Source organism: Cyprinus carpio, chromosome B2, assembly GCF_018340385.1.
Source record: "Cyprinus carpio isolate SPL01 chromosome B2, ASM1834038v1, whole genome shotgun sequence".
NCBI lineage: Eukaryota > Metazoa > Chordata > Actinopteri > Cypriniformes > Cyprinidae > Cyprinus > Cyprinus carpio.
In genome coordinates, this window is record NC_056598.1 from 20,017,753 (window position 1) to 20,306,110 (window position 288,358).

At 35.6% G+C, this 288,358-nt stretch overlaps 7 protein-coding genes and 1 long non-coding RNA gene across 15 annotated transcripts; 7 read left to right on the forward strand and 1 right to left on the reverse strand.

Moving 5' to 3' along the window:
* The first annotated feature begins 17,192 nt into the window (after positions 1 to 17,192).
* Positions 17,193 to 102,552, forward strand: LOC109107929 (ras GTPase-activating protein nGAP-like). 6 transcript variants are annotated; one of them, XM_042718560.1, is made up of 18 exons: positions 17,193 to 18,072; positions 59,966 to 60,093; positions 60,954 to 61,080; positions 76,883 to 76,992; positions 80,301 to 80,413; positions 87,737 to 87,890; positions 88,560 to 88,658; positions 88,769 to 89,323; positions 89,410 to 89,554; positions 89,642 to 89,786; positions 90,506 to 90,742; positions 91,029 to 91,230; positions 93,273 to 93,472; positions 95,849 to 96,809; positions 96,894 to 97,025; positions 97,110 to 97,312; positions 98,135 to 98,222; positions 101,332 to 102,552. In XM_042718560.1, the coding sequence occupies exons 1-18, from the start codon at positions 17,859 to 17,861 to the stop codon at positions 101,497 to 101,499; spliced, it is 3,981 nt and encodes a 1,326-aa protein (XP_042574494.1). In that variant the 5' UTR covers positions 17,193 to 17,858; the 3' UTR covers positions 101,500 to 102,552. The 6 variants fall into 6 exon arrangements, with proteins under 6 accessions (XP_042574494.1, XP_042574493.1, XP_042574492.1 ...); XM_042718559.1 differs by lacking the exon at positions 17,193 to 18,072 and adding an exon at positions 38,628 to 39,796 and having other exon boundaries at positions 93,294 to 93,472; XM_042718558.1 differs by lacking the exon at positions 17,193 to 18,072 and adding an exon at positions 38,630 to 39,796.
* Positions 102,553 to 104,545: 1,993 nt separating this feature from the next.
* Positions 104,546 to 116,583, forward strand: LOC109108367 (ATP-dependent RNA helicase A-like). Its single transcript, XM_042718565.1, is given in 29 exon segments — positions 104,546 to 104,689; positions 105,105 to 105,225; positions 105,325 to 105,465; positions 105,550 to 105,655; positions 105,833 to 105,966; positions 106,042 to 106,190; positions 107,082 to 107,128; positions 107,230 to 107,366; positions 107,453 to 107,542; positions 107,622 to 107,783; positions 107,889 to 107,966; positions 109,402 to 109,593; positions 109,689 to 109,830; positions 109,909 to 109,991; positions 110,596 to 110,752; positions 110,945 to 111,042; positions 112,276 to 112,489; positions 112,609 to 112,703; positions 112,786 to 112,859; positions 113,154 to 113,306; positions 113,395 to 113,555; positions 113,627 to 113,738; positions 113,882 to 114,043; positions 114,177 to 114,304; positions 114,402 to 114,631; positions 115,372 to 115,487; positions 115,630 to 115,830; positions 115,959 to 116,170; positions 116,173 to 116,583. Coding segments are annotated over 28 exon segments (3,837 nt in total). The 5' UTR covers positions 104,546 to 104,689; positions 105,105 to 105,114; the 3' UTR covers positions 116,325 to 116,583.
* A 2,624-nt stretch (positions 116,584 to 119,207) lies between these two features.
* LOC109107931 (laminin subunit gamma-1) lies at positions 119,208 to 172,320 on the forward strand. The gene is made up of 28 exons (XM_042718564.1): positions 119,208 to 119,936; positions 149,847 to 150,151; positions 154,379 to 154,509; positions 157,768 to 157,934; positions 159,060 to 159,248; positions 159,673 to 159,790; positions 159,920 to 160,018; positions 161,643 to 161,779; positions 161,921 to 162,043; positions 162,137 to 162,326; positions 162,595 to 162,707; positions 162,873 to 163,094; positions 164,475 to 164,663; positions 164,752 to 164,997; positions 165,617 to 165,770; positions 165,868 to 166,010; positions 166,110 to 166,288; positions 166,377 to 166,533; positions 166,732 to 166,937; positions 167,077 to 167,156; positions 167,249 to 167,386; positions 167,488 to 167,632; positions 167,714 to 167,863; positions 168,400 to 168,514; positions 168,642 to 168,841; positions 168,956 to 169,114; positions 169,198 to 169,297; positions 170,262 to 172,320. Exons 1-28 carry the CDS (start codon positions 119,567 to 119,569, stop codon positions 170,516 to 170,518), a joined length of 4,782 nt encoding a protein of 1,593 aa, XP_042574498.1. The 5' UTR covers positions 119,208 to 119,566; the 3' UTR covers positions 170,519 to 172,320.
* A 4,173-nt stretch (positions 172,321 to 176,493) lies between these two features.
* LOC109107932 (laminin subunit gamma-2-like) lies at positions 176,494 to 188,047 on the forward strand. Its single transcript, XM_042718566.1, has 22 exons — positions 176,494 to 176,744; positions 178,805 to 178,981; positions 180,029 to 180,152; positions 180,230 to 180,372; positions 180,461 to 180,592; positions 180,683 to 180,872; positions 181,121 to 181,233; positions 181,327 to 181,542; positions 181,631 to 181,807; positions 182,112 to 182,345; positions 182,728 to 182,864; positions 183,443 to 183,599; positions 183,677 to 183,882; positions 184,062 to 184,141; positions 184,551 to 184,688; positions 184,813 to 184,957; positions 185,129 to 185,278; positions 185,434 to 185,548; positions 186,106 to 186,302; positions 186,463 to 186,621; positions 186,726 to 186,825; positions 187,380 to 188,047. The coding sequence occupies exons 1-22, from the start codon at positions 176,549 to 176,551 to the stop codon at positions 187,631 to 187,633; spliced, it is 3,540 nt and encodes a 1,179-aa protein (XP_042574500.1). The 5' UTR covers positions 176,494 to 176,548; the 3' UTR covers positions 187,634 to 188,047.
* Positions 188,048 to 189,326: 1,279 nt separating this feature from the next.
* LOC109107933 (nicotinamide/nicotinic acid mononucleotide adenylyltransferase 2-like) lies at positions 189,327 to 196,733 on the reverse strand. Its single transcript, XM_042718567.1, has 11 exons — positions 196,507 to 196,733; positions 194,463 to 194,551; positions 193,303 to 193,370; positions 193,028 to 193,106; positions 192,826 to 192,943; positions 192,665 to 192,745; positions 191,882 to 191,926; positions 191,376 to 191,452; positions 190,318 to 190,419; positions 190,107 to 190,174; positions 189,327 to 190,030 (listed from the first exon to the last, which is right to left on the reverse strand). Exons 1-11 carry the CDS (start codon positions 196,589 to 196,591, stop codon positions 189,928 to 189,930), a joined length of 915 nt encoding a protein of 304 aa, XP_042574501.1. The 5' UTR covers positions 196,592 to 196,733; the 3' UTR covers positions 189,327 to 189,927.
* Positions 196,734 to 200,271: 3,538 nt separating this feature from the next.
* Positions 200,272 to 220,039, forward strand: LOC109105835 (protein SMG7-like). 3 transcript variants are annotated; one of them, XM_042718569.1, is made up of 23 exons: positions 200,272 to 200,430; positions 208,148 to 208,179; positions 208,562 to 208,679; positions 208,772 to 208,904; positions 209,315 to 209,486; positions 209,655 to 209,726; positions 209,826 to 209,976; positions 210,078 to 210,213; positions 210,361 to 210,523; positions 210,902 to 211,058; positions 211,360 to 211,430; positions 211,513 to 211,573; positions 211,684 to 211,803; positions 212,162 to 212,579; positions 212,677 to 212,812; positions 212,916 to 213,277; positions 213,482 to 213,826; positions 215,246 to 215,395; positions 215,892 to 215,969; positions 216,334 to 216,487; positions 216,621 to 216,791; positions 217,022 to 217,176; positions 217,325 to 220,039. In XM_042718569.1, the coding sequence occupies exons 1-23, from the start codon at positions 200,405 to 200,407 to the stop codon at positions 217,436 to 217,438; spliced, it is 3,495 nt and encodes a 1,164-aa protein (XP_042574503.1). In that variant the 5' UTR covers positions 200,272 to 200,404; the 3' UTR covers positions 217,439 to 220,039. The 3 variants fall into 3 exon arrangements, with proteins under 3 accessions (XP_042574503.1, XP_042574502.1, XP_042574504.1); XM_042718568.1 differs by having other exon boundaries at positions 200,275 to 200,430; positions 212,671 to 212,812; XM_042718570.1 differs by lacking the exon at positions 215,246 to 215,395 and having other exon boundaries at positions 200,275 to 200,430; positions 212,671 to 212,812.
* A 6,426-nt stretch (positions 220,040 to 226,465) lies between these two features.
* On the forward strand, positions 226,466 to 227,816 carry LOC109047338. The gene is made up of 4 exons (XR_002010723.2): positions 226,466 to 226,649; positions 227,008 to 227,286; positions 227,407 to 227,481; positions 227,621 to 227,816. It is a non-coding gene; the product is annotated as an uncharacterized LOC109047338 (long non-coding RNA).
* Positions 227,817 to 271,911: 44,095 nt separating this feature from the next.
* On the forward strand, positions 271,912 to 280,214 carry LOC109047337 (M1-specific T cell receptor alpha chain-like). Its single transcript, XM_042718571.1, has 5 exons — positions 271,912 to 272,002; positions 278,553 to 278,726; positions 278,815 to 278,859; positions 279,067 to 279,174; positions 279,702 to 280,214. Exons 1-4 carry the CDS (start codon positions 271,927 to 271,929, stop codon positions 279,171 to 279,173), a joined length of 402 nt encoding a protein of 133 aa, XP_042574505.1. The 5' UTR covers positions 271,912 to 271,926; the 3' UTR covers position 279,174; positions 279,702 to 280,214.
* The last annotated feature ends 8,144 nt before the right edge of the window (positions 280,215 to 288,358 follow it).

Genomic DNA, 288,358 nt, shown 5'->3' on the forward strand with positions numbered 1-288,358 from the left:
GTACACCGACGCATGTGTCATTCCTATTTTGCACACGCGCAAAGCGCGCTTTTCCCTCCACATAAAGCACGTCGCTAAACTAGTAGTGAAATGAACTTGCGTATTATTAAAGGTATTAAGTGAGAGCTGGGCGGTTCAATATAAGCGCAAAAAAGGAGGCGTGTTCCGGCGCAAACAGTCCCTGGTGATTATTCGTTGCTGTTTCCATTAAAACAAACTGCGCCACTGACCAGAAAAAACCTAGTCTAAAGTCAGTGGCGCGTTCGCGTTGTTCATCTATGACCCCCTTATTTTAAGGGCGCATGCTTGACCATAATGTATAGCGTTGCACAACGCGCATACACTTTGCTCATGTAATCTACACAGATGCAACAGTTATTTTTGCAAATCATAAATTGTTTTACACTAAAAAATATTCACACATGAGGAGGACCCCCTCTGTCCGGAAATCATTGAGTGGGTGTGGCCACGAAGATGTGAAAAAATAGGCATAAAATCTAGCTTACAAATTATTCAGGCTAATTGTAGTAATTAAGGATCAGACCTGTTTGCCCAATAGTGGCAAGACATATATGTACATCATCAGTCTCCTCGGCTGTGTGAACCGCTCCTGGCGTGCGCCTGGGTAAATACGCCATAATAAATAGCAATCCATAATGGAACTTGCGCACCTGCTTTTAAAGGGAATGTTGGATGACGCTCTGATAGGTTTATTTCACGTTACGCCCAAACCACACCTATGAATAATGAAGCTACTTCAAAGGCCCAACCCATTTTAGATTTGCGCCGGGCGCAAGAGCCATTTATCCCGCCGGGAAAATAGCAACACCGCAGCGCCGAGACCCGCCCACAAAGTTACTTGCGCTTTCGCGCTTTGACACTTGCGTTTCAGATCGTTTTGCAAGCGTTTAAAAATAGGGCCCGAAATATGTTAATATACCACATAACACATCTTTTGTTCATTGTTGTTTTACCTTTATTTTGGGATTAAAATAAATTTGCAGTTCATTATAGAATTGTATTTATGTTTTTTCATCAAAGTCAAAAGTATTATTAAAGGAATCGTTAAAGAACCTGAGCTGTGATTTGGAATCCAGATCATTCATTTTTTTATGATTATCATTCCTATTCAGTAAGTACACAAAAACTGAATTTTGGAAAGGACTGAAGGAGAATGAGAAGAATCAATGGCAGATGTGTCTTAGTATTCATGTGACCCCCTACAAGACCCGTTTTAAATATGAGTATGTTCCGTATTTACACGCTTGGTCCTGCATGAAAAGCGGCTTTAGGTTCAACAGTCTGCAGACTCATCTTGGGCTTTGTGACATAGCGGTCTGGCTTTTGTGTGGTCTTGACAGGTGGGGTAGACACCCTCTGTCCGGAGGTTCGGAAGCAGCGAGTGGGGTTCATTGCCCATCTGCTGCTGTGAAAGTGGGGCACGCGACCCTGGTAACAGCCCCCACCACCGCAGCCTCCGGCGGTAGAGAGAAAGAGGCCCAATGGCATTGCGCACACAATAGAGGAGTCTGCACGTCTGTCACTCTGGGCGTATAACACAGACCGGAGGCCCCAAACAGCCCTTTTAGCTTTTCACTTAATGAAATGGACTGCGTGTATGTGTCTGTACACCTGTCACTGCATTGCCTTGGTTACTCCTTAAAGGAATGCTATTTCATGGTGTCTTTCTGTTCTTATGTGTTTTTGCAAGCGTTTGTAATATAGCCAGAGGGCTCAGCACATTTCTGAAAGCACAACTGCAGTGAACACCTGATACATGCCCAACCAGTAACAAATCCTTTGCCCTTTCATTAGGAGCTAAAGCTGGTTTTACACATTTAACAAGCCGGCAGAGCATTGAAGTCTGTTTCTGCTTTCCAGAGGGCTTTTTCTTAGTGTCATTTTGAGAGAGAACATGTAATGTGCACCTAAAACTTTTCTTATAATGTCAAAAAATTGCAAGACACAACTAAAAAATGGGGGGGGGGGGTTTACATATGATAAGAAAGAATAATATTCAACACAATAGAAACTTAAAGGTCAAGCATAAATCTAAGTTTATTTATAGTTTTATTTATTAAATGTTATGCAATGTTATGTAATGATATTTGGTTCCAAATAAAGAAAGAAACACAAATCACAGAAAATGTAAAATTTATATACTATATATGCTGTGTGCGTGTGTCTTGATGTTATGTAGGAATTTAACCTGTTAAAAACAACTTTAAAACTGGGGTATATTGCTATAAATTAATTTTTTTTATGTAAAATATGTATACTATGTATGTATGTGTGTATATACATATATATATGTGTGTGTGTGTGTGTGTGTGTGGGTGTGTGTGGTGTGTTTACTACCTAAAATGTGTGTGTGTGTGTGTGTGTGTGTGTGTGTGTGTGTGTGTGTGTGTGTGTGTGTGTCAAATATATGGCACCTCATGTCAAAAAGCTTGCCGATCACTGTAGTGCATTATTTTCCATTAAAACGCCTCAATATATCTTTTTTTTTCTCTGTCCTTTATCTCCCTCCCACACCCGTAAAATGATTGGCCACAACCTAGTTTAAAATGACTATGTCTGCAGACCAGAGTATTGAGTTTAGCTTGGAGGAATTTGTGGTTTGACCTGTGCTATTTTTTTAAGTTTGGCCCTTAATGATTTCAGTTGAGAATTTGGCATTGTTTTTTTTTGTTTGTTTTTTAGTCTTTTACACAGTATTTGATGTGCAGCAGCAAAATGAACTGCTCTTCTGAGTCTTTACTCATTGATTTATTGGAAATGCCACTGGGTGTTCCTCAAGTTTATGATACACTGTGAAGAAGGCGTCAAACTGATAAATCAAAATTACATTTCCATGTCTGGGGCCATGTCAGATATCACTGATGTTGTCACTTTTAGCTCATACTTAAAAATACTTTGTGAAGATGCATTCTGGAAACACCCCCTCACATCCACAGGAAGGATATCCTTTACTGACAGAGCAGCAGTGACAGACTGTGCTCACATTGTGTACTGACATGTTCTAATGCTGGAGCAAAGAGGAAAAACTCGTTAGAGTATCTCTTGGAAAAGGCTAGTCAGTTAGCACAACATCCCCTTCACCCACCTCAAACAAACACACTCATATGTGCCCCATTCATACTCATACCTGAATCCTACATTCAACATGATTTATGAGGACAACAGCTGAAGCAACACCCCCATGTCAGATCTAAAGCAAAGTAAAACTCTCTTTTTTGGGGTTTTTTTATTCTTTTTTGGTGGTTGTTCTGCAGGTAGTAATGTTGTGGGCATCAGTGTGTGCAATGTAGGGATCTGCAGTCTAAAAGAGCTGACCTTTAACACTTCACCCCCAAACCTTGGCAGCTGTCTGTGAAACCAGTTCAGAGCTGCCCCCATCTGTCACTGACCTCCCGTAGGTGCAGGGGGAGGGATGTCTCTTTATTTCATTAGGTTGAAAGAGAAGAATGCCATACTCTTTGTTAGTGCACTTGTTTGTTATATCCCAGACATCAAGCAGTTTGAGGGCCTTGCGGGCCGAACCCCCAACTGCTCCCCGTGGGCCGGATCTAAATGCCGAAACTGCTTGCTGTCTGGGATAGTGCTATATAAAATGTAGTATATAGTACTTTTATAATACTAGATAGATAGATAGATAGATAGATAGATAGATAGATAGATAGATAGATAGATAGATAGATAGATAGATAGATAGATAGATAGATAGATAGATAGACAGACAGACAGACAGACAGACAGACAGACATTATATATGATATGTATTTTTATAATAGTTGGCATACAGACATACGGATGGATGGATGGATGGATGGATGGATGGATGGATGAAAGGAAGGAAGGAAGGAAGGAAAGAAAGAAAGGAAGGAAGGAAGGAAGAAAGAAAGGAAGAAAGGAAGAAAGGAAGGAAGGAAGAAAGAAAGAAAGAAAGAAAGAAAGATATTATCCATTATATATTATATAAATGTATATATTAGATGGCAGACAGACATATGAACAGACGGACGGATGGATGGATGGATAGACAGACAAACAGACAGACAGACAGACAGACAGACAGAGAGCCATTTACACACACAAAAGAAGAATTTTCAGGCTTATTCTGAAGTAAAAAGTAAACCTTGATATCCAGCCAAAGCATTAGCCCAAAGATCCAGATCATGCCTTAGAATATTATTCCAATTTCCTCATTGCAGACCCATTTCTTAACTTACATAAACTGATTTGTGCACAAAACAAAGCTGAAATTAGAAGCAGGTTAAACTTGATTACTTAGAGGCATACTACACAAAGACTCAATTGAGAAGAACCTCTCTGAGCTCCACAAATCCCTAATGTTAACTGTGGTCTTAGGGAGCTTAAAGTGGACTCTCAGTGGAGGTAACAAAATATGGCTATTTTTCCATCAGAGGCAGCATATACAGCACAAGGATATATCGTTTCTACTTGATGCATCAGTGGTATAAGAGTCCAAGAATACAATAAACAGAAGTCAATCCAGGAGATGAACATTCACGGACATTAATATGAATGAGAATAAAGTGTCTTCATACTATGTCTCACAAATTCGTGAGCGATTAGTCATTTCTGAGATCACACAATATAAACAGTAGATGTTACTGTGCCCAAGGCTGTTTGCGTTCTGTCTGGTTGATAGCCGGAAGTGACTCTTTAAGGTGTGGAGAAGTCTCTCACTCAAGCCGTGAGATGAGAAGGGATGGGAAAGAGCTCAGGGAGCCGTAGGCGTTTGTGAAACGCCAGGAGAACACTTGCCGTGACGCACAAGCGGCTGCTGTCACAGGCAGGATCAGCTCGGGCTCTGCAAAGGCAAGGTGTGAAAGGAAACCCCATTCTAGGATCGTTGTATACCTTGCGTGGGTGGTATGGTGCTTGCTGTTGCCTTGGAAACAAAGATGATCCAACTGAGTTCCTGTCTTGTTCACACATGCAGTGTGCACATAAGCATAGATACATACACATATGTTATAAATAGCAGCTCTATCTTTACTGTACCCGAAAGGAGTGTCTGTTTGCATATGTGCACTTTATTGCACTGTATCGTGTGAGCAATAATCGGCACTCGTTTATGTCTGTGAGACACAGACTTTGACAAGGTGTGGTAAAAGTCATTTGGCTTCGAGTGTTTATAAGGGTCCTAGGGCCTCACTGACACTGATAAGACAATAAACAAACATGTGACCGGTAAAAAAAAAAAAATTTAAAAAGATACTGTACACATTTATGTTCATTGCTATCATTAAATCCTTGATTAGCCATACAAAAATAGAGAAGACATAGTTCAGTAAGTTTCGGATGATATAAAAAAAATAAATCATTCAAGTATGAACTCATAATTTGCACAACAAGTAGGCTCCAGTTAAAGGGACAGTACACCCAGAAATTAAAATGTAGTCATCATTTACTCACCCTCATGCTGTTATAAAAAAAACTGTGTGACTTTAATGAAATTTGCTGAAAAGTTTAAAGGATTTTTTTTCACTTGCTCACCAATGGATCCTCTGCAGTGAATGGGTGCCGTCAGAATGAGTGTCCAAACAGCTGATAAAAACATCACAATAATCCACAACATGACTCCAGTCCATTGTTTATGGATTGAGAACTCATATTTTAGCTGGAATTAAATGTTTGAAGTTAAAAATGTCTTGTTTATAAAAACACTTTCTGTTTTTCAACATTAATTGATGGACTACAGTCATGTTGTAGATTAATGTACAATTATATTAACAATTAACAAATTCTGACAGCACCCATTCACTGCCGATGATCCATCTGTGAGCAAGTAACATAATGCTAAAAAAAATTCAAATCTCCAAACATTTTTGGGTGAAATATTCCTTTAATCACCATTCACTGACAATCTTAAGTTCTAGCTCTTTTTGGCATGTTCTTTTGAGTCAGATTGTTTCAATGAATGATTCAGTTGACAAAACTGACATATAGTGCTACAGTCCCCATTTATCGTAAATGTGAACTATTCCTTTAAACTCTTGTGTGACTTATGATTCCATCTTGCCAAAGTTTACTGATATTGCATGACACATTATTGCACAGACAGCAGTGACAGTGATGATCTATCACACTGATTAGGACAATGTTCCTGCTGTGTGCTTTCATCACTTTGTTATGGTTACAGTGCAATGTTGCCATCTGCTATTATTTCACTTAAATACTTATCTTGAGCTAAGCTCGGATTTGTTTTTACTTCTGACTGCTAAACCAGGCAATGTGTCATTCAGTTCCTTATTGTTACTTGTTTGTTTGGTTGATTCCTCTGTTACCATAACAAAATGTGAATATTGCAGTTACAAATCTTCTTAGACTTCTTCAAACTTGACAAAATATAACAACTTATCGCACCACCGTGACGTACATCAAAATATGTTGATTTCAGTCTCTCGACCTTGAAACCACACATGACACACCCCTTGTGGTGTCTGAAAATATCTAGTGGTTGCAACTGGCGTTGAAAACAAGCACAAGAAAGGTGTGAGTCTAAACATATATGTGTAAAAACTAAAAAACAAGTCTGACCTAACTGCGTCAAGTAGCTGTTTTGTTTGTGCCAAAACAACTGTGACATTTCTCAAGAGATTTTTGCCGCATTTATGTAATCATCCAGTTTTTTTCTTAGAATTGTGGCAGGTACCTCTGTGTAGAGCAAGTCAACAAATAACAAGCAGACCACAGCTGACACATTTTGAAGTTTTAGTCTAGAACACTCAGTTTTGTTAGTAATACATTTTATTAATTAAAATAAATTTAATACAACATGATCATCAATTAAAGTGATTATGCCACAGCATTTCCACAAAATAAAGTATTTCAGTGAAGGAAGAAAGTTTAATAAAACACTTAACCCCACATTTAACACATAAGAACCATCTACCAAACTGAAATACTGTAGAAAACTCCAAAAAGAGAGAATATAGGACAGCCACAATCAGGACAAGCACAAGTTTAAATGGCTTGCTGCCTGCCACCCAGATAATCAGCCACCCAGGCAGCAGAGCTGCGACTGCCCATCAGGCTACAAAAAGCAGCTGTACATCCTTAACTCAGCAGGACAAAAACACATTAGGAAATCTAACCTGAAAACTAGAACAACTCACAAACTCCCAAATGGAGAGGAAGACTTTCTTCAGTATCTGAGAGTACACTGAGCTTGTTATCGTACCCTAGAGGCAAATGTTCAGTGTTTTGTGTCTTTAAGAAAGCACTGTGACTGTGTTCTGTAATAGTAGGGTATTTGAGAAAAGATCAAAAATTTGAATTGTTCCATCATTGAAACTTTAGAACTTTTACACTTATACTTCCAGATAATCAATCCTCATGCCTAAATGCCAGGCATTTACTTTCCCTTGAACCAACATATCATGCAAGAACTCTCCACTGCACTACAGCTCCAACAGTACCATATTGAAAAGACCAGCATATGCTGGTTAATGTTTTGACAAATGTCAGCTGGTTTGAGCCGGTTTAAGATGGTCCTGAGCTGGGTATAAGCTGGTTGTGAACTGGTCACATGCTGGTCCTAAACAACTATTTCCTGTTTAGGACCAGCTTATAACTAGCTCAGAACCAGCTCAAACCAGCTGCCATGCTTCAAAACATACCTAACCAGCATATGCTGGGTAGTTTTTTCTAAATATAATTACTCGTATTCAGAACTCTTCACTATAGAACTAAACAAATAATTTGTTAAATAAGTAATAGATAAATACTTTAATTAAATTTTAATTTAATTTAATTTAATTTAATTTAGCAAAATTCATGTCGTGGCATTGCATGTGTCATTGCTAGGCCCAGACGATGCTGCTGATGAAAAATCTGCAAAATTGTGCATATAGATTTAATGGAAATAATAAAATATGTTATTTGAAAATGAGAGCACTACACTTTTATTGGTATATGAAAGGTTAATCAAATCAGGAAAATATTTAATAAACATGCACAAAAGGAAAGGGGATTTGATCATTTAAGAACTCACAGAAGGCCCAATTTAACAGAAATCGGTGGCATTTTTGCAGCTGAAGTTTCTGTGTGGGCCTAGCCATCAGCATATACATACACAAACAGGAAGTGCTGGTTGTTAAGTTTAAAGGAAGTTCACCTTGACAGTTACAGATTGCTGATGAATACATTTATATCTGGTAAAGTTTGATTGGTTTCTGAATGACCACATTATGTGTATTAAGTGTGAACAGATAAAGTCAAAACCTATTTTATTAAAGCCTTATGGTTTTATTTCTCCAATTATATGTATTAGAAATTATATTATCCTTGACAGGAATGTTTTTTGAATCATCTCTTATAGCCAAAGAGTGTTTTCCACCTGACCTAGGGTGACTTTCACTAAAGTGAAAGAAAGATGCAGATGCGAAAATAAAACAGAACAAAAGGAAACAGATTAGCATAACCACAAAAACCCTCTTGCAAGGCACCAGCTCACACATAACAATCTGCTCAGTAAACAACATTCCCTAGTTCTAATAAATACTCACCATTTACCACAATGTGAGCAGACCTCGCCATTTCATAATCATCATGCACAAGGGCAAAAGCCAGAGGTGTAAACTGTGCAAACTGCAGCACTGCATCAACCTTGTGATTCAGTATGCTTCATTCTGTAGAACTGTAAAAATTCTGTGGAAATTTTGAAACGTGTTGACAAAGGCAAGTTTATTGGGTACTTTTCTTGCAGGGTATTATTACAAAGCACGTCATGTGCAGCAGAACTCAGCAGCCGTACACAATAGAACAGAGCGTCTGTAGCAGAACTAACGTCGCTGATGACAGTCAATGGCACTCAATTGTCCTAAGTTCTGCTTTTGTGTAAATACCCAGAGCCGTTCCTACATTCACTGATTGGATCATCATCGAAAGCTGTCAGTGTGATGTAAAAGGGGTTATGCATGACCTTAAAGGACAAAACACTGATCAAGGTCAATGCTACATTCATTTTTAGACACGTTTTCTGATTCAAATGTTGATGCAGGCTGATAAGTCAGAGTCTCATTACGCTGTCAATGTAAAGGTTACAGATTTGAATACAGACAAGAATTCAATCTAAGAACTGTAAAGTCACTGAGATCCCCCCTCCCATCGCCTTTCCTGTGAAAGAAAGTGTGCTGCTCCAGAGGGACCGTCCCTGCATTCAGCATATGCGTCACTTTGGTAAAAAAGCATCTGCTAAACAACAAAAAACAAGTTGCACAGAACTAAGGCATTTGGTTAGATGCTATTCTGTCCAAGTGTCGAAATCCTTCACTTGATTAGATTACCTTTATGCACCTTTTTAAAGGGGTCATATGATGCGATTTCAAGTTTTCCTTTCTCTTTGGAGTGTTACAAGCTGTTTGTGAATAGATAAGATCCCTAAAGTTGCAAAGACTAAAGTCTCAAACCCAAAGAGATCTTCTATATAAAAGTTAAGACTCGTCCACGCCCCCCTAAAACGCCTCGTTTAAACACGCCCCCAAATGTCTACGTCATTGTGTGGGAAGATTTGCGCAGCACATTTTATGGAGGACTGTTTCCTGATCCTGGGGTAGTAGACTACAATGCCGGCTGTTCTGACTCACAGCTTGTAAGTACATTTTCATATTTAAAGAATTTGCCACTGACGATTCAAACGCGAGTTTTGAGCAGTGCGGAGTTGCACTTGTTGTTTGTCGTTTCTCCGATCACAAATGCAGACATGGTTTTATGTTTACACTGCGCGATGCAATGCAACGTGTAAAAAGACAGTATAAGTCATTATAATCCCTAATTACGTCCCCACTGGATGCAACAAATGTCTAGTTTATAATGGGTTTTATTGTTTTTGCCTCATTGAACCGCCAGGACACGGCATCACAGTTTAGTCAAGGGCATATTATTTCCATTACATGCTTGAGGTATTCAGCCAATCACACCGCATTGGATAGCTGGCCAATCAGAGCACACCTCGTTTTTTAGAACGATAAGCTTTGTAAAAATCAACGCGTTTCAGAAAGGCAGGGCATAGAGGAGAATCAATAAAGTGCAGTATGTGGAAAATAATGAGTTTTTTTAAACCTAAAGCGCATAAACACATTTCATTACACCAAATACACAAAATAATGTTCTTTTTTTAGTAACATCATATGACCCCTTTAAGGTTTATTGTTTGGTTATGCAAGTGGAGGCAAAGAGCTGGGAAAAAAGTTAAAAGTTTTAATGTTTTTAATTTTAAAATAAAATAAAAAAATTATAATAAAATAAATAAATAAACTTTACGTGCTGAATAAATATGTTAAAGAAATAATAGAAATATGTTAAAAGCATGTCATGCACGTCATGTAGGTGCATTTGAGATGCCAAATGCAACTATTCAAAACAAAAATGACAAAAAAAATACAGGCATGATAAAAAAAATTTTTAAAATACACCAAAATAATAAAATAAAATAAAACCAACAAAGACCAGAATGTGCCAGAACAAAAACATGGCAGAATGCAGAGCTCTCTTGACTCCATAATGTTCTCTCTCCCTTTTTGGCAGAGCTCAGTGAAGCAATATGTTTGAGATGTGGGGCACTGGACCTCACCCAAACAGACATCAAGGTGATGAATCTGTGCCCACTGCAGCTGGAATGCAGCACTGCCTAATGATAGACAATGGGAACAGGAAGCAAGAACTGTTTCTAGTATCAAAATCTGCTTGTTTAGTAACATTATATTGGTAGTTGTGTTTGTTGGTGCCATAAACACCACCTAGAACATGAGCCTGTGTAAAAAAGTAAATATATCTTATATCATCATGTGCTGCAACATTTGGTCAAAAAAACATATTGCTGCTGCATAAATACCACTTTTAGCAGCTGTATATTTCTAAATAAGAAACTCAGATCATCTGCAAAAGCATAATATTCACAACGAGACCACAGGTGTACCTTACCAGGGTACACCTCAGATTTCAATGGAAAGAAGTATTAATGTATGTCAACCATGCTAGATGAACGCACAACCCATTTATAGATGCATCCTGTGGAAACGTATCTCAAGATAGACACCTGTGTTTGTAACACAAAGTGTTTGTTTATAGCCTCTTTGCTATCAGAGTTCTGTGTGTACTGTTGTTTCCTTGCGTTGGATTGTTTCTATGCAGCATGGCCTTTTTCTGATATGTCAGCTTCCTGTTGACTTTTTGTGGTTGACATACACACTGCAAAGTGAGATCATCATCATTCAAGACTAAAATAGCTGAACTGTTTTTCCAACCACTTTCTTTTCCATTGAGCAGGTCACATGGTTTCAACTTGTGAGAGCTGCAGACAGAAGTCTGGTGACAACTACTTCCACGTTTTTCAACTACTAGCTCTAACTAATTCAAGATTAGTTTTATGTGATGACTCACAGACATTTAGTGCTAAATATTAAATGTTCTATGTATTTCTTAGTCTCAAGGAAATCTGACATTTTGTGCAAAGAACATACATGAAAAATAGTACAGAATTTCTAAATATTTCTCTATATGTCATAAGTTTTCTTGTTTAAAAAACTGAGAAAAAAATCTTCTGTTTATTGCCAATTTAAATAAAAGCTAGATTTTCAGTGTAGATTCTTGGAGCGCCTGCTGTTTGGTGACAGAAATACACATTATGGTGATTAAGACAATGCAAATCATTTAGTAAAACATCAACTAAGAAAAACAAATGTAACAAAAGTCATTGCATCACCAAAACCAAAGTGATGATCAAAAGATACAGAGGTACATACCCATAGAATTTCCTACCCTCTTGAAAGGCATCAGCAGGGCATGACCCTGAGTTATGAATATGACAAATCAAAATGTGATTTTTAATGTACAAATCCTACTTTAAGAAATTGTGGTTTGTTGCTTAGAAATGGTTTACATGTAAGTAATGGGTACACTAGTTCAAAAGTTCAGCACAAGTACATTTGTTTGTTTTTTGTTTTTAATAAAACAAATACTTTATAATAATTTAGTTTTTAAAGGATGCATTAAACTGATCACAAATGACAGTAAATACATCCTTCTAGAATACTGGAAAAAAAGTATCATGGTTTCCACAAAAAAAAAAAAAAAGCAGCACGTTATCATGGCAATTGGTATTGTAATAGGTAGCTAATTTGTATGAATTCGTAGGACCTCGTAGGAGGAAATTTACAAAATATCTTCATGGAACATGATCTTTACTTAATATCCTAATGATTTGGGCATAAAAGAAAAATTTATAATTTTGACCCATACAATGTATTGTTGGCTGTTACCCATGCGACTCATGACTGGTTTTGTGGTCCAGGGTCACATACTGTATGTCACTAATCAGACCATCGGTCAAAAATGCCTTTTTTAGACTTGGTATGCGTTTAAATCACACCTAATACTCACTCCTAACACACATAGTACTTCAATGCACTTAGTCATGTTAATGTCATTCCAAACATCAAAATAATACAACAAGCAAGTTATATGGGTAACTGTCAAACTGGTTGCATCACGGCCTAAAAATGATAAAGAGCTTTAAAGAATGTGAATACTCAACGTACAAAATGGTTAAACCTGTATTCCTTTTACAGGTGTGGCTGAAGTTTCAGGATGAGAGGAAATCCAATATCACGAGTCAGCAGAAACAAACATAAAGACTGAAACTACCGCATTATCGGGCCTACAGTTTAAGGAAACATCTGTTTGTCTTTGGATCTCCTGCAGTGGAAGACGTCACCTAGACGTCAGGCTGTAATCCATTGCAGAGGGGTCAGTGTAAAGCGGCGGACATCACTCAATTCTCAGGACCTGAGAGCCTTACTCATTTCCTGAGTCCAGTCTTCTAACGGGGTTATTTTTAGTGTGCCGTGATTCACTTGTAAGTGCAGTTGGGAGAATTCAGGCCAAGCCGAGCCTGATTACTAATTTCAAGGCAGAAACTGAAAACAGACACAGATTTACGAGGAATATGCCGTCAGAAAGAGATTATTATAGATTAATAGGGCAGAAGGTCAGCTCTTCATTTAGGCTGAAGCAAAATGAAAGTTTTTCAGCCCTGGTCGAAGGTCTTTCATTCAGTCGATGTTAACAGCTTTAGCCTACATGACATTCTTGGACAGATTGGCAGAAATGGAGCTCAGTGACTCTAATAAGATGATGTAATGGACTTACACAGCAATACAAGACTATGTTGATTCTCAATCCTTTATGTTTAGCCTTGGGACCAGGCTGGTCAATGTAAACTCGTAATTAAAACATGCATCACTTACAAAAGCAGCCCTAGATAAAGGACGGCTGATGTAAGCAGCCACAGCCTACATAAATGCAAAAATATACTGTATTTTAGACATAAGTGTTTTCTGTATTATGGCATATTAGTGAAATCTCTGAGGCTTCCGACAGCCCAAGGCACATTAGCACTCCTTGGACAAGCACAGATGTTGTTTTGGTATTTGAGAGAACTGAAGCATGACTGCATGGGCTTTAACGGCTCTGAGGACAGATGTTTACAGCCGCACTTTAAATGGTGAAAACAGCCAGATGCATATTCGTCTCACCACTCAGGAACTCAGGAACGTGAGTGTGAAATGGTGGTGAAAGTGGTATACTGGACTAGTATTTCATTGTTCTAATAACCAATAAAAACTAAAATCCGTCATAAACAAACAAAGGAGAACCTACTTTAGCACATACTGTAAGATTCTAGTTTTTTAAATTTTATTTTGTAAAAAATAATAATAAAAATTAATTAAGACATGCTATGAAAAATAAAATAAAATAAAATAAAATAAAATTAAATAAAATTAAATTAAATTAAATTAAATTAAATTAAATTAAATTATTAAATTAAATTAAATTAAATTAAATTAAATTAAATTAAATTAAATTAAATTAAATTAAATTAAATTAAATTAAATTAAATTAAATTAAATTAAATTAAATTAAATTAAATTAAACTTGGGCTGGCCATCCTTTCAGGTTGTTTCCCTGCCTATGGCCTGAGATGGGTGGGGATAAAAATCAAATAAAAATTTAAAAGTATTAAATTTAAATAAATCACTAGATGCCACCATGACACACATGATATCTACATAATAGAAGCATACTGTAATATTAATGTCAGCCTTCCATATATTTTCTTTCAGGCGTAGTTGACATATCTTCATGTTTGATACTGCCATTCCCCTTCCCTCCCATTCCCAATTTTCCTATAATTATAGACCCACATCATAAAAAGTTTCCTCCTTTGGCCTAAAAAAGAGCAACTGGAAATACAGTCATGTCATTCACTGAACACACACATGCTACAAATAGACTCCAATAACAGAGCAGGAGTTATGGGCAGGTCAGGAGTGAACACTTGAAAGCAGAGCAATGTCATGAGTCAGAACCTTTGACACAAATCCATTCCACATTCTTTACACACTCTCTGTAATGTGATCGTTTCATGCCTTGCGCTACGCGATTGTGAGTATGGCATGCCATGATGTCACTAATATCCAAAAGTAAAAGATTATTATTTTTTTTTTTGTACAGTTATGGCCAAATATATCGGCACCCTTGGTAAATATGATCAAAGAAGGCTGTGAAAATTAATCTGCATTGTTAATCCTTTTGATCTTTTATTAAAAAAAATTCTCAAAAATCTAATCTTTCATTGGATAATAAGAATTTAAAATGGGGGGAAATATCATTATGAAATAAATGTTTATATCATATTGTGAATATGAATGGGAATATACACTTCAGAGATATTTTACTCATAAGAATTTTTTAGGGATGCCAATAATTGTGTCCAACGTGTATTAGAGAAAAACATTTATTTCATAATGATATTTCCCCCCATTTTAAATTCTTATTATCCAATGAAAGATTAGATTTTTGAGAATTTTTTTTAATAAAAGATCAAAAGGATTAACAATGCAGATTAATTTTCACAGCCTTCTTTGATCCTATTTACCAAGGGTGCCGATATTTTTGGCCATGACTGTATAATACAGATTATTCCCTGTGTCATTTCATCTAATGATAATATTGATGGATGCAAATATTGAGTTGTGGTGACCCAGAACTGAAATTATTATATTTTCTGCTGAGGCTAGCATTAAAACTAGCCATGATATTTTTACAACAAGCATGTTTCAGTTGATTGAGGAAGTTTTTTTGGAATGTACAATGACATTATGTGATGACAAAAGTAAATTTGCACTCACAAATTTCCCTGTCAGATGACTTTCCATTCCTTGTCATCATGAGAGAAATTACCTTTTATCAAATGACTTTTTTCCCTATTAAATGAAATATATCACATAATTTTACCACAAGATATAGTTACTAAATAATTTCCCCCCTCTTCCTCTCATTGAAAAACATTTGCATATATAATAAACAAAGTGGATAGTATATTTATTCACATACTATACTAATATATCATCAACCTGAGTTTACTTTTCAAGACTTTTCATTCCGAAGAATCAAAATATATTACTTCAAATACATATTTTGTCTTTATTATGATAACCTTTTTTTCAATGCCATTCATTTTCCTTGACGTCAGATGATTATGCAATTTCAAAAGAGAAGTCTGAACCCTACAAGGACTTTCTATTCTTTCTTTTTTTAAATGATATCTTTATGGGTAATGATACAACATAATTTAGTTCTACATACATAAATATTTGTGTCTAAGATTGCAGCTGATAAATACATTTACTTACTATCACACTTATTTATTTCCACAGAAATAAACAGGGCTTGATGCTAAGCTTATTTTGTTCTTTTTCTTAGAATCTACTTTCTATAACTGCTTTTGACAAGATAGTATGTAATTTCTCAGTTGAGCTCAGATTATCAGCTCTTCTTATTTCATAAAACAGTCAACGGCGACATCTCGTGGCCGGTGACAGTAATTCTGCAAGTCATAATGCGGTCAACTGAGGAGAAAACTGCACTTTCATGTGCTTTAGATGATGATGTAGAGGGACTTAAGAGTCTTTTGGAAAGCAAGAGTGCCAAAGAAACTCAGCAACACCAAAAATGTAGCAATTTAAGACTTCATTGAACAGAAGAAGCACCTTGAAGACATACTGGAACCTATTCTGCTCAAGCTTAACACAATATGAGAACTGATATATCTGATATATCCAATTTGCATAGAAGACAACTGTTTTACTGACAACAATTTTACTTCATTCAGTGTCAAACAATGCAAAATGAATGTATACTTTTTCATTTAGCCCAGGTCATTTCTACCCTAAAAATATATATTTGTGTTTTATTTTATTTTATTTTTATTCTCTAAATGAAGTTTTTTGTTTCTTATTTATTCACAGCTGAAGCCACATTGAAGACAAGAAAGCCTTAGAAGCATTTTGTCATTCAAATGAAAATAAATATAGGCCATTTACAAAAAAAATTGGTTACATTTCCTTAATACATGCTCTGTGTTTAGTCTTTTTAAATATAAAAAATAGACCCTTAGATGAATACTGTATAATTCCTGACACGAAATTGCAACAATTTTATTTTGAAAATATATATATTTTAAAAAATATTAAAAACTTACTTTTAATTTTTGTTTAACTTTACTTAATTTAGAACAAGCACGTGCACTTTTAATTATTTACTGATAAAGAGAATGAAGTTGAAAAATCAAAAGAAAATCAAAATCAAAGAAATCAAAAATGATTGCGACAAATTAATTCGTTTATAGTCTAAAAGCAGCGCTATTGGCTGATGTTCTTGTGATGCGCTTAATGAACACTAGGTGGAGACAGAAGCCGCCTTTCGTATTCAGCTAAATTATCTCTCAATATCTATAAAATTGAATACATGTATTTTTCATTTAGGTTATGTCTACAAAATATGTTATTCAAGAACTAAATTCAACGCATATAAAAGTCAAATCAAATTAAGTACATTTTTATGACATTTTTGCACGAGGTTAACCAGCAGATGTCTCACTCGATAATCACTCAGTTCACATCTGTCTTACTATGTCGATCGATGTTGTCAAAGTCTCAATTCGTCCTCATTTCACATTCAACAAACACATTATGTATTTAATCACTGAATTTTAACCGATGTGTAAATGTAGTAAAACCTGCCTGAATCGGTTTTAACCGTAAATGTGTGCTGATCGAGTCACTCGGTTATCCTCTAGTTTCCCTGAATCCCAGCGCACAGGCTGGCAGTGGCATGTGATTGAGATGGAAAAGCGGTCTGGATTTTGAAGTGTGAAAAGGGCTGGGACCGGGAGGAAGGGAGGGAGGCAGTCCCAAACAACGAATCACGCTTAAAGTGGACGACAGAACAATAAACTGATACTTGCTGCTATTTTGATGATTTTTGCCGCAAGGACAATGCAGTAAACTCCTGCCGACGATCCAGGAAAACCGACGCCTGGATTCATTCAATCTTTACTTGTTTCCACGATCTGACTCATGGACACAGACAACTCCATCCGAATATAACTTCAAGAACTGCTGCTGGTTGCTTCTGTTTTAACGTTTGGCTGCTAATTCTGTTTAAGAAAACTAGGGTGATCTGAAACTTTGCACTTTCTTATTTTTTAGGGTTTGATAAGTGTTTAAATACACTTTCGACGCTTTTTTATACCCGTATTTCCTTATTTTATTGTCGACAAGGTAGCTACAGTGCCCAGTAATGTAAACGTAGATTAGAGTCGCGCGTACATAATTTATATTCCAACTGTGAAACAAAGAAAATATGGGAAACTCCAAACGTTTAGTTTGAACATTGTCATACTACTGTCGCTAGTTTTTATTTAAACTCTTTTTAGCTGTATGGTTTGATACTAAACCAACTCAAACCAACGGAAAACATTTATGACTGAGGCTCTTCTGCCACGCGCGTGGAAATCCACAGGACTGGAGTCGTCACCTGGACGTTACCGTGGAGGTGTATTGAGCATGGAGACGGATTCAGTAACCGGTGGCGACGTGGACTCGGTTCAGGGAGGCATGGTTTCTTTAGACCCTGTGGTCGATGGGATTTTGATGGACTCGTTTTGCCAGCAGCAGGGATGGGTGCGTGTGTATGGTAAGTGAAATTCAGTGGCCGCGCTGGCTTCAGATCTGTTCACCTTAACACCTCGGTGATATAAATCACAAAAGAGGTGTTTTAAATATAATTACGTGCTCAAATACATTAAATAACAAAATGATTTGGGGTTTTATTTTTTATCACCGTTTAATACCGAGGGGAATTCAGAGTCTTGTGTTTACCGAAGCATTGTCAGACAGGACTGTTTATGGCAAGCCTTTTTAACATTTAGCCTGTTTCTTATCAGGGAAATTTCTAGCGTTTCATGAGCCCCCAACCCCCATTAAGTGGCCCAATATTTAGATTTTATGGAAATACTGTTTCCAAATTATGGATATATTTATATAAATTTATATAAATAAAAACAGAATCAAGCTACCTACACAGAATAAGATGCTTCATCGCTAACAAACGAGAGAAGACATCTGCAAATTTCGTTTTCTAGAGTGGATTGTAGGTAAATATCAATATCAATCAGTGCTCCATTTGTATTATTAGAAAATAATTTTTTATGATATTAGATCAACAGAGTTAAACATGTTTGAATCTGGCATGGCTAGTTCTGATTCTAAACTTCTAAAACACACAACATGCTGATTTCAGGAAAAAATATTTCGGGTCCGTCTTGGAACACAGTTGTCTTTCACTGGTTCTTGTTCCTCAGTTAAAAGGGTTAAGCGATGCCCTGTTCCTTGTAACTAGGTTTTTTCCCCACTAAGGTAAACTGTTCATTATGTGCCAGTAGTAAATACTTGTTTATTTAGTCAGTGTTACTTGAACATCATAATAATTCTTCTTCTTCTACTAGTCATTCCCAATACTAGTAACTATGACATTGAAACAATTGGCTTGTTTTAAAGTTTAAATATATAGGGGTCTGTTGATCAGATATCAGTTATTAATTCTAAACTCAAATTTATACAAATTGCTAGTTTCGTATTCCATTTCTTTCTGTTACTGTTGTTTATTCCTTAGTTTCTTGTAGCTATTAAAATAATCATTACTAGTATATATTCAAGTTCTTTTTAGTAACAATTAGCAACATATCCTGGCTGTAATTTAATAATTGCTTTATGAGCCACCAATGTACAGAACAGTTAATAGTTGAGCAAATACTAGTCACTGTTGGTGTATTTACTGTTAATTAAAAAGAAGTATGAATAACATTAAAATAGATGCTGGTTAGTTGTATGGGATATTAAAATGAAATGTTAAAGTGGCTTGCCATAGTACCACAGCTCTAATAGAAACATGTTGGCTTAATGGTTCATTTTCCTTCCTGTGTGTGACTTTTGCTATACATTTTCAACTTAAAAAGATACTAGGTTAAGTCAAATGTCCTTATACATTATACAGTGTGTCTGATGGTATCATGGTACAATAAATTGTGTGCCTTTAGTATGTTTACTTTAACTGAAGTGAAAATTGTGAAGAAACAATGGCATGAATATACGATAGATTCCAAATGTGTGCATTATGATTTGTGGTTAAAGGAAGGGCTGTGAGGAATATCCTGGTTACACATAATAGGTTTGAATCTGGTTGTGGATGATTTTGTCTCCTAGTTGTAATAGGAGACTGGGTGCAATAGAAAAGGTTTTAGCACATTGTTGAGAAAACACAAAAATGTGTTCTTGTCAAGGTTTCAATTAGAGTTTTAATAGGGGTTGTTAGTAATGCACAATATTAATTCTGATTTACAAGACAGAGTAATAGTAAGCCATGGTTACTGATTGTGTTTCCAGATCTGTGTTGTTAAATAAAGCTTCTTTTAAGGCTGTGTGCACCCTATAGACATGTTGCCAGGGGCTGTTGTCATGGCAGCCTGTTGTCTTCTTATTTAAAGATGTAAGTCGAAACCAGGGACTTCACATTAAAGACAGGACATCCAATTCTGTCCACCCACTGCCACTGACTCCTCATCTTATTTTCCATCCCCACTAATTCAGAACTGGACCAACTAAATTCAAGTTCTAAAAATTATACTATAGATCAGCCAAAAAATTAAAGGTTAAGATCCCTTAAAAATAAAAAGTGTCATAATTGACTCTCAACCTCATGTCATTCCAAACCCATATTATTTTCTTTCTTCTGTGGAAATTTTACAAGATTTTTTTTTTTTTTTTTTTTTTTTTTGTGTGTGCTTAAAATAAATGGGAACTGAAGTTTTAAGCTTTAAAAAAGGACACAAAAGCACCATAAATGTATAAGAAAATTGGTCCGTTTGACTTGTGGACATGTTCTGTTTTCTCTGAAATCATGTGATGGATAATCTTGATGTGCTCTGTAGCTCATTTTCTTAAGTAGCAATTCCTGATTTGTTCAAGAGAGACAAATCTTGAAATGGTAATCAAGTTCACAAAACAAGTCTAGATTTTGAATCAATGATTGAACTCACTGGATACAATGAATAATGAACAAACAATGAATAATGAACAATCAATGAATAGTCAAGCTATTTTATGATTTCATACAACTTGGGGTATAGTCATACAGGCAACCGTTATGATACTTTTATAGCATTTGAAAATCAGTGACCATCACAGTCTTTCGAATAACTCCTTTTGTGTTCCACGGAACAAATAAAGTCATTCGGTTTTGGAACGACATGAGGATGAGTAAACTATGACACAATTCTCATTTTGGGTGAACTATCCCTTTGTTTTGAAAAACAGAGCAGTTTAATCTTATTTTCCAGGCCCGCACTGGGAAAAAGTTCAAATCCAGATGATGTGTTGTAATGTGTAAAGAATTCACGTTTTGTTTTGTTCATGTGCTGTCCAACACCCTATGAAATATTTTCATTTCTTTGGTATTTGTCTTTAAATCGCTCCCACTGGTGTAAGCTCAAACTGAGCGAGACAGAAGTGAGTCATTACTGACAGTCAGAGAGCAGTCAGACCTCTCACATTAAAGCTTGCCTCAGCATGGATGTCATATCATCCATAATTAAATGACCACGGCAGCTACATGCTCATCATGTTAAACATCCCTTCCTCAGATTGAGGGAAGTGAATCACAGTTTTAAAATAATCAGCAGAGCAGGAGCTTTAGTTTTGGTGTTCATTCAGTGAATTGTTATTAGGAAGTCTAATAGCAGTAACAAGTCACTGAGTGACACTAATAACATAACTGTTCTGTTATAGTTCATGGCTTGTTCAAGGGCCAACTGTGTTCTGTAAATGGTGTTTATGTGTTTTAAATGTGGGGTTTGTATTACATTAGGCAGCCTATTATGTGCACTTTTTGGGTTTGTTGTTGCCTGGAGTGAAATTTTGGAAATATATAAATGCTTCCTGCAGTCGTTTACACAAAGCTCGGGATTGGCGGGTGTGTAGGTAGCTCTGTCAGATTTGGCATCTGTTTGAGCCTGCTGGTTCAAAAAGTTTGCCTACATCCACTGAGCTTCTTACATCATGCCCCGCATATTGAATTGGAAAGGTCCGGGACGGTTCTGCCATGGTGGATGAAAGTGCATGCTGTCGAATGTTTGTGAAGTTGCTGCTTAGATGTGTTTAATCTTGTAGAGGAAGCCGAGAGAGGTTGGGGAGGGGTGGGTTGGAGTGAATGGTGGGATTGTGTTAGCGGCGGACAGCTCAGGATGTGCACCCCGCTGCACCACCTCCCCTCCGCCTAACTTGAGCCGTTCGTTCGTTCATTGTAGCTGTCAGCACACAGGGCCGGGACTATGATGTAAGCAGACCGTTCCGAGAATGACCTCAGTGGACTGGATTCCAAAATTCCAGAGCAACCGGCACCAGTGCATTCATCGTGGCATTCCAGAGCTGAAATAGCTCAATAAGGATGCTAGCCAGCTTCTCTCCCACTCACTTCCCTTATGTATCTATTAAGAATAATGTTTTCCATGCCAACTTGTCTATTCATGGACTTGTTTTGGCCACGGCTGTTCTTCTCAGCGGTGGTTACAAAACATTTCCGTGTGGACTTTCAGTCAGAGAGCAGAGCTGATTTTAGCTGTCAGACTTTATTTTAAGATCCAATCTCACTATTAACAAACTGTTAACTATAACTTTTGCCTCAATAAACTCCTAATTTGTTGCTTATTAGTAATTAGTAAGATAGTTGTTTGCTTTGGGTATTGGGTAGGGTTAGGGTTGTAGAATATGGTCATGCAAAACATGTTCTCTATAAGTACTTATAAACAGCCAATATGCTGGTAATATGAATGCTAATAACAGGGCTCCATACTCATTCTTCCCATTGGTCGCTCTTTTGCGACTAACTTTCTCAGTTGGTCGCACGAGCAAGGTTTTTTTGTTTGTTGCTGCAACATGTGATTAATCAATGCATGCTGATGAACTTTCATCATAGTTTATTTTTATATGGAAATGAAAGTGGTTAACATTCAACCCAGTCTTTTTCTTCAGTAATATTAAAATTCTACACTATTTTGTCAAATATAAATAAAAAAAACTAAAACACTAAGAAAATTATGTTAATGCTACACATTGACCGCAACATGAAAGTACTGTATGAAAAATGGACATTCATTTTGAACTGAAGACGGCAAGACTATTTAATCAAAAATACAGTAAAACAGTTTTTCTAATTAATATAACTGTTTTACATATATTTTATACATTTCATATGATCCTTCACAAATAATTTTAATATGCTGTATTAGTGATCAAAAAACATTTCTTGTCAATGTTGAAAACTGCTGTGGTGTAAGAACTGGGATCAATTTTTGAATTTTGAATTTTTGATTTTTTTTTTCAAATGGAAGTCTTTTGTAACATGTCTACTGTCGCTTTTGGTTAATTTAATGCATCCTTGCTGAATAAGTGTAAATTACTGACCCCAGACTTTTAATGGTAGTGTGTGCATGCATATCCACTTTTGATATTGATACATGAACCAAATCTCTCATGTTGGCCAATATAAGCTGTGTATCTATGGATCAGTAGAGCAGCTATGTCTAATTTTGTTGTTGAGTTTCTGCAAACAAGGTTCTGTCTGAAATTCAATTGCAAAGTCAGATTTAACTAAGTTTAAATGACTAAATGTGTCCTTGACTTGGCTCTCCATTAATCCCTGATTTTCAGTCTATTAAGCAGCACCTTATAGATAAGGATTAGGCCCTGTTTAATGCGGATTGTGGATGCTCACTTTATGTCATTTACTTGGAGAAAGACTCTTGTGTCTAAGCTTATTAAATGAGGAGCTTATCTTCTAGCACTCTTGAGGAAACAAGCAAAAAAAGTTTTTCAGTGATTTCTGTCACAAAGGGTGATGAGTTGTGTGGAGCACATGCTGCCTAGTCAAGTTCCTCATCAAGTTTGATGCAGTGCCCAGGTACTCCACATCAGCATGTTGGTGAGTTGCCTGCGGTGCTGAACGTTCAGTTTGAAAAGCCCCTTAATTGGAGAGTCCTGAATTGAGTTCACTGTAGTCACAAGAGTTTCACATGCTTGACTCTGATGCACCAGGCCGCCTGCTTTGCTTCCTCTCCCAAGGCTGGTTCAATGGTGCCTTTGTCTCCTTAGATCTTCCAAAACAACATGCTGATAGTTTTGGGCAAGTCATCTGTGTGAAAGAAATACTTTTTTTTTTTTTTTTTTGGGTTGATGCTTTTAAGTGTGAATGTTTTGAGGGTCACTCAGTAGAGTGCAGCGGTCTGGTGTTTCCCAGGAGATGAAGGCAGGTATCTGTCAGTTCTCCACCCTTTCCTTTCACTCATGGAGACTGAGTGGCTGGAAGACAATGTCCTGGTATTCCAGGCGTCACCTGAAAACTCAGGAAGCCCCCTTTCCTGTTTTCCTGATCATTCTTGTATAAATATTTTGCTTCTATAGTCTTACCATAAAACATGATGGTGAATAACATCGTATTGCCCTGTATTTTTTATTATATTCATGATTTTCTAGAAGATTTGATACTTGTTTGTCAATCACAACATTCTGTGGTCAAATATTTTTCTGTAATTACCACTAATTGTGTAGTTTCCATTCTTGTGTATTACTCTGGGGGCTCTTCTCACAAAATAAGATCATTTGTGATCAATATTTTGTTAATTTTTTATTTATTTGGTAATTAGTCATGCAATAAGCAGGATAATGTACAGTAAGGTGGTCATTATCACAAAATAAACCCTTTCAGGATGATACAGGATCCCTCTGTTTCACTTTGAGGTCCCAATCACCCTATTAGGACTTATTTTTATTATGAAAACCTGATTGGACAATATCACTTACACAATTAAAAATGTATTTTAGTGCATCAAAAATTAAAATTTATACTAAAATAAAATTGCATTTTATGTTTAATAAGTAACTAAATACATTTTATTAATTAACCTCATTATCAGCTTTTTTTTTTTTTTTGAATTTCTGTCTTGTATTAGTTATAATTAAATGTATATTAAATAATATTAAAATGTCATTGCGTGTCTTGAATTGTTTACCATGTGTTTGCTGTGCAAATAGTTGCTTTCAGTGTTAAAAGCCAATAAACAAACAATAAGATTTTTATTTATTTTTATTTTTTTGTAATTTTTTTTTTTGAAAATTAGTTTTTTTAGATTATAACCTTTTTACTTTTATATTTTTAATATTTTAATAGCTTTATTTAATGTGACATTTTGCATGTAGTTTTCAGCCTAAAATGTTTAATGGGAAAAATGCTGTGCAATGCTACTTTTAAATTTTTGCTACTCTTCAATTAGCCTTGTTTGATTTGTAATTTGATTTGAAATTTATCTTGTTTCTAGTGACTGATAATTTTGTTATCCTTTTATTTTTAAATTAGCTACTTATTATACATACAACTGAACTTTGCTTCAACTTTTTCCAGAGCAACTTGGGAATGTCTGTTTCAACATCCTGATAACCTCTGCAGCTTGTGTTCACCCATCTGAACAATTAATTCCACGTGCAAGAGATCTCATGAAAGAATTACTGCCACTCTGGGCTATCGATTAGAGCGTGTCAGCAGACCAGTGGCATGTGCTTCCTGCCTGCTCTTTTAAAGACTGATACAGGAGTGTTACTCCCCCCCCACCTAGGACTCGTGGATTGTCAGAATTGATTGGTTTAATTGGTTTGATTGCGATAACACCCCTAAGGTTAAACAACATCCTCTTGTTAACCAGCTCATGTCTCTGCATTAGAAATGCACTGAGGATTTGGTGCCTTTGAATTTCTACGGTAGGAATTCTGTGCCTGTAAATAGGCCAATCCAATTATAATACAAGAGTTTCACATGCTTACTCTGAGCCCAGGCGCTGCTCTTGCTTCCTCTCACAAGGTGGTTCAATGGTGCCTTTGTTCCTTAGATCGTCAAAACAAATGCTGATAGTTTGGGGCAAGTCTCGGTTGTGAAGAAATATTTTTTTTTTTTTTTTTTTTTGGGTTTGATGACTTAAGTAGTGAATTTTTGAGGGTCACTCAGTAAGTAGAGTTGCAGCGGTCTGGTGTTTTCCCAGGAGACGAAGGAGGTATCTGTCAGTTCTCCACCTTCCGTCCTTAATGGCGGACTGAGTGGCTGGGAAGACAATGTCCTGGTATTCCAGGCGTCACCTGAAAACTCAGGAAGCCCCCTTCTGTTTTCCTGATGCATTCTTGGATAAATATTTTGCTTCTATCAGTCTTTACCAGTAAAAAACATGATGGTGCAATAAACATCGTTATTGCCCCTGTATTTTTTATTATATTCATTGATTTTCTAGAAGATTTGATACTTGTTTGTCAATCACAAACTACGACTTGGTGCCGGTATTCGGTTTTAATGACGATATATAGCGGGTAATGAATATGCACGATATTGTTATCGTGCGGCACTTCCGAATACCGAAGAATAAGGATATATTACAAATTATTCAGCCCCCCCCCCCCGCCCCCCCCGAATCTCGAAATGCATTTTAAGAATACTTTTCCCATCAACATGGTCAAAATGCCACAACACCGTTTGTATGCTGCGCTTTTTAAAGAACCTGTGTGAACTCTGATGTAAAACAAGCACGCAAGCAAGAAAAAATGGAGGAAAGGAACAGCGGTGAGAGAGCGCTGAAATGAAAGCACATTCCACTCTCTGACAGCAGATGGCGCTAAAACTGCAGAAACTGCAGCCCTTACCACTGGAACCCCATAAATTAAAAGCAGCTGCTACTTCTAAACATTTAAACTAATATAAAATAATATTTATATATTTCCATAATTTTTTTTCCATTTTAATCTGGTACTACAACATGTCCTAGATATTGTTTGAGAGTGTTTTGATTCTGTTATTGTTCATTAACACGTTACATGTAGGGTTCATTAGTTAACAAAACTGCAATGAAAAAATTCTCTGAACATTCATTAATCTTAGGTATTCCAATATTTAATAACACATTGTTAAAATCGAAAAGTTGCAACTGTGTTATTTAATGAGCTAACATGGAGCTAAGACTTGTATTTTTAACAAAGATTAGTAACTTCTGTAGCAAATGTAGCTATTGCTCATTGTGTATGTTAATGCATTAACTAATGTTAACTAATGAGGTCTTATTCTAAAGTCAGGGTTTTTCCTACATTGAAAATTTTTTGTCCCGCCAAAGCCTTATTTGATCTGTAATTGGGTTTTGTAAATGTGAAGCAGGCTACAGACGGAGTGACGGAGAGAACGAGCACATCGTTTCAACCCCGCGCGGGCACTCTCCGGCCCTGTAACGATCTAAACGCAAAGTGTAAAGCGCACGGCGCAGGTGAACTCAGGGCGTGTCCCAATCCCACTTTTTGCTAGTTTAACGATGGAAAAAAACGGTTGGCGCGCCCAGGCGCATGGTCTAAAAGGGTTGTCCTTATTCTCTTAATGAGTAATGGGTGTTTTATGGGCGTAAGTGCAATAAACTAATCAGCAGTCTCATCTTGAACGCAGAGCCAGTTGCGCTCGTGCCATGATGGATTTGCTATTTACACGGAGGAATTTGGAAAGCGCAAAGACAGAACGCGTTCTCCGAGATGAAACGGAGCTGCTCGTGTGCGAGCAAATAGATAGCCTAATTTCTGATACATGCGACTGACTACCCATTATGAGATGTAGGCATTTTATATTTAATTAGCCTACAAAAAATCTTATGCATCGCAATCCTTAATTTTAATATTTTGACATGTTTGTGTGCTGCAGTGCGTCCCTGTGTTTAATAAGCAGCGTGTACACGCGTTGTGGACCCGGCTATACTAACACGCTCTTTTAAATAACAAAGAAAAAAATTGCGCCAGACTTTAGACCAGGTTTGAGTTGGTCTATGGCGCAGTCTATTTTCAGCTCCCTAAAATAGCAATGCCCCTGAACACACCTCTTTTTTAGACTAGCACGCCATGGGCGCACAAATGGGCGCAAATGCATTTGCTAATTAAACAACGTGGCGCTGGATGGGAAAATGCGAACGGCGCCGGACTGTAACTAGCAAAGACACTTGTGCCGGGTGTATGAGCCCTCCGTCTTCAGTTCTCTCTTTGCTTTCTCCCTCGCATCAAAATCAACTGATCCTAAAGTTCGGAAGACCGAATCCATGTTCACGGGGTGCATTCGGAGAATATTTTGCTGAATTTACCGCTGGGTGTGAATTGCAGTCAAAAAAAAAAAAAAAAATCCTTTTCTTCTCTTACCACTTGTGACAAGCATTCCGCACATGCAGCTGACATAACTTTAAATAAACTCAAAAAAAAAAAATAATTTATCCAGTTATGAAGTGTGTGTGTGTGTGTGTGTGTTGACAAATCTTTCGCGATGTCCTAACAGCCAGGATTCGACACAACACGTCCGCTAAAGTTCGATTCGCGACCTAATGACTCCTTTGAACCGATTCATTATAATGAATGGTTAAAGCAGTTGGTCTGCCCGTCAGTGTCTGAATCGGTGTATAAACAAATTATTACTACTTAGAAGAACATACACATCTGAAATGAGAAAGTCAAGTGTGCTTACCCCATTAAGCAAGAGTGTTTAGTAAAATTTAACCTTAATAATCCATGTATCCAATGTATAGGCCTCTGCCAATGTGTAGTAAATTACCTATAAAATCATTTAGTTTGAAGTTAAACTGGAGTGAGATGAAACTAGATCAAAGCACAAAGCAAGCTGTTGCTAGCTAGCTGCTAATTGTATTAAATTTTATATTGTGAAAATTACACTATTACACCTTTTAATGCTACGTTTTTAAATTGATATGGGATTATACTAAAATAATTATCAGGTCTATCAAAAAGGATTTTATCTTTCAAAAACTATGAAGCCAGTCGTGGAAAAATCACAGCTTTTTTTGCAAAGAGGGCAAAGAAAGGATGACAGTGAGGGGTGACAGGTAAATATCTGTGTCTGATAATTGCATAATTTGTAAATAGATAAATTGTGATACCTGATGTTACATGTAAAATAAGGTTGTAATCGCTTTCTTTTTACTATCTAGCCTGACAGTGATCGTTTTTTTTTTCACGAATAAATAGGATAAGAAAAAAAATCACAAATTGTTTCTTATTGTATTTATTTAAAATGTAACATTTATTGTCAATATTGGGCTTGCGGATCATGTGGGTAATAGGGGTACTCTTTGCTGTGTGTGGATGACCATGTCGGTCAGCCACCACCGAAGACCCATTTTGACCCAGGAAAAACCCTGTAAAGTGGATGTGTATGTCGGTCAGCCACCACCGAAGACCCATTTTGACCCAGGAAAAACCCTGTAAAAGTTAAAGAGTATTGTTATTGCTTTATTGTATTTAAATGTTCAGTTATTTTTGTTATGAGAAAAAAGTTATTTAACCTGTTATACTGTATTATGACCACATATTTTTTAAACTTAATTTCAACACCGTGATAATACCGCATAAATACCGTGGTAAAACATGATCAATTAATCGCAACATGAAAATTTGATACCGGCATATCCCTAATCACAACATTTCTGTGGTCAAATATTTTTCTGTAATTACCACTAATTGTGTAGTTTCCATTCTTGTGTATTACTCTGGGGGCTCTTCTCACAAAATAAGATCATTTGTGATCAATATTTTGTTCATGTTTTTATTTATTTGGTAATTAGTCATGCAATAAGCAGGATAATGTACAGTAAGGTGGTCATTATCACAAAATAAACCCTTTCAGGATGATACAGGATCCCTCTGTTTCACTTTGAGGTCCCAATCACCCTATTAGGACTTATTTTTATTATGAAAACCTGATTGGACAATATCACTTACACAATTAAAAATGTATTTTAGTGCATCAAAAATTAAAATTTATACTAAAATAAAATTGCATTTTATGTTTAATAAAGTAACTAAATGCATTTTATTAATTAACCTCACTTATCAGCTTTTTTTTTTTTTTTGAATTTCTGTCTTGTATTAGTTATAATTAAATGTATATTAAAATAATATTAAAATGTCATTGCGTGTCTTGAATTGTTTACCATGTGTTTGCTGTGCAAATAGTTGCTTTCAGTGTTAAAAGCCAATAAACAAACAATAAGATTTTTATTTATTTTTATTTTTTTGTAATTTTTTTTTTTGAAAATTAGTTTTAGATTATAACTTTTTACTTTTATATTTTTAATATTTTAATAGCTTTATTTAATGTGACATTTTGCATGTAGTTTTCAGCCTAAAATGTTTAATGGGAAAAATGCTGTGCAATGCTACTTTTAAATTTTTGCTACTCTTCAATTAGCCTTGTTTGATTTGTAATTTGATTTGAAATTTATCTTGTTTCTAGTGATGCATAATTTTGTTATCCTTTTTTTTTAAATTAGCTACTTATTATACATACAACTGAACTTTGCTTCAACTTTTTCCAGAGCAACTTGGGAATGTCTGTTTCAACATCCTGATAACCTCTGCAGCTTGTGTTCACCCATCTGAACATTAATTCCACGTGCAAGAGATCTCATGAAAGAATTCCTGCCACTCTGGGCTATCGATTAGAGCGTGTCAGCAGACCAGTGGCATGTGCTTCCTGCCTGCTCTTTTAAAGACTGATACAGGAGTGTTACTCCCCCCCACCCTAGGACTCGTGGATTGTCAGAATTGATTGGTTAATTGGTTTGATTGCGATAACACCCCTAAGGTTAAACAACATCCTCTTGTTAACCAGCTCATGTCTCTGCATTAGAAATGCACTGAGGATTTGGTGCCTTTGAATTTCTACGGTAGGAATTCTGTGCCTGTAAATAGGCCAATCCAATTATAATATTCCTCAATTTGTATTTATCCAGTGTAGCTGTGCATTCGGCGATAATTCATTAGAAGTTGCTCAAGGTCGGGCTGTATCCTCCGAGTGGTGTATTCTATTAATTAAATGCTCTCTTGCCCCGGGTTAATGTAACTCGTGTGTTTTATCACAGCCCTTTGATGGAAGTGATTCATTACGGGTGAGCAGGTCGAATGGAAAAACACATCAATAAAGCTTCCGCTCATCTGGAATCATCTGAGCCAAGCTGTCAAGAGGGAAGTATATCTTCTCTGGCCTGTATGGTACACCTGCCATTAATAAAGATACACAAGGCTGGCAGATACGGGGAAGAAAATGAGCAAGATATCCAAAGGGAAATGATAAAGGATGGAGGAACATGAAAAAGACAAGTCAGTCTGATCCAAGATAAACCTTCAGGTTCTATTGTTTAACATTCAGCGCTGCTATAATTGATGGCTGCTCATATTCGGTAGCCACTTCCTCGTCGTAAAAGCCTAGATTGTAATTTTCCACCTGTCTGCTCTGATTCACCATGACCACTCTGAGCAAAAATGCCTGATTAAAATGGATAATAAAAGCCACGCTGCATTCTGACTTCCACAGTCTCATGTTACTGGCAGAGACTCATGTGACGCCAAGGTTATTTGATATGCTCTCACAGGAACCAGAGTCAGATCTCAGCGTTTAGATTTCGCCCTCAGCAGCACCTTCACGTTAGTCTGTTCTAAAGATTTTACCATTTGGCTTTGTAGACCTTAAGGCTACCGCATTTATTTAGGAAGGTTTGTCATATGTAAACATTGAGCCCTAAGAGATTTCAGCATCTTTGTTGCAATAAATTTGGAGCAGGTATTGTAGAGCTCTGGTTCAGTGAATGGTTTGCTTAGTCGACTAAGCACATACGACGCAATGTCTGTCATACACAATGCTTTACTTTACAGTAGCTGGCTTGTTTGAGGAAAGCATGAAGGACTGAATGACATCATGATGCATAACAAGGCCCCTCCCATTAGCAGTGCTAGCATTTGATTGGTCGACACCAGCTGTGTGTGTGTCCATGTGTATACTCTCTTATATGTCTTCCACTGGAAGATTGACGGTTGGTAGGTGTAGCTGTAGTTTTGTAGTGGGCTTGATGGCAGCAGTTGCATTATCCAAGCAATCCTTTTGTCCTTGGTTGAATTTTTCCCACTTATTATCATTATTTAAAAAAATCTTTTATTGCAATGCAATAGTGAAAGTCTTCATTTTTTGTACAGTAAATAATATGGTATATACTTTACATGTGTACAAATATATACATTTTTTTCACATTACAGATAATAAAATAATTTTTATATCATAGTAGGCTACCTATAATTGGAAAGGGGAATGTTAATAATAATGAAAAAAAAAATTAATGGTCTTTAAAAAATAAGCTTTGTTTTCTACGTTTTATATATACATTACCATTCATATGTTTGGGGTTGTTAAGAGTTTTGATGTTTTTAAAATAATTCTCTTATGCTCGCCAAGGCTTAATTTATTTAATCACAAATTTATAAATATAGTTAAACCGTACTATTATGAAATATTATGATTAAAAATGACTGTTTTCTATTTTAACAATTTAAAATGTAATTTCAGCTTCCATTACTCCAGTCTTAATGTCACTTGATCCTTCAGAAAACTTTCTTATGATTTGGTTCCTTGAGAAACATTTCTTATAGATTTTGAAAATTGTTGTGCTGCTTTATTTTGTGGGAACTAATACATATTTTTGGAAACTAATACAAATTTTTACTCATCCCAAACTTTTGAACTGTTGTGTACCAATGTTTTACAATCTTGACCATTTTTATAGATGTTTTTTTTTTATATATATATATTTGCTGCTTATAAGTTTTCCATGCATAAAACACCGGTCGTTGGATCTGGTCAATCAATGAAATTCATTGATTATTCTGGGGAAATCTTATTTTGATACATTTAAAAAAGTGAATTGCACTACTTATATGCCTATGTATGCCTTATCAAAATGAGCGGTTTTTGTATTCAGCTCATTATGTTCATTGTGCATATTTTTGGGCCATTCAGTCCATGGTAATATGAATTATTTTGATAGTTGAGTTTTTTTTTTTAGTTTTTTTTAGGTTAAGTTTTAGAACAATATTGGTTCTTTACTTTGGTTGCCAATTTTATTCAGTGTAAAATCTGGGTCGGAAAGCAAAAGCAGTTGAAAAACCACTGTTCCTTCACTTTAATAGTGAGCCATTACAGACATTATCTCTAATGAGAGTGCCAGGCAATTCTGTCAGATATGACGGTCAGGTCTTACTCTTTGAATCTTGTAACTGCGTGTTTCAGCCTGACGGTTGTTATGGAGTGTCTTGTTGATACAGAGGTTCATGTTGTGTGCTGTTTGCTCTGCAAATGACTGGTAAGAGTCACAGATCACACTTCACTGCTTAGCAATGCTGTGCAAGCTGCCAAAAGAGAGCAGAGCACGAATGAAAGATTAGAGAAAATCAGACTTCCCTTAGTGTGTTTCATGCACTTTGCAGACCCTAAGGATATTAGGCAACTCTGAAAGCCCCATTTGATTCGTTGATCGAGAATGGCTAAATGGGGTCAGGCGCTGCGGGCTCCTCTGAGTCTGACTGACCGAAGTCTTCTGTGGGAAGCATCCAGAGTTTTACCATGCTAATGTACAGCTACAGTACCACAATTGAAAAAGCTCTACGGTTACTTCATAAAAGATTTCAGATGCCTATCACTTAGTCTGAGATAAGCCCCACTGATGTGGCACCTTCGCATAAATAGACGTCTGCATCATTAAGACATTGAAGGTATGTGTACAGGGCGTGTATGTTTGCCGTTCCGTTTGCTTTCAACATTATCTATTTGTGTACATTTTGTAAATGCATTGTCAGTCTTGTTTTGTGCATGTGCATCACTGTGAAATGTCTTTCCAGGTTTTGTGTGGGCCATCTCATCTATTTTGCACAAGACCTTTAGTCTTGTGTTTCCACTCAGTCGGTTACTATCTTATCAGGGCTTTGCAGTGAAGGGCTATAAAAAAAAAAGTGGCTCAGCTGGACTGGACACGTACAGTGAGGCAGGTGAAGCTGAGCTCTTGTTCCTGACATCCTTTTCCCATCTTAAAGAGTCTTTTGAGGCACAAATAATAGGGCAGCAGTTCTCCAAAAGAGTCATATTTTTCCTCTTAGTTCTCAAATGTAAAGGGCTATTCTTAGTAAGAATTAAATAAAAATGTAAAAGTGATAGTTCACATAAAAAATTAATATTCTGTCATCATAGAGAGCTGCAGTGATGATGTGTTTTTGTAGGCCAACCCAGAAGTTCAATCTCTTTCCCCTTAACAAAAACTCATTGATTCTTTTCCGTTGGTTTTTAGATTATTAAGAAGATAACAAACTATTATGTATCTTACATGTTTATCATGATAATCTTTAATTTTAAACACTAAATTTCGAATGTCAGAAATAAAAAGTTTAACATAGGCTATAACGTCACCACCATTAAGCTTCCAACAAATCTCTCTGTCTGTATTAAAAAAGCATTTTCCATGGAAGATTGTTAAAATAGTTTGCAAGAGCATGATTATAAATGCATTGTGACTGTAAAAGCAGAATAGTTAGTAGATGAGTTTACCTGTTTAATGTGATTGTTTAATGTCCCTGACAAACTCAGTAGTCCCATTAAGCCACTTGGTAGCAACTTGCCCTTTTTAAAAGCTTAAAATAAATCACAAGGGATTTTTATTACATGTCATGGAAGAAAACGGGAAAATATCTTGAGCTTGTGTTAACCACAGACCTTATTTTAGGCATTTAACCAAAACCCATTAAAAAAAAAACCCATAGGCTTCAGGACGATGGAACCGAAAGTGCCAAAATGCTAAAGGGTTTCCGGATTTTGGCCTACAAAAGTATGTCATCCCTGCAGCACTCTATTTGCAAAGCTTCATGTTGTTCCAAGCTTGTATAAATGGCATAAAAATATATTTTGAAGAACGTTGTAGACCGTTAACTTTCATTGTATGGACAAAAACACTATGTTTCAAAACACCTCAATTTTGTTGCCCAGAAGAAAGTCATACAAGTTTGGAATGACACGAGGGAGATTAGCCTAAATGATGACTGAAGCTTCATTTTGGGGTTAACTATCACTTTTACATGTCTTTTCCTCTGTAATCAGTTGAGGGTCATTTTTGATCTGCTTCATGCATTTGGGGTTCCAAGTCCGAGCAGCTATTTCTTAGATTGTTATCAGGAACATTACGTCCGGGCTGCTGTTGATGCCCGTGTGGGCCTGCTGTACGGAGGAGGAGACGGAAAGTTTTGTTTCTTTTTTTTTTTTTCAGCCTCCACACTGGGGTGATGTCTGGGGGTGGCAGGATTTCCCCTACTTAAGAGCCAAAGCGAGAGCACTAACCTATGTGTGGGTTTAAAATACACACTCCTCTGTTAATGGGGGGGTCTGTCCTCGCTGAGAGAAAAAAAAAAAATGCATGGAAGAATTCGTCCATGTCTGTGTGTTTACTGTACTAATGGGATGTTGCCAGGAACTAGAGCTGGGCGTTCCATCAGATATTCACAATATAATTATACAACAGTTAGCAGCATCATGTATATCATTATTAATATGCTTTTTCATGCAATTTCTTTTTATTTCAGTTTTTTTTTTTTTTTGTAAACTTACAAGCGTGGTAGTGTTATGATAGATGTTTTAATAGTGCCTCTTTTTTAAATGACAAAACATCCAAACTCCATTACAATCTCAGTTCATTTCAATGGTTCAAACTGTTGGGTCTTCATAATATGATTCATGATCTTTGTGTTATCTTTATCATCAGTAACCTTCAGAGGTTACAGTGCATTCAAACTTCTGGTGTAACTTTCATGTGCTGTGGTTGGTTTGTTTTTTTTTTGTTTTTTTTTAATGTGGCCTGTTGTCCCCTCTGCCCTCTCCTGATACTTTTCTGACAGATTTGTAGGGCCTAATGCTATTTTTAGGAGAGAGGAATGCGTGCATGCCCTGTCCCTCCTGGTTTCCTCCTGCACTAAATAGTAGAGCTAAAAAAATCACTCCGACAAAGTGGCGGTAGGTGTAGCTGGAGGCCTTGTGTCATTACTTCCTGTGGTCAGACGTGTAGACAATGTGTCCTCCTTTGCTGCAGAGATTGGTGGGATTTTTTTCTAGGCGATGGCTGATCAGAGATTGTAAAGAGTAAGAGGAAAGGACAACAAGCTTTAAGCAATGTCAACTCAACAAATGTTATCAGTCCTGCATTAGCACTTCTTTTAAGCAGTCATAATGACCTATACATGTCAAACCCTATTTGAGTTGTAGAACAATTACTGAAACCCTGAAAGGAAACATGACCTTTGCTCTTTTTCAGATCAGATAATGGCATTTATCTGCATCTCACTCTCGTAGCATTGGAGTGGGATACTGGTGTTTAATGATTGCTTTCATGTGCTGCCTCCAGGCACAGAGCTTGTTTGATGGCTGTAACAGTGTGCTAATTGCTACTGTCCAGACTGGACTCTCACAGGGCGTCAAAAGGCAGGAAATTGCTTCACTAACTTCAGAACATAGTATAATAATAGAAGGTTTTTTGACATCTGTTTATGTTATTTTGGTTTTTTGGGGTTGTTTTTAGTGTTTGATGGATATTTTATTTACAAAATTTTAATTCATATTTAAGAAATTTTAAATCATTTGACAATAGATTAAAAATAAATGTGTAAAATAAACATACTATACTTTAGATGACAAAGTATTTTTCACAAATAAATACATATTTAATAAAAATATAATTAAAAAGGAAGTAAACACTGTTACCAACAGGGCACTCAGTATTCTGGGAAGTATGTGTGCATTAGGAATCTCATTTTGTCAAATAAAGCCAGGGTAACACTCATTTTACATGCAGCACACAGAGAAAATGGCATGAATATGACAGTGGGCAAATGCATAAAGCACATCATAATTTGAGATCACGAGTTTAAAGCATTCAATTCACACGGACCGACCGCCACACAGAGAACACGCGATCACGCTGGATAAAAAGTTCTAAGTTTGCAAGGTTTGTGATATTAAATGTTCATTAGTCATTCAAAGATTTGTTTAAATTATATAAATGCTTAATGCTGATGGCAAACTAGAAAGTATTATAATGTTTGCCTATTACTGATAATATAAAAGCAATCATTATAATACTTTTGTATACATTAATTCCTTTGTTTAAAGGTTCTATCTTTATTATTAGACAGACTTCTATCCGTATTAGACAGAACTGTTAACAACGACAGGGAACAAGAGGGAGAATGTGAGCTGTGTGCGCTCAGGCGCTGCCTTTCTCAGCGCCATCAAAATAAAAGTCTGGCCTCTAACACATTGGCCAAGCAGAAAAACTTACTGGCCGATGCCGATATTTGCAAAATGCCAAATATCGGCCGATATATTGGCCTTGGCAATATATCAGTCACCCTCTAGTGTGAACGTGACTTTATCTCAGAGTTTTTTTGCTCACCTGCATTTAATGTGTTGCCTTGTATGGATGACCTGCATCAACCAGATGAATGATGTGAAATTCAATAGCACGCACGTTTTCAAGTTGCATGCCTGTACTCCAACTGACATTTACTCAATCATTTTTTTATACCATGTTAAAATACTCACACTGAGCAACAAAGAGACCAGACTTGAGCTTCTTTTATACAGTATGTGGTACAGTTTGCAATGAATTGAGATGGGTTGAGTTTTTCAATGGCTGATACTGATAATAGAGGGGATAGTGGCCAATGTAATAGATAATAATGACTACCAGTCAAACGTTTGGAAACCCTTGACTGAATTAAATGATCATTTTCTTTAAGACTTTCTGATTTAATGGTTTAGGTTTAAAGGGATAGTTCACCCAAAAATAAAAATTCTGTCATTAATTACTCACCCTCATGTCATTCCAAATCTGTAAGACCTTCATTCATCTTCGGAACACAAATTAAGATTTTTTGATGAAATCAGAGAGCTTTCTGACCCTGCATGGACAGCAATGTAACTGATATGTTCAAGGCCCAGAAAGGTAGTAAGGAAATTGTTAAATGTGACATCAGTGCTTCAACCGTGATGTTATGAAGCTACAAGAATGCTTTTTGTGTGCAAAGAAAACAAAAATAACTACTTTTTTGATGAAAAAAAATTTTATTTTATGTGTCTCTATGAGACGCGTTTTCAAGAGTGTAACAAAGCGTGTGTGTGTGGTGTTTCTGACGTAGACCCCAGAAGCAGACGGATGCACACGTATGCATCGTGGTACTCTTGTGAATGTACATCGATTTATCCCTTTAAATGGTTTAAATAATTTTGTAGCCGAACTTTATAGTATTGTGGTCATATATTATATCAGTAAATAAATTAAGTAAACACAATTGCTGTAAAACAAACACTTGTTTTATCAGTGTTTACCTAATGATCCTAATACACATTTTTCATTTAAAAGGTTGTTGGTAGATTTTGGAATGAATTCACTTCTCTTAATCAGCCAGGTGGGCTCAGTAATGATCTAATGCCAATATATTTGTCTTTGATGTAGAAAACTTGCTTAATTTTCTTTGTTTCTATGCTTTTCATAAATCTGTATGTCAAGGTTTATTCCTAATCTTCAGAAGAGTCAATAATGCACATGGTAAATCTCAGCAGAGATTGTCGACTTTAATATTCACAGCTTTGACCTTCTGTGCTAAATCTTTTGCTCTGGAAATGTACTGCCCAATCCCAAAATCTGGCATACGACAGGGAGTCCTGCTCACCAGCTGTATGTTTCTTTTTAACGTGACACAGGGGCATATAGTTTTTACAGTGGCTTGGTTGTTTGAATGTTAAACCTGTTTGTAATGTTTCAGATTCAGCTTGTCGCACTGAAAACCTTTTAAGTTATCAGCATTGAAAGGATCAGACTCAGACGGAATTTTCTTCTTTAACTTTCTCATTGGTTCATTGGTTGCTCTTGAGTTCATTGGGCTTTTGTACAGATGTGGGTGTACTGATGTGGCGCCGACATGCTATTGACCGCAAATGTTATAAAAGGATATGATTATCAACCTCTTCATGTAATCAAGATCAAAATTACATCCATTGTAACCACGTCTCATTTTGTACAATACTTTTAATCTTCACACCATCAAATTGCTGTTGTGCTGGATATCACAGCTGTGATTCATCATGAACATGGACAAGAGCAATATATAAGAGCATATCAGACCAATCAGAACTAACCATTTTGTTATCCAGAATATGAAACGTCCATGTTTGTTCTGTTTTTCTGAGATGGTTTTTCCCTCTATTGCACAACAGATTGCAGGGAAATCCCTTAAAGTTACTATTCAGTTTCTGTCTAATTCAGTGAAAGCATTGCTGTTATTTTAAAAATGGTTATCTTTTTCATTACCCTGAATTTATATTTGTAGCTCTACAGAAGCTGTATGTCGTACATTCTCTCTACCTGACTCTGACGAACCAGATTCTCTGAAGACATTTTTTTTGTTCTTCTGATTTTACTTTCATGAAACGGTTGGTGTTGCGCCAACCACAGAGTGGGGCCACTAAATGGGCAGCACATGCGCTGATTGGATGGTGAAGCAAAGAGTTTCTGCGCACACACATATCTGACACCTATTTCCTCCCAGAAACCCTAGCAGCAACCCAGAATCCAGGAAGTGGTGGCTTACCAGTGGATGTCTTGCTCTTTCGCTGAGAGACATTTGCTCAGCATGTTTCTTCAAGGAGATCACGGGTACAGTGTTATCCGCTATGTCAGGCATCAAATTTAGAGTATTATGCTCAGATAACTTGGTTAGATCCAGCCTAGCTCATCGAGATGAGACTATGATGCAATTGTTAGCATTTGCATTGGACTGAAATTGATTTTGGCTTTCTGCTTCTTGATATTGTTAAGCTTTTTTAGCTTTTCTCTCCTCATCAACTATGAGTTTACCACGGAAGGCCACATTGGAGGAGCAAACGGGGTCAAACAGGAATCCATCACGCTGTTCGTCTGGCAGAGAGAGTGCTCGTCGCTGGCGTCTCCTCAGCAGGCCTTGGCTAAAGCACCGTTCAAATTCAGCCCCTGAGGAGCCCTTGGACACACATGACAGAAGGAACCTGGCTGGACGGGACATGCGCACACAGAGCTTGACATGGTCCAGAAGCAGCAGCAGTATGGCTCGATCCAATCCTCCTATCTCCAGGGTCCACAGTCTCCCAGACCCCCAGAGGGTCACCAACTGCGGTGTCCTCCTGGAGCGTCCTAATCTTCAGAGGGACTGGCTATCTCGCAGCTCAACCCCTTTTTTAAGATCTACATCTGAACTGGGGAGCGAAATCCGTACTGAGACTCCACCGCTCAGACGGGGGCTGAGCTCTCAAATGTTTTCAGGGATTCTGCTGTCCATGTCAAGACGAATTAGCCAAATTTTAAATACCTCTCCTGAGCCGACTGTTGGAGAACTTTCAGAAGACGGTAGGAAATTCGATTAATGTTTGAAAGCACAGTAAGGAGGCAACTGCTCTAACATTTAGATTAGATTTTGTTTAAAAACTAAAGTTTTGCTTTGTCCAAAATGGTTTTAATATTACGCCAGTGTAAGTTTTCTTACTTGAGGGGTTGGTTCACTAAAAATGTAAATTCTGTCATTATTTACTTAACCCTGTTATTGTTCCAAACTGTGTGACTTTCTTCTGCGGAACATCAAATATGATATTTTGAAGTGTGACAACTGAACAGTTTTGGTTACTATTTTGTATGGACAATAAAATCATTGAGACATTTCTCAAAACATCTTATTTTATGTTGCACAGAAGAAAGTAAGCCATACGAGTTTGGAACGATATGAGAACTGTTGGCAAATTTGCCTGGCAAGGGTGGCACAGAGGTGGTTCTGAAGTGGTATTTAGGTATCTTAACAGTTTAATGTCTTGAATGCACCAATTACATCTGATTCCTAGGGGCTGAGGTGGATCTGAGCAGGCATTATTTAGTCTGGCTTTATTGCAGCATTGCATCTTTACACTGAATTTTGAGCAGGTACAGAGCAGCCTTAACTTAGCTCTGTAAAGACGCCTTAGGGTGAGTAAATGATGAATTTTCATTTTTGGTTGAACTATCCCTTTAAGTGCAGTCTCCACAATGATTTGTTTAAAATTTGTTCAGTTGTTGGGTTGGTTGAGCGCTTACTTTGTCAGATGTGTAGCTGCCTTCCCCTGTACTGTAAGTAATGGTTTGACTAACTCTAGAATGATACAACACAATGAGGCATTCATGGGTTTGAGACAGTCATATTGAGTTGTGTATACATCAGTTAAGGTAATATTACAGTTACAATGACTTTTTGAGTAACAGGATGGTTTATATTTTAGCCTGTGGATTTTGGTTACTAACAGCAATATGAAAGTTATGTATCTTTAATCGTTACATGAAAAAAAGGCATATTTTTAAACATATTTTACACATTTTATAGTATTGTATTGTGTTAAAATTTCCTTGAAACCTTGAAAAAAATGATCAAATTGCAAGCATTGTTATTGCCAACCTCTCCATTAACTCCTTTAGCATTTGTATGTGAAATGGAAATGCATTGAATACTGCATCTCACTATCTGAGTAAATACCTTTTCCTCTTTTAGATTCACTTCCCCCTTCCGGGTTTCCAACTAATTATTGAACACTTCCCATCACTGTTAGCATAAATGCTAATTAGCTAGCACGGAAAGACAGATGCATAAATTTGATACAGTGGTAAACTGAGCCAAAGCATTCCCTTTGAGCTCACAGCTCCTCACTTGTTCTAATAAAGTAATTATTGCTTTCAGCTCCTCTGGGTTCAACACTATTCAACTGAGTTTGGAAGTGTGAATGCAGATCTCTGGGTTGGCTTGGAGTTTGTGTCAACAAACCTCGGGGTGATAGTTTGACCCCCTCCTAAACTTTTTCCTCCATTCCCTTAGAAATTTTCTTTTTGTATGCTAATACGTGTTCCTGCAAGGGTACAAAGACCCTGGGCTCGCCACCATTTAGCCTTATTACCCTTTGAAAAGCTGGGGCAGAGGTGGTCTGCAAAAGTCATGAGAAAGCACCCTGTGGAAGGCAGAACTGTACCTTCAATAAAGCCAATATCCGTGTTAAAGCAGAATGTCCTATTTAGGTCTTTCTGACACATTAGTAAGCACAGTTTCCTCATTTAGGTCTTCTCGTCATGGGCTGGTTGCTCCAGGAATGCCCCAGCCTGACAGAAACACAGTGGGTGGGGAGAGCAGCCAGTCTTAGACCTGCAGCCGAAAATGGGGCGCTGCTGAATTTGCAGTCCCAATGTCGTGCTTTAACTTTGTTCTGTCAAACAGATATTCCCACAAGAGTTGGCACACAAACCTTTGTCATTGTGCATTAACAGCAAGAGCGAGCAGGAACAGTAAAGACACTTAATCCTTTAGGATGGAAAGGGCTGCCAATGAAGAATCAACTGGCTTGAATATAGACAGAGACTGTTAATTTATTTATTTATTTATTTATTTATTACACTTCTCTGGTATCTTTAACAATGCCAGGAAACAACTCTTCAGAGTAAAAGGGTTGTTTGTTTGTTTATATTTATTTATTTATTTTTAACATGTTTATTCAAGCGAAAAAAGGTGGAAAAATATCATACTTTCATTTACAAAACAAACTTATTATTATTGTTGTTGTTATTGTTATTATTTAATTTGTTCTATTATATTTATTAGTATATAATAATAATATTTAATCCGTGCTATTTTGTTAATTAATAATAATAATAAATATAATAATAATGGCTTTGTTGTCTAATTAATTGTTGTTAAAACAGTACGACAGGATCCTAAAACAATAGTGGATTTAGGTTTGAAGCACACAGACAGGAGGTGAGTTAATGCAGGAGTGGGGGATATAAGGAAAGACATGCAAATGTTCCAGGCATACTGATGGCAGCTTATTTAAATATGTAACAAAGTCTCTCAGCGGTGGATTGTCGTACTTGTGGGTTGAACAAAAGAGCATGCGCTTAGTGCCCTGCCTATTACACGGTCCCGTCTGTAAAAATGGAGGAAAGGAATACCAGCACTGCAAATTATTTAACATGACAGATGTCAGACTGTGAGAAATGCATGACCTCCTTGTGCAACAATAACATCTGATGAGTGTAAAAAAACACGTAGCCATTAAAATTGTGCTAATTGCACACAAATTTAAAGAAGTGAAAATGATTTTCCTCACCACAGTTTTTTTTTTTTTAACATTGCTTTCAGTCCTGATAAATGTCAATTTAAACATTGACTGAATTGCACAATAACATAAGTGATTCCAATACAAATGAAGTCCAAATGTTATTATTACATTCAGTTTATTGGGTTTAGTGTCCTAACGGTGCCTGTGTAACTCATCCCTCAACCGTATGCATGTATTAGAGGGGCTCAGCTGGGCAGAGGGCATGTTTTGTGGGCGTAGTGTCTTTCTGAGCAGCTTGGTGTTTTAGCTTCTACAGGGAGTTACAACTGACTGAACAAATAAAGCCTTTGCGATTTTTAGGAGGAAGATGTTTGAGTGTGCAGATTAAAGGTCAGAGGGACAATGCTGTGTCGTCTCAGATCTGCTTCGCTAGATTGGCACGATGGTAAAAGGCTTGTGACGCTGAGGATGTGAATTATGAATGACACAAAGCACTCTCCTGTCACTTTGAGCACAGACCCACTAGCTCCATTCTGTCGTTCACAAGCATTTTGTGCAATTTTGCTTTAGGGAAATGACCTGAAAGGGCACATTTTATATTTCTAAACACAGTTAATGGTCATTTAAAGATAAGGGGAATCCATTTAACAGCAGGTGTTATTTGGGTTATTTGATTCTACCATGGCCTGGATTTCTAAATTATAAGACTGCCTATATTTTTGGTGATTTTTGTTTTTTATATTATATTATATTTAGTGCTGTCAAACGATTAATCGCATCCAAAATAAAGGTTTTTGTTTACTCAATATATGTGTGTGTACTGTGTATATTTATTATCTATATATAAAGACACACACATACAGTATATATGTTCATACAGTATATAACATACAGTAGATAATTTATTTTATTTTTTATTTTATATATATAAATTTTTTTTTTATTATATATATACATGCATGTGTTTGTATTTATATATTTATAATAAATATACAAAGTACACACGCATATATTATGTGAACAAAAACTTTTATTTTGGATGCGATTAATCACGATTAATCATTTTATATTATGTGAACTATATTAATATTATTATATTATATTATCTTATATTATATTATATTATATTATATTATATTATATTATATTATATCCACTTTTTAAAATTCTAATACTATTAATATTCTATTAAAATATAATACAAAAAAATTAAATCGGTAGTTAAAATGCTATAATTAAATTTTGCCATGTTATTATAATGTACAGTGTGAAAATGTATTGCAAATTAGTGTTTAAAAATTAACATTAAAGGAATAGTTCACCCAAAACTGAAAGTCTATTCACCCTCAGGCCAACCAAGATGTAGATGAGTTTGTTTCTTGAACAAACAGGAATAAATGTAACATTGCATAATGGATCCATTGCTGTAATTGGGTGCCATCAGAATAAGAGATAACACAGCTGATAAATAATTGTGATTATTTTACTATACTGGTTGTTGTTTATTGTTGTGGATTATTGTGATGCTTTTATCAGCTGTTTGGACTCTTATTCTGACGGCACCCATTCACTCCAGAGGATCCATTGGTTGCCAAGTGATGTAATGCTAAATTCCTCCAAATCTGTTTAGATGAAACAAACTCATCTACATCTTGGATGGCCGGAGTCCATGTAAAATGTTTAACAATTTTTTTTTTTTAACTCATCTACATCTTGGATGGCCGGAGTCCATGTAAAATGTTCTTAAATAACGTTTTCCAAATATAAGGCCTTAAAAAGTCTTAAAATGTTAAATTCGGATTCGATGGGTCTTAAAATATTTTGGTCACATTATAATATATTAAATCTGATCCTAATGACTGTTTTCATTGACAGACCGAAGATTTTTTCTTCTCGCGGTAAGTTACTGCGTCATCAGAGAATTGCAGTAATTTAGCAGAATACAGAATACAAGTTCGCGCTGAGGCTCACTCTGTTTGTTCTGAGAGACTTCAGAACAAATGAGCGTGACAGCACACATCCACTCAGAAGAAAACTGAGATAAAAATTCAAAATGTTTAGTTTTATTCATAACATAATATAAAGTAACACCATGACAAATGAGCTATTTTGCTCAATGTTCTCACGATGCAAAAAAAAAAAAAAAAACATGACTACAGAGTATTACGTGGAGTCTAGTGCGCGTGCGTGCATTTCCAGTGCCTCGTTTCACTGCATGATTCAGTCTATTGAAATACATTCGGAATTATCACAAATTCAAGACACGGGCAGAAAATGTGTATATTTATACCACTTCATAAGTTAATCAATTTCACACGGAAGAATGCCTTTTTTCCCTCCATTACCATATACAAATGTGATATTGACAGTTCAATAAACTAGAAGTTTTATTAAGAGACTTACGTTTTAGACACCCGCCTTGCTCTATTTCGCCAACAAAAATAATTCAAAACAAAGCCACCAAGCTGTTTTGCGTCTTTGAGCAACTTGACGGTGTTTCGTTCCTGAATGAATCACCCGTTTAAATGATTCGGTTCAGTCGCAGTGACTACTTATAACAGTGACATGCTGCCACCTGCTGGCGGTTTGAATTTCACATTTAAAATTTTCATTTTTTAAATCATTTCAAATATCAGTATTCAACGTTTTATGTTTTGTAACAGATTATTTATGCATTTGTAACTGCAGGTTAAATGCATACATGTTTTGCATTAAACAGTGTGTAAATACTTCTAAATGCCACTTCAAGTGCAGCTTATGTCTGGATTGCAAAGATAAATTATTCTAATTCACTGATTAAATGTAAGATTTTGACTCAAAAGATAATGCACACTTATAGAAAAATGGCTTTATAAATGTAAAATACGCACATAAAAGGTTCTATTTAAACTTATTGGTCAGACCACAACAAACAGAATATGAAGAATATCAAAAACTTTAGGAGTCAGCTGTCCACGAAAGTCCTTAAGATACCAGAGTGATAACACATCAATCAGTTGAATGAATGATTCAGTGACTCACTCATTAAGTGACTTACCGCCTGCACTTACTGGTAGTTTATTTGAGAAGTATGTTGGAAAATATGCATTTTTCCCCTCAACATGTCTTATTTGTATATTCATAAATGCATTTAAAATAATCTCATAACATTATTGCAGTTGTAATTATTGTTATTTGCAGTGTAAATTATTTAATCTGACTTGGAGCCCTATAGTGTATATTGAATTTATTGATAAATTTGTAATAATTTGACATGAAAGATGATGCATACATCTAAAAGGTTAGAAATAGGCCTTTGTAAAGGTAAATAAAAATATGCAGATTTAAGTATCTAAAAGCTGATAGAACACTGATGAAAATAATGCTTCAGAATAAATTGTTTACTCTACCAAAAATCTCAGTGATGCAGTTATTTTGCAGAGATATTTTGTATGGAATATTGTCTGCTGACATGAAAATTTCACTGTATATCGTAGTAATAAATATAATTTATTACAGAAATGATTTTGATTTCTTTTTAATTTAAACATATTAGATAATTTTTTCTTTTTACATTAGACACGTTAAATGTTACATACATATGTTTTATTTTGTTTTTTGATTTTAAATGTTTTGTTTTTAATTATGTATTAAGTTATTTTAATTAACTTGTTCATACCCTAAATTTTTTTTTTTTTTTTTGATGAACTAGGCCTATTAAACATAAAAATCTGGTAAATGAGCATGGACGAATATCCAGTGTGTTAAAAAAATAAAATCTCTAATCTTGCTTGATGACTGATATGTTACCGATATGTCATGCATCCCTACGAGTTTTTGTGTGGCTGAGTAGTGTCTTAAGTTGCAAAGTATTTATATTTCTCTATGGAGGCGTGTCTGAGGTCACCATGGGTAAGAGGACAGCGCTGCCCCGCCCCGCCTCCCAGTCAACAGCTGTTCCTCCCAGACCGGACCAGTCCCTGTTAGATTACTGATTAACCCGTCCCAGCACATCACATCCTGCTTAACCAACCATGTCAAAACAAAGTCGCAACTTCCCCTAAGCATCCCCACTTTGTTCCTCCAGCTGGAAGATCCACAAACACATCGTCACAGAGCTGCAATCATAGCCCAATCTGTTAATTGCAGTCATTTCCTCTCTCTGTGGACCCAACTCCCCCAAACTCCCCAGACACCAATTAAAGCTGCTAATTTGAAGGGCTTATGAATTGCCATCCCAGAGTGAGATGGCTGTGGATGCATCTTATGTAGGCTTAAGCTGGATCTCTTGTTATGATCTGCAAGAATTTGAGTCCTGCACTTTGCCCTGCTTTTAACTCCCAAAAAATACCATGGTATTGCTGCTTTTGGACACATACAGTACCATGGTTATGGCATTTGTTTTTTGAAATATGCCTTGTGAAAGCGCAATGATAATTCAACTTAGGTGTGTGTATTTTGTCTAAGTTTACTGAAGTAAACAATTCACTGGACTTCATTGTTGTGTATATAAATAAATAACTACAAGAATAACAAAGTGCAGTAAACAAAACTATCTGTGCTACAATCTAGTGTGTTTATGAATATATGATAATACCACTTTGCATTATCAAGCAGCATAATGAGCTGTTTATACAGCTAAAAATAACTAGAAGACGATGGCACCAGAAGCCATTCAGGTTACATATGCATACATACATGCATACATACACATATATATGTATGTATGTGTGTATGTGTATAAAAGATTTGTCCTTCCACTCACTGCTGTATGATGTATATGCTGAGCGGAAGTGCTAGACTGAAACTGAATTTTTTTTTTTTCCAGTTCTGCCATTAGTCTGTGGTAACAGCGGTAAAACATTTGCTCTCTCACCGTTTCAAATTGGCTATTTATATAACATGAGATGAGCCATCAATCGGGTATACGGGCCATTTCTGCACCACACCTTCTCGCTCTTTTCTCTCTTACAGGCACTCTTACATACACACTATATCACACACATTTCCAGGGCTGACTCTAGTGTTCTTCCACAAGAATTGTCAACCTGCTGTGGCCACACCCCTCCCTCTCTGCTCAGGCATTGTTATTGGACGGGCTGTTTGTGTTTATGGGTTGTTGTGGAGACCAGGTGTTTGGGCGCTGTGTAGGTTGGCTCATGAGAGGGCAGGTGGGTGACGCTCCACAGCCTCCGCGGCTGAGCGACACAAAGAATCTTCTGTTCTCCTTCGCAATCTGTTCGTGTGTTTGTGTGTCAGGGTGTGCGCACACCTGGCAAGCACTGTGGGAATTTGGCATTAGGATGTATATGAAAACTAATGAAAGTCCAATGTAATGAAAAGACTCATTTGGGTGAAAGATCCCAGTATAATCAGCCAATTCATGTTTCTAAACTGCGCAATAGACTGGATGTTTGAGTATCTGCTTAATAGTGATGTAATCTGATTCTTTTAATGTACACTGAATGTAGGGTTGGGAATCAATAGCCCTCTTAAACAGAACTAGTTCCATTAAACAAAACAAGGACAATTGATTTTCTTTTGAGTGGGATTACAATAAGAAATAGTTTTTGCTGAGCTTGCAGCATGTCTTGAAATTGATAGAAAAAAATAAGGCTGTAGAGTGCAACAAAGGCAATAAAAAGACACAGATCTTTCTATTATGGTGTTCTTGCTGGTTTCATACAACCATTAAACATACTGGGACCAGCGTAGGGCAGTTGGTGAACAAATTACTCTTTTGTGGTTCTTTTTAATGAATCAGTCTCAAACTATGAGTTTTCAGTTTGAATCAACTTAACAACTCACTCGCACAGTGTATCACAGATAGGGCTGGGCGATGTATCGCATGCAATTGTCACGCGCATTTCGTCAGTAAAGCCGGTTCCCTGATTACCGCTAAATCGCCATCACCTGCTTTCAAATGGAGCGGCATTTAATATACAGAGCCGTAGATCACTGACAAGCTACGCAATATCGCGTTCATTATCGAAGGTGATTCATCTGCGATAATGAACGCGATATTGCGTAGCTTTTCAGTGATCTACGGCTCTGTATATTAAATGCCGCTCCATTTTAAAGCAGGTGATGGCGATTTAGCGGTAATCAGGGAACCTGCTTTACTGACGAAATGCGCGTGACAATTGCATGCGATACATCGCCCAGCCCTAATCACAGAGAGTAGTTTTTGATTTACTAAACTTAAATGATTATTTTTATCTTGATAATTTTTTTTTTTTTATTATTATTATTCTTTCTTTTTTTTTCATCCAAGAACTGTGTGTACTTGAGGCTTGTGAGACTTAGGGCCTGTCCACACAGAGACACCTTTAGCTATATACGTAAAAATTTTGTATCATATTGGCGTTTCACCCAGACAGATCTGGCGTTTTAGGAGCCTGAAACCGCTAAGAAACACTTTGAAACCAGGTCCCAGAGTTGATAAATCTGAAAACAACAGCCTTGCGTTTTCATGTGTAAAAACAATCCGTATGTTTTGTGAAATGATGATGTCCTCACCCCACGTCTTGACCCTAGTCAGACATCGCTACATCACGTAACAGCAACAACAACATGAACAAACAATGAACGGCTGTGTTTTTATTAACTAACATTAACACAGATCAATAAATGTATTGTTCCATGTTTGTTGTCTTCTCTGTTTTAGTCTATCTCTGTGGCAGAATTACAGCACCACATACTAGTCTGGCATGTACTGTATACTACCTCGTTTTAAGTCTGTTTCAGTGGTTTTGTGTGTACACAGATATTCCTTGAGACGGTGGCTTGTTTCCAGAAGCACGAGGGGAAAAAAAATTTGATGGGGATTTTTGACTGGTTGTTTATATTACATTGCATAGTTAATACAATATAGTGTTCAAAATTTGGGGATCAGTAAGATATTTTTTGTTAAATATTTTTTAAAGATGCTTAACCCTGCGTTCATTTAATCAAAAAAGCAGTAAAAACAAAAAACTATTCGTGTTTCTGTGGTATACTGAAAAACAATGATAAGCATATCATAAGTTTAAAAGGCTTTTATTGGCAAAAAAAATATATAGAATAAGTCAATATTTACAGTGTTGACCCTTGTTCTTCATAACCTCTGCAATTTGCTCTGGCGTGCTGGATATTAGCTTCTGGGCCAAATCCTGACTGATGGCCATCTATTCTTGCCTTGTTAGTTCTCGGAGTTGATCACAATTTGTGGGCTTCTGCTTGTCCACTCGCCTTTTGAGGACTGACCACAGGTTCTCTATGGGATTGAGATCTGGATAGCTGGCCAATCAGCATACACCTCACTTTTCAGAGCGATAAGCTTTGTAAAAAATCGACGCGTTTCAGAAAGGCGGGGCATAGAGGAGCAACAATAAATGTACTTCCTGCAGAATTTCAGTCTGTCCTTGACGTTTTTCTTGGAGAGAAGTGGCTTCTTTGCTGCCCTTGTTGACATCAGGCCGTTGTCCAAAAGTCTTTGCCTCACTGTGCGTGCAGATGCTCTCACACCAACCTGCTGCCATTCCTGAGCAAGCTCTGCACTATTTTTAGGCCAATGAAGCTTTTAGCAATTATTTAAAATGCATCTGATCACTGTACACAATAATCTAGAAACAATGTGAATGAACACCTCAACAGCTTAAGCAGCGAACTTTGCAAAAAACAAAATTGATGTCACAGCCAAAACTTTTGGCCATGACTGTATATAGTTAGACCAGAATGTGGTTTAGCCTAAAATACATCCGTATTTTAGTTCTGCAGCAACAAATGCTTCCCTATTGCCTTACTTCAATACACTTCTGCTTTCCTTGTATGTCTGCAAGTATGCTATGAACTGCTTTTAGTGTGGTTTGTCATGACACAAGAGACACAAAACACAAGAGAAGCAATGTTGTCCCATTTATTTTCAAAGAATCAAAGTGTCTCGTAAGGGGGTCAAACCATCTCAGTTTCCCATATTTAATTTAGCTTAGAGGAAGACTTTTAATAAAAATTGACTTTTTTGGTCTATGTCTATGTCATGCTAACCTAATGTTTAATTTCAGATGACTTGGAATATAGTAGATAAGATGTATGGGCTGATTTTATTGTACTTGTTCAAATTTTGGAGCTTGATTGCACAAATTCTCATTTACATTTATTCATACGGCATTTTCTTATTATGTTCCACAGAAGAATGAAAGTCGTGGGATTTGCAGTAACATCAGGGTAAATAAATTGTGTTTTGGGTAAACCGTTTCTAAGGTTATACCACTGAAAGAAATTGTCTTTGTTTGGTTGAGGAGAGTTTAGTTTCTTGACGAAGTGGTGTTTTAGAAGCAGGAGCCGGTTGAGTTTTCTCTGTGTTGGCAGTGATTAGCGGTCCCAGGCATTCCCTCGTCTGAAACCTCATCCTGGACAGGTGGTACAGTATGACCTCTCCTTCAGCTGAAGACATTCCAGGCAGGGCTGCAGGGGTTAGGATTACCCTTCATCAGACACATGCAAGTCCGGTCTGGGCCTCAGTGGGTGTCTGTGATCATAGAGATGTACATTAGGCCTGTCAGTGTCACGCACATGCTCCTCACAGATGTTTGATCTGCTTTTGACATGCCTACTCCAACATCATGAACCATGGAGTACCACACATGCTGATGCAACACTGGCTAGACTCGTCTATTTTACCTTTTTATACTCGCATAGATACTCAACATATGCCTTATTTCTTAAATATTTCCTCAGATGTCTCACAAACATGATGATATCACATTATCATCCTGTAACACACATGGAGCTTTAATCTAACACATGCATGCTTACTTCCTGCTAGTCTGTCTGAACCTTTGCTGACCTCTTGGGTGAGCGCTATTTTTTGGGCTCCAGCTCCATTACGGGGTCACAAACTGGCAGCTCTTGGGATCAGCTGGTAGCCACCCTGCAGTAATTGTTTTCAAGCTGTGCTGCTGCACAAACAAACATATGAGGGCACATAGGACCATGTCTAGGACACCCACATGGTTACAGACTTATTACACCCTTTCTGGAGCCCAGGTGTCTCTCTTCACACCATGGCTCACTGCTTTTAAAAGAATTGCCATCACAGCTCAATGCACTCTAAAAAATGCTGGGTTAAATACAACTCATCGCTGAGTAAAATATGGACAAACCCAGCGACTGGGTTGTTTTCGACCAATAGTTGTGGTTGCTAAAAAGAACATTATTTTGTGTATTTGGTATAATGAAATGTATTTATGCGGTTTAAGGTTAAAAAAAAAATATATTTTCCACATAATGTACATTTATTGTTGCTCCTCTATGCCCCGCCTTTCTGAAACTGATTTTTACAAAGCTCATCGTTCTGAAAAGCAAGGTGTACGCTGATTGGCCAGCTATCCAGTGCATTGTGATTGGCTGAATACCTCAAGCGTGTGACGGAAATGTTACGCCCCTTAACATTCTGTTATGCCATCTCCCACCACGATGAGACAAAACCAATAAAACTTATTACAACGAGGCATTTGTTGCATCCAGTGGGGACATAATTACTGATTATAATGACTTATACTGTGTTTTTATGCGTTGCATTGCGCATGGTGCTAGGTAAACATAAAACCATGTCTGCATTTGTGATCTGAGAAACAACAAACAACAAGTGCTACTCTACACTGCTTAAAACTCACGTTTGAAACAACAGTGACAAATCCTTTAAATATAAAAAATTTACGCAGACTGTCTTTGCAAAGTTGTAACTGCCCCACTTTATAGAACAGCCTTTGAGCACAGACCCATTGTAGACTAGTCTGCAGGTTCAGGAAACAGTCCTCCATAAAATGATGCGTCACACAGCATCACACAGTGCGGCCATGAATGAAGAACAGCCGGCAGACTTGAGAACGACGCGGCCGGCGAATTCGATGGAGGAGCGGGTGTGCGGCAACCACACTTGACGACCCAAGGCTGGATGCCACTTCGTCCACGGTGAAAGCTGATCTGGCGATCCACAGCGCGAAGTTGATGTATTTTCTCAGCGACCAGCATAGATCAGCTTTAGGCATGACGAAGCGGATATCGTCCTCTTTTGGAAAACCAAACAAAGTAGTTTCGCTTTCACAATGAAACGCACATCTCCACAACATGGCGGTGGCAACAACAATACTACACCAAGAATAAAAGTTACGCCGCCTTTCTTTGTGTGAACATTTGGGCAGTGTTATGCAAATCTTCCCACACAGTGATGTAGACATATGGGGGGGTGTTTTTGCAGTACATAAGCTGCGATTTAAGAAAGCTGACTCCACTGTGATGTGACTGTCTTTCTCTCACGCACACAGAAACACACACACATGACGCGATGCTCTACACGGCGCAAAACTCCACATTTGAACAGTCAACAGCAAATACTTTAACTATTAAGAAAACATACTTACAGTGGCTAATTCAGAATTAGCGCCAGATTGTGATAGCAAAGTCAGAATTGAACCATTTTTTAGAAATAGCCTTTGCACAGCAAGCCTTGTAGGGTGCGAAGTTTGTAGCCTTATGTTGTATCGAACTAGGTTCACAAAACTGTCGTCCATAAAATGCGTTGCACAAATTAGAACAGCTGGGTTGTGCTGTTTTGTTGTAAATAAATCTTAACCAGTGATTCCTCATTGCATCTACTTTCGATAGTACTTTCTTATTATCAATTAAATTTTTTATTTTAAAAATGTAAATGTTATGTGTAATGTTTGGAAACTTTAATGTTTAATAATTGTTTGACACACACATAATTGTATGTACAGGTGCATCTCAATAAATTAGAATGTCGTATAAAAGTACATTTATTTCAGTAATTCAACTCAAATCGTGAAACTTGTGTATTAAATAAATTCAGTGCACACAGACTGAAGTAGTTTCTTTGGCTCTTTTAATTGTGATGATTTTGGCTCACATTTAACAAAAACCCACCAATTCACCAATCTCAACAAATTACAATACTTCAAAAAACATTTTTAGTGAACTGTTGGCCTTCTGGAAAGTATGTTCATTTACAGTACTGTACATATACTCAATACTTGGTAGGGGCTCCTTTTGCTTTAATTACTGCCTCGAATCGGCATGGCATGGAGGTGATCAGTTTGTGGCACTGCTGAGGTGGTATGGAAGCCCAGGTTTCTTTGACAGTTGCCTTCAGTTCATCTGCATTTTTTGGTCTGTCCAGGCAACAGTCCAGTTCTTCTTCTCCTTAGCCCAGGTAAGACGCCTCTGACATTGTCTGTGGTTCAGGAGTGGCTTAACAAGAGGAATACAACAATTGTAGCAAAATTCCTTGACACGTCTGTGTGTGGTGGCTTTTGATGCCTTGACCCCAGCCTCAGTCCATTCCTTGTGAAGTTCACTCAAATTCTTGAATCGATTTTGCTTGACAATCCTCATAAGGCTGTGAGATCAGCAGTCTTCCCCATGATTGTGTAGCCCAGTGAACCAAACTGAGAGACCATTTTGAAGGATGATTGTGTATTTGAGTGAGTGTTTTGAGTTGATTAGCTGATTGCTTTGTCACCATATTCTAATTTGTTGAGAATTGGTGTTTTTTTTTTTTAAATGTGAGCCAAAATCATCACAATTAAAAGAACTTAAACTACTTAAGTCTGTGTGCATAGAATTTATTTAATACACAAGTTTCACAATTTGAGTTGAATTACTGAAATAAATGAACCTTTCCATGCCCCTTTATATGTAATGTTTGCAGATTAGCTGTTTTATGTAAGCTAAGGTTATATTTTATAGTGTCCCTAAATGAATGAAACATATCATCAGTGCTGTTTTGTACTTTCCAAATAGTAATATTAATTATGTCATTATGTATACATTATTATTATTATATTACTATTATTATTATTAATAATAATAATGTATAAATTGTATAAATATATTGTTTATAAATATCTTTATTGTAAATATTATTATTATAATTAGTGTCTTTGACTTACTGTAAAGCACCACTGCCTCAGCCATGCACATTTTTACTGATGTTTTTTGGCTGTTGCACCATGTCTCACATCTTTATTTTTACATTCCAAGCGTTGCATTTTTAATATTGTGTGTCAGGTTAAAAGTAGTCCATACTTTTCAAAACAAGTCTTGAGACCTTTGTTCCATTCCTTTGCACTTCTTGTAGCAGCTAGAGTATGCCTTCACTAAGAAGCTTGTCCAACTGGGGTCAGGTAAACCTGAAACCAGCCTTATTTTACAGGGCTTCCTTAACACAGATTAGTCAACTAATCTTTCAGACAATTCACTAGTAGTCATCTTACAAATATTTAGTTTTGCACATCCCCATTGAAAGGGGTGGCTTCATTTTTGTTTCCCCACAGAGGTCACCTGATCTAGCCTTTGGTTCTGTGGTTGCATTTCCCTTTCAGAGAAGTTAGTGTTTGTTCTTTCGGGTACATTTTTCATGTCTGTCTTATGAAATACTAAAGCAATAAATTTCTTTAGTGAGAGAGGTGCTGCCTTTTTGTGTGGGTTTTATTCACCCCCTTTTCTCTTGACATTTTAACTAACCTTTCTGTCATTTCAGGGTTTGATTAGTATCTGTCTTCTCACTTCAGACCTGCCGCCCCCCTCACAGAGCATGTTGGGTAACATCCTTTGTGTGTACTGTCATTGCTTACGCTGCACTTCAATCTAGAGGTTATTTGGAGTGAAAGATGAGTTCCAAATATGATGGACACACTGAACTCTGCAGAAATAACATTCTTGTTAAAATAAGTTTCTGCAGAGGTTATGTAACAGGACTTTTTGAAGGACTTTGTCAGGACAGATGTGATTTTCACGCTAGATTTCAGATGACATACACTTAACGAAATGTTCCCTTGCCCTAACACCTCAGGGAGGGGGCTTTATATACCGCTGATATATTTAGCAGGAGATCACAGTAATTAGGTTCCTGAGCAAGTGTTAAATGTTTTGTCTTCTCAGTGGTCTAGAGACTCTCTAGTTTGTTTAGCTGTTACTTTGCCAATCTACAGTACATTCATCCACATAGAGAAATAGTCTTAATTTAAAAGAAGGATTCAGATGAGGCATAATTAAAAAAAAATTCTAGAAAAAGCACAAGGACGATTTAATTAATTTACATGACAATTCCAGGTCTAAAAGTGATATTTTCATTTATCCATTTTTTAACCCTAGTTCATCCAGAAAGAAAGAAAGAGAAAGTTAGTGGTTGAATTAGAATATGAAATTGCTTGATTTTTAATGCTTGTTTAATGCTTAATTTAATGTCTTATTTCAAATAATTCATGTCAACTCTAGGCCCCTTTAAAGGTTTGCTGAGGCCTGAAAACTGCTGGTTTAGACACCTTCAAAGATTACATTGTTTTTATTTGATATAAATTTGTTTTCAAAAATGTCAAATAATTTTTTCTGTAATAGTTGCTATAATTCTGCATCGCATTCCTGCAAATTAAGTCACATGAATCTGCAATATATAGCCTTCCATATGCAATCAAGACTGGTTCAGTGAGATGTAAATGAGAATTATCAGCTCTGAAAACACAAGTGAGTTCTTTCCAATGGCGAGAATAAAAGGCTTTGAGAGGTTGTTCCATCTCCTTGTTTTGAGAGATCTGTGATCCTCAAAGTTCACTGGCCTTTTACTCTCCCCAGAGAGAAGCCGTGATTTACGCATAGCTGGTATGAACAGGCGCAGGTGAACGCCGAGGCAGTGAATCTGTACGGGATGCAATTAAAATTCCTGAAATAAATCTCCTTCGCCGCTGCATTGACAGTCAGTGGATGATGCCAGTTGATGAGGTTTAAATAACACTGATACACAGAGATTAAAATAGACAACAATTTTTGAAATTCAGATGCTAGCGGCACAGAATTTACACATTTGTAATGCAAATATTGGTGTTGTTGAACAGGGTTATTTTCAAATCTCTCGTGCCTGGAGAGTCTCTGTATGCGTAGATAATTATGGAAGATATTGTGTTCCATCGAATGGAGTTGTCAACTGCTTTCCCAACAGCTTCACACGTTTCATAATGGCATATGAGATCTCTGGAGAAGTCACTTTATCTCACCCGTCCATATGTTATATGCTGCCACTGTGTCGCCGAGCGCGAGCTGTCGTCTCAAACAGACCGGCTCCCTCCACTCCCACACATTTCACCTTCATCTTTCCACAGCCGCCGCCAGTCTCCCTCGTTTGCCTTCCAGCACTTATCCAAACACCCATTAAAGCGTGTCTGTTTACACAGTTGTATGCTTGTTTGCAGAGCAGTAAATAGAAGAACTGTTTGTGTCGTTGTCAATGTTGAGCTGGATGCCTCCTGAACTCTTTTGTTCACACCTTATTACCAATAGTCACAATATATTCATGATGATCAGTCTCTGGTGATATAACATAATCAACACTGTGAATGGCTCATGGGTCATTAAAGAGATAATTCACCCAAAAAGTATATTTCTGTCATCATTTAATCAACCTCATGTCATTCATGACTCGTTTGACTTTTTCCATGGAAAATAAAAGGAGCAGTTTGTCCAGGCTGCTTTTTCCATAAAATGTAAATGTACAAAGAGCCAACTGAATCTTAATAGCATTTCTGATTTAAGACTTATTAGCAAAAACAACAATTTCAATGATTTGGTAAGTTTGATTTATTTCTAAACCAGTCTGATTCAATTCATCATTAAAAAAAAAAAAAAAAAAAAAATGTATATAATATGTTATTGTTAAAATGCACTAGTGTTCAGAAGTTTGAAATCGGTTGTATTTATTTGAAAATACAGTAAAACCAGTAAATATTGTGAAATAATATTGTTACTAATTAAAATAGTTTTATATTTTAATACATTTCAAAATGTAATTTATTTCTGTGATGGCAAAGTGGAATTTTCAGCAGACATTACTCCAGTCTTCAGGGTCACATGATCCTTCAGAAATCATTCCGATGTGCTGATTTGGTGCTCAAAAATGTCTTGTTATATTTTCATATTTTTGTGGAAACCATGAAACATCTTTTCAGGATATAGAATGGTATAGAAAGTTTAACATTTGTCAAAAAAGAAATGTAACACATGTCTTTACCTACATTTTAATCAAATATTGCATCCGTGCTGAATAAAATAATAAAAAGATTTGTAAAAAAAATATATATAATAATTATTAAATTATTTTTGCTTAATTTTTTTTTATATATTTTTAAAATAAACATTTTAAATCTATAGCAACGTGTGCTATATTACTGAAATGGTTTCTCTGATTTAAATTTTAAAAAAGACTGAAAAAAAATACATAATTTATATCAAATATCATCAAAAGGGTGTATTTATTTATTTATTTAATTTTTTTTTTTTTTTTTTTTTTTGAAGACCACTAATCTCTATTCACAGTGTATTTAATCTAGGTCTTTATTTTGGTCAGTTGGCTCTCTTTCTGAATCTTTCTATCAGTTCTCTGTCTGCTCTATCAACTGATCTCATATTGTTCAAAGAGCTAGTGTTTTTTCTTTCCCCCTTGTGCATTTTCGTCATAGCATTGCTTTAGGCTGATATGTGGAAAATAGTGGTGGGCAAGATGACTGCGTTCAGTAAACTGAGTGGAGACGCATCAGTCACACCCGTCCTCTTGAGACACATTGCGTCACTTTCTTCTGCGTCTGTGTGGTGTTCATTTAGTAATGAGGCCTGGGAAAAACTGAAGTGTGACCACTATTTTCCCAAACGGGGGCAGGCTGACCTCTGACCTTAAGTCCTGACATGTTCTTTCTGTGTCTCGCTCTGGTCAACCGTACAGCAAAACTGTCAGCCAGCACTAATTGAAGAAGCTTAGCGAAGGTCTAAATGATCAATTAATAGACAAGGAGGACTGCCAGGCTTTTTGTCAGTAATGTTTTCTGACAAGTGCTTCCAATCATTGGTACGTGATATGTGATCATTCCCAAAATGCAGTCAGTGTCGCTCTGAAGGTGACCTAGAACGCATCAAATCACTCACAAAGCAGATGTTTCCCCTAAGAGGGTTTGTTTGTTCGCTCTGAGAGAGATGCAAAGAATTATGAGCTGCCTGGTGTCATTTTCTCCCACTGAGATTGAATGCTGTAAAAAAAGTGGATTGCTTGAGCAGGAGCAACACTCTAAACTAGTATAACACTGCCTTCTACAGGCAGCAGTGTGCAGAACACATTACAGTTCAATTACAGCTGTTCAAATGAAATCAAAGTTTACATTAAAGCCCTTTTGTAGTCTTATTGTGCAAGTTATTTCGAAGAAAAAGAGTCTTTGCAATCTTTTAATCACAATGTAATTGCTCCGCCTCTGAAACGACTTTCCTTTCAGATGACATCACCAGTCCCTTTTTCTTTTTCAACCCTTCCCGGCCACCCACCGAAGTCCGCTTTTCTCAATCCAGTCAATTACCAATAGATAAACTCTCATTTAGAATAAATACAATTTTGCATTGCTTTTTTCTTGTTGAATATTCTGTTTTACTCAAACATAAGTCATGTAGTGAACGTGTGTGGTCCGTAATGGTCAAAATAATTTAAAAGAATACATTTTTATAAGTTAATAGTTTAGTTGAGCAGGGGTACATTATTATTCATTATCGATGTAAATAAAAAAATTCCATTTCAAATAAATGCTGTTCTTTTGGATTTTCTTTTTTTTATCATATAATCTTGAAAAAATGCATCAGTTGCCATAAAAATATTAAGCAAAAAACTGTCTTCAGGGTTAATAATAATAATAAATATTTCTTGAGCACCAAATCAGCATATTAGAATGATTTATGATCATGTAACACTGAAGACTGGAGTTATGGATACTAAAAATTCAGCTTTGTGTTACTGTTTTTTTTTTTAAATAAATGCAAAATAAATGCTGGCTTGGTGAACATAATATACTTTTTTAAAAAGCATTACAAAATATTTTTAAAACCAACCTCAAACCTTTGAACAGTACTGTAGTATTTTTATACTTGATTTTTTTTTTCTGTTACCTTACACATTTATGGATGTAATTGCAGAATTGTATTATCCAATCAGAAATGCTGAAACCAGATGCATTTGAGATGCATTTGAGACTGCACTAGCTGTTTGTCCTAACAGTGGAGGACAGTTGTGGAGACCGTTGTTATTTTTACAAATCCATTTGATGTTGCTAGTGATGCAGAAATTGCTCACAGCAGCGTTTAATGAGTCCAGCGTGACTCATTTTCTTATGAGCAGCATCATTGTCCAGAGTCTATTTTTGTGAAGTGAACTGGTGATTAAATAAAGAAGAGAAGAGAGTCTGTGCTTCTCTGAGGGCCCTTGTCTATTTCTGCAAGCTGTGAAGGGAATACGCAGCCGCATATTTTGGAAGTCCCATTAAAAGCGTTGCTCAGTCCTGAAGTTTTAATCTGAAGAGAATCATTGCTGACATGAAGAGAGCCTGTTTTTGTGGTGCTACTTTTCTGTGGCAACCCATTCTGAGGTGTTTTTTCTGTCCCCTGTCCACAGATGTGAAGGGGCCACCCAGCCACCGCTTCTCCTGTGGCCAGTCGCCGTTCACAGAGCCCTGTGTTTGGGAGAGGAAGTACTGCATCCTGACCGACAGCCAGCTCATCCTGCTCAACAAGGAGGAAGAGGTAAGAGCGCTCCTTCCCTCTGCTTTATCCCCTCATTCTTCTCTCTTCCTCTCCATCAGAATGAAGAGCGAAGGACAGTTAAATTAAGAGACACAGATGATGTTTGTGCTTTGTTGTACATTTCCCCTTGTGAGGGTTAAATGCGTCGTTTGCGGATGTAATTTGGATTTGGATGGGATTAGTTTTCCAGACAGTTAAGTCTGTGATTTGAATAAAATCACAAAGTAAATTTACCTGACCTCCTTAAAGGGTCAGTTGGTTTTTGGAAAAATGAAAATTCTGTCATCATTTACTCACTCTCATGTTGTTGTTTTTCTGTGGAACTAAAAAGATATTTTAAAGAATGTTGGTAAAAACTGTTGATGGAATTCAATTCAATTAAAGTCAAAGGAAAGCACCAGAAACTGTTTGGTTACCAACATTTTTCAAAATATCTTATTTTATGTTTAGCAGAAAATAGAAATATGTGCAGGTTTGGAACAACTTGAGGGTGAGTAAATGACAGAATTCTCATTTTTATGTGAACTCTCCCTTTAAGGAAAACTAGTCCCATTCAAATTGGTTTTGATAGTTAAAGAGCCTTGTTTTGCACAGTTTTATGATTTGTTCTCTTCTTTAATGAGTTCCAGCACATTACTCTTGCTGTGCAAGCCAACCCACTTCATCTTGAGGTTGTGAAAGGGAATAATCAATTCACTTAATGTATTGAAATAGTTTCTGATTGACAGATTGCTTTCAGATTCGTTTAAACGGTTAGTTAATTAGTAGCACTGTCAGGAAAAGGGGCTTTCTGGCCCAGTGTTAGAATGTGTACCCCGTGACCTCCACCCACTGACCTCTGACCTCTGACTTGTTACCAGATGCCATCTGAGGTCCATGAAAGCCCCACAGCATCCTCATCAAAGGCTCGCAGCCTGAGAAGGACAGTCAGTGTGCCCTCTGAAGGACAGTTCCCAGAGTATCCACCAGAGGGAACCTCCATGCTAGGTAAGATTTACAGTATGTGGCGTTTCTGTTATGATAGCAAAACTACTATTTATGCTCTCTGTCTGGCAAAATAACCACAGGACTATTCAAGTGGAAACTTGAATATATTAGAGAGTTTTGATAGGGTTATCGAATAATATCAGTGATATTTATTTTATTTTATTTTTATCTATTTTTACATTTTAGATTATATAACATTTTTAATTTAACAATAACATTTAATAACATTAATAGTTTTGTTAAATAGTTAAAAATGTATATTTTTAGTTTGTTTGTTATTTTTATAATTTGTTTAGTTATTTATATCAAATAAAGATTCTGTCATGTTTTTAATTAATATTGTCCAAATTTACAGTAACATTTAAAATAGTTTAAATGTTTATATTTGTGGTGAAAAAATAATGTAGACTTTTAATATCAGCCATGTATCAAAATAATTATCAGTTAAAAAATAAGAATAATTCTGTTTAATGTCATTTTTATCAAATAAAGTTTCTTTCAGATTTTTAGTCAATATTTACTTTAGCACTATAAGTAGTTATTGACTTATTAATAAGTAATTTATTTAAAGTTAAAATAATATATATATATATATATATATATATATATATATATATATATATTTGATTTTCAATTAATATTGTGCCCAATATTCACTGTAGCATTCAAAAATATAATTTTTAATGTGCAAAAATAGATTTAATATTAGATATTTATCAGTTATCAGATATAAAATCAAACGAATTGTCAGCTTAATCTTTAAGCCATGATTTATTTTTTATGTATCAGTTTAATTTTTATAAGTATATTTATTTCCAGTTATGCTCAGCCTCATACTAATTGTTTTTTACACTAGAAACTTCTCTTTTGCAGTCTCTTTAAAATGATTTGAATCATCTTTATCCAGTAATCATGAACAATTGGAAATATCATTGTTAAAAGGTGTTGGATTGCTGATTCAAACAGTAGCAGGACCTCTAGTTACTTCGGACAGAAGCTTTTTTGCTCTGTCTATAGGGTTTCAAAGAGGAAGCTTATACCAGGGGGTCAAATGGCACTCTTTTAGCATTTACTGTAGCTTTAAGATGTTGTTAAGCAAGCACGCTCACACTGCAGCTTATAGCGTGCTAGGAGGCAGAGCATGAGGTGAATCATGAACGAAATCACGTCAGTAGGTGCATTTGTAACATGGGAGCCGTTACTCCTGAATCCACTGCCACAAGCATGGAGGATTGGGATAACAAAGCAGTGGATTTAACCGCAACACCGCAGGCTAGGCTTTGAAAAACACCAGATTGGGGGCGAAAATATGCATGCTAAAAACTGTGGAATATTTCACAAAACAAAGATCAGTTATTCACATATATACACTCCGCCCTCATTGTTACAACATGAGACCGTTTAGTCTTGCTTTTTTTCAGAATTTATTCACTTTCTTGTTGTTACAAACTTGTATGACAGATTGTCTTCTGTGAAACATAAAATAAGATATTTTGAAGATTTTTTTGCTGCTGCTTTTTTTCATATAATGAAAGTCAATGGGGTCCAAAACAACACTGGGCCCCAATGAGTTTCATTATATGAACAAAAAAGGATCATTTTCAAAATTCTGTGTTCAACAAGTCATACAAGCTTTTAATGGCAAAAGGATATGTTAATGATGACAAAATGTTCATTTTATCAAACTGACTCAGATGGACGTTCCCTATCAAGAATTTTAAAAGTTGAAATTGTTCTGAAAACAGGTTAATCATCTGATTCACCTCTCCATATCTGCACCTCTTTCTCATAATGAGTACATTTGATCTCACGACCTGTGTGGGCCAGGCAAGCTTGTGCGAGAAGGAGTATAGAGGAATGTAATTTTGCAGAACAAAACTCACTGTTGTTACTCTGTTAGTTTTCTCTCTCTCTTTCTCTGTGGACAGTGTTTCGTTCCCTCCCAGGCCTAGGGGGGCAATAACTGAAGCTGCCCTCTGACTGGTCTCTCATTCAGTGCCAGTACGTGCGGGGGTGCGGACACTGACCCAGTGGACTGGTTGCTAAAGGCAGCGGTCGGAGAAATGCACAAATCTCTGTGACTAAGAGAGTCATTTATTCTCCAGACCCTCTTAAGCTGCACCGCCACAGATTCAGAGAGCGAGAGAAGAGGGTTATTTATATGTTAATGTTCACTCTGTTCGACAATGAGACACTTCGCAGCCAGGGTGGTAAGCGAGAGTCCAGGATTTCTATGGCCATTCAGAACAGCTGGAGTCTCTAGAGGCTGTTAGATTCACAGCTACAAAAAATTTAGTGTGATCATATGTGGTTTTCAGTTGGTATGGTTTCGATCTGTGAATCATACTTTTTTTCTGTTGTTGCAATGAGGAGAGATGTATCACTTATTGAAGCACCAGCTCCGTTTTTCTCACAGTTGTCAAGACAATGAGGTTCTGACTTCTCTCACATAGCAAACAGAGCTATTTATGTAATTGCAATTAGGTTTGAATTGTGGATATTCAAAATCTGGTTTAAAAGATAACACAAAATAAGATATTTTTAAGAACGTTTCAGCTGTTTTTTTCCATACAATGTAAGAGGTCAAAAATAACATTAAACCCTTTGGCTCTGAGACTTTTTTTTTTTCCACAGAAAATGTAAGTCATACACATAAGGAGCTAAATGAGTATGAGTAAATGATGGCAATTTTAATTTTTAGGTGAACTATTCCTAAAAATGCTATATTTGAAACTAAAATAGAATAATGGAGATCTATTTTGGTAGATGAAATGCATCTCATTTTATCGTTGCACTAAAGATTATGTCCAATTGATTTTGCTATTTATCCATATTGAGGCGAGGAAGATGACTCAGCTTTACAGAATCCACTAATATTGGTCCCAAAGTCTGTGTTCCCCCGAGGTCTTTGTGCAACATATTTTAGTGTTTTATTGAAACAAATAAAAAAAGGATGAAAATAGTTCAGAGAGTGGTTTCATGGGGCACGCTGTCCTGAGAAATTCACATTTTACGTGGTGGGCGAGGCAGATCAAAAGAAGTTCCTGGCATATTTGGGGCAAGAAAAAGTGCTACTAGTGTGTTGATAGCAGAATGCTGTTATGCTCGTTGGAAGAAGGAGCAAAGTTTGAGGCTATATGTATCAGATCTATCTGAATGGCCATTATAGAGTATTATTATCAGCTCTTTCCTACAGTTTTCTCAGTGCATTATAGATGCACATAATTCTACTTGTTTGCTTTGGCCTTTTGGATGCTGCAGTATCATTTTCAGTTTCCCTGTATCTTGAATTTTAGATTAATCATTGTAATATAATATTGGTCTTTTTTTCTGGCACTTATTGTCTACTGAATTGTGATTGTCATCTTGAGACCATCATCTGAAGTTGCATTTTGGATTTTTCTCCTTAAATATGTTTTTAGCCAGCCACTGTTTCCAAAAATTAATGATGTTAATGCATATGTTGTATTGGGGTGAATATTAGAGGAGTGTAAAACTGCAAAATTGCTTTTAGGGTTACAAAATTTCACCATGTCGTTGCCTATACAGCGATATACAGTATGATTTAACTGTCTCAGTGCTTTCCTAGCTTGATAGAAGGCTGAAATTCTGATAAGTTCATCTCAGAGCTTTCCTCTGTCATCTTGTAATATTCCTCCACCTCAAAGACTCCCAAAACATAGTTATGAGCTTGCAGTGCAGTTGCTTTGACCTCTATAAAAGCTTTTTCAGTGCGCTAGAAGACAGAAGCTTTAGTCTGTTCCTCTCAGAGCAACCATCTTGCACTCTATAAAGTTTAATCCAGCTATGATTTATTACATTGGCTTGGTTGTGTGAATTACATTAAAAATTGTTGACTGTTAAGAATGCATTTCTGCAACATTCAGGTTCTATAGTGTCTCATATTTTACTTTTTTTGCAATGTTGCAGTATTTTTATAACTAAATATGTTAAGAATTAGCAGAAAACTACAGATCAAATACCTGAAGATTGCAAAATTTGATCTAAAACAGCATGTTGTCAGTCGGCAGTGACCATATTGTGTGACTTTAGCGTGCTGGGAGATTGAAATTGCAAATATTTCCTTGCCAGACTTGTTGCTATGATACATTTCACAGTGTGAGCTGCTGTTATATGTAGCTTCAACCCATATTAAGTGGAGGGGGAAAAAAGCATTATTTCATTGTTTTAAACAGCGGGTCACAGAAGATAGTTAAATGATAATCTATAGCATTTTAACACTGCAAACTAATTTTGTTTACACTGGGGAAAAAAAGCTTAAATCCTAAGTGTTTTTAAAATGTAAACACTGTTCTTTTTCTATATTGCATCATATTCAGAAAATGTAAACATACAGTATTGCACTGCTTTCTCATGACTTATATTCTTTTTAATGATTTATCTTAAATTAAACTATGGTAAGAAATGGCATTCAACACAATGCTGACGCTCAGAAAAATAAATTGAGTTGTACATCCAGCTGCCTCACTTCCCCATTCATTCCACTTTATTGTTCTGCAGCAGTGAGGGTTTCCTGGTCTTTCTCATGCATGCAACAGGTGAATTTCTTTCTTCAGTGTTACACAGTGAATCAAATATAATAGTGCAACCATATTTTTTTCCCTTTTTTCTGGTAACCATCATATTCAAAGCATATTTGGCTTTTTCTTCGGGAGAATGACATAATTGCCAGTAAATTACTGAACTATCATTTTGGTTGAAATGCCTTCAAAACCAGGGATTTAGCTTGTCAACGTGCTTGATTTATTGGATAAATACATTTCCTGGTAATGTAATGTCTGAAGATGGACAGTGTGCAATCGTCTGTAGATAAAAGGATCCTCGGAGAGGACAGCCATTGTTGTGCTCTTTTCAATAGACTAACAGAGAGAAAAGCGGAGAGGGTTTGACTGAGACTGACTGGATCGAGCTCAGGCTTTACTGCATTCCTCAGTGAATCGACTGCGTGAAGGCGTGTGAGAGACTTCACCCACTAAACACCGGCTCGGCTCAAATCATCTGCTCTCTGGGATTGTTTCGTTTTGTATTTGCGGAGGGATGTGACTATAACTGATTGCGGGTTCGATAACAACCATGGAGTTTATAGGTAACGTATGTTTTTCGCATCGCTTCAACAGTTGTGGAGTCACACGTGTTGTGGGATGAAGGGGAAATAGGGAGATGTTCCTTTAATGTCGCAAGGACGTAAATTGTAGTATGAGTGGGAGGGAATCTTGGGTAATGTAGTCCGGAACACGCATGGTGGTGTGTATAGCCTGGAATAGAGCGGGATATGTTGTTTTTTCCTTGTTTTTCCTGTTTTTTATTCATTAGAGAAACACTGAGTATGTGTGTTCACTGCAACATTGTGGGTCATGTGGATGCATGCCGGAGAGATCAATAAAGCAGCACACTCAGGACACTTTGTATAACTCGTCATTTGCACGGATTTGAGCAACTGGTAAACTGTTACGCACACACATACGGCTGCTGAGACGGAGAGCGCCGAAGTGAAAAAGATAACATGATCAATAAAGCAGCACGATCTTGTTCGTCGCATTTGGTGAGTTATATGGACAATCTGAATTGTAAACTGAAACAGATGTTATCAGAGAGGGAGAGCAACATGACGGATTCTGGTGAAAGAGTTTGGATGACGAGAAAAATACTCTCAGACAAATAAGAGCAGTCAATTGAACCATGCTATGTCTGTAATGACGGAGAATGAGGAAAAACGGACGCACATCTCATTCGCGGATTTGGTTAAATGAATTGGAAGTTAAAGTGTCCAATAGTGGAAGTAAAAATAATCCGTTCAAGCAAAGTTTTGTTCCTTGCCCTCAATCAGCTACAGTTAACGGACCTGCGCGTTGCTTTGAGCCGGGAATACCACCACAGATTATGAGTGAAACCAACCCTTTCAAAAGTGTTGTGGAAAGTGAGTTTACATGTGACAGTAGAATTGACACACCATGTTACATACAGAGCACGCCAGCAAATCTGAACTACTACCCACAAACTGTGTACAAAGACCTAACTGCTAAACCAATGTCACCAATTAATCGCTTTCCACATGAGAGTGGTACAGTCCAGCATAGCGTTCCAGAGGCTGAAAATAAAACTGCTTATATGAATGCTGATGAGAGTTGTTTTCCTGAGTTTATAAGACATCGCCTGCAGGGAAGAAAACCACGTCAGGCATGTTATGATCTATCATCTGACAGTGGAGAGGAATGCAGTACCCCAAGAGAAAGATTCCTACTCTCCGACCAGGTCAGTTTGATGGATCAATGTCATGGAGAGAGTTCTTAAATCGGTTTGAGGATTGTGCCAGAGCTAATCACTGGTCTGAAAGGACAATGACTGTGCAGATGAGGTTTTGTTTGGTCGGAGCAGCAGGTGCAGTGATACATAAAAACCCCAGGTCGGGTAGATGGGATTATGCTCGCATTGTGGAGGAAATGGATGCCGCGTACGGCCCGTCATCTGAGCACGCAGCTGCCATTGGAAATAGAGCTGAGGCAGAGGGTCCGCAAGGCAGGTGAGCCGCTACATGTGTTAAGAGATGATATCTATGAAAAAGTCTCCATTGTCTATGCAGATCGCTCTGAAAGAGAGCAGGACTCCATCAGCGTTGAAGTGTTCACTAACGCCATGGGGGACGCTGACATTGTGCAAAGACTGCTGGAAGAGCGCCCACGTACACTGTGTCGTGCTTACGATATTGCTCATAGATATGAGACCACACGACGAACTGCCGCTAGTGTAACACAACTCATGCAGTCGGCCACAAGGCCAATGGAACGGAGAGCCAGAGCAGCAGCAGTCCGTGAATGCCCCGAACCGAGTGAAAGTGAAAGGAGAGGGTTCGGTGTCGCCACACTCTGATCAGAGACAGAAAACATTCAGAATGGAATCTAAACCGCGCCAATTAGATTCAATAAACGAGGGAAAATTAATTGGGAAGAGATCGTATGCCACAACTGCCAAGGCATTGGACACATGAGACGGAACTGCCCTTCACCCAGGCTCGATCTGCCTCGTGTAGCTCCAGTACTACACCATTGTGCTGACATCCAACCTACCTCCACCATTCTCCAGGTAAAGGGCGCTGGTCCTGAGATGTGTATACACACATTGTTATACAGCATGGAGCTATGTGCTCTCTTGGACAGTGGAGCGAGAAGGAATGTGCTACCCCGTCACTGCTATGAGACTATTCATGAAGGAGTTCGACCCCCACTTGAACTATCGACAGTACAGGCTCTGCAAGGAATAGGTCCTATAAATGTGAATGTTCTTGGGGAAGTCCACGTGCCGATACAGGTTGGAACACACACAGTCAGCGTTAACTTCATTGTGGCCGATGTAACCGAGGACACAGAAACCATTCTTGGACATCCGTTCCTGGAACAAGCCCGAGCACGTCTCGACTTTGGCAGTCAGAAAATTGTACTGTTCGGTGAGCAGATACCTTACTTTAATCCCAAAAAACAAATCCAGGGTCCACATTGTTAGAATAGCACCCACCGCTGTTCTGGAAGCAGGACGTGAATATATCGTGCCAGGAAATGCATCATTTCCGAGAGCATGTGCAGGGCAATGTGTTACTGAGTCCAACAAAAGGGTTTATGGAGAAACACAGAGTGTTGGTGGCACGGATTGTAGTTGACGCTCAACCCAATAAACAGATTCCAATAAGACTGTATAACCCAGGCACCATTGCCGTGCAAGTAAGGAAGGGGGCCATTGCCGGGTTTCTACAACCTGCAAATGTCGTAAAGGTTGCCAATTCCGAGCTGCCAACTGCGAGCCCAACCACTACAACTGTTCCAAGTCATTTACAGTCTTTATATGCTGAGAGTATAGTGCATCTGGGGGAAGTCGGATCAAGAAGAGCAGCAGAACTCCTAAGCACTTATGGTGATGTTTTCTCAGCTGGACCGATGGACCTGGGTCGCACAAACCTGGTGCAACATGACATCCAAACACGACCATGTCCGCCGGTAAAACAGCAGCCCCGAAGAATGGCCTTTGAGAAACAGCGCAGTGCAGACGAACAGATCCAGCAAAACCTTGACACTGGGTTTAGCTGCCCCTAGCCATAGCAGCTGGGCTTCGCCAATTGTTATGGTTCGGAAGAAAGATCAGACATACAGACTGTGTGTGGACTATAGAATCCTGAATGAACGCACTATCAAAGATGCTTATCCCCTTCCGCGAATCCAGGATACTCTGGACACTCTGTCTATGGCGAAATGGTTTAGCACCCTGGATCTAGCTTCAGGCTATTGGCAGGTGGAGTTAACTCCAAGGGCACGGCAGGCTGCTGCGTTCTGCAGCAGGAAGGGGTTATTTGAATGGAATGTGATGCCATTTGGGCTGTGCAACGCCCCAGCGACATTCCAGCAGCGCTTAATGGATCGTGTCCTGGCTGGATTACAATGGGAAATTTGCTTAGTCTACTTGGACGACATAATTGTTCTGGGGAAGGATGCCAAGGAAATGATCCAAAGACTAGCGCAGGTATTTGAAAGGTTGCGCCAGGCCAACCTCAAGTTGAAACCTGCCAAGTGCTGCCTCTTCCGCCGCCAGGTGATTTATCTGGGTCATGTAGTTTCAGAGGAGGGCATCGGCACTGATCCTCAGAAGGTGGAAAAGATTCGAGAATGGCCGCAGCCTACAAGTGTTAATGAAATCCGACAATTCGTTGGTTTAGCATCTTACTACCGGCGCTTTGTCAGAGATTTTTGCCACCGTGGCCAAGCCCCTTCATGATCTGTTGCGAAAGAATGCCAGATTTCAATGGACCCCTGAAAGTAATCAAGCATTTGAAAAACTGAAAGAGCTACTCACCACCACTCCGGTTCTGGGGTATCCTATGGATCATGGCGACCCTCATTCTCGATACGGATGCCAGCAATTTTGGAATCGGAGCTGTGTTATCCCAACTCCAACATGGCAAGGAACGCGTACTAGCCTATGGCAGTCGAGGATTGACACTAACGGAGCGAAATTACTGCACCACACGGAGAGAGTTGTTGGCTGTAGTGGAGTTCTCAGCACATTTCCGTCAATATCTTTTGGGCAGACCTTTTGTCGTGCGGACAGATCATAGTAGTCTGCAGTGGCTGATAAACATGAAAGAACCAGAAGGACAGTTGGCTCGGTGGTTGGAAAAGCTTGGAGAGTATGATTTCAAGGTTGTGCATCGGCCTGGGCGCCAACATGAAAATGCAGATGTGCTATCCAGGAGGCCATGTCGTTCAAATTGTGCCTGCAGCCTTAACGAACCTTCTTCCAGTAGCCCTCAGGTTTGTCATCAGGCAGTTCAGTGTGATTTTGACATCGGACCTGGAAATGATGGAACTGGAAATGCTAATCCTGAGTTCTGTTCAGTGGGGGGTAGTGCAGCCTGTCATGACGGCAAGTACTGCTTCATTTCTAGGGTGGACTGCTGAGGAACTTCGCTCCACTCAGGCAACTGACAGCGATATTGCCCCAATCAAAAAGTGGATCGAGGAAGGTGGGGAACGGCCTCCCCTGGGGTGATGTCTTGCCTTATGGACCGGCGACTAAAGCTTACTGGAGCCAGTGGAATAGATTGTATCTAAAAGACGGCACCCTGGTAAGGCGTTTCTACCTGATGGAGGGCCCTGAGTTTTATCCTCAAGTTATCTTGCCAAAAGTCTTTCGGAAGGATGTTATGCATCAGATGCACGATGGACCAGTGGGGGTGGACACTTTGGGGTGGAGCGGACGCTGTCCCGATTACAGTCACGGTATTACTGGTACCAGATGCGGGAGGATGTTACACTCTGGTGTCGCACGTGTGCCAGCTGTGCTGCAAAGGCTCGACCCACAAAGACCCCGCAAGCGCCAATGGGCACTGTTCGGGTGGGGGCTCCCATGGAAAGGATTGCTGTTGATTTAATGGGCCCCATGAATGATACAGAACGATTCAAACCGTTTATATTCTTGTGGTGCAGGACTATTTCACTAAGTGGGTGGAAGCCTACCCCCTGCCAAATGACCAGGCGGTCACTGTTGCAGAGGTTATAGTTACTGAATGGGTCTGTCGCTACGGAGCACCATCAACACTGCATAGTGACCAAGGCTCTAACTTCGAATCTTGTGTTTTCCAAGCGATGTGTGAATTATTAGGAATTGAGAAGACTCGAACGACACCTTTCCGACCCCAGTCGGATGGACAAGTGGAGCGGTTTAACGCCACCCTCCAGAAAATAATGGCTACCACTTCAGAGCGGTGTCACTGGGACTGGGATCTCATGGTTCCCATGGCTGTGATGGCTTACCGAGCTACCAAGCATAGCTCCACTGGTTTCACCCCAAACATGATGCTTTTCGGGCGAGGAGTTGACGGGAGCCTGCTGATCTAGTTGTAGGGCTGCCTTTTAGTGAAACCTCAGCTCCCACTCCCCCACAATATGTTGCTGAAATGAGAGAAAGGTTGGGGTTGGCACATCAAATTGCCAGAGAGCAACTGGGTCGTTCTGTTGAACGTGCCAAAAAGCAATATGACAAGAATGTGGCGAGGACACATTATAAGGTCGGTGATGCTGTGTGGTACCTCATAAAACGGGACTAAAAGGGTGCAAAATAAGATCAGGAAGTTCCTACCTGCGTATGAGGGTCCTTACTTCATTCTAGGACACTTGGATGATATGGTGTATCGAATTCAGAAAGGTCCAAAGACAAAAGTGAAGGTCGTTCATCACGATAAGCTCAAGCCGTATCATTCCCGACAACCCCTGGAAAATAGCTGGGTGTTTAAAAGTTTGGAAGCCTGGCAACCCCAGGAGGTTCCTACTCCCAGTCTTGGAGCTAACTTTAGTGACCTTGACCTTGGCCTCACTCACCTCTTTGCAGAGGAACCTGTAAATGACAGCGGCATGGAACAGGTGCCTGTACTTGATGTGCCAATGACTAAACAGGAGGATAGAAATGTGCAGTGCGGAGAAGGTAGCACGGTGCAACCAAGTCAACCATTGACTGTTAACGGCCAACTCGGGGGTAGGCCACAACGAGTTAAGAGACCACCAAAGTGGTTTGGTGACTGGACAGACTGATGCTCGAGGAAAAGAGACTTTGACAAACACACCAACTGTTCTACTGTTAAAAGAGAGTTAATGTTGCATTAATGTTTTTTTTTACTTTCTATGTTGACCCATGTGGATGTTATTTGTTGTGCCTATGGGTGAGTTTATCAATTACAAGATATTATTAGTGTTGCTATTGTGTGTAAAATGCTCAGCTGCTATTCCCTCCTTAAAAAAAAGGCAATGTAGAAGAGAGATTCCATCCACTAATTGGACTGCTTCCAAAAAGGGACTGTGTGTAAAGAACTTTTATGTCATCCTTTTTTCCCCATCCAAGCACCGTGCTACCCTCTGCCTTATGGACTGTTTACCCTGTCACGTGGGGCTGGATTACAAAGGCTAGAGTCTTATTGAGTGGAGTTCGCTAACATGGACTGTATGCTCCATCAAGGGGAGTTGCCTCAAAAAAAAAAAAAAAAAAAAAAAAAAAAAAAAAAAAAAAAAAAAAAAAAGAAACAGGAGGCAGTATGTTGGATGTATTTCTTCCTGTTATTTGCACTGTGAAATGTTGATACATTTTATGTTGTTATGCAAGGGGTGCTGGATTGGTATTATAGTTAATTACCATCCAGAGTGGGGGTAGTGTTGTGGGATGAAGGGGAAATAGGGAGATGTTCCTTTAATGTCGCAAGGACGTAAATTGTAGTATGAGTGGGAGGGAATCTTGGGTAATGTAGTCCGGAACACGCATGGTGGTGTTGTACAGCCTGGAATAGAGCGGATATGTTGTTTTTCCCTTGTTTTTCCTGTTTTATTCATTAGAGAAACACTGAGTATGTGTGTTCACTGCAACATTGTGGGTCATGTGGATGCGTGCCGGAGAGATCAATAAAGCAGCACACTCAGGACACTTTGTATAACTCGTCATTTGCACGGATTTGAGCAACTGGTAAACTGTTACGCACACACATACGGCTGCTGAGACGGAGAGCGCCGAAGTGAAAAAGATAACACACGGCAGTAACTTAGTTGGGAGTTTAAATTAATATTACGTTACGTACACATTTGAGACTTTGGTCTACTGCGAAGTTGTATTATAGTGTTGTTATTAGTGTTATTTCAAATACTAAGACAGCCATATGATGATGTAGTGTGTATGTTGTCTGAGGTTTGGAATCGATAAACTGTTCTTTTTAATTTCATGACGTCTTTACGTTTCTTAAACTTGTGTTTCCCGCCTTTTTTGGACGAAACGCAAAATTAAAATACTCTAAACTACTCTAGTAGTGTCAGAAACAAACGGCGTGACTAGTGTAGTCCGATTCCCCAAGAATGACTCTTTGATTCACTACTACTACAAAGAACCGACTCCTAAAGCACAGTCCAACCGAAGTAGAACGATTCCCGAGCAAATGACTCTTTTGAGTCGGTTAATTTTAGTGAATCAAAATATAACACACTAAATGAATCATTCGGAGGGGTTGCAAATTGAAACGCGTGCAATTATTTATATTGTGGTGTGTTAAATCAACAATGGCACTTGCAATTATTTATATTGTGGTGTGTAATGTTAGAGAAACAGCAGCAATGCATAATTCTGTAAACAAGCCCACAAGTAAGGGTAAGACTTTCGGTTACACGCGTGAACCGGTTCATTCTGTGAAGCTGGGGAAACACTACTGTCAGGCCGATTATGAATGTCATTTGAGATAATTCAGTGTTTTTGTTTTGTGCGGTGACTAAAGAATATAAGACCAGCTGTTGCCAGTCGTCCTCACAAAGATTAGCCCTTTTTTTATTTTTTGTGACTGACGCCGGCAATTAACTGCACCTGTTTTCTAATTTGTAGGCCTATTAATCTAAATAATGAATTAACAAATAAAAAAAAAATCACATACATGGCATTTCTGAATAAAATAATTTTATATACTTTAGTTATATCTTATTTGGGATTTTCAGTTAATGTAGGCCTGTTACAGTCGTCTTATTATTAGGCCTATTATTATTATTAAGTTACTTTTATTAGTAAATTAATATTACAACTTATTTGCCTGCAATAATTTCATAACGCATCACCGCTTAACTGACGCACTGCAAGGATAATAAACAGGGTTCCCACGGGTCCTTGAAATCCTTGAAAGTTTCTGAATCCTGAAAAAAAAATTTCAAGGCCCAGGAAAGTTTTTGAAAAGTTTTTTTTCCTCTGATTTTTGAATCACCCAAAATGTCTGGGATTCAGTTTTTACTTTCTACAGTCGGCAATGATTGTGTGCGTTTTTGTTTACAATAAAATCCATGCAAAAGTTAATATCATTTTGGAATACAGTATAGGATGTACCGAACATTCTTCAGTTTTATGCAAAACGGAAATACAACAAATAGAATATCAGATCTCTGTCATGGCCAAAAATAAATGCAAAAAAAAATTTTTTTGCATAGTTGTGTTTGAGACATGAAAACTGTAACAATGTATCTTACAAGACAACACGATGTAACCTCGCTCTCACTTGAAATCTGTCCCCACATCAAGTCCTTGAATTTGAGGGTAGTGGACCTGGAAAGGCATTGAAAGGTCCTTGAATTTGAAGTTTATCTAGGTGTGGGAGCTCTGAATTAAGATTTGGCTAGTTTACTCTTCATTGAAAATGTTTTTAAAAAGGTCTTGCAAAACAGGTTTATTATAAAATGGGTTATAGGCCTATAATTAAAATTATTAACACTGCAATCATCAATGAAAAAACCTTTTTATTTCAAGCACCAACTTTAAAAAGAAAAAAGTTTTTTTACTCTTTATTTATTTTTTTATTAATTTATATATTTTTCCACTAGCCTATGTCTTCAGGCCACAGGAGAAATATTAAGGGAGTAAATTAAAACATGCCCAGGCCTGCCCAAAAATAAAATTCTGGCTTCGCCACTGTTTTGGACCCCATTGTCTTTCATTGTTTGGATAGAATTTTTTTAGTGAAATACGTCTTTAAGCTCTTTATTGTGAGCCGAGGGTTTGATCTTGAGCAGCAGTGGGCAGCTCTCCAACTGACCAGGCACAATCTCTATTGTATGGATCCACTGAGGCCTGCAAGCTGAAACCAGACGCAGCGTCTTGGACCAGGACCTCTGGGTCAATTTCAACAGTGTTTCTTGATTCAGTGCAGACGTTGAGAAGCAGGAGTTCTGCAGCAGTTTTTGCTCAGTGATGGACTGGGTTTTTATTTCTCAGGGTGAATTAACTCATTATGGGGTGATGCACACTTCAGTGAGGAGGACGGCCCGAGGGGTGGATCTCTGGGAGGTTGTGTTTGGATGTAGGTTACGTCCTGCTCCATCCTTGACACACATCAGCTGCGGGGCTCCCTGCAAATGTAGAATAAATCGATCTGAGGAAATTAAAAATAAACTTGGCTACGAAAGAAAAATGAGTAATATTCCACTTTATGTGAGAGCCACAGGGCGTCCATCTGGAGGTCTGGTGGTGGCAGGTAGAGTGAGCGTTCATGAGTGGATGGATGAGTGCTTTATTAAGAGGACTTACTGAAAGCTTTGGGTTAATTCACTCTTTTAAACCTGTCTGACTGGCACTTTAGCAAGACGTGAGCTCTCTGTTAGTGACCCGCTGGGCATCATTAGGGGAGAGATAGATTTACAGAGGGCAGGTGACTTTATTAGACCCAGACTACATTTAAGACTGGTCAGGAGGTTCAATCATGGGTGCAGGGGCAGTTTTGAAATGTGGAAACAAAGGAAGACACACCTGTCTTTGAAACATCATTATTAGGGATGCTCATAAAATAATGTTCTTGTGCATCCTTAATCTTATTTTCAGATTTTTTTTTTTTATTTAAAAAAAAGTTTGGGGTCTGTAAGATTTTGTATTGGTACTTAAAAGAAATCTCTTGTGTTCACTAAGGCTACATATCATTACAATTTAAAGTATCTGTTTTATATTTTAATATATTTGAAAATAATTTATTCCTGGGATGGAAAAACCAAATTTTCAGCAGCCATTACTCCAGTCTTCAGTGTCACATGATCCTTTGGAAATAATTCTGATATGCTGATTTGGTGCTTATTAATGTTGAAAGATGTGCTGTTTCATATTTTGTGTAAACTGTGATTTTTATTTTTTTATCTTTGATGAATAGAGGGTCTGTTTGAAATATTTTTAAAAAAGCATTTATATGAAAATATATATATATATATTTTTTTCAAAATATGTCACTTGCATATATTATTATGCATATATTATTATTACCTTAATGATATATAAATAAAGAATATAAATACAGGCAAAATGTAATATGCAACTAATGCTGGCATAGAACTACTTAATTGTCATGCAGTTGAACATACACCACAGCACTGCTGCGTTCTGATTGGGCTTTAAGTATTCATAATATAGACCTAAGCTATAACATAATGAAATAATTATTGATTATGTGTCAGCCATCGTTTCTAAATTAGTGCAGCCACAGAAGTAGTAATAATGTTTGGCACAAATGTTGATTCCACTTAGAATGATTCCTGTGTCTGCATTATCAGTAATTCATCAAAAGCGCCAAACTTCTTCCTGGAAGTTTTCCACAGTCGACTACCCCGTGTTACAGCTTTCCAACTCAATGTTTTAAATATCTGTAGTTCTCTGATCATTAGTGCGCCTATTAAAACATTTAAAGACATCATCCCAGTCTCTCTGAAGACTTCCTCTGATCTGATCTGATCTGCTTTCCTCTCTTCTCTCACAGCGGAAGCGTCTGCGGAGCGCTCTCCCAGGCGGAGGAGCATATCGGGGCTGGGCAGCTCGGAGAAGAACATTTCCATGGATGCCCCCAACTCCTCACCCTTCAAAGTGCCTGTGAGTTCATTTAACAAAGCACTCATATCAGCATTATACCAATTCATCTCAATTCATCATATATCTCCGGCCTCAGTGACTTCTCACAGTCTGCAATGCCAGCACTCTTTGGCCTTCAGCTGTTATTTCATTTTTAGGCCCCTGAATGTGTTTTTGTGGGCTATTAGAGCTTACAGTGTGGATTATCCAGTAATATTTTCCCCCTTTGTTTTAAATGTATTAGTATTATTTTTCAGTTCATGTAAATGAACTGTCTGAATGAGCTGAATCACAGGAATGAATCAGATTCAGCAATGCCAAAAGTTCATGACTGTTCAGGAGAGCATTTGATTTTTGCCTAAACTTGCTGGGCTGTAAAGTTCCAGTCACAATTCAGTGTTTTATTAAAAATGATCTGAAATTTTGCAATGCTGCACTGCTAAATTATGGAAAAAGTGAATGGAAAAACTATGCTATTGTGGAGACGGCTGAGCTGCTGTCAAAAATATAAAGGGATGGTTTACCCAAAAATGAAAATTGCCATCATGTACACTCACCCTTGTGTTGTTCCAAACCAGTATGGCTCGTAAAGTTTTGAATGATGAATAACTAAAAACTTTGAACAAACAAATGTAACCTAAAATCTAGCTTGAACTTGTTTTCAACATAAGCTTTAAAGGGACATTTAACCAAAAAAACAAAATTTCTGTCATCATTTACTCACCCTCATGTCATTCTGTGGAAGACAAAAGATATTCAGAACAACATGCAACCCTTTTACTTATATGGACAAACAACACTGAGGCATTTTACTTTGTGTTCCACAGAAGAATGTAAGTCATACAGGTTTGAAACGACAGTAAATTGCTTAAAATTTAGTAATTTTTCATATTAGTGTCACTGCTGTTACTTAGTCCCCACTATCAATCATCGTCTTTTGCAAAAGGCTGGTTACATGTCACACTGCACTGATGTAGAAATAGAGCAGAATCCCTGCTTGGGATAAATGCCCCACTTTAATTACCCTCTTGAGCCCCTGATTAGTGAAGCGTCGTCCTCCTCCGTTTATCTCCAGCCACTAATGGTCTTCCTTATTCCAGGCCAGTTCCAATGTGTGAGGACAGAGGTTAAGCACAATGATGTATGTATATATGGTGTATGCACATACCTTTTGAGTTTTCGCATTCTTTTTGAGTTTTTATGCAGTATTTTCAGCACTACATTGCATGAACAATGAGCAGACGCTCCCTCTGATAGCTATGTTGTAACAAAGGCACATTCTGGAAACAGTCTGTGCCTCTGAGAAGCATTAGAAATTGTTTGATGATATTTTTAACCAGGCAGGAAGTGGGACAAGGCAGATATTTATATCTCCAGCATTTCTGTGTGTCATTTTCTAAGTGTTTAATCGTGCATATTTGTCTCTCTGTCACAAAATTCCTAGAAAAAAAATTATTTGGTGCACTCAGATAAAAAACTAGAATGTTGAATGTGTTTTGAAATTTGAAGTCTCATTACAGCTCAAGTCATTTTCTATTAGGAATATGGAAGCATTGATTGACAGGTGCATTGGGATTAATGAGCTCTGTTGAGGCAGCATATAACTGATATATGAATTATGTGAAGACGGCGTTGAAGCCTGTCAGTTGTTAGGACAGCCTGAATTTAAAGATACATCAGCAGATGTCACATGATTCCCAGAGGAGTGGAAACTGTTAGTGAGGACTAGCTTCATATTTATGCCAGTGATTTTGATGCTGAAAGCTTTTCAAATGTTGTGGTGTTTAAGTGTCCACATAATTCAGAGTGGGAATTTGAAAGATATTTTGATCTTTGCTGGATAATTTCCAAACAGTGCCCTTTCTGAGACTTCGTACAGCAACGCCCTCCACATAAGTGCTTCATTGCTCTCTCTTTTCTTCTCTCTTCTCTTTACCTCTCTATTTCACTTTTCAAACATAAAGCTTTCTCTCATCCTTCTTCTGATGAGGAATGACTAATTTATCACATACAATTCCACTTCTTTTCTGTTAATGACGTTTTACTAGCCAAACGCTCCTACTTACAGTCTAGCACTCATCTGAACAAGACAAATCTCACTTCCCCTGCCCTATTTTTTTATTATTATTTTTTTTAGACATTGTCATTGTCCTACATGATTTTTATGTGTAGTAACTAACCCTGTGTGATTTACTACAGGTAGTTTTCTTCCTGGTTTTCTCTTCCTGCTTCCTCTTTTCTTCAGAATGATACATTTACTGTAAAACAGGTTAGACAGTAGTATGTCTAGTCATATTTTCTGACCGATAGGGAAAATTCTAACAAATGTGATAAGCTAGTAATTATTTTTTATGTTCAAAATCTCTAATAGCACCTGACAACCAATATACACATTTTTTAATTCCTTTGAAAAATGCAATTTTTCAGAGTCAGAAAATAATAATATATTAAACAAATATAGTAATTTTTCCCTTTATTCGTGTGTTTGTTCGTTCAGTCATTTGGATTGCTTCTCCCAGAAGAACAGACTTAATTCATTCAGATTTCACAGTTAGAACATATATTATGATTATTATTCCTAATAATTATAGCAATTAATTATTTATGTTGTTTCTCCTACAGTCTCAATGAATCAGATATCATAGGCATAACAAAGCTATTTATTTAATTTGTTTATTGTGCACCTCCTAGTAATTTAACACACTCTCAATGGACATGAATGGATATGCTGATGATTTCTTCCTTCCTGTTTTGCTGAAACCAACACACCTCGTAAGAACAGCTCATTCTGACCCAGAACCAGATATTACTCACTTATATATCCGCAGGTGGCAGTTTGAGCTCTATGACTTGGTTACTTATTAATATTTTGTTTTCCTTCAAGACATTGAGCAAGCACTAACTGTGCTACAAGCAGACGGTAAACTATTCAGCCGGCCTTGGCCGTCCCATATTACTCTGTGCGAGTGCATTTTTACCGCCAAGATAGACTGATATGTCTGCTGAAACGGTCTGTTGGATTTTACTTCAGCTGCCTGTCCTCTAATGTCCCAAACCTGCTTTTGAAAGGTCAATGAAGTCTTTTCAAAGTTGCCGTCTGCTTTGTCGTGATGGTGCCGTTGTTTCTGTCATATGTTCTCGGGGTCTTTCAGCGAGTGGTGTCCATGTATAATTGATCATGACTTTATAGTTGTATATACAGACGCTTAATCATAAGCAAGGTTGAGTCATGCCGGGCACAGCCTCACACTCAGCCGTCATTCATCGACTGAAAAACATGAGTTTCTCATAGGAACTCATCTGACTTTCTCTGTGCTTCTGCTTCACAGGGTTTTTTAAGCAAACGACTGAAAGGATCCATCAAAAGGACGAAGAGTCAAACAAAGCTGGATCGCAACACAAGCTTTAGACTCCCATCGTTACGACCAACAGAAAATGACAGGTACAACTTACGCTTGTTTGTTTCTCATGACTGAACCTCAGTGAATTTCCTTTAGTTTTTTTTGTGTCTCTGACCAGAATTTAAGAGACAGATGTGCGGTTATCTTTCAAATGATAAATTCAAACCCGTCTTCATTTCATTGAATATATATATTTGAATGGATTATCTTTTCTGCTTAACTTTTATAGGTAAAGCAATAGTTTATAATTCTTTAATTATAAACAGCTATGCTAATAAAACAAGGCCAAAAATTCAGCTTGATTTCATGCTTGTGTCTTATAGCAAGCAGCTGGTTGGAAAATATGCTGTGCCGGGACCTGACATAACATGAGATCTGTTTTAAAAGAAATTTTAAACCTTTCGGGCAGTCTGACAGCTCTCTGGCAGAACCGTTCTGACAGTTCGTCCCTAATGAAGCTACTGCGCTGAAGCTGCGATTTAAACTGCACTTACGCTACCAGTCAAAAGTTTGGAATCATTTGACTTAATTTATGTTTGGCATGATCTGAAAAATCTTTTGACTGCACCTTTTTTACTGCCCCCTAGTGGAATGCACTGTATTACAAATACTTTGGCTGGTTAGCAGGGGCTGATTCTTCCCAAAACTACCATGAAAATATTTCTCCATTGACTGACATTCAAAATTTCCCATGTGTTCTAACAAAAAGAATTATTTTTCTTTCTAACTGTGTTCTGGTAAAGTGAAATTGTTTAGTTTGGTTTTTGTTTTGCTCTGCTTTGCTTTGTTTTTTGTTTTGTTTTGCTTTGGTGTTTTTTATTTTGTTTTGGTTGTTTTGGTTTTTGTTTTGCTTTGCTTTGGTGTTTTTTTTTTTGTTTGTTTTGTTTAACACAAAACCTCTTTTGTTCATTAATCACCATTTAAAAGTTCCTATTTGTTCTAAACAAAATAAATCTTTTATTTTATTTTATTTTATCAGTTTAGCCTGCTAGCGTTCCAACGTACCGCCCATGGTACACTTTGTGATTAATTAATTAATTATTTATTTATTTATTGAGAAAGAAATGTATAATTGGCTCATTAGACTAAATGGGGGGGTATAATCATTCATTAGAGTAATGGGTTGTCCAGCTGTTTGTTACATTTTTAAGACAAGTTTTCATTAAGAGAAGTAATTTTTTCTGCCTTTAAGATAAATGACTTTCTTCAGGTATTATTGACCTCCTTTGTTCAAAACTGTCCACCCAGATGATGTTGTATCACATGGACAGCAGCTCTTTGTTTTCTGTCATTTGATTTGTCAGATTTGCTTGTGCTTTACTTTTTCGCAGTGCTGCACTCAGGTGTGTAAGCACTGTAATTCTTACTTCAGTTAGAGGATTAATGGATAAACAGCTGGTAATAGCATTAAGGAAAGTCTTTTTTTTTATTACTACACAAACAGTGTGTCACAGGCTTCAGGGCTGAATTAGGGCTGGTTACCTGTGGTGACAAACCAGAAGTTGCAGTTCCAGCCTTTCTGTTTGTGTTTGCTGGGACAGGATGGAGACTGTGGGCTCTGGCTGTGATGTTGCTGGTGTATCCGCTCTCTCTGTATACTCTAATGGCCACAGCTGCTGCGGTTAGACTACAGATGAGGAGGAGACGCGATTCTAATCATGCTGATGTCTCATGCTGCTCCTTGTGGATTAAGTGCATCTGTTTGTGAGGACCTCTTGCTCATAAAGTAATGCCAGGAAGGAGCGTGTGTTGTGGGGCATGTGATAGTGTGGCTGTTTCAGTGTGGCCAAAACAGGAACTGCATTTGATTGTTTGATTGAAATGAATTACAACTGAACTCTCAGCAGACTCTTTTTCAATTCGGTGTCAATTGCTTGAATGCAGTGACTTTCAAGCAACAACAAAATACAATGTCAAACTCACTTAGCCTATATATAAATCATGGAACTTTTATAAACAAACCGAATAAAAATACACCATGCTATAGCCTAGGCTATGCCTAACATTAAAATAACAAATAACACAAGATTGAAATAAGTATACAAAACTGAAAATACGTAAACACTGTGGAGCCAAATAAATAAGATATGTAGAACATAGCAAAATGAATAAGAAAGCTTGGAGACACGGCATACAAATAAGTCTCTATGCTCACCATGGCTGCATTATTTGATTTAAAAAATACAGTAAAAATAGTTATAACTATCTAAAATATTAATTTATTAAAAATAAACATGTATTTTCAATCAATTTCAATTCAGTTTATTAAAGTTGAATTTTCATCAGCCATTACTCAAGTCTTCAGTGTCAAATGATGCTTCAGAAATCATTCTGATATGCTGATTTTTTTGCTTAAGAAACTTACTGATCCTAAACTTTTAAACAGTACTATATTTGCATTATCGACTTGTTTATGAACCATAAAAGTAGCCCGTAGAACTCATTTTTTCATACTGCAGAAAATTCCAATTTGTTTTCATATTTGATCTTTAGGACTCCCTGTCCTCACTGTCATTTTGCAAGTGATGAAGTATGATTTGTTTGTTCAGTGTAGTCATCTTCCAGTGTATCTGCATCAGTTGCTTTAGTAATAATGTCATTGTCAGCACGATGCTGAGAGACTTTCTTCTGCAACAACTGCGAGTAGCTGTCAGTGGAAAGAGAGGATGGAAAACTGGAAGTTTTGCATGACATCTCGCCGAGGTGCAGAATTCATGAGGCGCTTGAAACAACTTAAGCAACATTTTACGCATTCATGTAGGCTATCTAAAACTGCTGACTCATTCACTCATTTACAGTTGACTACATTGACTACACAATGTCATATCATTCGCTAGATGCTGTGTATACCTGTATGACTGAGATGCATTTAAAAATTTGCTTTTTAATCATATCACACACTATGAAAATATGGTAACACTTTAGATTAGGGAACATATATTCACTGTTAACTAAGAGTTTTCCCTCATTAAACTCCTAATTTGCTGATTATAGTAAGTGAGGGAGTTAAAGTTACGGAATCTAGAATATGGTCATGCAGAATAAGGCATTAAAGGGATACTCCATCCCAAAATGAAAATTTTGTCATTATTCACTTACCCCTATGTCGTTCCAAACCCCTAAAAGCTTAGTTCGTCTTCGGAACACAATTTAAGATATTCTGGATGAAAACAGGGAGGCTTGAGACTGTCCAATAGACTGCTAAATAAATAACAGTGTCAAGGTCCAGGAAAGTTTGAAAAGCATCGTCAGAATAGTCCATCTGCCATCAGTGATTCAACCGTAACATTATGAAGTGATGAGAATACACAAAGAAAACAAAAATAACGACTTTATTCAACAATTCCTCTCCTCTGTGTCGCTCTTCTGTGTCAGCCACGCCACAAGGGTACGTTTTTTACGTGTATTTACACTTTGGTTTGAAAGCAAACAGCACATCGGCATGTACATTACTGATAACAAAAATTGCCAGTTTATTGTTTTTCACTCATTATTTTTTCATAATAATGTTTTTAATGGGATAGTTCACTCAAAAATGAAAATTCTGTCATTAATAACTCAGCCTTATGTTATTCTAAACCCATAAGACCTTTGTTCCTTTGTTCCTACAGAACACAAATGAAGAAATTTTTTGATGCATTACGAGAGCTCTCTGACCCTCCCACAGATAGCAAGGATCCTTAAAAGGTTTAGAAACGTAGCAAGAAGATCGTTATAATAATCCATGTGACGTCAGTGGTTCAACTGTAATTTTACGAAGCTACGAGAATACTCTTTGTGTGCAAAGAAAACAAATTGAACAACTTTATTCAACAATTCGTCTCCTCTGCGTCACCCTATAGCACCATTTTGGAGAGTATGTACGCGGATACGTTGTTTACGTTTAGATCAAAATGTAAACAGCGTATCCACATACAGAGCTGTTGACACTGAACAGCATACGTTGTTTATGTATGTAAAATGCCACAAAATGGTGCAATAGGGTGGTGCAGAGGAGACGACTTGTTGAATAAAGTTGTTCTATTTGTTTTCTTTGCGCACAAAAAGTATTTCGTAGCTTCGTAAAATTACAGTTGAACCACTGATGTCACATGGATTATTATAACGATTTCCTTGCTACGTTTCTGAGCCTTAATCGTTTAAGGATCCTTGCCTTCTGTGGGAGGGTCAGAGAGCTCTCGGTTGGAACGACATGAGGGACATTTTTGGGTGAACTAGCCCTTTAATTCATTATGTGGGAGTAATTATTTATATTATGTTATTTATTTATTTGTTTATTTATTTATGTGATTGGTTGTTCATTTACATTTCAAACTACAAGAACATTTGTCAGACGTACCACAAAGCAAAAGAAAATGCCCAAACCTAATGGGTTCCCACATGTATTGTGATCATGCCAGGTGCTAACTAAAGCTGACTAAACCTCTCTTCAGATAAGGCTACAGTTTTCTGCTTTCTTGGCTTTGCTGAATAGCTGGCTATGGGAAAACATTTGAACTCGTAGCTGAAAAGAAAATGTAAATAGCTCATTAGAGGCTTTGAAGTAATCGACCTTTGCTGTAGCAGAATCACCTCTCACTATGTGGTCTGAATGAAATTACTAGTCCTGTATTCATAGTGGACTTGGAAGCTTTGACTGTAAAGAGCTTAAATGTGGCACCGCAGTCCCAGAGGACTGATCAGATTTCTTGGATAATGAGGGAGAGCTGTGTCCGGATACGGGCTGACTGTGCACTGATCTGCTTAGCTGTCCGAGTCAGCGCAGGTGAAATGTATCGAGAGCTGGAAGTGAGCCCTCCATCAGGAGTCACCCTGCTGTTTCTGCATCAGCTGTCCGTTTCAGTGTACCACGCCTTTGTAAATGGAGATGGAAGGAGATACTGTTTGGATGGAGGAGATGGATAGATGTATCTTAAACATCACTTTGTCATATGCAATTGCATTCAGTTTTACAAACCACAAACAGTTCACTTAGGCTGAGAGTGAGATTCAGAAGTTTCAGGAAGTGAGTCAGTTCAGTAAATTTGTAAATTTCATCTGGTGAAAGATACTTTAGATTGATTCGTGATTCAATAACTTGTGAGTTTGAACTGTTTTATTAAAAGAGCTAATTTGTGTGTTCACGAATCACACTACATTGATTGTGCTGTTTGTTTTTTCATACAAACTGAGATGTAGTAATGTGTTTTTGTAGTTTTCCGCAATATCTGGGCTGTATAACTGAATTATATTCAATTCTGACTGAAAGATCATATCTCAGGGAAAATATGCGGTAATGTGGACAGATACAGTAATGGATGTTTTGTGATAAATGATTGGTCCGGTGTTTGGGTTCTGTTGGGATGTGAGCCAGATGAGAGGCCAATCATTGTGGTAATCTGTTTTTTATCTAAGTCAGCAGGCATCACCACAATTTCTCATAACGAGAAAAACTGATGCCAGCAGATTTTCTATGAAGCACTTATGCCAGGATCGTCCATGTTGCGTGACCAACTGTCTGATCGTATGTGCAAAGTCACTGCATTCAACCTTATAGTAAATGTCAACTTGAAAACAAGCAAAAAGCTTGTTGATTTTAAACCGCACATTTCAGGAATTGATTTCTTTGTATCTTTCTCTGGTCTTCAGCACAGAACTAAATAAGAATGTGTGTACAGTACATTACAGGAGTAGCTGTCTCTTCCTATCAGTCATTTTCTTTAAGCTTTTATGTAGTAGTATTACATACTTCATTGTATTATACTCTGAGTCTGCGGTCTTTATATTGGTTTGCTGTAAAACACATATTGATTGTACAGGCATATCTATAAATATATAAACATATCACTTTTGTTCAAATGTTTGGGGTCAGTAAGTTCAGTTGTTTGTTTCTTTTATGTAATATTTTGAAGGAAAGTAATACTTTTATTCAGCAAGGACACATTTTCAATAAATTGAAAATAAATAAAATTACACACAAACCAAAATTAGGCCATTATGACTTGATATTCTTTATATATATTGCTTTTTTTTCAGACTTTAATTCAAAACTTTGGGGTCAGTAAGAATGTAAAATATATTAATGCTTTTATTCAGAAATGATGCATTAAATTGATCCAGTGTGACAGTAATGACATTTATAATATAAAAGGTTTCTATTGAAATATTAAGCAGCACAATTGTTTTTAGCATTAGAAGCAACATAAGTTTTTAAGAAATGTTTCTTGAGTAGCAAATCAGCAAGTTAGAATGATTTCTAAAAGATCATGTGACACTGAAGACTGGAGTAATAGCTGCTGAAAAATCAGATTTTCCATCACAGGAAGATTTGAAACAATATTTGAAATTTTAAATGAACATTTTGAAATTTATTTAAAAAGAAAACAGTTCAATTGTAATAATATTTCACAATATTTCTGTTGTTTTTACTATATTTTTTTGATTGAATAAATGCAGCCTTGTTGAGCATAAAATACTTCTTTCAAAAACACAGTACGTATATGTCTGATATGTCTGTATTTTCTCTTCTGGTCTCATCTTAAGACTGAATTCTCATTAAACAGCCCAACCATGTGAGTAATGTCAAGGTGTGGATGTTGTGCAACTGTGGCGGTAGTTCAGGTGTGAAGTCTAGGTGTGTGTGTGGAAGTGTTTAAGATGTTTGTGTAGTCAACTCATCCCTCGCTCCTCAGCTCCTCATAGGGCGCTCCCCATGGTAACACTCTCACGGGGACTTTGCATTGGCCAGCCCTCTTTCTTGTTTGTCACATCAGCTTTCTGTGTCCTTTTTAACCTCACCTGAGCTACAGTGAAGTAGCTCTATGCCTGCACCAAAAAAATGAAGTGAAAAATATTGGATTGGAGTCTTCGATTCTTTTCAGGAATGCGTTAATACCCTGATATGCTCTTGGGATACTCCTTCAAGTGGATCTTTAGTTGTTTTTCGTAGGTATAAACTTTCTTTCTGGATGCAGGGAGAATCTGGAATTTGTTTCATGATAGATTATATAATAAATAATGTTTTAATTATGGTAAAGAAGTAGAAATTGGTTATTGTGTTTGTGTGTATATAATGAAATGGTTGTTTTTATCGGAAACACTCACTCTCTTATGTTTGACTGCCTCCCTGTGGCCATACTCTGTAATTTCTTTATTATTTTACTGAATGATTCATAGGAGATTTTAATCAATCTTTCTGAGCCAAAACTATTTGTTCCAGTTCTCATTTGCATATTGAATCTCCTGTGGCTGGGGACACTGTGTAGCCAGTGAGGAAGGGGACTGAAATATCAGAATCGGAAGAGAGGATGTAATTATTACTAAATGATCTGGCTGAGTCTTAAGTAATTGAGTTAAAGTTTCTGTATTTCTGTGTGCTGTTGTAGGTCACGAGGCCTGCCCAAATTGAAGGAGTCCTGTTCCCATGAGTCTTTGCTGACTCCAGGCAGTGCTGTCGAAGCTCTGGATCTGAGTATGGAGGAGGACGTCTACATCAAACCTTTACACAGCAGCATTCTCGGACAAGACTTCTGCTTTGAGGTACAAACTTCACCTCTTAGCATTATTCCCATGATCACATTGACATTTATATGTAGACCACCATTCAAGTTTATGAAAGATTTTTGATTCGAAATAAGTAATATTGTGAGATATTATTACAATGTAAGCTAACTGTTTTCAATTTTAATACATTTTAAAATGTAATTTCTTCCTGTGATGGCAAAGCAAAATTTTTAGCACCCATTACTCCAGTCTTTAATTTCACATATTCATATATTTAGAAATCATTCAAGTATGCAAATTTGGTTCTCAAGAATAATTTCTTATTATTATTAATGTTGAAAATTTTTGTGCTATTTTAAGATTTTTTTGGAAAACAATCAATTTTTTGGCATTCTTTGATGAATAGAAAGTTCAAAAGAACATTATTTATTTGAAATAGAAATAAATGTTTTTATTCTTGCTTTTGATTAATTTAATATGTCCTTGCTGAATAGAAAAATTAATTTATTTCAAGGAAAAAAAAAAAAAATCTTACCAGCCCCAAATGTTTTACTGTGGTGTAACTATCTTGACATCATAAGCACAACCACATAATATTTTGGAAGGGTTATATTGGATACAGTTCAGTTATTTATAACATCTGAATTAAATGAATGATTTGCTTCATTTGAATGAATTGATGAATTTCTCGCCCTCTTCATGTAGGTGGCATACTCGGGTGGAAGTAAGTGCTTCAGCTGCTCCTCTGCTGCTGAACGGGACAAATGGATGGAGAACCTCAAGAGAACTGTGCAGCCTAATAAGGTGACCATAACATGCTTTTTTTTTTTTTTTTTATCAATGCAAAATCATGCATGCTTGTTTTATACTTAAAATGAGCTTCTGTGGTTCAATCGTTGTCATTCCGTCACCAGGACAACTGCAGACGAGCAGAAAACATCCTCCGTTTGTGGATCATCGAAGCCAAAGATCTGCCACCGAAAAAGAAGTATTTCTGTGAGCTGTGTCTGGATGACGTGCTGTACGCCCGCACCACCAGCAAAACCCGCTCTGACTGCCTGTTCTGGGGGGAACACTTTGAGTTTTCTGGCGTTCCGTCCATTAAGAGCATCACTGTACACATCTATCGTGATGTGGACAAGAAAAAGAAAAAGGACAAAAACAACTATGTGGGCCTGGTGAACATACCGGTGCAGGGAGTAATGGGAAGGCAGTTTGTGGAGAAATGGTATCCGGTCAGCACCCCCACCACCAGCAAAACCAAAGGTGGAGGCCCCTCCATCCGTATCAAATCTCGCTTCCAGACTGTCACCATCCTGCCCATGGAGCAGTACAAAGAGTTTGCAGAGTTTGTGACCAATAACTATACCATGTTGTGCTCTGTGTTGGAGCCTGTCATCAGCGTGAAGAACAAAGAGGAGATGGCCAGTGCGCTCGTGCACATACTGCAGAGCACGGGACGGGCGAAGGTATGATGCCAGTTGAGATCTCAATACCTTAAACTAGCTATAATCACTTGTTTATGACTAGACGTTGATTGAACTTTTTTTATTAGGACTTCCTAACGGATCTGGTGATGTCAGAGGTGGATCGCTGTGCTGATCATGACGTGCTAATCTTTAGGGAAAACACGCTAGCCACCAAAGCCATTGAAGAATACCTCAAATTGGTGGGACAGAAGTACCTACATGATGCATTAGGTAAGTTAAACGTTTACCTTGGTGTATTTATTAAGAAGCCTGTGTAACAAGAAGACCCTTTACTTATATGTTTGTGTTGCTTTGTAGGAGAGTTTATTAAAGCCCTTTATGAGTCAGATGAAAATTGTGAAGTAGACCCATCAAAGTGCTCCAGCAATGAGCTTCCAGAGCACCAAAGTAACCTGAAGATGTGCTGCGAGCTGGCCTTCTGCAAGATCATCAACTCTTACTGGACTTTTTCAGTTCCTAGAACTTGACATAATTTATGTAAAACAGAATCTTCAATAGTAGCTAAGTAGAAGCTTGAATAACAACAGAAACAAAGTCAAGTAGGGTTCATGGTAATTAAAAACTGGGATTTTCTTGTGCATAGTCTCAATAATTCTTAATTCTTCAGAAATTCAGCAAATGGAAAAGTCATAAATTGTTTTTCCAGACCATTGTTATAAATTCAGATTTACACTACCATTCAAAAGTTTGGGGTCAGTAATATATTTATACATTTTTATAAAGTGACAATTACGAAGACGGTTATAACAAATAATGTACAAAATTTCTATTTCAAATAGATTCTTATGAGTTTTCTAACTAAGTTTTCAACATGGATAATAATAACAAATACTGATTTCTTAAGTTTCATGTGACACTGTCAACTGAAAATTTAGTTTTGCCATCACAGGAATAAATTAAATGTTAAAATATATTTTTTTAAAATGTGTTTAAATTGTAATAATATTTACAGACTTGGCGAGCATAAGAAACATCTTTCAATAACATAAAGAATATTGCCGACCCCAAAGTTTCGAAAAGCAGTATATGTTATATGCAGTTCACAGTGTTTCTACTGGTAACTAGAAATACAGCTTCATTGCTCTTGTTTGTAGTTTGTTCATATGCTCATGCTTACAGTTGCATTAGTTCCATCCTAACCTGCTGCTGTGCTCTGGTCAGTGTTTTTCCACGGGAACTGAAGGAGGTGTTTGCATCATGGAAGCAGCAGTGTCATGCTCGAGGGAAGCAGGACATCAGTCAGCGTCTGATTAGCGCATCGCTCTTCCTGCGTTTCCTGTGCCCTGCCATCATGTCCCCTTCACTCTTCAGTCTCATGCAGGAGTATCCAGACGACCGTACCTCTCGAACACTCACCCTCATTGCCAAAGTCATCCAAAATCTCGCTAACTTTGCCAAGTATGTCAGGAAAACTCTTCATACAGTACACATTGTTTACTTCATAAAATTCATATTAAATAGTTTCAGATTTTGATTGTGAAAATGGGAATTTGAGTCAAAATGGCTTCATTTTGTTATGGAAATCAGGTGACACTTACATAATCAGTGTATGGCAAAATTCTCATTTAATATTTTGTTAATATTGGAATATTCTTGTGTGTGTAAATGCAGTCATCATGAAACTGCCTTTGAGCACTCAGTACTTTTGAATTTCTTATGCATATCATATTCTCTGTTATATCAGATTCGGAAATAAAGAGGAGTACATGGCATTCATGAATGACTTCCTGGAGCACGAGTGGGCTGGTATGACCCGTTTTTTGCTCGAAATCTCAAATCTTGAGACTATCTCCAACACCCCGGGCTTTGAGGGCTACATTGACCTGGGCCGTGAGCTGTCGGTGCTACACTCACTGCTGTGGGAGGTGGTGTCTCAGCTGGACAAGGTACAGAAATCCCTCCAAACCATTATGCTGCAACAATACCTCTTACAACAAAATCTACCGTAGGCTAATGTCTGGTTTTAAAGAGATTTACAACAGCTGAGCTTCAATTTGTTCAAAAGGCGTGACAGTGGGGGGTGTAAAAAAACACACCTGCCTACAAGAGATGTTATGTAAACCTCTTGCACTCAGTAATTTTTTTTCCTTTAAAACGTTTGGCATAAAAAATAGTAATTACCAGGGCTAAAAAAAAGAAAAAAGGTTTCTCAATTTTAAACGATTCTTATTTTTACGAAACAATATTGATTCTTAAATCCCAAGAATTAGTCTAACCTGTTTTCAGTTATTGAACAGAACATTGTAGCACACATCGCATCCAATAAATCGCAGTAAGCTTTGTGATTTGTTACTTTTGATTAGGGATGCACGATAAATATCAGCACGATATTAATGCGCATCTCGTCAGTAAAGCCGGTTCTGTCATTTCACGTGGAGCAGCATTTACTACACAGAGCCGTTGTTCACTGACAAGCTGCACAAAACCATGAGTATATTCTGTACGTTTTGCACAGCTTGTCAGAGAACAACGGCTCTGTGTAGTAAATGCTGCTCCACGTGAAAGCACGCACGTGTAGAGATTTACCGCTGATTACAGAACTGGCTTTACTGTTAAGATGCGCATTAAATAACGTGCTGATATTTATCGTGCATCCCTACTTTTGATATTAAATAAACTTTCAAATTTCAAATTCTGTGCATTTTATTGCAATATTCAAAGAATGTCACATTTACTTCAAAAAAAAAAAAAAATTGGTGACCATAAACTTTAGTCAGCTAGAAAAATGAATATAAAATATCAATACAAAATATAAATATAAAAAATGAATACAAAATAAATATCTGCACCATATAACATAATCATTATAATTTTTACTGTTCTTCAGTATTTAAGTTTGCTTAAATCCATCAAGTTTTTCTGACAGCCACCATTTAAATGTTTATATTTCAAATGTTAAATTAATTGGAATAGAACTATAATTATGTAATTTAAAGTTAACTTTTAGTTTATTTTAGTACTATAATTTTAACCTTCAATATTATAGTGATGTAGTACCAACTGCCTCTCATGAATATTTTAGCATTAGTTGGGGGATTTTTTTCTTTGAGACATAAGCAAATGCAATATGAACACTACTCAACATAAAAAAAAAAAACTGAGTGCACATTTATGTATTAATTAAGAATGGCCGTGTCTCAAAATCAGGAAGCACATTTCATACCTCAGAGGTATTGCCGCAAATGTCTTCTGTCAAGCTGTGTGCTTCATGTCAGTAATGCTTGATCCCCACTAAACGTTTTTAAATGTTCAACCTGACATTGCAATACTGTTAAACAGCTGTGTGTGACCAAAAAAAGCTTTGCTTTTGTTTGCAGTGTTAATGTCATAACTCATTGTTTAGGTTAAGTTAGCCTCAAGGTTAATGTTTGTTTAATGGCATTGGACACAGCACATTCACACCCTTCCCCTAACCCTTGCTGACCTGTTGCGTCTGGAGAATGGTTTTGTTTTGACTGCAATTAAAACCTCCCTGCACATATGTTTGTTTCCTGCCATGAGTTAATTCATCTCAACCTTTCTTTTAACTCGTCTCAGACATAACCTTCTGTTGTTATTTGATGCATGGCCTGCATTTGACCATTTTTACCTCGTTTGTTTCTGTTTGTTGTTTTTGGAACTGCTTTTGTCATTTTTGTAGAAGCATGTGTTTGGTTTTTCTTTTATTTATCCCTAATTTGACTTTTTTTTTTTCCTTTTTTTTTCTCCTCTGTTTGCCCATGCCACTATCCATTCCACCCTTTCCTGTCCGACACACTGTGTCTCCATGGTTACGCTGTCCTACCACCAATGCATTATGGTGCCTACTATCTCGACCAACAAAAAAAACCCTCCTGCCAACCCACCAATCTGCCATCTGCACCCTCAAACTCTCGGGCTCCATGTGTTTGCCCTCTGTGGTCCATAATGTGGTTACGCGCCAACCCAGGGTGACAATTCCTTCCTGCAGGCGACGGTGGCCAAACTGGGGCCCCTGCCGCGTATACTTGGCGATATCACCCGCTCCCTGTCCAGCCCCACCCCCATCCAGCAGCAGCTCAGGCGCTTCCAGGACCACAGCTCCGCTCATGACATCAGTGGGAGCGTGTCCTCAGGACTGCAGAGAATATTTGAAGACCCAGCTGACAGGTAGGACATTACTGGATTTAATAATTTTTTCTACTTCATGTATGACTCTTGCGCTATATTCAAAATCACCTAAAGCCATAATTTGTGTGAGGAACAAACTGAAATGATTTGGTTGTTATTCCAAAATTATAGTAGTTACTCACTCATCCACAAGATCAAACTTGGTGCGTTCCTAAAAGGAGGTATGTATTGTATTGTGAAAGTGCCAAGTTTGAACTTGTGGAAACATGAACATTTTAAAGGGCCATTTCTGGTTATAGATGCAATGTAATGGAAGTAGCGACAGATATTTTCTTATCTATTGTGACTAGACATGTGCCGGTATTCGGTAATGCGATATATCATGGTAATGAATATGCATGATATTGTTATCGTGGGCACTTCTAAATACCGTGAATAATTATATATTACAAATAAATCAGAATTTAGAATGCATTTTAAGAATAATTTTCCCATCAACTGGTCAAAATGCACAACACCGCTGTATGCTGCTTGAAAGACATGTGCGCTGTGATGTAAACAAGCACACATAAGAAGCACATGGGGGAACATGTGAGAGATGCAAATGAAAGCACATTCATTCTCTGACAGCAGATGGCGCTAAACTGCAGAAAATGCAGCCTGGAAATCCCATAAATAAAGCAGCTGTTACTTTCTAAAACGTTTTTAAATAGATTTAAATAGCCATTTAGATTTTGTGGATTTGCTATGGTGTTCATTACAGCGCCAAATACTTAAATATTTAGACTTAATAGGCTATTTATTTTCAAACTTTTTTTACATTTTAATCTGGACTACAACATGCCCTAGTTTGAAGGTGTTTTGATTCTTTATTGTTCATTCACACTTTACATTAGGGCTTTATTAGTTAACATTAGTTAATTCATTGGTTAACATAAACTGCCAATAAAAAAAATCTTCTGAACATTCATTAATCTTAGGTATTCCAATATTTAATAACATGTTGTTAAAATCAAAAGTTGCAACTGTGTTATTTAATGAGCTAACACGAACTAAGACTTGACTGTAGCAAGACTTGACTTCTGTAGCAAATGTAGCTATTGCTCATTGTGAATGTTAATGCATTAACTAAGGTTAACTAATGAGGTCTTATTATAAAGTGATACCTATGGGTCTTTATAGTTGTTTTGCACTTTAATCTGTTTAAAACTTTTAACTTTATATTTTTCTGTATTGCTTTATTGTATTTAAATGTTCAGTTATTTTTGTTATAAGAATAAAGTTATTAAGCCTGTTATACTTTATTCACTTTTTAAACTAAATTGCAATACCGTGATGATACCGTATACCGTGATAAAAGCATTAGCAATTAATCGCAACATGAACATTAGATACCGGCACATTCCAAGTTGTGACGTACATCTGAGTGAAGCAGGTTATTGAAAAGATCAAAAATGTAGGGTGGGAACTCTTTTCATTTAACCAGAAGATTAAGTTATGACAATTTTAATGATAAATGTCCACAAACCACAAAACCAGTAATAAGGGTCAGTTTTATGAAATTGGGATTTATACATCATCAATATTTGGCCGAGATGCAACTATTTGAAAATCTGTAATCTGAGGGTGCAAAAAATCTAAATATTGAGAAAATTGCCTTTAAAGTTGTCCAAATGAAGTACTTAGTAATGCATATTACTAATCAAAAATTAAGTTTTGATATTTTACAGTACGAAATTTACAAAATATCTTCAAGGAACATGATCTTTACTTAATATCCTAATGATTTTTGGCATAAAATAAAAATTTATCATTTCGACCCATACGATTAATTTGTTGACTATTGCTACAATTGCTATACCCATGAGACTGGTTTTTGGTCCAGGGTCACAAATTAAAAGGTCAAAAGAAAGAAACGTATGCATGGATGAATCATTCACAATAGTTTAGATGGTAGATATAGGGTGAGTTTCCCTTTCATGCCATTTCATTTGTGACGTATACCAGACTTCTCTAAAGACTGCATTTAGAACTGGTCTATCCAGTCAATAACGAATGAACTGAACCAAGTCCCGTCCTACCATTTTTTTTTTCTTTTTTGGTAATCCATTTCACTCAGATGTACATCACAATACAGAAGAAAACATCTGTCCTAACTTGCATTTCATCACCACTTTTAAAAAGGCTTCAGAACAGATGCTGACAAGCCTACTTATATTTCTCTGAAAAGGCAAATCGGTATCGGACAAGGATAGATCACAATGCATTGTAACACCAAAGTATGAATCAACATTACATTAGCACACATAAATTTCCAAAACCGCTGAGACTTTAATTGAGACCATTAAAATAAAATGTGCAATATTATTACTGCATTACTCTCATATATTCATTTTTCTATATCTTGTTCCTCAGTGAAATGAGGAGCATCAAATCTCCTGTCCAGGAGCACATGGAGGCATTAGTCCGAGGGAAGCATCCTCTATTGGGTCAGCAGTCCTCCACTCACAGCATGAGCTTCTCTGACAAAGAGGAGCGAGACAGTCCACTACCGAATGGACGCAGTATATCTCTAATGGACCTGCAGGACTCTTATGTTGCACAAGGGCATCCGGGTCCTAACTCTCTCAACGAAGCCCCACCTAGATTAGGCCGAGTGGGCTCTCAGGCTTCCATTGGCCCTGTCCCACCTCCACTCCTCCACCAGCCCCCCGTCCATCCAAAAGTTCCCCAACTAAGAGACAACTTGCCACAAAGTGCCCCGCAAGTGCGACGCCCTATACACCCCTCCCTCAGCCAGCAGCGTAGCCTGCAACCGCTGTCTTTCCAAAACCCTGTTTACCACCTCAGTAACCTGCACGCACAATCCACACACTCAACCCAGTCCACGCACTCCGCCCAGTCCCTGCAGCCGGACTCCAGCTCAGAGAACCTGAGCACAGGCAGCTCTCGAAGCGCCAGTCCCAGTGCGTCAGGGGGCAGGGGAGCTACTCCCAGAGCACGGATGCCCTCCACCAGCAGCGTGGAGGAAGAACTCACCCGCAAAAGCATCCAGGGACTAGAAACGCCTCCTCCCACAGCACGCTGGCACCCTCCCCTGGCAGACCAGCACTCGGGAGCCCAGGTTGTGGCGGTACCGAGGCAGAGCAGCGCAGGTACGGCACATATCGTGAAGGTGGAGCAACAGAGTCGAGGACTGGGGCTGTCGGCAGGAAACGCAGGGGCGCGAACTCCAAGATCACTTCCTCACAGCACTTCTCTGCGTAGCAGCAGCAGCGTCAACACTGAACCCATGCAGCAAAGTGGTGAGAGATCCAGACAGCAGTCCACGTGCTCCAGAGACAGTCCGGTTCCAGGAGGAAGAGGCACCAAACAGGTAAAGACCGAGATGAGGAAAGAGAGTTGACTTTATCCAGACATGTTTGAACCCAAATAATGCTTTCTTTGCATGTGTTCATAAGTACAGTCACCTGTTGAGTCAGTCACTATATCCCCAGTGGAGCGAACAGCAGCATGGATCCTGAATAATGGCCAGTTTGAAGATGAGGAAGAGGAAGGAACGAGCAAAGATGATGCCAAACATGTAGAGAAGGTACAAAAAGGGGAAACTGCTGAAAATTTGCTTTAGATAATCACTCTAGTATGTTTTAAGAGGTTATACTCTTTTTCTCTGAAGTACGAACAGGAAATCTCAAAACTGAAGGAGCGTCTGCGGGCGTCTAGTCGGCGACTGGAGGAATATGAGAGGCGGCTTCTAGCACAGGAACAGCAGATGCAGAAGCTGCTCTTGGAATACAAGGCTCGATTGGAGGACAGTGAGGACCGTCTGCGCAGACAACAAGAGGAGAAAGACAGCCAGATGAAGAGTATTATCTGCAGGTGAGTGTATGATCAAATTTACAGTATAATATAAAGGAGTATATAATCTTATACTTTTGGTTGCAAACTTCAAAATACAGTCTAAATATTTAGTAAATGTTTAGTGAAATCCTTTTATATCTGTATATTTGCTGATTAACAATACAATACTGTATAAAGGCTGTTTTATCTTATAGTTGTTAAGTTTAGGTATTAGGTAGGATTAGGGATGTAGGATATGGTCATGCAAAATGTGCTTAATAAGTGCTAAAAAAACAGCCAATATGTTAATAAGCATCTAGTTAATAGTGAGAATTGGTCCCTTTTAGTGTTGTCTAAAGTACAGACTTCAGTATCAGTCAGTACTGAAATTTTAAAAACGTCAATTTCCTGCTAACATTGGAGCACCGTTGAGCAGATTCTGATTGGCCATTGTGTTCACGCGCTCAACAGATATGACTGTGATTGGCTACAATGATCATCGCTTCACACTCTTCACCGAGCGCTCACACAGGAGCGTTTGAAAGCAGGCGTCTGTCAGCGGGTCCGTCTATGTGCAGATATATTAGGGATCTGCTGATAGACGCGGCTTTCAGATGCTCCCGTGTGCTTCTGTGCGAGCGCTCGGTGGATTATCGTGTGAAACGATAATCATCGTACCGAAGTCGACACTTTTGACAACACTAGTCCCTATACTAAAGTGTTAGCCTTTTACTTTTTACCTTTAATTTGTGCATAAACAAAACTATCCAACTTAAACAATAAAATCTGCAATGTCGAAACTATTTGATATTCTAAAACCATGTGAAATCTGACAAGGTTTTGTGTCATTGTGGCTCATAGGCTGATGGCCGTGGAGGAAGAACTGAAGAGAGACCATGCAGAGATGCAAGCGGTCATAGACGCCAAACAGAAGATAATCGATGCACAGGTATTGCAGATGACCATGTTAACCAGCATGATAAATGCAAGGGAACTTGAGTGAGAGTTTGGAGATCATCTTAGTCTACTGTCTGGTTGTGAGGAGCTGGCCTGTGTGTGCTGCACAGTGGTATGCTTTGAGCTTCCTGCTAAACCTCAGATGGTATTAAAGCAAACAGGCTGCTGACTGGCTCGTTGTTACTGTGTCCTACTGAATTTCAGGTCGCTAATGGAACTGAGGTAATACCAGCAGGCAAGTACATGCAGACAGTTCTGCTCCTGCAGAGCAGCTAGGCTTATGTAAGCGCACCCCGATCCAACACCCATGCCTGGCCTGAACCTTTGCAACACTCAGTCCTCCAAGCCATTTTGTTTCTCTCCACTTCAGATGATATAATGAAACGAAGGTTAAATGTGAAGTGTGTAGTTTTTCAGTGTTAAAAAGACGCTCATTCCAAATTGCACAGAGATCGCTATAACAAAAATGTAAAATAAACATATAAATGTGTGTGTGTATATATATATATATATATATATATATATATATATATATATATATATATATATATATATATATATATACTGTAAAAAAATATATATATTGAATTGGGTATAGGATGCAAAACGTAAGCTAACCAAAAAGTTTAATTATATTAATTTTAACTAGAAATGTATACATTTATCTACAATCAAACCAAAATTTATTCAGACACCTTCAAGATTTCTCAGATTATCGTAGATTATTCGCTATAGTTTAGAACATGGTAATAAAATATGACAGGAACTCAGGGTTAAACTGTGTCAGATCAAATTCATCTTGATAATGTCAGATAACTTTGAAGGAAAGGTATGTATTGAATTCGTTTGAATAGCTGTCAGCTGTTAAATTTAAGTCCATAATTAGAAAATTCCAATTTATGATGAATTTTGTTCAGTCTGTGGTGTCAAAAGGTCACATTAGCAATTAAAGGAAAAACACTTTAGATAAATTTTTCGGTACCAAATTTTTATAAATTTTACTAGTAGTCCACTGTATGAAGAATTATTGGGTATAATAATGTATGTCAGTTTACTTTTTGCTATCCTCCCTTAAATTGAACAGTAATGTCTTCCACCCAATAGTAAAAAAATATCAGAAATGATATCTGGTGTTTGAATAATTTTTGGTTTGACTGTATAACATGATTATATTATTGATGTTACATATTATACATATATTCACTTTAAATGTTATTTGTTTTATTTAATTTTATTCATATTTAATTATTTATTAGATATTTAAAAGGATTGTCCACCCAAAAATGAAAAATCTGTCATTATTTACCCTCATGTTGTCCAAACCTGTTTTTTTTTTTTTTTTTTTTTTTTTTTAAGGATAACAGAAGAATATATTTTGAAGAAGGTTGTTAACCAAACAGTTCAAATTGACTTCCATTGGTTTTGTTCATACAGTGGAAGTCAGTGAGAACCAAAATTACCAACATTCTTCAAAATAGTGTTGTTGTTTTTTTTTACTGTCCACAGAAACAATATGAGGGTGAGTAAATGATGACAGAATTTTCATTTTTGGGTGGATTTTCCTTTTAATAAGTATTTTAATTTATATTAAATTTAAAAAATATTTAAGTGATTGTAGTAACAGTTCACCTTAAAGTATGTAGGATTTCTAATCAGGAACTGAAAAGTACTTCAGGCAGAATGAAACTGTCCATGACATCATTAGTGGCATAGAAATTGCACACTTTACCTTTAAACTAGATACTTAAATACGTTTGCATACTTAAACTTTTCAGTCAAAGCCTGTTAGAGATTTGACTTTGAAATTCTCCTTGTGTTTGGTAAATGTTCCTGCTTTAGTGTGACGCTGTTGAGGAATGTGTGTTGATAGGGATTTACTACCTGCTACCTGTGAGCTGTAGCTTGGGCTGCTGTTTTTTATTTTCTCCTTTTTATTTTTGCTTAGTCATTTCCTTTTTGCCCATGCTGCCACACTCCCAGCACTGTAGTCGGTGTGTGTGTGCACTCCACAAGTCGCCACTGCCCCCTGCAGATTTACTTTATAGTGTAATGATGGTCTCTGTTGTCTGGTTTTTGTCTGCATCTGTTGCTTATACAGGATTTGAGTGTCCTGTTTTTTGCTGTTCTTACAAACTTGCTCTTTTGCGTGTATGTGCTTGTAGCCTGACCACTGTCAGACTGGCACAAATTATTAATAGGCCCTATTCACATCAGCTATTATTTGTCTTTTTCAAATTATCTTCCTTATGAAATGAAGATAGAGTTGATTTGGTTATATTTTGTTGAAAAATATACACAATAAAACATGACTTGCATTATTTACTTTTTCACTTTTTTTGCTAACATATTCAGTTTCACCATCTATGTCCACCATTTTCCCTTTTGGACAGTGCCATTTGTTTACGATAGTATTTTATTTGTATTGAATCTTTTCAAAGGAATATTCATGGTTAAATGTTATATCAAGTTTGAAGAATAAATATACTAGAGATAGAATTTTATACATATTTGTGAAAAGTTTAGTAGAATGTAGTGCATAATAAAAGATCATTCACCTGGAAAAGCAATCCTACTTTTAATAATAGTAGAATTAATAATAATAATAATAATAATAATAATAATAATAATAAATTGAATGTAATATATATATTAATAATAAATGAACCATTATATATAATATTTATTATAATATATTTTTGTATTTTCTACACTCACACACATATAGTATTATGCATAAAATATAATATTTATTATATTACAATTTGTGTGTTTATGTGTGTGTGTGTATATATATATATATATATATATATATATATATATATATATATATATATATATATATATATATATAAATGTATATATATAAAATATTGTATATATGTAATGTATATTATATATTTATAATAGAATTATTATAAATGTTTGAACAAAAATTTGAGCTCTGTGTTTCTGTTGCTAAATGGCCAAGAGCAGGCTGTAATATGTAACCTTGAATATTCCTTTAATTTATGTTAAAAATGAAGATATCTTAAAATCTTAAATTTGAATGTGCCTCTCTCTCTCTCTCTCTCTCTCTCTCTCTCTCTCTCTCTCTCTCTCAGGAGAAGAGGATCAGCTCCCTGGATGCAGCTAACTCTCGGCTGATGAGTGCCCTCACTCAGGTCAAAGAGCGATACAGCATGCACAACCTCCGCAACGGCCTGTCGCCCACCAACCCCACCAAGCTCTCCATCACTGAGAATGGAGAGTTCAAGAACAGCAGCTGCTGATTGGTGCTCAAGGACTTGATGAGCCGTGCTGATTGGTGCTCCCAGACAGATCACCAGCACCGATTGGTTGAGTTCAACACGGACTGAGTACCTAGACTACATGCCTAAACTGACTGACTACTGTATACCTGCGATTGCAAGGAATGTCTGGTTATTAATGTGTATATAAACGTTATCTAATATTGGTTCTGTACAGAAATGCTACTGCAGAGGTGTGTTTTGAGATTGTGTGGGAGAGTAAAGTGTAGCTTCGGTTCTGAGTCAGTGAGTGTGTTTTTTTTTTAAATACTGATTTACGCATAAATGCAGATTTAAGATTGCAAACAGATTTTTAATTATTGCCTAAGATATATGAAGGAGATGTACATATCTTAAAATAGAACTGTTTTAAAAGAAAATATGAAGAAAAGCACATAGGTATCGGCCGTAGTTGTAAATGTCCTCAAGTTGCAGAATCTGACAGGCAGAAATAGATGAAAGGCAATTTTATGCACTCAGTTTTCTAACACAAGTTTTCTATTTTTTATTTTTGTTTTTTTTATTATTATTGTTTTGTTATCTTGCAAAAGGTGTTATGACTGATTTTAGTTGACTAAAAGGACACAATTTGGCCAGCCACAGTTCAGTTACAACACTTCTAGAACATGATGTTCAATAAATTGAAATACATCTTCATTAATTTTACTAAAAATATGACTGAAGCAGTGGGTTTAATAAATTAAAATATTGAACTGAATTTTCATTTTGACAGATATGTAGGCTATTTTACTGGCACTCAACCCAACTTAACATTTTTTGCCCTGTATGTGTTTATGCATCTGACCAGAGTGCTGTGAAACCACCAATCTACAGTCTCACTGCCCTCTTTCTGATCCTGTTTATTGTTTGTCTGCTGCTTTTATTGAAAGTCGTTGTTTTTCCACTGTGTTCTCACTCTGTCCATGTGAGCATCAATGCCTTTAACCTTTTGTGGCACAGAACTCCTCAATGTTTGCAAAGTTTGCAATGTTTGAAAGCTGAGCATTGAATAAAGATGGATTGTGGCCTCATTGATCATGTTGTGATTTAGCATTTCTGGTTCCATTCATTTTGCTGTTATTGGCATTAATGCACATTACTAAAAGAAGAGTCATTCCCATTAAATATTGTTGTATTCATTATTATATTTTTTATTACGTTATTTGGAAGCACTTTACAATAAGGTTCCATTTGTTAACATTAGTTAACATGAACCAACAAAGAAAATAGTAATAAAGCATTTATTAATCTTAGTTAACGTTGATTCCAACATTTACAGTATTAAAAAAAAATGCATCTGTTAATGTTAATGAACCTGAGCTAAATTGGAATAACAATGAACAGCTGTATTTTTAGTACAAAGATTAATGAATGATGTAACAAGTGTATTGCTCTTTCTTAGTTAATGCATGGAACCTTATTAAAACGTTTTACTGAATAGTTTAATACTTTATTCTTATATAATTAATACTTAATTTATAATGGTTTTAAAATCTTTTTCAGATAAATGCTGTTCCTTCAAATTTTCTATACATAAAAGGATCCAGAACAAAAATGAATCACTCTCCACAAAAATATTAAGCAGTTAAATCACTTAAAACGGCAACTGTTTTAATAAATGTTTCTTAGCACTGATCAATAACAGAATCATTTTTAATGCATCATGTGACACTGAAGACTGGAGCAATTCTCAGGAATAAATTACATTTTAAAGCACATTAAAATAGAAACATTATTTTAAACGGAAATATTTCACGATATTACAGTTTTATTTACTGTTTTTGATTACATAAATGGAAAAATAAATGGTTAGCGTAAGAGATTTCTTACAAAAAAATAATAATAATCTTACTTACCCCAAACTTTTGAGCTGTAGTATATACACTGAACAAAATTATAAAAGCAACACTTTTGTTTTTGCCCCCATTTTTCATGAGCTGAACTCTCTCAAATATTGTTCACAAATCTGTCTAAATCTGTGTTAGTAAGCACTTCTCCTTTGCCGTGATAATCCATCCACCTCACAGGTGTGGCAAATCAAGATGCTAATTAGACAGCATGATTATTGCACAGGTGTCCCTTAGGCTGGCCACAATAAAAGGCCACTCTAAAATGTGCAGTTTTATCACAGAGCACAGTGCCACAGATGTCACAAGGTTTGAAGGAGCATGCAATTGGCATACTGACTGCAGAAATGTCCACCAGAGCTGTTGCCTGTGAATTGAATGTTCATGCAAATCAGCATCTTGATGGTTCCTGTGGCTCAGTGGTAGAGCATTGTGTTAGCAGCACAAAAGGTTGTGGGTTCAATTCCCAGGGAACACATGTTAGGCTGAATGCACTGTAAGTTGCTTTGGATAAAAGCGTCTGCTAAATGCATAAATGTAATGGAAGCAAATAGTCTGCCATCATTACAAAATGATGTCAAAAAAATAAAAAATGTAGCACAGGATATGCCACACCTGTATGGTGGATGGATTATCTTGGCAAAGGAGAAGTGCTCACTAACACAGATTTAGACACATTTGTGAACAATATTTGAGAGAAATAGGCCTTTTTTGCACATAGAAAAAGTCTTAGATCTTTGAGTTCAGCTCATGAAAAATGGGGCAAAACAAAAGTGTTGCATTTATAATTTTGTTCATTGTAGATACAGTGAAAATATAGTCCAATAGTTGTTATAACAACCCAAAAGTGGGTAGAATTTGTTCTCATTTTGAATAAAAATGGATAGAACTTAAGGGCATGGTCCTGGGAGCTGGCCTACAAAATAATATTTTAATTTTTACTTTGAAATGTGCAATTAAACGGCTAAGAAAGTTTGTCATTGCCACTGTCCAGATGTCATATTTTGGATACACCAGAGGATACCCCAAATATGTTGAGGACAACCTAAGTTAACCTTGGGCCAAATAAATAGGACCTAACATGCGATCAAATAAATTAGGTTTTCCTAATTTTAACCCCCAAATCTATATATGCTCTCAATAATACTTATACTTTAATGAATCTGCTCTGCACGGATCGATTTAGCATTGAGATGTTCAGGGCTGCGTCACTTCCTGTTCTGATCTCCCTGTGCGCTCTGCTCTGTAAGCGGCCCTGTGACATACGTACTTTTCTGAACCTCGTGTGCGTCTTGTTTGGATTTGTGCGAAAGGGCCTTTGTCGGGTATGATACAAACGTAGCCTAGTTCATCTTCAATTGTATTTTAATAGCTTTGTTTAATAGTAGTTTTATTATATGGCAGCAGGAACCGGCTAGCTAATGTTAGCCTATTCATTACAGCAGACTAGCTGCAAATATATAGCCAAAAAACATCTTTAGATGTTTAATTGTGTGTTTTAAATGTAAGATTTGTCTTGTGCTTACAGTTTAAAATGCTAAAGAGTTGGATAAGTTACATTTATTCTTGCATTAGAGCTTTAATCCTTTTTTCCGCCTAACGTCAGTCTTGCAGTCAGTGCATGGTTAGGCTAACGTTATCTCTGAGAAATGGGACGATTGCAGAGTTATTATTTTCCTATAGGCGATTAATAATCTTGCTTTTATTTTTAATCGTTTTATTAATTTAATTCGCACGCAGGCCGTCAACGATGGCGGACATTAAGAACTTCCTGTACGCTTGGTGTGGAAAAAAGAAGCTAACGCCGAACTATGACATCCGAGCTGCTGGAAATAAAAACAGACAGAAGTTCTTGTGTGAGGTGAGAATAATGCTGAGGCCTCTCAAAGTCACTTTGCAAATTGTATATGATATACTTTGTAATAAAAGGTGTTTGTTGTTTTGAACCATGTTTCTTTAAGTGCGTATTGAGGGTTACAATTACATTGGCATGGGAAATTCTACCAACAAGAAGGATGCTCAGTCCAATGCAGCCCGAGATTTTGTGAATTATCTTGTTCGGACCAAAGAAGTTAGTGCTAGTGAAGTTCCTGCTCTAGGGGTCAGTATCACCTCTGTGTTTAAAGTTCTTCCACTACTCATCTGCATTATGAGGAAGGTCTGGGTTTACATTTATTGTTTTCAGATCAGCGTACCTGATGGAGGCAATGAAGAAGGTGGTGGGTTTGGAAATCTCCCATCCAACTGTCCACTACCTCCTCATCTGGCTGTGAAGAAGGAATCGGGGGAAGGTATCTTGGGTGTTATACTTGGATTCATCCCGTATTTGGTTGCAAATAAAACATTACAATAATTTAATATCAGTGTTTTAGATGTTGTCTAGATCTCAATGGAGAAAGATGCCTTTTGCTTACAGATTGGTGTAACTAAAACAATCATTTTAATGGTGTATTCTTCCTGTGTCTCAGAACCTTCTGAGAGTTCTGCACCCGTTCCTGGAGTCACAGGTTTGGGCTATTCTGGATTTGGGAACGCCCAATGGGAGCGAGGAGCCAACCTGCAGGAGTATTACTCTAAGAGAGAGGATCAGGATGCAAAAGCAGTAGGTCTTAATTTTTTTAGCCAGGTTTTTATAGAAATTTTCTGAGAATTAAGGGGTCTTTTCTCATTCCCCAAGACCTTGGAATCAGAGGAAGTTGATCTAAATGCTGGCCTGCATGGGAACTGGACTCTGGATAATGCAAAGGCCCGTCTGAACCAGTTCTTTCAGAAAGAGAAGAACCAAACCGACTACAAGTACAGCCAAGTCGGGCCTGACCACAACAGGTCAGAACATTGCCATTTACGACAACAGCTTAGTTTTAAACCCATTCCATGTGCTGTTTAAGAGAATTATTCATTTGTAGGCTAATGTTTTTATTAAAAACTTGTATCCTCATCGAAAATGAGACTTTGCATTTAAATGTAATGTGTTAAAGGTTTGTTTTTCTGCTGGACTGAAACAATGACAGAGAACTCCTTGATGTGCATCTAACCTCAAGGAGATCTCAGACCACTTAAAGACGGTCTCATCTCAGATGTTACCTTACAAAATCAACGTTTTATGGGTGAATCTCACGAAACTTGTCAAGAACGTGTCCAGGTCATATTTCACTGCATCAAGTAAAATACAGTATTTCAAATGTGTAAGAATAATTGAAGTAATTGTCATAATATCAATGCAAAAAAAATCTTGGGGGGGGGGGTGAAATGTGACCTGGACATGTTTTTGTGAGATTCATTCATGTAGTACATAATCTTAAAGGAGGACAATAGAGATGCCAGAAATCACAACCGTACATGGGGGAAGACATGTGACACGACTTAGGCTACACTAAGAGGTCACATGGTGAAGTATGTGATTGGTTGGGTTTAGAGGTGGGAGAGGCAAAATAATGTCTGGTTGTGATTTTTGGTGTCACTCGTCCATCAGGGGTCAAGGCCTCCAGTACCTAGAGAGGAATAACACCATGTTTAGAAGTCTGGCAGAAAAACAAACCTGCTCAGGATGGGTTGTCCTGTACGGACTCTGCGCTGAAATGTCACTCTGTTGATCTCATGTGCTGTCCGGTTAAGAGGTCAGTTTGTCGAGTTTATTTGTGCTTAAATTTTGTAAAGACACATGTGGGCTAAATGTCATGTTGGGATGTCTTGATTCTGAATCTTGCTCTGTTATAGGAGTTTTATTGCTGAGATGACAATCTTTGTAAGACAGCTGGGTAGGAGTAAGTATCAGAAAACCTTCTACATAATAAACTGTAATGTCAAGGGCAAATGGTTTCGCATTAGAATTTGTGTCCTTGCTAAAGCCGCCCTACTTTTCCAGAGGTTTTAGCCCGTGAACATGGCTCTACGAAGAAGCTGGCTGCACAGTCTTGTGCGCTGTCAATTGTCCGTCAGCTTTACCATTTGGGGGTCATAGAAGCCTACACAGGACAGACCAAGAAGAAAGAAGGCGAGACTGTGAGTTTAACACCCCAGTTTATCTGTCTTCTGAGACCTGTGTGTTTACTGACTCTTCTAACTTCCTGTTTTGGTTGCTGTGACAGGTGGATGTATATGAAGTGAATCTTAGTGATGATGTACAGCATCAAATACACAGTATTGTGCAGGAACTTGGCATCCTGATCCCTCCCCCTGTAAGTGTTGGACAGAAAACCTTCCTGACTTATGAGCATTGCAAAGTAAGAGTAAGTAAGAATGTGTGTCCTGTTTTAGCCTCAGGACCCCGACAGTCCAGTGTCTCTGGTTCAAGGGAAGATGGCTCAGTTTGAGCCCTCACAAAGGCAGAGCACAGCAGGAGTGGTGCCGTGGTCTCCTCCGCAGGTCAACTGGAACCCATGGACCAGCTCCAACATCGACGAAGGGCCGCTGGCATTTGTGAGTCTGCTGTTCTGTGATGAACTCTTTTTACTCAATGATAGCAAGTGGAATTGCTGTGATAAACTTCATGCCTCTGAAAGCCTATTGTACTTTGGTTTACAGTGTACTCCAGAACAGATCAGCACAGACCTGCTGCATGAGCTCAACTACCAGCTGGAACAGGACAAAAATCTGCAGACGGTGAGATAAAAACAGCCCTGAAAAAATCCAGGAAATTGAAACTGGAGTTTTTTTGGTTTTAGTCCATCTGTGGTATATTTTAGGCCATTTCACATTTGTATTTATATTATATATAAATGACAGTATGTATTATATTTGAGGGCATTTCACAACCCCCTCATCCCTTTTATGGCAATCGAACTATACACACACTAACCCTATTACATTTGGACAATAAAGGCACTTAAAGTGTGTGAAATATAATGGTCTCAGTGCCACTGCGCTCAACAAGGCAGCTCAAACAACATAACAGGCAATGTCAGAAACATCAATTATTGGCAATATTAAGAGGATTTGGCATCTCCAATTAATGTAGCCCTGTTGCATTCTTATTTTTATTAGGCCTATTATTCTTATAAAGTTAGCCTACTTTTATTATTAATGTAAAATTACAATTAATTTGCCCCGCAATATTACCGCATATCTAACGCGCTCCGAGGATAACAAAAGATTAGACTATTTACTCCTCAATTACCATGTTGTAAAAAAGGTCTTTTATAACAGGTCTATTATAAAATTAATTATAGGCCTATAATTAAAATATTAACACTGACTGCAGTATCAATAAATATCAATGAAATAAAAAGCTTTAGCCTATTAAAGCACCGACTTTCAAAAAAAACCCTGTTTAACATGAAATACGTCTCTAACACAAAATGCTTTTTTCTTTATTTTTATTTTATTTTTTACTATGTACGGCCACAAGAGAAATATTAAGGGAATAAATGACAGTTAGCCATATGATGTTATCAGCATATGTTGAAGTAGATTTGTCCCTCTGAGTTAATATGTCTCTGAGATAATATGCGGCGTCAGATGCCGAAAGCTCCGTCATTTTTACTTTCACTTTCTGTATATTGAATTGACTGAGATTAAGACGTTCACTGGCATAACTCTTGCGCAAAGTTTGCACGTTGCTTGTGTGGTATCCATTGGCTCACCTTCATGGTTTAAAATATTTGAAATATTTCCAACGAAGTAAGCAATACCCCCCCACCCCCCTTATCGAAAACATACCGAACTGTGACACCATTGTGTCGTATATCGAACCAAACCGTGGATTTTGTGAAAACATGAACATGAATGAAATTCACTTTAAGAAGATCATTTAATTCTTGCAGTTTTTCTCTTCTGGGTAGATGAATGAACAATACTGATATTGTACACTATTGCATATCAAATATTTAAAAAGTCAGTAAATAGTACAAACTAAGAGAAAACTCTTCAATCTGTATTAAGCTTTATATTTCATGGGATATTCAGTATGGCCGTTTTTATTGTTTAGTTTGAGCATTTTTCATGAGCAAGAATTGTTGACAGGGGCTAAAGTTTTAAAGTTATTATATCAATATGTATTTGGTATTGTCAGATTACTAACAGAATGGTCTTTTTACAGATTCTCATGGAGCGAAGTCAGCTGCCAGTCAAAAACTTTGAGGAGCAAATCATGTCTGCCATTCACAATAACCCAGTGGTCATCATTCGAGGAGCCACTGGCTGTGGAAAGACCACTCAGGTTCCTCAGTACATCTTGGATGAGTTCGTACAGGCAGGCAGGGCGTCTGAATGCAATATCATTGTTACCCAGGTGAGCCTGTTGAAATGCTTACTGATTTGTGTGCTCGGTCACCTTAAGAACAAGACAGTAATGTGACTTGCTTCTGATGCTGTTTATCCTCTTAGCCAAGACGGATCAGTGCTGTGTCAGTGTCTGAACGTGTATCATTCGAGAGAGGAGAAGAGGTGGGGAAAAGTTGTGGCTACAGTGTGCGTTTTGAGTCTGTCCTGCCCAGACCTCATGCCAGCATCCTCTTCTGCACAGTTGGTATGTTCATTTCTTAATCTCGGACTGTGGCACATTGCACAGGGTTGGGTGATAGAACTAAAAATGTCTTATTCACAGGGGTGTTGCTGAGGAAGCTGGAAGCTGGTATCCGTGGCATCAGTCATGTGATTGTGGATGAAATCCATGAGAGGGACTTAAATGTAAGTCTAATGTTACTGTATCAGCTTTAAAGTGTCATGAAACCCTCGTATTAGCACTGGTCGTTCACACCCCATGTTTGAAAAATAGTCAAGAAATGGGCGTGTAAAGCTGTGGAAAAGTGGGAGTGTAGAGGGTGGGAAGAGGGGAGAAAACAATAGTGTTGCCCCCTAATAGTCAACTAATCATTAGTCAACCAGAAGAGAGACTTGGTCGACCAAAATTTTATTAGTCGCTTGGTCACAGAAAAAAAAAAAAAAAACACAGATGAAGTCACGCAGTTCGTTATGGACAGATCGTGAACGGCTAGTCTAATACAGTACATAAAAAAAACTGTAAAATACTCCCTCGTTTTTGGTTATAAAGATAAGTGTAATACATATTTCAAATCTGTGTGCACTCCAAGCTTTATGTGTGTGCTCAACTTTGCTTTTTGAACCGGAAGAATGAAATTGCTCCAAAAAATTAAAAAATAACCACTTTTCCCTTAATAATAGACATAATGAGTGCTATTCTTGTTTTCATTGTTGTGCAACCTGTACATATACAGTATATTTTGAGAAGTGCGGTGTCTCACCCTATTTACAAGTATGTTTTTCTGTCCAGACTGACTTCCTGTTGGTAGTGTTGAGAGATGTGGTCCAGGCTTACCCTGATGTGCGCATCATCCTCATGTCTGCCACCATTGACACCACCATGTTTAGGGAGTACTTTTTTAACTGTCCCATCATCGAGGTGCATGGACGTGCACATCCTGTACAAGGTGAGAAGCATGTTTTCACAATGCACTGTTTTGTAATGATATTTTAATGATTTAATATTTACGTCATCTCACACACTGGATGAAATACTCCTATGGATGTTTGGAAATCTATTGCCCAATGTAAGAATATTCATTTGGAATGTCTTGACTGTAAAACCTGACAGATTATTATTTATGTTTTGATATCTCCAGAGTATTTCTTAGAAGACTGCATTCAGATGACTCAGTTCGTACCACCACCAATGGACCGGAAGAAAAAAGATAAAGATGAAGATGGTGGAGAGGAAGATGTATGTTTTTTGTTTGTTTTATTAAATTATGCCGCGTTTCCACTGAAATTACCCGGAACAACTGTACCAGGAACTATTTTCCCCCCAGACCTGTTTCTTTCTGCATTTCCACCACGCTCAAAAGTACTGTGAAGATTAGGCAAATAGTCTGGTGACGTGGGTCTGCGTGCATTTCTCAATACAGAGTACGCAAATTTTGGCCTTGCATCCTCGGTAGTTCTGACTTTGCGAGTTCGACTCGGGAGTGTGATCTCCCGTGGACGGGACGACGCAGGTCTGGTAATTCTGCAAACAGCAGCGTACTTGATAACATCAGTCAGCTTGCCTTCCTCACTGTATATTCACAGTAAGACAAAATAGGATATCAAATACCACTGCCCCCTTTCGTTTTCATTTAAACATAATAATAGCCGCAGAAATGTACTTCGTTTAGGGAAATGTGTGTATATATATACAGCCTACATTACAATGAAACAAAATATATAAATAGCCTCTTTTTATTTTCATTTTAACATATAGATAAATTGAATAAAGACCAAAGATTACCTGTTAGATTTACCCAAAACTAATTATATATCAATGATATATATTTTTTACATATATATATATATATATTTGTTATTTTTACCTGATCAACACACACACATATATCAGGGCATATATATGTGTGTGTTGATCAAGTAAAAATAACTAAAAAAAAAAATACAGCTAACACAAAAACATTATTTTTAAAATAAAAAAGCAAGTTATGTTTATGCAAATAAACTCATATATATATATATATATATATATATATATATATATATATATATATATATATATATATATATATATATAATTATAAATATATATATAATTATAAATATATATATATTATAAATATATATATAATTATAAATGAGTTAAAATATTTCTTATAAATACTGTTACTGGTTTTTCAGAATACTACTAGTTTGCTTGATTTTTTTTTTTCTGAAATAAATGTAGCCTTGGTGAGCTTAAGAGACTTCTTTCAAAAATTAAAAAAAATATATATGTATATTACCAGCCCCAATTTTTTTCTAATGGTATATCCACTGGAAATTAAACACCCTTTCACACCTTGAAAACATAGTTGAAGAAGAGCTGCATTTAACTAACTAAACTCCACAGTACTGATCAGGTGATGGTTCATAATAGTTTACTTAAATGTACAGTTATAATGCTTGACATTTGTATTTCTGTGTTCTACAGGTGAACTGTAATGTCATCTGTGGATCTGAGTATACTCCTGAAACCAAGCGTGCCATGTCTCAGTTGAATGAGAAGGAAACTCCGTTCGAGCTGATCGAGGCTTTGCTGAAGTACATTGAAACGCTGGAAGTACCAGGAGCTGTGCTAGTCTTCCTTCCAGGCTGGAACCTCATCTATTCCATGCAGAAACACCTGGAGATGAACCCTCACTTCGGTCTGTAATGACATTCTGCTCACACTCAAACTAAATGTTTTCTCCAGATATTGTGACTTGTATCCCCTGACCTCTTAATATTACTCATAGTGATTCCTCTAATATTGTGTCCCTCAAAGGTGGTCATGGATACCGAATCCTGCCGCTTCACTCTCAGATCCCCAGGGAAGAACAGAGACGAGTGTTTGAGCCCACTCCTGATGGTGTGACAAAGGTCTGGAGACATTTCACTGTGCAATTGAGGAATTGATATATTTAAAGTTTTGTTTTAAACAAGTTTTGCAAACACACCACAGGTCATTTTATCCACCAACATCGCTGAGACCAGCATTACTATCAATGATGTAGTCTTCGTCATAGACTCCTGCAAGTAAGCAGCCAAATTCACCCAAATCTTACAATTCTGTAATGTATTATTCATGTCATTCCAAACCTGCATGACTTTCTTTTGTTAAACACATTCAATGGAAGTTAATAGTAACCAGCTGTTTGGCTACCAACATTATCATCTTCTGTGTAACGCTAAACATACAAAGTCATACAGGTTTGGAATGACATTTGTGTCAGTAAATTAGTTGTCATTTTGGAGAAACTATCTCTTTGATGTACATTTCTCTTCTCTATATACTCTGTTTTGTTCACAAATACCAAATATGTCATTCAGGCAGAAAGTGAAGCTGTTCACTTCTCACAACAACATGACAAACTACGCCACAGTGTGGGCCTCCAAGACCAACCTTGAGCAGAGGAAGGGGCGAGCTGGCAGAGTCAAACCAGGCTTCTGCTTTTACCTCTGCAGCAGAGCTCGTTTTGAAAAGTATGAAATGTCATTCTTCAGTTGTACCAAACCCTCAAACAAAATCACATGATCTGAAATGTTAATGATTGCAATGATTGTTATGCAGACTGGAGACCCATATGACTCCTGAAATCTTCCGCACACCGCTGCATGAGGTGGCCCTCAGCATTAAGCTACTGAGACTGGGTGCCATTGGGAATTTCTTGTCCAAAGCCATTGAGCCGCCTCCGTTGGATGCCGTTATTGAAGCTGAACACACACTGCGAGGTAAAGATTGTGTTACACGTCTTTATGATGTTGAAGTGAACGAAATCAAACAAGCCTCTGTTGCTGTCCAGAGCTGGACGCTCTAGACTGTAATGATGAGCTGACTCCACTGGGACGCATTCTGGCCAAACTGCCCATCGAACCACGTCTGGGAAAGATGATGATCATGGGATGCATCTTTAAGTAAGTTTATTCAACATTGGCTGTTTATGAATTAAGTGCATCTCACAAAGTGGTCAAAAACATACTGGTCATGTTTTATTATTAACTGCTATTTTTCCCAAAATTACCTGTTGAATTTACTTGTGTATGTGTTTGTTGTTTAGTGTTGGAGATGCCATTTGCACTATCTCAGCAGCGACCTGTTTCCCCGAGCCCTTTATCAACGAGGGCAAACGCCTCGGTTTTGTTCATAGGAACTTTGCAGGCTCGCGTTTCTCAGATCACGTGGCCTTACTCTCTGTCTTCCAGGCCTGGGATGAAGTCCGGTGGGTCCAAATGGCATTATATTCAATTTAGAGACTTTGTATAGTGTTGTGTTTTTTTTTTTTTTTTTTTTTTTACATTTAACATTTTGATCTCTTGAGGGTTTCGCATTATAAATATATTTGAATTTTTCAGGATGGGAGGAGAGGATGCAGAGATCCGGTTTTGTGAGCACAAGAGGCTGAACATGCCCACTTTGAGAATGACCTGGGAGGCCAAGGTCCAGCTGAAAGAAATCCTTGTCAACGTCGGTTTCCCTGAAGGTTAAGCCGTGCTTCTAAATGCACTTCCATGTAGTTCTACAGTTTATATCAGTCCTCAGATTTTAAAGTAATTTTTTGTCTTTTCCCTTTCTTGTAGAGTGCCTCATGAATCAGGTGTTTAACACTGTGGGACCAGACAATAACTTGGATGTGGTGATCTCTCTGCTGACGTTCGGCTCTTACCCCAATGTGTGTTACCACAAAGAGAAAAGGAAGATCCTGACTACAGAGGGGAGAAATGCTCTCATTCACAAGTCCTCAGTCAACTGTCCTTTCAGCAACCATGATATGGTGTATCCATCTCCCTTCTTTGTCTTCGGGGAAAAGGTTGGTTTGAAAGTCTAGCTTTAAACTGCTATTTTCACAGTTTCTACTTTTAGACTTAATAAATATTTGTTACATCACAGCCACGAACCATATTTTTTTAAATTCAGTTGCACATAATATTGGACATTCTTATTCTAATATTAGAATCCAATCATATGTTAGAATCCAATCCAATATATATATAAATATTTTAAATGAACTTATATATACTTATATATATATATTTGGTTGGACTGTGTAGTGCAAGACGAAGAGAAATACTGTGCATGTCAAATGTGTACACCACCATTTCCAAGTTTGTCATTTGAGATTTTCAGTACTTTCATTCAGCACTGATCAAAAGTGGCAGTAGGCTTTTTTTATTGTTATATAAAGCAGCACAACTGATTTCAACTCTGATGATGATAAGAAATATTTCTTAAGCACCACATCAGCATTATATAATAATTTCTGAAGGATCATGTGACACTGAAATCTGGAGTAATGGCTGCTGAAAACTCTCCTTTGCATCACAGGAATGAGTTACATTTTGAAAATATTAAAATGAAAAAATATATTTATTTCTGTGACTTTTAATCAATTTGAATGTGCCCTCTGTGAATGAAAGTATTCATTTCTTTCAAAAAAATATTGAAAGAAATCTTTCTAACCCCATACTTTTGAATGGTAGTGTATATCTGCTAAAAGTTGGTTTTGTCAGCTTTTAGGAGTATACAAATATAATTTGTCTTTTGTAATAGATCCGAACTCGAGCCATTTCTGCCAAAGGAATGACTCTCGTCAGTCCTCTTCAGCTGATTCTGTTCGGCACAAAGAAGATCACCTCCAATGGAGAAGTTGTTGTGCTTGATGACTGGTATGTGTTGAACAATAAACAACAAAAAATAAGTTCTCCAGAATTCTTGAGTCGGGAATCCTGGGAGCAAACCGAATATTTTCAAGGAAGTCATCAAGAGAAGTGTTCCAGTGATCATCAAGAATATTCCTTCCTTCTGTAGGATCAAATTGAAGATTCCCCATGATATAGGGGGTGGTGTGGCGGCCCTGAGGGCAGCGATGGAAGCCCTGGTGGTGGAGGTGACCAAAGACCCAGAATACATCCGAAATTTGGATCCCACCAATGAGCGCTTGCTGAACGTCATTCGGCTTGTGTCCAGACCCTCGTCAGCTGGCATCAACCTCATGGCCTCCAACCCACGGTGAGATCGTTGAACCCATACATTTAATTGGCCTTTTTAGGAGAAAGGTTGCTTATAACTAAACTATTTTGAAAATGAGATGTTAGTCAATTGTTATTTTAACACCCTTTTATCTTTGTTATTTACAGCTTTGGGGATGGTCCACGTCCACCCAAGATGCCCCGTACTGACTTTGGAGGGGGTGGAGAGTTTAGGGGCCGTGGAGGAGGAGGATACAGAGGCGGCGGTGGTGGTGGATCCTGGTCTGGTGGAGGATATAGAGGAGGTGGAGGTGGCTTCAGGGGGTCTGGAGGGTATCGTGGTGGCGGTGGTGGATACAGGGGGTCTGATAGAGGTGGCTTCGGGGGTCTGGTGGGGGAGGATTCAGAGGGTCTGGTGGATACAGAGGATCTAATGGGGGTGGAGGATACAGAGGAGGAGGTGGTGGTGGAGGAGGAGGATATGGAGGGAGGGGATTCAGAGGAGGCTGGGGGGGAAACAGGGGTGGTTATTAAAACTAAACATCTGAACAAGGATATCTTTGGGAAGATTTAAAATGTTTGAGTTTTATTATTGTTTTTTGTTGATATTCAATCTTTCCTCATTTTATGTAAAAAAAAAAAAAAAAAAAAAAAGGAAAAAAGAAAGAAAAAGCATGAATAAATTGAAACTGTCAGTTAATAATGGTTATTAAAAATAACTATTCGTGACCAATAATGGATGGCAAATACATGTTAAGTGTTGTATTCTAATAAAATCATTTCTTTTTTATCAGTTTAGTCTTGATCTCTCTCTCATGCCCTGTAAGAAATAAGTTCACTGACTAAGAAATGAAGTCACTGGTGGGAATCAAATACTCAGTTTCCAGATGTGTGGTTCTGCAGCAATGTGTAACTCCAGCCAAGTATTTTTTTTTTTCCTGTCCAGATTGAGCAACATTTTGTGCCCTAGAACAAACAACTCCGTTTAGAATAGTTATATGCATTTTGAGAAATCTGTGTGAAATATAGCGTGTGCAGTCAATAATAATGGATTTGCTGGCTGATAAATGCATCAATATTGTACTTTAATAATAACACAATTTCATTTTTTCTAGAGACCACAAAATACCAAGTGACATTTTTGAAGCTGAAGAAGCATGTCTATAAAACTGTGTACACACAAGAGTTTTGGAACACTAAAAGCTGAAGTGTTGACATGTCTTTTGAAAAGTGTAAATCAATTTTATCTTTTTTTTTTTTTAATCCCTGTACATTCCGTTTCGGAACATGTGATATAATGATATACGAGTTAGTGTTAATTATTATTTTGGCTACCAAATCTGTCATTGATTACTAAAAAATAGCAAGATTGAATCCTTTAGATTTACCTTTAGTTTTTTGTAATTGTGTTTGGTGCATAAATAAAATGCTGGCAAAATATTTTATTTATGATATATATTAGATATATACTTAAACTACAAATATACTTAATTTAGATGATTACTTCATATCTGGCGCACATCGTGATTCTTTTCTAATGGATTACCGATAGAGGGCGCTTTAAACACGCAGCAGAGTATGTTTATGTCTGACTGGAGAGTCTATCTATGGATGCTACAATTAATGATTTAAAAAGTATTTAATTGCTTTGTTTTGTATGGTAAAATAAAAAAAAAAACGCCCTAGTAGACTAATCTAAACTCAAATATAATTGTGTTTCAGCGTGTAATTTCAAATATAACCACAAATTCTGTACACACTTAAACTCCATAACTCCTTGACTTGTTACTTGAACATTTTTATATAAAGAATTACTCGCATCTGGTTTACCCAAAAAAGCAAATCTGACACCACAGCAAAATTCCAGAGAATGTGTGGAATATCTCTGAGAAGAATAAAATCGTAGTCTCTGGGTAAGATGAGAGAGTATCTAGGCTATCTCTTGTATCTTTAGAGAACAATTGTGGATGAATGTGTTCAAAGTTTGAAGGTAGCAGTGAGACAATGCACAAACCTGGGCATGCCTGAGCTTGATGCAGTGGTATGGGGGGCAGAAATGAGTATTTGACAAAGTGTTGACACTCATTTCTCTTTTTGACATACAGGGATAAATCTAGCCCTCATTTCCCCTGTCCTGGATGTAGTATGACTAGGAGATTGATGGATAGACAGAAGTCTAGTACAGAGCTGCCTTGATTGCAAGGTCAGAGGTTTAATAGTACTGCTAGATGTCAAGATTTCTTAGCTCAAAATTGTATAAGCATATCTTTTGCTTTTTAGCATTTTAAATAGGCCGTGATGTCATTTTTGTGAAGGGAAATTTAAACCAATTTCTTTCCAACAGAGCAATTCTATCCTATTTAGAGAGCTATTAAACCAATTAATTAATCAATCTCCATGGTCGGTGATGATTGATTGTCTTGTTAAACACCAAAGTTTTGTTCTTTGATCACAGTTTGATTAAATCGTAATAGCGTTATCTAAAGGAATGCGTCTGAAGACCAGATGATGCTCGCTGTCGATGTAAGACACTCACTGGGTTCATGTAGAGTAGTATCAGATAGTATCTGCTATAGTTCTTATCAACAGCACACACACATTTTCAGATCATTCAGTACTCCAGCTCTCACTTTCCAATCAATCCATCGGGCAAACTTTATTTGGGAATATCAAGAATATAAAGTAGATTTTGAGGTGAAATATAACACATGATTTTGGAATAAAAAAAAAAAAGGAAAACAAATTACCAGAATTGCAATCTTAACTGTGGTTATTTTTTTAGTTAGTTAGTCCTGTGAAGGCTTTGAATATTCTAGCTGCGTAAAAACCTAAAAGTTGATTTTGAGGTAAGTGTGGGGCAAACTTTTAGAAGATTCTCTATACTTAGAAACAATGGTAAAATATTAATAAACAGCCCACAAAACGTAAGACTCATCTATTTAAAGTCTTGGGATTTATTCTTGCCTGGTAGAGTAGGTTTCTATATAACCTTGCTCTTTGACCCCACTGCTCACAGCAAGCAACAGCTATCATCTCCTAGTTATTCATAGCACGAGGGAATCATCCAGAAAGTATGTCTCTTTGAAGATAAAATGATAAGTACTTAACTGCCTGACTGCGTATGGACAGCTATTTGAAAGAGAGATTTTTTTCTGATGGCGAATCAAGCCATGGTTCAACACACATTTGTTTATCTATTTACGGATAGTTAGTGGTCAGTTCATCGTTCCGTTGAGAATCTGTGAGGTATGAAACTCCGGCCCCACCCACTCCTGGAGTGGACTGGGAAACTGACCAATTGGGAAAGCGCAAAGCCACGCCCATTTCACCCAAACTCATTTCGCCACGCCCACTCACGCCTCTCTGTCCATTTGGACTTGCCTTGTTTAGCGGGCCGGCGGTCCATCAAAGCATCCCTTCAGGCGGAAGTAGACGTAGGGATTTTTTTTTTTTTTTTTGGAAGTACTTTGACTTGCGCACTGGCTGCCAGGGTGTAGTCGGACAGTTCCTTTTCTCCAAAAGTTTTTTTCCCTATGGCGGTGGTTACAAAGCAGTAATAAAGTGAAGGTTTGCAAGAGAGAAGTCGCGAGGAGGTTAAGCCACAACTATCGCTTTTTGGAGGTGAAGCGATTACCACCATTTTCCGCATGAGTTTATTTATAAAACCACAAACTCGGTAGCTGGCGAGTTACAGCAAACTTTTTAAAGACTACGAGGACTGAAGGGATCAAGACAGTGACGGTAGCTACTTGAGGTCGCATAAACAAAAGGACACAATGTCGCTTTTTAGCTGTTTGTTATTATGGACTTTGTGGGCAGCGTGCAGTCACGGAGCGATGGATGAATGTATAGACGACTCCAATCGGCCTCATCGCTGCATGCCAGAGTTTGTTAACGCCGCTTTCAATGTAACTGTAGTGGCCACCAACACTTGCGGCTCGCCGCCTGAAGAATACTGTGTACAGACCGGGGTAACGGGGGTCACAAAATCATGCCACATTTGCGACGCCGGAGACCCCAGACACCACCACAGCGCTGTTTATCTCACCGATTACAACAACCAAGCGGATACCACCTGGTGGCAAAGTCAGACTATGTTAGCGGGCATCCAGTACCCAAACTCCATCAACCTGACCCTTCACCTGGGTAAGCAGCTTTCTCTTGTATTCTCGTGTCAGAGTCACAAAAATCTGCTTTGGTTTCCTGCGCTGTGAATAAAAGTTGTTCCAGAGTTGTGGCAAGTCGATTTAGCATTAGTTAAAGTTAGCATCTCAGTTTCATTGGTAGCTATTCATTAAAATTAGTCACCACCAGTATGTATTCGTTGCATACTGTAACTTATTTATTTGCTACTTAGTGACAACTACTTCATTGTTACTGGTGAAACATTTTTTTTATTGAAATTTATAGAGATCTCTGATTAAGATATTAACTATTCACTTTTGACTAGTAACCAATAGCTGATAATTTCACTATTACTAGTTACTATTCCCTATGTATTTCTTAGTTACTTTTTGGATAGTTGCTGGTATCTATTCTATTTGTTAGATTGTGTTATTAATCTTATTAGAAAGTAGTTATAATAAACTATTAAGTAGCCATGCTGACTAATCAATGTACGACGAGTTGGAAAAAAGCAAGGTAACATTTTACAATAATATCTTATTAGGTAACATGAACAGTACTTGTAGAGCATTTAATAAATGTAAATTGCAAAATGTAACAATAACTTTTTAAATCTAGATGTAATCAGTACTGTGAAAATGCATTGCTTATTATAATGCATTATATTTTATGCACAAATGAGGCTTATTGTAAACTTTAGCTTAGGCAGTTGTAGTGAGACAATAAATGCTAGTGTCTCATAAATAAATAATAGATTCCACTAAATATGTACTAATAACTTACTTTAAAGGTCATATGTTCTGTCCACTTTTTCAGTCTGCTCAGATGTGAAGCATATGGCAAATCTAGATTTCTGCATTATACTACTAATAGCGATCACTCATAGCTCAGTCATCATCACCACTCATATTTCATAGCTTTAGGCAATAATAAATCTGTGTGTTTCTAATCATCATGGTTAAACTTTTTGTTGTATTATATTGTTATGATATACTAGATGTCATTTAGCAAGAATCAATGCTTTTAAATACAGCTCAAACTTTACTGTTCTTCAGTTCTGGGGCCCATCAAGGAGAAGCCTTACCTAAGAAGATCATACAAGATACATACTCTGGGTTCAGAATCCCTGTTTTAGAAAATAATATAGACCCTCTGTTAGATCTGGAGTGACCTCTCTACTAGGCGGTGAATTTGTGCACATTACGCAAATCATTGAATTTCTTCCAGCATAAGCAGAACGCTTGGGTTGCAGGAGGAGGTTCTTCTGACTGTGGGAAAAGAGCAGTAATGTAACCAATTAATAGAGTCCCAGCAAGCCAGGACCTCTGTAGCCTCTCGTTCCCAAGTAGATGCAGCTATATACCCAAATGCAAGTATGTCTAATGAGCTGTAATCAGGGTGTCAATAAGACATTTGCATTTAGATAATGGAAGAGGAAGTGATTTGGCTTTTAATCTTTCTATCATACACTTGGCTAATTAGCAGCCATTTGTTAGCACATGGTCTCCAACGGGCCTTTTCCGTCAGACACCTTTTCTTCTAATTAACTTTAGTTCTTCTTGTTGATTTAGGCATTTTGCATTTGAATCCTGTCATTAAAACAGCGTGAAACTGACAGACATATAGCCTAATATTTGATGCGTTTCATCTTGATCATGCACCTTCAAGTAATGAAATTGACTAATTTGTTGAGCCACATTTTTATTTTTTATTTATTTGAAAAATGTGCTTCTATCATAGACTTCTAACGAACAAAATATTTAAAAATAAATGTAAATTATATATTTACACTCTTAAAAATAAAGGTGCTTCACGATGCCATAGAAAAAACTTTTTTTGTCTAAATGGTTCCACGAAGAATCTTTAACATCTGAAGAACTTCTGTTACACGAAAGGTTCTTTGTGGTGAAAGAAGGTTATTCAGATTCTAAAATCTTAAAATCTATCCTTTTACGCATCTTTATTTTAAAAGTATATAACATTTTTAATATGCATTTTGATAATTTTTCCCAAACAGTGTTTTTATGCATTATTCAAAAATACATTGTTTTAATGGGTTGAAGTGGACACGTATCTCTTTTTACACATCTTACTGAGAACTGAAGCCAAAATATCTGAGAAGATTCACAATTGTTGATTTACTTGTTTGTTTTGTTCTTCCATGGTTTTTGTTTTTTCCAAAGCGACTCTGTAGGTGGGAACCCACAAGTAGTTTGGGTCCCAGCCATAAGCTTTTATTTTATGTGCTCTGTCTTTGATGGCTTTCATGTTTATTCTGCCTTCGTTGGGATGGTCGAGGCGGAAGCAGGCATGTCTTAACATGACACTGCTGAGTCCTTAGAGAGCATGGAGATTTGGCCTGGCCTGGGGGGCAAGGACAGATGAGGAGGGTAGATTAGATTTACTATTGAACATTTCTGTATGTCCCACACTCGTTCTTTATTAAGCAGTTCTGGCTGGCCTGTCAAGCTTCAAGAATGCCGTGAGACTGAGAAATGTGAATCATCATCCAGACACCGGCTGATGAAGACTTGCAGACATATGCATCTGAACTTGTACAGGCAAATATACTGTATATAATCTGGTGGTTTAAAGAATGGTTAGGTTAATGGAAAATTGTTGATGCTGATGCTTTAAAAATGGTTTCTTGTCAGACACAGCCCTGAGGGTCTGCAGACATAAATTTAGCTATTCTGTGTCATACCCATCTAGAAGTGCCAATTTATATTTCTGTAGATAGGAGGATGTTTTTCTAGAATTGTCTTAGGTGTTGATGTTATACTTAGGTTCTAAAACAAGGACTTTTTAGTCAGCCATAGAATATTTACTTGTACACCCTTGTAAAGTATATAATGTTTTACTGTCTTTGTTATAAAAGTATTTATTTCTTTGAATTTTTTTATTATGAATTCAAGTCTGCATGGAATGAAAATTAATTGTTCATTCCCTCTCCTTTTTTCCTAAATGCATGTTATTAATCTTATTGCGAACAGTTCATCCTTGTATATGCAACATCATAATTTTTAGACTTAAATTTCTCTCTGGTGACATATGCCAGATTTTACAATTAACTGAAATATAATCGACTGTAAGTTTGTTTTGAAAATGACTCTGTTTAGTCGATTTGTGACCTCAGTATTGGATCTGAATGATTCACTTACAGAGTGAGTCTGATTCAAACAACTAACTTCCAAGTAAGTTCAAGATTTTTTTGTGAATTCTTTTGATTGACTCATTAAAAATGCACAATATCTTCTCTGTAGATATTTAAGTAGATTAACCGATGTCTTTCTTTAAATGCGACTGTCGTCAGTGCATTGGTTTTTATATAGAATTTATATGGAATGATAGCTTGGTGTGTATTTTTTGCAACATTGATAGAAGAACACGGCAAAAAAGCTCTTAATTCTACTAGTGTGTTACTTCCAACTTCTTGAATTGGCAAAGTGCATTTGAGATAAAGTTCTTCTGCAGGACACTCTAGGGAGCATTTGCGGAGGGTGAGAATTTCCTTTCATCTGATAAACTGCAGCAGTGAGTGATTCATTAACTTGAGCTTGTGAATGGCCCTTATCGTGCCCTATTTCCTCCCTCACTGATAGAAAGAAGAAATCTGCAGTGTTTACCGTGAATGTCAATCCGTGCCTTGCATTTTACTCTGCATCATATTGTCTCATCTTCAATTTCATACTTAAATGCTAAACTATTAAAATGAAAGAGCCTTTTTTTCCTCCTGTTTTGAGTTTGTAACGCCACTGAAATCATATGCTGTCCTTGTGCATTTATCAGGAGCTCTCCTTGTTTTCCCTTCTGTTTTCATGGAAAGTGGCTGGTTGAACATCTGCCTCCTAATTGTTTAAATCTGGGAATATTCTGGCGCACACTCTCCAGAATACAATGTGGTCTTTTTAATACTGTCTTCCTTTAGGATTTGTACAGACGGTTATTTATGTGTCAGGAAGAAGCTTGTTTTACTTGGAGCTAATGGGCATTTACAGTATGTTAAGAAGTTTGAACTTGGTTTACTGGAGGAGAGCCAAGTTGCTTTCAGTTCTTGTTTTCCTCCTCTCTTTGCCTCTTTCCTGTCTCATCCTCTCTCTCTTGATTTCTCATAAGAGAGGAGAAGATGAGTGGTTGCAGTGTGGGAAACTGAACAGCCGAATGTTTCCTGGGCTTTGGGGTCCTCGTCTCCTATCCCTCAGAGGCGCTTTTTTCCCCAAACTCCATCAAAGAACTTGTCATTTCTGAAGGGGGACCAGATGGTCCAAATTATACCAATCTAAGTGTAGGGGGTTGGAAAGAAGAGCTTGCTATCTGGTTCAAACCTATTGTTATTCTCTGGCAGGTATGATCTCAGTATGGGAAACTTGTGTTTATGAAAGCTTTGTAGTCGAGCTGTATTTTTTTTACACCAGTTGTTATCGGGCCGGTTGCTGCTTTTCTCCTTTGAGACGAAAATTGGCGGTTGATATTGAATTTGTTAGGAATTGCATCACTATAGTAAACGTAATCCAAGCTAATGTGTTGTTTCCGCGCTTTTGCAATGCCACCACTCTTAGAAAGCAATGACTTGGACTATTTGGTGGCTCTAATTGTGCAGCCAGGGGCAAGATTTGAGTTTCGGACCACCCAGGGTGGACAAAGTGCAGAATCTCCCTCATTTCCTGGTGATAAAGCCATTGTGAGCCACTAGTCCTTTCTAGATTGTGCAAACGTGTAATGAAAGAGCCCACACTGGGTCTGTGGTGCCAGCTATAGGAGCCGTCAGACGGGGAGCTGTGGTTATGTTGTCCTGTGGGCCCGTTTGACTCTGAAATAGTGGAATGAGCCCTCAGGGGCCACTGTTTGCTGTTCTTGCCATCACTGATTAGTGCTCGTAATAAATGACCGGACCCCGTTAAATGTTAAGCTATAGAGATTTAATGCTAGTTTGACATAAATAAGCCTGTCTGCATGATGGGTGATGATTTCAGCATGCCACTGTGCTGTGTTGGGTGCTTGAAAAATATATTTGGGGGTTATTCTTATTTCTGCTTGTATCTTTTTTTATATCGTTTTTATAGAGAATATCCCAAATGTTTAAGGAAGTAGGAAGTATTTGAATATTGTAAATTCACTAAATTAGAGATATTGGAAGTCCCCACAATGATTTTAGGTCACTGCACTTATTTTCATCTATCTTCATTTGTGCTGAAAGTTAAATTAAAGTAAATTATGAAATGTCATTTAAAATTTATTGATGTGATTTAATTTTCTTGCTTTTTACCATTTCGATGTGCAATTTAAAAGATGCATTGTAACTGGAAAATGTTGTAATGGCTGATATTAAAATTCTGTGCTAGCCTGTCTAAATAAATGTAAAAAAAAAATAAAAATAAAATAAACTATTAAAGTGAATTTAGATATCACATCATTAGATTATTCAGTATGGAAAATGTATATTTTGAGATTTGCAAAATTTTACTTTTAACAGTGTTAAATGACCTCTAACGGTGTCTAAAAGTCTTCTAGCTTTTAAAAAAATGAAGTTTAAGTGAACGCTGGAGGATGGCAAAATTATTGTAAAAGTATAAATGATGGAAGTGAGCATGAACAAACTATTCAATATCGAACAGTACCAAAACAATTACCAAAACCAAAAAATGGATAATATCAGCCAATAAACAATATGGTGCCAATATATTTTGCATGCAATTGAAAAATTTGAGTGTACGCTAATTTTGTTTGTTTTTCCCATACAGAGCTGAACGATTTAGTAATTACTATTGTTGCTTTGATGTGTGTATTCAAGGAGGAACTGAAAGTTTTCCACAGTTGGCCTCCTTGAACTTTGTTCTCACCTTTTTACACATACACTGTACATTATTCGTCCTTGGTCTTTCAATACCTTGAGGCTTAGTGCACTCAGTGCTCTCTGCTCCACCTGTAAGCAGCGTTCATCTTTGGATTTGGCTCTTCTCAGATGTCTTTGATTGGGCATGTAGGCAGGCAAGGTACGAATTGGATACCTATTAAAGGCTTCACTGGTGACAACATGCATTAACCTCCAATTTTATGACAGCATATGTTTACAGAACATTTTGTTTCCTATCTGCCAGCGCTATATTGTCAAAATCAATCATACAGTGTTATTCCTCATTGTTTTGCTCCTTATTTTGACTTGTAAAGGAAATGTAGCTCAAGTTGTGAGTGAGACTGTTCAAACTCCAGCTAATGCATGAGTGGAATAAGACAGTGTGGTGGTTATTTTCCAAATCTGTCATCCACAACCTGTTGCAGAGTTGCAAAAACAAAATAATATCAGTGCTCTGATATGACCTGATATGTGATACATAGGTCAACCAGTTCATCAAGTATTTAGCCTGTCAGGCCTGGCAAATGTGCTCATACTAGCAGACTATTTTTTAATGCAATTTTTTTTTTAGGCTTTTTAAGAAACGATATACACACAATTCTGCCATTGGGTGGAATTTTGCACATCACTATTTTAAAACTATTTAAAAGTCACTTTTTAGTCATTCATTCACATTTGGACACTATTCAACTTTAAACTTTCCACAAAAGGTCATAAAGCAGCTTTTTTAAGTTTACTGACACCTCAACTTAAAACATGCTTTTCAAAACATATCCGATGTCAGGCCCAGGTCTCTGTTATTTTCCAACAAAGAGTTCTTCTGAAGCTTCAAAGCGTTGCATCCAAGTACTAAAGTGTGAATCCGATCTCTCGGCTTCCTTGCAGATTGTCAGTTGCCAAATACAGCTGTTTTCACACATAAACAGAGCTTCACAAGCCAGATGGGAACAGGAGTGTTGTCCCAATACAATGGGAAAAACTCTGTGTACCTCATTATTTCTTCCAGCACATCACGTTCTCTTGGAGCGGATGGTTAAAAGAGTTGGCAGTGTACACTACACAGCTGGTTCATACTTTATGAAAATACCCTCCCTCGGGCATCGGTGATAGCACATGCTTTTACAGTGAAGCATGATTTGAAAGTAGAGTAAAATATGAGGTTTACAATCGGAGAGTGAACAACCTCGCTTCCTGGGTTTGGAGACAAACCTTTTCCATTGCATGCTACAATAATGTATCATAAAAATATTCAGGAAAGGTGATTTGTTACATTTTGGGAGAGTGTTTGATTTGATATACCCGATTACTTCAGTTTTTACATCAGAATGTAAGCATGAATACCACAGGTGAAGTGAAATTGGGGTAAATGGCAAAAATTCAGGTGTGCAAATTTAAGAACAATACAATCAACCAACTGGATCTTGACTTAATTCTGTTTTTTGTTTTTTTTGTAATCAGTGTAAGATTGTGCCTGTTAATACACATCTAGATATGATTTTTAGCTGTGTTTTTATCTTTCTATAATTTAAATAAGCTAAGACTTGATGCTCTGTGGTACTGCCTAATGTATATTTTTGACTTGGGCATGTTGATACAGTAGTCTACATTTTTCATACTTTCAAAAGTGCCTAATTAATGCAAAGTTAATTCCCAAGCCATTTTTCAGTACTTCAGTAAATGCATTCACACAGAGCTGATGTTAAAATTAGCTAAAGGCTCAATACAATATTAATATGGTAGGGGATTCACAGTGTTTTCAAATCATAAACTCTCCATTGTTAAATCTGGCTTCTATTAGCATTTTGTTTTGGGTGAAATATCATGTTCTTTAAACAACACCCTAATGCTTTTTTTCTTCTTGTGGCTGGGCAAATAGTTGTTTTAGTCCTTCGTACCTCTGATCCTATGGTTTCCTGTGTTATGTTTTTCTGAAGTGCCTGGAAAATAAACTCAACCATTTTTGACAGACTATTAAACAAATGATCTTCTGACAGATTATTCAATGAGAGAAAAATAATCATTTGTCAAACCGTGACAGAGTTTATAGTTTTACTCTTTAACTATTTGGCCTATTTGATCAGTTCCACACTGTCAGAAATAGTTTTCATTTATTTTTCACAGTGAGATAAAGCTATGAAATATCTGTATTTTCTTACCAGTTTATTGGCTTACCACTACTTTCTCCTTCGACGCAGGCTGGATTTCAAGACTGTTTCATGACCCCAAAGTTCATTGCATGAGTCAGATTTTAGAGGGTTCCTTATTTGTCATGCCAACCTTGCATAAAACTCATTCATCAAAACATCTTTTTTTTCAGTAACACTTATCTGTCAAAGTAAGTTTTATTCATCCAGAAATAGGTTACGAGAGAAAACAAGTCACATTATAGAGTCAGACAGGTGGAGGTCTGGCGTCTCTCCTGTTTAAGGAAAGGCCTCGATTTTCAACCTACGAATCAGTAATATGTCACATCACATTCAACTTCATTTAGCTTTTGTTTACACAGCCCTAAATGTTGAGAGCTGCTTTATTAGTAAAGGTGACCCCCTTGTCTTAGCATATTCGATTATATTACAACCCATTTTTAAAGGATCTCTGACCTTGTTTTTTAAAGCCGTTCTTGTAAAGATATCTCTCTCTTTCTCACACACACACAAACACACACACACGCACACTCTGTTGACCAAAGGTCAGTATGGTTTCCGGCAGCCAGAGAAACGTTGAGCCACGATTGTAATCAGAGTCTCAGCAGTCACTTCCTTTTGTCTCCCCTGTCCAAACACGATCTCCTCCTGAGGAATAACAAAGCAAATTCTGCACTCTGTTGTGACATTCCTCCTGCCTTTGTGTTGGATAATTGGCCAGAATGCTAGAATGCAGGGCCAATGTGGTAATAAGCGCTACAAACTAGAGAAATGTAAATGAATAATGGTGTATACATTATCTTTGAAAGATACCTCACACATTACTCTGTTAGTTCATATGATCACATCTTCTGTATTGTTCTACTATACTTCATTTTCATTTGTGATTTTTAAACCCTAAACTCAACTTTCCAAGAAAAACTCATCACTCACAACTGTTTCTGTGTGATATGGACATGATTTTATTCTATGAAGTTAATTTTAGGGTAAGTAAATACATTATTTATTGGTAGATCATATATTATTTTATATTTTAATATTATTCTAATATATTTATACTGTATTATATTTTATAATTATTAATTTTTTATATTATAAAGTTTTTGTCTACATGATATAACATATTTTTATTAAATATATACATGCATGCATACATATTTAGATCTACATAATAAATATACACAGTACACACACATTATGTAAACAAAAACTTTAATCGCAATTAATTGTTTGACAGCACAAAATTGTCAGGTAAATATCTGCTCTCTTGTTTACATGCATAATAAGATTTAGAGCTGATTCATGCGTATTATGCCCATACACACGTTCAGTCCAGTTCCTCGTTGCCTGTCTGGAAATGTTTATTGTGCATAATCGCAGAATCTCGAAAGCCGATTTACTTCATTTTCCTCCTTTGTCTGTAACTGCCTGGATATCAAAGATTATTTTTATCTTAAAACAACCACTGAACTCTCTCTTTGTACGTATTTCTTCCACAATCATAAAACCACACAGACTTGTCCAAAGCAAATTTGAGAGCAGTAAGGATGAAGGAACGCCACCAAGGAGCTTATTAAAGTAAAAAGGTATAGCCGCTTAAGGAATGTCTTGAATGGCTGCTCTCTGCTTAAGCCTCTTGAATGAAGCACCGTCCCACCGGAGAAGCCTCAGCCGTGTGTGCGTGTGAGTGGATGTCAGGGTCCTATCTTTAGATCTGAGGCATGGGCCAGTGCTCCCCCTCTATCTCTAGCCCACCCTCTTCAAGTTCTACTTCACAAAACCCCTTTGTCTTCTTTTCTTTACATGGGGGAAGGGTTATGCAGTAACTGGATTAGTCTTTTTGTTTGGTTATTCCTACTTGTCTGTTCATACACCCCCCACCTTTCAGTCTGCTTGTTTTTTCTCTTACTTCCCTCCATCCCCTCTTTCTTCTCTTTCTGACTTTCTTTTTTTAAACTGAATATTCTTAATTAGAACTTACTCTGAACTTCATTGCCCCATCTTAGAGAAGTCTTCATCTGGATGAGATGTTAAAAACCAAATTTACACTCTAAAAGCTTAACCACAGCCTGTGTTTGTAGTCCATTCATCACTCTTTACTTTGAAGTTGAAACTTAACATTCCTGCCATTGGGAGTAAATTGAAGGGCCAGGAGCAGCTTGAAGTGGGGGCAGGTGGCAAAGTGCTCCGTTTCAGCATATTAGAGCACCGTTTCTTCAGCATCAATGGATGTCACCAGGGCATTGTGTCCATCTTTCGTTGTTGTCCCCGAGGGAGGGGAAGTGCGAGAAGAAGTTTTTGAGTGGGAGATGTTCCCGCAAACAGGATTTTAAACTAATACCTGCCTAGCGCCAAAAATGACTGACTGGCAGACCTGCCAACCTGTACGCATTTTGCGTAGCTGCTACGTATTTTGACCTTAAAGTACGCTGGTGTGATTTGTCACTCTAAACTATGCAAAAATCTAGTGACGCCTCTGTCCACGCGCAGTATTCAAAAGAGATGTGCTGTTTTCCTTAATGCATAACTTACATTTTACAGGTATACTCTCCATCTGTAAATGTTAAAAAGCCATGGAAATCTTTCCATTTTCCTGTCAGAAGTGCATGAGCTTCTGCTTTAGAGATTCTCCGCTAATCTCCACAGACTCAGAATGAGTGCGGCGCACATGCGTGCCAAACAGACAGTGCTGAATGAAATGGGAGCGCAATAACTGACTAAAATATACATTTTCTGAAATATTTGTAGTTGGACAATAAATGTGGCATATGTAGAATTTTAAACCTACAAGTAAGTGTATTTGTATGATAGCACTAACTGTAAAGTGTAATGGGGTAATCAAAATAATCAATTTTCATTTTTAGTTTAGTAACTTTAACTTCTGCTTTAAAAATATGTTTTTGTTGTTTTTAGATTGCAGTGTTACCATGTAATGTGATTTTAACAATTTTTTTGTATATTGTTTTGTATATGTTTTTATTTTCTTTTTTTTTTTTTTACAAATACAAAATACAGAGATACTGTATATAGGCTACCATATACAGCAAATCAGCCAAAAAATACAGAGATATGAATTTTCGCCCAGCCCTATACAGAAGTGTACTGGAGTTTTTTTTTTTTTTTTTTTTTTTTTTTTTTTAATGGCATAAAAAAAACAAAATAGCAAAAATTAACTAAACAGTTACGGTAAATGGTATAAAAAAACTGTAAACAGTTATTATTAATTCTTTTTGTTGTGAAATTAACTAGGTATACGTTCCAGTTATGCATTACCTACATTTAGGGATGTGTCCACTCAGGAATGTCTCTGACCGTAATTTGACCCGTGAGATTTCATTTAGTCATTGCCTTTAGATCTGATAGGTGGTCTACATGCTGAAACACGCCATACTACAGGATGTGGTGCCCTCAGGACACTCTTGACTTGTACCCCTACACCCATACTCCCTATTTCACTGGCCCGTCATTGACTTCTGACCCCGTTTAATTCCAAAATACCCTCCTTTTTTCACCAGTGGATCACAGAGCATTATTGGCTATGTGCGGTATGGATTTAATTGCTTTTTTAGAAAAGCCCTAGTTATTTGTAATTGAAAAAAAGAGGAAATTAATCCAAAGCCAGGTTTTCCATATGCTCCCATAGGTCATTTTGATACTGTTGATATCAGCGATCACTCGTCATGTGGAAATGAAGTTCAGCTCTCTGAAGTCCTCCTTTTTCATAATTACATGGTTTGGTTCAAGACGGATTTAAGGGCTTTGTACAGCATGCCGCCTTGACCTTATAAAATTCGAAGTTTCTGCAGAAACATTACAAACCTGTGTAATGCTAGAGCTGAAATGCTTGTATTTCTGTCATGTCTATAGTAAATTACATTGTTAAAATGGCAAATGCTTTGCTTTAGCTTCTTTCGTAATGATATAAAACTCAAAAAGGCTAATTAATCTGCTTTTATTTGCCATTTGATATTGGAATCCATAATCTGAATCTATTTGTCGTAAACCATATTCTAAAACTATTTATTTACAGTAGGCTCAAATCTCAGATTACAGTGTGGACTGTACAGTTAGAACTCTACAGTATGTGTTGTGTACATATCGGCATTATTTTACCCAATATTATATAGTAGCTGAGTTTTCAACAGGCATTACTTCAGTCTTCAGTGTCACATGATGCTTCAGAAATCATTCTAATATGCTGATTTGGTGCTTAAGGAATGTTGAAAAGAGTTTATTTATCATATGTATCAATATATCAATGATTAAGAGTGCTGATTAATATTTTGGTGGAAACCAGGATACCATGTTTAGTACCATGTTTTCTGTTTAGTTTTTTATATTAAATGAACATAATTTATTTGAAATTGAAATCTTTTGTAATATTATAAATGCGTTTCGGGTCACTGTTGATCAATTATGCATCCTTGCTGAATAAAAGTCCTTATAAAGTCAGAAATGGTGCACTTCATGGACATGTTTTGGTGTGAGAAGCAGTTGGCCTTTGGTTCCTATCAGCTTGTTCTCAGATAAGCAGAGACGAGGCACCGGTAGTGTTAAGGATCTTGTAGCTGTCAGATGATAGCGTCAGAGGTTAGTAATTAACATTCAGGGTCTGCTGAAGCTCCTCTCTTCTGTCTGTCAGATGTCTGGCCATGTGATTACACTATTCAGTCTGGAAGGGTTTTTTCCTCATTGCCCATTGAAAATATGCAGAGTAAGAACAATGTATTACAGTGTTGACTGCCTCCCAGATGTCACCAAATAATATCTTGGTTCAACTGTATCTTTCTGCTGCTAGCGATGCAGGGGGATGTCATTTACAATTCAAGACATTGCAAAGTTGAAAAGAATGTGTCTGCTGAAGCTGATTGTAAAAACTGTTGTTCCTGTTGTGGCACAATCACCCTTTGAGACAAAATGTAGGATCGTGTCATTATCTGCCCGTCTTTGAGCCGTTATGAGTCCTGAGACTCTGGATACTTTCCCTGAGCTTTCCTGCAGCCTTGTTTTAGCCGTAGCAGCTGTCTTGTAGCCGTCTACATTCAGTAAGTTTTCAGGGCCAAATTTAGTCCTGGCAGACTGAACTAACCTGACTTACTTCCATTCTTTTTTTGTCCTCAGAGTTTGCTAGTATAGCATGTGCTTGACGTTCTGCCTGGCACCAAACAGCATTTTCAAGTTTGTGCTCATTAGCATGCCTAGCATACTCTACTGAGCCTTCACACAGCCAAAGACAGTATGAGGAGGAAGAGAGTGACCACTCATAGAAAACACAACACTCAATATCATGGTTTCAGCAAAGAACTTCTTACCATCACTTAAATTGGCCTCATTTGTCAATGCATCACTTGGTTTGTGTGTGTGTGTGTTTATATTATGTATATATCATTTATAACTGATATTATATATTATACAAGTCACACTTGAAAGCCAAACCCATCTGTCACAGGAAATAATGTAGGCAAAAGCCAGTTGCACATTGTACAGTTTTGGCCACAATTCTGCCATCAAAAACATATTTCTGGTATTATAAAGGTTTTTTTTTTTGGTCATAAAGGCAAATTGGCTATCTTGAATATTTTAGTGTGACATGCATTGGGGTAAATTCTTCATTCAACTTTTGATCCACCATCTTATGTAGTTTTAGTTGTATAGCGATTATATAGTGATGCTGTCATATGATTGGTTAAAACCTGAAACTTCCCTTGACTCTTGTGGAAAACATGCTGGTTCAGACTAAACAATCGCGATGATCCCCACCCCCCAAAGAAAATCTTTGATGAAAATCATCAAAACCCTTCAGCCAACAGCTACAGCTGTGATGAGAGCAACGAATGAGTGACTTTGGGTGACATTAAAGTAGAGGAGAGATAGAGAGATGTCTCCTTCCTCTTATCACTCTCAAAAAGGACCCTTTGAAAAGAGCAACTATCCACTTTGGATCTGTGCTGTATCTTTTTTGCTCCTGTAATGGCTGTTATCAGCGGTCCTGCTGATGGCTGGCTCACTGGGTTTTATTAGGGGAACAGCTGAGGGTGACAGACAGGAAGTTGCCAGCTGACTGTTAAACCTTATTAGAAATGAACACAGTGGTGTTATGGTCCTGGTGTTTTAAGTATCACACTTGTCAGCTTTAATATATTTGAGACACTCAGTTTTGATAGTCTGACACCTTATTGCTTAAAGGTAGGGCTGGACAATAATTTAATATATATCGCAAAATATTTTTCAATATTGGTGATATGATTTCCATTATTTCAATATACATTACCAGTGTTTCCTATACATTGATTTATATGTGGCAGCTACAAATAGATTTTCCAAAAGTCTTTGACAGTTTGACTTCGTTTAAAACATGAGCAATGCACGCACGTTTCAAAATCAGAACGCAGCGGGGGTGTTTTATATGAATGTGTCTTTGAAGTGAACTTGGCATTTTCATCTGATAAAGTAGCTTTTATCAGTCCAGTGCAGCTTTGTGTACAGCCGTTACCAGGGAAGCTGCTGTTTCTGCCAATCCAAAAGCGCCTCCTGCTGGTAGAGAATGAATTTGCATTTTCAATAAACCCGTCTCCAGCAACGTGTTTTTGTTATTTGTTTTGCTCTCTTATTTTTTTATATTAATATGGTTGGTCTGAGGCTGATGACACACTGGGCAACTTTGAGCAATGCTGCCATCAAAGATCAAACAGGTGAGACAGAGCCCACAACCGATCTAAAGTATCCAGACAGAAAAACTGTGACCCATTCTCAAAAGGAAAGTGCCCAAGCAACATAGCTCAAAAAAAGTTGCCCCATGTATCATCAGCCTGAGAGTCTTGTTTATTTGTGGATGATTTTACATTTCTTCTAAAATATTATATAGTTTTATAGTAGGAGGTTTCATAGACTTGGCAAATTAATTTTTCAGAAGTTTGTAGGAACAGTCATCCATTGTAGGTGTTCTTTTGAGGCTTTTTTGATATTGTTCATATCGGTATTGGAATTAAATCGCATCGACCGAAATGAAGAAATATTGTGATAGACATGAAAATTCTGTCTTCATGTATTCCTCTACATATTCATTCCAAACCTATGCATGACTTTCAGTATACTGACAAAAAAACATTTGAAACGGTGTGAGGAAATGATGGCCGCGTTTTCATTTCTACTTTTCCTTGAGTTATTTCAAAGCAATAGTACAGTTTCTTGCACATTTGCACATCCAAAATTGGGAAATAAGTAATCGGTTTATGATTTCATCATCCATAGACCCTGACCTGATAAAACCACAATCCCAGCTATAGCCGAACCCGGGGCTGTGGGAATGGGACAGAGTGAGCGGTTTAGACCCGAGAGAGGCTCCTGACCTCCGGAGGCACCGTTGAAGGAAGTTCTCTGGACTGTTTGTGGGGGGGCTTGTGCGCGTCTCCCTCTTTGTCTGATTTGTTGCACAGGAAATGATTAAATGCCTCAGGGAGACCTTTCTCCTAATTATAGATGCAGTCTGCGTGTTTATGTGTGTGTGAATGTGACAAGATGGAAAGAGATGCATTGTGCAGGCATGCAGACGCTTGCAGTGTAATTTTACCTTGTTTAGTGTAAGGAACCATCCTCTTATAGTTGAGGTAAAGAGAGAGGGAAAAAAAGGAGAAGCCATAAACAGATAATTATGGAGAATATACCCAACACACCAAGTGTTTTACACACAGGAGACTGAAACTCTACACTGAAATCCTCTTGTTAGTGTCACCCGTGAAGACCTTTACCGCAGCTGCTCTCGATAAGTTCCACTCCGCCAACACACATTTGACACGTGTGACCTTGAGTTTTAATGTGAGCAGGTAACTCGGTTAGCTATGGTCACGCAAACAGGATGTTTGTTTTTTGCCAAAGCATATTTGTTCATTTCCTTGTTTTGAAATATATTTTGTATGTTCAAATAGGCATGAGCACCCAAATCCTTCATTACACCAATGATTGATCTTTTTTTCCTAGCAAAATTCAGTAACAATTACATTTGAAACAGCACTTTTTTTTTCAATTTTGTGATTGGTTGTGTAATTTTTTGTGTGTGTTTTAATACATTTGAATTGTAATTTCTAGTAAAGTTATGCACAGTTTTGAAAATTCTTCAATTGAAATTGTTGTTTGAATGCAGTCTCTACAAAATGATTTTAAAAATTCCTCATTCTTATATTAAAATGTCATGGAAAAGTACAACATTACATATAGTGTAAAAAAAAAAAAAAATATATATATATATATATATATATATATATATATATATATATATATATATATATATATATATATATATATATATATAATATATATATATATATAAATATATAAATATATAAATAATGTTTTTGAGCTGTCATGCTCCTTTTTTTGACAAGACATTTTTTGAGAGTGTGATCTCTATAAAATATTTATTAAAATTCCTTATCTAGTCATCATTTACAACTAGAAAGTCATGAGAAAATCTTGGTAATTCCTCTCTCAGAAAGTGTGGGAACTTTCAAAATAAGAATGTTTAGCATACTAACTGAACTGATATCAAAAACCAAGTGTGAGTAGACAAACGCTCTCAAAGCCCATCTTTATGCTCATCAGGCACATTTGTTTAGTGACTAAATCGTGACTAGTGGTCTAAATATTTCAAGATTTCCGAGTTGGCTGATTGACCCTGAAGATGTTGTAACCCTGAGAAGTCGGAAGTTTAAATAAAGGATGCAGTAAATAATATCAGGGATTGTTATTTCTTTGACCCTTCATTTAGACCGTGATGCATCTCTTCTTGAGAAAGCCCTTAAAATATCACGTACCCCGGCACAGGGAGGGTTATTTGAGGAGGAGGGCTGAATGAGGAGCTTGGCAGCACTTCAGTAACTGTTTATGCAGCTGTTGCATGTCCTGCGTCCATGTTTAAACATGCATCTGTTTAACAATGTCCGCTTTTTCCACTCATGATCTCAAATAGGTTAAAACATCCTCCTCCCTTTTCCCCAAGTACAACTCCTCTAGAAAGGTTAGAAATTTTTGTCGGTTTGGAACGAAGCCGTCGCATGCCTTAAAGGCCTGAAGTTAATGAACAGTGAAGTGAGTGTTGAGCTGAAGCACCCTGTGGGAATAGATTTTGTCAATGTAAAGTTATGAGTGTTACTGAGTTTATCCTTAACTCTTCTATATACTGTACATTAATGAATTGAAAGTGCCTGACTGTAACTAAAAAAATTCATTAAAGAATAATTTTGTTGTAATCAATGCTGCAGATTCTTTCAATTCAGCTCATCTTGTATTGAACCCAGAATATTCCTTTTAAGTTTGAGATGAAATGCTTTGAATGATTGAAATGCTGTTTGACTGATCGCTGTATTTGCAGATGACCTTTTAATTGCATTTCATGAGTTCACAGACTGACTGTCATACACACTTTTACTATTTTTAATGCTAGACTGAACAAGACCAGTCTAGTTAGCACTTAGCTTCTCCGGCTGTCTAGAACTCAACAAGCTACCACCATGTGTGGAGTTACAGCACAAAAAAAGCCCATTGTTATGACTAGTCGACCACAAAGACTTGTCTATGAACGCTGTCTGATGTGGTTCGTAGGAGGCTGTGATGTGTGGCTGGTGTCACTGTGCATCTGCACTGAAGTGTGGTTTAAAACGCATCAATGCCTTGAAGCTTCACCTCGAACCAGTGATGACAGAGTTTGGTTTCATAGAATAGTATTCAAAGTAAACCACATCTTCAGAACTTGATTTTGCTTAATACTATGCAATGATTTATGGTTGAGTTTAGTTAAAGTGTTGCTTGTCAGTGAAGTTGACATTTCCTAAAGATTAGTTTTTCCAAAATGAAACAGAACTAACAAACTTATTACATTTATACATTATTTTAAAATGTTGGAAAATTATTAATTGAAATGTAAGTTAAATTTAATTTAAGCCTGCTTTGGTTGGTGCAAATGTAATTTGTAATATTAGAGTTCTCTTTTAAATCCATTGGTAATATCTTTCACTTATTTCTTTCATATTATTTACCAAATCTTTTTTGTCTCAGCTCTTTATTTTTTATTTTTTTAGTTTTAGTAAAACTTTTAGTAATGTAACTATTAAGGTTAGAGTTAAGTAACCTATTAAATAATAGTAACCAATGTATTATATACTAATTTTAGTATTGATAAATTTAACCAAAGAAGTGTTGTAAACCAGACTTATACTTTAAATAAATTTATATGAGCCATTTATTTAAAGATAGTGATGCATATCAAATAGCATGAGGTTGCTATGACAATATTCCTTGTTATAGACCAGCAAAATTTCACATGAGTATGAGGTAACTAGCCTATTAGTAACAAATAAACAAACAAACAAAAGTCCTCAAAATTATTGAAAATAATTAAACTATCATTAAAAAAAAGCCAAAAAGACAAAATAATAGAATTAAAAGATACAAATGAAACAAACTTTGCTTTAATGTTTTTTTTAATGCAAGTCTCAAGCAGTTAACAGCCTACTACAGAAATTAATAATTAAATGTAAAATAACACCACATAGTCTTCACTGTAAGCATTAAACTTCTGTTTCTTATTAAAACTACAGAAGTCCTTTACTCAAGAGCAGTGTGTGATTTTGAATTTGTCTTTTGTTGTTTGATTAAAATTAAGCACACAGTCGCAGCAGGAATATTAGCCTGCTGTCACTTTAAGAGCCACACGGACGAAGGTGTACTTGAATAATCACCAAGCGCCACATTTTAACACATTTTTGCATGTATTTGACCATTTAGGCGCACACCTTGAGCTAAAAGATTATTTTACATGTCCGTGCTCCGTCTCTGAGCGCATATATTATTATCTTCCTGAGGAGCAGTTCAGAAAGTTCTCTTTCACGCTTTTAAAAACATGAATAAATTTAATATACTTAAATTTAGCAAAACTCACATTACGTGATTTTACTGATTTGCACGTGAAATTGAGCTTTTATGGAGGAGCGACAGTGCAGCGCTGGAAAGGGGGTGGAATGGGGTGCAATAATCATTTTATTTTGATTATTGTATTTTCATAATCGTTGGAGGCCAAAATCTAAATCGAAACTGTTTTTCGATTAATTGCACAGCCTTAATTGATTACTGCTTATACACACCTGTTTATTTATGTGTCTACATTATATCACCCTTCATCTTTATAAATATTGCAGTCAGACACTGAAAGTCCCATACTGGTTGACCTCTATGTCCAAAACAAAAACAGGATATAGCCTAGAATGTGTGATCTATAACACTATTGCAAATGTTTTTTGTTTGTCCCTTTTGACTTCTAGGCTGTGCAGTCAGGGTGGGCCTGTTGACCCTGTTTTACTGTGTGTTTGCCCTGGTTTCCCACACTGCAACACACATTTGTAGCCCCATGTGATCGTAGGTGGCCATTGCTGTCAGAACTCACAATAGCTCGTTTTGTTTTCCCATCCACTTCTCCTGTTTGGCTGGAATAGTGTGAAGCCAGTTACACCTAATGGGTGTAGAAATCTCTTGACTGTAATCAAATTATTAGTTTGATTCGAAATCCCTTGATGTTAAGTAAAGTCTTGAGTTGTGACAAGATTCTAGACTTAACCTTTCATTCTCTAGAAGATTCCCTATTAAGAGATGTTTGGGTTTCGTTGTCCACAGAGCTGCACACAAACACGCCTGTTCATGTCAACGCCGGCCATTAGTGATTCTCACACCAGTGGCCCATGGTCTGTCTGCTCTGAAACGAGTCAGGGGGCCTCAGGCTTTAAACTTAATCATTACTTCCCATCCTCCTCTCTGTTTTTCATTCTCCCCCCTTCCTGCCACCTCCAACCTGGCCGGAGAGCCACACTAGGGGTTCCCGCACTCCCCTCTGAGCTCTACACTCCCAGAATTCAAAACCTTAACGCTGTTGACTTCTCACTAAAGAGCAAGCAAACAGCAGCTCCTGAATAGGTTCTTAAGTTTAGGTGAAGATGGATCATAAATACAGGGCAGGTTACATGGCTCAGTTTGCACTCCATTCATGTCTGTTTGTACCCCATGCAAATGCAATAGAAAAACAAGGATATATAAAGAAGTTCAGGCTTCAAATGAGTGGCAAAGTTCACGTTTGTCTACCATCTTCTTGTTGTCTATTGTGACTGTCTATGATGCTTTAATCGCTTGTCCAGTAAGCAGAAGAGTACTGTTTTTTTTGTTTGTTTGTTTGTTTTTTACTTTTGCATTATCAGATCATATGCTCTCTGATTCATTTCATAAAGGCCTCTGGGCTCAACTATGTATTCTACCGCATTCCTCAGATTCCTCTATTGTATTGAAATGCATGCCACCCTCCTTCACTCTACCCACCTCCTGTAAAATCAGTACATAATGGTCAGTTTCACTACTGATTGCTGATTAGTTTCTATGTAAATTCTCGCAATCTGCTTCTCTCACTGTTATCTCCATATGAACCGTCGTGGGTAACAGAAAGGGAGCTGTCTGTGTTACTTGGGTTGCAAGTTAAATTGAGCTTGACTGTTGCTGGGAAGCCATGTTTTTACGTAACATATGTGTCTTTCTCAAGTCTTGAAAGTTACTTAAAGGTCACTAGTTAATTAGAAGATTGAGCAATAAATGTTAGCTCGACAAGTGTTAGAGTTCTCAAAACAATACGGTTATTTAACAAGATTAGACTAGAGGTCATTTAATTTGTCAGTTTGGAAATCATTATGTGAGTAATGCAGACAGCTGTTTAACTCCATTGCCAGGAAATGAGGCTTTAAAGCCTGTAAAAATGGAGAACATTGTTTCTTTGCCTTTTTGGTTGATTTGTGTAAAGGGCTGAACAATTTTCAAGTTTGCAAGGCTATTTTTTTTTTGTCCCAAAATATATACTCTTAAAATGTTATTCAACTTAAATATTACTAATAAATAATTCTTTATACCTCTGTGAAATGTGTTCCAAGAAGTGTGTGAACTTTCAGAACAGTTTGTGCCGTCCAGGCTGATGGTGTGTGTTGTGGGAGTGTGGACGCTAACAGATGTTCGACATAACTCCCAGCAGGCCGATGGACAGATGGTGAAAAATTATGTACAGGAAAAAAACTGTCATGCCCACACGTTTAAAACGTCAAAGCTGTCATTGTTCATCCCACCACGGAAGAATGCAGTGAGGTCATGAGAGGAAGTCTAATTGGACTGTAGCTTTGGGCTGAGGCTGTCCCTCCGGACAGCCCCCCACTCATGTCCTCACACAGCACCCCCTAATCCTACTGCTTCCCTGAGGGTCTCCCTCCCTCTCTCTCTCGCTCTCTCTCTCTGTCTTTCTCTCGGACACCTCAGGCTGTGTTTGAGAGGTTTGGAAGAGTGCTGAAGGAATGCAGAGAGAGGTCCAAGCTTAGAGTTACCTCATCCTACAGACTGTCTTGTCCTGGAACAGAAAGTCATTGTTGAAATAGTTGAGTATAAAAAGTAGAAATTGTCATTGTTTTTTAAAAGCTGGGTGTGATTTTATTTAGTTTTGTTTGCAGCAAATCTGGATTTGTTCTGAGCAGTCTCACAAAAGAGTCATATTTCACAGCAAAATCAATCATTAGTTTTTTACTGTGGTATTTACATGGCAATTAAGTGCATAATCTCCCCTAATTCTCATAGGCCCCTTTCACACTGCAAGTTGGTCTCGTAAAATTGCCGTAAAATTGTTGGATCGCCTTCTGTGTGAACGCAAACACGTCCCGGGATTGATTCTGGGATTGATCCCAGGTTGGGGACCTAGTAACATTGCCGGGTTCAGTCCCGGAACGAGCTCTGTGTGAACAAAAGCCAGAACCAATGCCGTAAAGGGTGTGTCGTAGTGATGATGCACGTTATCGTGTGACTCTTTTACCAGGTGTTTTGAAGGCAGATCAATGTTTGCAATGAAAAAATATGTGCAAACTATAATGAAGCCGAGATCAGTTAGCTCCTCACTATCCGCGCTGAAGCTGAGATCGTTCAAAGCCTCCCCTCAGAATCACCAAAAAAGGCAGGGTATAGCTCAAATCCAATTCCTTGTTCTCGCAGGGAGCGCCAAAAACAGAGCGAAAGGTTTTTCCACACCGTAGATTTCTCTCTACTAAAATGTCCACCACATGACATTTTAGAATGGCCCATAATCAATTTAGCCACGATTAAAACATTGCACAGCAGTAAACTCACTACAGTAAAGCTTTCAGAGTTGTTTAGATAACGCAGCTACTCATTCAGAGTTTTACTCCGTCTAGTAAACAACTTTGTGAATTACTGTCGTCCCCTGTGAGCCAGTCAGCCTGGGGCCCGAGACTCCCATTTACTGCTTTTTTGAATGAATGCATCTTTCTTTTGTTTTAACAGAGCTGTAGCTCAATTGTCGCAGGTCTTTATCACCTCAGACATCTTAAATAGGGCTTGAAGGTAAATGGAAAGGTGTGAATTCATAGTATGGCCTTTTGCAAAGCGCTCCACCTTTTTTTTTCCTCCCTAACCCAGGAATGTCAATCCTGAATGGAATCCCTGATTGCAAAGATCTGGATCTCACGTTTGAAACTTTTGAATGGGCAGAACTTCCCCCACACAATGAGACCTGTGCATTAGTGTTTCGTTTGTGATTCAGGGTTATTTGGTGTTTGTTTTAATAGGATTTAATTGGGGCCATGTGACAGTTGCATACCAACAAGACTGACCATGTTAATGTGATGTGATTTTCAGAGCCGGGCCTCCTGGCAGCGCCTCCTTTTGAAAGAAGACTAGTCAGCGGCCTCTACATTTCAAAAGGCTTTTCAGTTTAGTCATTTCCCCCATAAAACTTGGATTTACCTTCGGCGCACAAATAAATGCATTTGACACTTTTAAAGGCTAAATCTTTTGCCCTCCACCTTGCCAAGCAAGCACGCACAAGTCCTTTGAGAACTAGTCCCTCTTCTTCATTAGACTGGCATTCCTAACAAAGATATTGTTTTCATTTTGTTTTCTTTACACTCGCTCTAATCAGATGCTGGCCACCTTGTTTAAGGAGGAACTGCTAAGCAGCCATTGAAACTCTAGTGGGAGTGAAAACTCAAGGATGTACAGTGTCTCTTCAATGATTTGTTATATTTTTTAACCTCAGTTCCTGAATGTAGTCTTTCTTTCAGGGCCGATGTGTTCCCGTCTCAAGGCTCAGTTTAAAGTGGATTTATGGTGGTCTCTTTAGACAGCTGCTGCATTTCTTCATTCACTTTTCAGTTTTGGACTCATACTGAAATGTTATGATATATAGCGTCACAAGCACAATGCACACATCTGTTTGTGGTGCTGGTTTAAAATTCAAGCCATAGGTCTAAAACTTAATGAATGCAATTCAGCTTTGATTTTAGAAGGACAGAATGTAGTACAAAGTTTATTTATGCCAAAGGGAAGAGAATTGCAGTGTTGCAACAGCTCAAATGCCTTGACACTGTGAGGGGTAAAAATTAAAATGCACAAAAAAATGTGTTGTTAAAAGTGAAGTTATGTTTAACATTTAAAGTTTAGCAACCTTTTAAATTATAAAAAAATATGTTTGATAGGATTTTTTAGAATTTTTTGATAAGAATCTTATGCTCACCAGGGTTGCATTTATTTGATCAACAATAGAGTAAAAAAAATATTTTTACATGCATTTTTACAACTGTTTTTCATTTAATAGATTTTAAAATGTAATTCATTCCTGTCTTGGTAAAGTTGAATTTTCAGCTGACATCAGTGTCACAATCCTTCAGAAATCATTCTAATATGTTGATTGGTGTTCAGGAATCATCAATGTTATGAATTATTAATATTGAAAGCAGTTTTGCTGCTCAACATTTTTTGTAGAAATTGTGATTTTTTTTTTTTTTTTTCAGAATTCTTTGAATAGATTTTTTTTTTCTTTTTGCAACAATCTAAAAGTCTTTACTGCCACCTTTGTTCAATTTAATGTGTCCTTGCTGAATAAAAGTAGATCTTTCTTTAAAAAAATCTTACTGAATAGAATCGAGTTGAGTAGTAGGTTAGCAAGGCCTGTGTTTTTATGGTTAACACACAAGCCTCAGCGTGTTGCCTGAGCCCTTCTCTCATCTTTCATAATGACCAGTTAAGATATACTGAACCGCACTGGTGTTTCATCAACTTCCTCACCTTCTTCAGAGAACCTGCCTTAAATGTAATGCCATACATTTACATCTCCCCCTTTCCCCTTTTATAATGACAGTAAAGTCTTTTGTACTCAAACCCATAATCTTTTGATGTTGATGACATTTTGAGTTCTGAAACATATAGTATGTTTTTTTTTTTTTTTTTTTTTTTTATAAAACAATGACCTCTGATCACATAAATCATGGGAATTGCTTCATGATATAAACTCAACCGAGATGAATCTCTCATTTAACCTTGTGTGGTTGAGCTCTTTTATTTAGTGATAAGTTTTAATCAAACTGGTCTCTTCCCCCAGAGTCTTGGATATTATCTTCTGTGTTTTATCTCTTTCTCTTTGTCATTCTAACCTTTACCCTTGCTTTTGATTATTTTACAGATGTTCCCTCTCTCTCTTTCAGTCTCTCTTTCGGTCTCTCTTTTGGTCTGCTTGACCCCCCCCAAACCTGGTGTCACTATGTGCGGAAGCACATTCCAGTCAGTTCAGCCAGTTACCACCCCCCTCCTAACTCCTCTTGTCCTTGTCGCACAGTCTCAGTTCTGGTTACAGGTATGAGACAGAGAGAAATTGCATCCTAATGAGTGTTTACAGCAGAGGCTCAGTACCCAAGGCTGATAACCAGAGATACTATGAGCTTGAACAAGGCAACTAAACACAGATCAGACCAAAGGGTGTTGTCCGTGTAATAAGTGTTCTAATTTGGCCCAATGTGACAAGATTTCCATACTAGATGCAAAATCAGACATTTTATAGGTGTGGAACAAGATTTTAGACCAATGAGATGTCACAGTTGGTGGAGCTACACAAGGCTGCAGCTGGTTTGGACACTTTGTAAGGCAGAAAAAAAAATTATTTGGTGAAGATATGACTGCATGTGTCTGTGTGAGTCAGGACAGGACAGATTGTGAAAGACAGACAGAGGAAGTGGAATAGAATATCCCTGTCTGATAACTTGAAAGCCGTGCTTGATATTTGCAGGGATCTTGATGGTGGATATGTCTGAGACAGTTAGATCTGAGCAGCACGGAAATGTACACTTTTGTTTCTTCCGTCGTCTATCTATTTAGCCTCACAATGGGGAGCCTCACAGTTTTTATCATCAATACCATGATTGTTCTGGAAGAAGTGGTGGAATTTCTCTTGTTCTTCTGTTCAGGGCGATCCTGAACTTGAAGGGCTGGGGTAAACCCATACTGCTGTCATTCAGGTGCCACAAAATGCATAACACTCTTCATGGACTTCTTACAGCTTCTTCAAAAGTGAAAAAATGTGGCAACATTTTTATTGTATTATTTATATGAAGTTAAATTGGGAATATACTGAGGGATACAAATATCTGAAACATTTTTAAAAATCTGGAAATTTGAACAAAAAAGTTTTAAAAAGTTACTCTAAAAATTGCTAAATAAGTTAATTTTTTATTTATATTTTAGATTTTTATTTATATTTATTTATTGTTTTTATTTATAATGTAGTTTTTAAGGCAGAAAATAGTTTTCAATGTATTACATAAATAAAATAGTTTTGGCAATCAATCAAATAAGCTAATTTAAATATATATTATAAAATGTAATTAAGCATATTGTATTACATTTAAAAAAAGTTCACTAGGAGTAGCAGACTTTTAGACCTCACTGTATTTATGGATTAAAGTCGACTTAATATCTGCATTCAGTGGCTGCAGTAATGAATAAGTGATTAGGCACAGAGGAATTTCCCATTAATGTGAACATAAAAGAGCCCTTCAATTTGCCTCCATATAAGCCTAATTAAGTTGAGTTTGTGAAAAGCTTTTTAACTCCTGGAGTAGACCTCAATACATCAGTCGAGTTAGTTCATGAGCAGAGAGAGTGACTTTTTCCCATGAGAATTATCAAATAAAACCAGCAATCACATAATAATAGTAAATAATGAACACTTACTAAAGTTGAGGCCTATCTCCACAAATTATATAGTATATAATTATATAAAGTCTGATGAAGTTCATTGTTTCATATCTTCTAGTATGTTCGCCATCCTAGCATGTCTACCAGCTGGTGCACACGTTGAGAAAGAGACTCCTACTACTCATTGCGAAATTTTTTTATTTTTTTTCTCAGCTTCAGGGGACACCTGTGGCTACTTCCCTCACAGCTGCAGTCGATGATGGTTTAGGTCTGTGTAATGTCTGCTTTGTTGACCCAAAGGAAATGATTAATCGCTCAAAGGATGTGCAATATTTTAGGGATCACGAGAACATCAGGTTTCCTTTTTTTTTCTTTTCTTAAAACCTCCTCTTATCACCTTTGCTGCAGTGATAGAATTGTAAATTGAATGTTTTTTACTGTTATTATCTTTCCAACATTGTTTGGAGATGTTTGAAACCGTATGTAGGCCCTGAAATCACACCCTCTCAGTTTTCGATGGCTTGGTGACAAAGATGAGATGTCATCAAGTGTAAGTTCAAAGACCGTCCAGTGCAGCGTCCCCACAGGGCCTGACCCTTTCCTCTTCATGTGTGCCCTGGCTTCAGTCATGTCTTTGAGCTCCAGTGAGCACTACGAGTCAGTGCTCAAATGCTCTTTGTCTGTCCTCCTGAAGCGCATTGGCTACGTGAAGGAGTTTTTTTGTTTTCCTCTCAGCCAGCTTCTGGCTCGATTCTTCACGGCTTTGCCAAAAGATTTGGTTTGTCTTGTTTTGCAAGAATGCTGGGGAGACTTCAGAGGTGAGGCATCAATGATGGCACTGTTCGCTGTGACGCCAGCACAGTCAGCGAAGATCATGTACGACTCACATGTGAACGCTTTAAGGCTCTGCATTGTTTGGGTATAAGGTTTTAAAAAACATCCTGCTGTTGTCGGATCAGTGGCATAGTGGTGCCATATGTGGAAGCCTTGGGTTGTTCCAGTGTTCAGATCAGGACTTGAATGGGAAATGGTCCTATTTAGGCCCAATGTTCTTGCAGATGTTTCCATTCTTTATTTCATTGCACTTGACTTGCAGTGAATTACGATATGATCAGGAAACAAATAAAGGTAAAATCATGGCTTGAAAACATCTGGATAAGGGTTGTGAGTAATGAGTAAGTTGTTTGCCAAGAGAGGAGTAGAATTTAAAAGGCCTATGAGAAATATGGACAACTACTGGATAAAGCTGTTGCTGGAAAATACCTTTGACTCACTGTTGTGCTGTCCTGGAATTTTCCAGTGTGCATGCAAGGGAATACTGTCTTATTTCATGAGCGTGACCATCATCATTTTCACTTTTTTGCAAAGGCCAGTGCAGTCGTGTTTTGTTTTGTTCTGGTCACTTAAAATGCTGGTTCACTCAAACATTAAAAATCTCTCATTTACTCACCTCCATGTCTCTCCAAACCCAGTTATGTAAAACACAAAATATGTTTTTGGCCATACAGTGAAGGTCAATGGGGTCTAAAACAGTTGCCGCTCTATGGACAAAAAGATTGTTTTCTTCTTTTTTGTTCTCTCTAAAGACAAGGTCATGCAGGTTTGGAACAACATGTGGGCCGAGGACATCTTGTTGTTTTGATGTTTGTGGTTTTTATTTTCTTTTTGGTTACAGGCCAGTGAGTGTTGCTGTCCTGGAAGATTGCGTTTGTGTTTATTGTTTTGTTTTTGTCTCAGGAGTTAGTAAGATTTAATTCTGAGGAAGAGGTAGTTTTAGATTAGTTGGGTCTAAGTTGTACTCTAAGTTTATTTACTCTTGGATGAATTTTGTTGCTTTTTCTTTTTTTATTCAAATATTTCATCCATGGCTATTGCAGTTTGTTTTTAAATTCTTTTTCTGAACGTTTTTTATTTTGGTCCCTAAATTGGGACACAGATTGACAGAATGTTAATTTTTGAGTGAACACTTTTTATATTTTTTAAGCTCTGTTTTTGTTGTATCTATAGTCCAATTTCACTTAAAAATTAACATCATGAATTTGTAAAGCATAGTTGTATAGCAAAATGTCAACATCCACTTTAATTGTATAGAAAGCATCATCCATATTACATGCTCTGCATAGTCCAGGTCTTCTGACACCACACAAATGTGTTATGAAGTAGGTCTCTGGGATTTATTTTTTTTATTATTTCTTTTTGGAGCTTGACAGCTATCTGTTTTGTGCTGATTGATCCTTTGAAATCTTTGATTCAGCTTTGAGTCATTGTCAACTTTTGTTAAGCACTAACTACATGAGGCATTTTCAACTCATTCACTGACAGAAAAGCTTAAAGCTCACGCCCTATTGTAAAAATCTCTCTCACTTCTGTTGAACTTTGACCTTGGAAGCATGATGTGCGCCGGGGGCTCCTAAAAGTCAGCAAGTTCATCTTCATGTTAACAACCATAATGCCCTCAGAGACTGCTGCAAGGTATGAGTCTCTTTGTCATTGCTTTAAATCAGTCCCTGCTTTAGCTGTAGTTTAACTTATTGATGCAATCTCTCAGTGTATTTACTTAACACACAGTTGTTCCTAGTTTTTGCAGATTTGTTTGGAGAGCAAATTCTTTGCTTAAGCAAACATTGGTCCCCCCCAAATCCCCCCCATGGCCTTGCTGAAAGATGGTGTCATTTTCTTTACACTAAATAAATGATGTCTCTCCATACCATTTCCATTTGGCCCCTGGTCGCAGTCTCCCAAACACACATAGCTTGCTCAGACATGCAAAAATATGTTTTTACACGCTCTGTATAATTGCTCAGGCAGGTTGATGATGAAGTGATTCAAATTTCAGCCGAGATTTTAAAAAAGGTAGTTTAAAACAGATAAAAAAGAGATTTAAAATAAAAAAAAAGTTTAAAATGTCCCAAGTTTTTAAAATGAAAGGTAGTGTATGTGATGTACATTTTGAATACACATCTTTATTATTTTTTAAAATGTTTTTTTTTTTATTAGAAATATAAATTCATTCATAAACAGCACCTGACATTTCACAACCTGAACTAATCCAAAAAAATCTGAAATTATAAAAATTCTCATCATAGAAGTGGTGTATGCAGGTGATTTGTATTTATACATTTCATTGTATTTTAAATAAATAATATTATGACACAATCATTGGAAAATTGGCTTGTCCTCCTCTAATTTCTAAGGTGGTTACAGTCCTGAATACTTAAGCAGCTGGAGGGGGAAAAAAAGAGCAGAACAATGGAAATTTGAGGGCACGGATTTGCAGATCTTATCGGACAGGAAGGAGCTCTTAGGCATTTTGAGTGAAACAAGGTTATGTTTGAGTGGCGTTATGCCAGCTGTGTGGAATATCAGGCTTGTCTGCTTAACCTTGATCCCTTTTTCTGTGCCGTCTTTCAGAGATGTATGTTTGAAACCTGCAGTGCTGACTTAGTGTCTTATCCAGTCCTTGAACCCAGCTCTATCTGCTAGTGAGCCGTACGGAAGCACAGATTGTTTAGGAAAGAGAGCATATGGTATCCAGTCATCTTTCGCTTTATCTGAACTCCGTTCTACCTTTAGCTTGCAGACACTACTACCGGTCTATCTGTGTGATATCTGCCTTGCAGTCCCTGCACATTAAAGAGCACATCTCACTAATCTCACATCTGTATACCTAAATATATGCTGCATATCCTCACCGTATGTGGTCATATGCTTATCTGTGACTTTCCCATGCATCGTGTGCCAAGCTATTAAAAATTGTTTGCATTTCCCATTGAAATATTAGGACTGGTAATGATCATTGCATTATAGTGTTACATTTTAGTGTTTTCAGTGTGTTTTGAAGGAATGAAGAATAAACTGCAGTGCTTAATATTGCTTTCTCTCTTTTTCTAGGCAAGTCTTTCGACATCACCTATGTGCGTCTGAAGTTTCATACCAGCCGTCCTGAGAGCTTTGCCATCTACAAGCGCACTAGTGAAGACGGGCCCTGGATTCCCTACCAGTACTACAGCGGCTCCTGCGAGAAGACCTTCAGCAAGATCAACCGCGGCTTCATTCGCACTGGTGAGGACGAGCAGCAGGCTCTGTGCACAGATGAGTTTAGCGACATCTCACCTCTCACCGGAGGAAATGTGGCCTTCTCAACACTCGAGGGCCGACCCAGCAAATATAATTTTGACAACAGCCCTGTACTGCAGGTAAACCAGTCTTCTATGTTTCTCTTTTTGAACTCACTTTCCCTTGATTGTTCTTAACTCACTCATGAAAAACGTTCACACCACTCAGTCTCAGACGTAACAAAGTTATTGGTGGGAATCGAAAACTCAGTTTCCAGATGTGGTGTTGTGTAGTAATGTGCGACTGCAGCCAAGTTACTTTTCCAAGATTTTTAATCCAGATTGAGCAACGTTCCGCAGCCTCAAACAAACCGCTCATAATTTAAAAGCATTTGCATGTGACGTGACATACAGCCAAGTATGGAGACCCATACTCAGAATTCGTGCTTTGCATTTAACCCATCCAAAGTGCACACACACCCGGAGCAGTGGGCAGCCATTTATGCTGTGGCATCCGGGGAGAAGTTGGGGGTTCGGTGCCTTGCTCAAGGGCAACTCAGTTATGGTATTGCCGGCCTGAGACTAGAACCCACAACCTTAGGGTTAGGAGTCAAAGTCTCTAACCATTAGGCCACGACTTCCCCACAAGAGAGAGATATAAGTGAGAGATATAAGTATTTGCGAAATATATCAGTAAAACAAAAATTTCCATTTACTGTATTTTCTGGAAAATAAGTTGCACCAAGTTGCTGTTGTAACTGCAATAGGAGAAAATCATTAAAAAAAATTGATCAAATAATAAAGTAATAGTAAAATTTATTTTATGTATTCCTAGCTGAATTTTCAGCAGCCACTACTTTAGTCTTCAATGCTACATTATCTTTCAGAAAATCATTCTAACTTGCTGATTTGGTGCTTAAGAAACATTTTTTATCATCACATATATTTAAAGGTTTTGCTGGTTGATATGTTTTTGTGGAAACAATATTTGAAACCTCTTTACTGTCACTTTTGTTCAATTCAGTGCATCCTTTATGTATAAAAGTTTTAATTTCTTAAGACAAAATCTTCAAGCCCCAACTTTTTCTTGGTGTATATTTATATATACATTTTGTTTTATTTATTTATTTTCATGGCTGAGCATCATGTTTTAGTTTTTATTTTATTTTATTTTTCATGGATGAGCACCATGGTTTTGTACCTTTGTGAAGTCGGCATCACATAAAAATAAATAATCAGCAAAACTATGCCATTTGTTTGTGCTACATTTGTGCTGATTTGTGCTGCAAAAACAAACGTTTGTGCTGGTTTGGTGTCTTTTAACAGCACAACCTGGGACAAATTGAACACAAACGTACGGCACCGGTTTAGAAAGATTTGGACGGCATTGGGTGGAGAGTGACATCACTGTCCCAAATGATGTTTGTTTTTTCTAAGAAGGGGATCATCAAATATATATGATGATTATTTCAACGGCACAAATCGAGCACAAATGAATGACACCAGTTTAGTGCGATTTAGACGAACTGGGGTGGAGAGTAACATCACAGCTCCCGATAACAATTTGGTCATATCTAAGGAAGGAAAATAGATGCAGTGTTTGTTTTAATGGCACAAACCCAACACAAACAAACTGCACTGATTTGGAGCAATTTGGGCAACATGGGGTGGAGAGTGACGTCACAGTCAAAAAAATTATGTTTAATGTCTCAAACACCAAACCAGCACAAATGTTCATTTTTGCGGCACAAATGAATGGCATAGTTTTGTTGATTTATTTCTTTTTACAGTGTGCCAACTTCACTGAGGTTTATTATGTTGCTTCATAAAAGCATCAGTTTTATTATTAAATAGGTTTATGACATGTTTCTGCCCGTTATACAACAAATAATTACTTTTATGCAGAAATCCTACTTTTACATTGTTGCATTTCACCAAAACTTGATATATTTCCCAAGACCACAACCACAGAGAGAAAAAAAAAATAAAAAAATTCTCAGACTAATTAGATGAATAAGAGACAGATACTCAACCCAATGTGAGCTGAGTCAGTCCTTCCGCGTGCTGACTGTGGAATTTGTTGTCAGGCAGAGAAAGCGGTCTGCATGCCAAGCTAAAACAAGATGCTGCCGTGGTTACAGGGAGACGAAAAGAGGTTAAGTGTGTGAGATATGAGCAGGAGTGGGTGGACAGCAGATAATGTATGGCTGAATTCATGCATGGAAGCAGGCAGGCTGGCTGCTGTGTGTTCGAGAGACCCGTGGTTCGCTGTCCAGGTGCTACGTCGCCTCCCGCTCGCTCAGCACAGCCAACAGTTGCAACATGTTACTAGGTGACACCCCCAGATTTCCCACCCCGTTCTGATTGTGCTTGGCAGTGCACAGACACAGCTGGAAAAGAGTGTGTGTGTGTGCATGTGATGGACAACGTGCAGTGTACATGCAAGACCTAGGACTCTTGGATCTGTGTTGATTTGTGTCTCCTCGAATTATTTGTATCATTTCTTTTTTTTCACCATTTGCTTTCATATGATGAAAATTCAAGTCAGTCCAAGTAGTCTCTAATTCACAAAAGAGAATTTATTATAGGTAGAGGTTTATATTCTTGTAGGACGGCACCTTTAATTAACAAAATTAAGCAGTATTATTATGGTAAACATTTGTTTTTGTTATTTTTATTTATTTATTTATTGTAACATTGTTTTTCAAATTTAATGTTACCTTTACCAAATGTACAATTTTAGCCCTGTCGCCAGATACTTCCATATCAGACATCTCATGTGGCGTAAAGCTATTAATACCAAAGGCCCAAACTCTTTTTATAGGAATGGATCTGTTTCGGTGGGTTTATGTGGCTGTCATGCCTGGTCTTTTATAGTAGTGTGTGAGAAGGAGTGAAGATGACTAGTTTGTTTGTGGACTTTGAAAATGATCCACAACAAACTGGCTTCACTCAACATCTGTCATTAATATCATTAGTTGATAATTAGCTGTTACTTTTATATGTTCTATCTTTTGTTTCCAAGCAGAGCTGATGGTTAAATTTTGTTGTATCACATTTCTTGGGGGCTGAAAGGGGTTAAAGTCAAAGTGCACTCAAATGTGAAAATCCTGTCATCATCGTTTTGCTTAAAACACATGATGTAAGTTTTCCGCGAAACACAATAGGAGTCCTGTTTGCTCTTTTCCAGACAATGAAAGCGGATGGTGACTATAACTGTCAAGCTCAAAAAATGGCCTTATGAAGTAATGCAAACATTTTAAACACAATATTCAGACTTTAGGCAGAATTTAGAGTCTAACTGATTTGTTTTATAATTCGAGTCTTTTGCTTTTAATGACGCCACATGAAGTAAAGCTGTTTTTGCTCTGATGACAGATTTATTTATGCAGCTCCAGTTCAAAAAAATAATCTGATGAGATAATGGACACTGTACTGCTTTAATAGATTTTAAAATCTTTTACAAATTGATTATTATTTAATATGTACTCAATTTAAAAACAATATAAATATGTAACATTTAGCTAAAATTATGCTGTGAAAAATAAATTTGTGATCTGCAGTAACAGTGACACAAAATTACTCGCACATTGCTTATAGATTTTGATTGTACTGCCCATTCCTAAATTATAGTATAGCTTTATGTGAGGAAAATCTGATATTATTGATGATCCAAACATTTCATTGTGATCAGTCTGTGTTTATGTAAGTTCCTCTGGGGGAAGAGAACTGTGGTGTCTTTGGCTCTCTTCCCAAACAGGAACATGCTCTGAATCACAGCTGTCAGCTACGGATAAGGTGTCAGACTGACTTTAGGACGTTTCCTCCTCAGTTCCAGCAGGGGTTTAATGGACTGAAAATGTTCACCATTGTTACAGGGTTGCCTGGCTCCACTTTGACCTCCTGTGTTATTCTGTCAGCCCCACTTGTAAAATCAACCCACTCGAGCGGTTTATAGCAAAACCATTGCATTCATTCCCATTCCCATTGGCACTCCCAGCATGTGGCCGCAAACAGGCAAAGTTCAACTGCAAGTACTGTGCGACATCATTCTACATGACATTTACATGTTAAATGTCGCACTGGTGTTTTTCTCTTCCCATGAAACCGTTCTGCAGACATTACATTGGCTCAATGTGACTCCAGCAGGTTTGGTTTAGATTAGAGGCCTGAGGATTTATTTTCTTTAGACATCTCCACACAGAACAGATGGGAAGAATTCTTCCCTGCTAAAACCACTGTAATAACAAAAAAAAATGTTACATGCTCATCTATGACTGCCCTTTCTCCGTCTACATTCTTGCTTTTATTGTCCCATTTTGTAATTTTTTTTTAAATGCCTAATTTGTCATTTTGTTTCTCTGTCAGGATTGGGTGACTGCCACGGACATCAGAGTGGCCCTGAACAGATTAAACACTTTCGGAGATGAAGTTTTCAACGATCCCAAAGTTCTTAAATCCTACTACTATGCTATCTCTGACTTTGCTGTGGGAGGAAGGTACGTTATTCGTTTCAACATCTCTCTGAACGCAACACAAGTTCAAGTCAACATCTCCAGCTGTTCTGGTCATGGATATCTCTGTTGCTTCACTCTCCTGCATACATGTGTTGGCTAATATATAGTTTAATGATGCATTCACATATCTTCCTTGTACTCAGACCATGAATATCAACAGCTCCATCTGGAATGCTGGACATGTGACCTGTAAGATGATATGAGGTTTTTCAGTGTGCAAACAAAAGAAATGAACCACCGTTTTGAAAGATTAGATCGTTGCGGTGTGAGTTTGCATGCTTTGAGCGAAATAAGTTGATTGGGATGCATTGCTTCATTTTAAAATCATGCTGCAAGGGAAAACTCACTCTCTGTGAGAGCGAACCTATAGTTAAGATAATAGCACAAGAATTCTTTGTTTTAAACCGTTTTGCTCAACTGTGTATGCGAAAAAGACCAGAACAATGAATTCTAGGTACAGAAATGAAATAATTACATCTTTACCTCCATATACTATGACCGTGAGCTTTAGGGATGAAGGACATGCTGAAGAAGCCTGTATGAGGGATCAGAGCGCTGTTGAACAAGTGTGAAACATCTCTAGGTGCACCGTTGCATGTCTTTTCACCTTAATCTGTTTGAAATGTGAAGCAGATTTCCATTACATAGCCCACATTCCCTACATTCCTGCATGGGAGTGCTGGATTACAGAGCGCAGTGGAACTGGAATGGGGCGGGCAGAGAGTCTGGAAAGGGAAGGGAACAAGGCCGAAGGGAATAATTTACACCTGCTGCCTCACGGCCTCTGAGATCCTGCCCGGAAGACATATCAGCTCTTACTGACAGCCGTATGTTCCTCAAGTGATCTGATCACCAGAAACGTAGCATCCTGGGAGTTTTATTGTAACCATGATAAATATATATTAGGATTAGGGAAGAATGCACATCTGATGAGTGCACATCCTCCACCAAGTTGTTATTCCTCATGTCACCTTTTCCATGAGGCTTTGCCAAGGATCACCTAAGACAAAGTGCAAGAGGTGGCTTTAGCTGCACAAGCCCTCTCTTGTTCTGAGGCTTCTGTCAAGTTGTCTCCGCTGGTGAATATGTTCGTTGCTGTGTGCAACTCAGTGGAGTTGTGGACAAATAAGATTTTGTGGCCAAACTGTGACAGTGGATCTGAGTTGCAAGAAAGCTTTATAACCAGTTTTCTCATGTTTAAGTATATCTTTGTCATGTTATTTTGTGTAGCATTCTGTTCAAGTTGCAAATTTAATATATGCAAAATCCATTTTAGGAGGTCTTAACGGATTAAAAAAAAATGGTTAAGCAGTCTTATACATCTATGTGTGCATTAGGGATAGGCAATATGGGCTACCATGATAATTTCTGGTATTTATTGCGACAACGATATCAATAGCTATATTTCCATCCATCTATTTTTATGCCTATTTTGAAATATTGCATAAAAAAATGCTGGATGGAAATGCCAAGATGCGCATAAATTCTAAAAATGTGCATAAATAACTTATGTTCGATTAAAAAAAAAAAAAAAAAAAAAAAAGCACAAACTACGATGGAAACACATTTACTGAAAAAATTCCACCTTACGCATTGAAAAAGACATGACTTTGAGCTATGAATCGGGATAACTTGACTAGCAGTGGACTGATTTTGTTCACAGCATCTATGTATTGTTATGGTCGTTCTGAAATGCCTGAGCAAAGTCTGTCATCAAAGTAATTCTGTATAATTGTCTTACATGACTGCTTTTCCAAATAGCAGCATCCACCTCCGAAAGCAATGACTGCATTTATTGTATTTCGTCTGCTCGCTCCGAGGCAAAAGAAATTTATCATATATGAAAATTATTATATTCAGTGGCTTCTCCTATTTTTCTTAGTGATATATTTAGTGCCAGTTTACCAGGAAGTGACGATTTTGTTCTCTTTGACTCGTTATTCGCAAATGTTTTATGCAATATTACAGTTTTGCGCACAAGTTTAATTCGAATCTATGGATGGAAATGTAGTTAATGATGATAATTCAGGAAATCCCATTCCTTTAGAGAAAAGTATTATATCCAATTTTTACGTAATGACTGTTTAATTCATACTGGAAGTCGAAAGGGTGCCCTTGTGCAGAAACTACACTGACGACTCTGTAGCTGAATAAAACGCAGATAGAGAAATTTTAACTGAGGAAACTTGGAAGACAATAAACATATATTGCGACAATGTATGGTTTATCTGTGTTCTTCAAGCAATCTTGAGTATTTTTCAGGATAAATTATATTTATAATGCAATGCTAATTGACATTATCACTTTATCACTGTATATAATACTATAAAATGTTATGATTTCTGCCTCATTCTGTGATATGAAACCACGTCTTATTACAAAAAGTTATTTTAAACACTCGACTTATGTTAGGAAATTAATTTGGAGAAAAAGCATGTCAATAAATGATATTTTTGTTGGACAACAGGTTTGTAAATAGGCTCACAAACATGCAAAACTGTGGTACTGTAGTACATTTATTCAAGGCTCAAACCGATTTATTTATTTAAATTTTATTTTGCACTGTGCAGCCCTGACTATCAAGTTCTCCCTATAATGGGGAGAATTTTTACTGGTATTTCGCAAATAAGATATCGCCCATCCCTATAGTGTGCATGTTGGAAATAATAAATTATGTATGTATTTATTTAATTAATATATATAATTACATGTATTTATATATATATATATATATATATATATATATATATATATATATATATATATATATATATATATATATATATATATATATATATATATATTAAAATATTTAATTTTATCCCTAAATTTGAATAAAAATACTAGAGTGGAAGACTTGAAATATATTGCTCGAAGTCATATGGACTGCAAGGATAAAAAGGATAAAAAAACTGTCTGTTCAAAACCACTGCATACTGTAGTGGTGCTGTACTGTACTACTGCATACTCTCTGCTGCTGTATCAAAGGGCAGGCAGGATAGAGACACAGACATCAGCTACTCAATCTCAAAACAAAGGTGCAGTGACATTTCAGTGATAGGCTCAACAAACATCGTCAGAGCTCTGTGTTTAAACAGCTTTGCGGCACGTTTGTGCCTGCTTGGTTTGTGTTACGCACAACAGCGGCAGGATGTGTACACATACAGTAAGTGTGCCCTATCATTGTGTGGTGGCCCTTTTGCACCTGACCGGTCTGTTACCTTCCCCCTTCCCACCCAGGTGCAAGTGTAATGGCCATGCCAGCGAGTGTGTGAAGAATGAGCGCAGCAAGCTGGTGTGTAACTGCAAACACAACACAGAGGGACCAGATTGCAACGTGTGCAAGCCCTTCTACAATGACCGTCCCTGGAGGAGAGCCACAGCTGACAACGCCAACGAGTGTCTGCGTGAGTTTGGTCTTCAGTGTTTAGTCGACTTTTCCTCAAATTTTTTTTTTTTTACTTTAAATGGTTTTCCTCATGTCAAGAAAAAATTTTGTAAAAAATTTCCCTTTTTTAATATTGCCAAGCTTAATAAGTTTTGAGCAATCATCATAACCTTTTATTAAAAACAGATTTGTGCCCTATATTTTAAATATTTGTCTATACACACTACCAATTAACACTTTTTTTCTTTTCTTTTCTTTTTTTACTGAATTTAATTAAATTACTGAATTACTGAACATTTACTTAATTTATTTATTTTTACATTTTTTAAATAGTAGCAAAAAACACTATTTGTTAATGTTATTCACTGCTATTTTTCTCTACCAGAGATCTCAAATCTCATTCACGCTTGTTGAATTGAAAAAAAATTAAAAATGCTGTATTAAATAAAGGTGCAAATAAGATTCTGTTCCTCACAGTAAGTTAATGTATATATTCAGAAAACTCAGGATAGTGCACAAGTCATATGAAGCACTTTTAGTATATTTTAATATTTTTTATATAAGCTAGCATATAAATCTCCATTTATTTTCCATGTGTGGAAAGCAAATGCTCGGAAATCATTCTAAAGATAATGCCTTTCTGTGTTTTGCAAGGGAAAAAAAAAAGTACATTGAGAACTCCAGTCTTTCCCCACAGACTAACCTCCTCCGTACGGAGTCTTTTTTTTTTCTTAAACCAAAGTTATATTGTATATGGAAGGGGTGTCTGGTGTCCTCCCTCCCTTTCTTTGGACACATGCATGCAGGCACTTCCTGGAAATGCATGACTAATGTGCACATCTGATGTACAGCAGCCTGAGACCCAGTGTTCTCACACCCACACAGCTCTTGCTCCTCCATCATCTTATTTCCACTGTCTCTCTTTCCCCTTCTCTCTCATGAACATGTCCACTAATTGCTCAAGCAGAAATCTTACTCAAAATCCTGATGAATGCCAAACAACATCTGCGTAATTCAGTTCCTTTACCACCCCAGATTTTCCAAGCATTTATTTCATGTGATTGTGTGCGTAATATTCACATTAATACCACCCCTGGGAATTTTTACATTGACGTTCTGACTGGAGGTTGTCTCTCTGTTTCAGCTTGTAACTGTAATGGAAAGAGTGGCGAATGTTACTTCGATTCTGAACTGTATCGTGCCACTGGTCATGGAGGTCACTGCCGCAATTGTGCTGACAATACGGATGGGCCGAACTGCGAGCGATGCCTGGATAACTACTACAGAGACCCCTCTGGCCAGCGCTGTCTCTCCTGCAGCTGCAACCCTGTTGGTGCGTAACCAGACATACTGCACCAGCCCAAGGTGGAAGATGCATAAAAAAACATGCTTGTTTAGCTTTGTTTAATCTTTTATTTTCTTATTTTGTTTTGTTTTGTTTTGTTTGATTTTGTTTTTTGTTTTGCTTTGTTTTTTGTTTTGCTTTTGTTTTGTACTTTTCATTTTTATTTGTTTTTTTATTTATTTATTTTTGTTTGTTGTTTTTTTTTCTTTTGTCTTGTATTGTTTTTTGTTTTGTTTTTTTTTACTCGAGGAGAAAAATAGAGAATCTGAACAGTGTGGCAAACAATAATGTAATGTGTGAAAGAACCAATAGGGATTATTTTTCATTTTATCATTTTGTTTTGGTGTAAATTTAAACAGGCCCCCAGAACTTGGGTTTGTAACCATTTATTTTACTGGTTCTTTGTCTACAGGTTCTCTCAGTACCCAGTGTGACAACACTGGCAGATGTAGCTGTAAGCCGGGAGTGACGGGAGATAAGTGTGACAGATGCCAGCCTGGGTACCACACACTGACTGCGGCAGGCTGCAGGTAAAGTGCTTTAACTCATCCATGCTTGTGTGGCTTAAACCACCAACCTGCAAAATATTTGATTTGCAGACCCATTAATCAGTTGATTCCTTCTCCTTGACCTTCTTGCTCCCTCTTTTCCCTCTCCAGACCCTGCTCTTGTAATCCAGCCGGAAGCACGCAGGAGTGTGATGTCCAGACCGGACGCTGCCAGTGCAAGGAAAATGTAGATGGATTCAACTGTGACAGGTCAGACTCGTTACTTTAGAAAAACATTCATGCACATGTTCACACACACAATGGCAACTGCTGTGGCTTTTTTAACACCCCTGGTGTTAGTGTTGTCCATACTTGACTTGTTCACAAGGAAAAAAGTTATAATTACTAGGATTGCTTAAATATGTTCTCAAATTAGAAGTGAGTCATCAACAAAATTAACTCGAACATCAATGCTCCAAAAGCCCCATAAAGATTGTCCACCTTTCAGCTCCTGCTCTGTTATGAGGATGTCTGTCAAAGCTTTTATAAACAGATGTTTATAAGGGGCATCTGACGTCTACACCGTTTTTCTTATGGAAAGTCCCTATGTGGGTGACACACAGAGGCTCTGAGGCCATGTGTGTGTCTGAGAAACAGATTTAGGACTCTCAGTGTCAGATGGAAGAGAAAATAGCTCAGGGATGGCAAAGGTTTCCCAGCAGAGAGCCCTCAGCCAGACCATGTAAGGCCTCCAGACTTGCAGTCACCAAAGTTTAACTAGCCTAGTGTTCTGCTTGTTGACTGTGATGGCCCTTCTCTACATGTTTCATTATGTGTCTGTAATTTAGTGTGATTAATTTTTTTAAAAAATAAAATAATTAACAACTCTTTGTAAGAGTCCCTTACAATTGCTGCATTTATTTGATCAAAAATAAATTAGTTTTTGTTTTATTGTATTATAAAATGAAATTGATTCTTTTTATGGCAAAGTTGAATTTTCAGCAGCCATTACTCCAGACTTCAAGGTCACATGATCCTTCAGAAATCATTCTAATATGCTGATTTGGTGCAAAAGATGTTGTTATCAGTGTTGTACTGCTTAATATTTTAGTAGAAACCATGATAGATTTGTTTCAGTATTATCTGATGAATGGAAAGTTCAAAAGAACAGCATTTTTTTTTTTAAATGGATTGATATTTGGTTGGATATTTTTTTCATTGATTGGCAGCCTTAGTTTAAACATGCATCCCAAATATTTGGCATTTCCAGTTTGATTTTCCATAATCCCAGCTCTCCTTTTTGCTTTTGCCTTGCACTTTGCACAAAAAAAAAACAAAAAAAAAAAAACTCTAACCTTTCATTCACATGTCGACTGTGACATTCCTCTCAGTCACCAAGTTTGGCCACACATGAACTGGATAATCCCTGCAGTATATCCTCACGAGACACAGACAAAGGGGGAGAAGTGAAAAGACAGATTCAGGAAGGACGAAAGGAGTGTGTGTCTGAAGTGACAGCTCTTGATTCATGTGTGACCTGTTTTTAGAGGCCTTACGATGATCTCACTGATGTTAACTGATGGCCTGCTTACTTCACTCACTCTACACGTTATGACCCGTGGGGCCCACATACACATCAAAAAACAGTATTTCTCAATAATTTAATAAATACCACATCACAACATTTCACAACACCTTTTGTGAGAAGTTTTCAGCCACAGATGTGTGTATGGTGGTTTTGAAGCATGTAAAGAGAGAAATGAATAAAACTGTAGTAATAGTTGTATTTATGTGGACAATAATTCAAATATTAATCAGCACGACGATAATTAAAATGTCACTGAACTTTACAAATGAACTAATCAGCCTGTCTCATTATGCGTTTTTCTCTCAGGTGTAAACTGGGCTACTTTAACCTGGACCCCCAGAATCCCCAGGGATGTACTCCATGCTTCTGCTTCCAGCATTCCACTGTGTGTGAAAGTGCCGATGGCTACCACATACACAAAATCACCTCTACCTTCGACAGGGGTGGGTGTCCATCCAATAGTGTCAACACCCTGTTTATACTAATTGCTGATGCTATACTAGCGCTAATGTAAAATCAGCCACAGTTTCAAAGGATTGTGACATGGAGAATGAATAATATATCTTCTGTATGTCTTTGAATAGATGAAGAGGGCTGGAAGGGACAGCAGAGAGATGGCTCTAGCGTTCCCGTGCAGTGGTCACCCACCTCTCGAGAAATCTCACTCATCTCAGAAGACTACTTCCCCATCTACTTTGTGGCTCCAGGTATAATAGCAGACGTGGTTTCCTCTGTTTGTTAAAGGGGCTGAAGGTTTCATGAATAAGACTGGTCTAATCGTCTGGGATGTTTTCTTGTAGAGAAATTTCTTGGTAATCAGCTGCTGAGCTATGGTCAGAACCTCACGCTGAACTTCAGGATTCAGCGGCATGATGCTCGACTGTCAGCGGAGGACATTGTGCTGGAAGGGGCTGGGCATCGTGTTGCTGTGCCACTTATTGCCCAGGGCAATTCCTACCCAGAAGAGGAGACACAAACCTTTGTGTTTAGGTAAGTTCTTCGAGTTCCTTTTTTGTTAAAACTAGGGCTGGTAATTGCTTAAATCAAATGAATCCGATTTTTTCAAATGAAGATTTACATATTCAAGTACATAAAAATACACCAAACAGTAATATATTGTGAAATATTATTAGAATTTAAAATAACTATTTCCCATTTTAATGTATTTTAAAATGTAATTTATTCCTGTGGTTCTAAAAGCTGAATCAGAAACCTTTCAGATGTGCTTGAAATGTTAAATATCATCTCTTTCCTTTAGACTCCATGACACAACTGAGTATCCTTGGAGACCCACCTTGAAACACACCGACTTCCAGAAACTTCTGTACAATCTGACTTCGGTTATGATTCGTGGAACCTATAGTACAAGAAGTACGTCTACTAATTCACTGAAGAGGAGCTTTTGTTTTTAGACACTTTATAAAGTCAAAATAGGAAGGGGTTTTAATTGGTTTGATTACCATGATCTAGAGTTCTCTGCTGAGGTCTCCTTCTTAAGGTCATTTTAATTGATACTTAATAATGTTTCTGCTGTAGGTGCTGGTTATTTAGACAACGTGTCCCTCGTGACTGCCCGCCGTGGCCCTGGAACTCCTGCTCGTTGGGTTGAGAAGTGTACGTGTCCTCAGGGTTACTTGGGGCAGCATTGTGAGCAGTGTGATCTGGGATATAGGAGGAGCCAACCTGAACTGGGTCTCTTTAGCAGTTGTGAGCCCTGCATCTGCAATGGACACAGTGACACTTGCGACTCTGTGACAGGTTTGTCATCACAACTGACTTATTTGTATTGCATTGCCATTGTGTTGATATATCATTTACTTGTCTGCTCCCAGGAGACTGGATATTGATTTCATTATTTATTATCTGGATGTGGGCATTACGGAAGGTCATTTGCTCTGGATGCATGCAACATGAAAGCCATTGAAATAATAAAAGATGTGATTTAATTATATAATGTCAGTACATTGACTTTTTGACCCAGAAAGTTGGCATAAAGGTCTAAAAAGTTTGAAAATTACACTACCAGTCAAAAGTTTTTGAACGGTAAGATTTTTTTATGTTTTTAAAGAATTCTCTTCTGCTCAACAAGCCTGCATTTATTTGATCTAAAATACAGCAAAAGGGGTAATAATATGAAATATACTGACTATTTAAAATAACTGCTTTCTATTTGTATATATGTTAAAAAATTTAATTTATTCTTGTGATTTCAAAGCTGAATTTTTAGCATCATTACTCCAGTTACATGATTTTTCAGAAATCATTTTAATATTCTGATTTGCTGCTCAAAAAAAAAAACATTTATTATTATTGTTATTATTATTATTATTATTATTATTATTATTATTATTATTATTATGCTGAAAACTGCGGAGTAGAATTTTTTCAGGTTTCTTTGATGAATCGAAAGTTCAGTAGAACAGCATTTATCTGAAATAGAAACCTTTTTAACATTATAAATGTCTTTATCATCACTTTTGAACAATTTAAAAGCACCCTTGCTAAATAAAAGTATTAATTTCCATTATTTCTTTTCCCCCAAAAAATTATACTGACTCTAAGCTTTTGAAATGTATAGTGCATAATGTTACAAAAGCTTTTTATTTCAGATAAATGCTGATCTTCAAATAAAAAAAAAATACTCAGCTGTTTTAAATATTGATAATAATAATAATACAAAAGTTTACTGAACAGCAAATCAGCATATTAGAATGATCATGTGACATTGAAGACTGAAGGAATGATGCTAAAAATTTGATCACAGGAATAAATGACATTTTAAAATATATTCAAATAGAATGCAGTTATTTTAAATAGAAGATAAAAATATTTCACAATATTACTGCTTTTGCTGTATTTTGGATCAAATGAATGCAGGCTTGGTGAGCAGAAAATACTTCTTTAAAAAAACATTTAAAAAATCATACTGTTCAAAAACTTTTTACTGGTAGTGTACATTTTAAGACTTTAAGAGTTGTGAAAATACATATATGCCATGCTTTCACAAAATTCACTTTATATGTACTATACTGCAGTAATAACAAGAGTAGTACTGCTACTTTTGCCTTTGTGTTTATATAGTGTTGCCATCTTGTGGTGATGTGTGGTATTACATGGTAATTTGTTTGGTACTTGCAGGGATGTGTAACTGCCAGCACAACACCACCGGCATGAGCTGCGAGAGGTGTAAAGACGGGTTCTATGGTGACTCTACAGTCGGCTCATCTTCAGACTGTAAACCCTGTCCCTGCCCTGCAGGTGCCACGTGTGCCGTGGTGCCCAGGACCAAAGAGGTGGTCTGTACAAACTGCCCAACTGGAACCACAGGTACAGGCTCTGAGCATTCAATCTGTTTGGAGATTCGATATAATAAATAATATAGCACATGATCATGCCCAACTTTGACTGTCTCCAGGTAAGAGATGTGAACTATGTGATGATGGCTTCTTCGGGGACCCTCTTGGTGAAAATGGTCCAATCAGGGCATGCCGTGCCTGCAGCTGCAACAACAACATCGACCCCAATGCTGTGGGCAACTGCAACCGAGAGACAGGCGAATGCCTCAAGTGCATTTACAACACCACCGGCGTCTTCTGCGACCGTTGCAAAGAGGGTTTCTACGGTGATGCCCGTGCCGCAAATGTAACTGACAAATGCAAACGTAAGTGAAACAAACACAAAATACTACCATTCATAAGTAAGATCATTCAAAACAAAATTAATCATTTTATTTAGCAAGAATGCTTTAAGCTCTTCAAAAGTGTCAGTAAAGTCATTTAATGTTACAAACTATTTTGAAATAAATGTTCTTGATTCTTTTGAACTAATCAAAATATCCTAAAAATATAATATAATAACAATAATAAATGTTTCTAGAGCACCAAATCAGCATCTTAGAATGATTTCTGAAGGATCATGTGAAGACTGAAGTAATGGCTGTTTAGCTTTGCCATAACATGAATAAATTACATTTCAAAATATAATTTTTTTCTTTTTTTAAAATGTAAAAAAAAAAAAAAATTAATAGTATTTTTTTATGTAACAATATTTTGCATTATTTCAGTTTTCACTCTATTTGAAGCAATAATAAAATATATAATAAACAAAAATAAGACGTTTAGGGTCAGTAAGGTTTTTGTTTTTGAAAGAAGTCTCTTATGATCACCATAATTGCATATATTTGATCAAAACTACATTTAAAAACTGCATTATTTTGTAACACTATTGCAATTTCAAATGTTTAAAAATTAGTTTTTATTTTATTTTTTCCACCTCTGCAGCATGCTCATGCTCTCCGTACGGTACAGTGGACGGGAAGACGACCTGCTCTCAGGTGACGGGTCAGTGTCAGTGTCTTCCCTATGTCATTAACAGAGACTGCAGTGCATGTGAGCCTGGTTTCTACAACCTACAGAGCGGCAAAGGCTGTGAACGGTATTTGATTTTTTTTTTTCTCTCTCTCTCATTCTAGTGATATCGTTTTGACAGATCTGCAAGGTTTTAAAACAAATCTTCACATTTGTTTCCCCAGATGCAACTGCAACTCTATTGGCTCCACAAACGGTCAGTGTGATATCGCTAGCGGCCAGTGCGAGTGTCAGCCTGGGGTCACAGGTCAACACTGTGAGCGCTGTGAGGTCAACTTCTTTGGATTCAGTTCGTCGGGTTGCAAACGTACGTTGTATCAGCAGCACTTCTACTAAATGCAGAATTGCTTTATATTTCATCTTCAGTTTTAGATTTGCTCCATTTACCATTTGTTTGCTTTTGCAGCTTGTGACTGTGACCCAGAAGGCTCGGAGTCTGCTCAGTGCAAGGACGACGGGCGTTGTCAGTGTCTCCCAGGCTTTGTGGGAGCTCGCTGTGACATGTGTGAGGAGAACTACTTCTACAACCGCTCCACACCAGGCTGCCAGCAGTGTCCCAACTGTTACAGCCTGGTCAGAGACAAGGTAAGAGACTGTCTTATGAACACAGCACTTTTTGTTTTATAACAGAATAGACTACTTCTAATACCTCTGGGGTTTTTTTTCTGTACAGGTGAACCAGCAGAGACAGAAGCTTCATGACTTACAGAATTTGATTGATAATCTGGACAACACTGAGAATACAGTGAGTGACAAGGCCTTTGAGGACAGACTGAAGGAGGCAGAGAAAACTATAATGGACTTACTGGAAGAGGCTCAGGCTAGCAAAGGTATTGTCTGTCAATGTAGTCATTTTCTACATATTTAATCGTTGTAATGTAAAATATTTTTTTCAGATAGTATAACATATTATCATTTAAAATTTTAACAAATTTAATAGGACATCATGTTGATTCACTATATGAAATAAGAAACAAATTGTTATATTTTTGTTATATATTCTGTCATCTTCCTTTATTGTAATACAGAAGTGGATAAAGGCCTTTTGGACCGTCTAAACAACATCAACAAGACCTTGAACAACCAGTGGAACCGATTACAGAACATCAAGAACACAGTGGACAACACAGGAACGCAGGCAGATCGAGCACGGAACCGAGTCCGTGAGGCAGAGGACCTGATCAGCACTGCTAGAGAGGAGCTGGACAAAGCCAAGGAGGCCATCAGTAAAGTGGTGAGATTTCTACTACACCGCCAAGAGAGCGTGTCGTAATGTTCCACATATACCTTCAGCTAATGATAGTGGAGTCCATTAAAATGTCTCTTAGTTGCCAATATTTCTTTATTTTCATCCTTTTTGTCTGTTCCCATAGGACATTAAAATACCCACAACCTCTGGAGATCCAAACAATATGACACTTCTGGCAGAGGAAGCCCGCAAACTGTCCGAAAAGTGAGTTTCAGTATATCATGCGGTGTTAATATTGATTTTTCATACCACGTAATGCAGTTTTATTTAACATTTTTCTGCGGCTCTTTACACAGACATAAAGCAGATGCAGATCAGATTGAGAAAATTGCGAAGGACGCCAATGACACATCCACTAAAGCCTATAATATGCTAAAGAAGGCGCTCGACGGCGAGAACAAAACAAGCAGCGACATTGATGAACTCAACAGGAAGTATGTCTTGTGACTTTCTTGTCTTGTCAATGTTCTGTCATCCGATTTTAAGAAAATATTTCAAATGCAGATGGTCTAAAATGCTGTTCAAATGTGCTCAGATATGTCGAAGCAAAGGATCTGGCCAAGGACTTGGAGAAACAGGCTGCTAAAGTACAAGCTGAAGCAGAAGAGGCAGGAAACAAAGCTCTGAAGATCTACGCTAACCTGACCAGCTTGCCCCCAATCGACACCAAAACATTAGAGGTGCTGATTTCATCATGTATTATAATTCTTACTGAAGCAGCCTGAATGCTTCTTTAATCCAATCTCTTGAATTTCCCTCAGGATGAGGCCAATAAGATAAAGAAGGAGGCATCAGACCTGGACAAACTGATAGACAAGACTGAGAAGGAGTACGACGACCTGAGAGAGGACCTGAGGGGCAAAGAGACAGAAGTCCGCAAACTACTCGAAAAAGGAAAGACCGAGCAACAGGTACATATGCTTTTTAACTTGTAATGAACTTTTGTTCTGTCTTGGTTTTTTTAGAATTAGGAACAATGAGAATATTTAGCACATGGTTAATATGTAAGAGTCAAGCACATGCTATGAGGCCCAGGAGCCACTTAAATGATACTGATGAGAGACAAGTGATAGCACTGGCCATAGTCCATACTCTCATCCTAATCTGATTGAGTTAAATGGCATGCTCTTAATGAAAGAGCTGGAGCATGAACTTAGACATTGTTTTTCTGAAACCTGCTCACGGTGCGAGTTACATTTTGAGATGTTTGATAAAGCTTGGCATTTTATGAATAGCATTATTTTTAGACTAGATGTAAAATATATTGCGTATTTGTTCCCCCACAATATTGTTTTTCATTCCTGTAAGTAATTATGTTCAGGATAATTTCTTGTAAGTGCAGAATTTCACCTTCTGGATGTTAGCCAGACAAGTCATTGAAGTCAGCAGCGTAAAAACCCAACCTTTCTGTGATTTTCAACTCTCTTTCCTCCTGGGTTTTCTTCAGACGGCTGATCAGTTGCTGGCACGTGCAGACGCAGCAAAGGCTTTGGCTGAAGAAGCGGCAAAAAAAGGAAAATCTACTTTCCAAGAGGCCCAGGACATACTGAACAACCTCAGAGGTGAGGGCTCTTGGGTCATTGTGTAAAATGTCTTTTAGATTTTGAGAGAGAGAGAATAAAGTTCTAAGTATCAAAAGAAAGAAAGAAATATTTAAATAATAGTATATTTTAAAAACTGTATTTTTAGACTTTGACAAGAGAGTGAATGACAACAAAACTGCTGCTGAGGATGCCATGAGGCGAATCCCAGAAATCAACGCCACAATCAATGAAGCCAATGAGAAGACCCGACGGGCCGAGGCGGCTTTAGGCAATGCTGCTGCTGATGCTAAAGAAGCCAAGGAGAAGGCAGAGGAAGCGGAGAAAATCGCCAATGATGTGCAGAAGGTACATGTTGGGTTTCAGATGAAGAGCATCAAAACCATAAAAAAAAAAATGTGGGATGTCCGTTTCCTCATCAAACAGTGCCTTACTTGATTCGATTTGCTTGTTTTTGATCAGGGTTCGGCAAAGACAAAGGCAGATGCAGAAAAAGCTGTTGAAGACACCATGAAACTGGATGGAGAGGTGAACAACATGATGGACCAGCTCACAGCTGCTGAGAAAGAGCTGGAGAAGAAGAAAGCTGAGGCGGACGCTGACATGATGATGGCGGCCATGGTGGGTTATGGCCTTGACTGGATGTCTGCAACTTGTTTTATAGCCATATTGTGACTTTGCATTGACTTTGCTCTCATTCACAGGCATCTGATAATGCTAAAGAAGCTGAGGGCAATGCCAGAAAAGCCAAAAATGCTGTTAGGACAGTGCTGAACACAATCAATGAATTATTAAGACAGCTTGGTAAGACCTAATCATTAAACCTAATTTTTGTGACAGAAACAATAACCATCAATTCAAAAAAAAAAAAAAAAAGTTTGAATTCATGCTAACTGTGTGTATTTCCTGCGTCATGCAACATCGCATCCCCCTTCCTCAATGTTTATTCAAAGGTGTTATGTATTATCGTGATATTTTGTTAATACTATAATTAAAACTACTAAAAATACTTTACAGTTGTTGTGATATTTTTTTAATTATATATTTATATTTAATGAAAATATTTTACATTATCATAGCCTCATTAAATATTAAATGAAAAACTTAAAATGATAAATCTTGCTGAAATTAAATGGGTACTAAAATTACTGAAAATTAAGGCTAAAGAGAAATATTTAAAAAAATGAATGAGAAATGACAAAAACATTTTTAAATGAAAACTGAAAACCTTAAAATAATTATATTAAAAATATTAAAATAAAAGCTAATTCCTATAATATAATATAATATAATACGGGCACATTTTATTATAAGGTCCAATTCCCACTATTAACAAACCATTAACTATGACTTTTGCCTCAAACTCCTTATTTGCTGCTAGGTGTTATAGTTAGTAAGGTAGTTGTTAAGTTTAGGTACTGGGTAGGATTAGGGCTGTAGAATATGTTCATGCAGAGCTTTATAAGTACTAATAAACAGCCAATATGTTAATAATAGGCATGCTAATAAGCATCTAGTTAATAGTGAGAATTGGTCCCTATACTAAAATGTTACCAGTATTACAATAACACTGGTAAACTAATAGGCTAAGATGTTATCTGGCTAACCGAAATGAAAAAAAAAAACAAAGAAAATGTTTAGCTTGTGCATTTTTAACTTATACCATTGTTGGTATTGATGATCATTTTATTTTCCTTGTTATATAGTGCAAGAATTCTGTGAAATGTAATGACTTCTTAACACATATTTTAATATAACACTCTTCCAGGCAACATCGATAAGGTGGATCTGAGCAAGCTGAATCAGATCGATAGTGCTCTAAAAGACGCCAAGGACAAGATGGCAGGAAGTGAGCTGGACAGGAAGCTGAAGGAGCTGAACGACATCGCCAAGAGCCAGGAGGACATGATCGGCGACTACGAGCGTCAGATCCGAGAGATCCGAGCGGACATCACTAACCTCAACGACATCAAGAACACACTGCCAGAAGGCTGCTTCAACACTCCGTCTCTGGAGCGGCCTTAACCTCCGTGTTCTTCAACATCCCTTTCCATCCCCTCGTCCGTGCCACGGACCTCCACCCTCAACCAAAACAATTCGAAATCTTTCACTCGCATTTGATTTCCTTTTATTAGGTTATTGTTTGTTTGTATTTCTACACGTTTCTTCGAAGACAAAAGCAGCTTTGAATTTTTGATATGCAGAAATGCAACGTGAAGATAACTCCAAGTAATGGCCTTGTTTTTGTGTGTGTGTTTGTGGATATTTGTGTGTGTGTGTGTGTGTGTGTGAGCTGTTAGAGGCCTCGAGTTGAACCCACATGACTGCACCACCTCCAGCTCTTCCTCTCAAACCTCTGATCTTTACAATCACGTCAGAATTCCCACCTAATCAGAAGCCAAGACGTTTGTTTGAGGAAGTTTGCTACTTAAGCTAGTGTATATCATCATCGGTAATGCTATTCGCTCAAAGCTAACAGTGAAGGAATCTTAATTTGTTCGTAATGCACATCTTCTTCACCCCTCGTGCTAGATTTGGCACCGAGAGTGAGTCGAACACATCAATACAGTATTTCAGTTCATGTGTATATAAATAGTTCAGTACTAAAAGTTGAGAAAATCCCTGCATGGCTCAGCTGACTTTATACATTTCATGGTTGCCAGACATTTCAGTTTTGTGTTTGATTAGATTTTTCAGACGCTGCTGCTTATTACTGGTGTCCTGCAAAACACATTAACATGAGCAAAACTCAACACTATGCAACTTTGTACATTGGCGTAGCAAGACTTTTACCTGATACACTGGTGCTAATAATTATTTCAAATGTTATATTTTTGTGTGAATGTTTTTTTTTTTTTTCTTTTTTTTATTATAATATAGAGTTGAGTAGAGTTATTTGTGTAAATATGCTTAAATGATTCAGGAACGGCTGATTTTTAAACCCAAGACCCAACCAGCCACCTCATTGGTTCATTTGCGAGAAAGAAAAAAAAATCAGCCAAAACTTCTGCATAATATATATAATTATATATATATATATTTATATATATATATATAATATGTTCTGTGGTATAATACGCTTGCCTGTATACATGGCTCAGTGTTGCATCATAGCGCTATCATTTCTTTTATTTGTGGTTCATTTTTTAGCGGATGGTGATGCGTAATGTCTTGAACCTTTAACTTGCACACCCCCACACATCCACATATGTCTCTAATATTTCATATTTATCGGAATGATTTGCTTTACTTGAGATGGTAAGCTTAATCACACGTTGCTAGTTAACCATCTATTTTAGTGCCTAAACGTTTGGATGTAGTCCTCTAAATGTGGAGGTCACATCTTAAGTTAAAGAGATCTTTGATGGTTTAGTGCATTTCACTGTTTGTTTCTTACTGTTACGGCATCCGTAGGTTCTTCAGTTACAGTCTTACTCGGGACAGGTTTGCTAAATCGAGCAGTTCCTCGGCTGACATATTGATTGAGATTCAACTATGGAAAGTGCCACTATAAAGCATTAGATTAGATATAGAGCTCCCCTCTCTACCACTGTGGACATAAGTGCAACACATACACGTTTATGTATAAAACAGTATTTTTAATTTATAAAGTATCAAGTATTTGTGATCTGTTGTTCTGCAGTGTCTTTATGTGCTCCTTTGGTTCTAGAGAGTGTAATGGTTTTTAAAGACTCCCTTCCTTCTGTTTTAATCAAGGCATTCAAAAACACACACCCGAAGGACCTGAGACACCTCTGCTTGTTGTTACCCATTTGCCTGTAAATTCAGTCGTAACATTTGAATAATAAACAGTGGTTATTACAGGACTTGCCGATGTGTAATTCTGTTTGATTTTCTATTGTTTTATATTACTGTGTGTGTGATTGAGTGCCCCAGAACAGCAGGTTTCAAAAGTTATGAATCCCCAAATATTATGACAATGCCAGGACTTTTTCATTTATGCATTTGGTAGTCACTTACATTAAATTCAAGTTACACATTTAATCAATTCTTGCTTTTCCTGGGGCATAATAATGAATAAAGAAGGAATATATAGATTTGGTTATTTCCTTCTATTAAAAGTTAGGACTGTCAAAGGAATAAAGTAATTTTTAACTTTAATTTTTTGAAAGCATAATTGAACAGTAATATCAAGCAATCAGTTAAGAAATGTATAAATAAGTGTGAAATTCAAATGTTTGTGGTTAGAAGATTATATATATATATATATATATATTTTTTTTTTTTTTAATGCATAGTAACAGTAAATTAATTTAAAATGTTGGGGGGGAATTATTTTTCAAATAAGTGCTGCTTTTTAAAAATTTCAGTTCGTCAAACAATGCTAAAAAGAATGTTTCATGCTTTCAATTAAATATCACAACTGTTCTCTACATTGATAAAAACATAAGAAATATTGGTAACACTTTATTTTAAGGATCAATCCTCACATATTACTAGCATATTGGCTGTTTATTAACATTTATTTGCCACATATTAATGCCATATTCTGCATGACCATGTTCTAGATCCCTTAACCCGAACAAAAGTGTATATACAGTTGATTTTAATGACTCTCAAAAATACATTTTGTAAAATCATTTTTTTTTTTTTTTTTTGCGTCTCAAATTGTACATGGACCTTTTATAGCACCCTCTTGTGGTCTTCTATGGATCCCTGGAGCCTTCTGAAGATTACCTACAGTACATTACTTAAACCTTAAATTCATAATAGCTCCAATTAGGGCTATAGTAAATAATAATAATAATAATAATTAAGCTTATTAATCTATAGTTTACAGCATATTTAAACCATATTGCTATTATAATAGCAGTTCAGTAAACAGCATTGTGTAGGCTTGTCTGTGTCTTTGTTGCTGTGCAGGAAATGACACGGACTCATTACCAAATCAAGTTGGTCAGTGTTACAGACAGATTCACTCATCTGACAATATCATTCCTAAATACATTTGGTAAGACTTCGCCATGACTCAGCAGCCGTCATCATATGCGGTTGCATTTCATATCCGATTAAATTTGATTAAATGTGTTTTTCTCCTCCACAAGCCTGAAAGTACAAAATGTGAACTAGACACATAATGAAAAGGATTGTGCCAGTTTTGGCCTTAACAGAGTTTCCAAAAGTCATTTACATCTTTAACATAAGGGGCTCTCTTTAATATGCTGGCAGTCATGACTCTAAAAAAAGAAATAAAGGGGTTTTTCTTTAAATCCACCAGACTGATGATGACTAGATTGAAAGGAACCATCATGTGAACTATCAGCTGCAGAGTCAAATCCTTGAATCAGTCGAATCAAATGAGTTTATTAACTTTTATGGTCACTCAACTTAATTTAAATCTTTATTACAAAATAACTGACTTATTGCAAAAGCACAAAATGGTCCAAAAAGAACAGGGACACTTATAGCACATTAATGTTTCTGATTAGATATGAAAATATCAAAACAAACGGTTTTGTTCTTAATTTTAAATCTTGTATTTTAGTTTTATCATTTCAGACGATCTTTTGTAAAATTAGTCTTTTGTGAAATGTTTTGTATAGAAAGAGTGTGTTGTATTTTTCTTTAAATAATATATATATATATATATATATATATATATATATATATATATATATATATATATATATATATATATATATATATATATTCCATTTGATTTGATTTTAAATATATACCCACACAATTTTATTTTTACTTAATTTTATTTTAAATAGATTCAAAGTAACACTAAGGACATATATCAAATATTAGAAATAGATATATATCATTTTAAATAAATGCTGTTCTTTAGAACTTTTTAGTTCATTGAAGAATCCTGAAAAAAAGTACTATGGTTTCCAAGCACCATAACTGTTTCAAAATTGATTTGTTTATTTTATTTTATTTTATTTTAAATGCCACAATCTACATTAATGCAATGATTTTAAACATTTTTATTTTTTTAATAGAGGCCACAATTTACATTAATGCAATGACATTCATATGTTTTTGTTTTTTTTAATAGATGACACATTATATATAACTGTAATGACATTCATATATTTTGTATACTCCAGTCAATCAGTACAAAACCTATAGAAAGAAATTAAATGAAATTTGCAGTGTTTTCTTGATGTAATAACTAAGAGGCAGGTTGTTTCTTGTACTTTGATAATTCTCAGTGATCTGTGAGAGGCCTTATGAGACTTTTCCATTCTCTCTCACTGTTTCTTATGGTGTCCTGTCACAGTGTGTGTGTGTGAGGGTGTGGTGCTGGCAGCATCCTGCGAGAGGCAGAAAGGGTGTGCTTCACACTACACAAGGCCGTTCTCTGCAGCCGGAGGGGAAGGGTATGAGCATGTTTACCTGGAGAGGTTTAGGTGGGGCTCGCTGCATCTGTGTGAGGAACAAGGTGTGGAAGATAAAGATGTTTGGGTGTGTTCTGGTAATGCGTAGCTGAGACACCTCTGACTCAGCCCAGCGTCTTTCCTTTCCTCTCAGAGAGTTCGTGACAGGGCGTAGCCAGAAATTCACTGCCCTCGGGCCTGGGATTTTTCATGAGCGCAGTGTATTCGGCTGTTCTACCAGTGTGGTTCAGTTTGTGCCGGTATTTTGATGACAGCTGTAGTTTTGATATCTAAGCAACAGTCAAAGGCCTAATGTTTTTTTTTTCTTTACTACTCTACTGTAACTAAAAAGTTGCCAAATGGCATGTGATTAAATGCTACAGTAAGTCATTATCCATGTGCCCAGTTCAACACAACAGTAATTCAGTGCTGGTACAGATATGATATAATTTGTAAACCACAAACACTGAATAAATAAGATATGGCTCACAATAAGTGAGGTACTTTCTAGGCATTTAATGTCTGTAGTGTGTTCTTTAAGTTTATGTATTGCAAGTTGTTTTAATAGTTTTTCAGTAGATGTGCCCTAACATGTAATGCTATCTTGTTGTGGATCAGTTATTATAGATGACTGTGCAGTAAAAAAAACCTGCAATCTCGGACTGTTTTTGATTTCTACACTTCTATGGCTTCGGTTTGGTGCTTTGGTCTTCAGTTGGGTGTGGTTCTCTTGCCATCATTCTCTTGCCATGATAACTTCTAGAAATTAACAACAACAACAACAACAACAACAAAAATAATTATTATTATTACAATTACTAATTTCTAGAAGTACATAATAATAATGATAATAATAATAATTATTATTATCTGCTGGTGCACATTAGACTGTTGTCTGATGTTGATTCCTTTAAATATTCACTGAAAACATTTTTTTTTTCTTTGGCTATTGGCTCAGTGTCAGTCTATCTGTTTTATTGTACTGTATCTCCTTGTTAATTTTTGTATTAGATTGTTTTACGTTTTTTATATTATACAGCACTTTGGCCATCAGCAGCTGTTTTAAATATATATATACATATATATATATATATATATATATATATATATATATATATATATATATATATATACTATATATAATACATATATATATATATATATATATATATATATATATATATATATATATATATATATATATATATATATATATATATATATATATATACGTATATATAATTGCGTAAATTTGTTTTAATGTTTTATACTTGACATTTTAGAGTCATTAAATCAGTTTTTATTTTAGATAATGCTATTTATGTTTTCAAAAATACATGGACATGAATTTTAATAGCGTACTACATTATTTAAATTGGTTTATCTAATTTGTGTCTTCTTCTGCCTGTTGTTTTGTGTATCACTTTATTAATAAGAGTACTATGGAACTATCACACACAGCCTCAAGCATTAATATCCTACTTTTAATATCATAGTGCACACTCAGATCCAAATAATCTGAAGAATTGATGAACAATGAGTTTAACTGTTCTGGTGCTGTGGTTAAAGGCATTTAATCAAACACGTCTTTATGATACATTTCCTATCACGCACATACGCTGTGTGAATGATTCACTCATGAGTAAATGCACCGTCGAGACAAGGAGCTCGACGCGCCCGCGCTTGTCAGGTGGGAAGCTTTTAAATGCGCGCGCGGGGATCAGCTGTCCATCTCATCTCACGGAGGACTAACGGACCGCCAGTATCCGTAATATCCACCACACATTATAAAACAGAGAACGCGCCATCGAATCTTGTTTTTTGGATGTGGAAAATGAAGATCGGTTGGGTCTTTCTTTGCGCGGTTTGCATCTGCTCTCCAGTTCACTGCACAGTCCGATGTAAGTAAAGTTATTCTGCTGGCATATTGATTCATTTTTGACATTATGATAGTATGTTGACAAGTGCTAGACTACGTTAGTGCTTAATCTTGAGTGATTTGTGAGCATGGCTTTTTTAACTTTAGACAGTTTTCAGAATTAATTCAGTTCAGCAAAGCTACTTTAAGGTGTGACAACTAGCAAAATAAGTTTGGATAGGCTATTTACTATTTCTTCATATTTTTCTGTTTTCTCTTTTATATTTTACAATGTAAAATGGTATGGTAGCTGTTGGGTATCGTATTTTAAAGAAGCACTAGCGACAAGTGATCAGAAAGCGCATTTAATCTGTATTTCCTATAAATTATAATTACAGTATACAGTGAACTGCAGTGTAACAAAGACTACTGACAGAGTTATTGACTCATCAGATCATAATAATAGTCTAATCATAACCACAATGCTCATAATCATAGTGATAAGGAGAAAATCTGTTAGCCAGATAGGCTACGATCAGCATGATTTAAATTGTAACAATGGTTATGATTGTCCTGGCCAAGGCTACTTCTAGTCAACTTTTCCCCGCAAACTCTTAAATAATTCAAAATTCTATAATTATTATACATGCAGTTTTTATGACAAAAGTTTTTTTTTTTTTTTTTTTTTTTTTTTTTTGTAGTTTAAAAAAACATTTTATAGAGAACAATTTAATTGTAGCCTAATTCTTTGTAAACATTCGATACAGTTGCGTCGCGTCCTGATGCTTTTTTGGCGTCTTGCGCATGCGCGCCGCTTTAGGACGCCTTGTAAACTAAAAAAGAAAGAAACAAACAAAAAGCTATTTTCCATTTTAACATTATTTCCATTTCCAGGACATTCATTTTGCTTTTTTCCTAAAAGTCGTTGTAAATCTCTGTAGTGGTGAACAGGAGACTACAGCAAATATGATTTTTGGATTCCCATTTGCTCTAGCAAAAGATTAAAAAGTACGATAGCATTTTCAAGACTTTCCAAAAGAGGAAAAATACAGAGAGACTGATTATGGCAGTCAGAAGAGAGAAATATATCACATTTAGAGTCTGTGCCTTAGCCTTAGTATTAGAAACACCCCTGAGGCTGTGTTAAGTAGGTTTTTTTTTTCTTTTTTCTTTTTCTTTTCTTTTTTTTTTTTTTTTATCAATGTAGGCTACCTAATACAAGTGGTGTTGTAATATGCAATAATAATAATGATTATAAAAAAACTTTTAAAAAGAAAAACTTTCTGAAACTGGAAACACAACATCACAGTTTATGTGAAAAATTAAAATAATGTCCTGGGGCCCTGTAAGTCTAACAGCTGGGTAGTTTTGTCTCTCACTGAGAGGCTGTTGTTGCTGTCTGCCTGTGTTGCTCACCTGTGAAGGACCCTGATGTTGCCCCGTTAGGAGGAATGGAATGCCTGTTCTGAGTGGATGAGGTTTGGTTCATGCTGACTTCACATTACCTCATTTTACCTTTCCGTTAAATTACTTACAAGAGTGAGCTTGTCCTACCCACAAAGCCAGTCTATTATCTAACATCCATTATCATAGGGCTGGCTGAACATGGACTAGGTTGTTTTTTTGCAGGTAATCCTACATGATCTAATGTGTATACACAGCTGTATTTCTTCTTCCCTTTTAAAAGTTGTCCACTCCTGGTTGTCCGGAGTATTTTTCAGATACTTGTTGATCCTCAGACATGTGTGGTTTTGTTATTGTATTCTTCGATAGCTTATGGTTTGTGGGTTTGAGTAATTGTCTGTATAATATCCTGGAGAGTGATTGAATATGTCTTAGGGTGGAGTGTAATTTTCTGCATTTGTGAAAATTGTTTGTTTTTATAGGTATAAGACGGTCTTTAGATGTTACTTTCCCATGCTCACAGCGATACTACTAAAAACTCGACTGGCGCCAGTTAACTTTGACAATTCTTTTCAAAGACTGTAAAATATCTACTTATTCAGCACATTCCTTAACCACAGAACGTATTTGTAGGTTCCTGCTTTGAATAGGGAAAAGTTATTGACACCAAGTAACCCATCTTGGCATGTTGTTTTGCAGCCTCTGGTGCATGTTCATGTCATGGTAAGGCACAGTACTGCAGAGAAGATCGCCTGGGACTCTACTGTATAAACTGCCAAGGAAACACTGAAGGGCGGCACTGTGAAAACTGTAAGGAAGGATACTACCACCAGAGAGCAGGAGACAACTGTGTGCCCTGCAACTGCAACACTGCAGGTGAGCGGCTACTTTAAGATTAAGTGTCATTTTTTTCTTTACCAAAAGAGAGTTCTTACAAAAATAAAAATACATTTAATTTCCCTTTATGTTCTAAGTCATTCAGGAAAAGAATTGTCATTTTTTTTGGATGAACGATCACAGGGGTTCCCAAAAATTTTTTTAAGTGCCCCCTGAGAACTTAAGATGAGAGGGGTTCCCAAAAAATTTTTTATTGCATGTTCATGGTCCTTTAATGGTCAAAATTATATCGCAACTACATCATCACATATTATGGTATGACCTTTCATCTCCTATAAATTTGTATCTATATTTCTAAAAGTATATATATAGACTTTTTTTTTATAAATTATATTACAATTTCAGTTTTATTTCAAATGTAATTAATTATTAGCTTTTCATCTACTAATGGAACCCCTTAGTTTGCCACGAACCCCCAGGAAAACCTGCTTTAGAATATTATATAAATAATATAGACTGATTTCATCAAAAACTAATTTCTTAAATTAAAATTTATTTTACTAATGTTTCAGAATCTGGCCCCAAAAATATTTCAATCACACTTAAAAATGTCTCAGTTCCATTGTATTAGATGCAAAATATCAAACCAAGCAGCACCTGCAGACTAATTATGCCAGTGCTTTTTTTTTGTTAGTTTTTTTTATTTTGTTTTCCAGAATTGACTTTTCTGAGATACCTTTTAATAAATTTTTAAACCCATTTGTCCCAAGGTAGTTTTCGTGGTATGAAGTCAGTTTCCCTCAAGTTCACACTGTCTTAGCAGAATAGCTATCGGTATAATGAATCATATTAACATATGAACATGTTCCTTAAATTTAACAACCAAGATTGTTTCATTATTAAAAATGTATTTTGATTGAAAGGTGTGCTTGTGCTAAATTTTGTTTAAATAAATGATTCTTGTTTTGCTATTTTGTTATGTAATGAAAATATGTTTGTCCATTTTTAAAATGCATTTTCAAATATTTGTGGGCACACCCTATATAGTAAATTATAAGCAAAATGCATATACTTTGTTCTGTTCAGGTTCTCAAGGACCAGGGTGCAACAATGAGGGACGGTGTACCTGTAAACTAGGAGTTTATGGAGACAAGTGTGACCGCTGTCGTGGTGACACTCCAGTCACTGCCAGTGGATGTGAGCCTTTGAGGTAAGAACAGTGAGCCTTGCATCTCTGACTTGTATCTAAATATAACTATGTCAATAATCAATGTTCTTCTTATGCAGGCTAATCTGTAGGTCACGTAACAGCGGCCGTCTCACAGATAATACAGAGGAGTGCCTGCCCTGCTTTTGCAACGGCCACTCAAATGTGTGCTCCTCAGCTGAGGGATATTCCATTTACAACATCACTTCAACTTTTGAAAATGGTGAGTTGATGTGTAATCTCTGATGTTTTAGTAAATCACATTTGGTTTTAGATGTTGATTTAAAGCAATTGTTTGTCTGGTTTCACAGGACCTGAGGGCTGGCGAGCCGCCACTGCTCAAGGTGTGAACCCTTCACAAGTGCAATTCAGATGGTCTTCTACTCACAAAGACATTGAGGTTATCTCTAAGGAGATCCTTCCTGTTTATCTGTTAGCTCCAGGTTTGTTGATTATATTTTCTATTACTTTTTTTTTGCAATTAGTGATGTATTGACATTTCATTGACTCCTGTGCTTCTGTGTTTAATGTAGCATCCTACCTGGGGAATCAGGTGTTGAGCTACGGTCAGACGCTCGGCTTCTCTCTGCGTCTGGACAGAGGTGTCCGTCGTCCTTCCATCTCTGATGTTATCCTCGAAGGAGCAGGTCTTAAGGTGTCTGCTTCGCTGGGAGATTTGAGGACGGTGGTTCCCTGTGCCAAGAAAGTCGCCTACACATTCAAGTGAGTCACATCATTTTTAATAACTAGATCTTTGCGTTTTCTAAAGAAATGTAAGTGTTGCTTACCTTTCCCTTGTTCCTGCTTCTGTTTAAGTCTATGCATTTTTTTAGGGATACATGGTACTGTATATGGGTACCATATCAGTTATTGACCAATTTTAGGGGTGTTTTGATTGTTCTGTTTGTATACAAATGTGACAAATGACTGAGTCTGATAATAAATCTTCTAATACATATCATACTTCATAGACTGGACGAACAGCCTAGCAGCAAATGGAAACCACAGCTCTCATCCAAAGAATTTCAAACACTTCTGAGCAACCTTACAGCCATTAAAATCAGAGGAACATTTGGTGAAAATGGTGGGTGTATCATTGAGATGCATTGTTGGAAACAAGTGCATACATAACATAATAATACAGAATAAAAGAACTGTATATCTGCTTTCACAACAGGACGTGGTTATCTGGATGATGTGTCTCTGGTGTCAGCTAAACTGGGTCCCGGCACCCCTGCCACCTGGGTAGAAAAGTGCAGATGTCCTGCTGGTTATGATGGACTGTTTTGTGAACGCTGTGCCACTGGATACAGGAGACGTTTCCCTGGCCAAGGCCCCCAAAGCCCGTGTGATCCCTGCTCCTGTCAGGGTGGAACATGTGATCCAGAAACAGGTTGGTTATTTTAGCGTTTAACCCATGTTGGTGTTTTAGTTATGAAGAAAAGTCTGAGCTGAGAAAGGTGGATTTGTTGTGTTTACAGGAGGCTGTTACTCGGCTGATGAGATACCAAATCTGCAGATGTGCCCTAAAGGTTATTATGTAAACCGCCAACAGTCCAACTCCTGCCAGAAGTGTCCTTGTCCCGAGGGAGAGGCTTGCTATGTTATTCCAGGAACCCAGGAGGTGAAGTGTGCTCGCTGTCCCCGGGGGACTACAGGTGAGGAACACGGAGTAAAAGAACAGGCAAACATGATGCAGATGTTCTTAAAGGGATAGTGCACACAAAATTGAAAAGTCTGTTATTATGTACATGTATAATAAAATAATTGGCTCTGTTTATTTGTAAAATGTCAAAAGTACTGTAAAAGTAGGATTATAAAAGTCAATTCATTAGTAGAACATTAGTTGAAATTTAAATGGAGCTATAAAATAACTGTGAATCTTATTTCTGTATGATTGTAGACTACTACTGTTAATCATAATGGAGGGATTCCTCATATTTACTAATAACATTTTTTTAGGCTCTCGTTGTGAAATCTGTGATGATGGTTTTTATGGAGACCCTCTGGGAGAGTATGGTCCTGCCAAACAGTGCCAGCCTTGCCAATGTTTTGGCCATGTGGACCAGAACGCTGTCAACAACTGTGACCGCCGGACAGGGGAGTGTCGGAAGTGCTTGAATCACAGCACCGGCCCCAAGTGTGAGAACTGTGAAGATGGATACTACCACAGTTACCCCACAGAGCCATGTCAGGGTATGAAGAATAACTAGAACTGTCACAAGCCTGAATATACAACACGCTTTTACGCCCAACTCGTCACATATTGACGCTTGGTCAGGACCTCTTGGCATCGCTTTTTGATGCTCAAGATACCCCTTTAGCGTCATTTTTTAACAAACAGGGATATCCTTTTAGCGACACTTTTCGACGTGCAGGGTTCTCCATTGGGTTTCTTCTTATTTAAAGAAATGGAGGACCCTGCACATCAAAAAGTGACGCCAAAGGGTCCTGATGAAGCATCAATGTGTGACGAGTTGGGAGTGAGAATGTGTTTGAATATAATGTTGCTAAAGAAGTGAAATGCAAAATCCATAACAGTGAAAGTCACCTCAGTTTTGCTCTTTTCTCCCTGTAGCTTGTAACTGCAACCGACAGGGTTCTGTGTCAAATTCATGCAATGATAGAGGACAGTGCAAGTGTAAGGAAGGTCACGATGGACTCAGGTGTGACAAATCAACATGTCCTTCCTGCTTTAACCCAGTCAAGAACAAGGTAAGACATTGCAGAACTCAAAACAAACATAAAGAAAACAAACGAATACAAATATTTGTATGATATGAGATGTAATGTACATGAAATGAAAATATATTTTAAAATATAATATATATATATATAAATCTAATATAAAATATGTGTGTGAATGTGCGATTTAACCATGAGAAAATAATGATCATTTGATATCATGTCAAAATAAGCACTTTACATTCTACTCTGTGTGAAAGAAAAAATGAGTGAGTCCTGCTGGATTTGATGATTGTTTATTATCTGGAGAGTGATATAACGGTATGATGCTTTGAACACCGCTTGTGTGGGTGGAATTAAATGTGCTGTTTTCCCAGGGACCACCAGCATGCACAGAATCTGACTGTTGTTAACTCTAATGCATTTACCAAATCTGTATAACAAGAGAGAAAAAAGCCTGTTCACTCAAGGTTAAAAATGATTGGAAACATTAAAGGATGGCATTTGCTGTAGTGTTGGATCCAATCATTGCAAACCTGTTAAAGTAGAGATATATGAACAAATGTTGATGGCAAATAAATGTCAAATGTTGTGTTTTTTTTAATCAGATAGAGGTTTATGCAAGACAGCTGCAAGAAATGGAGGATTTATTTAAAGGAATTGGAGGTGTTGATGCTCCAGTCAACGATGCTCAGATGGAACGGGCTATTAGGGCCGCAGAGGTCATGGTGCAAAACCTGGAATTTAGAGCAGATGAACTCACAAGTATGAAAATCCTTTTTTTATCTTGTCTAATTAATTGTGTCTAGCTAGTTTATTAAATACTTTTTTATTCTAAATAGATACAGAGAAACAGCTTCAAGATAAACTGGCGAGCATTAGCCGATCCCAGCTGAGAGAGGACAGAAAAATGGAGGCTTTGTTGACAACAGTGGATGGGATCAGAAACAAGGATCAGCAGTACAGAACAGAAGTTTCAGAAATCCGTAAACTCATCAGTGAGATCAGGTTAAAACTGCAACAGGCCAAACGGGACATCCAACAAGCTGTGAGTATTTCATTATTATATTTATATGGTTGTTATATTAATATGGGTGTTTTATTAGCTTTAGGTTTTCAGCTGAATGTTTCAGCCTAACTATTTCAGCCTAACTATCACATAGAGGGTTAATAAAGGTATAATCATTGTTTTGAAAATCTCAGCATTTCCCTGTATGTCTATTTCAGGAGTTTCCCTCAGGTGATGCGGCGCCAGGCACTGACACCTTGTCTGATTTGGTTCTGAGAGCTGCTGATCTTGCTGAGCAGTAAGTCATGAGTTATTCTCAAATGCCACAAACAGTGAAACAACACAACATGTTGTGATCTATAACTGAATGCGCACTTTCTTAGCCAACAAAAGCATTAATAGCTTTCCAGCAGTTTCACATTAAAATGTGGTTCTGAACTGTTTTTGCTTTAGCACTCAGACTATATAGGAAACATGTGAAGACATTTTTATTGTACAAAATTAAAAATCATAAATAAAAGCTATCTTAACTATGCATGATTATTTATTTGCATTTAGCATTGTTTTTTCCCTTGCTGTCCATGCTAAGATAGTCGAGAACCATTGCATTAAAAAAGCCTTTAATCACTGAATAGACTTGCACGTTACATTTCATCTTTGTTGTGCATCCAAAATATGTGACTGACTGAACAGTGTTTTCTTGCCAGGCACCAAGGTGAGTCAGTGACAGTGGAGACCATTGCAGCCAATTCTCTAAGAGAATCTGAGAAAGCCCTAGATCTCATCCGTGGTGTCATCAGCCGAGAAAATAAGGTCAAAGACGAGTTCAGGGACCTCAAAAAACAGTAAGTTGCTTTTGTATTAGAAACACTGTTAAACCAGATAATTTTCTCCACAGTACCGAAGTGTTTACCATCATTGTGCAGAGATGAAGACTGTGACCTTACTTTCTAATGATGTTGTTTTCAGGTATGAAGCAGATGTAACTAAAGTGCTTGACATGGATAGGAAGGCCGTTCAAATTACTGATGCAGCTGGAAAGGAGAGCAGAGTGGCTCAGAACACTCTCAAACAGTTATCTGACCTGGAGAGGAAACTTCCAAAACCCTTGACGGTAGTCAATCTGAATTGAATATTTATGTTTATAGAAGAGTTTAAGTAAAAATAGGGGAATACAGTCTTTGTTCGTACCCCCATTCACTTCCACATAATGTTTGCTGTTCATACTGGAGTTTACAAAAATATAAAAAGAACAGTGTGTACTATTATCTTTCTGTTTCTGCAGAAGGACATTGCTGGTGTGGTTTCCAAGTTCGACGGTCTGAAGGGTATGGTGGAGGGCAATTTATCACAGTACCAGGACTTTCAGCAGTATATGCTCAATGAGCAAAAAGAGACAGCTGATCTGTTCAATAAGGCCAAGAGCTTCCAACAGGTAAGCCTGATCCTCTGTTAAACATTCCTGAAAGTGTAGATGTTCAGAAACCATTAATTACAAAACAATAACAATATAGTCAACCAAGATATTGCAACAAGATTTATATATCTCTGTGCAAACATTGACATTTAATTGTTTTTGCTTTATTTAAGGTTCAAGACAAACTTTTTGACCGGGCAAATGCAGCTGAAGCAATTAAAAATAAATCTCTGGAAATCTTTGCCAACAACAAGGATAGTCTGGATAAGACACTAGAAACACTCAAAGGTAAGGATAAACACTAGACTTCTACAAGCTGTTAAATATTATGGATGCACTACAGATGAAGAGTTTGTCACTCAAAAGGTCTGTAAGGTTTTTTAATATTTTTGAAGGAGTCTCTTATGCTAACCAAGGCTGCATTTATTTGATTAAAAATACTGTAAAACAGGAATGACTGCCCCAGAATAGCTATAAAGATCATTTCATCTGCATTCCCTGTTACAATAACTGTGTTCTATTTTAATATATTTTAAATGTCATTTATTTCTGTGATGGAGATGCTATTTTTTTAGTAGCCATTACTTCCAGTCTTCAGTGTCACATGATTTTTCAGGATTCTCTGATGAATAGGAAGTTCAAAAGAACAGCACTAATTAGAAATAGAAATCTTTGTATCATAATAAACTTGTTTGCTGTTACTTTTGATCATTTTAGTGCATCCTTTCGGAATAAAAGTATTCATTTTAAAACAGTTCTTACAATTCTGTCATTATTTAAACTATCCAACAAAATTAACCTTAACCCTTTAAAAATATGAATTTCTCTGTTGTGTCTTTACTCAGGATTTGATGACCAGATCAGTGGGAATAAGAAACTGGCAGATGCCGCTATTAAAAAACTTCCTGACATCAATGCCACCATCCAGAAGGCCATAGCTGACAACATTAAGACTCAGGACATTCTGGATGCAATGTCTCCTCACTACAGAGATGCTCAGGATACTATCGACACTCTTACAAGCACTGCAACCAAACTGGAGGTATGCAAACAGTATTTGTGCCATTGCCATTATTATGTCGATTTCACAGAGAGACCAGTTCAATTCCTCTCAATGTCTGTCACTAGCTTTACTAAATGACCCGAGTTGAGTGGGTCTATAATTACTAGTCCTATACAGAAAATTGTGAATGTCTCCACAGGAAATGTCAGCTGCTCTTCCGCCCTCTTTGGATATTTTGGAAGCTGCCACTAAATTGAAAAAGGATGTGGATGGACTGAAAACAGGGGCTTCTGTAACTAGAGACAAACTGAATGAAGAGAAAAACAAGGCAAAAGCACAGATTACTGAAGCAAATAAAGTAAGAATGCCTGCCTACATAAAACTCTTTGATAAAGATACTTGAAATTATATGTAAATGTGGAGATGTATGCTAAAAAAAATTTTTCTTTGTTATTAAATCAGGCTGTCATGGAGTCCAGTGGGGCACTTCAAAATGCAAAGAATTCCAGGGATGCTGTTAGTGATACTTTAAAGACAATCACTGATATTATGAGCTCACTAGGTGAGTTATAACAATGATTCACTACATGCAACACAAGCAGTTTATATAATATTATTGTATTAATATCTTGAATTAGCTTTTGTTCAGTGTGTTTTCCTTTTATCCAGTTAAAGGTTTAGTCATTTTGTTACGTGGTTTTGTCATTTTTAGCATATTTTGTTCATTTTCTATTTAGCTTTAATTTATTTTTACTTCAATTTTAGTGGTATTTCGACTTAAACTGATTTTATTTCAGACTAGGCAGTGTTTTTCAATTTTGCTAAAGTTTTTTCTCTTTTGTTTATATTTTAGTTTAGATTTATTTCAATTAACAAAAACTATTTTAATAGTCTATTTTAGTAAGATAAAATACATTTTGTGGTAGCACTTGTTAAGTGTGACAAGCTTTGACAGAGAATCTTAGTCTTTTCTATAATATATTACTTAAAACATTTGATAATGGCATGACGGAGGCAGAACTAAAATATTATTTCTTGCTAAATCTATTTTTTTAAATCCAATTTTTTATCCCAGTGATGAGCAAGGATTCACATGACTGTAATACTGTTTTCCAGGAACTTCTGGGAAAATTGACGACACACGACTGGCTGAACTAGAGGACACCGTCACTAAAAGCCGCAGCCGCGTGGAGAAGGAGCTGAGGCCCAAACTCAGGGAGCTGGAGGAGAAGGAAGCCCAGCAGAGAAACACCATTGCAGGCATGATCAAAGACATTGACACCATCCTGGCTGACATTGCCAACTTAGAGGAGATCCGTAAAAGCATTCCCAATGGCTGTTTCAACATACCACCTATTGAAAGGCCGTAAAGGCTTTGGGTTACTGCAGGACCAAATCACAATGTTACATAGTTTAATCTATGAACTTACTGGCACTACTTTTTTAACTAAAGAGTGTTTTTTGTCATAACATGATTTTGTACTGTGTGAGAATTTTTTTGTATTTATTTTTTCAGTTTAATTTGTTTTTCTAATTTTGAAAATTATTACTGTGAAGTCTGAAATGAGGTAAATGATATTTCTGTTTTGCATGAGTGCCAAAGATATTTCATTTTGGATGATTAATAGATAAATATATACCATATCTGATAATAAGTAACATCCAGTTGCTTCTCCATCTGCTTCAGCATCTAATGAAAAATACACAAAAAGAAATGCACAAACTAACAATTCTCATTCTTTTTTGTTCTGTTCTGTTTTATTAAATTCAGTATTGTCATCAAAGACATGAGTTATTTTCAATGCAACATACTTTTTCAGTTTTAGAATGCTTATTGATTAGCCACTATAAAGTAGAAATATATTCAAATAAGACATTACGCAGACATAATAACACATGCTTTACACCATAGACAACTAACTGAAAAAATGAATCATATTAACCTCTAAAATTAATCTACAGTTTTAGCATCTCAAAAACAGAACCTTATAATGTTACATGGTGTTATATACTGTATGTATACAAGGAGATTTATCTCTATAATCAATTTAAAAGCAAGAGGGCAATAAAAACACAAGAAACAAACAATATCATCAACAATATCTATTTTTGTTGCTTGTGATTTTGAATAAAAGCATGAAGAACGCAAGGAAGCAGTGAGGGTTGTAGAACTACAGAAGAATGCAGCATGCCAAAACCATGACATTTTTTTTTTGTGGTGTATTTCCCACAATTTTTTTAAATGAATTTACATTGAGAGAAAATTGTCTTCTAGTGATTCCTGATACTCTAGTTGCTATAGTGACTGCTCAATGAAAATGGAAAAAAAATCATGATTTTATGTTGATATAAGCAGTGAGGTATCAGTGTGTTTAATAGTTCTCTGTATATTAGAGAAGTATAATCCATTCAATAATGAAATGGGGTGTTATATTTCTCCTTTAACGTATGTGACAATGAACATGACCAACAGCAGGAACAGTGAACCTAGTAAACGCTGGGAATGAAGTGGTTACAGTTACAATCTCAATATTTTTATAGGCTTTACAGTTTTGAAGATTACCATTCTGGCTTCTAGTTTCATTCACGAAAAGTCTCTGGTTACAATGATCAGTTTTACCTGAGACTAAAAGCTTTATATGAAAAACAATAATCACAGTACTATATTGAAGTCTTCTTTATATCCTAAAGCCGGAGCCTCCCATAAACTAGCAAAATCAATTATGCACAATATACATCATTCGCTGAATCTGTTATTCTTCTCATCAAATACACTTTGATTCATTTATAAAGGTTGTGTTAGATGTGCAGCAGACTGACATTTCATGTCAGCTCAAATCATAATTTAATCATTTAAAGGATATGTTCCAACTTTAAAAAGAGTTTAAAAGCATACTTTTTTTTGTCATCTCTTCACAAAACAAGCAAAAGCGCAAGGAATCTCATCCTGAAACGAATGGTTTGATGCACAGGCAGTTTACTAGACATCACATCTGTGGCATGTTAGCAGGTTAATGTCGAGCAAAAGGAGCTGTGGAGAAGTAAATGTGCACGAAAGCAAAGTCAATGAAATCGCATTCTTTAATGTGCAACCAAATACTCCACGTATACATGAATGCACATTGAAGACAAAACATTGAGGCATAATACAGTATATGAGATGGTCTCTGTACATACAGTTGATTGATGAGTAGAAAATGTATTTAGAGATGAGATGAGTCTAAGCACGGTTTTTTGCAAACACTGTAACCACAGACTACGGTCTACGTGGTATTTTAAACACTCGTGCGCTGAAAGAAAACCCTTAGGCATGCAACTACAAGAACAGAGTGCATTAAATCAACAGCAAAGACCGACATTATAGCAGGCAATGAATTATCTAATTCAATCAAAAACACTCTCTTTCTCTGTCATAGTGGCAGCGAGGCTCTCTCCTCTTCCTCCTATTGGGCACCAAAGCCCACCCAGTCCCTTAAAGCTGATTGGTGGAGCAGATCCCTCAGGCACAGTGCTGTACATCCCAGTGAGACACGAGTAAGAGGGGAGGACAGATTAATGCTCCTCTACATGGAAAAGCAGTGGTAGCACAGGAGGATTATACTCTAGATTACACAAGGAGAGACAGACAGGGATGACTGACGGCTCGGAAGTGGACTTCTCCTCCCTATCCAGAAGCATTGATGTAGAGCTGACTCTGCAGGATGTAGTCGATGACGGGCTGGCTCAGGTAATCCACCACGTGACCGTCGCCGTGCTGAAGAGCCAGTCTGGTGAGGAGAAAAGCAAGGGGGTTACGGTACAGAACGGTGAGATGAATTATATTTAGACGGTGAGAACATGCACCTGCTCTTAGTGGAACTGACGATTGACATCGGGTGGTCGATTTCATCCTTTACCACGATTATACTGTCCTGTGAGAGGAAAACCGAAGCTGTATAAATATCACAAAACAACAAATACACTCTAAACTGCATGCATTTACTGTGTACTAAAACAACTACTTAACAGTAAATAACTTATTAGGTTGTACCCCAAACTCCCCAAATAATAATACCTTATGTTTTCGAAGCACAGATGAATGGTTCATTATCCTTTCTGTGTCAACTCCATCCCGAGGAACCACCACTATCCCGAAATCCCCCACAATCACTTTCATCTAGAAAAATATTAGAATCACATATTCAGTTCAGTTTAACAAAACATATCTGGATTGGTATTAACAATGTTATGCTAAAGATAGATTGTTAGTGCCATAATTTAGAAATCAAAACTGATGCTATTTACTTTATTTATATGTTCCTATAGTCTTAATGTTTCATCAATGCATCAATGCATGCTATTCTGAAAAGTTGGTTCTAATTTCCTTAATCCATATCTTGCACAAAATTTTATATTTATCATTTTCTACAAATGTTAGCACTTTAGTATAATTAGTAACATTAACATATAAGTAGTATAATTAGTAGATAAAACTATAACTACAAAAATGCATGACTTATTATTCAAAAAATCTATATAAACTTACATATAAACTTTATTATTTTATTTTATTTGCCAAAGCAGCATTTCTCATTTTTTTATTTAGTTCAACTTTAGTTTAAATGTACTAAATGAAACTGAAATAAAAACGAACAAAAACTATAAAGACATATTTTCTTAGAAAACACTAATAAAAATGCCAAAAGACAACAAAATGACTAAAACTTTAACTAAAATTAAAATTAAAACAGAAAATATAAAAATAACAACTGATTCAAACTATAAAAGTATCTCAATGATACTAAAATAACATCTAGTAGTGTGGAAATCACAATTACATCATACTGCCAGTAGGTGGAGACAAGTGACACGTATCTTGACACAACTGATTCAGAACTGCATACAAGCATACTACTCCTAGTATTTTATTATCTTTCTATGGCAAAAGAAGTGAGAGTAGTATGCTAGTATGCTGTTCTGAATTCATCACGTGACTTCATTCAAAATCGTTCAAAACACAAATTCATGATTGAGTCATTAAATCGTTCGCTTAAAAGATTCATTTCGGCGACACTTGATTCTACTTTTGCTTCGACTGGAAGAAAAAGACAGCTAAAAGGAATTATATCTTACATCACTTTCGTTCCACAAGCCAGGGATGCAGAAAGATTCCAGGAGATCGCTGCCACAAAGGAGCAGGATACGCAACTCTGAACACACCACAATCACAGATCCACATCACACCATAAAAAACACAAGACACAGTAATGAGATGTTTTTCCTCCGCTGTGGGGGTAAACACAACAACTTTGATAAGATGAAAAAGAAACAAGTTACATTTTTCCCATGAGGAGGAAGAATGAGGCACTATACAGCGCACAGATGCCTTCTTCACAGTATATAGACAAACACCATCACATAGCTTAAGAAAGATTTTGACTGTTTTGTATATTTCTCTGACAGCCGTTTGTCTGTCTTTGTCTTATTTGATGTTATTTATATTTTCCTGAGGAGAAATATACAGTGAGTTTTTTTCTCTCCCTGAGCAAACTCAGTATTTTCTGATGATGACTCAAAGTGACAAGCAAGAACTGATTTGAAAACCAAAAACCAAGGCAAGGAAAATCACATCGTCTCACCAATTTCCTCGTAGCGCATTGCAGTACCAAGGTTGGCATTTTCGTCTGTTTAGAAAAAACAGAAGAGCATGGGAGGTCACAGGGATGATTGATTTATTGGAAAGACACCGGAGTCATGTCAAATTGATACACATCCTGTGTGAAGCTTATGAATAATTCAAAATAATTAAACAGAATTATGTGATTTTCACATGAACCAAACCAGAAAGCTGTGGCATATCTTTGTTACTGACATTTTTTTTTTGACACAAATTGAAAGGGGTTGAAATGTTGACATTAAAATTACATGCTTGAAAGTCTGGGGTGGTTAATTTAATGCATTCATTTGGTGTGATTACTTAAAAATGCAATAAAAAATTAACACAGTAGTTGAATAAATAAATAGACTTTTGTAATGTCTATTCAGTGGTTTTGTCTGTCATAATGTAAAGTTGAATGATCTAGGGATTTTTAACAAATATTTATATATGTGATTTATTGTGATCAGTGTGATTAATTCATTTGCATGTCATGTAATGAATACAGCTTTAATCAATTTTCCAGCCATTGTAAAAATTAAATAACATATGAAGGACTGCTTCTTCTATAGAATCAAAAATAAAAAGGCAATTGTGACAATACAGACTTTTTGAATAGCTAATTCTGAGTTTACATCTCTCAAAATGGAAACAAGCATAGTCGTCTGGGGGTTTGTTAGACTAGTTAACTAGTCAGTTACAAAATTAGTGTGAAATTAGTCATGGTAAACATCCCTTATATGTATATATGAATATACCAACTTACCAACAAAGGTAAAACGCTCCATGTGTGGGCGAACACAGCAAATTTTTCCCAGGCTTTCGCTCATCTTTCCCCAAAGCTTGACTGGAGAAAAAGAGACACGTCAATCATGAAATGCCTGTCCTTCAGAACAACAAACATCTGAACATTTAAAAATCACTTACTAGCCACAGACTTGTTAGCTTTATTTTGGTAAATTGTAGAAGTTTCATTTTGGGGCTGGCAAATAACAGGGGTTGTGGAAGGTGTGTTAACGTTGGACAGAATGCACCCTGTGACTCTCTACAGAGAAACAATGCAGCTTATTACTTTGAGATTGAGTACAAGTAAAAATTTGATAGCGTTCAGGCCAAATTTGAGACTAACCTTCATTAGGTCTCGGTGATGCTCCAAAACACTGCAAGTGGTCTGCCAGGTGTCCTGGTAGCATTCCCAAGGATCCACTCTGGAGAAAACCATAAATCCATCAAACATTTTATGTCCATTCTACAATATATATATATATATATATATATATATATATATATATATATATATATATATATACATATATAGCCAAAGGCTGCTGAAGTATATGTAAGTGCTGCATAGCATTCTTATGAAGGTGTATCTGAGATGCATTCTGACTGACTGACAGTTACCTGATCCAATCAGAAGACTGAACTGCCAGCTGACACATGGTGAGACGATGTCTGCTTGAGACAAGGCCCTAGAAAAGCAGAAAAGAAACCAAAACAAGGCAAAGTGAGTCCTCTAGGCTTCCACCTACCAATAAAGAGAATTTCTGAGCTTCAAACAATATTCTTAGGTTTACATCTGCTAGCTGAAAGAAGGAGAACCTATTTGATCAACATAATAGCTATTATTTTAGATAATCAGGGTTCAGAACACAATGATTTCTATAATTGTTTCTTTCACACGTGTAATAGCTCTCCCACCACATAGGATGTAAGTTGGAATGACTGAATCCTGCTTTATAAAGCATTTATTATTCATATTTTGAATAAAGAAGAAAACTAGGCCAAAGTTGTTTTTAATTCAGAGTTCTGTTGATATTGTTAAAGATGATTTGTATGATTCAGATTAAAACCTTTATTAAAACCATTGTTCAGCAGTGCAGCAATATGGAATCTCAGGTGGAAAGATTTCCCCACTCAGATTTCGTAACAGGTTCGAGTTGGTCATGCATATTCAGAGCAGTTACCAATAAAAACCTGTTTGATGACTTAAGTGACTATTATTTCAGCTGTGTAATAGACCTATTACTGTGTATTAACTGTGTAATAGACCTATAATAGACCTATTTCGACTGGAAAATTTTGTTAACGTGATGTAACAGTTCACTGTTTGTATGGAGATTTTGTGGGGACTCTTTCTGCAGGTTATATAGATACACCAGTAGATGGCATTAAGTGATAGTCTTAAGAATGATGATTCATTTTTAGGACACCAAACAAGTGTCTTTATGAATAAGTCACTGAATCATTTCCTCATTGAAAAACACTGATTCATTCAGGAACACCACTACTTGTATTGTTCAGAGATTTACAGTGGCGCTATGTATGAGCTATGTTAGTTGGCAAAGCAAACTGGTAATGTATCTATATAAAAACACGTTTTTCAATATCTACTATAACTTTTTGTTTATTAAACTGCAATTCTACATGTGACGTTGGCCTCAACATCGACATGGGTGTGATTATCTACAATATAAAAATCAATAGCACTCAGCTCCTTTTATATTGCTTAAATAAACTATACTAAAATAACTTTAGACCTTAAAACAAACAGATTATCTTACCGGTTTGCCATAGGAATCATGTACTGGTGAGATGATACCCCCAATCACAATGAATCGTCCTGTCTTGTGTAGGTACTCTCTGGCTTTTTCTGCAAACCAAACAGTTCACCTTATTATCTCAAGTGCATTTTTTGTTTTCTGTAACACACTTTATGCCATATTCTAAAGGTAGCTTGGATGATAGGAATTCTCTTAGAGACATAAAAAAGCGAAACAAGGCCTTTTAAGTGAGGACAGCACCTCTGTTTTAACAGAAATCTGTCTAATATAACCTCACACCCCCAGCCCCATCAAAATATTGACAGAAGTGAATGGAAGAAACAAGATCTCCTGCTGGGGAATATGAGGCAGACATAAAATAAAAAAATCTGAACATATCTCTAAAGAAAATATCTCTAGTGTGCAAAAGAAACTACAAAGAAAGGAAAAATGAGGCTACATACAACAAAAAGCAGAGGCAACAGAAACCATGATATTCAATACTTAATTAATGAAATGCGATAGCATTTAAGTGTATTATATTTAACTGTATTTTTAGTAGTATCAGATATCCAAGCGGTTCAGCATGATACTCCATCAGAAGCATTGCTCAGAATAAGCCATAAACCTGTTCTTATTTTTGTACCTCAATATATGCAAAGGCATGCAGCAGGAGAAGAAGGCTTAAAAATTGGGTCACGGACACACAGATGCTTTTGCTTCAAAGGAAAAACAGTGGAATTGTATTGATTAAACTGTGGTGGTGGTACTCCTCATGTTGCTTACACTTGGAAAAATACAGCTGCAGTAACTAAATTTAGGGAAAGTACCAAGCTCCTAAAGTTTTTTCCGTGCTATGTTTATTGGCACTGAAATGTGGAGATGGACGAGCCAATGGAAGAAATTTCTCTCTGAGTGTCTTTTACTTTCCCGCATGCACTCTTAGTTTCTATATCACAAACTGTATGATGGTATAAATCATGCTCTTCGGTGCAAACAGCCAAGCTTTAACCCTCATGTTCTTTTGAAATTTATATCAATAGATCTTTAGCATGTTCCTCTGACCTAATCAAACCCATAGGCAAACTGTTTTCAAAAAGCAGGCATGCAGTTTTTCAGACAAATTCTTAACATTCTTTCAATATTCTGTCATTATAGAAAATACAATGAAAGAAAGTAGTGAACATCTTAACGTGAAAATTCATTGCATTTATTCATGTTTTATACCTGAGGTCCCAAAACATGGGTTACATATCAGTATTTATTTTATTTTATTTTTTGTCAAAAATGTTTATGGAGCAGTGACTTTCTGTCTTAATTTTAATAATTATAAAATAAAAATTTTGACATATATATGTTCAATATATTGTGGTATAAACATATAAAACATTAATCAGAATACTGAATTGAAAATTAAACTAATTGTTCAATTAAGGACTTTCTTTTAAAGTAAAATGTAAACTAATGACAAACTGCGGTGATATGATCTTTACATTTTCAACCACTTTGGACTGTATTAAGAACAAAGAACAAAGTAAAGATGAATGTCTGAAAACTTGTCAAATCAAGCAGACAAGACAACTTATTTTGGGAAGTGAAATGAATGCAAACATTCATTCACATTCATTAACGTCATTCACATTACGTTTAATGTACAGATTGTTATTTGTCTTCACATAAACGCCATAGCAGAAGTAATGATTAATTACACTAGTTGAAATATCATAAATCAAAGTTATACTGCTTCCGTCCACAAAACCGTGGATGAATATAGCGATTTCTTTGCTAAACCTGCGTCTGCGCAGCACCACCACCATCTGAACCGAGAGATGATTTGATCATACTGGGTTTTGAGGCCGTCGCCCATTTCAGCACCTTCGCTCTGGACAGCGATCGACAATAAGAATTCACTACAGAAACATCTAATCGATCATCAAGCCGGACTTCACGATGTCTGAAAACATCACGGTCGCCAGGAACCCTTCACATACACATACAACACACGGCTGAATTAAAAATCAGCTCGCGCATCATCCACTCCCTACAGAACAGGCGAAATACTTACCGAACATATGAATGTGTCCCCTCGTGATGGGGTTGAAACTTCCACATGACAGCAAAATGACATGCGTTTTAGTGGTCTCCGTCATTCTGGTTGTGGTGATCTATCGTTTTTGAACATATGTCGCGGATTTTAAGGCCTTTTGTTTTGCTGTGAGATCGCAGCAAGAGGCGAGGTTCATTAGGCTGCGGCAGGCGCGAGAGGAAGAGCGTCACTACTGTGATCTGTTCCTGCGCACTTAAAGGAACATGCGCGTAAGCATGCGAACCAACGCTTTCGGTTCTGATTCACCTTAAAGATTCTATTTCCTCTAAACGATTCCGATTCTTCTAGTACTACTTATTTCAGTAGTCACATTAGAACATTTGACAGATCAGAAAATAAATGAATAAAATTACAGAAAAAAAGAGAGACGTTTATAGACGTTTGTATTTACTTTCAAACTTATGGCCATTTTTTTATATGTTGATTTCATTGCATTGTGTTTATTCCATTGACAAATCATGCAAATCAGGCTTTGTTATTGCAGTAGAACAAAGAAATAGATTATAAATAAATTAATATATTTTTTTAAATGAAATGATAGATAGATAGATAGATAGATAGATAGATAGATAGATAGATAGATAGATAGATAGATAGATAGAAAGATAGATAGATAGAATGTAAAACTGATAATATTTTAATTGATGTAAAATTGAAAAAAAAATGGACCACAAAATTGCTGAAAAATTGAGCTTCATTGCATTATATTTATTCCTAGAAATAACAAAGCCACACAAATGGTGTGGTTTGCTATTGTAGTAACAAATAAATTGAATAATAAATTAATATATTATTAAATAAATATGTGTTTTTTTCCAAGTAAAACTATTTAAATGTGATTATTGCTATTGCACAGTTTTACATCAGGTAAGGGCCAAATACAATATAGCTGTTTGAAAATACTACTTGATTAAAAATGAAAAATGCCACAGAATTAAACTGAGAGTGTTGTACTATAATGTGTATGCTTAAAAGGCAGAAAATTCCTAAAATGAACCTTTGGAAAAAATATTAGCCGAGACACATAACTGGGTGAGACACTTAGCCAGAAAATGGACACAAACTGTTTTTTCTGAACAGCTGTGCAGCTAGGCTCCGATCCCACGCAGCTGCTAAAAATAAAATAAAAAATAAACAAATATCATTAATGTCAACATTGTAAGAAAAAGTCTGTCTACTTACAGACTCTAAAACACAACAATGCATTGTTTGAATACAGTAAAACACCTGTGAAAAATCAATATGGAAAATTCCTTTAACACATTGTGCCTTATTTTTACAGACTTTTCTTAGAGGAGCAGAATGGCATCCCCTGTGGGCAAATTGCATTTGCACCCCATGTTTGTCAACACTAAAAATACATTCAATACACACATGTGCAGACAAGCAGCCAAGAGAGAAAGGCCAGTGGCCCTCATTAACACTGACTGCCTCTGTCTCAGACTAAAGATCCTATGGCTCTAAGAAGTGAATCATGGATCAATTTGGATTTGTCTCTCTCAGACTATTCTCGAACCAATCATAACTAGTCATTAGCACATACTGTCCAATATATTATGCAAATTTAATTTAAAGTCCAGCTGCTAAACCAAGCTGCTTGGACTAATTGCTTCTGCTTTTATTATTCTCATCTGTAAGTCACTTTGGATAATAGCATCTGCTACAGTCAATGAATAAATGTTGACAGCAAATATAGATATTTACACCTCTGTGCAGTTTTAAATCAATGCCTTTTTTCCTTAGTTCAGACTTAGTTGTATTCCATTTGGAGTCTTATAAAGAATTAGACTTAATTTTTTTCCTCACATATTTGGCATTGCATCAGTGATGTATTTATCAGCACGACGAACACTGTCCTTGATGACAGGCATTTGGAGCACTACAGTCACAGAGTGACTCATCAACTGCAAAACAAGCTCTCTAAAGCTCTCAAATGGGGAAAACAACTCAGTTTAACAAATCATTATGAGATATTATGCAGTTTTTTCAGTTGAAACTGTCTGTAATACACTTTGTAGGCTATAAGTATATGCATTTGTACAGTTTTGGAATATGGACTGTTTTGTGGCTGTTTAATTTGGCAGTGGGCTAGTTTTATGATGTATATCTGGCAACCTTGAGCATCATTCTTTTATTTGTTACACTTTTTTTCGTTATTTGTTAGAGAATACATTTTAAAATATATATTAGATGTTTAAACTCAGCAGAAAAGTTTCACAGTAGTAAATTTGTATTGCTTTCAGCGTGCATTTACATTTAGTCATTTAGCAGACGCTTTTAACCAAAGTGACTTACAAATGATGACAACAGAAGCGATCAAAACCCACAAAAGAACAATAATATGCAAGTGCTACAATTCTCGGTTAGCCTTGTACATGTAGCAAGGTTTTTATTTATATACACATATATATAACAAAAAGGAAACAAGTATAGAATAGAGAAAGAATAGAGAAAGCTAGTGTTAGGGGCCTATTTTTAAAAAAGAAAACAAGCATGGGGTTGGGTATTGTTTGAATTTGATTAATTCCAATACCGATTCCGAATCTTATCGATTACCATTTTTGATTCCAATGTGTTAAAATAAATTAAGTCAAACATTTTGATATTTGTGTCTCTTTTTGCAAAACATTTAATTGCTGCTGAACACCATGAATATCAATCAGCCAGCTACATAAAAACTGGACTCGATTAAGCTCTGTTTGTGTACAAATAGAGCTGCACAATTCTGGATAAATTAAGACTTTTTTTAAATGGAGGTTGTAGTTCTCTCACAATTTTGAACAAAAAAAATGGAATGAATGGGATGGGATGAATGGGATGATTCAATGATTCACTCAAGATTTACTTGTTTCATTACTGGATGAATCAATGTTTTTAAATGAATCTCTTGAATGAATGATTCAAAGACAAATACATTTTTAACAGCTCCTTTTCTCCAGCTAAAAATAAAAAAATGTGCACACAGGAATTGATAGGTAGAATTGAAATTTTAGAATAGTGAGTGGTAGAGTTATAGGTTCAAATAAAGATGGAAGAGATGTGTTTTTAAGATGGCTAAGGACTCCGCTGCTCAAATTGAGTTGGGCAGGTCATTCCACCAAGAGGGAACAGTATTCCTCGGGGGTCTGAAGGGGGTTTTGGGGCCCTGGAGAAGTATTGACATGACCTGAAATTTGCTTTTTTCAGTATCTTAAAAACATATTAATGGCTAAAGTCTGATTACACTGTAATCAGCACAAACTGGGCTACAATAATAGCCTATGTAGAATCAGAATGAGCTTTTATTGCCATGTATATTTACACATTGTTTTTGTGACAGAAGATTCCACGGTGTAACAGAATGACAGAGACAGAACAAAAAACACAGATAAAAATAAAAAATACAAAAAAATGTAGCAGCATGAATGTACATATTTGTGTTTTTGAGAAACCAAAGTTTATGCATGGTTAGTAAAAAAAATAAAAATTTTAAGTCACTGAAATAAGGCCATAAAACACAACATACATATACACAACATTTATTCAGAAGACTTTTGAGAACTGGATGTAGTAGAATTTTACCTACCCCGCTGATAGGCCAACAAAAATAGTATAAGAGGTCAAACTGTATGGACTCATTAGTCTTTCAAGTATTTAGTCTTGCTACGATGCACAATCTGGATTTGGACAAGCTGTATTTCTGAAAAGTAATTACTGTACGTGAGCGAGGGGGCGGGGTCTGTGACGTAGTTCAGCGCGCTCCTGTGTGTACGTCTGGACCGTTTTCTACCAATGACGATGTGATGGACAATATGGCGCCGGGAGTAGATTTAGCCTGTGAACCTGTCGTTGTCTAAAAGACTGTCGATCCGACAGGATGAACCTCTGCGCCCAATACTTACGGTGAGTAAATTCCGGAGATTCTCAGGCTCGAACTGGCGACCGAATCCGTGTTTCTATCATTGAGGCCGAATGTGGTTTATCGGAATGTTGTTCGACTAGCATTGGCTGTCAGTGCTAGACGCTAGGCTAGTTAGCATGCTAGCTTGTAAATGAGACACGAAACTGAATACAAGCAGAAATGGCTCACGTTTTGCCCCAGATATTGCTAAAAACGATTGATAGATGGACGGTCGTGCAAATCGCGACATTTACTTGATATATCGATGTAATTCGTGTCTACATAGCAGCTGTTGTGGGAGGGCATGCTATGTGCTGTGCTGTGTTAGCCCGCGTTAGCTACAAACATACCATTGGATGGTCAGAAAACAATCCAGATACACATGCTCGCTACATTAGTCACATGTTACGGTTTCGAGTGACTAAGTTAATAATTTGTTAAACGTGCCTGAAAAAAAGTCAAGGCTTCATATGTGGCGTGTCTGCTGTAACGTACACAGATTTCCTTTTCCTTTCATTTCAGGTTGAATAATATATTACAGTGCTGGCAGTGAAATCGTATCACATCTGATTATATAAAGAATGTTATGTTATTTTATGTAATTGATAAGTGTGTTTGACCTTGTTTTTGTCTTGTCGCTCGATCGTTTTTAGCTGTAGCACCAACACGCATCGATTTGGACAGATAACGTGGAGATCAACATATAACAAAATCAACATATTTCTGACGAGTTTTCTTTAGACTTTTTGAGACCTTATCTTTGTGAATGTCTGGTATGCAAGTTATTGTTTTTGTATCTGACATGTTTCAGTAACCTTGCGTTGGTTCAAAACAGTGTGACATGAATCGAGCGAGAGAGTTTGTAAATGAATTTAGTGGCTGGGAATGACAAATTCAGTCCAGCATTTGAACGTGAAAGGTTGTAAGCAGTGTGCAGAGTAGATGTGTTTGTTGTTGAGGAGTCAGTGTTGTGAAGGAATGATGGTGCTGTGATGACACTCAGATTGCACATTTCAGCTCCAAACTGACAGTGAGCTGAAAACATGACTTTAGTACTCTGGTTTTGTACTTGCTGACATGGGGATAAGAGACAACAGAAAAGCTGTGAGTTGTAATGCTTTAATGTAATCTGAAACATCATCTAGGGCTTGGATAACAGTATTCAACCTGATCCAGGTGTGTGGTTTCACTCTGCTTGTTTTGGTGTGACGTTAATTTAGTTTACATTCCCATACATATTGGTCATAGACTTTTTGACAACATTAGACAGGTGCTTTTTGAAACATTTTTCAAGTTCCTCTAAAAGATTATGCATGTAATTTTTAAAAACTAGGGATGCACCGAAATATAAAAAGCATACAGAAGCATTTTTGCCGTCTACAATTTAGAATGCCTGGAAGTTTGAGTTTTAATAGACTAATAAATCATGTGCATGTACTCTGTGTGTGATTTGGTGATATAGCCTACATGATAATGTCATCATTACAATAGGGTTGTGCCAGATAGACAATAGTATCATGTATCGATGATAGTCAGAGATATCGACAATAGCAGATGTCTTTGTCGATAGTCAAGACGGTATTAGGCTCATTCTCCTATTAATGTATTAAATTATAATAATAATTATTTTTTTATTTGGCGGCCTATTATACAATATTTTAAACGAGCCCTCACTAACTGAGTTTAATGCCCCAGTTATGTTAGAATATATCTCATTAGTTTCTGTTGGGGTTGCTTCGGGCTCGTCATGGGGTGCATGGCCCGGAGCACTGTATGACTGATGCATCCATTCAGTTGAACTTTACTCCAAATATATGAACTTACCTGTTTTAAATACTTTATATTTAACATTAGAGGTCGACCGATAGTGGATTTTGCCAATACCGATAGCTACGTTTGACTACACTGGCCGATGCCGATTAATTAACCGATAGTTTCTAAAATGGATACTGAACAAAAACTAAAATAGTGCTTTATTTAAAAAAAAAAAAATCAGTACTGAATCATACTAGTAGTAGTAATAATAATAAAAGTAATAATAATAGTAATAGTAAATGTTGAAATTACCACAAAATCCGTTTTATTTTTTCCTAAATTACCAATGCACATGCCCAACTGGTCCAGTTCTGCACTGTCACAGAATTTTACATGCACTGATTTTGTACAATGTGTACAGAACATTTTGTTGTGTGTGATATTTTCTGTGACATTTTATACTAGGGCTGTCAAATGATTAATCACGATTAATCACATCCAAAATAAAAGTTTTGTTTACATAATATATGTATGTGTACAGGGTATATTTATTATGTATATATAAATACACCACACATAAATTATATATTTAGAAAATATTTACATGTATATACATTTATATATTTATATTCTTATATTTTATATTATATACAAATATATTTAATATATAAACATAACATATTCTTCTTAAATATATACATGCATGTGTGTGTATTTATATATACATAATAAATATACACAGTATACACACATATAATATGTAAACAAAACTTTTATTTTGGATGTGATTAATCGTGATTAATCATTTGACAGCCCTATTTTATACATTTTTATTGTGCTGATGATTTGTCTTGAACTGCTGCTTTAAATATTACCAGTGTAGCATCATCAGGCTGGCTTTTGGATGACCTTACAAGCATCTGCTAGAATAGATTAAAATGATCAGACAATCAGTAATATTCTGCATTGTGTTAATCTAAAATATACATTTCCAGGAAAATTGTGTTTAGAAATTTTAGCTCATGTTTATAATGTTATATTTTAGCTGTATAAATTCCAGCTGTTCATGCAAATTAAGATCCTAGTGATTTATTTATTTATTTATTTTTAATTTTGTAAAAGAAAATTTCATGAAAATTAGGGATGCATCGATCCGATACTGAGAATTTCTGCTGGAAAAAATTTGATATTGTGTGTATACTAGAGCCCGACCGATATGGATTTTTGGGTGCCGATGCCGATGCCGATATTAACTCGAAAAGAGCCGATTTATAAGCCGATATTTTGATTTTGAAAATAAACTGGATATTAGACCCATTTCCTATAAACTACACTTACACAACATTCAATAGTAAAATATCTGCCTGTTCTATGTATGTGGGCTGTATAAACCATTTTCCAGAAGGGATTATGTTAAAAAAAGCCTTAGATTACAGTCTCAATGACTAAACAATTGCACATCAAAAGTATATATTTTTTAATGATCAAAAGAACACTGCATTAGAGGAATCTTTGCAGAAGTAGTCCCACACTTTTGCTGCTACAGCGTTCCCCCTTTTTCAGCCATCTGTAGGGCAGAAAGAGAGACAGAGAAAGAATAAGCATGTGTATTAATAATATCACCATGTATCATTACTCATGTCATCATTAGAATTATAATAATAATAAACAGGGATCTCCTACATAGGCAAAAAATGAGAAAATATAGAGAAATATATATATATATATTTTTTATTTGTCAAGCAATAGGTATTACCTATTACCTACTTATATTTAACTATATTATTACAACATTTTCCTGTTATGTCTGTAAAGCTGCTTTGAAACAATCTGTAAAAAAAGAAGAAAAAAAAGCGCTTGTTCAGCTCACATTTATTTACATGTCCCCTCTGGTTTAATCGTTTCTGACGCACCTACTGTAGTTACTGTAACTACACTATATTTGCTCTCACAGACACATTCACAACGGACCCGTATATCTTCTCCTCTTCTCTTTGTGCAGTCTGAATCAAAACATCGTCATGCGCTGGCGAACGTAAAGTTAGCCTATTGTTACCGGAAGATTACGGAATCAATTCGAAGTTGAATGGTTAACGTTAGTGTCATGAACACACCGCTGTCAATTTTGAGAAGAACCACCTTCAAACAAGTTAATAGCAAGCATTTAAGGGGCCTGCTAAAAAGGAAGCTATGTTTGCGTTAGAATAACGTAACAGTTGTTGTTTTTTTTCGAGGCACGCTGTACATAACTTCTAGTCATTGACTACACGCGCCCCCCTGCCACAGTTACGCGGTCATTATGTGGGAAACACTGCAGATATATTTAGAATAAGTTAAACGCTAACGTTATAGTTTGACCTCTTATTAACGTTCGCGCTCTTCCACTGATAAACATGTTATTAGCTTTGTGGCTAATCTAATATAGCAATGCATTAGCGGCTGTAAGTGATGTTACAGAATATTTAGAAGTGATAATGATAGGACCGTTAGCTAGAACTACCACACTGTTTTTTTATACAGTGTATGAACTAAATCTACAATCATTTCACATGACGAACAACAGACTCACCGTCAAAAGAGTACATCTCCGTGGCTCGGCTGATAGCTTTCTTCTGTAGTGGATTTCTGGCTCTGTTGTCAACTGGTGGGCAAACTGGTGGGCAAACTATGCAACACTCATAACATGAGTGAAGCATGAGACTCTGTTTTTTTATGTTTCATCGGCCGTTATAAACGCCGATGCCGATTTAAATGCAATTAGCTCATATCGGCCGATAATATCGGCCGGCCGATATATCGGTCGGGCTCTAGTGTATACTATTGTGTTATTGTCAAGTCCCAGGAAAGGCACAAAACATTATAAAGCACCATAAAGTTTTTTGTGCACTATATTTCAAGTATTCTGAAGCTGTTCCATAGTTCAGTGTGAGGTACAGATGAATATTTAAGCCGTTAAATTCAAGTTGACGTAAACTTCTATCCTCCATAAAATGTTGTGTTCGGTTACTACAGTCAAAACTTAGAAACGCTCTTTAAGAGCACACAATAACTGAGATTTAAAACTGTTAAAGGGATCATCGGATGCTCAATTTCCACAGGTTGATATGATTCTTTAGGGTCTTAATGAAAAGTCTTTAACAAACTTTGGTTAAAAATCCTCAGTTGTAGTGTAAAAAAAACACCCTTTTTACCATGTCAAAATCTGCTCTGTTTTCAGCACGCCGTTCTAGTCCATGTTGCTTTAAATGCTAATGAGCTCTGCTGACCCTGCCCCACTCTTCCATGGGGTGATGAGCAGACTGTAAACTTCTGCCACCAAACTTGCTTACTAGCACATATTAGGAAAGGCGATTTATAAAAAACCCTTCTACTAGATGAAGCTGGATCCCGAATGATTTGCGTGATCACAGACGCATTTAGGCAGATCGGGGATAATTGCATTCCCTTCAAAACTAAAGTAACTTTAATCCTCTGCGTCTTCAGCGGTTCAGATGTCGGGAATAACTATGTTCATTATTACATCCAACACCTCAGTCACTTAATTGGAGACATTCTTGGAGACATTCCCCTGCACCGGAGCCGACACAATGGTGGACTGATGACAACTCACTCAGGGCAGGTCAAAGATAAGACGGCCTTGTCAATCAACTATCGTGGGAGGTGCCTGTGCAGAACTACGTCATTCTGACAGGAATCTCAGAACAGCCTGATTTGAGAAAAGGGATTTTTTTAAAAACCACTGGGTGGATTTTTATCATTATAGGATGGATGTGTACACACACTTCCAACACACATTTATGGTCAAATCTTATGTAAAATGAATTTTGGATCCGATGACCCCTTTATAAGAAAAGGCTCAATAAACTATTGCAGATATACAGGCTAATAGGCCTATACTTATACTACGCATTAAGGCTCCACAATATTAGAAAAAACTCACATTGCGATATTTTGTTTTTCTGTGATGTACTGCGATATGAAAAAAAGACCAAATGACTTGAATAGCTCTATTTGGAAAAAAAGGTGTTGTTTGATTAACAGAAAGCCTCAGGAAGATTAAACTGCTGCCGTGTTTTATACATGACGATCTGACAAAGTTCAAAGGATTTGCAAAGGTCGGTTTATCGCATCCAGTGTAGCTGTTGCGGTGCGGGGCGGCTGTTGTGTCTGGTGTAGACACATGCCTGTGTGTTCAAAGGAAACATCAGTATAAATATAATGATCAGTATATTAAACATTGCACATCCTGCGATGTGACTATCGCGAAAGAGCACATTGAGATATCGATGCTGAAACGATATATCGTGCAGCCCTACTACGCATCAATATCTCTACCCTTGTGCTTTGAACTTTTCTATGCGGAGTGCTGTGACTCTGTGTTGCCTTAAGCGCATCATTCTGCTCACGGGATGCGCATAAGCACTTTGTGTGGCTCTGTATTGGAGTATTTTATATTCTTATACTTTTGCACAAAAAATTAAGTCTTTTTTAATAATAGATTATGATAGTCTTTCTCATTCTGGCCTATCTATCATATGTTGCTGCCTTCATTATTGTGCTATACATTTAAAAGAAATATCTTTTAATTTTACTGTATATATTTATATATAAAATTGTAAATATATTTACTTGTTTTTCATGAACATATTTTACAACAGTACAAAGAGCAATGTGTAACATTTTACCAGATTTAGTCCTACACTTAACTTTTATTTGTTCCCCATTAAATATGATGTTTCACTAAATGTTTAGAGTTTACAAAATTATTGTTCATCCATGATTTTTCTAGAGTTACTTTTAAACTATTCACTAACCAAGTTTATAATAGTATTTTTATTTGTACAAAATAAATTTTTTTTTTTTACAAAAATAATAGTATTTTTGTCATAGATTATGATGATATTTTTTCATTTGTTTTTTTTTTTTTCATTAAAATGAAGTTGATTTAGCAGATTGTGTTTAACACACATAAGAGTGCTGATCAGGTCAACACACAGAAGAATAGAAATTCTACATTGATTTAAAAAAAACTGTGCTGGTATCGGGTTGGTATTGGCAAATACTCCGAATTTTTGGTATTGTATCGAATCGGTTCTAAAAAAATGGTATTGTTGCATCCCTAATGAAAATATAAAACTTACATTAAATAATACATTTTAAATAATTTTGAAGCATTGAAAATGTTGGCAGGGCAAATAAATAAATGTAACCCTGCCATACAAAACATCTGAAAGCTGAATAAATAAGCTTTCCATTGATGTATGGTCTATTAGGATAGGACAATATTTGGTTGAGATGCAGCTATTTGAAAATCTGAAAAAATCTAAATATAGAAGAAAAAAAAAACACCTTTAAAGTTGTCCAAATGAAGTCCTTAGCAATGCATATTACTAATCAAAAAAAAGTTTTGATACATTTACGGTAGGCAATTTACAAAATATCTGTTTTGTAAATGATCTGTTCTTAATATCTTAATGATTTTTGGCATAAAAGGAAAATCAATAATTTTGACCCATACAGTGTATTGTTGGCTGTTGCTACAAATATGTCCATGCGACTTATGACTGGTTTTGTGATCCAGGGTCACAAATATGTAATTTATTAGCAGACTTTTTGCAGAAAGTTTTTGCAAAAAAAACCCTGAAATGTAATTATGTATATGTAATGTAATCATACATACTGACCACTAAAATATCCAACACGATATTATTATGATTGGCAATATTGTTATGTGAATTAAACCAATGGCATTGCCTTAAATTTGCTCTCTGTCATCACTTGAAATATGTGCCTGACCAATAAAAAATTAGGTACAAAATTCTCGAGTTTGAGAATATATAAGAATGAAGCCCCTGAACTGCAATGCTGTCTTGTTCTTTCCAGAAATGTGTTCACCAGACCTTGTCCAATGATTCTCTCTTCAATCATCTCCTCATTAACATATTAATTTCTTGTTTTGAGCAGGCAGGTAGAGGCCCTGAAGGCTGACATGACAGGTATGTGCTAGTTCAGTCCATTTTATTAGGATTTTAAACATTTGTCCATGTCTTTTAGTCTCTTAGCATGGTGTTTTGAAGTGTTTATCTAATGTGTCATCTTTAGAAAATATTAATATTCTAACTGTAATGGTTAAAAGTTGCACACATTATTAGAATTATTGATCTGATGTGTATTAGCTTGCTTGGAGTCTACTGCTGTATTTCGTATTTGTCATCTTATCCCTGTCACTCTGGTAACCATGGCATTGAATGTGGTTACTAAGACGTGCAGATCTTTCTCCAAATGAACAGAAAGGCACTGTTAGACACAGTCAGTCACATTAAACAGTGCGGCTGCAGCATTAGCTTTTTAACATGTTCCACTCCTCGTGTCATGCAGATTCAAAGCTTGGTGCCGCGGAGGTCTGGACATCACGGCAGGCTCTTCAGGACTTGTACCAGAAAATGCTGGTTACGGACCTGGAGTACGCCCTGGACAAGAAAGTGGAACAAGATCTGTAAGAATACCAATAATAATTCTTTGTATAGCTGACATGCATCTGATTTTGTTGAAAATATCTGGTTGACACTGATCTCGCTTTTGTTTCAGCTGGAACCATGCTTTTAAGAATCAAATAACCACACTACAGAGTCAGGCTAAGAACAGGGCCAACCCCAATCGAAGTGAAGTACAGGCCAATCTCTCCCTGTTTCTTGAGGCAGCTAGTGGATTCTACACACAAGTAAGCTTCATTATTGTACAGTGCTCATTGTTAAGCAGATTGTGGCTGAAACAACCACAGACAAGCTTGATGTCACATGACCAATTGTTATGCCAGTCTGCTGTTCTTTGTTGAGGTTTTGTTTTTCCCCAAATTCCGTTTTTTTCTTTTCTTTTCTGGATTCAGTATTTTTTCCCCGTTGTAATTTTTCTAGATTCTGTTTTAATGGTTAAATAAAATTTTACTCACCAAAAAGCATGTCTAGCTAATTGAAGTCATGAAACATACAATATTAAACAACAACATATGAAAGTTTTACAAGCTTCAGTATGTGTGTAGTAAATGAAACCGCAGCATTCTGTACCACCTGTTGAGGGCAGAGGTGTAGTGCCTTTTTTATATATATAAAAAAACTCTTTTTGGATCCTCAGCTGTTGCAGGAGCTGTGCACGGTGTTTAATGTGGACTTGCCTTGCCGTGTGAAATCATCTCAGCTTGGCATCATCAGCAATAAACAGAGCAGCACCAGCGCCATAGTGAAGCCCCAACCCAGCTCCTGTTCCTACATCTGCCAGCACTGTCTTGTACATCTTGGAGATATTGGTGAGCTCACTCAGGACATATTGCTTTTTTGTAGCTAGTTTGTGGAGAACATCAGCAGACCGTTTTGCAGCTTAAATGAATATAAAATATTTAGAAGCATAGAAATTGATAATAGTGCTATGCATGGGAGGGTTTAATTGGTTGTGGTTTATTTTTCGCAATCCACAGCACGTTATCGGAACCAAACCAGCCAGGCTGAGTCGTACTATAGACATGCAGCTCAACTTGTTCCCTCAAATGGTTGGTATTTGTTAGTTTTCACCTTCTCAAGCACACCACTGACATTTGAATATATAAAACGAATGAATTAAAAATGAAATCTTCCCCCTCTGCTTTCAGGTCAACCTTACAATCAACTGGCCATCCTGGCTTCCTCAAAAGGAGACCACCTCACAACAATCTTCTACTACTGCAGGAGCATTGCTGTCAAATTCCCCTTTCCTGCTGCCTCCACCAACCTACAGAAAGCTCTTTCCAAGGCCCTTGAGAGGTTTGAATATTTACATTTATAAGATCATAATATTTTGTACACATTATTATATGTAAATATGAAACCAGTGCTTAATTCTCCTGTGTCTCTTTAACCCACAGCCGTGATGAGGTCAAAACAAAATGGAGCGTGTCTGATTTTATTAAGGCCTTCATCAAGTTCCACGGCCATGTTTATCTCTGCAAAAGCTTGGATAAGTTGAACACCTTGAGAGAGAAATTAGAGGAGCAGTTCCAGGCAAGTCCAAAACCACCAGCTGTAGCACTTCATGTTATTTTTTCCCATTAACTTAAGGTGGCAGTTATTCGACAGATTTCTGTCTCATTAGTCTTTCTTAGTTTGAATTTGCATGCTCATTATTCTCCTTACTAATTCGCTCCACAGAGGCTAATTCTGCAGAAAGCGTTTAGCTCCCAGCAGCTGGTCCACATCACAGTGATAAACCTGTTTGAACTGCACCACCTCCGAGACTTCAACAATGAGGCAGATGAGCACAACTACAGCTCAGACGAGCAGATCAGCTGGTTCCAACTCCTCGGCCTCTTCAGTATGTCATTCTTATGCTGCCCTTAACCCATGTCTCACGGTCTTACTAAATCCTGGGTTAAGCACACTTCGGAAATCATTCTAATATTCTGATTTGGTGCTCAAGCTCAAGAAACATTTCGTATTATTATCAATGTTGAAAACAGTTGCGCTGCTTAATATTGTTGTGTAAACTATGATGCAGTTTGTTCAAAACACAAACATTTATTTTAAATGTAAATCTTAATGACAATTTCTAACTGCAGCCTAAAATCTGATTTGAGACTATAGAAGAAAATCTAAATTATAATCTAATTTTGTAAAATGTTGTGATAGATCCTCCAAATAAAACATGTAACCCTTGTTTGTGCAGTGTTGTAATGTAGTTGTCTTTTCCTAGTGTCTTTTCTGGGCGTGATGCTAAGCCGAGCTTTACTCAATAAGAACCGAGAGGAGATCATGGGAGAGTGCCCTCTTCCTGCCATCAAAGTGTCTCTGGATTGGTTGAGGCTTCGACCGAGTGTGTTTAATGAAAGTGCCATGGACAAGCGACAGTAGTAAGAAAGGCTTTCTTTTTTCCTTCTACCGTAGTACTGAACACTATTTGTGTATGTAGGTTTCATTTCAGTTTCGAAATTGAAGCTAGTTGATTCAGCATTTGAATATGTTTGTATTTGATGGGGAACTTGTGGTAGTTTCTTAAAAGCCTGAGTCTTGTTAATCCACAATTTGCATAATCCCACCAACAATACCCAGAATCCATTACACGGCATGTCTGTTTTTGACTTTTAAAATGGTTCTGCCTGAGCTAAGATTTTGAGGTATTTGTTAAAATGACACATCTTTGGCATCTCACAGCATCTGGCCATGGCTGGTGTCCATCCTGAACAGCTTTCAGCCAAAGGAGGAGGATGTGTCAAATGTGTCAGGTAGTGAGCACTGCATCACATGCTTTTTGCTCATGAAGGTTTCTTTTCTTTTTCTTAATAGTCATGATTGTTTGTTTTACAGTGATTCCCCTGCCAGAGGAGTTTGAACTACAAGGGTTTCTGGCCCTTCGGCCTGCTCTGCGGTAATTCTTCATGATTAATTGATTGCTGTTCTTATTTTAACTCTTTATTTCACACACATGACTATTTTAGCTGTATCTGTTCTCTGAAGGCTGATATTCAATGATTTCAGAATGCTAGACTTCTCTAAAGGGCATCAGGGTATCGTGATTGGCAAAGAGAGCTTGTTAATTCATGCCCGACACCAGAGACTCATCAGCCTGGGCAAGTGGGTGGCTGACAACCAACCGCAGTGAGTAGTTCTTTCATTTTCATTTCATTCTTTCTTGGACTTTCTTGGAATTTCCTTAAGTCTGTCACCTTAATAATTCCTCCCAGTTCTAAAACATGATTTAAAAAGTAAATCATTTAAAATTTTTCTGCTTATAGTTTTATTTTCTTTGTCCTTTTGTTTTCTTTGCTTTGCACTCCCCCCCCCCCCTTTTTTTTTTTTTTTTGCTTTAATTAGCTTCTTTTACTATTCCTACATAACTTTTCCTGTAATGTTTTGTTTTGTATTCTACTTTTTCTTTTCTTAGCTTATCACATTTTTTTTTTTTTCCTCAGGTTTTTGTTTGCAAAAACTTAATTTTTACTTTTGGCACCAACAGGTTGATCCAGTGTCGCATAAGTGATGGCCTTCTGCTGTTCATCACTGATATCACTGAGATGGTGGTGGAAGAGCCACTGGAAAAAGACACCCCAGTCCTCCAGGAGTCATCTAATGGGGAGCAGACACCTAACGACAGCACACAGGGCCTGAAGTCGGTCCTCTCGGCAGGAAAGAACCAGAACAGCGGGCTGGATGGCAGTGAGAGACCTGTTGTCACCTTCAAAGAGAACATCAAACCTCGAGAGCAGAGTAGAGAACCGAACCGGAACCAGCACCAGAGGGATGCAGTGAAAGACAGAGCTGGATTTAATAAAGGAAATGGAATACAAGGGAAGAACGAACAGAAGAAAGAGGTCAAGAGAAAGAGCGAGGTGAAGAAAAACAGTCATGATAAAACAGTGGATGCTGGGAAACAGGTGAGACTTGCAGAAGAAACTGTCTCATTTTGCTGTAGCTCTTTTTCAAACGTGTAAACTCCTCCTCATCTCCTCTTTGATTTGCTGCAAGGTGAAGACTCAGACTGAGATGAGGAAGACTCCAGTGTCTGAGGCGAGGAAGACTCCAGTCACACAGACTCAAACCACATGCTCTTCACAGTTTATCCCAATCCACCACCCAGGAGCTTTCCCCCCTCTGCCCAGCAGACCAGGTACCCTCAGACACTTTCCTACATGCCACACCTGAACATTACTAACACGCGTGATGCTCAGTCAGTGCTCACTTCCTCTTTTTTTGTGCTTTTCCTCCTTCAGGTTTCCCCCCTCCGGCATACGTGATCCCTCCTCCTGTGGCATTCTCCATGAGCCCGGGTTTTACCTTCCCAACAGGTGTATCCGTACCTGCACCCTTCCTCCAGACTGCTTCCCATCCTCAATCTGCCAATCCAGTGCAGACTGGGAAACCCTCACACATTCCCTACAGCCAGCAGAGGCCCTCAGGCCCTGGACCCCTAAACCAAGGCCCTCCACAGCCTCAGCAGACACAGCCGTCCCAACAGGCCTTGCAACAATCTGTACAGCTTCAAGTACAGCAACAACAACAACAGCAGCAGTCGCCCACAAAGCAGAGCTCTCAGCTTGGTAAAAGTCCGCCACATCATCACAGCATGCAACAGGTAATGTGACTCTTTTATTTTAAACAAGGTGTATTACATGAATAAAGTAACCATGCCATTTTTGTTTCAGATTATTATGCCCATTTCAGTGGCTCTTGTGGTGCTTAGGTTCAGTCTGATTACCATGGAGACTACTTAGAAACTTGGATGTTGCTGACCTTGTTGGTTATCTCTCTGTTTTCTCCATTTATTTTGTCCTTGCAGTCTTACATGCAGGTGGCTGAACAGCCTGGTCAAATGTGGAACCAGCACCAAACTCAGCCCACCATGCAGAAGATGCCCATGCAGATGCCAGTCAAACAGCCTTTCTTCATGCCCACCCAAGACCCAATGAAACTCTTTGAACACCCCATGAGCATGCAGCCCCCTCAGCCCAGCATGGACAAGAAGATGAAGTTTCCGGAGGTCAAAATGCAAGATTTCTATTGGGAGCCTTCTTACCACATAGGAGGAGAGGGCAGGAGCGGAATGGGGGACAGAATGGGCAAACGTCAGCCTGGAGTCTTCTGCCCCGACCAGGAGAACATGCCCAGAGGCCCTCCATATGAAGTTAGCATTCTTTGTCTTCTCTGTTTAGACAGTTGTAGTATGTAAAAAAAAAAAAAAAATTTTGATTAAGAAATCAGTGTCAGGCTTAATATAATGTAATAATATCATACTATCCTGCTACTCTATTTAGTATGCATAGAAAATGTGAAATAACAATAGAAACATTAATATTTTATAATTATTTCAGTTAATATTCATACATTAATTTGGAAGGTTGGAAAGATAAAAAAAAAAAAAAAAAAATTTTTTTAAAGAAGTCCCTCATGGTCTCCAAGGCTGCAATTATTTGATCAATACAGTAAAAACCCTAATATTTTGAAAACAGAAGTAGTGACAGATCATTTCTTCAGTGTTGTGATGCACATATGAGTGTAACGGATCATCAGAAAAGACAAAATGTAGGCTGGGAACTTGGTTCTATGGACTGACTGGATTGGATTTCGGGATGTGGCCATTGCACTCATAAGTTGAGACAGATGAAAATTATCATGCAAGGGCAGGGTTTATGCAGACTGAATGAGTGATGCATTTAGGAAGTAGACAAGTTGAATTTTCATTTGTTGACAAGTAAAATAACTGTTTTCTATTTTAATGTATATTAAGATGTTATTTATTTCTGTGATGGCAAATATTGATTTTCAGCTGCCATTACAGTCTTCAGTATCACATATTCCTTCAGAAATTGTTTAATATCCTGATTTGTTGCTCAAGAAATATTTCTTAGCAATATTAAAAAACGGTTGTGTTGCTTAATGTTTTTGTAGAAACTGTAATTGCATAATGCAGTTAAACACAATACCATCATTCATGAATTTAAAACATGCAACGAGTCCAAGCATGCAATAAATGTTTTAAACGTTTGTTTCATAATGTTCACATTATTTATTAATAGTGTACTGCTTGGTGCAGTGATCCCCAAGCAGTAAGCAAGCATTCCTTTCCGAACAGTCCTTATTCTCAGTCAATTCCTTGCACTTGCTTTTGGTTTCTCCAGGCTTAATGTCTGTACATCTGTTGTGACTCTATGATTATCATGGGTTTCCGGAATAAGCTGGGTATCATTTGCAGCCACGTTTGGTTTTATTGAAACTTGATCTCAGTGGTTGTTGAGATGCACATGCTTTCTAATTTTTCATCTCTTCTTTCACGTTTCCACCTTTAACTGCCGTGAAGTATTCTGTGATGTGTTGTTTGAAACACTAATTTACATTTGAGTAAGTCAAACAGCTCCATCAGAGGTCGTGAACAGAAGTCAGGTTGAGAATCACACTGATTTTCACAGGCTGCTGTTTTTCTCTCAGATCGCTATGACAGGCCGCTTCCTATTTTCTTAAATCCTGTTTCTCTCATCCCTTTTTCCTCCCTCCCCCTCTCTTTCTCTCCTTCCTTCCTTCCCCTTTGTGCCTCGTCTCTCACTAGGACAACAAGAGCTCCCCTCTTCTGCCCCCAGACCTGTTAAAGACTCTGGCGGACTTTGAGGAGGAGGAGGAATTGCTCTTTACTAAACCTCATGATTTCTACCAGGCCTTGGCCGGCCCTCTTAATTCTGCTCCTGGAAGGAACATGTTTGTATGTAGTTCTCTTCCTATCATGTTGTCAGGCGGGAGTGAATATTGAGATTTCATATAGGCTTCCGTGGATAAAAAAAAATCTGGTTCCTGTGTACAGTACCAGTTAAAAGGACATACCTACTCGATAATTATTACCATTTTCCAAATATTAGAATACGCGTGTAAGAAAAGTCTTTGAAACTAAGGAACAAGACATGTTTGGGACACATGAGGTGCATCCTGGGCTGCTTTTTAAACCATATTGAAAGAGGTTGTTAACATCTTGGTATTTTTGTCTATTAAAATAATAAGATAATAAAAATCAGATTCAGTCGAATGTGTCCAATGATGGACGTGTACTGTATGTGTAGAGTACAATATGTATGTATTTGTTATAATAATTTTTGGCTTTCTTGAAATATAGTTTTTCCTAGTGCTGCTAGAAATGACTGATCTGTTTGAACTTGAATGCCTATTGCAGAGTTCTCATCTTTTGTGTTTCTCTTCTTCTGTAGTTGCCGAATCAGTCACGACTAGACAGTGGAGCTGATGTCATTGGCCAGTCCTCTCTTCTCCCCCGATTTTCCATTCAGGTAAAGCTGCTTTGCTCTTTCTCAAACAAACACTTTAGTCCTCACTTGCATTATAGATCAAAAGTCACCAGGTGGCAGTGTTTTCATTCAAAATATAACCAGATTTTGTGATTGCTGGACTGGAAGTTGCTCTATATTTACATCATGCTTTGACTAGTAATGAAAATAAAAATATCTTTCTTTTTGTGTCAGAACTGACTGGTAAACACATTATGAAGTAAAATAACCAAGTTCGAATCTGGCCATTCTCAATCATTCTCCCCTTTTTCTACCCTCTCCTCATTATATCTTATAAATAGTAGTTGCAAAAAGGCCAATAAAATATAGAAGTACTAAAAAAAGCCAAAATTGTTTTTGGTTACAGGAGAGCTCCTACCAGAACAGCATTTTTAGCGAGGCCTATGGTAAAAATATGGCTCCTGCGTCTAAGCCAGATGTACCCATGATGCACCAGGAGCCTTCACTCTACTCCCTGTTTGAAGGAACTCCATGGTCCCCCTCCCTTCCTGCTAGCTCAGGTACTGTATTGTGATTTTGATTGACTTACAGATATCATATAATGGTGATTTTGTTCATAGCTATTATTTTAAATTGTGCAAGTGAACTAGCAGCATTGATTTGTTAATAACCAGTTCCTATCTTTTGTTATAGATCACTCTACACCAGCCAGTCAGTCCCCTCACTCTTCTAACCCAAGCAGCCTACCTTCATCACCACCCACCCACAGCCACAGCTCCCTACCCATCTCCAACTTCGGCCCTATTGGGACACCTGACAGCAGAGACCGCCGAGGAAACGATCGCTGGAAGGCTGATAAGACTGGTAATGCTGGTAGTTCCCATACTGTGTCTCTTCTAGTGGTCAGCTTTTATTATTAGCACTGGCTGATCAGGTTTTCTTAGTGTCAGACTGCACTGTTGGTTACGGTGCTTACGTTCATATTTCTCTGTCTTTAAAAATGCCAGGATTACATAATCGAAAAGTTGCTAAAGTACAAGTCTGTTTTTTAAATTGATTTATTTTTAAATGATTGTTGGTATGACTGTCTTCAGGTGTGAGCGGCTTTGGGTTGGACTACCTGCCGTCTGCCTCGTCCTCCTCTGTGCCAGATACCAACAGCTGGCACCAGGGGGCGCCAACCAGCAGCTGGGCGGCCCAGGACATGCCAATGGAGGACTCCTCCACCGTCCTCCTTGACAGTTTCAAGGTAGCACGGGATGTTCTTTTCAACATTTTAGTGTTGTACAATTTTATACTTTCTGCCTTCGTTCTAACCTGCAGATGTGCGACGACATGTATTTTGCTGTTTTTCCTTCAGTCTCCACATTCCCTTTCTTCTACCCCTCTTTCTGCAGTCAATCTGGTCGAGCTCTATGATGCAGCCCGGTCCGTCTGCTCTGGAGCAGCTCCTGATGCAGCAGAAACAGAAGCAGCAGCGCGGCCACGGCAACATGAACCCGCCACACTGAGAGTCCACGGGTAGACACACTTGTGTGGAACATGATTCAACAGAAGAGGTGAAACACCACAAGCTCCAATCGGAAATTTCCGGCATTACCTGCGCGTGGAGGCTGGAGACGGCGAACGATGTGAAGCAACAGGCTCAAAACGAACCGCTCGCCTGACCGACGAGGGACGTGCAGCCCTCTCCTCTCCTCTATCTCTCTCACTCACTCTGTCTGTCTCTCTCCCTGTGAGAGCGTGCAAGCACCTGACCTGTCACGCTGCTCAGCACGTAGCCGCTGCAGAACACTGACTCTGAGGGGAACAAACTCTCTCTGATTGCCACCTCGCTTCCTCTGGGGGTCAAAGGTCATTCTCCTGTCTCATCTGGACTTAAGACTCTGGACTAGACACCCTTATGCCACCTGCTTAAACCGCTCTGTGTGACCGGCACGCCACAGGTTAAGGAGTTAAGGGTGCGTGTGTGTCAGAAAGGGATGTTTATTGACAGCAGACGTGGTGTTACGAGGGACAAAAAAAAGAAAGTAGGACTGGTTTTGTGTTTTATTCCAAGTCTGGATTCATTTTCTCAGAGGGATTCGTGTCGCTGTGTTCAGCATTAAAAAAATTTTTAAAATCCAATGAATGAAGGATGATGCGAACGGCGTGAACGTGCGCTTCTAGAGAACGTGCTCTGATATTAGGACTTAGATTGACACAGGCATGGATCATGGTGTTGTCATGTACAGTCTGTTGATTTGTAAGAAGAGTTCGCAGAACAGGACAGGGAACGTCTCTAAAGTTCAAACCATTATGAAGCTCATAGCGACATTATAGCTCGATCAGTATCAAGCGGAGTTGGGGGTTAGACTATAGATGTAGGATGTAGTATCATTAGCTGCAATAGAGACTGCAATTATTAACAATACTGTATTTTGTGACTTGTTCTGTAGCAGTTTTAGCTTTCTGAAATATTATTCCGTAAATATGTTCAATAGTTTACTGCTAACGGGGGAGTTCATTCGATATAAATGTGTGCCTCCCTCCTCTCCTCATTTCTTTATTCTCTAGCTTAATGCATAACGGCTTCTTTAGTTCATGTTCAGCCTTTTTATTAATCGTTTTATCAGCTCTCTTTGTGCCTGGTCTGTGTTTTCTCTCTTCCTTTTGTTGTTCTTTCTTTATTTTTGTTTTAAGGAATTGTTAGCATCGTGATCATGGCCAGCACTGTAGGGATGAGGCGAACGGGTGTAGCTGTGGCACTGTTAGCTCGGGACACAAACCGGGGAAGCCCGTTTTCCCACAGCAACCTCACAGCCATTGAATTGTTCTCCTTTCAGGTACAATCTCCACAGCCACTGTAAAAACAACAGAACAACGTACCTCCGAAAGGACACTTCCTCTCCCGTTACGCTTAGCACTAAAAAGTCGTCTCTGAGAAAGAGCTTCAAGCCCGAGTACTGCTTCGTTCTGAAATCTTGTAACGTATATCATCGGTTGCCTTGGGTTAGCGTCACGTGGCCGTGATTTTCAAACTAGAAAAGGGTCACGTCATCGTAGACACCCTGTTTGCAGCCTGTTTGCTTTTTCTTCGAAATCAAAAGTAAAACTTAACAGTTCTCTTTTCAGTAGAGGATATAGCACTGAGTAGGCCTTCGAGACCTTGTGTGGTTGCCACTGTTTGGTAGAGATGTTCTGGGGCCAGGGGTTTGTGTTGGATAGGCCGAAATATCTATAAAGCATTCACAGTGGTTATTTGTTCCTGGTTACGCAAGATGTTTTTGTTCGGCGAAGGTTATATGAAAGACATACTCTCTTGTATGATGAGAATAAAGCGTGTTTTTATTTTTGAGTAGAGAACATTTTATTAAAGACGAACTTTAAATGATGTGTCTATTTGCCGTGTGTTTGTGCTTCTCTTGTTGCATTTAAAATTGTATTAAAAATAGAGAAATAAATAACTAAATGGAACCTTAAAAGTTGATTTAGGTCAAAATATAAATTGCAGAAGACAAAAAAGTTTTCAGTGGGAGCTGCGTGCCCCATTTTGTTCATCTTTTGTTTTCCTTTTCGAATCGTTCAGCAAGGAGTTTCAGAAGCTGTGGATGCCTAACATTCTTTTATTTTGGATGGACTTGTGGTGCACAGTCTTGTGAGTGTGCTTTTTTGGATACCCTGCATTGTAAATGTGGATTTTTCCCTGCTGTCCCATATCCATCTTTTAACTGTAGCTTCTGTAGTGATGTACAGTACAATGCTGATCACAGGACAACAGCCTTGCGCCTCTGGGCCATAATATAACATTCCAATAGTAAAGCTAAAAGAAAATATAACAGCCAGCTTTTTACATTCAATTTAGCACTAAGAAAGTTTGTCCCAACCCTAAATTCCAGTCTGCCACTGATTCTGCATGAAATCCATCTTTCAGAATGCCTTGTATTTTGGATGAGGGAGATATCCAGTCAAGTTCTTTTTTGTTTTGTTTTTTAGAGGATTTGTCAGGGAATTGTTGGGGGTGAGGATATCTCCTTCTATAATGGGCTTGATTTATTGTGTTCTTGTCTCTTTGTGGACACTTGTAAACGCTGGAATCAGCTATGCCTTTAATAAAATAAATCATGTCCTCATATGCAGATTTGAGTCTTTTCTGTACATCACAATTTTTCATTCTACCTTGCAGTTCCTCATGATGTGAATCATAGACTCATGCATGGCGGGGACACTGATGACTGTTAACGATTATAAAGTCATGCATTTAAACAGCAGGTATTATGCCTTGAGCCAATATCCTTTGCTGATGCTATTAAATGTTCAGTACTCTTAAGATTATGTTTTGATCATTGCTTCATTTCTGACCTCTGTAAGAAAATCTCTGGTCAGTGCACATTGGTTTTTATGCTGCATTCTGGAAATTTCAACAGAGTTAACTAGCATGACTTTGACAATGCAACAGCCATAGAAATGCTTTACTGTACACATTAATACTTATAGATAGCTTATTGCGACTTGATAACCTGCTATCTTTAGACCAATTTTTGTTCCTTCTTTTTTTTTTTTAGCTTATGACACTTTAATTGTCCTATACATCTCCATAAAATATATTTACCACAGTGAATTCCAATCATTTAAATGTAGGGGCTCCAAAGTTGTGAAAATGCACAAAATTTTATACAGTTGATTTAATACGTTTAGTTATCATGAATTAACAGTAACCATATGGCTGAGTAAAAAAATGTCGATATCTTGATATTAATCGACTCTCTTTTTTACAGAACAGTATCAATTCTTAAATCCCAAGAATCGATTAGTCTAGCCTGTTTTCAGTTAATGAATGGAACATTGAAGGGCACTTCCCATCAAATAAATTGCAATTCGCAGTGCTTTTAATATGAAGGTTCGTTTACCTCAGAAACAAACACATTTTTGGTGACCATAAACTCTTTAGTCAGCCAGAAAAACAAACTGTAGAGAGTGGTACTGTTCTTATGTTTAATTTATATTCCATCTTTTTTTTTTTTATTGCAGCCACCATTTAAATGTTTGTTTATATATAAGTAAAAATATTATGTAATTGTAACTTTATTATTTTAAAAACTTAATTGAGTGTAATTTTAGCAGTTGTAGGCTATAGCTTACAAATCGGTCAATTTTAACATTCAATATTATAGTAATATAGTACCAAATGACTCATGAATATTTTACAGCATTAGTTGAGATGAGTTGAAAATTTGGCAAGTACTGTACCTGATATATATATATATATATATCTCCAAAATAATCGAAATCGAATCGGTAATCGAATCAAATCTAAAGCTTGTAAATAAGAATCGAATTGTGAAATTTTTATCAAAACCCAGCCCTAGTAACCAACTATTTTTACAGCTTAGTTTTGGTAAAATGTAATAATGTCATTTATTTTGGTAAAAAAAATAAATGTATTCCTTATTTTTCCTTTCTTTGTTCATAATATATTTATGTTGATTTATACAACCAACTTGAAATGTGTGTGGAAATTAACATTAATGTATATTCCTTCTGATTCCTTATCCACATTAATTTATATTAATAAATGCTACTAAATATTAATATAAATAATACATAGATACTATAAATACTAATAAATTCCTTCCATATTAATTTATATTAATAAATGCTGTATTCATTGTTTGACAACTAATGATTTAGTTCATTTAGAAAAAATAGGACCCTATTTTGTCAGTGTTGTCACTATGCAATTAACTACTATAAATTTGAGTTGGTGCAAAATTGGCTTACTTGAGGGGGAAATTGGGTTTACTGTAAATCACAGAGGAATGAACTGTGAGCTTGATGCTGTCTAGAAATGGAAGGGGATGGGGTTGTTCTTCGAACATCTCTCAGCTCCTCACCCACTTCCTGACAGGAAACCAGAGTGGTTGAAGATCTGCTAACCACATACACCAGCTGCCTTATCATCTCACTCCTTAATGCAAACTCCATTGAAACGTTTTTGCCAAAGAGTATTTCAGTGTGTACTCGGGGGCACGTTGAGTCAATCTTTGATGAGCCCCTGCAAAAACTCAAAAGTCATTTGATTTCAGAATGCATGTCTGTTTCCTACCCTGTTAGCTTCAGTTTGACCAGACCCTCATTCATGGCTTGACAGCACTTAACACAACTACCGTAACTCACACATTGTCAAATTGCATGATTATAATATAAATTGAAATATTAATTTTTATTCTACAAGCAGCCATCAGAGTCAGATTTTTTCTTTGAATTTGAAACTATTTTACTTTGAACTTTAATAATTTATACATTGTTACTATACATTTTTAATTGCCATTCTGATATTAACTATGCAGATGTTCTACTGCAAACTTTTACAACATGTATAAAATATAACTGTTGATCCTATGTATTTGTAAATATGCATTACTGTATCTGTTTGCAGTAGTTGTCACGCTTTCACCAGGCTACGTTTTTGGAGGGTATAGTGTATTTCATAATGTGCATAAGAGATTAGAAAAGTTAGTTGTTAGTGTGCTAATATAACATACATTGTTTTTGTGTTTCTGATAATTCATTTTAGAAAGAAGGAACTGATCAAATCCAACCAAATAAGGAACCATCAATGTGAACATACATCTGCTCTGGTTCTTATTGCATTGAATTCATTTGAATATCATTGTATAATTTGGGAATTATTTAATGTAATGTTATACAAACATCATAATGATGTTCAAAGTGTTAGCAATTAAGTGCACTAACAACCAGAGTGCTATGTTCCATTACCATGAAACTTATTTATTTACATTGAGTTATATACATTATTTTAAGTGCTGTCAAAATTAGCACAAAGGCATGCGATCAATTATTTCAGTTAAATGGCATTAAAAATATTTAGGGTAGAGTGGGGGAAAATGCCCCCTTAAGTACTGTGCAATTTTTTAGTGAAACAAAGGTAAAAATGTGTTCAGAAAAGTTATCATAGTTTACCCCACAGTCTACCAAAGCAATTTGCTTTACACATTTACAGCAAAATCAGAGTAGCTACAGGCAGTTTTAGCCTAAAATTAGAAAAGAATATAATCAATAATTATGAATTACAAAATTATAATAGCCTATTTGAAAAATCCGACTATGTTTGAGAAAGAAATTACGTCATTCTGAAAATATAGTATTTTTCTTAAATAACATACTCCCTATCTACAGGCCCTACTATTCTCATATCATATATAACTGATTTTCTACAAAACAATAAACTTTAAAGGCACAATATGTAAGATATTTTTATTAAAATATCTAAAAACCACTAGAACAATGTTATATATTTTGCTGACTTGTGTACTTATATTATCCCAAATGTTTCAAAGAATGTTTAAATCCAGAGAAATAAGCAATTTTATCTAGTGACACGGACCGAGTCCATACTGTCATTGTGTCACCTGCCAATGACGTCATAACCCCTCGATTTCTGTTTTTTTTTTTTAGAAAACATGGAAACACCAAAGACGCTTTAATATGTTGTGCGTTTTAATAGACCGGTGACAACTGCACAGATTAGCATTATAACAGAACTTTCAAAAGTATCTATGATAAAACAGCGCTGCTTTACCACACATACTCACGACCGGAAGGAGGGGAAGCAGTCGACTGTGGCATAATAAAAACTCCGCTGCTTTCGAGCTGTGTCGCGCTCGTTCAGCGGCCTCGTTTCGCTTCAACGGCTTACAGCCTTACCCTGCCTCATTCTACTATGTTAATAAATCATTAGCTCATCCATGAACATGATTTCTGCCCGAGTCCCATTGGAATTACATATTGTGCCTTTAAAACACTTTTTTTTCTTACTGCTGAATATAAGAGCATTTACTGTGGAATTTGATTTCTCTCAGGTACAATCACCAGTGTAAGCTTCATAGTGAATATTTCTATATCACTATTGTCATCGTAGTCCACAGTTACATTAAAAAATTATCTTGATTTTATCTTGTGGTTAATTTTGGGAAAAACAATAGTGGGGTGTTTTCCTCCACTCTCCCCTAACACAATTAATGCAGGGACGGAGCTAGGTTTGGCCACCCCACTCACAACTGCTGCTTCTGCCTCTTTTTTTTCTTGACAAGAATTGCATTAATTGCATTTTTTTTTGCATTTAATTGCATTTAGATGCTGAACATCTTTACGACAAAATCAAATGGGAGATGTGCACTCCAACTTCGCCTCACTGCCAGGAGCTAGTCAGAGTGCAGAAAAGGTACAGGTGATGAGGGCGCTTCAGTAGCTTCAACAGTGATGTTGTCAGGCCATATGTCAGTAAAAACAAATTTTCCTGTCCCGTGAGCCATTATACTGAGCTCGTAGCACGTGCTGTTCAATTGCACGAACAGCAGTGATGCGCTGAAGCCTATATAATTTCACATTAAAGCACAAAAGAAACTATGAGCATGCCGTGTCGTAGTTATGTCATCAGTTAAGTCACAAAGTTATCAAAAAAAAGGCTATTAAAGCTGCCTTAAAACTGTGCATCCATGTAGCTGAGTATTTGTATTAAGTCACATTTACTCTAAGAACATGTCTCTAAAATCCAGTGGTTTTCCAAACTGTCCTGGAGCACTCCAGCACTGTCTCCCTCATCTAACACACCCGATTCAACTCGTCAGCTCATTTGTAGACTTTAAGACCTGAAGTGGGTCAGAAAAGGTAAAGAGTTGTGAGAAAATACAATGCGTGTCAGATCTGCATCGAGTTCAGCAGCAGCAGGTCTTAAAGCACTTAAAATAACCCAATAACCCAGCTGCTGTGATGTCTATTAATCAGAGAACAAAAGAAGAAAAAATAAGCTTTAAGGATCCATCTATATTTAATTTAGAATTTAGTGTTTGATATCTTGATTCAATTTCTATATATTTCCTACTTGCTGAAGGGGACTAAATATGACATTTATTATAAGGGGTTTATGTGAAGATTATTTTAAGTTTACTTAAAATAAAGGTTGTTATTTTTAAAAGTCTACAATATTTTAAAACTGATAGCTCTGTTGTACTGTAATGTTGAATGGCTATAGTCAATGGTTAAATATTAGGAAAAAAAATAATTTAATTGGGGCATCAGTGATACTCACCCTCAGTCATAAAAAAGATGGCACTAAAAATATACTGTTTTTGTTTTTTGTTTTTCTACATTAATTTGAAGATTTAATGTGCCATTATTGCAATAGAAAGTGTTTTTAAAAACTTTAATGTTAGGTGGGATTAATAACTAATTAACTGTACATTTTTCCGAAATTCGGTTGACAGCACTAATTAAATGATATTGCATTTTATTATTTTCTCCTAGATTTTGGATCACTAACTTTATTCTTTTAATAGTACATGGTAAAGTATTTAATTCAAGACTTTGAATTGTATCTTGTGTAACATGCATGTGTATTTATATACTGATATATCAGTAAATATCAGTCAACTCAAAAAATAATACTTAAAATTAATCTAATAACAGTTTATAGTGCCTGTGTTACAACTATTATGTTAATATAATAAATATTGCCTAGTAATTATATTCAATTGTAATAAGTGACTATGTAAATACAAACAGCTCCTTAATATGTAGTACTCCTCTCTTATTTTATTCTTAAGTTGAATACTTACATTATCACAAAAGCTCTAATGTAAGGTAAGTTTTGAGGTGGTCTTTTAAATGCCAATTTCTCCATATATATTTGTGCTTATTTATTCTGAAGTGCTTCTATCACACAGAGGAGGATGGTTTTTGTTTCGAGTTGTGTCATTGTGGGGACTGGGGTACCACAGTGATTCGATTCAAGTTCTGTCCCATACAAAAACCTCACAGAGGTTAACTGACTGTCACTGCAATTAATGATCCTTCTAAGGCTGTTATATCATCTTAGACATGAAGACTTCCACTGCAGCTTGGGGTTTCATCTCATGGCTATGGATTTTAAACATAGTTTTAGTCAAATATATCTGTTGAGAAGATTCTTCAGATGATGGCATTTCTCTGTCTTCCATATAAGACAGCCCCTCAGTAGGGGGCATGGGTTTTTGTATTGATGTTTTTCATTGTGTCTGGACTACCACAGTGATACATTCTTCATTAGGCGCTGTACAAAATCTCCTAGCCCTGTTATTTGTCTTTATAAACTGTATTGATAAATTTAAACCGATATCTGACTGAAAGACTGAACTATCACAGAACTATTCTCTCAATCTTGATGTTTTTCTCTTGAAGGCTTTTGTTCCAGTCACCTGTTTGTATATGAATTGAGCAGACATGGGTATATCACGAGGATGACTGACAGATGGAATTACCTTTGAAAGAATATCAAGCTGGACTTCTTCGACTGGATATTTCACATAAAAATTTCAGATCAGTCTTTAGTGGATTTCTTAAGACGTGCGGATACTTTCCATTACAAAAGGATATTGTCAGGGGGCTGAATGAAGTGCAGATCCACTAACTTTTGGAAATCCCATCCGTCTCACGGTCATTCCAAGTAAGTAAATCCACTTTCAATGTTATCATATTGCAGTTTTCCAAACCATACACCTGAATTTGTGAAAACATGAACTTTGGTCAGTTAGTTGTAGTTAGAAGGGCTCGGTTAGGTCAGTTTGTCAGTCCCAGTGCAGATGTAGGGTCAGGAGTGTTTTTGTAAGGGTTACGGTAGCGGTGCATTTTCAGCTACTGACACCTTAACATTTGGAAAGCCAATAACCCTCAAGGTCGTACCAAGTAAGTACTTCTTTTAAACTGTTACGTGCTTTTACACCAACAAATGTGCTGGAGAAAGTAGTGAAAAACTCTGCAAAATAGCTTGAAATAGTTGGTTAGTTGGTTGTGCGGCTGTGATGCATTCAGCTTCTGATCACGGTATGTTTGTTAACTTGGGCTGTTGCTCCAAAGAAAACATTTCTAGTAGAGTAATTGCATTTGTTCATGAGACTAGGGATGTTTTGTGCATGAATAGATGATTGCAAAAGTTTTTCACTGACATCCTGAGCATAGTTTTGCAGCTGCCACATATGTAAAAAGTACAGTCTAGCTAAAGGACTAAAAAACTGATGAAAATTGCTTTTTTTTCTTTGTTCAGAAGATGTACCGGAAACTGCTCCGGTTCTGTCCATCTTGTCCCCTTTCAAGGGCGATGGACCGGATATTTGTCTGGCCGCCGGGTTCTTTCCTCAAGAAAAGAATATGACTTTGACTTTGGAAGGTAACGAACCTAAAAGTCTTACCCCCAGCAATGCACCTTTGTTCAGCACGACCAAAACCTATTATTATGCTGGATTCAGTGATAATACAAAAATCAATGAATGCAAAATGGATGGACAAACTGCAGACAAAACTCCAGACACTCCTGAAACGACAGGTTTGTACTTAAATGAATAATTTTATTTTTTTTAATGTGATTTCATATTTTTAAGTATTGTAAATACAAAATATATATTAAGAGTTATTTATTTTGTTCTACCTAATTTTTATTCTGTAGATAAACCCGAAAGACCGACTCCAAACAAATGTGAAACAAATGCTAAAACTTCTGCCTCAGGGTTCATAGACACTGGTTAGTAATAGAATACATAAGATATTCTACATGTATATCTTGGATGTGTGAACTTATCTACATAATGCTATGATTTACAAGATTTAAATTCATTCAATATCAAAGGATGATTAATTTATTGTTTTAATTTTTTTTTCAGGTGTTCCAAAAATGAACTTCATGAATCTTCTTGTGACAGGTCTGAGAATTCTGCTTGCTAAATGTGTTGCAGTTAATGTAATGATGACTGTAAAGGCATTCGTATTTTAAAAGTTCAATTCAGCCAAATCATCTGAATAATCTCAATTATTAAGTGTAACTTGATCGAACCCTGACAAACAAACAAATGCGGTTATACAGTCAGCCACAGGGTCAGTATTAATCTATATTCTGTCTAATAATGTTACATGGAATGAAAAATACAAATTGTTAGTAATGTCTTTCAAATATACAGAATATCAACAAACATTGCAAACCTTTTTGACATTTAGAAACATTTCTGAATTCAGCGGTATAATGTGTGTATTGCTTTGCATTGGTGTGTGTATTTTCAGCTTTAGTTGCAAATAAGTGCAAGTTAATTTTTTTATATACTTTTACATTTTTTACTTTTTTTTCCTTCTTTTTTTTTACATAACAGTATTGCATTGTTTAAGACTTTTACATTGTCTAATTGTATAACGGATAACTATTTGACTTTACTATTGAGGCACTGATCTTTGCATGTAATATGATTTTTCAAAAATATATTAAATAATAAAATGTCTTGATAAAAGAGAAGTTTCATGTGAGTATGTCTAAACCACAGTTTCAACAGCACATTGGTACTGGAGGCAGATTCTAACCACAGTTTCAGATAAAGATCTACTGCTCGCTTTGGGTTCCAAGAATTAGTATGTTTGTTGCTTCATTTTTTCCACTGTGTTAAAGAAAGAGAAAAACAGCTGTAAAGTCTTACAGCTACAGTTTTTGGAGTTTTTTTTAATTACTTAAAGTTTTTAATTACTTAACTTTTACATAAAATTATTTAAAAATAAATATTCCTCAAAATAGCTTGTCAAACCACTGTTTTGATGATTAGCCTACATTTGAGAAAAGTTAGTAAGTTACTAAGTCTGTTGAGAGCACTTTTTTTGTTTTCTTTATAAATCACTTAATTTTATTATTTATGAACTATTTATTAATGAATATTAAGTGATGTTCTCAACTTTCTTTCATGAAAACTTTGAGCTGAGCTCGCTACTCATCTAAGACCATGAAATAAAGTGTACTGCCCTCCTGTGGCTGTTAGTGGGATTTTGCCTTTGGTTTTGACTGGCTGACTTGAGTGACCTCTAGTGGCAGACTGAGCATTTACATCCAGTGTGATTCCGCATGTTCCACACGTCTTTGGTTTATGTAAACATGAAAGACTCTCAAACGCTTTTGGCTCAAGGAAAACATGATTCTAGTCTGGCCCATGTCCCGTTTTTAGTCTGGCTTACCCCGCTGTTAGACGACCCTTTCTATCACAGAATAATAATAAAAAATATCTTAGCTCTCTGCAAATAGCACATGGTGGCATGGATAACTAGCTTAAACGTCTGTTTTTGCTTGATACTCCATCAAATATAAAGCGGGACTCAATATTAAGTGTTTTGTTCAAGCACAAACGTTAAATTAGAGCTAAAACGCTTTAAAATAAGACTTAGCTGCGTTGACGACAAAAACATTTCGTTTTAAATACGTTTACAAAACAAAACCGAAGCAAATGTAAATGTTAGCTTATTATTATTTCAGAGATTGCTTCTGTATGTTTGTTCACAGAAATGAACAAGAAATAAGTTTAGGCCTTGGCCATGTGTGTAACGTTAAAACTAGGCCAGTAGAACACCAGTGTCTATATGAAGAGGTGAGTTACCATATATTTCTCATTTGAAAGATTGTCTTCACCTAACTAAAATGTTCTGCTGGGCAAGGTGGCATTTTAATTCTCTGGTTTGAATTAATTTTTTAGCAAAGATTGAGGTGTCTGACACTTTTAATACACACACTGTTTCTTACAGAAGAAGTACAAACTTATTCCAGGATCTGATATAAACTGGGAGTAGGGGGACACTAAGGTAAGGATTTAAACTCTTTCAGAATTGATTTGTTTCACCACAATATCAAGTTTAAATGTATTAGAGAGGTTTTTGCATCAAGATCATTGATGCATGATATTATTAATGTCATCAGTGAATTGAAACTTTTTTTTTTTTGGCATGCATTTGATAATTCTAAAATTTAGGAGGAAATTATATGAAATATAGAAGTGTTTTGAGCATTTTAAGCTTTTATCATTGATCTTGAATGCTTGCTAAATTATGATTTGAAGATATACCATTTTAAACGATCTTCTTTATGTGTATCTTGTGTGAGGAGGTTTTATGTATGAGAATGCAACACTGTGGTCATCTGGTTCTGGCTCCAAGCTCTTTATGGGATCTGGAACAAAGTTAATTGTGCAGATCAGTGAGTATTATTTTAAATAGATTTTATTATTGCTTCATAGCATGACATTTTGGCTTGAAACTACTTTTTAATTTTTTAATTTTTTTTATTTTTATTTAAAGGGTAGTGAAATGAGTGATGATGATTTTTCATATGATCATCACTTGTGATAATTCAAAGCATATAATTTAAATGTTTTGTTTTGAGTTTGCACATAGAAATATAGATCAGTTGAAGGATATTGATATGGTGTTTAGTGTTGTGTGAATGACCGGGGAGTCAGTAAGATAATCTTTGGCACTGGTACAAAACTTTTAGTGGAATCAGGTGAGATTTATAATTCTTTATTGCGTTTAAGTCTTCTGTGATGCAAGAAAGTTACATTTATGTACTACTTTGTTTATTATACAGACAAAAAAATATTAATTCACTCATCAGCTTATTTACAAACCAGTTAGTTTTTATTTTCAAAGGATGAAAAAGAGAGTGGAATATTAAATCTAGTGTCAGTCCTTAAAAATAGATAAAGTGTTCTGTTGAGGTGTTTTTGTTAAGCAGTGTAGTGCAGTGTGAATGCAATAGGGGTTAACCAGGTCATATTTGGCAATGGTACCAGACTCATTGTGGAATCAAGTAAGTTGTTTATTTGTCGAACTAAATATTTTGATAGGTCACTGAATTCAGATGTTAGATTAAACATAAAATTGATTGCAGGTCCTATTTAGTGTTACGCTTCTAAAAATCAGTTTGAGTAATTGTAATGATAAGGTTTAATCTTAGTATCTTTTTGTAAAATCTAAAAAACAAAGTAATGTTGCAACAACATTAAAAGATCCAACTGCATGGCTGTTGTATTTGAAAGTGTTTAGTATTCGGTTACTTTTTACCTTCATCTAAATCCAGTTTTAATCTATGTGAAAATTCAACTAAATGTCATATGCCGCTTAATAGGAAAATATAAATAATTTATGTAATTATTGAAATTGATTTCAAAACATTTCTGTTTTTTCAAAATTACTGTACGAGGGGTTTGAGGCATTAACAGGGAGTTTCTGTAATGGTGTATATCTTTGTGTGACTAGAGGGAATGACAAGCTTGTTTTTGCAAATGGCACCAAACTAATTGTGGAATCAAGTAAGTTTCTGCTCTCTAATGTTTAAATCACTAAAAATATTTATCTTAGAAATGACTTTTAAATACTAAATAAGCCGTTTGCAAAAAGTAGTTTAGTATAATACAAATATTTTGTGTGCATTTTAAAACAACTTATTTTTATCACACTTCTTTAAAATATACCTAAACATGTAATCAAACATTTAATGTTTGTGATTGTTTACTACATTTATCATATGAGTACAGCATTATTGATGGCTCCGCTGGGATTTTTCAGAGGTAGAATTAAAACATCATATATAAGTTACAAATAACATGCCAAATTTTCTTGAACAAACAAATCTAACAGAATATTTATTAAAAATGCATAATAAAATCTCCTCTGATAGGTATAGATATGTAGTTTTAGAGATTGCCTCTAATGCATAGGTTTGTGTATGGATGTATAGCCATGTGTGAATTCTGGTAGTTTTGGATATGTAGTTTTTGGTATTGGATCTAATGTTTTGGTTTGTTTATGTAAGTTTGGACTTTTAAAAAAAATTCAGTTAAAAAATCTTCAGAGTTGTGCGTTTTGTTTTATTTAAATTTTTCTTTTTTATATTGAGAAAGTTCTGTGACTTTGGTGCTAGAATTGCTTTAGTAATTGGGCAAATGTTGAAGGATGAAATATTAAAACTCTGTGAAAGGTGATTCTGAAGGGTTGCTGAGTGAAAGTCCTAGAAAAAGTGCTCTTTTCATGTAACAAATACACCAAAAAGGATATTCATCTTATTTACAAAATTTTAATTTTCCAAAAATGATTCTCTTTTAAACATGCCCTGTTATTAAAGTCTTAAATCTTACATTTCAGATTTAAATCTATATTTTGAAAAATAAAGAAAAGCTAATGAGTGCATAACAATAAAATGCTGTAATAAACTATACTACTAAAATAGTAATTATTAAAGTAAAAATTGTTCTGCTGAGTGAACAAATAGCAGTTTCAGTGTTTGGCAGTATTTGGTATGAAGCGTCACTTTGTGTGTCTAATAGTGCAGACAGGATCTTTTTTGGAAAAGGAACAAAGTTGCAAATTCAAACCAGTAAGTAAAATGCATATAAAAATTCTATGTTTGACAATGGAAATTAAACTGTTATGAATAATACTAATATTTTCAATTTTTAAATTCCTTAACAATGTACTACATGACAAACAAAGATGCATAGTCAAATTCATCATTTTAAATCCTTCAAAATACAGTTGGGTGCATTACTGCATTGGTTTAGCTTCTAAAATTTATTGTACCTTAGAAATGGTTTTTGTAGTGGGGTAGTAAGCTGTGTGAATGTTGGTGCTGGAAATAAGCTGTTTTTTGGTCAAGGGACCAAACTCTTCGTTGAATCAAGTAAGTAAAAAAATGATGCATGTTATAGAAACAGAAGAAGTACTAAAAAAAACATAGACTAAATTTGCTGAACTATATGAATTTGTAAAAATACTCTACTAAGTTTCTACCAAGTTCGTTATCATGTTGTAGGACTTTTTTAAATTTAATTTTTTTTCTGTTCATTTCAGACTCTTTGTTTTGATTACCAGAGAGTGTGATAGAGGTGTTAAAAGAACATCAAATTGTTTAACAAGAAACAGAAATTTAATGTAAGGAAAACAAATGAAACTACAGGTGTAATATTACACAACATCATAATGTAAATAAATATGTGAAAACATTGATTATTCCCTTCATCAGTTTTAAAAAATTCTACCTTTAAAGTCTAAATTTTTACTTTTTCTGCAATGACAAGTAGTGCATTGAGTTTTTGATGCAGGTTGTAGTGCTGTGTGGATGCAAATACTAACAAGTTGTTTTTTGGAAGTGGAACAAAGCTCATTGTTGAATCAGGCAAGTATTTGAGTAATTTACAACATAATACTTTATGTGCATGTTGTGTCAATTTAGTGATGTTGTACAGGCAAGCCCAAACACTAGTAGTTTTTTATCTCATTAGGTCTTTGGCATGTAAATGTCATTTGCTTTATAGTACAGTATGATCATCCAATGCATATTTGATTTGAATGGATAGGAAATCTTTTAAAAAAGCTTTGACTGGTGCGTATTTGGTTATGTCTTGTTTTGTAGTTCATCGGTTGATCATAAAAGGTCTCCAGATAATTATATACCGATAGTGACGATTGCATGAAATATCATAAACATACAATATATTTATTGTAGCCACTTATTTTGCTATCTAAAGTTGCATAAGTTTAGTGAGTGAGAATAATCTGTCTGTAACGGGTAATGAACATGGTGTTTTGCACTGTGTGTCTGCTGGAGGTGGATATAACAAGCTTTTCTTTGGGTCAGGCACAAGTTTACAAATTCAGTCAAGTGAGTATACAAAAAGCAACACAGGCTATTATATTTAGACATTTCCATTTGCATTACACATCAAAGGACATTAAAGCACATTAGACTCATTTGCATCATAGTCAGTCAACACCCAAGTAATACAACAAAGTCAATTAATATTTTTAAGAAAGAATAAAAATTCACATTATAGGTTGCTTTAGACAAGCTGCAAATTTAGCAATTAAAGAAATGAGAGGAAAGAACTTAAATTGCATGAAATAGCAATTTTGTATCTTTAGTTATTGTTAGGTATTTATATTTGTGCATTTTTGCTTTATATCGCTGTTATGAAAGTGGCCATGTATTTGTTAACGCACAGAGTACTGTGTGTCTAGCAGTGGAGGAACATGGCAGGTTATTTTTGGAAAAGGAACAAAACTCACAATAAATTCAGGTATGAGAAAATCTCAATACCTTAAAAAAACATACCTAGTCTCATAACACCTTTAGACAGTATTGTATTGTAATGTAATGTAATGTTCATTTATTCAGGTTTAGAAATGTAGATGTTAGATCATCTCAACAGGTGAATTATAAAAACATGACCATTGCTAAACTGTTGAACTGTTTTTAGTATGCATGTATTATAACAAATCCCCAAACAAGCGTGATATTGCACATCAGAAAATGCATATGTAAAAGAAATCATTATTCTCTTTTTACATATTTAGTTAAAAAAACACTTCTAAAAGTGACCGGCAGTTCTCTGCAAAGAGAGAAGTGCATGGGGTATTTGGTATAGGTTGTAGCTCTGTGTGAATAAAGGAAATTATAAGATTATATTTGGCGGCGGAACAAAACTCATTGTTGAACCAGGCAAGTAAAAGTTACAGAACCCTTTTTTAAAACGCTTTGTGTAATATACTAGGTGTATTGTTTGATATGGTTTAGTCACGTGAGAAGAGAAGGTTAGATGAGTATTTTAATTTAAATCACTTTTTATGCAGCACATGCATTTCAATAAAATAATTCTCTTCTAGAAGAAGAAACCAAGTGGAAAAAATGATCTCCTTAGATTCATCCATTTTTAAAATCAAAATTATTGACCAGATCATGGATTTGTCATGACTTTTCTAATAAAAGAGATATATGAATGAGAAATTTCACACAATGTTGATAAGGAGTTATTTTCGAGAGAGCAGAGTTATTGCTAAAGACAAAATTGGTGTGTGACTAGTGGAGACTTGAAATTCTATTTTGGCTCTGGAACTAAACTGACAGTTGAAACCAGTAAGTGCTTTGTATAGCTTTGCATTAATGCATAACATATTACTATTATTATTTTACATAATATATTTCACTGAACGTATTTCTGAGTGTGTCAGTATGCTCACTATTAATCAAAATGTTGTGCTTAATTTTTACTTTAGCACAAGTGAAAGTTATTGGAATTTGAACTGTTTACATTTTCCACATTTACCAGAAGATATAGATGTCATGTCCTTATAGATTATAATGTCCAAAGCCTTAGGGTTTTTGATTTGTAGTCTGACATTGTGTGAATCCTGGAGTCGCAGGAAAGGTGCTCTTTGGAACAGGCACAAAACTGATTATCCAAAGCAGTAAGTTCTTTAGGATCAGTGATGTTACATTTCATTATTTTATTTAGTATGTCCTAGATTAAGAATTTAGTCTTCCTAGATTAAGAAAGTTGTTTTAATTAAAATGCGGGTATAGACCTTAGTACATAAGACAGCAGTGTTGCTTGTGATGGGTTATTGTTGTGCGATCACATTTTGTTTGACTACAAGTGGACTGAACATTATTTTTGGGAGAGGCACTAAAATAACAGTCAATGCCAGTAAGTTCATTATTCTCAGCCCTGTTTATTTCAGATGAATATTTAAATCAGGTTTATTCTGTGTTGCTGTAGTCCTCAGGAGAAAGTGGCACATATTAGGACAACTGTTTTAAAAACCTAAATATTCTATATGTTTATAGACCATTCTCTAGTGAAGCTGGGGTTTGTTTTCCTTTAAACAATTAGCATGTTTTTGTGTGGCTGTATAACTGTGTGTGACTTCTTCTGGAGCACAGAAAATAATATTTGGAACAGGGACAAAGCTCATTGTAAATACAGGTAAATGATTTCTATTTGCACACTAGATTTAGATCACAACTCTTAAATACGCAAACCAACATGCAAACAAGAATAATCTTATTTCCAATGGCATAATTACTCACAGTGCACATAGGAGTACTTTATTTTTATTTTGAGGGGAAATTTAGGTAAAGCATGTAAAAAAAAATATAAATGTATAAACTGTGTATGTTTGAGGGAAATGAGGGAAATATTTATAAAGTGTGTATAATGTTTACTGTAACAGTTGAAATACTCAGCCAGTGAGCTGTAATCAGTTATAGTTATGATGCTTCCTATTGTGTGACTGATGGATATGGAAAAGTGATCTTTGGTTCTGGCACAAAATTACATGTTAGTACAAGTGAGTATACAGAATCAAACACAGTTTACCTTCTTTGTTTCTACTGTTACTAACTTACCCACACTGACCTATAAAATGGACAGTATGGTAGATGAATGGGATCGATTAAGAGAATATGTCAGTTAATGACAGGTCATAAAACTCAAGCGATAACTGAGTTCAGATTTTTTAATATGTGAAAGCATCTTAATCAAAAAGCAGATTTGTGACTGTTGTGTTGGAAGGTTTTAGTTGTGTGGTGTCATGTTGTGTGACTTCTGGCGGAGGTTATAAGATGATCTTTGGGTCAGGCACAAGGTTGATAATTGACACAAGTAAGTTTATTAATTTCAACGTTAAAACTGTACGTACTTTGATCCCTTTTCATATTTATCATATTCGCTTACATAGCTATTGTTTGTAAATTACCAATGTCTTTAACTAGACATTGAACACTTTAAAATATAATGTAATCTGTTCTAGCAATCAGGTCAATAATTCAAGGGAAAGATGCTAAAAACTTTAGTGCATTTTTGTGCTAAATGAATTTGATCCATAAAATAATGTTGCCGGTTTAATGGAAATGTCTTATAATTTTGGTTCATCATAGTTTATATCCCCAAAACCTCACACTATTATTGATAACAAGGGTAAATTTGTGAAATCTTAGTCATTAGTTTGGATTTACTTTTTCATGTTGCATAAATCATTGATTTAAACGTAGAAAGTTATTGTGATGGTAAACTGCATTGTGTGACTTCATCTGGATTCAATCAAATCTATTTCGGCTCTGGAACCAAACTGATAGTTGAAACAAGTAAGTGTCTATAAAAAATTAGAAAACATCATGACCATTTGGTATCCAGATCATGATATAAATGTGAAATTGCTCTAATTTAGACACTAATAGTCCTAGTGCTACAGCACTGCCGTTAATATTTTATTTATTTAAAGTTCAAAACATTTAAAAACACCTTTTATTTAGAATTGATTAGTTTTCACTTTGTCATTAATAAGTTATGGCAGATGAGTTTAGTTTGAGTTTTAGTCTTTCAGGATAGTTTATGTTCAGAGATCTGCTAGTGTGTGACTTCTGGAGGTGGAGGCTACAAGATATTTTTTGGGACAGGCACAAAGTTAATTGTTGAAAAAAGTAAGTTTGTTTATATTGAATTATCATTGCTGCTTAAAGTGTGCTAAAATTTTCATTGTTTTTTTTTTTTAATGAAAAGCCATGATTTAAAGAGAAATCTATAATTCAATCTATTCATGACTTCTCATTTAATATCGCAATGGTTAGCATAGTTTCAAATTTCTAATTTAGTATTGTTGACAAACTTCGGAAGGTATCAGACATTTTTACTCTGTAGTAACCCTGTCTACAAGATAAATATTATTGTAATTTGTAACAGCTTGTGACAGCTTGCTTGGGAACACTTTACAATAACATTAAATAAAACATAAGTTGAAAATATTAAAATATATATATGTAGAAGTTAGAATTAACCTAGATTGATTAATGCTGTAAAAGTATTGTTCACTTGTATTGTTATTTCATGTTAGCTTTTGCATGAACTAGTGTTGATGAACTGAACCTTTTTGTAAAGTGCTACTGTTTTCTTTTATAGTTCATGTAGTAGCATTGAGGATGTTTCTGTAAAGACAAAATATTATGTGTGACTCAATCTGGAGGCTTGAAAATCACTTTTGGCACTGGAACCAAACTGACTGTTGAAAATAGTAAGTGTTTTGGCAATTTAGAAACTACTGAAGATTAAACACACACAAAAACATAATTTCTTTGGAAGGTTTTAGTAAAACATAAATGGAGCAATCCATTTGACACAGACTAGACAATGTATGCAAAAAGTCATTAAGTAATATTGTGGTTAGTTTATAATTAACGTTTAAATAGAAATGTTTCTTTAGAGTTTTTACAAAACACACTGCGTAGTAAAGGTTTGTGTTGCATGTGACAAGAGATTTTGATATGCGGTGTTACATTGTGTGTATACTGGAGGTGCAGGAAAGCTTATTTTTGGGAAAGGCACAAAATTAACAGTTGATTCAAGTAAGTTAATTATATTTGGCACTACTTGCATCATTATGAACACTTTATCGGTATCTCTACGATTGAATGAACATAGCAGTTAAATCAATCCCAAACATGTCTTTTGCCATTTTAAAAGATCTACACAAGGACACTTTTCTGCTTGTTAAATGTAATTGTTGAGTCTAATTAGTAATTAGAAACTTTACTGAACATTTAAAATTCTTTATGCTTAATGAGTGACCTTTCTGATTCTCTTTTGAAACAAAATTTAAAAAGTCAGCGTTTTCATTTAATTAACAACATTTAAAAAGTTGTTAGGGAATAGGTAGTTTAACATTTGAATAAATAAAATGCTTGACTAGAGCATCTCTGGAAAATCTATATCAGTTAAAAATGTTGTAAAACATTGGTCTTATAAGCTGAAATGTATTAAGGATATTAAACTGTCGCTGTTACACAGGACTTTATACTTGCAGTTTGCAGTTACAAGTTGGACTGTATATAGTTATACTTGTAGAGTTTGACAGAGCAATGGCTGTCTAACTAGTTTTTGTTGTTTGGTTTTGTAATGTGTGAATACGGGTGGAATCAGTAAGCTTATATTTGGCACAGGCACAAAGCTGCTAATTGAAACAAGTAAGTTAATTGTAATCATCTTAAAGTAGAATACAGCAAATTCCTGATGTTGTTAACATTGTCCCAGTTTTGGTAATTGTTAAAACTTGTGTAAACTTTTTTTCATATTTTATCCGTAAACTATAAAAACAGGCCGCATGTTTTTGTTTTGCAATATAACAGTGTGTGACTGGTACTGGAATACAGAAAATAATATTTGGGAAAGGAACAAAACTCACTGTAAATGCAGGTAAAATTAATTTAATTTCACTCTTATGTACTCAAGAGAGCACTGGTATGAGTATATACTGTAACATTTTACAATAAGATCAATTTGTTGGCATTAGGCATCATGAACTAAACATGGACGATTTTACAGCATTTACAAATCTAGGTTTATGTTACTTAAAAAAATACTATTGTTAATTGAAAACATTGTGGTATTGGGAAGTCCTTCACGATTCAGTCCACAATAATTTTCATTATTTATATAGCTTTATGTTTTTATTAATTTAAAGATTAATTTTTCATATATTATATATAACATATCACCAAAAGTATATTATTGAGATAACAATTTAATAAGTTAATCATATGTAGTCCTTAATAGAAACAAATGCATATTTAACCATACGTTTCATATGCTAGGAAAATGGTTATTTAGTGATGCACTTTTTACAAAGTGTCATTTATTACTACAATTTAAAATTCATATTTAATACCCTTTATCAATGATAAGTTTACACATTAATCGTTGACTGCCTAAGAAAGCCTTTCAAGTAGTTTTTGCTTGGTAGTCCTATGCTGTGTGACTTCTGGAAGTGGAAATTTCAAGCTTTTCTTTGGAACAGGCACAAAGTTGATAGTTGAAACAAGTAAGTGTTTTCTGGTATTAGTAAAGAGGAATGTTAGTAAAATAACACTTTTTAATGCATATATCTGGAATGCATATCAATATACAAATGTAATGCATTTAAAATAAAACATTTTAATACAGTCCTCAAAAAATACTTTTTAATATAAAAAATTACTCAATATTGTTATTTAGTGGCGTGCTTTTCACTAATGGTAATTCATTAGTGTGATTTAAAATGCATGTTTAATATACCATATCAATTACAAGTTGTCATATTCATCAGACTCACTGAGGAGAATTAAGTTTAAGGTCAGCTAGTTTTTGCTTAGTGGTCTTACATTGTGTGACTAGAAGTGGACTTGACAAGCTTATCTTCGGGAAAGGCACAAAATTGATAGTAGAAACAAGTAAGTTTGATTATCGGTTCTTAATGTGTTTTCCGATTTTGTTTTTGCCACTAAATAATCTTGTTCCTTTGTCCCAGAGAGAATGTTTCTTGTAAATCTATAAATACAACATGCATAATTTCTAGCATGTATTTGTGTAGCTGTATAACAGTGTGTGACTCAGGATCACAGAAATTGATATTTGGGAAAGGCACAAAGCTCACTGTAAATGCAGGTAAACAATATGTTTTCCACTCTTATACTGTACGTTCTAAGGAGAAAATGGGCAAAAGAATAAATGTGCATATCCAAACAAATAATTTCTATATTTTAGACATTCTCTAAATTTCAAGCGTAAATTTATCAAAAAGTAAAAATCATTAGTATCGATTTCCCTACATCAGGTATCCATCACATGATATATTTTTTTAGGCTTTTACATATTTAATAAGTATATTTGACAATTTAATTCTTAAGACAAACTAACACATGAAGTATGCCAACACAATAGTGCACATACTTCGATAGCGCTTCAGCTTAATAAGATTATAAAAATGCTTTCATGTGAAGGGAAAACTGATCATTTCTAATTATTATTTTATGAAAAGTTGATTGAGCCACTTAGACCAAATAGTTTTTGTTTGGTGGTCTTACATTGTGTGACTTATGGAGGTGCAGGAAACAAGATTATCTTTGGGAAAGGCACAAAATTGATAGTTGGAACAAGTAAGTTTATAAATATCAGTATTATGTGTCATGAATTCATAGTATTTGAAATGGTTCCTTTATAAATGTCGTTAATTTTTTTTCCCTCCATAAGTTAACCTCTTGTCAGATGGCCATGTCTTGGAATGGTTGTTAGTGACATTTTACTCTTTACTCTATCTTGCCTTATGTTAAACGATGGTATGGCAATGAGCTAGATATAAAAATACAGATCATGTAAAGAAAGCAGTAAATTTGACAGGATACAGTATTGAGGTACAGTATGGTTGTAAATATATAATCTTTAGGTCAGATAATTTATAATGCATGTTTAAAGAATACTACAGCACAAATAATTAATTCATTTTTACTTCAGACCCAGTGGAAATGTTGGAATGTTAAATACCGCTGTCATTTTTACACATTAGATCTAAATCTAGTATAATATTAAGATTTACAGTCGGATTCTTGTCTTTGTTGGTTAAACATCTATTTTATTATCAGAGGCAGTTTAAAATTTCAGCAAAAGTTCCCTCTATCTGAAAACAGTAGGACACATAGCTGAGTTTTACATAGTGAGCTATAGCATCTTGGGTATCCCTAGTTTTTGGTGTTTGGCTTTATAGTGTGTGACTGGAGGTGGATTCAATAAGATTATATTTGGGACAGGCACAAATCTGATTATCGAAACAAGTAAGATCATTATTACTCACTATACACCAGAAGTACCATTGAAATGATGTTGTTTGACATGTTTGGTTTTTTAAGAAAAGCCTTGGTTTTTCTTTCCTATATAAAACGTTAATAGGAAAAAATAGGATAAAATGAATAGGACAAAATCTGTTAACATCAGAGCTGATTTAATCCTAAACTAATCATTACTGAAGCTCTATATTTTTGTATTAAATTCTATATTGAATTTGTGTTTCCCTTAAGCAGTCAGCATGTTTTTGTGTAGCTATATAACTGTGTGTGACTGACTCTGGAGTAAGGAAACTAATATTTGGGAAAGGCACAAAGCTTTTTATAAATTCAGGTAAAACTCTTTTCACTTTTTACAAGAAATAACGCAAACAAACATTGATTCACTCTTACAAGGACTTACAGTATAGTGCACATAGATTAAGGTTATAACAAAATATGGAAGTAGAAACTTAAGGAATGTTGAATATTATTGTGTCAATGAAACTAGAGGAATTTTTTGAAAATTAGCATTTAGACAAACATTACCGTCTAATCTCATAATCTTAGGACTCTAATAAGTAACCAGTTAGTGTTATGACGTTTCGAACTGTGTGAATGATGGAAGTGGATATGGGAAGCTGATTTTTGGCTCTGGCACAAAATTGTATGTTAATGGAAGTGAGTATAAAGAATCCCACTTTTTTAAATTTTTGTTTTTATTACTAATGTTATTAATTTTGCAGAAAAATGGCAAAGCTTTTTTTCTCGCATTAAAATTGAATATGTAAAATATATAGCAGGTGATAAAATTGTATTTATATTTTAATTAAATTTGAATGTCTTAAAGCATATTCACAAAAACACAGCGTTATACATGGACTAGAAGGTTTTGTTGTTGTGGTCTTATATTGTGTGACTGGAGCTGGATATAAAATCATCTTTGGGACAGGGACAAACGTGATAATCCAAAAAAGTAAGTTTATTAATGCTAAGCCATATATATTTATTTAAATTAATTGTTATTTATTATGAACTTTTATAAGCGATCCAGAATTTTTTTTAAAGAATCTTTCTAAGCGGTGAAGCCAATACTAATATTCACAGAGGAAAACAACAAAACAACACTGTGAAAATTTTTTTTTTAAAAAATTATGGTAAAAAAATAGCAGCTGTGGTTGGCAGAACTTAAAGTATATTTGCGGTTTAATTCTCAAGAGAAAATAACACGTATTTAAAATATTCCAACAAAGTCATACATAAAATATTGCTGTCATTTTTACACATTACACCCAAATGCGATTTACATTCTGATTCTGTTTTGGTTGGTCAAACATCTATTTTATTATCAGAAGGGATTTAACATTTCAGTACTAAGTTCCCTTTATCTGGAAACAGTATTTACTAGTTTTACATAGTGATTTGAAGCATCTGGTTATCCGTAGTTTTTGGTGTTTGGTTTTGTAGTGTGACTGACGGTGGATTCAGTAAGCTTATAATAGGGCCAGGCACAAAGTTGATAATCAACACAAGTAAGTTAATTATTCCTTAGTACACTCTAAAGGTACCAGTGACACAACATTGTGAAAAGCTTTCGTTTTTCTTCTCTGTGATAAAACTAAGTAATTAGTACAGGATCTATAGCATGAGAGCATAAAACTGCTTTAAAGCCTAAACTAAAAATTTTTTGTACTAAAGCTCTATATTTTTCTATTAAATTCTATATTGAATTTGTGTTTCCCTTAAGTAGCATATTTTTGTGTGGCTATATAACTGTGTGTGACTAGCACTGGAGTAAAGAACGTAATATTTGGGAAAGGCACAAGACTTTTTATAAATTCAGGTAAAACTCTTCTTTTTTTTCATATATCTTTTTCCAAGATATAACACAAAAACCAACATTGACTCACTTTTACAAGAAATTTGTAAGATATATAATAGCAAGTGATAAAACGTTATTTATTTTTTAATTAAACTTTAAAACGCCTTAAAGCAGATTCATAAAAACAGAGCGATGGTACATGAGTTAGATGGTTTTGGTGTTGTGGTGTTATATTGTGTGACTGGAGCTGGAAATAAGTTAATCTTTGGGGCAGGTACAAAGCTAATAATCGAAACAAGTAAGTTTATTAATGCTAATGCATAGGCATGTATTTTATGATTTTTATAATTATAATTATATTATTTTTTTATTGAGCTGTTTTATTTGCTTCTTTGTGTCACAGCCATTCAAAAAAAATTAAAACTAAATCTTTATAAGCATTTAAGCTGATGTTAACGCTGACAGAGGAAAACTACAAAACAACAGTTTAAAAAATCCATAAAAATAACAGTAAAAAAAAAACAGCAGCTGTGGCTGACAGAACTTTACAGTAAAAATATGGTAGCAGCATTTTAGGTGTTATGAACTTTAACTCACACACATGCAGAAAAGTATACTTCATTAAGTAATAAATTGTTAATTTAGCAACTGACTGTTAACAATTTAATCAAGTACATAATTGATAAGAAAAAATCTAAGAAGAAACCGTGAAAAACCATCAAATGTGAAGTGAGACACAAGGAATTCTGGCATTGTCAGTTTAGGTTTTTTTTTTTTTTTTACTTTGAAAAACAGTATTTTACTTTAAAAGTACAAGAAATGTCCTGTTTGAGTTATTATATTTTTTTTATAGTTTATATAGTTTCTCACGCATTTAGTAAGTTAACTTACCATTTACAAATTGTCAAGTTTTTACCGTAGTGTAAAGTTATTGTTTTGGTAAATGCTATTGTGTGACTTCATCTGGTGCCAGGCAAATCTATTTTGGCTCTGGGACCAAGCTGATTGTTCAAACAAGTAAGTGTTTTTAGAGGCTAAAAGGAGAGTGAAGATGTAAAAACCTTAAAAAAAGGAACCTAAAAAAAAAAAAACCTTTTCAGTAATGCATATTAAGATATGAAAAAAAATACAAGTTCATCATGTGTAGTCCTTAATAGAAACTAATGCATATTTAACCTTGCATGCAATATGCTAGTAAAATCTCAAAATGTGCTTTAATACCAAATGTCATGCACTTTGAATTGCATTTTTAATACCCTTTATCCTTGACTACCTAAGAAAGTCTTTCAAGTAGTTTTTGCTTAGTGGTCTTATGTTGTGTGACTTCTGGAAGTGGAGCTTACAAGCTTTTCTTTGGGACAGGCACAAAGTTGGTAGTTGACACAAGTAAGTGTTTTTTTTTAGTAAAAAGTTATAAAACATTTTAATATATAGTGTTTTTTTTTTTTTTTACATTAGTAAAGAGGTATGGAACAAGACATTTATATTCCTGGAATACCAGCAAAATGGTTATTTTCCAATGTGCTGTTTACTAATAATCATGCATTACTGTGCTTTAAAATGCATATTTAAAATACCTTATCAATTACAAATGGTCATATTAGTCATTAAAATTTATAAAGTTACTGGTAAGGTAGTTTTTGCTTTGTTGACATACATTGTGTGACTTCTGGAACTGGACTTTACAAGCTTATCTTTGGGAAAGGCACACAATTGATAGTTGAAACAAGTAAGTTCATCATTATCAGTGCTAATTAATGTGTTATGATTCTTTTTTTTTTTTTCGCTGTTTAATCTTATTTTTGTTCCAGAGAGAAAGTTCCCAAAATAACAAAAGCAATACGACTGTAAATGTTTAATTCTTCCATGATCTGCCATTTAACATAGCGTCTTTTCAGTTTAAAGTTTGTGCTGGGATGGTCATAGTTTTAGGGTATTAAAACAAATTTAACCTGGTACCCGGTACCCTGTCTTACATTAAGGAATGAATACAACATGGACATTAAGTGAAATTTATAAGCTTGCTTTCTTTCAGTGGCAGATGTACAACATATTGTTGAGGAAGTTAGTGTAGGGATGAAATATAATGTGTGACTCAGAGTGGAGGCTGGAAAATCCATTTTGGCTCTGGAACCAAACTAACCGTTGAAAGTAGTAAGTGATTTCTAAAAAATGTGGAAACATTTGTTGGAAATTATTATTTCCGCCATAATATAGATTGTTTAATGTATAAAGCAGTATATTTTACAGCAGTATAGAAATAAAAACTTAATTTGATAATGAGTTAGATATTAAACATATTGGATCATAACATTTTAACTATAACTTTGAACTGATTAATAATATTGGAGAACATTAATACCTGAAGAATTATATTATTTTGGTTTGATAAAGCTAGAGTCTTATAGTTGTTATGGTGTGAGGGATTTTGCTGTGCTGTTTCGTACTGTGTGAATTTTGGAGGTGGACAAAAGCTTATTTTTGGAACAGGCACAAAGCTAGAAATTCAAACAAGTAATTTTTTTTTTTTTTTTTTTTTTTTTTTACAGTTGCGGGATATTTGTGCAGATTTGACTTATTTTGCAGATTTATTGTCTGTGGTCCAGCATGGTATTTACTGGAATGTCTTGATTAATTAACTTTAATATTGCCCTCAAAAAAATGTTTATTAAATAAACCCATTTTATTTTAGTGTATACTTAATCTGCAAAATATCTTTAGTCTAAAGTACAAACAGTGATCGTTAACTTAATAGTCTGTGTTTCTAAGGCTAATTAGTTTTTGCTCTGTGGTCCCATACTGTGTGACTACTGGAGCTAATATCAATAAACTATTCTTCGGGACAGGCACACAATTGATCATCGGAACAAGTAAGAAGGAAATAATTAATTTACTTTAATTAATTATATTTTTAAAGTTTTTAGTCAATTTTTATTAATCTGATGGGTCTCTCAAAATTATTTTTTATTGTTACTGAGATATTGTTGTACGCTTTAAGCTAGAATATGGCAAAGCACACATTTACAGAGGTTTGAAGTGTGAGATGTTTTTGTGCAGATATATAATCCTGTGTGACTAACACTGGAGGTGTTAAAATTATATTTGGTACTGGAACAAAGCTCACAGTACAGTCAGGTATGGCACAATAATATATTCCCCAATTTATTTTCCTTATCTATAAAATATCCTGCTGGATATTCTGGTTTCAGAATTAAACTGAATTTGAAACTTAAAAAAAATCAAAGTTAAAAAGAAAAACAATTTAATCTGATTGTAAATGCAAATAAATATACATGTTTTAAAACAATCAATTAATAAAAAAAACTGTAAGCAGAACATTAGGTGATGAAGCAGAATGACTGGGTAAAAATGGAAAATGTTATGAAGCTCAGCACTGTGTGTCAACAAACTTTGGAGGGAAATTTATACTTGGCGAAGGCACAAACCTAATTGTTAATACAAGTAAGTGTGTGCTTTAAGAATGTCAATAATACAAAACTCACATAAAAAATCTATTTTTGTTAAACTGAAATTCATAGTCAACGACAATTATGGATATACAAATGTAGATGTCAAAAATAATTATGCATTGTAGCTACATCGACTGTATACAAGCTTATTTTTGGAAGAAGCACAAAGTTGATTATTGATTAAAAAATTAAGTTAATAATCGTAAGTTGGATACTGGCCTCTGGTCTTGCTGATTGAGATCACAATGGAAGAGCAGTCAGAAAATGTTATGAAGTTAAGCACTGTGTGTCTAATAACTTTGGAGGGAAACTAATTTTTGGTCAAGGTACAAATCTGCGTGTAGACACAAGTAAGTGGATTTGTTTTTAAGAATTGCAATATTATGGAAGTAGTTAAAATATATTTACAATTTGAAAAGAACAAGTGTGTAAAGAAAAATGAAAGAATGCATGAGAAAGGACAGTTATACTAGCAAATCAAATTAGTTAACATCCACTAAAAACTGATTAATCCAAATAATTTTATTTGAAGTTTAGTAGAGGGAAGGAAGACGTTTACCCTGGTAGATGTCCAGTAATGTTAAAACAGTGTTTATTGGCCTTAAATACATAATACATACTTATTTTGCTAAATATTTTGTAATATACTACTAATATATCGCTAATATAATAAAGAGTCAAACAGTCCACTGTAGAGAGTTCTAGTTATCAAGTTTAGCACTGTGTGGATTCTGGAAGTTCATATGGAAAGATAATCTTTGGGTCTGGCACAAATTTAGAAATTCACACAAGTGAGTATTTAGATTAATATATACTCGTATGTTGTTTCAAACGTCTTGTGTTACAAGAAACAAGACTGCACAAGATTATTTGTGGTTATTTGTTCTGTTAAAAATCCATCAGGTTAATTTATATAAAGCACATAGGTCTTTTTCGTTTCTATGTGCAAAATGTAGAATTCCTAGTATGAATGTTTGTAGAATATGGGTTTTTTATGTGAGCGTGTAGAGTAATTGCTAAGAGGAAATGCAGTGTGTGACTGGAAGTGGAAACTACAAATTGTATTTTGGTTCTGGAACTAAACTTCATGTTGAAACAAGTAAGTGAGAGATACATTAAAACACGGAAGTGTAATTAACAAAATTATCTTTGAGACGGGTGCAAAGTTGATAACTGAAACAAGTTGGTGACAAGAAATTACTAAAAGCTTTTTCACTTAATGTTTAAGACTTTTACATCACAGTATTATTTTAGATATCATCCCCATGTGATGTATGAAGTTTCCCATAAATAATCAGTATCGTAAAATAATCAAAAGAGGTAATTTGTATATTCTATATTCTGATAAGATCATCTTTGGTCAAGGAACAAAGATTATCATAAATTCAAGTAAGTAGAAACAAACCTGTATTATTAATTTATCGTTTAGTGTATAGTTTTCATTTACACACGTCATTTTTCAAACAAGACTTTAGGTCTCTTTAGATGATTCAAAATAATGATATTGTCCTGTTTTGTAATATAATTCACTTGTGGATCTGTAAAGTTCTGTAAGACCTGTTTGTCAGGTCTGATAGATTTTGCTGTGCCGTGTAATAATGTGTGACTTATGGAAGTGGAGTAAACAAAATTATCTTTGGGACAGGAACAAAGTTAATCATTGAAACAAGTAAGTTTGTTGTAATTTTTGTTGAGAATTGTTAAAAAAAATTGTATACCTGGTATGTAGGACTAAATAAAGCATTCATCCACTTGAATGATGCTAAAGTTTAGTAGTTAGTATGTTTTAGTGCTGCCATTTAAAACTGTGTGACTGGTGCATCTGTGGGATGGAAAGTGATATTTGGAAAAGGAACAAAACTAAACATCAACTCAGGTAGTGCTTAATTTTCATAAATGGCTATTTTCATATTCTAATATTAAACAACAACAAACATAAAATGCTTGATATAATCTAAGGATTTCAGCATTTTAGTCACGTTTCTGAAAATTAACAAAAAAGCGAACACACACACATACAAACCCCTCAGAAATATACTATTAAAATAATTATATTTTGCCTGCAAAACTTAAAAGTAATTGTTTCTCTATAGAGTACAATCCGATAATCACCAGAGTAATTTATATGGTTGCTAACAATATTCTGATAAGATTATCTTTCGTCAAGTAACAAGGGTTATAATAAAGTCAAGCAAGTAAACAAACTAATAATTCTCATGTGAAGTGAAGTCTGTTTTCGGGTTGTTTTCACACCAAAAAGACTGATATCATAAGACCATTTATGTTAATTATACTAATATCCTTTTTGTAATTTACAAAACTTGGTAGATTATTATAGATTAATTGTTTTTCTCTATTGATTTATAAAGTAAAAAATATATTTCGGAACCAAATTGATTGCTTATCCATGCATTCACCAGTAAATTAACCTGGACATCTTGATGTAGCTGGTCTATAATTATTCGTTTTTGTTGTGAGGTTTTTCATTGTGTGAATGATGCGGGATATGGGAAGATTATCTTTGGAACAGGAACAAAATTGATAGTTTCAACACGTAAGTGAACAATCTTGCTGTTGATTAAAGTTAAGATTGTATAATATTAGATCTTTTTGTCCCTTTTCAGTAAGTTGCTTTAAAATTCTATAAACTATAACCAACAATCAGGTTTTACGGAATAAAACAGTGGCACTCATTACTTTATTAATAATCTTAAATTATTGTAAAGCTGTGTAACTCTGTGTGACTAGCACTGCAGGACGTATAATATTTGGGAAAGGAACAAAACTTACTGTTGATTCAGGTATAGTTCAAATCTATCATTACAGTATTTTCAGTTTCTTATTTTATGTGTTTATATAAAATGGCAGGGATATTTCTGTTTTCTATTGGTCTTTTGTAGTTTTTTTTTCCCTCTATAGTCATCTTAAAAGATTCTACATCCTCATTCCTGATAGTTTTTGTTGTGAAGTTTCTGGTTGTGTGAAATCTGGAGGATATGAGAAAATTTTCTTTGGAACAGGAACAAAATTGATAGTAAATTCACGTAAGTTTATTGCCTGCTAATGAGTTTTGTTTGGTAAATCTGCCTTTGGTCTCAGATTAGGTTTGAAGATTAGGATTAGTTTTAGACAGTACAGTATATTCAATCTCTGAAAACCTTTCTCTTGAGATTTTTGAAATGATGCTTCCTGTAGTGTGAATGTGGGATTGGACAAGATCATTTTTGGAAAAGGCACACGGTTACTAATTGAGTCAAGTAAGTCAAAAGGATCATGTTGTCTGATTTGAACCAAAATATAAAGTTAAATTAATAGCATGGCATATTCTTGAACTTCGCAAGCTTTACTGATGTCTAATGCAGAAATATACATCAATTAATGAAGACCAAATTGCATAGTATCCTGTTCCAAATATAAAAATAAACATTAACATGTTTGACATATTTTTACTTAAACATTTAGGTTTTATTTTTAGGTTTGCAAGTTAGAAAGCACATATAGCAAGCTCATTTGTTCAAAACGTTTGACATTGTATTGAAGATATATATTTTATCAGTTGTTGCATCCCCTGAGAATTAAACCCATGGCTTTTGGCAATATTTGGGCTATGTATAGATGTTTTCTGTAGATTTTATTAATTCTAAAACACTCCAAGTAATTGCTGAGGCATTAGCTACTGTGTGACTTCAGGGGGAAAGCTAACATTTGCCTCTGGAACATCATTGACTGTTCATTCAAGTAAGTGTATGTATATATTTTTAGAATTAACTGACAAAGTAAAAAGCTTTATTTATCACATTTGTTTATCACTGAAAAATTATTGCTAGTCTTTTTGCTGGTAAGCTTCATGGTACATTTGTCTCAAGTTAAATGATGTTGGTCCACATTCAAGGAGATATTTATGATTTATTGTCTGTGGACCAGCATGGTATAGTTTCTGGCATGCTTTCATTAAATTGCTTTAATATGGCCCTCAAAATCTTCCCTTGTTTCCATGCAGCTGTACCTGTTTCTCATTTTTAATTTAACTGGAAAACATTGAATTGTATCGTCAATGTAAATTCAGCAAACTTATATTCACTATATGTTTAATCTGCAAAACATCTTTAGTCTAAGGCACAAACAGTGATTGTTAACCTTAATAGTCTGTGTTTCAAAAGATAATTAGTTTTTGCTCTGTGGTCACATACTGTGTGGCTTCTGGAGTTAACGTCAATAAACTATTCTTCGGGACAGGCACAAAATTGATCATCAAAACAAGTAAGAAATAAAACTATAGCCTTTTTACTTTTATTAAAATGTATTGTGAATGTTAATGATTTTAAACCTGGCGGCTAAATCTAGGATCCCTATTCACGTATCAATGTGCATAATTCCCTATGCATCTTAAAATAATAACTTAATAAAACTATCAAAATAATAGTAATAAAAATAATAGTTTATTAAAATGTGAATTAGTATTAAGTGTTTACACTTTAAGCTAGCGTGTGGCAAGAACACGTTTTTACAAGGGTTTGAAGTCTGAGATGTTTTTGTGCAGATATATAATCCTGTGTGACTACCTCTGGAGGTTTTAAAATGATATTTGGGACTGGAACAAAGCTCACAGTACAGTCAGGTATGGCATAATAATATATCATCTCTAAAATATCCTGTTAGATATGCTTAAATATCCTGTTAGATAACACAAATATATACATATTTAAAACAATCTGTTAATAAAATAAACTATTAGCAGAACTTTAGGTGAGGAAACCCAGTGGCAGGGTGAAAATGTTATGAAGCTCAGCACTGTGTGTCAACAAACTATGGAGGGAAACTTGTCCTTGGCGAAGGCACAAACCTAGTTGTTGATACAAGTAAGTGCCTGCTTTAAGAATGCCAATAAAATGGAAATTATAATATGGTATGAAAGTCAGCATTTGTTAAATTGCGATTCGTATTAAACAACAATAATGGATATTGTGGATATACATGCCAGTCAAAGAATGTTTAAATAAAAAATTCAAGCAAAAATGATTTATTATCTTAATTCAAATGCCTTCAGGCGCACTACATAGAGAGAGTTAGAGGTATGAGGTTTAGCAGTGTGTGGATGGTGGAATTGGAAAGCTGATCTTTGGGTCTGGCACAAAATTACATGTTTACTCTAGTAAGTATCTACAATTCCACTCCTTGAATCAGATTAAATATATATTTCACATTCTACACTGATGTTCCAGTGTTTAGAGACTGGATATTCTTATAATGGAAATATTGGTAATTCAGTATGATGTCAGGTGTTGTTTAGTTGTGTAGATGAAACTTTTGTTGAGGAGTTTTTATTGTGTGACTACATCTGGTGTATACACGCTTATTTTTGGGAGAGGTATGAAGGTGATTAATTATTATCCAGTATTTCTCAGATGAAGCTGTGTTGTAAAACTGTCCTTTCGAAGCTCAGTGTAGTTGGATACTGGCCTCTGGTCTTGGTGATTGAGATCACAATGGAAGAGCAGTCAGAAAATGTTATGAAGTTAAGCACTGTGTGTCTAATAGCTATGGAGGGAAACTCATTTTTGGTCAAGGTACAAATCTACTTGTTGAAACAAGTAAGTGGATTTGTTTGTAAGTATTGAAATATTAAAATATTCATGACTTGATATGCATAGTACATAGAAAACATTTTTAAAAGTTTGTGATGGAAGTAGTTTTTACCAGAAGTAGTTTACACTGGACTAGAAGAAATGTGAAATGATGTACAAAAAGAGATTGTGTACAAAAGAACAGTTATATTAGCAAATCAAATAAAGGCCACTGAAAAAGCTGTGAATTATCATACAATGATTAATCCACATAATTGTATTTAAAGTATAATAGATGGTTCATTATCATGGGCTTTAAGTTCATAATATGTACATATTTTGCTAAATATTTTGGTAAGAGTTAAACAGTCCACTGTAGAGAGTTCTAGTTATCAAGTTTAGCACTGTGTGGATTCTGGAAGTTCATATGGAAAGCTAATCTTTGGGTCTGGCACAAAATTAGAAATTCACACAAGTGAGTATCTAGATCCATATTATCCATCTATTTGTAATGTATATGTTGTTTTAAAATTTCCATCTTGTTAATCTATATTTCAAGACTATTATTTTTGTACTATTGAAAATCTTTAACAATCAGGATATTTTCCATAACATAAAAAGATCTGCAGTTGCACCTAATTTTCCAAGTGCAATTGCAAAATTTTGAATACCTAATATCGTGTAGAGTAATTGCTAAGAGGAAATGTAGTGTGTGACTGGAAGTGGAAACCGTAAAATCATTTTTGGCTCTGGAACCAGACTTTCTGTTGAAACAAGTAAGTCAATACTAATTTCTGTGACGCATTTCTAAAAAGAGAGAGAGAAGTTGAACAAATTCAGCAGTGCTTATAAACACTGTAAGTAAAAAGTACAGCTGTTTTTCTTCTAAAAGTTTTTCCACAATATAGCACTCATAGTTTATGTAAAATATTCATTTTATTGTAATTACAAAAATGTTGAATCCTCACAGTCTATTGGAATATAGATAAAGTGTTTTGTAAGTGTAAAGTTATTGCAAAGGGGAACTGCAGTGTGTGACTGCAGATGGAACCTACAAAATCTATTTTGGTTCTGGAACTAAACTTCATGTTGAAACAAGTAAGTGATTAATACATTAACAAACACAGTGTATCTTTAAGATGGGCACAAAATCCATTTAATCAAAATATTATTTTAGATATCATACTTTAGGTTCCAAGTAGAATATTACTCACATGATGTCTGAAGGTTAATAAAATTCCCATAAGTAGTTTTGTAGCATGTTTTCAGGTTAAAATTCTAATTCTTAAACACTTAAAACTTGCTGAAGATTGTTGTACATTTCTGGGCAATAAGAAACAACTAACCAACTAAAAACAAACTCGATTTGAAACATACTGTTAAAAATCATTTTATTTTGTTTGCAAAACTTAGAAAATAATATTTTCCTCAGGCAGTAGAATGTAGAAATAATCAAAAGAGGTAATTTGTTTGGTTGCTAACACTGTGTGTCATATTCAAATAAGATCATCTTTGGTCAAGGAACAAAGGTTATCATAAATTCAAGTAAGTAGAAACAAAACAATCTGAATGATTTATCTATCATTTTGTTATTTTCACACATTTAAACTATATGTGGACATTTTATAATGTCCTGGTTTTGTAATACAATTCATTTATGGATCTGTAAAGTTCTGTTAGACCTGTTTGTCAGGTCTGATAGATTTTGCTGTGCCGTGTAATAATGTGTGAATTATGGAAGTGGAGCAAACAAAATTATCTTTGGGACAGGAACAAAGTTAATCATTGAAACAAGTAAGTTTGTTTTAATTGTTAAAAAAAGTTTAAAAAAAAAAACATTTGACCCGATATGTAGGACTCACTGAAGCATTAATCCACATGATGTCTAAACTTTAGGTTGTTTTGCATTAGTAGTTATGTTTTAGTGCTGCCATGTAAAACTGTGTGACTGGTGCAGGAGGATGGAAAGTGATATTTGGAAAAGGAACAAAACTTACCATCAATTCAGGTAGTGCTTAATTTTCATAATAATAACAACAACTAAAATATAAAAAACTTGATATAATCCAAACATTTCAACATTTAAATTACACTTCTGAAAAAACAAACAAACAAACAAATAAACACACACACACTCAAAGAGGTTCCATTAAAATTGCCTTTTCAAATAAAGTTTCGACATCGCTTTAAAATTCTATAAAAAAATCTTCTCAGTTCTCAGAAGTGCAACATCAATCTTTATGCATTCTTATAGGTTTTACTAAATCAGTGGCAGATGTGTTTAAAATAGTGGCACTCATTACTTTATTAATAATCTTACGTTTTTGTAAAGCCGTGTAACTCTGTGTGACTAACAGCGCAGGACGTATAATATTTGGGAAAGGAACAAAACTTACTGTTGATTCAGGTATAGTTCAAATCTATCATTACACCATTTTCAGTTTCTTATTTTATGCACTTTTATAAAATGGCAGGGATTTTTCTCATAGTTCTTTTATTTCAACTGATCTTTAGTAGTTGTATTCTTTAGCTTTTTATGCATTCATATAAAATTTCCTTTTCAAATCAAAGTGGCAGTTCTGTTTCGCGTGATCATTTTATTTCAACTAGCCTTTAGTATTTGTTTCTGTTGTCATCTTAAAAAATGTCTACATCCTCATTCCTGATAGTTTTTGTTGTGAAGTTTCTGGTTGTGTGAAATCTGGAGGATTAGACAAGATTATCTTTGGAACAGGAACAAAATTGATAGTAAATTCACGTAAGTTTATTGCCTACTACTGAGTTTTGTTTGATAAATCTGCCTTTGGTCTCAGGTTAGGTTTGGAGATTAGTATTAGTTTAAGACTTTTAGACTTTTTTCAGAGATTCAAAATATCAAGTTTTTGAAATTAATAGCATGACATATTTTGATGTCTAATGCAGAAATACAGATCCATTTTTACTTGAACATTTATTCTTTCTTTCTTTTTAAAAAATTATGTTCACAATTGGCACACGTTTTTTTAAGAGCAACACTGAAAAATTTTGGTGTAGAAACAATTTTCGGTCAGACATTGCTGGTAAACGCCATATAAATACAAAGAAGTGAAAATACTGAAATAGTGTTTTCCTGTAAAATGATCTCCTTCTCTTTGTTTTATATACGGTTTCAAAAAAATATTTTTTTTAATTTTTACATTGTTTGCTTTGTGTATATATGTTTGACTATAGATTTTATTAATTCTAAAACACTCCTTGTAATTGCTGAGGCATTAGCTACTGTGTGACTTATTCAGGGGACAAAGTAATGTTTGCCTCTGGAACATCATTGACTATTCATTCAAGTAAGTATGAAGCTATTGCAGTTTACTGACAAAGTAAAAAGCTCTATAGTCGAGTTTTAAAAGTAAATTCACAATGTGATTCTGACCCTGAAGTCAAAGAATGCTACTGAAGTACTTTATATGAGTAAAGTTATTCTGCATTAGATATTGCCAGGATTTGCACTACTGTGTGACACTTGCTGACAAAATTATATTTGGTCAAGGCACAAAGCTGAATGTCGATTACAGTGAGTAAATCATGACTGTTTTCTGCATTACACATTATCTGACATTTAATATTGTAACACCATTGACGAAAACTAAATAATATATATAAGTAATGAAGAATGTTGACAGGAAAAAACAGTGTAGATGTAGGCTATATAAAGAGAGAAATTAAAATTAAAAATTAAATTCATATTAAATATTAAAATATTTCTAGGGTAAAAAAAAGATATATTTAAATAAAGTTTTGAGAACGAAAGTGTTTTTGCTGTGAGGTCAGGTACTGTGTGAATGATAGGACTTGGAAGATTCATTTTGGAAAAGGGACAACTTTGTATGTGAAGTCAAGTAAGAAATGTATTGCTATTTTAAAGCAGAGAAAAATACAATAAAATAGTTACGCTAACATTAAAACATAAAAACGTTAAGACAATAACAATAGGCTAAATGTTTAAAAGTAACTAAAATTCACTTAAAGTAATCTCAAATGAATATTCAGACTCTAAAATATTATAGTTTTTTATTAAATATTTTTTCTGTTTATAATCAACACACAAATCAAACATGTTTGTCCCAGTTTATGGTAAACTAGCCACGTTTTTGTTGTGATTGTTTCTATTGTGTGGAGGGTTCTGGAAGAAAGATCATTTTTGGTCAAGGAACAACCTTGACAGTTGAATCAAGTAAGAGACGTTTACTTTCTGTGTTTATTACCACTTTTTAATTTCCTCGGAGACCAGTTTAATAAAAAGAATTTATCAAGACTTTATCAACAAGTCTTCACATGTACATGATGAAGGTTAGATGGTTACATTTATAACAACACGATTTGACCTCCAAGACTATCACAACTAAACAAATCTAAAGCTTAAAGTAACATCAACAGTGATAGATAATAAAACAAAATATCAAAACGAGCAATTACACAAATTCAAAAAAGCATCAAATTTTGTTGTGAAAATAATGAAGTACAGCAGAGTCCTTGTTGCCTCTGAGGAAGAGTTTTTTGTAGAGATGTTGTTACTGTGTGAATGATGCAACACGGAAAATCATCTTTGGATCAGGGACAAGACTATTCGTAGAACCAAGTAGGACAACCTTTTGTTCTGTTTTATATACATTTTTAGTAATGTTTACATATTTCACAGTGATTTCTAATTGATATACTTCAGTAATAAAACAATAGCCCTGGCAGCAGTTCAAAATGGGGAACATGAATTTGTTGAGGGTATTAGCAGTGTGTGAAATCAAACTTTAAGATCATATTCGGAGTAGGGACAAAGTTAACTGTTCAGACCAGTGAGTACAAACATCTTTTTTTGATTATCTCTGCTATTATTTATATTTAGATGATTCCTGTTATTGTAGTCTTTATGGAACAGCAGTGATTGTACATAGAAAGATAAATATTACTGAGGCTTCAGTGAGCTTGTTTTTGTGAGGGATATTTCTATTGTGTGAATATTGGGACTAGCAGGATCTTGTTTGGAGAAGGGACAATGCTACACGTACAAGCAAGTAAGATTCCAGATAATAATGTTTTTAGGTAGTCTAATAAAAGGTTATTACTTTGGTATTTGATACAGTATGTTGTATGACAAACTCATATTTGGTCAGGGAACACAGATATATGTCTGTTCCAGTGAGTACATTTATTGGATATCGATTAATGGCATTCTCAGTATTTATGAGTATCATATGTTTAAGTTGAAAATACTTTAAACACATTAATATTTAATTTACAGGAAAATGGATAATGTTCAATTCAAAATAAACATCCAAACAGACATGCTTACTCAGTAGTAAACAAGATACTTAGAGCTAAAATACTGAAATAAATACTCTTAAAATAAATCTCAGTCCCTTAAATATAATTAAAATAAAACTGTTTTACAGTTTGTTATTGGCACCTTCATCATCATACATATTTTAGCCCCAATTCCTGGTAAACTGGTCCTATTTTTGCTATGACTGTTTCTGTTGTGTGGATGCTGCTGGAAGGACAAAGATCATTTTTGGTCAAGGGACAGCTTTAATAGTTCAATCAAGTAAGAGTCTTTTTTACATAAATTTCACAATAATGAGAGGCGATTAACATGGTTTAATAATAAGAAAAAAAAAAAGAATAGTGCCAGTGAACCATTGACATTGACACAGTATAAAAATACACAATATAAACAAAATAACTTATTAAATTATCTTTATTTCTTAATAGGCAACAAGACGCAATCAAGTCTTTTATCACATTTACATACTTGTACTGTACTTAATGAAAGGCCTCCCCAAGAACATTTTGTCTGAGTGTTTGTTACTGTGTGAATTATGGAAACAACAAGATCATTTTTGGAAGTGGAACAACACTGACTGTTGAATCTCGTAAGACAGTTTTTCATTATATCATAGATGTGCAAAACAGATCCTCCAATTGCCAGTATTAGAATAATGTTTACTATTAAATGTCAATCTTAACTTCAGTCAAAGTAAAGATATAAAAAATTTAATAGAATAAAAAGCCACCTGTATTAAGTTAAATATGCAAATAATGTTAAATATTATTATATATTCTGTTTAACCAGCAATTGAAAATAGTTTGAAATAGCATTTACTAACCTGTGTTGGTATGAAAACACTGATAGAATAAATGTTTAATATTTTCCTATTTACAATTAAAGCAATTGTGCATGTATTTAAAGTTTTCACTAAGAAGCTGCTTGTATTTGAAGTAATTAGCCAAACCGTAACAAAGTTAGTTTTTGTGAGGGCTCTTTATATTGTGTGATTATTGGTGCAAGCAAGATCATCTTTGGAGAAGGGACGATGTTACGTGTAGAAGCAAGTAAGAGACTAATTATGATTTCTTACTTTATACTTCTGTTTGTGTCCAGAGAACAGCATTTGTAGATTGTAAGTTAATTCATAAAATATCAGATTTAAGGATTTAATTTTGTAAGTTAATTCATAAAATATCAGATTTAAGGATATAATTTGTTGCTCTGGTTTTCAACACAGTGTGAATAACGGCAACAAGTTCATATTTGGTCAGGGAACACAGCTTCATGTTAACTCCAGTAAGTACAGTGCAATTTTTATAATGATAAGAAATTAAAAATGTATATAAATGAATGTATAATTGTAAAATATTTTTTAATATAATGGAAGCTTAAAATGGTGTAATGTGAAACTTAAAATGCAAATGGAATTTCTAACTGAGTGACCAGTATAGTGTCTTTACTAAATGCATGAATAACATCCATTACAGTTTGCGATGAGCGATTTGAATTTTAAGTCACATTCTGTGCCAAAGTCAAAGTCATAAATAATACAAATATATATATCAGTTTACTATAATCAGTAATCAATTTCAGTTTATCAGTAATCAGACCTGACCATATCATGGCTCTATTAATGTACTCAGTTTTTGCTGAGGGTTTTGTTAATGTGTGACATATGACAAGATTATTTTTGGAGCTGGAACAAGACTAATTGTGGAATCTCGTAAGACCAAAACATTTATTTCTATGAGTTCATCTTTTTAATATAATAATTAATACAGGGTTAATTCTTAGAGTAAACTGTACAATGTTAACACTTTTATCAACATCAATTTTTGCTTTGCATTTAACTTAAAAGCTAAAAATGTATGAAGAGTCCAAGAATAAAATTTAAAAAGTGTTACATATTTTCTTAAACAAGAAAACTTAGCAACAGAATAAATAATAGCAGACAGAATGGAGTGACAGTAAAAAGTCAATGGCTGTCATGTATGACACAATGGAACATTTTTTGTAATTTAACATTTAAATGAGTTTAAGTCATGTTGATTAATAAACACTAGTAGCTATATTCTATGTTTTATTAATATATAAAATTAATTTGACATCATTTATAGTAAATATGTTCCCAGAAGCTTTCCAAGCAATGTAAAAAGTTTTTGTCGTTAACCAAATAACTGTGTGACAACTGGAGTAAAGTTAATATTTGGAAGTGGTACTCAACTTATTGTGGAGTCAAGTAAGTGAATTTATTTAATCAAACTTGTTCCACCATTTAACTTAAGTCCACTTATTTCTCTACTTTCAATTTGATAAAGTAAAAAATTTAAAAATGAATTTGGTTAATTTATATTGTAAGACGACCCAAAATGATGTCTGGATAAAGTCTTTATCAATAAGTCACATGTACATAGATGGTAACATTTCTAGCAACACGATTTGACCTCCAAGACTATCACAACTAAACAAATATAAGGCTATTAAAGTAACAACACTTATTGACAGTGATAGATAATAAAAAAAAATCTAAATGTACAATTGATCAAAGCTTCAAATTTTGTTGTGAAAATAACAATGTACAACAGAGTCCTTGTTGCCTCTGAGGAAGAGTTTTTTGTAGAGATGTTTGTTACTGTGTGAATGATGGAAGACAGAAAATCATCTTTGGATCAGGGACAAGACTATTCATAGAAAAAAGTAGGACAACCTTTTGTTCAGTTTTATATACATTTATAGTAATCTTTACATATTTCACAGCGATTTCTAATTGATATACTTCAGTAATAAAACAATAGCCCTGGCAGCAGTTCAAAATGGGGAACATGAATTTGTTGAGGGTCTTAGCAGTGTGTGAAATCAAATGTTAAGATCATATTCGGAGCAGGGACAAAGTTAACTGTTCAAACCAGTGAGTACAAACATCTTTTTTGATTATCTCTGCTATTATTTATATTTAGAAGATTCCTGTTATTGTAGTCTTAACTAATGGAACAGCAGTGAATGTACATAGAAAGATAAATATTACTGAGGCTTCAGTGAGCTTGTTTTTGTGAGGGATATTTCTATTGTGTGAATATGGGGACTAGCAGGATCTTGTTTGGAGAAGGGACAATGCTACACATACAAGCAAGTAAGATTCCCATTAGTATTGTTTTTAGGTAGCCTAAGAAAGGTTATTACTTTGCTATTTGATATAGTCTGATATACAGTATGACAAACTCATATTAGGTCAGGGAACACAAACACATCTCTACTCCAGTGAGTAAATTTTTTTGGATATTGATTAATGGTATTCTCAATAATTAGCATTTGTATCAGTTGAAAGCACTTCAAATACATTCATCTTTAATTTACGTGAAAATGGATAATGTTTCTGTTTTAGTCACATTTAAAATCATATGAGCAATACATTAATAAACATCCAAACAGACATGTTTTCGACTACTTACTCTGTAGTAAACAAGATAATTAGAGCTAATATTGAAATAAATCTCAATCCCTAAAATATAATTAAAATAAAAATGATTTACAGTTTGTTATCAGGACCTACATCCTAATACATATTTAAGCCCCAATTCCTGGTAAACTGGTCCCATTTTTGCTATGACTGTTTCTGTTGTGTGGATGCTGCTGGAGGGAGAAAGATCATTTTTGGTCAAGGGACAACTTTAATAGTTCAATCAAGTAAGAGTCTTTAAATTGCTTTTTCACATAAATTCAATAAAGGAATGAGTTTTAATACCATGGTTTAATAAAAATAAATACATATTTTAAATATTTTGTGAAAAGAATGTGCTAAGTAGAAAATATTATATTATTTTTTTATTATTATTTCCTAGTTTACGACTAAAGATCTATGTTACCTCAAGTCAAAGTAAATAAGTAAAACAAGTTAGAATAAACAATTTACCTATATTAAGTGAAATATTTAATGTGCAAGTCATATTAATTTTGCTAATTATATTAAATGTTTAATTTTCCAGTTAATTTACTGTTGAAAGTAGTAGGTCTTAAACCAACGTGTAAACACTGATAACATGTAAACACTGATAAAATAAATATTTAATACTATTGTTTTTATAATGAAAGCAATTGAAGGAGCTGTTTGTACTTGATGTAATTAGCCAAACCGTAACAAAGGTAGTTTTTGTGAGGACTCGTTGTATTGTGTGACTTTTGGTGCAAACAAGATCATCTTTGGAGAAGGGACGATGTTACATGTAGAAGCAAGTAAGAGACTAATCATGATTTCTTACTTTATACTTATGTTTGTGTCCAAAGGGAAACATTTGTAAATTGTAAATTAATTCATATGATATCAGAATTTAAGGCAAAAATGTAAGTAGAAATAATGAGCACTGTGCAGTTGAATCCAGACGTTGTTGCTCTGGTTTTCAACACAGTGTGAATTACGGCAACAAGATCATATTTGGTCAGGGAACACAGCTTCATGTTAACTCCAGTAAGTATGAATTTTATAGAGATAAGAATTTTATATATATAATATATAATATTATATATATATATATATATATATATATATATATATATATATATATATATATATATATATATATATATTTTTATATATATATATATATATATATATCATTGAAGTTTAAAACAGTTAAGTGTCAAATAATTCAAAATCCAAATGGCATTTCTTACTGAGTTACTAGTATAGTGTCTGTACTAAAATATGAATTACATCCATTACTGTTTGTGATGTGCGATTTGAATTCTAAGTCACATTCTGTGCCAAAGTTAAGGTCATAAATAAGTAATTAAATATTAGTGAATCTAGCTAATCATAACGAAGAAACAAAATCAGACAATTAAAAAAATTCCTGACATTTATCAGTAAGATTAACAAAACTGACCATATCAGGGCTCTTTCATTGTGCTTAGAAAGTTTTTGCTGAGGCTTTTGTTAGTGTGTGAATTATAACAAGATCATTTTTGGAGCTTGAACAAGGCTAACTGTGGAATCTCGTAAGACCAAAATATTTCTTTCCATAAATTCATCTTATTAATATAATAAGTAATGCGGTATTCATTTATACAGTAATGTTATATGTTAAGTATATGTTAAGATACTAACTGACACTGAAATATAATTGTAAAAGTAGATCTAAATTGTCACATATCTGTTGACTTTGATTAAAACATTTGCATAAGTACATTTGCATTAGGCACTGTACTTGATATAAGCTTCCAAAAACATGCGCCATGTGCTCCAGTAGCTTGGGATGGATAACAATTGGATAGGTAATAGCAATGTGTGACAACTGCAGCGAGAAAGATAATTTTTGGACAAGGAACTAAACTCACAGTTGTAGCCAGTAAGTATTCATGTATTATAGTCATAATTAATATGTTCCATTTAGGGCTGTTATATTCCCTTTAATTTCATAGAGGTTTAATTATAACCTTAGCTTTAGGTTTTATTAGTTGCGTTTACACATTAGTCAGACAAGAACAAAATCATATTATTCATGTAAGTGGTAAAAAACTGAGATATAATCCATAGTGGACCTGCACTTGTGATGAGTGCTGCTATTTGCTATTAGTTGTGGAAGTTTTTGATATGGAGTTACTCTCTGTGTGACTAATAATAACAAGTTAATCTTTGGAAGAGGAACACAAGTGCATGTTGAAGCAAGTGAGTGAAACAGCCTTACTTTTACTATATTATACTGTTGCATGATTTTTTTAAAAAATTTTAAAAATAGCAAATGATGGAGAATGTTTAAGAAACCTGTTTGAAAATAGTCATTATTGAACTGAAATTCAGAAATGACACACTTTACCCCAATAAGTGTTTAAGCCCATTAATATAATATATCCCCATATATAACGAAATAGGTTTGGAAATGTAAATGTTTTTTGAGACCACTGGGATGCCCTTTTTGTTGAGAGCTTCAGCAATGTGTGTTTGACGGGACATACAAAGTCATTTTTGGAAGTGGAACTTTTCTCTCTGTGGAATCCAGTAAGAAACATAATTATTTCCATCAAATTAACTTAACGGCTACATTTCATTCATTTAAATTTAAATTATTACCATACTGCTCAATATTTTTTTTATCGTTTACTTAACATTCAGTATTGAACAAATAATGCATATAGTACAAAAAATGCAGAGTATGTTTAATATTTTTTAAAGTGCACCCATATCAAGTTTTATGAAGCATTATGTTTACATAATAATCTACTATATATAACAAGAACTTTGGTAGTATAACAGAGTGTCAGTCATATAGGGATGATAAATTATTGATATAGTGTATATTAGTGTGTGACATCAGCTGGATTAGGAAAAGTTATATTTGGAGCCGGGACACAGCTGAAAGTTCAGATTAGTGAGTATAGTGTGTTGTGTTATGTTTATTTACACATGTAAAATACTTTGCACATTGATGGCTTATTTGCACAGTCATTGCATGTTCGGTTTTTGTGCTGTGGTTAAGTGCTGTGTGTATACTGGCAATAAGATTATATTTGGAAAAGGGACCCAATTAGTTGTCACTGCACGTAAGTCATATTTTTTGTCTACAGATATCCAACTTTTAATTTGTAGTTTCTGTGAGTCCATTATTAGAGTCCATTAAAGAAACAATCAAACATGACCACATTTTTGGTTCAGGAATTAAAAAAACATGAGATAGTTGCTAATGGGATCAAACTGATTTGAGTATTAAGCAACAGAAACTCAAATTGAAAAACGTTTATTCCACTTAGTTATTTTTTTGTGTAGCTTTCTGCAATCAAAGTATTTTATGAAATCTCTTGAAGATAGTTAGTTTTGAATTACGTTAGTGTAAAAATCACAAGAAATTACTTGACAATATTTTGTACCGTTTTTGTGCACAATGCTTTCATTGTTAATTCATAATTGGAAGGTCATTTTTATTAGAATGAATGTAGTTTGAACAAATGAGTCAAACTTGAAAAATGTATTACTTAGATAGTCTTGTGATTAGTGAAATATAATTGAAAAATAGCTACTTAGTTATTTTTTTTTAGCTCTCACTGCAGATTAGATGAAATATAATTGAAATATGTTAGTTTGAGATGTAGTTTGACATTGTCAAATCTGATCAGATGTTTGTGATTACGTTTATATTAATGCTAATTTTGTCAGATTTTAGTCAACTATTAATCAACCAAAACATAAAAGAGTTTTTAGTGAATGTTTAAAGGCTGTGTGAATACTGGTTATAAGATTTTCTTTGGCAGTGGAACCAATCTTGTCATACAATCAAGTAAGTGAAATTTATAAAACAAAACAAAATATTCATAATAATATATATACATTTTTTTTGTTCCTTCCCCTAATATAATTTGATTCTGCATTACTAATACAAAAAAAAATTGTTCAAGCACAGTTTGTTTAGTCAAACTACAGTGAAGATATTTAAAAAGAAATAATTTTGCAGTTTTTATAATACCTTTTAATTTTTAATACACTGTGTAATACATAATATGAAGAATGGCCTGTTTGAAATACAAGTTTTTGGTGCACGCTCAGTGACTGTGTGAATACTGCCAATAGGATTTTCTTTGGTAAAGGGACAAAACTCAACATAGAAGCAAGTAAGTCTGGACATTTGTAAACTTAAATTGGTTAGATTATTAATGCAAATAATCATAGTTCTTGTCAAAATTATACTGTCATTCTTTACAAAAACTATTAATAATAGCTAATCTTTCATGTTTATGTATTATTATAGCTAGTTAAATTATTTTTTACACAACCAATTTCAGTAACTTTATTCAAAAATTCTATTTCTATTTATAGATTATATCTATATTTTCAGTTTGACAAATATGAAACTTAAGTGTCTATTGTAATTTATTCTGCCCCCGTAATTCTTACGCATTAACTGCACTGTTGAAAGTTTACACAAAGAGAATTTTACATAAATGTATAACGAATGTTCATACAATGTAACTTAGCAACATGCACAAGTTACCGTAGTGAGATTATATGCTGTGTGAATCAAGGAGTTGGCAAGCTGATATTTGGTTCTGGGACAAAATTAACTGTTAATTCAAGTGAGTTCATTTTTGTCACCATTCTTTTACATTACACTTTAATACAAACAGTACTGAAGAAAATAGTCACTGTTTAGCAGAGAACTCTTTTGAAAATGAAATATATTATTGCAAAACAACAACCCCCCAAAATGTGATTACATCTAACAAAAGTTATTAAAGTTCTTGCATTTATTTCATTTATTTAATAAAATAAAAAATAACTTAAAACTTGCCACACTACAATCAATGCTAGATGGTTTTTGTTATGGACTCAGCACATGTGTGAATACAGCTCAAAAGATAATCTTTGGGACGGGGACAAAACTCAGTGTAGAAACAAGTAAGTTTGCATTTCTAAATCAATTAGCACTTTATCAGTATGTTCATTATAATTAAATGGATATATGAAACTGTGTTTAGAAAATTAACTCAATTAACAAGTCAGTTTGAATTTGGTTAGACAAAACAACAACAAAAGCAACAAAAGATTGTTAAAGTACTTAAAATAAAATATTTAAACTAAATATTTAAACAAACAAACAAACTTAAAACTCACCACACTACAAACAATGCTAGATGGTTTTTGTTATGGATCCAACATATGTGTGACTGGTGGTCAAAAGATAATCTTTGGGACAGGGACAAAACTCACAGTAGAAACACGTAAGTTTGCAATTCCAAATGAATAAAAAGCTGTTAAAGTTTAAAAAGTGCTTGATGTTATACTCAGTAATGTTTTGTAATAAGTTCTCTATAGTTTCACATTGCTGTTTAATCACAGGATATTTTGATTAAATCTTATTTAAATTGTAAACATTTTGACATCCTTCTAAAAACAAATAGTTTCAATTACTAAAATGTAATTAAAAGCTTAACATTGTACTTAAGTGTGTGTATTGTTGAACTTTTTAAAGTAGATTTGCTAGAGTATATCAATTTGAACCTTACACTAAAATTGCATTTACTGCAACTGAATTAACTTGATACAATAGCTTTATTTAATTCTCATCAAAACTTTATCTTGGTAATACCCTGACAATTTCTTAAACACTTTATCAGTATATTCATTATAAGTATATGCATACTGTATATGAAACAAAATTAAAATTCACCACACTACAAACAAGGCTAGATGGTTTATGTTATGGATCCAACATATGTGTGACTAATGATCGAAAGATAATCTTTGGGACGGGGACAAAACTCACTGTAGAAACACGTAAGTTTGCATTGCTAAATGAACAAAAAGCCTTTGAAGTACAAAATATAAATACTGAATATCAAAACTGACAAATGCAAAAGTGCTTGATGTTATACTCAATAATGTTTTGTAATAAGTGCTATATAGTTTCACACTGCAGTTTAAACATGGGATATTTTGATTAAAACATATTTAAATTGTAAACTGTAAATTTGACATCTCTCTAAAAACAACTGATTTTCAATATTGAAATATAATTAAATGCTCAAGAAGTGTTTCTTAACGGGCATATGTGAAATCTTAAGTGTGTGTATTGGACTTGTAGTGTAAGAACTGTGAAGTTTTTAGTTCATGGTAGATGGCTGTGTGAATGTTGGCTACCAAATGTTCTTTGGAAAGGGGACCAATCTTGTCGTACAAACAAGTGAGTTTTATAGTCTTACTTGTTTAGTTTTTTCTGGAAATTATTATGAGTAGCTTCAAAATATAATCTAGGACTAAACTGACTACAAAATCATACAAATGCATAAAATATTTCTTTCTTACATATAAATACATGATCCTTATACACAATGCAATGCAAGAAACAAGTTTTAGCACTTTATATTTTTAATGTTTTGTATGTCTCAATTAGATGAGGTCAATTAGACAGTGAGGTTTTTGTGATGGAGTCAGCACTTGTGTGAATGCTGCCAACAAGATTATATTTGGGAGTGGGACAAGACTAATAACACAAACAAGTAAGCTTATATTATCAATGTCATTGCTAATAATATATTGTAATATATTCCAAATGTACTGAATTTAAATCTTACATTTAAATTACAACTATCATAACTAAATTAACTTGACACAAAAACGTTACCTAATTCTCATCAAAACTTCATCTTGGCATCACCCTGAGTCTTTCATAAGCACTTTATCAATATGTATATTTACAGAAAGAACAGTGTGACTTATGACTTTATTGACATTTGAAACATGTCAGTTTGAATTTAGTACTGATCATAATCTAGCTTTATATAAATATTGCAATGTCATTAATGAATTAATTTGACTGGATTTTATTTGCTATACTGTACTTTGTAGAGATAAAAGCCTATAACTCCATACAGTATGTGAAATAGCTGGAAGGCATTAGTTTTTGGCACATGCTCCAAGAGTGTGTGAATGTGAATAAGATTATCTTTGGCAAAGGAACCAAACTTATCGTTCAAACAAGTAAGTAATACATTTTCAAACAAAGTCTACATTAGCAAATACTAACCTCCTAGATGTCTGATCACACTGATGTCAAAAAAGATAAAATCTGTGTTTTGATATAAAATTTAATGGAATTATTTTTGCTTATCATTATCTTAATCACTTACGTTATTCTTTTCAACATTATTCTTATTCGTACAAAATGTTCCAAACTAATCAAACAAGTATTATCTAAAAATAAACTATAATGAAATGATGGGACCTTATTGGCCAAACATGTACTAAGGGTAAATGTACCATACTATACTGATGTGTGAACAGAGCGGGCAACAAGATCATATTTGGAACTGGCACCAGTCTCACTGTTACTTCAAGTAAGATATTTTATTTCATCTTTAAAAAAAAGTTTAGTATAATAAAAACGGATCCATAAAATATTTATTTTACACCTAAAAATAAAGAGAAAGGTTAATCATACACAAACACAAAAATTCATAATCGATATTTGCATAAATCAAAATTATATTTAAAGTATTCAGTAATTTTAACAGTTAAGTGGTGACTTTCACTTAAGTATACATATTTGAAAAGTATACTATAAAATTGTACTAATATAATGGTCATACCAGCCACAGTAATAATGTTAATATTTCACATACTATTATAATAGGGTTTAAAGTGTTTTGTGAATTGTTTAAGGTGCATACAATTCTTTGAGTGTTACTAGTTTTGGGTGTGTGGTAAATGGCTGTGTGAATGCTGGATATAAGTTTTTCTTTGGCAAAGGGACCAAAGTCATAGTACAGTCAAGTAAGTTATAATTTTTCCAAATCTTACAGTTAATAATGCAGTTTGATGGAATTAAAAATCAATTGAAGTTCATCACAATAACAGTGTAATATTCATTTTCTGTATTGTTGGATAAAATGATTTGGCTATGAAATCATATTCCTTTCATTTTCTCCAAATATTAAATAGTCCAAATAGTACCAAATAGTCACTGTTTAGCAGAAAACTCTTTTAAAAGTGAAATATTATTGCAAAACAAAAATAAAACCACCAGTGTAATTACATCTAACATAGGTTGTTTAAGTACTTGGATTTATTTCATAAAACAAAATACTTAAAACTCACCACACTACAAACAAGGCTAGATGGTTTTTGTTATGGACTCAGCACATGTGTGACTAATACTGACAAGATAATCTTTGGGACGGGGACAAAACTCAGTGTAGAAACAAGTAAGTTTGCATTTATAAATCAATAAGCACCTTATTAGTATGTTAATTATAATTAAATATATATATGAAACAGTGTGTTTAGAAAATGAACTAAATTAACATGTCAGTTTGAATTTGGTTAGACAAAACAACAAGAAAAATCAACAAAAGATTATTTAAAAGCTTGCACTTATTTTATTTATTTCATAAAATATAAACATACAAACTTAAAACTCACCACACTACAAACAAGGCTAGATGGTTTTTGTTATGGATCCAACAAATGTGTGACTGATGCTCGAAAGATAATCTTTGGGACGGGGACAAAACTCACTGTAGAAACAAGTAAGTTTGCATTGCTAAATCAATAAAGAGCTTTTAAAGTTAAAAACAAAACAAAAAAACACTGACTATAAAAACTGACAAATGCAAAAGAGCTTGATGTTATACTCAATAATGTTGTGTAATAAGTGCTGCATAGTTTCACATTAATCACAAGATATTTTGATTCAATCTCATTTAAATTGTAAACAATTTGACATCCTTCTAAAACAAATTGTTTCCATTACTGAAATGAAATTGAAAACTCAACATTGTTCATATACTTTAGTGAAAACTTAAGTGTGTGTATTGTTGAACTAAAGCATTGCTATAATGTAAGAATTTGAATCTTACACTTTTATTCACAATTATTGCAACTGAATTAGCTTTGTACAATAGCTTTATTTAATCCTCATCTAAACTTCATCTTGGCAACAACCTGACACTTTCATAAACACTTCAATATCAATATGTTCATTATAATTATATGCACATATAAAACAGTGTCGGTTTGAAATAAGTTAGACAAAACAACAAAAGCAACAAAAGATTGTTAAAGTACTTGAATTTATATATTTTGTAGAATATTTAAAAAACAAACAAACATACTTAAAACTCACCACACTACAAACAAGGCTAGATGGTTTTTGTTATGGATCCAATATATGTGTGTCTAATACTCAAAAGATATTCTTTGGGACGGGGACAAAACTCACTGTAGAAACACGTAAGTTTGCATTTCTTAATCAATGAAAACCTTCAAAGTACCAAATATAAATACTGAATATCAAAACTGACAAATAATAAAAAAGAAGTTCTTGATGTTGTACTAATGTTTTGTAATTGGTGTTAAACAGTTTACTCATCGTAGTTTAACCAAATATTTTGATTAATTGTTATTTAATTTGTAAACAATTTGACATCCTTCTAAAAGCAAACCATTTCCATTATTGTAATATAATTAAGCCCCTTCTCTCTGTCCATCAAAACCATACCAAATGCTTAAATGCTTAATATTTATTAGAAATATGTAACAATTAGATGATGAAGTCATTTAAACAAAGAGGTTTTTGTGATGGAGTCAGCACTTGTGTGAATGCTGGTGACAGGATTATATTTGGGAGTGGGACAAGACTAATAACACAAACAAGTAAGAGTAAGCTTATATTATCAATGTCACTGTCAGTGTTAATGTTACACTGAAATATACAGAACGTCAACTAAATTAGCTTTAGAATAACTTTATTTAATCCTCATCTTGGCATTATCTGGACAATTTCGTAAGCACTTTATCAATATGTTCATTATGATTAAATGCATTTATGAAACAGTAGGAACAATGTGAGATCTACTCAATGAAAAGTGTGCTAAATGAAAAATTGCAACAAGTCAGTTTGAAATTAGTAGGCCTACTGATCATAATCTAGCACTGTATAATTGCTTATATTGAAATGCATATGTCATTAGTGAATTAATTGGCTATATTTGACTCTGTAATCTGAGATGGTAGTCTATAGTTCCATACAGTATGTAAAATAGCTGGAAGGCATTAGTTTTTGGCACATGCTCCAAGAGTGTGTGAATGTGAAGATTATCTTCGCCAAAGGATCCAAACTTGTTGTTCAGACTAGTAAGTGATGCTTTTCTGACAGAGTCAACATATTGCTTATCATTATCTTAATCACTTACATCATTCTTTTTATATCTTATAAAATGTTCCAAACTAATCAAACAAGTAATGAAATATAATGAAGTGATGGGACCTTACTGGCCAAACATATACTGAGGGTAAATGTACCACACTACACTGATGTGTGAATAGAGGTGACAACAAGATCATATTTGGAGCTGGCACCAGTCTCATTGTTACTTCAAGTAAGATATTTCATCATTAAAAAAGGTTTAGTATAATAAAAACTGTAATCCTTAAAATATTTATTTTAAACCCAAACTAAGATGTAGATAAAGGTTAGTCATACACAAGCACAAAAATCCATAATGTATTTTATACATTTTAAAAATGTAAAGGTCATACCGGCCACAGTAATAATATTAATAAATTACATACTATTATAATACGGTATAAAGGGTTTTGTGAATCAAGGTGAATACAATTCTTTGAGTGTTACCAGACTGCTACTAGTTTTCGGTGTTTGGTAAATGACTGTGTGAATGATGGATTGAAGTTTTTCTTTGGTAAGGGGACCAAAGTCATTGTACAATCAAGTAAGTTAATATTTTTCCAAATCATACAGTTAATTACTTATTGTTATCCAGTTTGGCTGGATTAAAAAAAATGCTAGTGAAGTTCATCACAATAAATAATGTAGTATACATTATCTGTATTGTTGGATAAATTTATTTGGCTATGAAGTCTTATCCCTTTCATTTTATCCAATTATCAAAAAGTTCAAATAGTTCATTACTTTCAAAAGTGTAAATGTTGTTATCTTTATTGTTGGATGAAAGATTTGGACTTGGAGGCTTATACCTTTAATTTTCTTCAAATACTATTCTGAAACCATATTCACAATTTAATTATGTACAATCATGCCTAAAATGCAATACACCACAAAAATGTCATACACCAAGCAAGAGGTTGGCTAAAGTTGTATTCTGGGTAAATGTACCATGCTATACTACTGTGTGAATACAGACTATGGCAAGATCTTATTTGGAAAAGGCACCAGACTAACAGTTGATTCAAGTAAGTTCGCTGCTACTTACAGTAAACTAAGACAGAAAGGTGCAACATTTTAAACCTTAAGTTTTTATCAAAACTTGATTGCTAGTAGTAATGCAAAATGGCTTCAGACCTAATTTTCAAAATACTGTAGCTAAAACTTAAGTTTCACCTGAAAAATAAGAACCTTTTATATATGATCTATAAATAACTATGAATTAAAATATTATTGCTCAACAACTCCCTCAATGAACTGCCGACTTCTACAATAAAAAACAAAAAACAAAATAACACTAACAACATCCTTATAAATTTATTTTAATATTAGACAACTTATTTTGAAACTGAAACAGATCCCAAATAAAGTATTCATAAAGGATGAATAAATAATAGTCCTTAATGTTTGGCTTCAAAGTAAGGAGAGTCTGTGTTTATGTGGTCACATCAACCACTGTGTGACTCAAGGGATAAACAAAATTATCTTTGGGAAAGGCACTCGACTCACTGTGCTTTCAAGTAAGTGTAGATCAAGCTTGTTTTCCTATATCTTTTAAACAACGTAAGATTTAAAACAGTTTCTGTTTTTTGTCAAGGGCTTTTACAGAAATTTAATAACTATTAATGAGTATTATAGACTTAATATTGAACAGAAAAAAAAAATTGATTTGATTGAACTAAATTGATAAATTGACCAAAAGAAATGTAGAATTAGTAGTCTAAAATTTAATTGATGTACACAGTCACTATGGCCCTTTTAATAATCACTTTAAAATATATCATGGTAAGATGTCAAGTCTATAGGTAACTTTGGCACCACTTCTTTTTATGCTAATTGTTATACTAGTTATACATTAATATATACATAGTCATAAAACCCCCTAAATGTTGTGTTAAAATATAAACAACAATCAGTTATTTAGATTTTAAAGCGACTCTTAATTCCAGTGTTGTAAAATGCTTCTCAATGCTATCAGGATTTCAGTACTTTTTTATACATGATGAATGACTGTGTGAGTGATCAGATTAGAATATCATTTGGCAAAGGAACTAAACTCATCATACAGTCAAGTAAGTTGCAATATCCAATATTCATACCAATATTTAACTAATAATATCATGAAGACGTGTTTTTGATCATACTGCTGGTGAGCACAATTAATGCTTTGTCATTTTTTGTCAAACAATTACAAACAAACAACAACCAAAAACATGCTGTTAACATAATATCAAAAAATACAACTCGGTATAAGTTTGTAAATTTGAATAACGCTCAAGTATGTGTTTTTGTTTAACTGTAAAAAAATAATTTATATATATTGAATTAATAGTTCAATATTGAATCCTACTGTATATGGGATCATATTGGCTAGAGTTGTCCTTGGAGTAAATGTTCTATGCTTTACTGATGTGTGAATCCTGGGACCACCAAGATCATATTTGGGACAGGCACCAAACTAACAGTTACTTCAAGTGAGTTTATTGCTTTATAACCCTGTGACCATATTCTGTAAGTTTATTGGGAATTTAGGCTTGTATGGTTTAACAATTATAATTTAGATATTTAAGATGTAATATAGAAAGTAACTGATAAGTATAATATCAAACATTACTTGAAATAAGTATTGTTAAATTAATGTGATATTTTATTGATTTAGCTCTTGAAATAGCTGTAATCATGCTCAGCTAGTTTAATTGATTGATTGCATCAATACCGTTTTTAGAAAAAAAGGTTCGTTTTTAGGTTCATGGTAATAGAAGTAAAATATTTCTCATTTATGACAAGTTTAAAATTGTCATGGTTTTAGTTCTTTTTTTAAGAAGACTGAAAGATGTACAGTCCATGTACACACTGGTAGGATGCTGTTGGTATTTGGTACAGTGTCAATAGCTGTGTGAATAACCAATATAAGATTGTCTTTGGCAAGGGAACCAAACTTATAGTACAAGCAAGTAAGTTTTATCTTTAACACATTAATACTGAGTCACTCATTTATTTTACTTAATATATTTTATTCAACGGCTGCACTGAAAAAATTACAATGTAAGCAGTATACAGTATAATATGTATAGGTGATGATGTTTTCTTTATTTTTCTTAATATTTTTACAGACATTATCATCATGTAATGTTCTATCCTTTATTTAAAATAGAGTATAATGGAAAATTACCATTCCTAAAAAATATGAGTAAATCAGAAAAGGCTTTGAAAAAGATGCCAGTTTGAGAGATTTAATATTATTATTATCATTTTTAAAAATCAACTCTTACTGTGTAAAAAATTACTAGCTTAGACTGTTTGTAAAATGAACAAATGAACTAGTTCTTATGGTTTCCATCTACTTAACTGTAATATGAAACTTTAAAACTGGGATCATCAATCATATTTTTTTTATAGTACATCCGCAAATATCAATACAGTTTACTGATAAAATATAACATTATTTGTAAATTAGATGTGAAATGATGATGATGATAACCTTTATCCCAACTGAAGAAAAAAACATACTTTACCTGGAATTATTATACTGTATGTTCAGTTGCAGTTATGTGTATATGGTCAACAGCTGTGTGACTCAAGGTGGATACAAAATTATATTTGGAAAAGGCACTAAGCTAACTGTTTTTTCAAGTAAGTTCTCAGTTCTCATAAATATTACAGTATATACTTTTTAAACTCTGCACTTTTTGTGATGATCTTTAGAACAATATATCAACGGTTATTTCTTCCTAAAAAGATTTGAAGGTATTTATCTAGAATTAAGCTTACTATTATGAGAAAAAATATGAAGTTTTTCTTAAGTTTCAGTAGTTTTAGTGACTTTGATAAGCGATAATAGAACAACTTTTGTTTTAGAACCATAACAGCTACGGGTTTTTATTCTACCCCCTAAACTTTGATATACATGGATTAACATGTATTCCTTCTTTAAAGTTTTGACACTGCATCTTATTTAAGATGGATTCTGAGAGAATTGCTTGTAATGCCTCTGTTATCAGGGTATTGTTAGTTTTTAGTATATGGCTAATGGCTGTGTGAATACTGGACGTAAAATGTTCTTTGGCACGGGGACAAAACTTCTTGTGCAAATCAGTAAGTTGTATTTTAATCTTAGCATTGAAACTATTAAGTGATAAACCCATAATTCCATCACCAACTGTGACTATGATTATATTGTAAGGGGAAGAACTACTTTTTTACAATGAAAACAAAATGCAATGCATAGATTTAGCATACAAAATATTTATCATGTAAAAATTTGGTTCGGTGATTTTGAACTTTTGGGTAACTAAACCAAAAACTGACTGACAAATATAAAAGCCTTGAGTATAAAGGATAAAGTGCCAAACAAAATCATTGTGTGAATGTTGGGTTCAACAACAAAGTCATATTTGGGGCAGGCACCAAAACAGTAATAAATTCCAGTAAGTTGTTTTTATCTTCATCTTTAGATGTTCAATATATACGAGATGGCTGCTGACAAAAATGTTGCGACATAAGTGTATGTGTACCTAAAGTACATTAATGTACATTTAAATCAAAGTTGCACTTATGCTACCTGTCCATGTTTTTTTCCATTATAAATGCCTTTAATATAGAAGGAAATCATTATAACAATAATTAATCATTATATTTAAATGTATCATATTTAAATGAGTTAAATCATTATTATGTTAAACCTAACACGGTCCCTGGTAATCATGGAAGTTATTATCCCACTACGAACCACTGTGTGAATAGAAATACCGATAAAATAATATTTGGGAAGGGGACACAACTGTATGTCCAACCGAGTGAGTACAACCATTAATTCTTTTAAAATGTGAAGTCTAATTTTAAAAACATGAGTAGTATCAGTTATTATTACATTTTCAGTCCCACCGAATTTCAAAGAAATTTAAAACTCATTGTCACAGAATAATGTCACAGACTTTAGTGAATAATTATTAATGAAATTTACCAAACTTGTGTCATTTATACCTGTCAGAGGATAGAGTGTGCTTTGTATTTCTGTATTGGGGTTTGTAATTGTGTGACTCAAAATACATACAAACTAATATTTGGCCAGGGGACTCGGCTCATTGTGTCATTGAGTAAGTTATAATTTCATTTGTCTTAAGCTTAGTCTAATTGATATTACAGTTTTCTACTTTTCACTAATTCACTGATAGAACAAATATTCTTCTCTATGAGATTTCCACTCTTTTTATTTAACGTAATTTATATAATTTTCTGATTCTTTTCATTATTTGAACTGCATTGTTGAGTGTCTCTAACATTAAAAAATGAAAACTGAAGTTTTGACCCAAAGTATTTATAACACTGACAGTCACTGTGTGACTGACAACTCTGGCAAAATTTTATTTGCGAAGGGGACTAATTTGTTTGTACAGACAAGTAAGTCAAATCTTAATTATGTTTGGAAATACTTCATCTGACAATCAAATAAAAACAATTAAATTAGGAAATCAAGTAATTTAATAGACTATCCTTTTGAGCTTTAAAAACTACCCTAATGTTTAACTTTGTTACACAGAAGTCCAAATAAATGTTATAATTATTTAAACTTTAACATCAGATTTTATTCCTAAAACAACTGGGAAAATGCAGTTGACTTCTGTTAGCAAGATGGGACAGTAGTAAGAATCTTTAATTCAGTAATAACTGTCAAAATAAGTCCATATCTTATGATGATGACTGATACAGTTTAATAGAAATTTACTATTACTTATACATTTTATCTATTTTAATCAATATATATAGATAGGTACCATCCAAATGTTTCTTGTTCTGCTGTATCAGTCTGTGTGACTTCTAGTGTTACAATTATCTTTGGAGGAGGGACACAATTAACAGTACAATCAAGTAAGAGAATAATTCATTTTAATCAATGAACTCTGATAATGTTTCGTAATTGTCTAGATTGATTAGAAAGTTTAAAAAGAGGTGGATAAAGTACACAAAGAAAGGTTTGACTTTACTCATAAATTCATATTCTACCAAAATTTGTCAGACTACTCCTTAAAACAACATAACTCTAATAACTCCAAATTCAAAAACTGGTCATTCATTTGGAGAAATGGCTAAACTGTGAAATTGAAATATTGCCAGCATTGTTTGCATTGTAATCGATCAGCTGTACATTTGACAGACTAGAATCACAAACATGAATGAACTTTATAAGTAATAATTCCCTTTGTAATAAGTCAATAAGTTCCTTTACTAGTGTTATAAATTATATAACAGGCTATATTCAGTTTAGTTTAGCACCATTGAATATTGATGTATTTCAAGTTGGTTCATTTGATAAGTGTCAAATTAAGGCTGAATGTCAAGTTTTTTTTTTATATTCTAAAAAAAAAACAGATTTTGGTAATAAAAAAACTACATTATGGAACACTGAGCATGTGTTATATTGGCCATATGTAGAGTATTATTATATGTGCTAATCACTGTGTGACTAGCAATGCTAACAAGTAGCAACAGATAGGTAAGGAATCTTTGTTATAATATGGATTGTTTATATTTTTCATAAAGTTTAACTAATTTAACTATTCAATATATCCAAACTATGGATAATTTTGCACATAGCATTTCATTTTGATTCATACAGATTTATTGACATGGATTTTCCAAAATAAGCCAGTGTTACATTTAAATGACATTTATTTGTGTTTAATTTTAATCGCATTCTGACATATCAGGAATTTTCTAATAAAAAACACTTGAGACTGGGAAATGGGACTAGTGATTGTAAAAGTTAACCATTACAGAAAATAAATCGTACAGAAATACCTTGTGATCAAAATGCGTACAAGCAGTTTAACGTTTTAAGTCTAAAAGATTGAATTTATTGCGGTTTAATGTAACTAATGAACAGAGATTGAAACATTTTCCAATCTTTTTCAATCTGAGCAATTGGAAAAACGAAAACGAATGAAATCTTATGAAAATTTGTGTTTCCCCCATGTTACATTGCTAACGTAACAATTACATTTCATAATGTCATAAATTAGTGCCTTTCTCTGGAAAACACCAACATATGGACATAGTGAAAGTGTGAATGTGTTTTTGTGATGAGGTGTCAGCCTGTGCGCCTAGAAAAATCAGTTACTTTTGAAGTAGGGTAAGAATTTGTCATGTTTTTTTTATATTTTAAATGTTCATTGAGTAAAAGGACTTTGGTGTCACTGATCCAAACCAGATAATTCTCTAAGATCAGCATTTAAGTTATTTTGGAGAATCAGGGCTAGAGCCACTGCCCCTTTGCCCTTTGGCCACTGTCCCTCAAACTATCTTTGCCATCCCTGTCGAATACACAGTTTTGTTTTTCATTTAAATTTAGATGTCTGTCTGGAAAAAAAATGTTACAAAAGAAATGCCTTTGAATTATCTGAGTGTTATTTGAAAACAGTTGTCTGTTGTCTGGATTGTCTGTGAATGTACTTTCTCATCCATAAAAACTAATTACATTTGACAAAATGTAATTTGCTCATTTTCATCTGCTTTAAACACATATAATTTTTGTTTATGAAACTAATGTGTTTGTTTGTTTGTTTTTTCTTATTTTTTCAGAGAAAGTAGAACCACCAGCCTTTTACAAATTCAATGACTACTGTTTGGCAACCGACTTCACACAACATAATGCTGTAAATGAAACTTTGAAAAATGTTACACCAGTGCGATATTCAGGCAAAGACTACTACAGCAGCTTCAGCTTTAGTGGATCAGAAAACTGCAGAGAAACAAGTAGGAATGATATTTCAAATGCAAAAAAAATAAAAAATATATCAAATATTTTGTTGCATTATATTAATCATCTTTATTCCATTTTCAGACTGCATGTCAGGATCATCCAGTCAAAATGATAATTTTGAAACAGGTGAGTGTGCTTTTATTTGCACATTTATAGTCTGCTGTGTGTTTCATTTCATTTGCAGTCCATTACTACTAGTCTGTTACTGCCTAACATCTAGCACTATCGAACAATAACTACACATAGATTTCAGATTGTGAGACAAGTGCTGGATTATACCACAAAATCCATACTCAAACTAATAAACATGTTAATTGCATTTTTATTCTGCAGATGAAAAAACCAACTACATGTCACTGGGCCTCTATTGGCTGAGAATTCTCTTCCTGAAGACTGTTGTGTTCAACGTCCTGATGACTTTCAAAGCATGGATGAGCTAACGTGAGTGAAGTGATATATCTGGTGGCAATGGGTCTCATTCACTAACTGCATGTTAACACATTTGTGTGTGAAAACATTTTCATTCAGAAATCAAGAATTATTAATGACAACATTTAGTACCAACTAAAACTACCCATATATAAAACAATATTATATATATATATATATATATATATATATATATATATATATATATATATATATATATATATATATATATATATATATATATTTACATATATTAACAAAAGTGGCAAAGGTTTCTAAAAATGGTCAATTAAATGTAGTCTAGGTCTATTTAAAAGGTATTTGATGAGTATCGTCCTGGTTGTGAATGGCACACTTGGCTTTACTTGAAGATTTTGCAGCACATGCTCTCAGATTTTTCTCTACAAACATACAGTAAGTATGCAAATATTGGTGAATGAGACCCAATGTTTCATTAGCACACTTTACAAATTATGTGCGTTTTTTTTTCTTTCTTTTTTTTTTTTTGGAATAGTTACAATATATTTTTTGTCTTTCAGGTGTCATGAAAATCCTCGTCATTTTCAATCAGTTGGATTATCAATGGCTTCACCGAAGACAAAACATCTCATTCGAGAGCCATCGGAGCTGCACTGTTGTTGTTATTAAATGATGATCAAGGGATTATGAAAGTTATGCTGTAGTACTTCTGGTTTTAAGAATTATTTACTATATACACATTTGAATGTCATTCGCTTATGCTTTTATAATATTGGCTTAACTGTAGTTTAGGATACAGTAGAAATATATAACAGCATGTAATTATTTCTAATTTAGACATAGGTCATGTTTCATTGCTCTGTATTTTAATGATTTCTACGTTATCTATTTTTTTTTATTAATTTACTTTGAAGATAGATTACATCTTAAGAATTGTCTATATAGCTTGTTTTTTGCAACATATTTGCATACACAATTACGTTGACTTTTGCTTATTTCTGACAATGGCAGGTGTCATTTTAGTAATGACTATGTATTGTGCAAAAATATGAAAAATAAAATGCATAAATGACCAACTTTGTGTTTTTTATAAGCACAAAATCCAACCAGATGAATATCTATTGGTATACTCCATGTTAATTAACCATTAAGTTAATTAAATTATAATAAAATGTGTTACAATGAATAAGATCAGATTGAAATGAAAGGTTGTAAGTGCATTATGAAAGACAATAGTTGCATCCCAAATCGTGTACTTGTGCATTGTTTTAATAGTGAGATTAGTGCATTCACACCAAATGATGCACTTAACAGAAAAAATTAAGTGTGGAATGTTGGACTTTTCACTCAACTGTCACATTTTTAATTAATGGAGAAGGGGCGGGGCTATCAGATTCCAATGCTGAGTCACAAAACCTTAGGAAATTCATGCACTACATGGCTGAGTACAAGGTGCATAAGTACACATTGTATACTGTAAGTGTATACACTGGAAAAAAAATATACTAAATTCTAAAAAAAAAATTTAAGGTAAGTGGTTGCAAACTATTTCTTTTAGCTACATTTAATAAAAAAATATTGAAAGTTAGTCAATTAAATTTGTTAATTTAAATGTAGCTTAAATAAATTGATTGCAACCACTTACCTTAAAAAAAAAAATTATTAAATTACATTTTTTTCAGTGTAGTGTGTCATATGGGATGCAACTTATGACTTAAAATTAAAAATTACGTTTATTGAAAATGATACTTCGTGTATTTAAATCAGTAGATTATACCTGTATGTTAAAATGTTTTTAAAAATACTATTTTCATTATCTGATGGGGGATTAGAAGACTAGTCAACATACTAGCCTTTGTCTAGTAACTGCTGGTTACAGCATCACACACCAGCTATCCTCCACATGAACATAAGCTCCACTCATCAGCATAATGGTTACCCCCTTTGTTAAACCCCAAATACCAGAATATTAAAAACTAAAGCCTTCTCCTTTTTCATATTTCTCAAAATGACCAACTTTGATTATTTGTGGTATTTACAAAACAAATAAACCTTTCAAACATGCAGACTACCATTACTTAGACTTTTATACTGGCCGTTAAGTGGCTGCTGAAGAGTAAATAAGGCATAGTTTAGCTTGTAATACAACTGAGAAGGCACTTGCAAGCAGAGCTGGGTAGTAACTGATTAAATTTACACTATCCTAAAAATGAAGTACTTGTAATAAGATTAAATTACATTTTAAAATACTCGTATTCAGATTACAGTTACTTTTTTATTGATTACATACTTACATATTATTCACAAAATAGCAATAAATTATTCATCATTTATTAATTCGCCCTAATTATTCTTTTTCTATCTTTTTAGTTTTTCTTTCTAATAGCCTGCTGCTTACATACATTCAGAAAGTTTTCAGTTTTGTAGACATTCACACAAAGAGCAGTCACTAGCAGGTGGCTAAAATTACACAGAAAATTGAGAGGCCACAGCCTGGGCTTACAAAAATAAGTGTTTTCTCAACATTTTTTTCTCAACTACTAATAAACACTAATACATTTTTATTTGAATTATCACTCAGTGGTTATTTGTATCACTATGTCTTTGGAAGGCTTTTGTTTTGCAAACACATTAAAATGCATAAATTCAAGTTGCAGGTAAACAAATAAAATATTAAAAATTTAGTAATTTAGTAAGAGTTTAATTTGAATTGTTATTTTAAAATGTTTAATTATTAGCATTTATAGAATATATTTTCTTTCGATTTGTATTTTTATATCGATATGGCACAAGATTATCCTATTTAAATCAATATGATAAGTTAGATCACAAGTAAAAATAGTCAGATTATATTATCGAAAATGTGTAATGTAATGGGTTATGTCACTAACTACAATGTCTGTCATTTAATTGGGAATCAGTAACAAAATACAATTTTCTAGTAAGAAATGACTTTTGTGTTACCCTTTCATGTCTTTCACTGAACTTGCTATAACGTTACAACCTTATTTAAAGTGTGCTATGTGGTGGCAGACAATTCCCTACGTATTTATAATCACATTTCAACATTTCATATATTGAGAGAAAATCAAAACTGTCATATGAATGTCTACACACTGCATCTTTGACGTCTATTAGGTATTGTACAGACAAAGCCACTGAATGTTTTTCTCAAGCATTTATTGTAACATATACATCAAAACAACTGACATCTTGTTCCCAGGTATTTGGTTGTGACAAGACACAAAGAATGTTGGGTAATCAGCAGCAGTACAAAGGCTGCAATGCTTTACAAAGTGGAAAATATATAGGTACACTAAAAGGAATGTTTATTTACCATCACGATTAGATGGATTAAATATGTATTACAATGAATGAGAACAGATTAAAATGAAAAGTGTTATCAAAGGCAATGACTTGAAATAACACATAGTTTGTGTACTGAATATAGTATTTGATTTGTGATTTTATTATTATGAGTTTAGTCTATATTGTAGTTTTATGTTAAGCAAACATATTTGCAATGTGAAACCACTGTCCATAAGTGAAGCCAAATAACTATGTTTTGAGTGGGCCAGCTACTAAACTAAAACATGACAACATGCATGCTAAATATAGTTCATCTTACTATTAAATACACCATGGAGTATGAGCCAATAAGATAAGCCTGTAGTGTTGACACAGCTATTGCTTTTTGAGTAAATCAGTATGCACCATGGCTGCAAATGTAGCTCTCCATATCCTAAGCATAAGCTCAACTCTTCGGCAGAATGATATCCACATAAAATAACTGACATAATCTCTCCTAAATCTCCAATAAATCTGTACACTAATGAGTCTTTCCTGTACTCAAAAACACATTTGACTAATAACATTACCACTCCTGCAGTATCATGCAAAGCATGTCGGAAACTGCAAAGGCAGTTGTCAAAAACATGTATGGCCAACACAAAATGATTAACATTTACAACCATTTTCCTAAATGTAGTGGACTGAAATTGTGACAAAATGTCTAAGAATTGTGTTATTGTTTTATCTTTTTAATTAGGTAAATTAATTAACATACAAAAATAATTTTTGAGTGCAGTTACCTGACAAAAGAACTTATATGTATTAAATTTATTAAACAAAACATGGACTTGTTCTTGTTGTACAAACCTTAAATAATTATGTAGAAAAGTTTAACTCATTGAGGTGAAGTTCAGTGAAGAAACATATTTTTGAGTCTAACCAGCTACAGTACACAAAATCATGCAAAAGGCAACAATATTTAAATGTAATGCAACACACCTCCTGAACAAAACACACAAGACTGGTTATTGAACTTTTTCTTTATTTACATAAAAAAACACACTGTCAATTCCAAATATAGTGCAAGTGAACTACTTGTTTTCTTTCTATTTATTAAAAAAAGTGACCTTCTAACATTAGTGTTCTCTGTTCTTTTCTATAACTATCTTTTGCTATTCTTTTTTTTTATTTATTATAAAAATATTGACCTCCTTACACCAGCTATCTCTATTCTATTTCTGTTCTATCTACTTTATATTCCTTTTATTTATTATAAAAAAGAACAACAAAAACAAAACAAACCTTGCTATGTGTAGGCCTACTGCGTTAGACTAACTGGGACTTACATCCTGATGCTCTTTTGTTAGTTTGATAGCTTCTATTGTCCTGATTTGTATGTCACTTTGGATGAATCATCTGCTAAATGATAAAATGTACATTAACTCCTCACATTATGGAAAGTGTGCCATTTTCCCAATCCTTAACTGCACAAGATCCACTTACCAGTAGAATTGTAACACAGAGATTCTCACCCATTAAAAATCATCTAAAGCTCCTATTACAAAACCATTAAACCCTAATAAGTCTTATAAGATCAATATTCAAGTTATAGTCAGAATTTCAAATAAAGCAAAAAAATGTCAAAGATTCAATGTAACTCAAATGTATTAGGTAAACTTCCATTCCCTGATCTGAATTAAATAAATTAAATAAGCAGTTCATTATTCCGATGTTGTTATTTAGGACTGAAGCATGTAGTGATGCACAAAAAGACATCAGGTTCTTGTCTTCTAGCCAGTCTTTTTGCTACTGAGTGAATGCTGCTGCTCATCATAATGAAAATGTTGCATGGCATTGCAACACATTTGCAACATGGTCACACTGTGCAAGCTGCTATAGCGCATTAAACCAGATCAGCGCTATTAAAGTTACTCTCCTGAAGCTCTCACATACATATTTTTATATTTTTTGCAAATATTAGGGGTGAACAGCCTCAGTCTTAGTATTGGTGCAGCAAAGAGCCAAGTATCTCTCTGTCTCAAGCGTGCTCCAATTTATACAAATTACTTTGCATCTCTGCAGACAAGATCAATCTGGTTACTAGTTTCAAATGCTCGCGAAACCACATGCTGAGAGGAAGCAAGCTGCCTGGAGTCAACAATGTTTTTGACTTGAAAAAAAAAAAGGTTCAAAAGCTGTCACTGGGTTGGTACCCTTTCAAAAATACCTTATTTACCCCTTAAGGGCCCATAGTACCTCAAAGGTTCTTTTAAGAAAGGTACTGCCCCAGAGACACCTTACTTATGACCAGGAAGGCCTAAAAATAGCACACTTGTACTCCCTGAAAGGGTGTCTTGGTCTAGTTCCATGCTAACAGTCATTCGCTTTCTTGTTTTGGTAAAACCCTAGTTCTAGACACTCACAATGAAAACACAGATCTGACCTCTCAGACCTACACGTGTCTAGGATCGGAAGAAGTGAAAACCACACACCCTGGCCACCTGACACCTTCATTGTTTCTTCCTCCAAGTCATAACTGATATACTTTAAACAAAGACACTTTTTACCTTGTCTTTTGTCATATTTTCATCGAAGAACTTGTGCTGACTGTTTAGTCGTGTGTGATATGTACTATTTTAATTTATAATTAAAGTGTTGAGTGTTCAGGATTGAGATACTCAGTATGGGAAAATATAAACAACCTCTGCCTGAATCACTCTACCTGCACTTGGCCTAAACTGAACTCTACATGTTGATCTTTAATCACATCTTAGTAACCTTACATTTAAAACCTGCCTGACATTCTGTTTGTATTTGAAGGACATTGATTCACAGAGTAATTTTTCCAAAAATAGTACTTTTTAAAAATGTTTCACATATTTTCACAAGATGAATTATTCATTATTTCAGCAGGCTGATAAAAGCTGCTTTATTTTACAGTGAGTGGGTGCTCTTTAGGAAACTTTTATCTCACTTGCCATTATGGATACTTTTTGAATGCAAGAGGTCAATTCAGACACTAATTTGGATTAATTTCTCTTTGGATTCACTTCCACTCACTCCATGTACTCAGTTTGGGATGAAGTTACAAATCTTGATTTGTCAAAATGAAAGTATTTTAAGAAGCCTTTTGACTGCTTTTGCTTGTGGAATAAATTAACTAGGTCAGTCTGCAGTGACAATAAAATCTGTGACAAAATTTGATGTAAGATGAATTTCTGTCAATAGCATCTCACAACATGCTTCAGACTAAATTATATCCCTGAATATTTTTTTGCAAAAAAAGAAAAAAAATGTTTGAACAGTATGTCTTTTCTTCCTTTAAATGTTGACTTTGGAAGTACATGTTGGTTTTAACATCTCAAACACTTACAATTAAATGGAGGGACTCACATTCTTTTAAAATGATTGGTAACACTTTATTTTAAGGTGTTCTTGTTACATGTGTTACATGCACTTACTACTGTATTATAATAACAATTAATTATGCATAATTTCATGCAAGTAACCCTAAACCGAACCCTAATCCTAACACTAACCATACAGTAAGTATAGGTAGTTAAATAATATTACTCCGTACTTAAATGTATAATTACACTGTAACAAGGACACCTTAAAATAAAGTGTAACCAAATTATTTATGTTATTAATTACGTATTTGGTTTTGCTTTAATTATAAAAAATATTAAACAGGTAAGAACATAAAATGTATCTAGGTGTTATGATAATACGTTGTTGTGGAGAGACCATATAGACTAGAGAATCTACTTTCTTTGCCATCTTAAGTTCTTTGGAGCAAGAAATCAGATTCTTTTACTAATCTTGTTTATTAATTCTGTTTGATACATGATTTTGTATGTTAGCTTAAAAACAAAGCTGTTGAACCAAATCAAAAGATTGTAAGGCAGCCTCTTGAAAAGGTATATGCATAATTTTATAATAAATGCTGCTAATAACATTGTTTCTGACTCAAATCATGCGGAATATTGAATTTTTACTCCTAAAAACTCTTTTGTGTATGAAGCTGTTCTAGAATTGAATAATGGCATGAAACTCAACTAACTGGAATCATGATTTTTTTTCTTTTCTTTTTTTTTTCCTGTGGGCTATTGTGAAATTTTGTATTTTGTTATGTGAGATGTAAAATTTGGTGATCTGTGTGGTAATAATTGTGAACGAACATGCTGTCTAACAAGAAAAAGTTTATACTATAGTAAGTTTATACTAAAAGTTATTTTTACTCATTAGTTTTAGCACTAAAGGAGTACAAATACATTAAATAAATTTCAGCCACTTAAAAAAAAGGTATAATAAAAAAAATCACTAATCATTTTATGTTGTTTTATAAAGTTTTGTCATAACAGAGAAATCATGTGACATGTTTGGTACCATATTTTCTAAATGACCCAGTTATGGCCCACAGTGAATATAGTGCACTTACACAAAAGCATTGATAACTGTCAAAAGGTGGCTTTAGGTCTCTTCAAGAGTCCCTACACATGGGGACTAGTGGTGGGGCCTCCCCTGCTTGGCCACATGATGATGATTACAGGTGTCTGCAGGAGTCACCTGTTGTGACAAATATGGACAGGTTGCATTGCCATACAAAACATACAATTTTAGGCCAAAAAGGGGGTTTAAAAAATAAAGTAAAATACATACATACATAAAGTAAATAAAAATAGAATTTCTTATATGTACACAAAAAATAACATGCATATATATTAAAAAAAAAATATATATTTTCTTTTTTTTTTTAGCATTGAAGAGACACTGGCCTTTGGGCTAACTGATATATGGTGTGAAGGTTTGTATTTTAAATTTCTTCATAAGACTATTGTTTATTCTTTTCATTATTGAGCAGTAGATCATTAAATAGGATAGTGTATTGCATTTTATGTCTTAATTTGCATGTTTCTATGACACAGGACTGGCGGCATGTCAGTGACTGAAGTTGACTTGCTGTATGTGCTCTGGTGACCGATGGCAGCAGATGGTTATTATGCTGAACACCCGGAGTGATGCCTCATACACAAACCTGTCACTCACAGGTCACTCGTTCACATTTCTCACTCACATGCATGTGCTGTCTCACATATCTATGGTACTTTCGAGTGCATATGTGTGTGTGTGTTTGTTTTAATGGATAAATGTTTCATATCACAACAGAAATAAATGTGCAGTGATAATATTATAAAAATGTTTAACTTGGTACAAATGATTGTAGAGTTGTAGTGATACAAATGAAACAGCACATTAAGTAGGTTATTCTGCCCTCTTGATCTTTTGACCTATTTTTGACAGGTTCATTTGAGTCAAGGCTAGGTGGGTACTTTTGACTTTTGTTTTAAAATATGATATTTGTATGAATATTAAATTCAGATTGAAAATGATATTTAATTTTGTAGGACTGTTAAATTTTGGACATACAACCTTGAGTCTTGCACGTTTGTGAATTAAACTTTAAGCACAAAATATAAAATGGCATGCAACATAGGAAAACGATCTAAATGTATTATTTTTATGAATAATAATTATAACAATAATGAAAAGGATATGTGTAAAACAGATAGAACTATATTATTTATGTTTTCAATATCCTACGATCAATGTTCTCGTCCAGTATATTGGTGTGTTGAGAGCAGGTTTCAGATTCAGGTTCCAATTCAGTAAGAATTTTGCTGTTCTATGTGACAGCATGAAAATTGGAGTGCAATGCATAGCTTGAATAGTGTTTCCATTTATACACACTGTATACAGAATGTTACATGCAAAAGTACAATATAAAGTTAGTGCTGATGCTTTTAAAACTATAAAAATGTTAAAGTCATCACAACTTTTGCAATGTTTTGAAATACAGTAAATCAGTTATGTAAAACCAAACATACTGTATATGTTAAACAAATTTTGGTTACACTTTACTTTA

Coding starts and splice junctions, on each gene's coding strand:
- LOC109107932 (XM_042718566.1), top strand. CDS start 176,549: ATGCGCGCGCGGGGATCAGCTGTCCATCTCATCTCACGGAGGACTAAC. Junction 180,373..180,460: donor CACTTCAACTTTTGAAAATG/GTGAGTTGATGT, acceptor CTGGTTTCACAG/GACCTGAGGGCTGGCGAGCC. Junction 182,346..182,727: donor CCCCACAGAGCCATGTCAGG/GTATGAAGAATA, acceptor TTCTCCCTGTAG/CTTGTAACTGCAACCGACAG.
- LOC109107929 (XM_042718558.1), top strand. CDS start 39,262: ATGAGTTTACCACGGAAGGCCACATTGGAGGAGCAAACGGGGTCAAAC. Junction 61,081..76,882: donor AGAGGGAACCTCCATGCTAG/GTAAGATTTACA, acceptor CTTCTCTCACAG/CGGAAGCGTCTGCGGAGCGC. Junction 97,026..97,109: donor ATGCCAAACATGTAGAGAAG/GTACAAAAAGGG, acceptor TTTTCTCTGAAG/TACGAACAGGAAATCTCAAA.
- LOC109047337 (XM_042718571.1), top strand. CDS start 271,927: ATGCTATACTACTGTGTGAATACAGACTATGGCAAGATCTTATTTGGA. Junction 272,003..278,552: donor CAGACTAACAGTTGATTCAA/GTAAGTTCGCTG, acceptor TTATTTTTTCAG/AGAAAGTAGAACCACCAGCC. Junction 278,727..278,814: donor AGAAAACTGCAGAGAAACAA/GTAGGAATGATA, acceptor TTCCATTTTCAG/ACTGCATGTCAGGATCATCC.
- LOC109107931 (XM_042718564.1), top strand. CDS start 119,567: ATGTCGCTTTTTAGCTGTTTGTTATTATGGACTTTGTGGGCAGCGTGC. Junction 160,019..161,642: donor GATGGATTCAACTGTGACAG/GTCAGACTCGTT, acceptor TTTTTCTCTCAG/GTGTAAACTGGGCTACTTTA. Junction 169,115..169,197: donor ACATGATGATGGCGGCCATG/GTGGGTTATGGC, acceptor TCTCATTCACAG/GCATCTGATAATGCTAAAGA.
- LOC109105835 (XM_042718568.1), top strand. CDS start 200,405: ATGAACCTCTGCGCCCAATACTTACG. Junction 210,214..210,360: donor AATTAGAGGAGCAGTTCCAG/GCAAGTCCAAAA, acceptor TTCGCTCCACAG/AGGCTAATTCTGCAGAAAGC. Junction 213,827..215,245: donor CCAGAGGCCCTCCATATGAA/GTTAGCATTCTT, acceptor GTCTCTCACTAG/GACAACAAGAGCTCCCCTCT.
- LOC109107933 (XM_042718567.1), bottom strand. CDS start 196,591: ATGACGGAGACCACTAAAACGCATGTCATTTTGCTGTCATGTGGAAGT. Junction 194,552..196,506: donor GGGACACATTCATATGTTCG/GTAAGTATTTCG, acceptor TTTGGTTTGCAG/AAAAAGCCAGAGAGTACCTA. Junction 190,420..191,375: donor GCTTGTGGAACGAAAGTGAT/GTAAGATATAAT, acceptor ATATTTTTCTAG/ATGAAAGTGATTGTGGGGGA.